Here is a 234396-nt window from a genome sequence, read left to right as displayed (position 1 = left end):
CCACTCGAAGGTTAATGCCGTTTACAGTCACCGCTCCCCCCCCCCCCAAAATATGAGCAACCATGATTCTCCCCATATATATAGCTACTCCGCATCCTCCTCCTCCCCCCGAACACTTAGCTAAGAAGCAAACTATCTTGCTCAACAATGGCAGACAGTGAACAAGTGATCCTCAGTGAGTTTTTCTTCTTCTTCCTCCTCCCTTTCGTTGTTTTATGTTAAAAAAAAAACAGGATTAGTTTGGGGCCATTCATAGAAGGAAAAAAAACACCAATCGAAATGAACCACAACGAGATACACCCAATGAGCGATGCTTCAACCTTTCGCATGTTGAAACCGACTAGCTTACGACCCAAGCCACAAGCTATACACATCACGTAACTCTCCTCTTCTTGATCGATGATGATGAGTCGCTTATAATAATTCATTAAAAGAGATGCGGGCACGGAGTGGGGGACGGAGAGAGAGAGAGAGAGTGGGTTAGAGATTCCAGCTTCCCAGCCCACATCCCCTGAATCCCCTCCACACAGTGTTATCAGAATCAGACCGGATAATGAATCGTAAGGCGTATGGATTCATGGGTTTATGGGTTTAACCGAGGGTTCGATGGATCGGACCGCGCGTTTAATTAAAATAAAATAAATTTCATATTATTAAAAAAATTATGATAATTAAGATAGAAGTATGATGATTTCAAAGAAATATAATAATAGTATAAGAAAACATCTATATTTAATATTCTTTTATTAAAATAAATATTGAATTTTAATAAGTACTTGAAAGTATAGTTTAAAGAATAAGAAAGTCGTGGTGGCTTGGTTGGTAGTATGTTAGTATGGAAAGCGAGATGTCACAAGTTCAAATCAAAAAGAAAAGAAAACTTTTCTTTTACATTCTTGTTTGATCATCATCTTCTTCTTCTTTACACAGATGGTGAGGTTCGGGTCAAGTCCAACCTGTGCGATGTTAGCTTCCAATCAATGAGACAGCTAGTACCCCATCAAACGATCCATAAAAACGCCCGATTTCCTTGTAGGACCTGCGATCGGCGTTTCCTTAATCGGGCGGACTGCACCAGGCAAGAGGAGGCCCGCCGCCACTAATGACTAAGGTAATTTGATGTTCACCACTAATGACTAAAGTAATTTGATGTTCTGTTCTGTTTTAATCATTCTCCTCCTCCTCCTCCTCCTCCTTCTTTTCCTTCTTCAAATTTGCAATTTGAGTTTTCAGGCAAACCGGACCGGACATGGTTTCGGTTCCCGGTCTAGTTCTGATAACAATGCTCCCACATCAACTTTGCTATCTGTTACTAGGAAAAATAAATAAATAAACCCCGCGCGCTAGGTAGGTGTGGCTATCACTCGCCATTCCTTCACCTTCCTCCTACATCGTCTTCCACGTAAGTATATACATTCATTTAATTTGCATTAAGGTTCTTAATATTAGAAATGATGACGATATCTATTGCGAAATAAAACTAACTGTTTTACGTGCCTTTCTAAATTAATATTTAATTTACTCAAAATATTAGCTTATTTGAATCTTTCATTTTTCCTTTAATTGCTGGTTAGCGGTGGAGCAATGGGAGATTGCATCGTCCTAGACACAGTGTGATGGTCAGCAACTCAGCAGACACGAGACGAGATCGGGCTATTCTCAACACTCGAAAAGAGAACGGGACGACTTTATAATTGATATTCTTCTTGCTAATGAGTAATTAGACTTCCACTTAATTTGGATAATTAATGATCATATTATGTAAACTTATTGCCGTAAAAAGTTGATGAATTTTACACAAAAAGGGCTTATTGGATAACACTTAAAAGGCCATTGGTCCAGCCCACTATCTTCTTCTTCTTCGTCTTCTTCCTATAAAAAGCATGCCCGCCTCTCCCTAAGTCATATCACCGATCACAGTACTCCGCTAGCCATTTACGAAAACAGAATGAGAAGGGAGAGCGAGCTTACTTCAATTCCTTCGATTCCTCCGATGGACATCCCACCTCACTTGAGCCTTTCAGCCTTGAGAGTGTTCAAATCATTACACAACCAAGCAATTTTTACTCTAAATAAAAAACCCATAAAAATCGGCCGGTTTAATGGATCCGACGATTCAAATTTGCAATTTGAGTTTTCAGGCGAACCGAACCGAACATGGTGTCGGTTCCCAGTCCGGTTCTAATAACAATGCTCCCACATCAACTTTGCTTTCTGTTATTAGGAAAAATAAATAAATAAACCCCACGCGCTAGGTGGGTGTGACTATCACTCGTCATTCCTTCACCTTCCTCTTACATCGTCTTCCACATAAGTACATACATTCATTTTAATTTGCACTGTGGTTCTTAATATTAGAAATGATGATGATATCTATTGCGAAATAAACTAACTGTTTTATGGGCCTTTCTAAATTAATATTTAATTTACTCAAAATATTAGCTTATCCGAATCTTTCATTTTTCGTTTACTTGCTGGTTAGCGGTGGAGCAATGGGAGATTGCATCATCCTAGACACAGTGTGATGGTCAGCGATTCAGCAGACACGAGACGAGATCGAGCTATTTTTAGCACTCGAAAAGAGAACGAGACAACTCTGTAATTGATATTCTTCTTGCTAATGAGTAATTAGACTCCCACTTGAAGGTTAATTGCCTTTTACAGTCATCCCCCCCCCCCCCCAAAATACGAGCAACCATGATTCTCCCCATATATATAGCTACTCCGCATCCTCCTCCTCCCCCCGAACACTTAGGTACGAAGCAAACTATCTTGCTCAACAATGGCTGACAGTGAACAAGTGATCCTCAGTGAGTTTTTCTTCTTCTTCCTCCTCCCTTTCGTTGTTTTATGTTCCAAAAAAAAAACAGGATTAGTTTGGGGCCATTCATAGAAGGAAAAAAAACACCAATCGAAATGAACCACAACGAGATACACCCAATGAGCGATGCTTCAACCTTTCGCACGTTGAAACCGGCCAGCTTATGACCCAAGCCCCAAGCTATACACATCACGTAACTCTCCTCTCCTTGATCGGTGATGATGAGTTGCTTATAATAATTCATTAAAAGAGATGCGGGCACGGGGAGGGGGACGGAGAGAGAGAGAGAGAGAGAATGGGTTAGAGATTCCAGCTTCCCAGTCCACATCCCCTGAATCCCCTCCACACAGTGTTATCATAATCGGACCAGATAATGAATCATAAGGCGTATGGTTCATGGGTTTATGGGTTTAACCGAGAGTTCGATGGATTGAACCGCACGTTTAATTAAAATAAAATAAATTTCATATTATTAAAAAAATTATGATAATTAAGATAGAAGTATGATGATTTCAAAGAAATAGAATAATAGTATAAGAAAACATCTATATTTAATATTTCTTATATTAAAATAAATATTGAATTTTAATAAGTACTTAAAAGTATAGTTTAAAGAATAAAAAAGTCGTGGTGGCTTGTTTGGTAGTATGTTAGTATGGAAAGCGAGATGTCACAAGTTCAAATAAAAAAGAAAAGAAAACTTTTCTTTTACATTCTTGTTTGATCATCTTCTTCTTCTTCTTTAAACAGATGGTGAGGTTCGGGTCAAGTGCAACCTGTGCGATGTTAGCTTCCAATTAATGAGTCAGCTAGTACCCCATCAAACGATCCATAAAAACGCCCGATTTCCTTGTAGGACCTGCGGTCGGCGTTTCCTTAATCGGGCGGACTGCACCAGGCAAGAGGAGGCCCGCCGCCACTAATGACTAAGGTAATTTGATGTTTGCCACTAATGACTAAAGTAATTTGATGTTCTGTTCTGTTCTGTTCTGTTTTAATCATCCTCCTCCTCCTCCTTCTTTTCCTTCTTCAAATTTGCAATTTGAGTTTTCAGGCAAACCGGACAGGACATGGTGCCGGTTCCCGGTCTTGTTCTGATAACAATGCTCCTACATCAACTTTGCTTTCTGTTACTAGGAAAAATAAATAAATAAACCCCGCGCGCTAGGTAGGTGTGGCTATCACTCGCCATTCCTTCACCTTCCTCCTACATCATCTTCCACGTAAATATATACATTCATTTTAATTTGCACTATGATTCTTAATATTAGAAATGATGACGATATATATTGCGAAATAAACTAATTGTTTTATGTGCCTTTCTAAATTAATATTTAATTTACTCAAAATATTAGCTTATCTGAATCTTTCATTTTTCCTTTAATTGCTGGTTAGCGGTGGAGCAATAGGAGATTGCATCATCCTAGACACAGTGTGATGGTCAGCGACTCAGCAGACACGGGACGAGATCAGGCTATTTTCAGTACTCGAAAAGAGAACGGGACGAGTCTATAATTGATATTCTTCTTGCTAATGACAAATTAGACTTTCACTTGATTTGGATAATTAATGCTCATATTATGTAAACTTTTTGCTGTCAAAAGGTTAATGCCTTTTACACCCCGCAAAAAACGAGCTTATTGGATATAACTTAAAAGGCCCTTGGCCCAGCCCACTATCTTCTTCTTCTTCCTCCTCCTATAAAAAGCATGCCCACCTCTCCCTAGGTCATATCACTGATCACAGTACTCCGCTAGCTCTTTACGAAAACAGAGTGAGAAGGGGGAGCCAGCTTGCTTCAATTCCTCCGATGGACAACTACATCCCTCCTTACCCGAGCCTTTCAGTCTTGAGAGTGTTCATATCCTGACACAACCAAACAATTTTTACACTAAATAAAAAAGCGCAAAATTGGCCGATTCAATGGAATTTTGCTCAAAAGCAGCCGGTTTAATTGGTCCGTTGATTCAAATTTGCAATTTGAATTTTCAGGCGAATCGGGCCAGACATGGTGCCGGTTCTCGTTCCAATCTGATCTTGTTCTAATAACAATGCTCCGGTGTTCTACTAGGAAAAATAAATAAATAAACCCCATGCGCTAGGTGGGTGTGACCATCACTCGCCATTCCTTCACCTTCCTCCTACATCGTCATCCACGTAACCCTAAAAACCCTAAAACCCTATATATCTTCATTTTAATTTGCACTGTGGTTCTTAATTTTAGAAATGATGACGATATCTATTGCGAAATAAACTAATTGTTTTAAGTGCCTTTCTAAGTTAATATTTAATTTACTCAAACTATTAGCTTATCTGAATCTTTCATTTTTCCTTTAATTGTTGGTTAGCGGTGGAGCAATGAGAGATTGCATCGTCCTAGACACAGTGTGATGGTCAGTGACTCAACAGACACGGGACGAGATCAGGCTATTTTCAGCACTCGAAAAGAGAATGGGACGACTCTATAATTGATATTCTTCTTGCTAATGTGAAATTAGACTTCCACTTGATTTGGATAATTAATGCTCCTATAAAAAGCATGCCGCCTCTCCCTAAGTCATATCATCGATCACAGTACTCCGCTAGCTCTTTACGAAAACAGAGTGAGAAGGGAGAGCAAGCTTACTTCAAAAACCCATAAAAAACATGTCGGTTCAATTGTATTTTGCTCAAAATCGGCTTGTTTAATGGGTCTTGCGATTCAAATATGCAATATGAGTTTTCAGGTAAATCGGAACAGACATGGTGCCGATTCTCAGTCCGGTTCGGTTCAGATAACTATGCCCTGACATACACTTTGCTTTCTATTACTAGGAAAAATAAATAATTAAACCCCACGCGCTGGGTTGGTTTGACTATCACTCGTCATTCGTTCACATTTTTCCTACATTGTCTTTCACGTAAGTATATACATTCATTTTAATTTGTGTTGTGGTTCTTAATATTAGAAGTGATGACGATATCTATTGCGAAATAAACTAACTATTTTACGTGCCTTTCTAAATTAATATTTAATTTACTCAAAATATTAGCTTATCTGAATCTTTTATTTTTCCTTTAATTGTTGGTTAGCGGTGGAGCAATGGGAGATTGCATCGTCCTAGACATAGAGTGATGGTCAGCGTCTCCGCAGACACGAGACGAGATAGGGCTATTTTTAGTACTCGAAAAGAGAACATGATGACTCTATAATTAATATTCTTCTTACTAATGAGTAGTTAGACTTCCACTTGATTTGGATAATTAATGCTCATATTCTGTAAACTTCTTGCCGTCAAAAAGTTAATGTTTTTTACAGCAAAAAAAAAAAGGCTTATTGAATAAAAATTAAAAGGCCCTTGGCCCAGCCCACTATCTTCTTGTTCTTCTTCCTCTTATAAAAAGCATGTCCGCTACTCCCTAAGTTGTATCACCGATCACAGCACTCCGCTAGCTCTTTACGAAAACAGAGTGAGAAGGGAGAGCGAGCTTACTTCAATTCCTTCGATTCCTCCGATGGACAACTACGTCCCACCTCACTTGAGCCTTTCAGCCTTGAGAGTGTTCAAATCCTTACACAACCGGATAATTTTTACACTAAATAAAAAACCCATAAAATCGGCCAATTCAATGAAATTTTGCTCAAAATCGACCGGTTTAATGAGTCCCACGGTTCAAATATGCAATTTGAGTTTTCGAGCGAATCAGACCGAACATGGTGCCGGTTCCCGGTCCGGTCCGATTCTGATAACTATGCTCCCACATCAACTTCGCTTTCTGTTACTAGGAAAAATAAATAAATAAACCCCACGCGCTGGTTGAGTGTTACTATCACTCGCCATTCCTTTACCGTCCTCCTACATCATCTTCCACGTAAATATATACATTCATTTTAATTAGCATTGTGGTTCTTAATATTTGAAGTGATGACGATATCTATTGCGAAATAAACTAACTGCTTTACGTGCTTTCTAAATTAATATGTAATATACTCAAAATATTAACTTATCTGAATCTTTTATTTTTCCTTTAATTGCTGGTAGAGCAATGGGAGATTGCATCGTCCTAAGCATAGTGTGATGGTCAGCGACTCAGCAGACACGGGACCAGATCGGGCTATTTTCAGCACCCGAAAAGAGAACGGGACTACTCTATAATTGATATTCTTCTTGCTAATGAGTAATTATACTTCCACGTGATTTGTATAATTAATGCTCCTATTTTGTAAACTTCTTGCCGTCAAAAGGTTAATGCCTTTTACACCCCAAAAAAGGGGCTTATTGGATGTAACTTAAAAGAGAGGGAAGCATAGCAGCTGGAGACTACCGGTTCATCAACTTCTTCATCATTGTTCATCATTGTGAGCTATGAATCGCTGCTTCTTCATCATCATCTTTATCATATATATATATATATATAGATATATGTGTATACACACATATTATTCTTTTGTTTTTCCTGTTAATGCTTATTAACTGTTTGGGTGGGGGACCGTAGAAGGCGCGTGGGACTTAATGCAAACGGTGCGGGCTCGATATTCCACACTTTCTCCATCCCTACGCGCCTGGAAAGTTGAGGAGAGTGAGAGATGAGGGAGTAGTCGGTAATTGTCGGCCAAAGGGCATGGATGAACGGTTTTACGATTTGATGAACCCGACGCAAGCACGTGTCTGTGAGCTGCTGAGGGTGAGAGAGTGAGTGAGAGACTGATGAATGAATGATGGTGCCATGTGACGACGATTCGATTCGTTTCGTACGGATGATGAAACTGTTGAGCCGGTTTTCTCTCCTATATGGAGAATGATGGGCCTAACAATTGGTATCAGAATTGTTGGGCCGGTTTCTCTCCTATATGGAGAATGATGAGGGCGGGTGATGGAAGTAATCCCACATGGAAAAATTGAGAGGAAATCCATAGGTTTATAAGAGATAATGGTCTAGCAACCCATTGGCTTAAGCTTTTGGGTTGCAGATGGGCCAGAGTCTGAAGTAAGCCCATGTGGATTTTTCCTAACAAGTGGTATCAGAGCCCAAGGTAACGATCCTGGAGAAGTGCACACGCTATGCGTGGAAACCCACACCGCGCCAAGGCCCGAGTGTGGAACTCGTGGCTAGTGAATGGCCTAACAATTGGTATCCGAGTCCGGAAGTGGAAGCCCGGCTCGAAGTCCTCCATATAGTCGAGAAGGGGGGGAATTGTTGGGCCGGTTTTCTCTCCTATATGGAGAATGATGGGCCTAACAATTGGTATCAGAATTGTTGGGCCGGTTTCTCTCCTATATGGAAAATGATGAGGGCGGGTGATGGAAGTAATCCCACATGGAAAAATTGAGAGGAAATCCATAGGTTTATAAGAGATAATGGTCTAGCAACCCATTGGCTTAAGCTTTTGGGTTGCAGATGGGCCAGAGTCTGAAGTAAGCCCATGTGGATTTTTCCTAACAAGTGGTATCAGAGCCCAAGGTAACGATCCTGGAGAAGTGCACACGCTATGCGTGGAAACCCACACCGCGCCAAGGCCCGAGTGTGGAACTCGTGGCTAGTGAATGGCCTAACAATTGGTATCCGAGTTCGGAAGTAAAAAAAACCCGGCTCGAAGTCCTCCATATAGTCGAGAATGGGGGGGAATTGTTGGGCCGGTTTCTCTCCTATATGGAGAATGATGAGGGCGGGTGATGGAAGTAATCCCACATGGAAAAATTGAGAGGAAATCCATAGATTTATAAGAGATAATGGTCTAGCAACCCATTGGCTTAAGCTTTTGGGTTGCAGATGGGCCAGAGTCTGAAGTAAGCCCATGGATTTTTCCTAACAACTTGTTAGGTAAAATCCACAGGTCTACTTTGGACTCGGGCCCATCCGCAACCCAAAAGCTTAAGCCAATGGGTTGCTAGACCATTATCTCTTATAAACCTATGGATTTCCTCTCAATTTTTCCATGTGGGATTACTTCCATCACCCGCCCTCATCATTCTCCATATAGGAGAGAAACCGGCCCAACAATTCCCCCCCATTCTCGACTATATGGAGGACTTCGAGCCGGGTTTTTTTACTTCCGAACTCGGATACCAATTGTTAGGCCCTTACCATTCTCCATATAGGAGAGAAAACCGGCCCAACAATTCCCCCCCATTCTCGACTATATGGAGGACTTCGAGCCGGCCTTTTTACTTCCGGACTCGGATACCAATTGTTAGGTCACGGCCCAACAATTCCCCCCCATTCTGGACTTTATGGAGGACTTCGAGCCGGGCTTTTTACTTCCGAACTCGGATACCAATTGTTAGGCCATTCACTAGCCACGAGTTCCACACTCGGGCCTTGGCGCGGTGTGGGTTTCCACGCATAGCGTGTGCACTTCTCCAGGATCGTTACCTTGGGCTCTGATACCACTTGTTAGGTAAAATCCACAGGTCTACTTTGGACTCGGGCCCATCCGCAACCCAAAAGCTTAAGCCAATGGGTTGCTAGACCATTATCTCTTATAAACCTATGGATTTCCTCTCAATTTTTCCATGTGGGATTACTTCCATCACCCGCCCTCATCATTCTCCATATAGGAGAGAAACCGGCCCAACAATTCCCCCCCATTCTCGACTATATGGAGGACTTCGAGCCGGATTTTTTTACTTCCGAACTCGGATACCAATTGTTAGGCCCTTACCATTCTCCATATAGGAGAGAAAACCGGCCCAACAATTCCTACCACGCATAGCGTGTGCACTTCTCCAGAATCGTTACCTTGGGCTCTGATACCACTTGTTAGGAAAAATCCATGGGCTTACTTCAGACTCTGGCCCATCTGCAACCCAAAAGCTTAAGCCAATGGGTTGCTAGACCATTATCTCTTATAAACCTATGGATTTCCTCTCAATTTTTCCATGTGGGATTACTTCCATCACCCGCCCTCATCATTCTCCATATAGGAGAGAAACCGGCCCAACAATTCTGGTATCAGAGCTAAGCTGGTGAAGCTAGACAAAGTACACACTGATGAGAATGGAGCTGATATGATGACAAAACCTCTCGCTAGGGAGAAACTTCATGTTTGCCGAAGTATAGCCGGTATGCTTGAAGCCTCCAAATAGTCGGGAGGGGGAGTTTGTTGGGTATCCCTCCAATTTGGAGGAAGTTGGGCTCAAATTGTATTGGGCTTTTATCGGGCCTTAATAAGCCCAAGAATCCATTTTATTAGGGTTTTTGTTTCAGCAAATCAGCTGAGGTATAAATAGCAGCAGAACAGCTGCAGATTAGTGTAGAGCGGCAGAAGTGCAGCAGCATAGCAGCACAAAACCAGGGAAGAGCAGACAGCAGAATTCGAAGAGCAGGGGCAGCGCGCAGCTGGAGATCAAACCTCGATCGGGACATCAAACGAACTCCGATTGGGACGAAATTTTGACAGCAGCTTCACAACACGTGGGGCTAACTTCTGAACGGTCAGAATTTCTATTTGAGCTCTGTAGGTGCTGTTTCAGCTGATTTTGTGAACCACCCGGTGTGGGTGACGAATTTAGTATTTGGGTGATCCAAGAGAGTGTTTCTCTTGAGTTTGGTGATCCAAGGGTTTACCCTTGGATACCCTTGATGAAAGACATTGTATAACCTTCATAGTGGATCGTTGATTCGGAGTTGGTCCCGTGGTTTTTCCCCACATTGGGGTTTTCCACGTAAAATTCTTGGTGTTGTTTTACTTTACTGCTTGTTGGTTGATTTGATTAGTTCCTATCTCGATTACACTAGAAGGGGAGGAAGATTAATCGCTGCGTTATTGTTTGGTTGAGTACATCCCTATCCCCAACAGAAACGAATAAGAAGAAGAAGACGAAGAAGAGGAAAGAAGGAGCAGAGCAGCCATGAACGAATGAAGAAGGAAGCAGAGAGGAGGAGATGATCTGAAGATTGAGTGTGAAAATTGAAGCAAGCAGTGTTGAGTGTAGTGAGCGCCCTCTGTGTGTGCCAGCGCCCTTGGTGGAGGGGTCGGATCACTGATTGGCGACCTTGACCCCCTCCTCCTTCGATTTTCTTTATAGTAAAATGAAACAAAATGAAAAGTTGATGATATGAATGATAAAAGAAAAAGATTTATGACCAAAATAATTAAAAATCTAAAAATTGAGGATTGAAAATGCAAAAAAAATTAACGCCGTAATTTCTTATGTTTAATGGAGCAAATCACAGGAGACTAATTGTCTCGAGCAAAATAACATTATGCAATTTATCTCGATTCCAAACCATAATGAAATTTTTTGTCTTTTTCCCTTTCCATTTTGTTCATGCCTGCTTGGGACTTCTTGGCCATCATGAAGTCTTACTCTCGTAGATGGCACGTGGGACTTAAATGCTTGCTTCTTAACTCAAAGCATGAGTGAGATGAGTGCTCTTCTCTCTCTCTCTCTTTCTTTGCAACACAAACCACAATGGTGAACATGAAATTAACAACTATATGAATTGATTGATTCTCTCTCGATTGGATACACTAGTTTCAATATTAAGTTATTTCGACCTGGTTTAATAGTAAGTTGTTCGATTTAATCTTATGTTCAATTTCAAACCGATGAATTGATTTTACCATATTGTCACGCTTAAATTATGCAGTGCACACGAGAATTCGCCAAGTATCAACAAAAACGAACATGTTGTGGTGATATTCCTGATAACGTCTGACTTATCAAGTTCGATGCATGCATGTATAGTCAGCCAACCCGATCGGAGAGGGAGCTTGGGCCTTGGCCTGATGGCCTTCTATTAATTAATTTGTCAGATGGGCTTTCCAACAAATAAAGGGCCAACCTCATATATATCAATCGCCAATATCTATCAAAACATATGGGGAAAAAGTATAAAAATCCAATGTGATTTGAGCTTGAAACAAATTGGAATCTGTGATATTTTGAGAGACAAATAATCTCATGTAGTTCACTTCGTGAAACATAATGAACCTCACCATTAATTTTTCGTCACTTTTGATCCTCAAACTTTTCTTTTTGTAATTATTACTCTCAAACTTTCATTTTGTTTGCAATTTGATCCTAAAATAAAAAATAAAATAAAATAAAAGGGGAAGGGGCTTGGGCCTCCGGTCGGCGACCTTGACCCCTCCACCGAGGTTGCTAACACCCACAGATCGAGATCCCGATCAATTCAGGGGCGGGGCCGCAGATTGGCGGCCTCGTCCCCACCTCCATGGTCGTCGGCATCCTGTGTGGGTATGCAAGCTCAGTGGTGGGGTCGGGTTCGCCGACCGATGGCCCAGCCCCTTCCTCTCTTTTTTTTTTCAAATTTTAGGACCAAATTGAAAAAAAAAGTTGAAAATTTGAGAGTAATAATGGCAAAAAGAAAAGTTTGAGGACCAATAGTGATAAAAAAATTAATGGTGAGGTCCATTATGTCTCACGAAATGAATCACAACGTGTTATTTGTCCCTCGAAAAATTACATGGTCCAATTTGTCTTAAGAGATTTTGAACTTTTCCCAAATAATAATAATAACTGCTGATCATGAGATGGCTTCCGAGTTCACGTGCTTTTTTCAAGAGTAGATCATAAATCCAACACGTCTAGAAGTTCAAACAAAGGTTCCAACAAGAGGGTTCGAAACAGATCAGCAGACCTTCATCGTGAGATGGAACCGGAGTCAAAGCATTTGCAGCTGAGGGTGCAATGGCATCTCGAACCGTAGATCAGAGTTCCTTCTCAAGGAACAAAGGCAACTTCTCAGGCAGCACCAGGAAGTTCCTCCGACAGCACCACTTCCAAACATGATGTCTCGAGCTTGAGATGTTTGAGACCTCGATCCGATCCCATTCGCTCCAGCTAGTAGGGAATTATTAGCGCAAATTACTTATTCCACTGGCCTACACGACCTGCACAGAGACCGACCTCATTATCCAAGTAGCAGAGGTGCTCCAACTCAAGACACCAAGGCGAGGGGCTGGTCGTGTTTACAGTACTTCTTTCCGGTATCAATGAATGAATTGACCGCAATGATTAGCCACAATTAGTCTCCTTCTCGAGTTCGAGTTTGTGTGATGCGAGTGGGAAGTAATCATCACGAGTGTGCCAACGTGTGTGTATATAGAGGGTGCTCTCTCTTCTTCCAGTTTGGTTCTCATCATTATGGAAAGAAACAGAAGTTCTGAAAGAGTGGCTATGATGTTTTAGCTGAGGATCTGTAAGGGAATCCGTGTGTGTGAAAAGAGGAGAATCGATTGAATTGAAGGTGATGATCTTTATTGATGTGACAACCGTATATATACAAAATAACTCATTGATACCTACGGTAAGTAAATCAAAAAGGATACTGTATAAACTATACAAAGAATATCCTAAGAATATTCTAGAATATCCTAAGAATACAAGAAGATTCTAATGTAACAAATCTCGGAGAATATGTGGAAATATCTCGGAAATCATATATGTGGAAATATCTCGGAAATCATGGCATATCCCGTAATACTCCCCCTCAAGTTGGAGAATGAGGATCCCGAATTCCCAACTTGCGAAGGAGTAAATGAAAGCGATCTCGACCGAGAGCTTTAGTGAACAAATCTGCCAACTGTGAATGTGTCGATAAATAAGCTGTAGAAATAATGCCTGACAGTATATGATCCCGGATAAAATGGCAATCGATCTCAATATGCTTGGTTCGTTCATGGAATACAGGATTTGCCGCAATATGTAGAGCGGCTTGATTATCGCAGTACAAGAGTGTAGGTCCAGGTACTGTGGCGCCCAAAGAAGATAGAAGACTACGTAACCATATGACCTCACTAACAGTTGCTGCCATAGCTCGGTACTCAGCTTCTGCAGATGATCTGGAGACTGTGGTTTGCTTCTTTGTTTTCCATGATACTGGACTACCACCAAGTGTGATAAAATATCCGGTGACTGATCGTCTAGTCATTGGACAGCTAGCCCAATCGGAATCACAATATGCTACTAAATCCATGGAAGCAGGTCGTAAGAATATTCCCTGTCCCGGTGAGCATTTGAGGTAACGAATGATCCTTAATGCTGCATCCCAGTGATCCTTTCGTGGGTCCTGCATGAACTGGGAGAGGATGTGAACCGAGTAAGACAACTCAGGACGAGTTATGGTCAAATAAATTAGACGACCGATCAGACGACGGTATCTAGTCGGTTCTGATATTGGAGAGCCCGAGTCCGATGATAGACCATGACGTTGTTCCATAGGAAAGTAGGAGGGCTTCGATCCAAGTAAGCCGCACTCATTGATGATGTCGAGTGCATATTTCCTTTGATTAAGAAATAAGCCCTTCTCCATGCGGGTTACTTCTATCTCGAGAAAGTATCTTAAAGACCCCAGGTCTTTAATGCGAAAATGAGTATCAAGATATCTCTTAAGAGATGTCTTCAGAACTATTCCCAACGACAATCATATCATCCACATAGACTAGTACCGCAAGAAATTTCTTATCCCGCTGTAGTGTAAAGAGAGAATGATCGGCTTCAGACTGAGAGAAACCATAATTGCGTAGGGCACTCGTAAACTTAGAGAACCAATTGCGAGACGCTTGGCGAAGACCATAAAGGGATTTCTGAAGACGACACGCATAACCTGGGCGTCGATGAGAAAATCCCGGGGGTAACTTCATATATACTTCCTCTTCAAGTTCCCCATGAAGAAATGCATTATGGACATCTAGTTGATGCATTTCCCAATTATTAGTTACTGCGAGAGAAAGCAGAACACGTACCGTAACGAGCTTGGCGACGGGTGCAAAAGTTTCATGAAAATCCACACCCTCTATTTGTGTGAATCCTTTTGCTACAAGACGAGCCTTGAAACGTTCAATGCTGCCATCCGCATGACGTTTAATTTTGAAAACCCATTTGCAACCAATGGGTTTCTTGCCTTCGGGAACTGGTTCTATTCGCCAAGTATTGTTAGATTCCAAAGCTCGTATTTCAGCCTGCATAGCATTACGCCATCGAGAATCTTGTACTGCTTCTTGGTAGGATCGAGGTTCAACCTCATGGTCCAATGCCGCAGTATATGCAAAATGATAATCAGTAAATTTCGAATATGATAGACATGGCTCAATTGAATAAGACTTACCCGAGAAAGTCGATGAAGTGGGTGTGCTTGAATTGGAGAGGGGGGCTGAATTTCAACTGTATGGCAAAGAAAATCCTTGTGCCAACTGGGAGGATGTCGATTTCTGTCTGATCTTCGTAACTGAATATTCTGATTAGCTGGAGTACTATCAGCATGGGTAGGAGAAAGAGGCCCAAAATCCATGGGCTGAATCAGTGGACTGTGTACAGAGAAAGGAAGCTGGGCCGCAGAAGGAAGAAGCTGGGCCTCGGAGGAAGTGATCCGGGCCTCGGAGGAAGAGAATTGGGCCTCAGAGGAAGGGAGCTGGACTGCAGGCCGAGCTGGAATATTCTCCAGTTCTGCGGGCCGATGATCAGAAGAAACGGGCTGGACTGCTGAATTAACTTCGGGCTGGGCATGTCCTGATTCATCATTGGGCTGAACTGATATGAATTTATTTTCTAGCTCATAATTCTCCCCCTTGCTTCCATAATCTGAACCGGGCACAAAATCCAAGAACAAGGGTGTGTCATTCTTGTCAATAATTCTATTGTCCAACCTCTCTTGAGAAAAAGGAAATGTGTCCTCAAAAAATTTCACATCCCTAGAGACAAATATTTCTCGTGTTTTCAAATCATATAAGCGCCAACCCTTCTTACCGTATGGGTATCCCACGAAAATACACTTACGTGATCTTTCTCCAAATTTGTCTGTTACGCTTGACCTATTATGTGCGTAGCAAAGACAACCAAATACTCGTAGGTGAGAATAATCAGGTGGTTTATTGAATAACATCTCAAACGGAGTTTTACCCGATAAAATCGATGATGGCGTTATATTGATGAGGTATGCAGCAGTGGTTACACATTCTCCCCAAAATCGTGTTGGAAGACTTGCCTGAAATAAGAGTGCCCGTGCCACGTTTAATATGTGGCGATGTTTCCTTTCTACTCGCCCATTCTGTTGTGGAGTATAGGAACAGGAAGTCTGATGTATGATGCCACGTTGTGAGAAGAAATTTTGTATTTCTTTGGAGAGAAATTCCGACCCATTATCAGTCCGAAGAATTTTCACTGATCTTTCAAACTGATTTTGTACCAGATTGATGAATCCAATTAGGTTATATTTGGCCTCGGCTTTATCACGTAAAGGGTATATCCAAATAGCTCGACTATAGTCATCAACAATCGTCATGAAGTAATAAGCCCCAGAAAGTGATTTAATTTTGTATGGCCCCCATAAATCACAATGAACTAATTGGAATAAATAGCTCGCTTTATTGAGACTTATTGGAAATGGAGAACGAGTTTGCTTTGACCTATAGCAAACATCACAGTCCTTATGACAACTGGAATTAGATGTAATACCCTTAAAAATAAGACGACGTGACGGGTGCCCCAAACGGTTGTGCCAAAGCTCATTATTTTCAAATGTGACTGCGGAAGCTATGACTGACGATGATGACACACGCCGTAAATAGTAGACCCCCCCGACCATTTCACCCACTCCAAACGTCTTCCTCGTGGTGAGGTCCTGTAATAAGCACATGTCACCATGAAAAATCACCCGACAATTAGAATCAGTGGATAATTGAGCAACTGATATTAAATTGCACTCAAAAGATGGAACTAGTATGACATTCGATAAATTGAGATCCCCAGCGATATGAATGTTTCCTTCCTTAGTGACAAGAATAGAATTGCCATTAGGAAATCGAACCCTGAAATTCTCAATAAGTCGACTAGAATTAAATAAGTCAACCCTTCCTGTCATGTGGCGCGAAGCACCCGTGTCAATAATCCATTGATCATCTGGATTAATGGAAATTAATTTATTACCGACAAGAGGCTCAGCTGAGTGATTATCTCTTCCGACTATGTCCAGAAGCTTCTCGAACTGGGCTGTGGACAGCTCTGAAATTTTGCTGGGCTTCGGACCAGAGCTGGCGGCCTGGACTGCATTTGAACGGGCCTGCAGATTACTCTGCCCAGTCGCTGCATAACTCGGCCCATGTTTCTTTTGCTGCTTGGACCCGCCTTTGCCTTTGCTCCTGGGCTCCCAATCCGTGGGCTTTCCGTGAAGTTTCCAGCATGTGCTGCGAGTGTGGCCCATTCGGTCACAGTGATCACAGTAAGGTCGTCCTCCCGATCGTGCGTCGGGTTGATTTGTTCCAGCTCCCTCCTTGACATAATAAACTGCTGCCTCTGGTCCCGACTCATGTCCACGAGCCACAATCTTTTGTCGCTCCTCATGAATCACCATGTAATAAATTTTGTTAAGAGAAGGAAGTATATCAAGACTCAGGATATTGGAGCGCACCATACCGAACTCCGGGTTGAGCCCCATGAGAAATTGATATGCTTTTTCTTTCTCGCGATGTGAAGTCACGAATGCTGCCGCCGCACAAGTACAAGTAGGAGCCGTGAGAAAATTCTCTAGCTCATCCCACAAGACTTTGAGATTGGAATAATACTTTGCGACGGTTTCACCTTCCTGTCTCATCAGACATAAACGAGATTTCAATTCATATATCCTTGCTTCGTTACCTTCCGAAAACCTCTCTTTGAGGTCATCCCAGAGAGTCTTCGCATTTTCGATACATGCGACACTCGATTGCAAATCTTGATCGAGAGTATTGGTTATCCACGCCACGACCATCGAATTGCACATGATCCATTGCAATTCATTGGCATCTCCCTCAGCTGGTTTTTGTACTGAGCCATCGATGAACCCAAGCTTATTCTTTGCTCGAAGTGCATTAGTCATTAGCCTGGACCAAGTGAGATAATTCTCACCATTCAAAGTGCAGGCGATGATCTTGATTCCTAGCGCATCGGATGAGGTGACAGTATAAGGTGAAACAGCGATGATGGATCCCATTCCTACTCCAGTGTTTGCTTCCATGGGATAATTGGAGAATAAGAAACGAATATCAACAAGGATTTGATCGGTTTCAAGGCTTTGATGCTCTGATACCATGTGAAAAGAGGAGAATCGATTGAATTGAAGGTGATGATCTTTATTGATGTGACAACCGTATATATACAAAATAACTCATTGATACCTACGGTAAGTAAATAAAAAAGGATACTGTATAAACTATACAAAGAATATCCTAAGAATATCCTAGAATATCCTAAGAATACAAGAAGATTCTAATGTAACAAATCTCGGAGAATATGTGGAAATATCTCGGAAATCATATATGTGGAAATATCTCGGAAATCATGGCATATCCCGTAATAGTGTGTGTATATATGCAGAAACCCCTTGACATGTTTGTCTCATACCGGCGCTTATCTCACCGGCTCCACCATGAGGACGCAGACCCGCGCCACTGTCATTGGAGGAAACTTTTGAGATGTTCTGCCAAGGAATCCACGGCTTTGGCCCATTCTGGGATCATGCCTTGGGCTACTGGAAAGCGAGCTTGGAGTGGAGAGGCCAGAGAAGGTCTTGCTCTTGAAGTACGAGGATGTCAAGAAAGACGGCATCCCAAGTAAAGAGATTGGCGGAGTTCACAGGGTTTCCATTGACGCCGTCGGACCATCCTCCATAAAGAGGATCAATGACTGGTAGAAGTGGTACAATCATGCAGATTCGACAGTATGAAAAGCCTGGATGCCCACGACCGCGGGATCCATCCCAATGGGGCACCAGATGATGCCTTCTTCAGGAGGTGTGAGGTTGGAGACCGGGTTAATCATCTGAAACCCGATATGGCCGAACGCTTGATGAAGATTGTGCAGGAAAAATTGGGTGGCTCCAATTTGAGCTTTGAAATCACATAACAAGTCTTTCATGTGGCATTAGTATGCACAATTTCCCCGTTTCTGTTCGTTCTGTAGTAGTGAACCAGAAACCCATCCCTAAACAATAGACACCACAATTTTGACATCCACTTTCGTAGAAATCTCACCTATGGAAGATGGGATATTATAAGGGCACAACATCCACCCTTTGCATACATACAGTACACATGCACGAAAGAGCTGTCTGAGAGTACTAAAGTCGACGCAAAAGATACTCACTTTCCCCAAGTAAAACGCGAGGCAATAATAACAAAGTAATGATCTCTGACAGCTCCGAGTTATTAGATGCTAATGTAAAGTATCTCCCGAAAACAGTATCGCGGCCAACAGAAAAAGAGAGCAAAGGGGACACCACGAGGAGGGACCAACAAGAAGGTAAATTCGATTCCTCAGTCGAAGATCAATAACACTTTTTTTTCCTTTTATTTTCTTATGTTACAAATATAGAAGGGGAAGGAAGGAGGATAACTGGAAGAAATGTGACACATTTTGCAAACCTCACAACTACTAGTATGGAGTAGCACTAGCCACCAACTAGCTAATAACTACGACCACCACCACCACTACTACTACAACTACTAGTAGGGTAGGTACAGAGAGTCCACAGCCAAACTCATTACGGGCCTGTTTGGATTGTGGATGAAATTTTAAAATCACAATTCTAACTTAACTCTACCCATTACAAAACAAAATAACTTATATAAAGTCAAAGAGTAGGCCCCATTTATACCACTTTTTTCCACAACAAAACAACATAACTCATACAAAGTCAAAGGGTGGGTCCCATTTATTCCACTCAAAATCAAAATCAAAATCTAATTTTAAAATCATACTATGAAACTAAACGCAACCTACACTTTTATAAAGTCAGGTACAAAATTGTGACACCCTTACAGCCTTGCAAGACAAGTGCATATGATATGTAAAACGGAACAAGAAAGAACAAAGAGAAAAAGAATCAAGAGGGGCAGCGGAGGCGGGAGATCAAATTACTAGATCCATTCCCACAAGAGCCCTGAACCAGGTGGCTCTATACCCCTCTCCGCATGTGCCAAAGGAATCTCTCAGTATCACACAACACCGGCAAATTTCATCTCATTTTCTCCGTTGCTTATGCTTGACTTTGATGATCCTACGCCCAGATTTGTCGCCCCCCGTGTCCAGTGAGAAGCTCCCCCCACCGGCATTGAAGTCCTGGCTTCCTGTAGCCTGGAATGGAGATGGACTCTGCGGCATGGAGAGATTCTGTTGAGCTCCAAACTGGAACGGATTCGCACCAGCACCAGCACCAGCACCAGCCCCAGCATTTGAACCAAATACGAAGCCTGCTGGCACTGAGATGGGCTGTTGCTGACCAAACGATGGGGTTGGAGGGGTACTGCCATGATTAGCCTGGACCGTGTCCTCGGCCATAGAGTCCTCCATACTCATTTGGTCGGCATTATAGTTATTGGCCGGTGAGGGTGACCCGAATATAAAGGGGGAGTTGGAGTTCCCAAACGCAGGTGGAGGTGCAGGGCTAGCAGCAGATGATGTGAACGAGAAGGTTGTACCAGATGAGGTGTTTGCAGGTGCTCCTGTGAATGATAAGGTGGGACCCGATGAGGCGGTAGAGGCAGAAGAGGTGCCACTAGACCCTAGAAAAGATGAGGTCCTTGACAATCCAAAAGCCGGAGCACTGCTAGAGGCTGATCTACGGTTCGCTTGCTGAGCTTGAAGAGACGATAGCTTATCCCGATAGTGGTTATTGATCTCAATAATTCTCTGAACCAAGAAAATTGCTACTCACTAGAAGAACCCACTTACTTGAGGTTATAGAGAAGAAACTCAAAGACAGCTGCCTGAATGAACAAACCTCTCTGTGGCGGGTGTTTTCGGCATCTGTTGCATCATTCTGTTCTTTGACTAACTCCATCACTTCCTTGAAGAACTTGTGTTCATGACCCCCGACAGTCAATGATGGACGATCATCATCATACCCGAATTCCATTTCTTGCTCGTGGGGCTGGGCGCTGGTTCCTCTGTGCGCTTGCTCCTCAGGATGTGATGGGCCTGGTGCTGTTTGGCCACGAAAATAGAGCTAGCTTGATCGAGATATGAGCAGGAAAATTTGTGTACCTCAGCTATCTCAGCAACCCAAAAACCGACAGAACTATGAAACTTCGTCCAAATCGTTTCGGGTCTTTTTACCATCAGAACTCGCAATTAGCTTCCTTCCAATTCAAGCCACTTTTCGGGTTCTTCATCACCAAAACGTTTTGATTTCAAGTCGGAGAACGAATGGAGATGACAGGGTAAAAAAAAAAAAAAGAAAAGAACCCCAGAACTCAGAAGACGTGAAATTCAAAAACGAGTTCCAAAGTGGCGATCGAGGGTGAAATCACCGAAACAGCGAGAGAGAGAGAGAGTTGGTTTGGTCAGCTCACCCGATTGCTCTAATCCCTTTTTCAACAGCTTCGATTGAAAATCTTCACCTTCAGCTGTTCACTTCACGGCCAGTTCTATTGTCTTTGCTATATCGATCTGCTCAAAAGTATTTCCACCATTATTCTTCTTTCCTTCTTTTTCTGCCTTTTCTTTTCCATTTTTGGTTTTTCTTTTTTGTTTCCTATTTCCATCCGACATTGCAACAAATTTTCTTCCCAGGAAATTTCAAAATGAGTAAATATTCGGCGACTATTACTCAATCAAATGACTGCATAACATTCAATAAAAATGCATGTAAGTTGCAGTGGTCCCACCGACTCCAATTTACATTCCATTTGATTGATTGGAAGATAAATAACACCAATTGATTATCTAATCTATATATTTTTCAAAAGAGAAAATGACACTAATGGTTCTAATAACTAAGTCCTAAAATTTTTACTTCAGAAAATTAAATTCTAAAACAATCAAAAAAGCGTCAGCTCCTTTCCGTCACAACTCTACGCGGAGCTGCTAGCACGGATTTAACGGCGTTAAGTGCATACACGTGGCTGTGAAATTGCCGACGCGACCCTCTGTTGACTTGCCTTTCTCCTTTTCTTTCTTTCCTTTTGCCTCCTTCTTCGGTTTTCTTCTTTTGCAGGCTAGCTTCTGCCTATCCCCTGAAAACCCGAGCATTCAATATCACCACCTGCTCTACTTCTTCTCTAAGCCGAGCCTGCAACCAAGATCCCGCAATCTAATCCCAGCAACCTGCTACTTCCCTTGCTTCTTCTCCTTCCATGGTTCTTTCATCATTTTTCGATTTTTTTTTCCTGCAGTTTTGCCTTACTCCTATGAACGGCCATTCCCTGGCTTCTTTGTTCTACCTTCCTGTTAGGAAACCATCAAGACCTGAGGATTGACAGAAATGGAGTGCTCTGCAATTTTGCAGCATGGAGAACCGGGAGAGAAGAGAAGCTTCTTCAGATGTGGGGTGGAGTAGAGTCTTCTGAAGAAGATTCCGTAATAAACTAATAATAAAGCAAATTAAAAGCATCATAATTAGTGGGATCTGCCATTTGCCGAAGAAGCTGGGAGGATAGGAACCTAATCTGTTGACATTTTTTTTTTTTGTTTTTTTTTGCTAATCCGGGGTGTCCGAGCTTCGTCCGATTAATCCTCGGGATTCCGTGAACTCCGATGGTACACGGAGATGGTAATTATGCTAAAGGCGCTCCGGTAACTCCTAGGTGATTCAAATCCGAATCTCGGTATAAACTTGGATGCACGTTAATCATTAGGCCGAATCCGTTGAGTTAGCTAATCTGTTGACATGTTTACAGCTCCTATGAGCTGAGAATGAATTTAGGTTGTCCTTTATTTTTTTGGTAGACATTAAGTAAGAAAATTTATTTGGGATTGTCCATGATAACTTATCTTTTCACCATGATCGGAGCTCCATTACTGCCACCAATCAAAATAACCACTGATTAAACTACATTCAGTACAAAAGAGCTTCCTTTCATTGGATTTCAAATTCAATTTTAAAGAGCGGAAAGCAAAATAACACGAAATTGAACTTCTGAAGAGATCACAAGCTCATTGCACAAAGCCCTAAAATTTACTGTGGCGCCCAATCTAACCCGAAGCCAAAATCGGAGAACAAATAGTTCAGTCGCCGAAGCCGTACAGTCAGTCACAGTCTTCCGGGTGGGCGTGCTTAGTGTAGGTGATGGCGTCGCGGATGACGTTCTCCAAGAAGATCTTCAGGACCCCGCGGGTCTCCTCGTAGATGAGGCCGCTGATTCGCTTGATGCCTCCACGGCGGGCGAGACGGCGGTGGGTTGGCTTCTCAGGAGTTAGTCGGCAATGCATTCATTCTTCCTGCCCCTTCCTTTCTTCCCGTGACTGCCCGGAATCTTTTGCCTTCAAAAGGCCAAACACCAGAATTGTCGCCATAACTGGTTGCAATCAGTTCATTAACCTCGAGGATGGAGAGCCTGGGAGAGGACAAGGTTCCGGGAACCTACTCAGGGGCCACCTCGGAAAGGTCCTCCATTGAGTCTCGGACTCACTCACTGCCTCTCTTCTCCTTGCTCAGACAGAGATCTTCTGCCTCTCTTCTTCTTGGCCCTGTGCAAAAACCAACTGACGTGACACATCAGCAATTTCACGGCCACGTCTATGCACTTGACGCCGTTAAGTCCGTGCTGGCAGCTCCGTAAAGAAGTGTGAGCGAAAGGACCACCGCTGACGCTTTCTTCAAATGTTTTAGGACTTGATTTTTCGAAATAAAACTTTTAGCACTAAATGTTAAAAAAATAATAAATTTTTAAGATCACTAATTTCATTTTTTCTTTTCCAAAATACCGTGAGCAAATTTTTTATTATTATTTTCTTATCTGACAACATTATCAAACGTAATTTTCTTTTTTCCTTTTTCTCTCCATATGCAGAATATCATCCTCTTTCTTCTTTCTACAACTTCTTCCTTTTCTTTTTGCACATTCAAAGGCAATCACTCCTTGTGATTTTTTTTTATTTTGGTATCTTATTTAGAGGATTAACCAGCCATTTTTCCTGCATCTTATTATATGTGTAATGGAGGATTACAATCATTCACATTCAAAGGCATTCTGCATTAGAATTTTTTTTTTCTCCCCCTTAGGGTATGATTAGGGCAAGTACAATCTCAATCACCACCGCCTTTGGAAACCAAAGCACGTCCAGCCCAACAAAGATTAAGATCACGCAGAAAGAGTTGATCGCAGCACAATGCTATGCATATATGCCTAAAACACAAGGCCAAGAAATAGCTGAAGACCAGTTTTCGGATTTATTTCGTTTCTATTATGAAGTTCAAAATGTACAAATAAATGAATTATGCTGCTCACAGGAAGCACAACAATGCCAAAGTCATGGCCAATGACCATCAATATTCCAGATATTCTTTGCCAAAGATCGCCCGACTCCTGAGCCGAGAGGCACATCCTCGAATGACAAGGACCAGAGCGAATATACAACTGGATTCGGTTTGATATCAACACACTCAAATCAGCAAATGCAACTGAGATAGAGATAGGGCAAGTTGAAGTTGGCAACAAAACTGGTTCTTTTTCTTTTCCCTTCATCAACAGTCAACAACAGAGGGGACAAACTATCAGACCATTCTCATTGCACTGAGAGCAATTCACAGATCTCAACCCACTCTCAGCATCATGGGCGACAATCCTGTGGCTTCCATTGCACTTGAAACACAGCACAAACCTGATCCCACCGCAGCCCTCACACGGCCCCTGAGATAGGTTCGGTTGAACCCCTTCGAGCAGCGGCTTCAGCCTTCCCTGCTCGTGCAATCTCACCACTTCCTCCGCCCCTCCAATGTACCTCCCCTTTACAAATAGCCTTGGCGGGATCGCCTTGTTCCCTAGGATCGCCCACAGCTCTTCCTTAAACTCCGAATGCATCGACACGTCCCTCTCAACGTACAAGATCTTGAAGCTCTCCAGCAGGAATCGAACCTGACTGCAGTTTTCGAACGTCTTCCTGATCCCTCTCAGGCTTGTTGTGTAGAAGATGACCGAACTGCTTCCACCTGGTGGGCTCTTCTCTTCAAACGCCAGCAAGGGATCGACGGCATTCTCATTCTCTTGAATCTCTTCGATTCTCCGGGATTTGGAGGGCGGCTCATCAGGGTTGAATTCGAGATTCTCTGCCTCGACTCTTCTCGGTCTTCTCTCTGCCTCGATGATTCGGACGTGTTCCTTAACCGCTAACTCAAATGCTGCCAATAAGTTGGGATCAAACAGGGTGGAGGAGTTCAGGTCGGGCCTCCGGAAGCTCGAGATGTCGATCTCTGACAAGGGGGTTTTGTCGGGATATCTTGGAGCTTCCAAGGATCTCTTCGGGGACATTTCGAGCTCAGCTTCTGCAGTAGCTTCTGATCTCTCTTTCAGGCACCGGGCATTAATCAGAGGACTAACATTTTCTTTCTCGACTGTATCATATTCTATGGCATCCATCTCTTCATCTTCCAGGTCTTTCATGAGCTCCGCAACATCAATTATGTCCTGTTCTTGAATCGGGACATCTTTCCGCTCATCAGCCATGTTCCGCTTCGGCTCTTCCCGAGATTTAAAGATTGCGTTTCTGATAAAATTCTCAACGTACCCGTCTGCTGCGTTCACATGAAGGATGCGATCCTGCTTGAGATACCCGATGGGCTTGATCGACTGGAGCTTCTTCAAGACCTTCCCCTTCACTCCCTTCATCTTCTCGGAACTCGGCCACCAACGAAATCCGATAAGAGAAAAAAAGAAAAAAAAAAACCGAGGACTTGGGGTTGGGGCTAAAGATCAGAGCTTTTGGTTGGGTTTCTGAAGCTCAAATTGAATCTTCTTGCAAGAGTCGATCGATCGGCAAGAAGGTGAAAGCGCGAGGCTGAGACCAAAACGTTTTGTCTTTTTGGGCTCCAGAAGGAGGAGGAAAGTGGGGATGTTTTGTCAATCTCAACGGCTAGAAAAAGCTGTTTTTAAATTCGAAAATAGAGTCAGGGGAACGAAGGGATCCTATGCGTTCAGATCTTCGGGGGGGGGGGAATCGGAAATATGCTTGCGGGTCATCGCCACGTGTACGGGGAAGAAACCTCATCAGAACATTTTTAGGGATCAATAGCACACGAAATGCCATCCATTGCTGACGCGGCGGCAGCTGATTGGGTGGAATTTGGAAAGCCCAGTCCTCAGGGAATCGGAGAGGAATGAGGTTAACGGTCATAATTTCACGAGCAGGCGGGACCTACTATTACTATCACTATAACTATTACTATTACTATTACTCGTGAGGTTGGACAACAAAAATAACATAACAAAGTTCCGACCAAGAAAAACAATTCTCAAGGAAAACATTTTCCATTCTCTTCTTTCTCTCATCAAGTGTGCGTATAATTCCATGCTTGTTTTCCAAATTTCTTCGCTTCATTTCTTATGGCTTAGTGTCTCCTTAGCACCAAACAGTCTGTCGAGACTCGATAATTTGATTTCTACGATTTGGACATTTGATGAACAAACATGCTATATATGGTGGAGGATATAAACATTCGATTAAGCTCCAACGTCTAGTGATTTGAGATGGATCACAACCTATCTAGTCTTAGGTGTGCGTAACTCTATATCATATATCACTGAGGAATGTTTTGATCATCAATGTAATATTTCTGTTTCAAAAATAATACATTGTGAAATACAATAAGGAATCATGGACCATAAGCTCAATATTGATTTTCCGATGTTAATATAGAAATTTTAAAAAGAAAATGAACGCAATCAGATGGTTTAGAATTTGAGATCCTGAATCTGGAGATTTATAGTGTGTTTGGTTATAGATTTGAGTTGCGTTAAATTTTGATTTTAATTGATTTGTAATGATTGTGACGTTAAATTGTGATAAAAAAATTGTGAAAAAGTAATGAATAGTTGAAAAATAATAATAATTGTATTGTTGAATTGTAGAAAAAATAATGAATAGTTTAGATAATTTATTATTAAAAATTGAATTGAATAGTTAAAAATTGAAGAAAAATGAAAAAAAAAAAGTAATAATTGTGTTGTTGACTTTTATTATGTAGCGAGTAGAGTTAAAGTTATAGTTAAAATTTTAAAATCGAATTCAAAAATCAAACTGGGCAACTTTTTTTTTTAAGAAAAAGTAATTTTAAACGGCTTCAAAACCCACCGGAGGCACTTTATGGTCAGGATTATGTCAACGATCCGGCGACGCAAATCGAATATCAATCAAACCCGATCGTTGGGCTTAGACCTATTGACAGCCCATAGAGAAATAAATTATTGAAGATTCGGGCTACAGGACCAAAGTAAGTACTCAACGCGGGCTTTTTGCTTGCTTCATTCATAGTTCATCCCATTCCCAACCGACCAAAGTCATAGCCCATTAACCTGAGCGGCGAGCATGGGCTTTCATGTTTCGTCATGGATGGACACAACACAAGATTTGAGCCTTCCTAACTCCTTGGACATGGCACGACGCGTTCATGCACGACTCTTTTAAGATTTCCTCCATGGCACGACGCATATCAAATTTTGTGTTTCCGGATTTTCTCATTAGACTACCTATCCGCCTCCAGTTCTGCTACAGAAACACGGATATTTGTCCCAAATTTGTATGCCATTTTGAAGTATTGATCTCGGAGAGGTAGTAGGAGTAGATAGTTCCATAGAATTACATTACAAAGAATGACAATGATGGGTTCTATTAATTGGAGTCTTCGTTGTGTTCTTCTCTTCAATTCAATCAGATTCAGAAGGGTAAGTTTCAAGTTCGTTCACTCACTCAGTTCAGCAGATATTTCGTTACACGTCTCATGGTTTTGAAGTACACATACAGCCACAGACCCTCAGAGTAACCGACATGCAGTTTCAAGACCCCCAGAAAAAAGAGATTGCATTCTTTTCTTCTTCTTTTTTTGGTTCCTTCTTCTTTTTTGAAATTCTTATTCTTTTTTCTTCTTTAACTAATTTTTAGAGATATTATAGTATTAAATACAATTAACCAATTAATTAATTAATTAATTAATGAGAGAAATACATGAGAGAAGGGAGAGAGCCAGAGAGGGAAGGGGGAGAGAGAGGACTTGGAAAGTGAGTAAAGAGAGACAAATCCTATTGGCAGCATGGCTGCAGCTCATGCCAAGTGTTTGGCAACTCAATAAAAACCAAATTACACCAAACAAACAAAACATTAAATAATATAAATTTGAACCATCTTGGTTAAAGTAATTCGACTTCAAATAAATTTTACATTCGAACGTTGTAAATGAAAAAAAAAATTCATATTGTGAGGATTTCACCCTTAATGAATCAATTCAGTTCGAACTAAAATACTCGAGGTCTATTAGACTTTTGGATAACGGGATGTACACTGAAAAATAATAATATAAAAATTTAACAGTCCATCTAACATGATAAGAAGTTATTATGATGTATTTGATTCTTTTAATTCAAGTGTTTAATATTTCAATTTTAAGTATTTAGTATTTTTACTATTCATGATTAATACAAGTAGTTGTTTCTTTTACTCTTAATTCAAGTACTTATTAATTTGTATAGTTCATCACAAATAGTATAAGTACTAAATATTTAAATTGAAATGTGATTTATATCACCCTAACTCTTTGTGATGTTAGAATTTTTCCGAATTTGATTACAATGGAGGAGGACTATTTACCAAAGGGGGTGACTGGGGAAGGAAATCAAGGAGGCACAAGAGATTTCATATCGACGAGAATTAGATTTAGAATGTCTTGATTTCTAGTAAGAGATTGCGCTACTGCTCTGTAACTATTTTTCTTAATGAATAAATGTAACATTTAACCAAAGCAAGTGGTGAATTGACAAGGTTTGAGATTTTAAAGAAGTTGATTCAACCTCCCTTTTTTGGGTAATAAAGGGACACATGGGCTTAGTTCAAGAAAAATAAATAAAAGTAAATAAAAAGATACATAAATTCCACTTGTGAAGATTAAATTTAAAATCTCTTGGTTCCGGGTGATGCCTCATGCCACTGTGTCAAGATGTCTTCCTCTAAACCTCCCCTTTAAATACGTGGGTTTGTCCTTTTTCTTCATTTTTTTTTCTATTTACTATTATATTTTTTTTATTTTTTTAGTTTCTCTCTTGGTTTAAAAATTTTTTTTTTTTGGGAGGGGGGGCTTAGGTTCTCACTTTCACTTCCCTTCCCCCACTTTCCTTCTGCTGCTGTCTCTCTCCTTGTTTTGGTAAACCACTTCCTCTGTTTCTCTTGAATTAGATTCATCCCTCCCCCAACAAACCATCCATCTTTTAGACTCATACACCATATACAGAAGAAGAAGAAGAAGAAGAAGAAGAAGAAGAAGAAGAAGAAGAGGAACTTCCTTCCAACTCCTCCTGTTCCCTTCCTTCCATTAACCTTCTCTTCCCATCTCCCCATTGTGTTGTTCTTCTTGCATTGCTCTGCCCCTTCACCTTCATCTTTATCTTCAAGAATCAGATGAAAAGGTTAAGGTCTCCTCCTTCTTCCTCTCCCTGCTCCTCATCTTCTTCTTCCTCATGCGCCGTCGCTGGGCCCTGTGAACCTCGCGATCATCAGCAAGGCAAGAAACCCAAGTCCAAGAGGGCAAGAAAGTCCCAGAAACAGAGCTGTGATGAATCTCACAACAATGCAAACAGCCCAAACTCTGCCACTGGAAGAAGAAGCTCCATTTACAGAGGTGTCACCAGGTAAATCCAATAGCATATACTTTACCCGTGCCATGCCTGTGTCCCTTCTTCGTTCTTAATCCTAGCTTCCATGAATTCCCCACAGATATTCTTTCATGCAATACAAATGGAATGGAATTAGCAAACAATTAATTATATTGTCATGAAAATGTTTCTTTCCCTCGATTCAACATCGTACTCGTGTTTCGGTCGATGTGTCATGGAAGGTCCAGCAGTTGCATTGCATGTGCGACATAATTAATGTTTGTATCGAATTGAATTGAATTGAATGTGAGAACACAAACCCATTGGGGCAGGCATAGGTGGACAGGGAGGTTTGAGGCTCACCTGTGGGATAAGAGTTCATGGAACAATGTTCAGAACAAGAAAGGGCGACAAGGTGACACTATAATTTCTTTTGTTCTTTTTTTTCCTTTTACATCCTTCATTATAGTTAATACAAATCTTGGGTTTACATTAATATTGTAGAATTAAGATTAAGGGAAAATTAAGGAGATCTACAAAATCTTTTGTTTATTTGCTTAATTAATCATTATTGTTCTTATTTATTTGTTTATTTATTTTGGATACTGATTTGTGGGTATTTTTATTCCTTGGTGGTGTGGTCTGGTGATCCCTGTCATTGCCAACGTTCATGTACACTTTTGTCCCTGCACAGTTTACTTAGGTAAGTCTAAGATCTCAACCCCTTCTTTGTATATATATTTTTTATTGCTATTTATTTTAGACGAATCATTTTTTCTTTTATTCTTTTTTTTTTTTGACAAGCGAACCATTAAATAAAGACATATGTTCTAATTCTGATACATATACATATATATATATATATAAAGAATTAAGTATTAATATCAAGGTATTGAAATAATGTCGATGCAGGAGCATATGATAGTGAGGAGGCAGCTGCTCGCACCTATGATCTCGCTGCTTTGAAATACTGGGGCCCCGACACTACATTAAATTTTTCGGTACGAAAAAATGGGCATGTTTTCTTGACTCAGTTGGTGCCCCTTGTTGTTGTTGTTGTTGTTGTTATTATTTTCAAAGCAGAATTTGATCGTCATCAATCTAGTCAAATATATGGGGCCTGCAGATAGATGATTACAAGAAAGAGCTCAAAGAAATGCAGAACCTCTCCAAGGAAGAGTACTTGGCGTCGTTGAGACGGCGCAGCAGTGGCTTCTCAAGAGGGGTTTCAAAGTATCGTGGTGTGGCTAGGTACATTGTAACTTTTTTTTTTTAAGTGTATAAGAAGGTAAATAGTTATAATTTAGTCAGGAACATACAGAACAATATATATATATATATATATATATATATATATAAATTTACTTTTAAGTAGTGGCATAACACGAATGAGATAATACATATTTGAGAGAGAATAAAAATACCAATTAGCGAGCAATAAAGAACTTGTTTGTCATCTGCATAATATAGGTGAGAATGGCAATAGTGCGTCTATGACATTGAGATTATGTTGCAAACTTCTCAGGCACCACCACAATGGGCGATGGGAGGCGCGTATCGGCCGAGTTCTTGGTAACAAGTACCTCTACTTGGGTACATACAGTAAGTTTCTCCGTCCCTTGTGTCGTGAAATTCTTACATAAAAACAATTAGACATGTGTGTGTGTATATATATATAATGCAGGTACCGTGCGCAAAATTTAATGCAATGTATGTGGTCTATAAAACATATATACCTCGGTGTTCGATGACATCAGGAAATGAATAAACTATAGGTCATTAACTCGGCTTAGCTAGGTAGTGGTCCATGTAAGTGTAACAAGGATGGTTTTGGAGTATGTCGAAATTAAGGAACCACAATAGGACATAAGACATACATCTTGGTAACATAATTATCTTCTTTTAAGCGTTAGAGGGTCCCAATGGGTTAAGATATTCATAAGCTTTCCGTGTGGATTTAATCTATTTCCCTCAAATCGAAGAAAATTGTTGGTTTCTGATTTTATACACTGTTAGAAAATGAATTTTTTTCACAAATAATAAACACACATATATATATAATATTTAATTAGGCAACTGAGACAAGCAATCCTCATTTCTGGCAGATGTTAATTTCAAACATTATGGGTGTCATCCAATAAGCTATGGACCTATCTGGCACCAGAGATTTTACTTATTTTTGGTCCGCCGAACTTGTTATATTCATCGGTCAAACGTCAAAACCGCTAGGGACCTGACAAATTAATTAAATTAAATTATTTCCCGGTTAGGGTTGTTTTCCTCAATTGGCAATTATATCACTAAAACTTTTTTTTGGGGGGGGGGGGGCTAATATCACTAGAACCTAATTAAAAATAGACAAACAATAATATATCATATATAAATATCAGTATATATATTACTAAAATAATGAAAACGTATCTATACTATTATATATAAGAGAACGATATATATGTCATAGATTTTGTCTTTTAGAATAAGGTGATCATCAGCGTTATCTCTCATTATGCATGGCTCTGATCTCCTATATAAATCTAATGCATGGTTTATATTCAATTCACATGCACTCCTAAGTCCTAACAATTTCACACGCTCCCCGGGCTCCTAAGAGATATATGGCCTAAGGAAAACCCTATTGACATCTAATCAATTAATATCTTCATAATATTAATTATACACACATATATATATATATATATATCAGATAACAAATGCCAAAGTTTGTAATTATAATTAAGCTCAGGCATGACATAGGAGAAAGTCTTCAGCTAACTACCTTCACCACGTCAGCCAGTGGCAAGCGGACACATGTGCATTCCTCTGTTCCAAAATTTAAAAAAAAAAGACCCTAAATTTTTTCCTTCTAAAAAATTGACCCAATTTCTTTCTGTCTCCTCTCCTCTTCCCAATCCTTCTCCCGGACGATTTCCTTTTCTCACTCCTCCTTCTACAAACAGCCATTGCCTCACCCTCCCACCACCGCCGATCGGCCCTTACTCCTACGTCAGGACGTCTGCTCTTCGTTGCCACCACTCCCTCGCTTCGACATCGTCTCTCACTTGACCTCGCTCCAATCTCGCTTCAAATCTCAACTTCAATCTTCTTGGACTGCGAGCCCTTGACTTTCACTCGAGAGGGTAAGTCAGACGGAGAAGAGGGAAACGAGAGGGAGAGTGAGATCTTGGCGAGAAGAAGAGAGAGACAGCAGGAGAACGAAGGTGATTGTCGATTATTAAGGAGGGAGGTGGAAGAGATGGCGGCGCAATTGAAGAGAGGGCCAGAGAAGATAGAAAATCGCATAGGATAGGGGACAGAGAAGCAATTGCGGCAATTTTTTGAAGGAATGCACACGTGTTCATTTCCCACTGGCTTAGTTCACAGGTGACGTGGTGAACTTAATTCACCTAATAATTTCTCCATGCGATACGATCTGATTTTACGCCGAAAGGGGGAGCACGTGAGGTGAGATCCCACAGGCTGATATAATATGAGTATATACACTTTATATATATATATATATATTCCCTAATAAATATCAGAGGAGCACAAATGAGAGTTTTGCATGCAATTATGCATTATATATATATATATATATATATATACTCTCTTATTCTATTAATAATTAAATAGTTCAGTTTTCTTTATATATGACCTTCATTAATTAATAAAATATGTCGGGGCTTCAACTTTCTGTATATAATGACACGCATGACATCACGTGAGGGCGTGGGCTCCGATCTGATTTACTATAGGAGTAAATCAAAATTATAGACGATACCATTTCTTTTCTTAATAATATTACCTTAGCAACCTAGCTCACAAACTTAGTAATAATACTATATAAAAATTCATAAATTCCAACTATAAATTAGTGATACGCTTAGAACTCTAATCGTGCTATCCCACTAGAGACACGAGACTGTAGAAATGAATCTAAACTTTCACCGTACAAAATTTTTTCCGAGAATATTTGCTCAATCGGTTTAATTTTTCTACTCTAACTAACAAGATCGATATTTTTCGGGGAGCTGCCTAATATTTTTGTTGATTTGAATATTTAAACAAGAGATTTTTGTTATTTCTCTTTTGATTTGGATCTCAACAGAAGTTTTAGTTTAAAAGATTATCAACATTTTAATTTTAAAAAAGTAACAGACTAAAACAGAAAGATTTCTATACAATATTGAATATTCCTCATTGAACTAGCTAGCTGGGGATGCGGTCACGTGATTTCTAATCCCGTTGTACAGTAATAGTACTTAAAGTAGTCGACATTATTAAATTAAATACTTAATTATATTTATAAGTTTGGCTTATTAAATTACTTTATTACATTGTTAATTTTGACCTTTTTCCCCCCTCAACATTTTGCATTAATTTGATTTTTTGGTTTATGAAAAAAAAAATGAAATTAGATACACAAGAGGAGGCAGCAGCAGCATACGACATGGCAGCAATTCAATACAGAGGAGCAAATGCAGTGACCAATTTTGACATCAGCAATTACATTGATCGCTTAAAGAAGAAAGGCATCCATATTGACCTTCCCCATCAATTATACCAAAGAATTTCTAATCCCTCCTCCATCGAGCCACAGCTCGAACCCGAAGCGCCAGCACCAGAAAAGGAACAACAAGAAGATCAAGCCGTGCAAACCAAAGCAGAAGTGGTAGAGGAATTAGCCGTGGAAACAAAAGCAGAAGTGATGAAAGCCGGAGAGATGGCCTCGGCCACCGGTCTCCATTACCCCAAGTTCTCTCCGTGCATGGACTCTTCGACGATAATTGATGACCACGTCAGTGACCAAGACCATCCTTGGAACTTCTGTATGGACGTTGAGGCCGGGGCGTACCCCTCTCTGCACGTTTCTGATCTCCCCTTCGAGAAATACAGCAATCATATTGAACTGCCGGACGTGTTGGGGGACTGCAAAGGCTTCGATGATGATATCCACCTAATATTTGAAGTGGGGTCAGATCATAACGATGAGTTGGTGATCAGCCCAGAATGCGTGCTGGACAACTCGAGCTGTGACACCGGCCCAAATGTCTTGGAGACCATCTTGGAGAGAAGAGGTTCGGGAAAAGGTGAGTTATCAATGTCCCCAATATCTTCTACAGTATCTTCGCCAGTTTCATCATCGACGACGACCTCGGTTTATTGTAGTGTTTGAAAGGTTCAATCTAGACTAGCGAGGCTGGTTTGGGAAGGTTGGGAATGGTTGAGGTCGGTCAACTTTGCAGCACATATTGTTGTTGTTGTTGGGATCCGTTAAGTAAGATTTGGGTTAGTGGAAAAGATTCACAAAAAAAGAAAAAACCCTTTTTTCTTTCTTAAAGAGAAAAGAAGACAAAAAGTGTCGCCAATGCATTCTCACCATTTTTTTTTTCAGAGATACATAAATTTAGTGTAATGAAATATAAATTATAAATTTTTAATAAAAAGATGTCGGCAGGCTCATCTGAATATCGAACCCATAATCTCTTTATCACTAGACAATGGCGCTTATCACTGTACCATACACACTCTCTTTGATCTTATCCCAGATTTATTCTTTACTTTAATTTGTTTCTTGAGCTTCCTAAAAATGTTGGCATATTGCTCAGAGGAAGTAACTCATGCCCAAAGCCAGGTACATCATGCAGTCAAGTTTAAACCGTCGCCTGAATATAGCAATAACATGCAATAGCTAGGCTTTTATTGTTTTATCAAAAAAGAAATTGGCATATCATGCACGTCACTCCCCTCTGGGCTTGGAGAGCAACCTGAACCTTTTTGACAATTCAAGAAAGAAGGTGAACGAGCAATTTGTCATTATGATAGGTACATAAAAAAGAAATTGAGATTGAAATGGAGATTAATTTTAGTCAGTAAGCTCAAGATAATTCGTGATGTCATAAAAAAACTGGTGATTTAGTCAAAGAGGGGTCTAATTATAACTTAACTAAGACTTTCCAGAGTTGTTAAACCAAAAGCAAAACAAAATTCATTGGTCAAAGTACTACGAAATTATAGGGAAGCTAGCCACTAGTTAAAGGAGATGGTCAAAAAAATAAAATTAGAAAATAAAAAAAAAGAAAGAAAAATCATATGCCCTAAGAGCTCCACATAGCTGCCCTAATCTAATCTAATCCTACTGAGCAATATATCCGAATTTTACCTAAAAGAAAATAAAAAAAAAATAAGACATTAGACAATTTCATTAATTCGGAATATCAACCAAGAAGTCCTCCAACGTGTGGAATGTCTGTTTGGGGCAGCCAAGTATTTCCTGTCGTTAGGTTATAGACCGTGAATTGCTGTGCTTGTTGATAATCCAGCACATGATATCCCTTCCAGTTCACTCTTCTCCTTGTACCCGACCCAGGCCCGCGATTATCGTACTCGCCATAATAGAGCGTGTTCAGCCCGTCATTGCCGCGAAACGGTGTCCACCCCTTTGGATGGATATACTTGTCGATGTACGACTGCATGATGATGGTCCTCGAGTAGCTATACCAGGGCCTTCCTAGGTAGTTCAAGGCGACCCTCGGCTTCTTTTCCATGTCAGGAGCGGGTTTGATCGTACAGTTGTGGAAGGAGAACCCGCTGGTCTCGTAGGGGTATTTACGTCCCTGAGCTGTGACCACAGTTGCCTGGCCAGGCTTCGGCTTTCGGGCATAGATGTTGCAGTTCTGGAAAGCCGCTGTAGCGAACCCGAATATGAAATCTATGGTCCCGTATATGTCACATTCCCGGAAGAACTGCCTACCAGCATGACTAAGGAGTGTGTCCTGGTAGCCCTCGAAGCTGCATCTATAGAAGGTTGAGAGATCGCTGACGACCCGGGCAGCAACCGCCTGGCCCTTATAGAGACCGGCAGTGTTTCTGAATGTCAGATCTACGGCTATAAATCCGTCTCCGTCAACGCCTGTAAGCATTGGCCGAAAATAACAAAGGGCCGACATTGATCGAATTCATATGTTTCGCAAATATACTAGAAGCTGGCTTCACGATATATATATATATATATCTCGATAACACAAGGATATACTAAATATATGATCATCTCACCGAAACTGGCAGTTTTATAAGTACCCCAGCCATCATCATTGTTGCGATTCCCGGTGATTATGGTCTGTCCGATGCCGTCCCCGAGTAGTAATATGTGCTTCCGATTATGTGGGATGTTAACGTACTCCCCGTAAACTCCTCTGCGGACATAGATCACGTAGTACCCATCCTCAGCCCTCAAATGATGCGGTGCCGATGATACCGCATCCGTTATCGAACGAAAATGGTCTCGGCCGGTGTGGCCGACCGTCACAATGTTATTGATGAGGATTCCACTGTCACCAAAGTAAAAGGAAGTATAGCCACTCCTGGGGCAATTTTTCAACGGGTTGCAGTGTCCTTGCCTTATGTTCTGCACGAATGTTGAATTGAAGTTTTTGGCTATACCTCGGAAATTAAGCTGAAACATATGTATCAACATATATATAGCAATCATACATACACATATGTATATATGGAATAATCTCACCTCTATGAGATAGTTGAGTGGCACATGATGGCGCGACGAGACCACGAACCCCTCAAACTCAACTCTGGGTCTGATCTGATGGTGCGTCTCGTTTTGGGTCAATGCTCGAGTCATTAACTGAAGGGACAGTCCGTACATCTGATTCGCGTCTGACAATGACTCAGAGAGGGGCCGCGCGATGCTGCTATTTGACTCTTTAAGCCCATTGAGGCAGAGTCGCTCATTGGCTACGACGCCGCTCAGCTGCGTCTGCACCCGCCCGATCTCCTCCACGGTCAGTCTGGCGGAGGCAACAGTTAAGAAAATTATACCAAGCTATGAATTTGCATATCTTACAATATATATATATATATATAGTTCATTAGTAGTAGCTAACGTAACCATGACGATGAACACGCTTGGTTTTACATACGAAGACTGATCTCTTAGCGAAAATTATTTGCAGCCAAAATAACATGCTCTGCCTCGCGAGGCTGATATGTCTTGTCCGTCAGATTGTTATAAAAATCAAAGATGAAGGGGGGAAAAAAAATATCAAGCATACGTAATTATTATGAGTGTTAACAGTAGACTGTAGACAGACATATATATAGCATGGCATGCATGGAAATTAAGAAACATCAATGAATTAACCACCTTGCGAGGTCCCCTTCTCCGCACTCACTTAGGGTAGACTGTAAGAATCGGACAGTGGAGTCAGAGAGGTCGGAACAGTCGCGGAGGGCACTGAGCAACTGCCGGCTCAGCGAGCGGCTCCTCTTGGGGGACAGGTAATGCTTTATCACCTTTGACATCTTCATCGCCTGTGTAAGGCTCTGCTTCACCGAGTGCTTCCCAAGTCCGGACAAGTCGGAGTCGGAGGATGAGGGCAGAGTGCGGTACGACCTGACCATAGAGCGGCATAGCTTCGGGAACTCAGTGGAGGCGCAGGCATCATTAGAGGGTTGTTGCTCCTGAAGAGCAGTGACATGGAGGCGTGATATTGATAGGAGGATAAATAGGGGGAAGAAGATCGACACCGATGAGGGCCTCATCATGGACATGGACATGGACATATGGCGTTTCAATTTTTACTTGGGACCTGCCTCGCTCTCGCACGTAGTTATATATTTATTGACTTCAGATGACCAGCCAGATTTGAAGGAAGATCTTCTTCAAGTTTAGAACGAACTGGGAGGGGGGTGGGAATCAATGTTGAAATCGAAGTTGAGATAATTTCGAAATGAATCAAAGATCCATCTCTTCGAAATCAGTCCCGATTTTGAGTTTTTCTTTTTTTCTTAATTTTGAGTACAATAATTAAGTGAGATTATAAACTGTACTATCGTTTCAGGGGAAAAAAAATATAAAAGGTGAAGTTGTGAATTAGACTATGGAAAGATTACTCTCGTCCCACTTCAGAAAAAAGCAAATATTTTAATTCGGAACGATCGGGCCGAAGAACATGTTTATTTGACTTATATAATATGGCTTCGTTCTATGATGACCCCGTAATAGTAATATAGAATATATATATATATATAATGTATGTACGATAACGTGACTTAATCGGGCCAAGATTTTAGTCGTGATTGAGATTATTTCGACCCCAAAAATATCTGTAAGGGTATTTTTATCACTTTGGAATTTGTTCTGTAACTGTGAGAGATTGTACAAGGAATATTGATGGTTAGGCTTAGGCCATTAGGCTGGGCTAAGCTTAGATTTAATGGGCCGACTTGGGTTGCTGTAGGAGTGAAAGAAGCACAGCCCAATCTATCCATAATTACATGTATAGTTCATGTGAGGCTAATCAATGTGTCATTAAATTTGAGACTCTTCCCAAATTCGGACTCTTCTCTTCGAAGGAAGGGACCGACTTTTTTTTTTTCGATTACAATAGGAAGCTCATGGCCTAATACAAGGAAATGGAAATGAAATTTAAATAAAAGAACACGGGTAGTCCCACTGATGAGAATCGAATCCGAAACCTCTAGGTTACTAGGTGAGGGTGTTAGTCACTGTATTACATTCAATTTTTCAGGAAGGAGGCAACTTTGATCTCACACTCCTCTCTCCCTGGGACATGTGTCAAGTTTTCATTGGTACAAAAAAGGGGACCGGGGTCCCTAAAAATTGGCAGCAGTCCTAATTTTGCTCAAACTCTCCATGGGATCCAAAAATTGGGAAGTCCCATTTAGCGGCATTCACTTTAGGATTGGGACTCAAAACTTCCGTCGTTGAAGATGCTCTTATTCCATCCAATACCATGCATCGTAAACTATAGTACGTGACTTCTCCTATCTAATCTTTTAATTTATATATATATATATATAATTGGTGTAAATTTCTGTAAAACAAAGCCTTAGAAAAAAAATTGCCGCATGAACAATGATCATTTATAAATTATATGACATTTTGATTTGTTAGTTTCCTATATATATATATATATATATATTGTCATTTCCTTCGGATCCTAACAAAACATATATTCATCTATCATTCTGTTGTTTTACATAAGATTGTGGTGGAAAATTAGTAATCCAAAAGTAATATGGATTGTATAATACGATATGGATTACTCAAATAACAAATAAAAATTAAAATAAAACCTGGAAAAGAGAAGGGAAGTTAAGAACTGTAGAGTGTAGAAATATACATATTGACTTGATCCCCCAAAAAAAATTGCAATGCCTTTTTCTTTTTATGGGTTTTTTCCCACCTTTTTTCAAATCACAGTAGCCTTTGTTTTTTTTTTTTTGGGGGGGGGAAATTTAAGATAGTGAAATCATTGAAATGTCGCTTATGCTGGACCCGTTATGTTTATCAAATATGGCGGGAAAAAAATGCTTGTGTTTTTTAACGGAAATGCAGCATTGTTTTCTCCATTTTACAGCAAATTACAAGTCTTGTATAGCTTAAAGTTCGATCTATTTCAAATCTAGAGTCTAAGTTTATATTCTCTTTAGCTGTTAGGAATTTTAAATTTTGATCTTGATGTAAATAGCTTCCTTTAATGATTCTCTTTGGATAAGTGTACTATGTCCATTCTCTCTTTGGTTAATAAAATTCATCACTTATCAAGGAAAAAAAAAAACACTGAAATGTGGTTGAAACTTGGACACCCAACATTACCAGTTGGATGGATTCCAAGCACTCTCTCTTTCCCTAATAAAACAACTTGAGTCACTTCAATTTCATCTTCCTAAAATCTGCAAAATAAACTCTTTGCTTAGCGTCGTGACACGATTCTCTGTGTGTATATATAAGTTCTCAGAGATTGAACGAACTGTAGTGGCCCCGGCCGGCAAGGAATACTAGAATTGCTTGCTCTCTCGTATTTGTTTGATCCAAAATTGCACACTTCTTCGGCCTTGACAAATGGGCGACACTGATGCGTAACACAGTACCTGCAAAGTCATCAAGGGATATTTGGATTACCATACGCTTGGGTTTTTTCACCTGTCTTCGTATAAATATAAGTACATAAGCACAGAACCGATTAGTCTATACGACTAGATGATCATCAGTACTCGAAATTTGGTCAAATTACTTCTGCAAGAAACGCTTACATGGTCCCTCTTCAGCATATTTTGCATTTGGAGGTAGAAGCTCCTCAGCTCCAACCTTCATGTTCCGCCCTTTGATCCCGACTCACCAACCACCGCATCGATCAGAAACTCAGCACAGACTGGCCGATGATCTGAAAACCGGGACTCCCCCCGAATGTAGGAAAGCTGCCTAATCCCATTCCCATACCACAAGATTCTATCACACCTGCATTATTATAATCTCAAGATCAAATTTTATAATTAAAACTCAATCGACAAAAGGAAATCATTGAAGAAGGAAGACATGTACCATGCTGGAGTCCTCCTCTTATTCTTCGATTTTACCGTATCCCCGGCATAAGCATCGGAGTTGTACGAGTACTTGTAAGTGGGTGGAAAGAATATTTTCCCCTCTTTCCACCCTTTGAATACTCGGCCTGCTTCTCTCTCAATCTTGAGCTGTCACACCATAAGAAAATGACGATTAGCAAATCTCAAGGCGAAATATTTTAAGAGAAAACAATGTATTACCATCGTGTTTAACTGCAAAAGCAAGCACCTGGTCTTTATCTAAAAGCGCATCCCACTGATTTGCCTCCATAAGCTTCTTCGTTTCGGAATAGCTCAGAGCAATTCGATAGTTCAAATCTCCCAACCAAATCACCCGACTGAAACCAAATTTTCCCAACAGGAAATAACTTTAAGATCACTGAGCAAGCTCATCTGAAAAAACGAAGTGTTTGCAGATGGGGGAAAAGAAAGCTCGAAAAGGTGATTACTCGTGTCCTAGAATTTTCGTGGGCATCCGACTCTGAGGACTCCTGCAGATCTTCCGGAACTGAGTGTTCTTAAGAATTTCGATGACATCTAAATTCCTCCTCAGCTCATCACCTTCCTTCTCGCCAGATGCCAAGTGACTGCAAATGAAGCAGAAACTCGTCTGATGGAAAGACATGCTCACAGAAATACACCCCTGCAACAGAACCCTCGGAACCAGCCACATCTTATCATTACAAGATGATGGTACAGGACAATTTCATCCTCCTAACAAAAATTACGAAATTCTAATCTGAGGAGAAAGAAAATACCGAAGGGCTCACCTTATTACCAAGACAACCCATGATTCCTCGACTAATGCACGAGATTCTCAAGTGGCCCACATACTGTATAAGCTCTGTTCTCATCCACACACAGACAAATATTCCGACCATCTGCTTACTCGCCACAAGGCTGTACCTCCTGTGATTATTGGCACCGAAGGAAGCAGGAATGTCTGATATCTCGAGGCTGTTAGCTTCATCATCATCTTCGTCCTCTGAAGAGAGGTCATCTTCGCTTATATAAGACTGCTGGCACCTGAAGCAGAAGTCCTTGCTGTTCTTCCTCTCCAAGTCCATGGTGCAGTTGCAAGCCTTTAGTCTCCGCCCGTTCTCGACCCGGAAAATCTTGCTCATCCTTTTCAGCGAAGGCTTAGGGAAGAAGAGTGAACCGCTTAGAGTTGTGGAGGGCTTCCATCCTCGGTAGGAGAGATTAGTCGGTTTATTGAGGGACTGATCTATCAGGGCTAGCCACTTTGCAGCAGGCTCATTGTCTTCTATTACCAACACGTTTCCAGCATTTAACGGCACTATCTCCTGAAAACTGAAGGTTTTGGAAAAAGTTATATATAGACAGTTTAACTCGACATCATGAACATCAGCTGTTCTCAGAATAAGCTGAAGAGACAGTATTCTAACTTCTTTAGACAAGAACTTACCCTAAAACATACATATCAGACAGATCATCAGAACGGAGAAAATCCTCCAGGTTAAGTCCTCTCTGTGGAGGTTTACCTCCCACATTCCATGTGGCCACAGACATCCTTAAATAAAAAAAAAAAAAAGGCAGTCCAATAAATTACGTACAAAAAAAAAACATATGTATTTGTTTGTACAAAGTAAATCCCAAACAAGAAAACTATTTCACTCGTGTTTTGAAAAATTACCGGAAGGTTTGAATATTGAGATCGAGGGTTGAAGGTCCCATGGCTCTGCAGCTAGTACTCTCGGGGGCCGATTCACTCTGTGATTGTGCTATGAGAGAGAGAGAGAGAGAGAGAGAGAGACGAAGAAGAAAGACGATCAATAATATAAGTTAATGTCAGTAAAGCCAAAGAAACCTTCCGAACAGAAGTGGAAAAAGCTGAAATATCAAGAAACTTGGAGGTCTATATCTGCCTTCTATCGTCAATGATAAGAAGAATATATAAACGGAGAAAATGGAATAAAAAGAAATCATCTCATATTTTTTTTCCCCCTTATAAGGAAAAGCAGATGTCCTTGCTTGCTTCTTCACTGATCTAGCTTAAAGTTCAGATGGGAATATATTCCAAACAAGGGACCAATTGCTAAGATGCTCGCTTCTTTTTTTCTGTTCTACTGCTGATCGATGCTGCTTTTCAAGGCCCTATTGATCATGTTCCGAGAACTCATCAAATCGTATCGTCTTATCGTGCAAAAGGGGATTAGAACATAACAAGGCCCCAGCCGTGTGAGAAATGAATCACATTCCTAATTCCGGATGTAGATTAGCCAAAATGATAGAAAGAGAAACAGGAGAACTATCCAGCATGATATTCTATTAGAAAGTGCAAATTGTGCCAATATAGCTTCATCTGATACGCATATTATTCAAATTTGCAAGATCCGTAAAACGATGAGCCTTTCTTCTTTATCTTAGGTCAGGTCAAGTCAGGCATAAATGCAGAACTCACCAGGGGAATCTTTGCTCATATTATCCCTTTCATTCCTTTGCGTCATCCCTTGAATTATCTCAATGAAAGACTGCAGATGAAAGATGAGAGAGGCATTTCATGAGAACTTGCTCCGAACATGGATGAAGAAGAAGAGGAAGAAGGAAAAGGGTAGGCATACAATGAAGGTTGGGGAAAAAATCAGGAACCTTCACCTTCTTCTTCCTGTCTTGGTTCATCAGGGTCATGATCGTAGCTTCCAACTCTTCATCAATGGAGCTGACCGAAAACCACAGGCCTCATGAGAAAACATACAATCTCTTCTAACCGCTCAAAACAGAAAAACTGTCGACCCAAAGCCAAGTCACCTGTTCTGTAACAGTAAATGAAGTGGACAGAGAATGTGAGTGAATGAATGAATCCCGCAGTGAATGAACTGGAAGAATAGAAACGCTCCTTCACGAACAAGACCAGGGAGGGGAGGGAGTTCGTGAAGAAGAAAAATTAAGAATCTTGGCTATAAAGTTTCTTCCATTTCAATGGAAATGTACTTTATATCGTTCATTAAACGTCGTAGCCTTCCATAACTGAAAACTGAGACAATCGGATCCATAGCCACGGCTGGAAAAGGAAAACTTTACCGGCAAAAGAATCACATCACAACATCATCCTTGAAGAGAGAGAGAGAGAGAGAGAGAATCTCGCCATGGACAGAGGCAGAGGGGGTGTCAAACAGCAAGCGCAACAGCCATCCCCATACAAATGAAGGGTCTTGCTCGATTCAATGCCAGCTGGGCTTTTTCCTTCTTATTGTCACGAGAAAGTCAACTTGGAAGAAGATGAAGAGGAGAAATGGAGGAGTGAAAGTTCTGTCCCTTTTTGCTTTCAAGTTTCACCCCGAGGGGTTCTCTCTCCTCGAATTGAATCAACGGACTCGGTCCTCGATGCCTCGGAGACTCAGTTAGTTACAGAAGGGATACGTGTCTTGAGGAAAACATCAAGAAACACAGATAAACACAGAGAGAGAGATGGGCAAATCGAGAAACGGGGAGAATTGCGAGTGAGGAGGAGGAGCAGGAGGGGGGTCGGGTTACTTTTTCCGGTTCACGATTGAATGATAATGGGGTTCTGTCCGGTCATTTTTTATAGGACCATCATCTTCCTCGAATTTCTCGAGAACGGGAGCGAGAAACCGGTCAAAGGGGAGGACGGGGGGAATAGAACCTCGAATTAAAATGTATCATCTCATCATTAATAATCATCGTCTTCGTCTCTTCTTCTTCTTCTTCTTCTTCAGCTTTTCATTTGAGCTTCCAAAGGAACCCCTTTTCTACGGCTAAGAGTAAGGGTTGAATAATTGAAAGGGAACAACATAGCTGAGCTGCGCTGGCCCGATTCTCCTTCTTGTCGTCTGCAGCAAATTTTCTAATTCCCCAAAGTTGAAATTGTTTCTATTATATTAGTATTTGGGGGGGGGGGTGGGGTTCTACTCCTCGCTGCTGCTGGAAAGGGAGAAGATTTGAAAAGTCATTGGAAGAATGAGAAGAGACAGGGAGGAAGGAAGAGGCCCCCACGTGTGTGATGCGAAGACGGTCGGCGGAGGAATGCTGCCGGAGTGAGCGTGTGGAGAGAGAGAGGGAGAGAGAGCGCGCTGGAGGCAGTCAGCGACTCAGCGGGCATGGAGAATCCGTGGGCCCCGCCATCCAGCTCCCGGCCGGCAAGACCAACCGAAAATGATACATTTATATATTTATAAGTTGGCACGTATGTATTGCCTGCTAAGAGTATTTCCATGTTGGTGTTTAACTATTCCAAATTTTGGTTGGAGTAGAGTAGCTCAGGGAAGGGACGAGTTATTTTCGGCGCGGACCATGGTATTTGGAAATTTAATTGAGTTCGACTAATTCAGTCGAGTCGGATCGATTCATTTTAGGATAAATCTCTCCCAGCATGAATTTATTGAAAAGAGACGAGCTTTTGCTCGAGTGCAACTAATTATTCATTGATGAGTGACTGGGCGGAGAGAAATAGTATTGATAATACTCGTATTGTCATCGCCTTTATCAGGTCTGAATGGTCATCACCATTAATGTTCATCGTTGTTGTTTTTTTTTTTTTTTTTACATTCCGTATTGTCATCACAGCATAAACATGACCCCTTATGACTTCACAGGCGTTTGTCGGTGGTACGACCAGAGGGAGGGAAGTCAGTCGGCTCGGCCTCAGCTTATTTATTCTCCAAGGATTACGGCTGGAACCAATGCACAGGCAAAGAAATTGCAATTTCTTGTTGTAAAGAGGACGAGGAACTTAGAAGGGCTGTGTCGGGCACCTCATAAGTCCATACGATGTATATTATGTGGTTTTTACCTAAATTTAGGTGTGTGCATGTGACAGCAGTCCACCACAATGAGTTAATTATTCCATGCTAGCAGTACCTTTTTTTATATTAAATGATTGCCCATTGCCGCAGTTTTCCCATGGGAGGGGGGTTGGACAAATTTTAACAGACTCGTGAGACAAAGACATGAGGAGTCAATTCGACCCAACTAGAAAAGCTAAAGCTCGAACCTTTTTCCCTTTCATTTCATAAAAATTATAAAAATTATAATTATAATTATAATTATTTTTGCAATTGGTATCCAACTTTCTACAAGTATAGGATAGGATAGGATAGGATAGGATAGGATAGGATAGGATAGGATATGATTAGGGAGGGAATAGAATTCGATGATCAAACACACAGCGACATACAACAACTACGTTCCTTATGCAATGCTATCGATGATCGATTTCTTGTTTTATATATCTAATGTAATGTAAAGTATACATTCCCAAGGCCAATGGCCAAAAGGGGAAGGTTGCAGTAAGTGAGATAAGAGGGAACGTCAGATGGTGATGGTGGAAGTGGAACTGCAACAACAACTGGAAGGGGGAACCTTTCTGTGGCGGGGCCCACATCCCAACACTGCTCTAGTAAGCCCCATAATAAGAGAAGATCTCTGGGTTGGGTTGGGTTGGGTTGGTTGGTCCATGCCCTTCCTAAAAATGCAAAACGTAATCAGTGGGCCCACATTCAACCCAACACCAAAAAAGACCGACGAGTGTTTTGGATTTTACGTTGTTCCCTTCGCCTTCCCACTCTTCCAAATGAAACTTGCCTTGCATTTGCATTATTCGTTCAAAGAAGAGAAGATTTTTAAGAAATAGCATCACCAACACCATATGACTCCATTCATTAGTTCCCAATCATTATCATTGATATTATATATATATATGTTTTTTTTTCCTCCACCCTCATCGATCAATCAAATCTATCAGCTATTATTATTCTTTAATTTTTGGCTTAAGCATGAGAAGTTTGGTGATGTCTTGGAGAGGTGTTGGAGCACTGAAGTGCAGGGCAAACCTATGCATGGAGATATCTCAAAGCGTGCTGTTTATACTCATTGCTCAACTGGTTCAAAACTAACCTTTTGAAACGACACGCGATAATCCCATACTCCTTGAGGGGGAGAAGAATTTGCTCAAAACCTACACTGAATTAATGGTGGCTGAGGAAGCCCTTTGACAAGCAGAAGGCGCGCATTGATTGGCTCTCTTTGGGTGATAACAACACTTTTTTTTTTTTCCATGAATCTGTGAAAATAAAGAGAGCAAAAAACTCCATAAAAGTTCTCCCTACAGATGATGGGAGAAGGCTTGATGACCCTGTTGATATTGCTCAAGAGGCGGTCAATTTTTTTTATCAAAAAACTCCTTGGTACTGCAGATGCCCATGTGAACGGAAGCACTGTACATGAACTTCAGTCTATATTATCTTTCAGAGTTAATCCTGATCAGGCAAGGCTTTTGAGCAGAGACATTACGGAAGAAGAGATCGGAGATGCCTTATGGAGCATGACTTATGGAGCATGAAGGGAGAGCGTGCCCCAGGTCCCGAAGGCTACAATGTCCAATTCTTCAAATCAACATGGATCATTGTAAGACCTGATTTCATTTCCGGCAGTAAAGAAGTTTTTTTGCCAGTGCTAGATTGCTTGGAGAAGTTAATAGTACCTGCATTGCTTTGGTCCCAAAGATACCCGATCCTTCAAAAATGTCCGAGTTTAGACCAATTTCATGTGGTAATGTCATTTACAAATGCATTACAAAAATCTTAGCCAACAGATTGCAGTGCATTCCCCTGAGTTCATCTCCCTCAATCAATGTGCGTTTGTAAAAGGAAGGACCATTGGAGATAACATCTCCCTATCCCCCTACCTCTTTATGATGACTATTGAGGTTCTCCCAAAGCTCTTGAATGCTGCAGCTCTCGAAGGCAAGATTGGCTATCATCCTAAATGTGGTAAACTGCAGTTGACCCACTTGGGCTTTGCTGATGATCTCTTGATTTTTCTGAAAGGGGAGGCTGCTTCTTTGGGAGCTGTTATGGATATTTTTGATAGGTTCTACGAAATGTCAGACCTGAAGTCAAATCCTAGCAAATCTGAAATTTTTTGCGCAGGAATGGGTGGACCTACTGTTTAGGAGCTGATCAAATTAACTGGTTTCAAATTGGGCGCCCTTCTGGTTCGTTATTTAGGTGTTCCATTGATTCCAGGAAGATTGACAGACAAAGATTGTAAGCCTTAGGTGGAGAAAATTACCTGCAGAATCGATGGTTGGGCAATAAAGAAATTGTCTTATGCAGGGAGGCTTCAGTTAGTCAAGTCAGTGGTCCATTACTTGGAAGTGATCGGAATAGAAGATATGGGATTCCTCTATATGCTTCGGTGGCTTCTGCTCTCTCTAGCACCGATTGGGAAGGAAGATGTTTCGGGGAGAACAGAAGACAGCAACTTTGTGAAGCTCTAAAGAGCTTGACTGTTAATATTGATGAAAAGGATGAAGCTAGATGGACTGTCTCAAAGAAGGGGAGTTTCATGGTCGCGAGCACATGGAAAGCTTTAAGGAAGAAGTGCAATAATATTTACTGGTATGAACTAGTTTGGTTTCAACCATGTGTTCCTCGATACAGTTTTATCAGCTGGCTTGCCATTAAAAACAGGTTAGCCACTCTTGATAGAATTGCTTGTTGGACCATTGGGGCTGGAGACAAAATGCTATGTTAGTTGTGAGGAGAAGGAATGCAGGGACCATATTTTCTTCAAATGTCAGTTCAGCATTCAAGTACAGAGTCGAGTTTTGAACACCTGCTCCATTACTAAAGACGTGGAGGACTGGCCAACTGAGCTGCTCTGGGCTACCAACCATCTTAAGGGGAAGGCAGGCAATCCACACAGTTCTTTTGAAGATTGCCTGGCATGCACGCATACATATATTTTGTGTGGAAGGCAAGAAATAAGAGACTTCATGGAGACGATACCGCCGGTGATGAGGTTTGGAATTTAATTTATTGCACAGTTCAAGGGAGTCTATTAGGGATTCAAAACCGTCGAGTAAACAATGATTTCCAGATGTCTCTCTTAGCTCGGTGAGTTGTAAGTGTCTAATGTTCTGCTATAGTGTCTTGTTTCTGATGTGTGGCTATGATGTGGAACGCGTATGTCTCTTCTTTAATTTCTCTATTGTTTTGCTTGCCTCTTCTCCTCATTTTAATGGGCTCTGAGCTTCTTTGCTTTATTTTGTACGGAGTCCACAATGGTATATTGTATTTGGGTGAAGTAAATGATAAACAGCATCTCGGGTTTACCCAAATAAAAAATAAAAAATCTATCAGCTATTCAAAGTTTCAAACTCGAATGTTGCGTGTTGTGCTTGTTGGGGCCTGGAAACTGGAAAGGCTATGTCGAACATCATCATCAGCAAGCATAGGAATTAATAATCCCAACACTGCTGGCTGGATGTGGAGCAGTGAATTCAAAAGTAAATCAAGAATTATATATATAAACCCGGTTGGTGGGCAAAAAACCAACTAATGACCAGAATAATCAAGAAACTAAAAAAATATACACAACACAACAAGAATAGCAATAATAATAATAATAATAGTGATATTAATTAAATATAATTATATAAAACGGACCCAACCTATTTTGAGCCAGAAAGAGGCAACGTGTCAAGAACCAAGTGAGGGATAGGATAGGATGAGGGAACAGAATTGTCGTCTTTTTTTTTTTTTTTTTGCCCCCTTTCGGGGAAGCTGACAGATTTCCCAGAATAATTGATTATAATATTTTTAAGTCTAGAAGCCAAGAGAAATAGATAGGTAACCTCCCCCCATTTCTGGCAGATTCCTCCCTTTCTTTCTGGTGACTTCAGATTAGGGTTTTCCAAACAACATTAGCACACGTCCAACAAATGAGCAAGGCAACAGACAGGAATCACGGTTACTTGTTAAAAAAACAAAACATGCAGAAAGAAACTTGAATAACATTTCACGGTCGGTCGGTCGGTCGGTCGGTCCCATAAATCTCGGCAACAGCACGTCTACTAGTCTAACCACTGGACTGGATAGTACAAGAGGATACACCACTGAACACGAGGAAGGTCAGGAAACCGAAACAGATATGGCCCCCGTCTGATTCTACTGCCTATATAGCCAATAATTTCCCCCCACTCACAAACCAAAACTTGGACCTACACAAGGAGAAATACAAGGGATGCATTACATAGGAGAAGGAGGAGGGAAGGACTAAGAGAAGGGTTTTACTTCAGTGAAGAAGGCTAAGACTGCATCCCCAACAAGGACTCGGTGCTGGGCTCGTGGCCGTGTACCCTAAAGCGGTAAATGCAAGTGTGGGTCGGGCTCCCGTGATTCGATGCAATGTCGAGCTTCACCGTGTCGATGATTCCAGGTGCTGCTGTTGAATCCAACACATTAAAAGTCTGAGCATTGCTCTTCTCCAGGTCATACGTGAACTCTGTCAAAAGGTACATCTTATCTGCATCCATTGCTGCGGAATCAGTGTTCCCTCGGTACCATCCTGAGACCCTGCAGTCCTTTGGAGCACTCGATCTGTCATAGGCTACGCTCTGTTTCACAACATTTAACAGATCATGTTTCAGCGAAGAGGTTATGCAGGTAAAGCCAGAAGTTGCCATAACAGGAAAAGATATAAAAGAAAGAGTACAAGAGCAGAGTACAAACACAAGCATTTTCATAGGACTCCCCCAACAAACAAACATCAAGGAATCGAATGGTTCAGAAAACAAATTCTAAGACCCCCACAAGCAAACCATGTCAAGCTACACTAAGAAATTCTCATTCTTATCTTGAAAAGCACCAAGCTTCACAAAATGAAAGCAACACCTTCATCACAATTATCATAGGTAATGGCCAGTGTGCACAAGGACTCTGAGAAGCAATGGAGTAAGCAAGTATGCTTCTCAATACAAATAATACCACAAGGACAAGACAATTTTTTTTTTCATTTATTTTTGCGGGCATGTGGCAAAATATATACATAACGCAGAGTAAGCAACACATCCAGATGTAAACAAAGCCCATTAAAAAAGAAACAGAACATGATGAATTGTATTCATCTTTGGACTACTGCCAAGGAATTCAAAGGGGCTGAAGCAGCCTAGGAGAAAAGACTTTCCACCATCTGTTTTTCCAAGTGTTACGAATGTCCTCTACAGTCTGGCTAGAAATGGGAATCATCTTAAAGTGATCCTTAGACAGGCCCTCAAACTACCTCTATATTTAAAGGTAAAAAAGTTCAATACTGAAAAGTTCAATTCTGAACCATGCGGTAAACCTACACTGACAAGAAGGGTCTCCATTGAATTCTTTGTATTCTTATGTGCATCAGGGCTCCAACCCAGTATATAATGCAGACACTCTCATCGAACACTCTTGAAAGATCACCTAGGTGATTAAGTCACGAGATCTCCGTGAAACCACATCTAAACTTTAGAAGGCAAATATCAAGATAGGCACACACACCAGCTAACAGCCAATATAAAGACTGTGGAGGCACATCCTAAACTTTAGAAGGGGCTCTAAGCAAACACTCATAGTTTGTGCGGATGGAGGCATTCAGATGGGCAGTATCTTCCTTTGTTTGGAAGAGTTCTTTCAAGGGAGAGCAGAAAGGAAAACGAATGGAAACAGAGGCAAAGGAAACAACATAGGCCGGTCATATCATTGCCGCCTGACTATTACAATTACAAAGATCTAAAAGGACAAGTACTACTATCCAATGACATAAATAAACATCCTCCCATCTGCTGTCATTTATTAACATCATCCAAACAAGGAGAGGACCATTTTCACCTTCGTTCAATTCCCTTGCTTTCATCTCGTCTCTTTTCCTATCCCTCTTGCTTACTAAGGTGCACCCAAACAGAGATTATGTCCCTAAAATATATAACATATCTCTAATATATCCCTGATGCATCTCTCTCTCTGCTCAGCATGCAGTCTAAAACTGTCCAGCCCTCATAACATCCAACAACAGAGCGTCGAGATATACTATCCTAAAAATACTAACGGCCAACATTGAAATTCCAGTTGACATCAGCAGGCACTATCTCAATCTTAGTAAATCTCCAGGTTGCAATCTATCCACATCACAAGAGATTACAACCAGCATCAATAATTAAAATCACGACAATTTCAAACCAGAAACAGCAAAGACACGAAAAACCTGTAAGTTGAACTGCCACAGTTAAATAGACAGCAGTACCTTTGCCACATGTTCCAAGGTAACAGCCTCAGGAACGATTGCAGTCCGAAGCCTAATTTCAACAAACCCACTGTTTCCCTTCAATGGGAAACATGCCCCTGGCTCACCAAAACTGGGTCTCAGCATTTTATAAGCACCGCTGTGAACCCCATTTCGACTACTCGCCGAGAACCAATTACCCTTGCCAACACCATACGGCTCCGAGTGACCGGACACGATTGCCCCGCCAGTAGCTAGGGCATAATCCACACGGGCGAGCCCATCAGCCGCGTGCTTCTCTATTTCCTTCAAGACGACGTCCCTCGCGTAAGCCTTGATATCATCCAAACTCATACCATCGGAACTCCCAACTGCACCCTTTGCCTTCTTCAAATCCCCAACAAATCTATCAAACTCTTCCTTTGGTAGCCACTCCTTGCCCCTGAGCTCAATCAAGTAACCCTCTAAACTGTCGCTCTTAGCCTCCAATCTCTTCAACTCCGACTCCATGGTGGCGCTTTTATCCTCGATCTTTCTGCTCAATTCGCTCCTGAGGTTTCCGATCCCGCTCTCCACTTTCTTGTCAACGACATCCACCTGCACCTGAATCATTTTGGAAGTCTTCTTCAACAGCCCTTCCACTTCAGCAATCCGCCCTTCAAAGTCAGTGAGCACCACGGGATTCGTCCCGGATGTCTGAAGGGAGAGTCTCCTAATCAACTGCACTAGACCTAGTATAACAATCAACAGCAAGAAGTTCTTGGCGAAAATGCTAATGCCAGTGAGCCACCACGGTTTCTCGGGCTTCAGGGGGGCCTTACGGACGCGGCGAGGGGAGACTGTGGAGTTGCCGGCGGTCTTCTTCACTGTAGCTAGATCCTTGGCGTCGCCTCTAATGGAGTGATGGCTCAGATCCTTGCTGCTGGCGGCCGCTACCTTATCGACAGCAGCGGCGCCGTTGGGGCCGTTTTCGACGGCGATCAAGTCGATGGCAGCGGAGGACTTCTTGTCGGTAACGACGACCGGCCTCCGCCTCGCCGTTGCCGGGTTCGCTGTGATGGACACAGTCGAAGCCGACATCTTAGGAAGCGGTGGTAAGCGAGGATCGCCGATCCAACAGGCCGACAAGATCCAGAAATGGTACGAATATCTGATCCCAAAACTCTTAATTCGAATTCAATTCAAGTCGAAAGAGAGAGATCGGAGATCGATTGAAACCTCAAAACTGACGCAAACAGAGAGAGAGAGAGAGAGAGAGAGAGAGGAAATAGCTTAAAAACGACGCACCGTTTTCGAGCGGCCACTTTAGTTCGAAATTGAGGTGAAAAGGTTCGGAGCGCGCTTGCTGGCTCGGACCCAAAAGATATTAATTCAATCGATAACTCCAAAAAAATTTACGATGCAATCACTTTTTTTTTTCTTTTTTCTTTTTTGTGCAATCCCTCGTTAAATAGTTGAATTGTAATTATTGATTAATAAGAAATTTACTCCCAGAAAAAAAAATACCCATAAAAAAACCTAAGAAATTGATAAGAAGTTAATAGTAAATAAAATAACAAATAAACAAAAAAAAAGAGTAAAAATAAAGGAGATTCATAAATAAAAAATAAACCAAAAAAAAAGTGAAAATAAAGGAGGAACGCAGACATAAATAGCTCATGAGATTTGGGCCGCAAAAGAAGGCTGGAACTTGAAGGGCCCCGAATAGTTATCTCTCCGGCCCCTTCCCTTCCCGACCCCACAGTGATTCTAATTCCCTTTTCTCTTTTTCTCTTTCCATGAAAATGAATCGATATCATATATATTCAGCAAAAAAAAAAAAAAGAATCGATATCATATATTAAAAAAAGGATGAGTATTTTTTTCCCAAAGGAGGGATGAGTTAATTGACATTTTCTCTTCTATAAAACATCTATAAGCTTATGTTGAGTATCTAATAGGATTATTAGGAAAATATATATATATATATATTCAATAGGAGTGTATTTCTCCATTCCAAGGGAAATTCTCTCATAAATTATATAATGGTAACGATAATATGAAAATTCGTCCCATGCTAATTGCATAGGGCGAATTGAGTGGGTTTTCTCTCTCGTCAAGAACTACCCCACTTTTTTTATTTTATTCTTTTTTTAAATTTCAATTCTTTATAATTTTCTTTGACGTAATCACCAGGTATCAAGAAATCTAATAAGTTCTATTTTTTTGAACTTAATCAATTAAAGAATAAAACTCTCGCCCTCTGAATTTTCTCCATTTATAAAATTAGAATTCAAGACTTCACATAAGATATATATATATATATGTATGGAAATCCACCCCCCATGGCATCAACATGGTATAACTAGTGAAGTCAAGTAACTCCATTCTTTAATATGGCAATTGTAAAATATTTTAATGCATTTAAGTTTTGTGACTGCGCTCTTTTACCTACTTATTTACAATAACTAGTACAAATATGAACTTAAATTATTTAGATAATATTTTATAAGATAAATTTGTCATAGGTTATACCCATTAGCTTTGGGCGCTAGATTCGCCGCTTATGATTTTTTTTTTTAAAAAACACTTATGAGACTGAGATGGCAGACATGTATTGTCACACATATTTTTTTGTAAAAGATTTAGTTTGAATTTTCAATTGTTACCAATAAAGTTTCTTATAAATTTTATTTTGAACTTTCATATTTCTCATTTCCTATCCTTCAAAAATTTTTCTCTAAGTTTAAACTATATTCTTCATTGATTTTTCCCTCTATTATGATGTTATCAAAAACACTTGAAAAAACTATATTTATACGTTTCGTAAAGATTATATTCTGATATATTTTTTAGATATTTAAAGACGTAGATAACCACTTGATATAATTTTGATATTGATCAAGACCATAGCATTTAATTTTTTTCCAACCATTTGTATATATTTATTGCATATCTTTTCAATGTTATTTTATAATCCATTGCATACACTTCTTATATTTAAACATGTTGTTCTCGTGCATATAAATACATTAAATTATGAAATAGTTGGGATTATAATCATGGTTTTGCGGGTCCGAATACTTTGTTTTTCTCACGGTATCTGGATCCTACCTCGTAGGGGACAAGTTCCAAGATTTTTTAACCATACACTATCATGTTGGGACCTGGAATTAGAACTTACCCGAAACTTGAATTATACTACAAGTTTCGGGTACCATGTTGGAACCTGTAACTTTTTCTTTTATTTTTTTCATCGAAGACAGTAAATGAAATAAATAGTTAAAATCGAAAATATATCATTTATAATTACGCAAAACAAATAAATGTTTAACATAGATTAATCGGATCACATCCATCCATCCACAGAACAAAAGGAATGTAGCTCTCTTTATGATTATATAGCAGACAAAGTAAATAAGCAACTAAAAAATTTTGTAGCTATTTAGCAAAAAATATATGATGTATCTCTCCTTAGTAGACAAAGCAAATAAGATCTCCTTAAGATTTTGTAATTACTACATAATAGAGAATTATGTAACTATAAAATAATTTATATATATATATAGGTATCATATACCGATTCTGTGGGTACCATGTATGCTGGAATCGGAACCAAAACCTATTTTCAATAGTTCTTTAAATTACTATCCGGACCCCACCCTATTTTCAATTGGAGTTATTCGGATCTTACCTTAACGTGTAGCTTCTAACCGATTCCAAATATACTCGATATTCATGCACATCTCTAATTATAATCGCTAAAACAGTGAAGAAAATCTTACACCAAATTTTAAAAATATAACATACATACAAATAAAGAGAATAATACTTTTGTACATTCTAAGCAATAATAGTTAAGGCAAGAGACATATATATATATATATATATATATATATTATCATTGTCTAATTCTAATTGTGAATGCAAATTGGCACTTAATATTATAGGGGAACGAACGCAATGTTTTTGACCCCGCAGCACTGCACATGTTATAATTGCCTAGTCCGACATAAAGCTTAAACAAAAAAACTCCTTTTTGCAGCTAAAGAAATAAATATAAAGAAGGGACTCATTATTTAAAGACCTCACACATGCTCTGAAGGGGAAAACCCTAACATTGGAACTAAAAAGTTTGACTAAAAGAAATGTTATTATTTTGTTAGAAAATCATCCTTGGAGGATTATTGTTAATTATAAAAAGTCACAATTGATTTATTTATTTTAACAAATTCAATATTTTTATCCGACAGAAAAATATTTAGAAAAATCACATCGTTATTATTAGAAAATGAATCTCTCAATGAAAATTTTTCATTAAAATACAGAAGCAGATAGTGTAACGACGTTGCATGTGGAGCCCAATTCGGTATAGCGAAGAGAAAAATAAGTTATTGATTGTTATTTATTTATTTATATAAAATGGAACGGCCAATTACCTTTATTTTTTATATATAAAAATAGAATTTTCCATGAGTTAAATGCACTTTGCCCCCAACCAATGGGTGAGTTTGGATTTACCCATAAACTTCAATTTTTTGCGGAGTACTCACCGATCTTATTAAAAAATATGCAAGGTGCCTCCTCAACTAATTTCCGATCAAAATTCCTATACAAAAATGGCACATGGCACTCACATGTAATATTAAAAATGGTAAAATCGCTAATTGATTACTTGAAAGAAAAAGAAAAGAACAATTGAAATTGGAAATTAGGGCATGATCCTCCTTCTGCTGCCTTCTCATATCCTTGCAGACCGAGGAACAACAAATTCTAGTTCCACACCTATGACAGTGAGAGGTATTGCCGCTTAAAAGGAGCAAAAACACTCCAAGTGTGAGATCAACCATTTGCAGCTATATTCTTATCCTTAGGTAAAAGAACTCTATTGACCACGACATTTACGGTATACTAAAAGAAAATATTGCTCTTGTAACCCAGAAACTCAATTCCAATATGTAGATCATATCATATATTTGTTAAATTGATGGAGATCATAGCTGAAGTAATTTATGAGATTTTAAAATTTTCTTTTCAATGAAGAAAAAAAGAAAAAAAATGGATATATATATATATATACCTCAATTTGCAAGGATACAGGAAGGCATCGGGCGGAGGAGGATCGTGCCCTAATTCCCAAATTCAATTGTTCTTCCCTTTTCCTTTTAGTTGCAAGTAATCAATTATCGATTATGCTTAATATTACGTGCGAGCGACATGTGCATTTTTTGGCCATTCCCAAATTCAATTGTCCTTTTATTTTTTCTTTTAGTTATAAGTAATCAATTAACAATTTTACCATGCTTAATATTCAAGTGCATCTTTTGACCTGAATTTTGATTGGAATTTGATTGAGAGGACATCCTGATTATTTTCTAGTAAAGTCGGTGAGCACTCCATAAAAATTTGAAGGTCGGGGCAAATCCAATCTCAATTCATTATCAGGTGGGGGCCAAAGTGCATTTAAGTCTTTTTATTTTTTTTTCTTTTTTCTTTTCATTTCCGAGCAATAAACATATTTCGGTTCTCTCTCTCTCTCTCACTGCTCCCTGCGTCTCTCTTCTTTGGACAAAAGTTCAGACAACTGATCCGAACGCCGATGATTCCACCTCGATTCCGACCTCTCCGACGAGAATCTCTCCACAACCTCCTCAGATCGGTTCCTGTCTCGGCGTAAGTTGCCGCCTTTCGTCCTCACTCAGCTTACCCTCTCCGTTCCCTGCATTTCTTCAGATTCCCCGGTTTTCTGCACTCCCGTCTGTTTCAATTCCTTCCTTGCTCTGTGTTGTTTTTTAGCAACTGCGCAATCAGTTGGCGGTGAATGGCTCAATGCCTTGATTTGCTTACATGCAAAAAGCCTTCTGTTTTTCCCTTTCCCGTGATACTTTGGATTCTAAGAGGTGCGTGATTGAGGGAGGTGTTTGAAGCTTCGCATCCGTCTTGGCCTTTAGGTTTTCGGTTCGGGCAGCATTTGGTGATGGCTATATCTGTCACATGCAGTTGTCTGACACTGACATTCTTGTCCATGATTTCTGCGAATGCCCGTGGTGCATTTAGCGTGAGCACCATTTCTTACTGATCTAGCTCAGGCCGTTTCTTTATAGATGAAGAAATTGAACAAATTGACCGTGATAGCTAGATCGAAGCTTCATACTGACATGTAATTCCAAGGATTGATTCTCCCTCCGGTTAATCTGTTGCATGATTTAGTTGTCAGGGCTGATTTTAAGTGCATCTTGGTCTCTGGGTTGAGATTTTTATTGGGATTTTTCGTCTCTTTATGCTAGCTTCTCGAAAGGAATAGTGCGGTGTCGCCGCTGATAGTTGGAATATTCTCGTGCATTGATCTCCTTTTGCTTGTGATACTCCGATGATCCGATCTTTTGAGTAATCACTGTCATCTTCTTCTGCATGTCCTTCCCAACATGCGCTGGCATGCATGAGATTTTAATTAATTTTCCTCATTTCGGGTTCTTACTGGTTTGCAGGTAACCTTTCGCCTGCTTTTGAAGATTAAACTTAGCTGGACTTGAGGCAAACTTCCAGCTCATATGGGCTTTTCTTTATAGCTGCTAAAGGGTGTTCCAAATCTATATAATCTTGCATGGGGATTCAGACGATGGGATCTCAAGCTGGTGGCGGTGGCAGTGGCAGCAGTAACGGAAAGCACAGTCAGCTACAGGGATTGACTCGGCAGAATTCAATATACAGTCTTACACTCGATGAGGTCCAGAACCAGTTGGGTGACTTGGGGAAGCCATTGAGCAGCATGAACCTCGATGAGCTTCTCAAGAATGTTTGGACTGCTGAGGCCGGCCAGCCGTTGGGTGTAGACATTGAGGGTACAACTTCAGGCAATCAAACCAACATACAGCGTCAGGGAAGCCTGTCATTAATTGGTGCATGGAGCAAGAAGACAGTCGATGAAGTCTGGAGAGATATACAGCAGAATAAGGACGGCGGGGAGAAGAAATCACAGGAACGACAGCCCACTTTGGGGGAGATGACTCTGGAAGACTTTCTGGTGAAGGCGGGCGTCCCGGTTGAATCATCTCCCGACAAGAGAAGCGCAAATCCTGCCGTTGGAGTCGATCCAAGCATAGCAGCGCAATTTCCACCACAGGGTCAGTGGATTCAATATCCACCGCAGCCTCAATTTTCACATCCCTCGCAAAGTATGATGGGTGTTTATACACCAGCGCAGCCTTTGCCTCAGCCATTGCAAATGGGAGCTGGTGGCATGATGGATATCCCATATCCTGATAGCCAACTTGCTTTGCCTTCTCCATTAATGGGGACATTGTCAGACACACAGACGAGTGGGAGGAAAAGAGGGGTGACTGAAGACATAATCGAGAAGAGTGTGGAAAGAAGGCAGAAGAGAATGATAAAAAACAGGGAGTCTGCTGCTCGTTCACGCGCTAGAAAACAGGCAGGGCTTCAGTTCCCTTAGTCGTTCTGCTTTGTTGCATTCATTTGACCTGTTATATCTAGTCTTCTTTCAGCTTTCTCAATTTTTACCTGACCTGGAAGGCCACTGCAAACAGGCTTACACAAATGAACTGGAGCAAAAAGTTTCCCGGCTGGAAGAGGAAAATGAAAGGCTTAGGAAGCGGAAGGTTAGACTTGGAAGATGTTTTGATAGCTTTTACTCCATTAGCTTGATGTTGGCCCTGTTCTCTTTCAAGTGCATCACTTTCTTTTCACGTTGTTTATTTTACTAGGAAAATGAAGAAACATTAATTATGTGATCTATCTTGCTATTGTCGCGCTGCTGTTTGTACCCTGTTGAACATTTTGAGTTCTTGTGGTTTATTCCCCGCATAAGAAGAATGATCTGGCATGTGATGGGGAGGATCATAAATTGTCTGTCTAATGTCTTGCTCAATGTCTAGGAAGGATATGATAAAGGATAGTGGGTTCGGTTGTGCATATTATGTGGGTTAGTTGGCTATTGGTGCTGAATGTGGTGGCATAGGCTGATAGAATGTGATCTGGAATAAGGTCTTGAAGTTAAGAGGTCTTCATGATATATGTAGTGATAGAGGTGTACTAGGTTAGATGGGCATGACTCAGAACCTTCAACTTTTTCGGATGATGCAGTTCTAGAGGTAAGTGTAATTTGATATCCAGGCCTTGAAAAGGTGATAAAGACGGATCTAGGTAAAGGAAAGATTGGATATGTGAAGTTGGAATACTTGAATTTTTGGTGAATAATCATGGGACAAGAAAGCCAGTGGGGAATGTCACTGGAAGCAGGTCAGGACGGATAAGAGGAACAGAAAACTAGACACATTTTCATGTTGGGTGCTGTCATTTATTTCATGGTTTCACAGATTCACGGCTCATTATGATTTATTGATATTTAGGTCAACTGATTTCTTACTCGATAGATATCTCTACTCTTGTCTTGAACTAAAGCAGGTGTTCGAGAACATGTTTCCTGCTGCCCAGCCACCTGAGCCGAGGTTCCAGCTTCGGAGAACATCATCAGCTCCATTCTGAAAGCATGGTATCAGCGTGCTGGAGGTTTTGTAGATAAAGGAAAAGGAAGATGCCTCTGGTGGAGCTTGTTCCTGGATCTCGTTAGTAGAAGATAGAAAAAGGTTAAAGATGTGTATGAAGACTGTGCAAATCGGGCATCTGAGATGGCCTTGTTGATGTTTGTCTGTGCCCTGTATTTGGTCCCTTCCCTAGAAAAGAAATTGAATTTGTTACTGGACCAATTTGTAGTGTTACAGTTATGATTTTCCCTAACAAATACTGCCCCAGAAATTTGTAACTTTGGATCTTCACTGAGTTTCAGTATATAGTCAGTTTTGTTCACAAGCCCTGCGATCACGACATTCAGTTTCCCGGAATTTGTTTACTTTTGAGACTTCCCAGGACATGTAAAGCTCGGGTTCAATACGCCAGAGGGTCAATGCCTTTTACCCAAAAGTATATCTCCATATTCTGTGAGCACACGTTCGTAGATGTCATTTTTCAGAAGTATATGTCTTCATTTTTGAGCACATGCTCAAGGTGTGATGCTCGTATGTACGCCGAAGGCAGAGATTTCATCGCAGTCTTATGGGTTGCCAAATACCATCGAATCCCCAATAGCCCATCCATTCAACGTAGAATTTGAGTAAACGGATTGCAAGTGTGGAGAGGAATTAGGGATGTGTGCTGATTAGAATTAGAATCTCAGAGGAGCCTAAGACACCATAATATGGACTACAGAGACCCTTTGTTCTTTGGTAAACAGAAGAACATCGAGCTATGACCATTCTCGTGCATGGCGGCAGGAGCAGTAGTCTTGGCACCCATGCACTCCCAGAATGTGTTTGTTTGTGCCACCGTGTGGTGAAGAATCGAAAGCTCCATCGTTTTTATAAATTTCGTTCATTCTCAGCTGTTGTCAAGTGCGCGTAGCGGACTGGGGCAACTGCAAAATGCGTATAACGGAAGAATAAATGACAACATCGTACATTTTGCTCAGTAAGAAAGAACAGGGATAATTAGAAGAAAATATTACCCACAAATACAACAGTATTGCTCCTCTGTTACCCGTAGATTACATACTAGAAAGGTGGGTTGATGCTTGCTAGATAAGAACAGAATGCCACAACAAAAGAGAGATAATAAATGCACTAAGGGCCCGTTTGCTCATTTGCAAAGAGATTAAGTTTGTCTTACGAGACTTGGTAATGCGTCTGTCCAGTCGTGCCCTGCATAAATTCACACCAACACGTTTTCAAGTAACTTCGATTCGACAATTTTTAAGCCCGCTGTTTATGATTATAATCGTACTGACAGCACTTACTATAATGCTCGCATGAGCATATATATAGATAAAAAGTCATTTCACTACGGAAGGCATATATTTGTGTCGACTGCTGTCCCTACAAGAAGAAGCAAATCATGAATGAAAGACAAGGTCCGAGCTATGGAGAAGCTTTAGGGCGCTTACTCATGGAATCGTCCTACCAAAAATTTCTGTTATGGAGGTCTGAAGATGTTGATATGGATAAAGTTAAGGAAGACGTATCTGCGCAATCTCTTATCAAAAGCTTAACTGACCTGTCAGAACATTGTGCAGAGATCCTAATTGTAGGAAGAACTTCGTGTGGTGCCCGCTCTGCACGATGATCACTATAAATTTTGGGATCCACCTGAACCAACCCGAATTTCCTTTGAACAAGTGTCGCTGTCCGAACCGACCTGAATTCATGGAACCGAAAATGGTTGGCCCATTTGGACAGCCCTATTACCACCTCTCATTGAGGAACTTGCAGGCCTATCAAGTGATTGAATTATAAAAGAGGAACTGCAATGCAAGAGATTTTTTGGAATAAAAGAAGTTCGTATTTTCGTGATAACAAGTTCCATGATTTGAGACAATTCGTTCGTAAAATACTTCATAAAATTGAGATTCCCTCGCTTATCTCTGCATAATACAAAGGAAAATCATTTTTCACAACATTTGGTTGCTTTCTAAAAGGGAAAACATTCACTCTAAATATGATTATCTTCTGAGGCCATTCACCCCTTTCGTTCATCACAAGGAACTCATCTAATTGCTTCCTGGAAACACGATATCGTATGGAAAATACACAGGAAAATAATTAATCAGTATATGCTGCAGATCCATATAGCATCTGAAGAAGAGGTGCCGAACATATGGGACAAAGAGAACTGGACCTCAAAATCCCAGTGTCCTGAACAGCCGCTGGCTTGAAGAAGGCATCAATCATTTTGGCCTCAGGAGATCGTGAACAGACTGAAGCCTTGTAAAGTAAGACGAGTGGCCCAGTGTGTTGACCGACCATAGGAATGGATCGACTGATCATGAAAAGCTTAGTTTGTTTGACATCAATGAAGATGCTGAACATTTTACAAGGCAAGGAATTACAGCAGCAATAGAAGGGACATTGGACTGCTTAGGAGAGCGTGTCAGACGTCCATTCCTAGGATCATAATCGAGACCCTGAAGACCCCTGCCATAATTAATGCCTGGAGTGCTGCATCAATAGAAAGAATTAAGCTTCTTAACCTGCGCGTGATAAATATGATCTCTGCATATGCACATTGATGCGCGAATATGAAGACTAGCAAGCACAAAGGAAGAGAAGTTACCGAAAGCCGAAACGGAAAGTTCATTACAGATGGCGAGAACGGAATATTAACAAGTACTTTTAGCGAAGGGCGTGGAGAAGAATAGAGACAACCTGAAAATGAAAAAGAAACGTAAAACCCGACAATGTAAATCGCAGATTATTCTATGTCAAATACTGAACAAGAACAACGAAATGGAGATGTCGAGCTTAGAGAGAACAAGATATAAAAGGAATGATAGAGAATTTCATATAGAGAGGGGGGGAGAAGAGGGAAATTGGAGGAGAAGTTCCAGAGACCATGGCATGGAAATTGGGAAAGAGCACACCTCATGGAAGAATATATATACTTACATAGGTGGTATATGTAGTAAGTATTAGTACTCATGGAGATTCAGAAACAGAGCAAGAAATAACGGAAAAAATGGCGGTTGAGTAGCCTTTTTAGTCCTCCACTTCAGTGAAATTTCAACTTTGGCCCCCAATAGTCTTCCTGCCGTGTCAGTTTGCTCCCCAAGCTTTCCGCTACTTAGCTCGATTCTCTTCATCATGCGGACAATGTCTCTGCATGTAAAGATATATCACGCGATATATGTCGAAAGACTCAAGCTAGAAGTCTTCTCTCTCTCTCTCTCTTTTTTTTTTGTAATGAGAATTTTATAACTCGAATGTGATTTTTTTATTGGATACACTGATGTGCGCGCGGTCGTCATTCATTCAACAATCATCGGTTTGTGATCTACTCTTCAATGCTTTTGATTGGTAATAGGGCATTTTTAGTTTTGACAACGGGAAAAGAATCGCCATACAATACTGATCCAACTGCATACGAGAGTTAAATTCATCATGGTGTCTATGCACGGACAATTCACACATCCTTGTACCATAGAATCATAGGGCAAAATATAATAGATAAACATAAGCTTCCATATATATATAATCCTTCATCTTAAAAAGTTATCAAACCTCTGATAGTATGACAGATTATCAATATGAAATCCGGAAAGTGTTGCAACCACCGTAAATCCATCAGTTTCAGGTAAAATATTTCAAGCTTGCACCACCTAGAAGAAAAACATGGAATCTCGGACATTCTTGTGCAGCTGGGGCAGTTCCGGCGCCGTAATCCCACCAGATGAAGTAACGCCACCGTGGCTGGAGGCTGAATTCGACATCTCTTTAAACTTCACAAATTGGCCCACCTGAGCTGCTGCGAGGTGTGCATAGCTGATTGGAGCCACTGCATACAGATACACAACACAATTAACTTCCCTATAACATCAACCGGCAAAATACGCGAGTTTTTTAGTTTAATTTGGAAATTTGGCAGATTTGCCTAGCTTGTACCAAAAAAGGAAAACACTTCACATTATTTAAACTCAGGCTAAAGTTTATAACCTCGAAGCTGAACTCAAGTTTTCAACTCATTGACTTCTGTTGTTATTCAAAATGGTTAAACAATTTTGTGAAAGAAAGTTGCATTACCAACAGATATAGCAGTAGTGCTCCTCTGGTACCTGCGAAAGCGATATGGCCATAAGAAATAAAACATTCATCAAAGCAAATACCATTTACTATTCAAAAGATAGAGACCAAGAAAAAGCTTACACATAGGACAGAGAATGTACAAGTTCTCGCAGATCATCAGCAGAATGATCCAAGTCATCATAAAAAACATGGTAATGAGTCGGTTGAGTCTTTCCCTACATCAACAGTGAAAAGAGCCTTATTGGTTTGGAAAGCGAGAGAAGACTCAAGGGTATTTTCTCTTCACTACGAACAAATCAGATGACAGAATTCTTCTTAAGAACTTACAATCATTCCAGCATGTGCACACAGGTAGAAGTCACTGAACTTGGGCTGGCAAACTCCGGAGTCAACAATAGTGGAACCAGATTAAAAGGTAACACAGCAGTATAATACACCATCATCTTTCCAACTAGTTCAGTTGGATTTATTACCTGGTCGAACATTATAAGGCGATGTTTTCTGGAAAAATTTTGTACGGTGATTCTTCTGAGCGACAATGAGTGTGAAAGTTGGATGCCAATCTTCATTAAGGAACTCCCAAGCCTGAAAAGTAACAGAATTAGAAGTGTCAATCACCAACATGTCAAAGAAGGGGAAAGATATTCTCGGTTAATGACAACAACCTTCTTGATTTGTTGTTCGAGTTCAATGTTCAGGACCTTACTAAACTGTAACTTGCTAACACCATCTCTACATGACGAGAAACAGCTTCCAACTATTAATCGAATTCAACACAAATATCTTGGTCCAAATAAAAAGCAGACTATGTTTCCTCTATTATCCCGATTTTCTGTTCTAAAGTAAATTACATTTAAATAAGGACACACCTGAATATAATGATGTGATCAGGCTTCTTTTGCTGAGAAGATTTATAGAACTCCCTCATAGCTTCCTGCAAGAATATGCCACAAATTATCTGAGAATAGCAACAGAAGGTTTTAAAGGAATAATGAACTTTCTGGAACCTGACAATCATGTATATAATATTTTCTTAAAGGGAAAAAAAAACCTGATTATTCCCTCATCATCTTTAGCAGAGACTGGCGTAAACAGAGAATCGATCATTTCAGACTTCGGTGCTTGAGTGTAAACTAAAGCTCTCTACTGAGACATGAAATATCCCCGGTTGGCAGAACCTACAACCTAAAAATGACCAGTTGCATGCAAGTTAACTAATTGCTGCAAAATATCGAAAACTACGACAATGCAAGAGAATGGAACTCTTACATGTATAGGTATATAAAAATATCATATTAAAGGAATTAAAAGAAGGGAAAGATGCATTACGTCAGCAATAAATGGGACATTGGATCGTCCAGGAGAACCATGGGAAACATCCATCCCAAATGTTATGGTGGCCAGTGACTTAGAGTCAGGTTACATTGATGGACGTTCCTCGACAGTCAAAACTGAATTTAGACCTCCCAGCTAAGAAGTAAAAGGGTGAGTTGAGGTACAGAAATGAGCAAATGCTGTGTATCAGTGGATTGGTTAATGACTATGAAGTAAGAATTATAGCTTTGCATTAATCTTGAGGAGGACATTGGTCATGTACTGATCATTTACTTTGTTCAGAGCGAGGCATTGAGTAAGGATACCAATAACAGAAAGAGCTTTCCTCTTCCATGGCCCTTCGAAATGATTTTCAGCGATGAGACTGGTACTAAGTCAAATAATCATCTTAACCAAACCTTAACATGGGCATGGCAATTCTAAATAAATAAATACAAACCATATATGTCGGAGTTCTTCCTTTCAGGAAGAATGCACAGTATAAACTCGGGAGCTTTTGATAACTTTGACTCCATGAGCTTAAACATCTCATCCACTCTCGTATGCGGTGGCTCGCATCTAAACTCTGGTTCTCTTCAAAGACATGAAGCGAAGGGCTCACTTGCTAAAACGACATGAGAAGGAAAGAATGAGTATGCAATAGAGTTCTTGATGATGAGACATACTGAAAGTTAAAATCCTCTTACAGGTCTTACCACTCCTTTCATGTTGCCACATTTCCTCAGGGTCTCACAGATGAAACGGGTGTCGCACCGAGCTGAGAAGTTTATGACAGCCCAATTCTCAATGGTAGAAGGTTTAACTAGTTTCTGAATTAAAAAAGGTACGAATAACTCATTGTTAGAGGATATTAAGAAATTTGCTCGATACTAACAACTGCAGAGTTGACATAATCAATCACCTTCTTGTTATAACTCCATTTACCATTTGGGGGCATAAATTCCTCTCTGTTTCCCGCCAGTAACTGCAAGAAATATGATGGAACAGATCTAATTAGAAGCAAGAAAGAAATTGTTGAAGGGACAATAAACATTATTTTCTTTAACCTTCGGAGGAGGCAAAAGGCGACCTTGAACCTCAGAGTTGATGGAATTACCAACAGAACAAAGGATCGGATCAGTGTTACTGTTGCTACTCCTAAGTGCCTGCCAAGTTAGCACAGAAGCCATGGAGGATAATTATATTTCATGCAAACAATTTACAGTTATATCACGATCGAGGGCAAGAAACCTCACATCACTCAAAACTGTCTTTCGTTCCTGAGGCTTCTGACGGGACTTCTCCACAAGTGAAGCTCTTTGTTGTCCTGACAATGCCCTTGTGCGCTGAAGAGACACCAATGTGCAGAGCTGCAATGACATGAGAGAATAATGTCAAGAATGATCTTTGCAGTCTTTAGTGCATATATACTTCATTGATCAAATAGATTCATTCCCCACCACAATGGGAATGTATGTGGGACATTTTGGTTTCCCGACATTGATGCATGGGAAATCAGCTAAGCGGTGCACTTGCGGTGATTAACAAAATAATCGTACACTGTCAATTCCACTTCACCATCTCCATTCCTTTGCTTCATCGAGAACCTACGAAGCAGGGGAAATCGTCAGTGACTATACTGCAAGAACATATAACTGAAACAACCTAGACCAGCACAAAAGAAGAAGGTTGCCTTGGAGTTAAATGAGAAAAAGCACACATTTGGTCTCTGCAGGACATTTCACTGAGGCCAGTGACTTTGCGCTCTTTGTTGGAGGGGCTGATCTTGATCCTAAGATTTTTCAGTGTCCTTTTCGCCTGGAAGAAAATGCAGGAGCACCCAAGTTTATCAAAATGGTCTTTCATAATCATGAATCCAGCAAAAAACCAAGAGTTTAGTACCTTGTTCCAGTCAATTTGTGCGGATCTCTGACATTTTGATTCGAGATGAGAAATTCCATCACTGGACCAGGCTGGACAATCATGGTAGTAGACACATCTGTGTGTATACACAGACTCTGAAAGTTATTCCTCTGCTATCAATAAAGCCATTACCTAACAGTGAGGAAAAAAAAAAATGTAGACATTCTACACAGACACTTACCAATGTTTAGGGACAAACCCCCTTGAGTGGCCCGGAAACTCGAGTGAAAGCCACGACATCCTAGGAAACCACCTCCTATGTCAATGAAGTTCCTTGGGTTATTATGGAAGAAAGATTGTCTCACCAGGAGACAGCCCCTGGATACGATGAACAACATGATGAAAACATTACCGGCATCTAAATATGCGTTGAAATATAAATTGATTCCTCGTCAAATTACCGCTTTGCTGCATTCTGTCTGGGTATGATGACCAGGACTCTAACAGCTTCTTGGAAGTGCGCGGACTGTCGACCATGCAATGCTGCCACAATAGACTGTGTAGGGATCTTGGCAGCAAAACTTAACCGTACCACGATTGTTTTGGACTGGTACTGGCGTTTAATTCTCTTCCAGTCCCCTCGTCGTGGGCTCCCACTACCTCCAGCACCAAGGAAAAAAAAGGCCGCTCAAATAATGTATCATGATACCGCATTAACTAATGAAGATTTAGATCTCAACACGGCCAATGGTTCTCACCTGATAGAAGAAATATCATCAAGCACTACGTTGAATTCGTACTTCTTCTGAACAAGGCGTTCTCACCATCGTATGCAAAGTCCTTCCCTTCCAGTGAGGGAGCATAAGTTTCCTGAACCTTGTCCATAACCTTTCTCCTGATGGCTTTCCCATCAATTGGATGCCCATCCTCAAGGTAAGACATTGCAACCTAGACAGCAGCAAGCAGACATGCACAATCCAAATCTCATTTCAGTGCCACAACAAGAGGGTGCTAAATCACAGTTGGACTGTATAAGGCAGTTCAGTATTAAGAGATACAGATTACGATATAAACAGTAACTGGCAATGCATTATGAAAGTTAATGGTAAGGACATACGCTGTAATGGTAGAAGAAACCATCAGTTTTGCTCATGCTGAATTTGAAATGGTTCGTCTGGAGGTTCAACTTCTGCCCTCTGGTCCCAAAATTGCGTGTTGCGATGAAAAGACGTTCAGTATTTGCAGGGATAACGGGTGGAGGTGGTGCAGTGTCCCTGAGCCACTGGCTTGGCTCGGATTCGGATCCATCTCCAATTGAATAGGTCGCTGCATTGAGGTGCCAAATGAGTAAAGAGTGAGATAAATCAAAAGGGCCAATGATAAACATGTGAACTACTACAATGGCAAACTTGCTTGTTCACCTTTCTTTTCCGAGCAAAACTTGCTCTGTAAAACCATACATAATGACCAAAAACCAGAAAAACGAAACCTTGCAAGGAAGAGAGAATTATAAATGAACAATGAAACGATTTTTCATCGCATAGAGCAACATATATATGTTCTTGGCTTGGCTACAAACAGATCAAAGTTGTGCATGGAGCAATGAACAAAAGGTACAGAATCCCGTGTCGAATAGACTCGAAAACATTTTCATGACCACCACATCCCGCAATGTAAAAGCATCATCCTTCCATCTAATGGTTTCTCCAAAAAGCCAAAGAACAAGATCTTCCTCTTCACGCATGGAAGAGAAGACCTGTACGGATGTATGAGATGCCGCCAAGATTGGACTCGAAGAACTACACAACTGGTCACGAAAAGCGTAGAACAGGGTATAATACAGTCGCTAGAACAGAACAAGAGTGTGAGAGTATGCTTGAAGACGGTAAAGAAGGGTCTTTTTCTGAATCTCCGTGACATACCAGAGTGAAGAAAGCCACTAAACCGGAAGGAGAAGACCGCTGCCGAGCGTACAGAGCAACATGTATACAAGTCTCAACTAATTCAATTCAAATAAAGCCGACCCACAAATATTTAAATCTTTCCAAATGTTTAAGAGCTCACATGAAGAAGAACATGTATCGAATTGCTGAACTAAACCGCATTGATAAAACTTATAATAGACATTATTCTCGCAATTCCGGAAGATCGAATATCAAATGTTATTTTCTCTCTTAACGAGTACACTTTCCGAACTTGAACTTGTGTTCTCCTACTTACGGATATCGAAACTATTTATCACTTATCTAATACTTTATTGATTAACATGATAGCTAAAAGGATTTGACCTAATAGTTAAGGAGGAGTTCATGTATTTATCAGACTCACGGAATTAGTCGGGCGAAATTCGAACACGTCAAGTTAAAAAAAAAAAAAGAAATCGATTGACATGACGTATATGTGATTCCATGAAAGACGACTCTTGCGTAAATTGACCAAAAAAGATTGGCATGAATGATTAACATGACACATAATGAAACATCATAATGCTATTTTACAAGTTTCCGTAGAGCAATATTATCATTATCAACATATAGATGTATTTATATGAATCAGTCTGGTATAAAAGAATTTATAAAAATATCACATATATTTTTGGCTTAAAATACAAAATAATAAATTACTGATAGTGAAGAATTAAAGTGATTTAATGGAGCTAATAATGGATTAGCATGAATGAGCCAATCAATCAATATCAACAGTCTACGGTAAAGAATAGAGTGGCAGTACGGACAGAAGCCGCTGAGTTCTCCCGGCCAAGAGAAGGCGGTCCCAATGCACGTTATGGTTTCTTCTTTTTGCCCTTTAATTTTTTCCTCATATTTATTGGTATTTATTGTTTGCAATTTTTCTCATATGTTTACAACTCGAAGCTTATCAAGCTCATAGGCGGGAACTGCCTAATAGTGGCATATTCGCAACTTTTTAATGTTGGAGACGCCAAAGAATCCGAAGCATGACATTTAAGATTCAAAATTAAAAAGAACCGTTTGGTATCATTCGTTACAAGTTCTATATATTTGATATTCTTTCTTTGATAGATACTATATATTTGACATTCGATATAGGAAACGGTGCTTCTCTTCGTACATCATCCTCGAGGATTGCATATATATATAAAACTTCAGGTTAGTAATTTGACTGGTGGCGTATGAACAAAAGACCAGAAAAGAAAATGCGGAAAAAGAATTTTGAATTTTGAATATAAAATAAAACAAAAGGTTTCGAAATGGCATGCATGCATACATTCATTTTGGGGACTGAGGCTGGGAAGCTCAGTTGAGTAGCCAGCCAGCCCATTTGCGCACCACCATATCCATATTGATATAAAGGGCCTCAGACAGAGACTCACCCGTGATGAATATATTGGCTTTTATTCCTATAATAATATAAATCGTTCAACGTATATACAGTTAAGAAACCACACCCCACCCCCACCCAGACTGCTGATAAAAAAAGTTCCGCCCGTCAAAAAAATAGATACACACCGGGCACTCAAACGCTACTCCCAACAAATTTACAAGGCCAGAATCAGACTCACCATCCCAGCCGAGGGATCAAAAAGACACTCTACGTAAAACTACTCCTATGTAGAGATCATCACGCAAAGCAAAGGTCAAACTAAGATTACTTGGGGGAGTCGGTAATGATTTTGACTTTATGCTCACCAGAGGGGTGACCCAGAAGTCATCTTGGAAAGGGAGAGAGAGAGAGATAGAGAGAGCGTCCGAAAAGAGTTCACAATTGCAGAGGCGGCTGCTCCCCCTTGACACCAAACTTCTTTGCGATAATGGGGCGAACATCTTCAGCATCTGCTAGGCTTTCCAAGAAGGGGAGCAGTGACATGAGGGCACGGTCTGAAGGATCATCGAACCAGCTCGGAATTGGAATCCCGTTATTCACTTGCAACTGGAAGACCTGCATATCACAAACAAGCACATTACACTACCAGGTTAAGCACAAAAGGGGCATTCTCTTTCCCTAATAAAACTGGGTCTTGTTTCTGCTATCCCATCCCGTACGAGCTAGACGTCTGAGTCGGTCTTAATTCGTGGCCAAATCAACAAATGCCAGATAGAAGCAAAATATTCGGTAGGAGTTGGGAGAAATCACCTGGGGGCAGTTGTCAACTATGGCACATTTCGCGAGGTCGACTCCTAGAATTGTCAGATCCTTGGTGTAGTTACCGTTGATGATTATGCAGGAATCACGATATACGCGTCGAGAAAAAAACTTCCTCTCAGGATCCAACATATCCAGCAGCTGACCAGCATAAACACTCTCGCTAGCTGTAAATATGACTATTTCAAACATCTCCGATACCCTTTCCAAGAAATTCTTCAGGAATGGCCTTTTCCTTACATAAACTGTGTGCTCTACCATGTTGAAGAACACTTTGAACGTGAAATCGGCATCTTCGCAAGGTTCTATGGTAGAGTGGATGAGAGTTTCTGTCCACAAAAAATACTGAGCATTAGTTTTAGAAAAATACACAATAAAATGCAATAAGATCCCCCCCAAACCATATGCAATCACATAAGAAGGTTCCAACTACGAGTTTTCTTGTGGAAGCTTGGTTTCATTGCATTGCCAAGAGATATCTCACAAATAAAGTGCATACTGATCTCAGACTGACGTGGAGGTGTATACTGTGTACATAAACGCTAAAGTACACTTTGCAGATTTCATTTCACGACAATAAGAAAAAGACCCCATCTCGTAAACTGGCAGCTCAAGTATCATGATGAAATCATGCTCCTACATACACTAGTGAGAATTCATGAAACGGGAACGAATCGCAGAACAGATTCATAACTGGAGAAACAGAGAATGTTGTCGTCATCTCTTACCATCTAGATCAAGAACCAAGGTGACACGCTTCTGCTTGCATGTTTCTTTTGGCAACAATGCTGGCAGTGAACTGGTTTCAAGGTCGGAGAGGTCCAAAAAGTTTCTGATAAACAAGTGTGCATCAAAAGATTCTGTTTCATCTGACTCGAGAGACCCTGAACTGAGCCCTGCTTGATTAGAGGGTTTTGCCTGATGGGTGACTAGATGGAACCATGAATTGTCCGAATTGGTCAAAAGCTCTCCGCCAGAACCTCTGTCTTGAAAAGCAGGTGTATTTACTTGCTCGTCAATAGAGGACAGTAGAATACAGCTCTCAGTCACATCCAATATCAAATCAGGTTCAGCGCATTCAAATTCCTGGAAGAAGCTAATTCTTATAATATCATCCAATCCAGTAGCCTCATCACTTGGTAGAGCAGTAATAGCCATGTCAGAGATGCTTTGACCGAACTCATGTGAGGACCGAGTAGAAGAATCGTAGCTCTGGCCATCACAGTTATCTGTCGGCACTTGTGCCTCAGAAGGGACTTCCGGACGCCCTAGAGAAAAAGTTTAGTTTAATACAGGTCTATCTAAAATTTAGCTACTAAGATGAAAGGGGAAAGGTAAGGGGGAGGGGGAGAAAAAAAAAAAAGAGCTTGTGATGACAGCAAAGAAACTAGTAAGACGGATATGAGACAATATGCTTCAGTACCTGTACTGCTGGAAGCATCAGATTTGCAGGTTGCACCAAGAGACTCTGAAGAAGATGTCTCCAAATGCATGGGAAGTGAAGATTCCTGGAAGAACAAGAGAAAGAATGAAAGAAAAAAAATTAGAAATTTCCAGAGAGATCACTCACCAACGCACACATCATAATCAGCTCCTACACCGGGAAAAATACTTCTAGACTACAAGGTCGATATACGGAAGAGGTTAATTTAAAAAGTGGCAGATATTTAATTTTGATTACAAAAAGAAGCACTAAGAATTAACTATGGTCAACTCTGTTTAACACTTAGAACATAAAACCATGATAGCGAGCCAGAATTGCTCCCCTTACTTTTCATTATAGATGGACGATTATCGACCTGTTTTATCCATTCAGCTACTAAACACACAATTTTTTAAACAACATAAATAGGAAAAATGAAACAACTGCGGAAAAGAAAGCTCATGCAACAAGAAAGCAGAATACTTTTAAGATACTCCTATACTATATATGCATAGATTCTTTTTCTTCAATGGAGCATAAAAATTAGACTCTTTAAGAACATGTTTTACCATCATTTTGGTTGAGGTCAGATCTCTATCCAGCAATAACCGTTCTTGAAAGGCAAGGTCATCCCTGCCAGTACATGTTTCAAAAGAAGGTTCATCAAGGGCACTTTCCTTTGCCACCTCTTCAACTTCACAACATCCTGCTATAAAATCAATATTCAAGCATAAGAACTCCAATATCTAAAGCACCAAAAACTGATTACAATTGAAACTCTGACGAAAATTGTGCAAGAGTGCTTATATGCAGTGGGCCAGCAGTGCACTGAATCAAGCATATGCAAATACAAAAGAACCCACCACTTTGACAGGCTTTGGACGTCTCCAAAATGGTTTCGTGAGATTCTGAAGCCACAGAGTGCTTCCTTTTGCATATCTTGCTGGATTCTCGACATACACTCAGAAGAGTCCCTTCATTACCACAACTTGGTACTGGTTTAGTCTTCATTTTTAAAGCGGGCATTTGTACTGAACCGTGGAAAAGAACCTTACCAAAATACAGATCAAAATACAATGAGATAACTGCACTAGATTGGGAGACAAATTATGAAGGATTGAACTTTTAAACCAGAAACCAGTCACGAATTGGAAAGAAATTGTTCATCAGATTCATCAACTCCAGCAAGGAACAGTAATTCGATAACAGTTAATACCTGCTGACGCTTAGACAGAGAAAAAGGGGGGGATTTAAAAAAAAAAACAAAAACAAAAAAACTTCTACAAGAACAGCAAAGATCACCACGCTTAATATCATTTGTTGATCAAGGGTGATTACTAATTCTGCCAGCACTTCAATTAACGTCTTAAAGAGTAACTTTCAAAAACCCTTATGAATTGACATGTAATATTAAGCATTCTGAACCTCTCCCGTTATCCGTTGTTTCTGAAACATAAAAAGCAACTTTCTTTTCCCAAAGAAATGTAAGACAAATCAAAGAGGGCAGCTAGATCCAGCGAATTTAGCTAACCCCTGATCAATTTATCTGAAGGAACACTAGCAGAAATCCCAAACCCAAGCAAAATCAACATACGGGGAAAAGATTTTTGACAAGAGAAGAGTCGAAAACCAGTGCGCGGTTCAAGTTAAAGAACTACAGGAGCATATCCCCAGAAGTCAGATCAACGGAAACTAACTCCAGGACTAGAGAGCAACAAGCAACCACCGGCTACAGACCAGAGACAAAGTCTCGAACAATTCACCTCAAGTCAACGGTGCCTAGAAAGCGAAGATCGGACTCGCAATCGCAAAATTCAAAGGAGCAGGCATTCAATTGAATTCACAATCACAAACCTGAGTGTGAAGCTGAGACCAGCTAGCACTTCGTCTTCTCTCTCCTTCTCTCTCTGCGTCTATCTGTGTCTGTCCCTCTCTCGCCCTCTCTTTCTCTCTCTCTCTCTCAAATAGCAGACCTTGCCTGCCTCTTCGCGATAGCTGGAGACAGGAGAGGATCGAGAGAGAAACGGGAAGACGAAGACGGAGAAGAGAAGATGGTTGAAGTCTTATAATATATTTTTATATTTATATACACAAATACAGTGAAGAAAAAGAAGACGAAGACGACAATCATTTGAATCGGTACACACACGCCCACACATATACATACATGAGGAAGGATGGAAAAAATAAAATAAATAATAATAATCAGGGGCAGTGTTTGATCTTCCGATTGGGAGATCCCATGCCCAAGGATGGAGATGAATGGATGGATGGGATCATCATGTCAATGGACGGTCAGGATGTGATCTTTGGTGTAGGGCTGCTGAACCGCTAGAATCCTGACGCGTGTACTGTTGACGGCTCCAAGGAAGCGCGTGCCAGTGCGTGGCTATGATTGGGGTGCGGTGGGCTTAGACTTGGCGGTAAAATAGACCCGGGGAAAAGAAAGAAAGAAAGAAAGAAAGAAAGGCGGCAATGCAAACAAAACACCTCCGAAAATTTGACCCCCTAGCATGGCCCACAGCTTGTGATTGGTATGGCCCAAATGAGGCCCAACTCTGTTTTATTTTCTGTTTGGTTATATGGCTTGCTGGGCTTTTTCGATCATTGGTCCACTAGGCCCAACTTCCCCCCCATCTAAACGAACTTCTTCCCCATTGGGCATCGAATTGGGTCTAATTAAATCTAAACAGCTTCTTCGCCTTGTAGTTGTTGATCAACTGGTAATAAGTAGTCAGTTGAGACTTGAGAGAGTCCATATTGTGATGACAATGAATTGGACTATGAACTGTATGGAGGGAAGGGTCTAACCTTCAAAAAGCTCGATGAGACCTCTCGGTCGGTTATTGGACGGCATTCTCTAATATGATTCGATGGACAAACTTAAGCCTGCCCGAGTACGTAGCAATAGAGTAGACTTCCATCTAATCCAGTTGACCATGCCTCCTAACCTCGAAACAAAATCGTCCCAATCATTACCAATACTATTATTCTACATTTGATATTATAAACATCCAAATAAATTATTATATGCTATTCGATATTATTCTACCTTTCTGATATTATTGTACATTCGATATAAACTCGTCCAAATAAATTACCAAGACTATTATGCTATTCTTACGTAAACTGGATACTAATCAAATCGAATAATATCAAGTTGTGGAATAAATAGGCTTTCGACAGGGCGATCGAACTTGATATAATGCATTGCGTTGGTAACCGAAATGCAAAAGCTTGACGTGAACTATATGGAGTCGGTGATTCCATAACCGGCTTGCGCGATCTATCCCCTTATTGGAAAAGGGTCAAATGGTTCGATAAATTTACGAACTAACTGACAAACATCCACGTATCGTGTTGGAGATACAATACCGAGGCATTAAATTGGCAATGAGATAATATTCATATGAATGAATTTAATTGGCAATCAACAACCGGAATTAATTACGCTAACTTACCATCCATTAGCAGTAGCACACGATCATATATGTCTAGTCCAATCGCCTAAAATGGGAACTAATATTGTGCTTGGGGGGTATTTTTTGTGTGTGTGTGTGTATATATATATATATATATAATTAATACATGATACGATCGACTTTTGTTATATGGGAATAAAGGTGAATAATCAGAATAAGAGGGACCACTTCATTATCCCCATTACAAAATCCCAAAAAGATGAACCGACGGGGACATGACCAATAACACCTTCCAATAAAAAAGGAGACCCCTTTTAATTATTATTATTATTATTATTAGGTTTATTGTGTTTATGTCAATAATAGAAGTACCAAATAACAATCAATCGATTTATTATTATAATAATGATGACTATAATTAGAAAAGAAATAAAGAAGAAACTTTCTTGATGTTTCCCCAACGGCATGTCATTTGGATAGAATAAAGAACGAAATGAAGAAACCCAACCCCCGCACCCCATCATTACCAATAATTATATTATTGGAGATTGTAAAGAGGTTAATATCAAAAACAACGACCACGGTTATTTTAATCTTGATTGACGGATTATTTGACATAAAATTATGATCGTACAAGTGTCGTATGTTTTTATATTTATTTCGGCCAGATATCATCTTGTCGATGTTCGGTTTCACCTGTGAACGATCGAACCCAATTTAATACAAAAATTGAACTGAATTGCACCAGTTCGACTTAATTAAAAATAATTTAATTTACTAAAAAATGAACAATTGTACAAATTGTCCAAATCCGTCTTGTTATTGTGCTCTTTCTCTTCGATCCCTCCTTTCTAATCGAACAAGAAACTTCAATCGAACGATAATCGTCACCGCATGCCCTTCCCGGCTCTGTGTCCAGCTTCGAGCTCGACTCCTCCTCTTCTTTTCCCTTCTCGGCAACAGAAATTCGGCATGCACTATCACTATTCGATCCTCTCTCTCTTCTTCCACGGTGCTCTTAAGAGCCAGGAACAACTGGTCATCGTCGAATCAGATCTTTGCGTCTACGACCTCCGGTGGGGTGTTGGTCTTATCCCTCTCTTATTGTCACTCTTTTAACGTCTTTACATATTCTCTATTTTAATCATGATATGAGGACCTGTGGTTTTTTTTTTTTAAAAAAAATTAATCTCTATACCTGAGTACGTTAATTGAAGCTACTGAACGAGTTGCTGCCACACCAGAGGGAGGATGCAGTGAACTCACTAGCGTATGAGGCCGACATGAGGTTGTGCGACCCGATCTATGTCCGTGTTAGGGTCATCTCCCTCTTCCAGCCCTAGCTTCGACAGCTTCAGCTCGATTGTTTATTTTATCAATTAATGAAATAATTTTTAATTTGGTTGAATTGGTGCAATTCCATTCGGTTTATGTCGAAACGGATTTGGTCATTCACATGCAAGACCGAACATCAACAAGAACATCCGTGGCTGAAATTATAGATGGTCAAAATATCACAGGTGAATTTTAAATATAAAAAATATAGGACACTGATATGATTATGATTTTATGTCGATCAATAATAAAATAACAGTGGTATTTATTTTTGGATTCCAATAGCTGTAACATCACCAATTATATTATATATATATATATATATATTTATCATTAATAATTAAACGTTAGGTAAGAGTTCCGTGTCCTTCCTACTACTAACAACAGGATTAACGTCAAACCCATGAATACAATAGAGCTCCCAGACACACACACACACACACCCTCCCTGCACACGTGGACCGATCAGATGCCTTTAATTGTTGATGCTTGACATGGGAAAGGAGCACAGGATTCAAAACCCTCCTCCCCCAACCTTTTTGCCCCTATTAGGTTTCGTTTCGTTCATCCCCTAATCGATTTTAGATTAGATTTGGATATTTTTCCCCCCTTCCCTTCATTTTCTCGCTGGGGCATTTTTGTTGCTGATTTTGAGAAAACTTCCATTTCAATTTCCTCTCCGGAGTCAATCGATCGATCATCCAATCAATCAATCCCCGAAGAGGTCGTGGGAGGATCCTTCTTCCGTGCTCCTCCTCCTCGTCCTCCTCATCCTCAGCTGGTAAACTACTCTCCTCACTCGAAATTCTTGTTTCCTCAGTCCTCAATTCGAAGTTTCTTGTTTAAGATAGGCCCTGGCAGTGTGGTGGAATTGGGAGGTGGTTTACAGTTTTAGGCGGTTCCGATTAGCAGGCTGATCCGATCTTCTTCTCTTTTTATGCGGGGACCTTGTTTTAGTGGATCACCAGCACCCGCCCGCCACATTGATGGTCTTCCAATCGAGCTAATGAGAGTGCTATGATGTGATCTTCTGTCCATCTCCAATGTGTTTTCACCTGGGGTTCAAGTGATTCTGGGTTTCTTGGGATTTCATTTCTCCTTACTCTTTGGTATCGGTATCGGTATCGGTATCGGTATCGGTATCAGAATCAGCAGCGACTATATATATTGTAGCGGAAGAAAAGAAACTGGGTGAAGATGCAAAAGATTGGGAGTCTTTCTAGAGCCAGTAATCTGAGGGTGACAGTGCCCCAACAGTCTCTGAGGAGGATGGGGCTGTGTTCGACCGGTGGGGGCCAGCATACATCTCCTGTTGTGTTCCCTGAGAAGCGTGGAAGTAAGGTTAAAGCCCCTTCTTCGAGGCAACATCTTAACCCAACTAGTATGACCAATGATGATCCTCTTAAATCTAAGACACCGGACGAGCACGGGATTGACATAATTGGAGGCGGCGGAGATGAGAAGTCTGATCTGTTGGGTTACGTTGTTTACACTGGAAAACTTGTCTTGGACAAGAGAAAGCACGTGGATGAGAAACAAAGTTCAGGTGAATCCACCACCCAAGAGGCTTCTGTCGATGCAAAACTGACGAGCAAAGCTTTGGTTTGGGGCTCCAATGTGTTGCCGCTCGATGATGTTGTCTCGGTAAGCATTTCCTGTCCGATGAGAATAAGCATGATGTGTTGTGCTTTGTGGGAAGATGTAATACTAATGCGGTGAGGTTGTCGATGATAACTCCTTGTTTTTTGCCTTGTGTTGATGATACTTTTGGCAGATAACTTATATTACCGGTCTCAGACATTTTACGGTGCATTCATACCCCGAGAAAAAGGTTTCTTGTGGCCTTTCTTGTTTCATGAAAGGTCAGAAGAGAAGTCGAAAGGATTTCCGGTTTGTAGCCTCTAGCAAAGAAGAGGCGGTCCAGTGGGTTGGTGGATTTGCTGATCAGCAATGCTACGTGAACTGCTTGCCCCACCCAGTGTCATCAAAGAAGCAGGCCTCTTCAGAACTCCTTCCAATTGATCCACCTCCTGAGTTGATATTCAGGTGTAAAAATCCTCCAAGAATGCTAGTGATACTAAACCCACGGTCTGGAAGGGGTCGATCCAGTAAAGTTTTCTATGGAGTGGTTGAGCCAATATTTAAGGTGTGCTTTCTTTCTTTGTCGTCTATTTGTCTTCCCTCTCATATATGGTCTTGCTTAATGTGGCCTGAGCCTGGAGGTATCACATGGAATGTTTCCCTAGGTAGGAATTCCTATAGAAGTTTTTGGTTTTATAGACCCTCGATAAGCAGTCAGAAGCTCCAATAGCTGTTTGCTTCAATTCTCATCTTGGTTTCCTTTATAGTTTATTTTGAAGCCTTGCATCGAATTCTGCATCATCTGTAACTCACTCCTAAGAGATATGTGTATCAGCAAATTGATTAGGCGCAGTAGCTCTTTATTTATCTGGAAATTCTGACTTATCAGAGCCTCAAAACTGGCGATAACTGGCTGCAGCCAATCGCCACAAAGCTGGGTGGTGCAGCTACTTTTGGGATCTTAAAAGTTTCTCATGGGTAATGTTCTGCAACGACAGCTTGCAGGGTTCCAGTTGGAGGTTGTGAAGACGACATCCGCTGGTCATGCCAAAAAACTAGCATCCAGTGTTGACATCAGCACATGCCCTGACGGTACTGATGCTTAATTATTTTCTGATTATTTTAATGATTTTGTGTCTGCATGGTAGTCATCTTTGTTACAGATACCGGTTTCACTAACAACAATGCTCACATATTTTCAGGAATCATATGTGTCGGAGGAGATGGAATAATAAATGAGGTTAGTGAATCCTATATATTTGAATTGGAGATTGTTATATTTCTTGTTTTGGCATGGTTTGAATGTTATTTTCTTTTAAACTGTTTGTACTTGTGCCTCAATCTTATCCTGTTACATTGCAAGGAAGGCCTTTTTCTCTTCACTTCTTAGACAGCTTAATTTGTGCTTCACTGTGGTAGTGCTGGATGGTGAAGGCTTTCTTTCTTTTTTTTTTTTTAATTATTTTTCCCCAGTGATAATGAAGGCTGTTAAGTGCCCACTTATCTGGCTGTTTGGTATCTCAAAGTTGAGGGCCATGTATTGCTGGAATTCCTCTTCTTTGGTGTGTGACTTGATACTTGTAATTTTTTCAAGTTTGTTACATCTGAAAATTTTTCTCCCAATCTCATTCCCGATCCTCTCTTCTGATGTATACGTATTTAATTTGGCATACCTGATTCGACGTTGTTTATTGTTTTAGGTATAATGACCTTTCTGTGAAATGTTAACCGCTGCTCTTGGTGTCTAGTTTGATGACCGTGATGATGATGTTTATGATTGGATTGAGAACCATGCAAAGTAAAAAAAAATGTATAATTTGTGTTACTGCAGCATGTACTGTTGATTGTAATGAATAAATATTCGTCCTGTTTTTTTTGAAATTGTATATTATAAATATTTTCAGTAGTTTCACTTTCATCTTAGTCCTCTTAAATACAATTCATTTTACAGGTACTGAATGGTTTGCTCAGTAGGGACAACCAGAAAGAAGGAATTTCTATACCCATTGGAATCATACCCGCAGGCTCTGATAATTCACTGGTTTGGACTGTTCTTGGAGTTAGGGATCCAATTTCTGCAGCTCTAGCTATAGTGAAGGTATTATACCTGCATAATTAATCTTTTCTTTCCTGGGGTATCCTATCCTAAGAGAACCCATATAGACATCATCTTCGGACTGGACATATTGACCTTGCTGGCATATGCATGCTTTTCTCGATATATCCTTGCATCATAATGCTGACCATTGTTTTAAAACACACTTATAATAATAGACAACATAGATTGCACGTTTTGAATCATTATCTTTTCATCTCTGCAACTTCAAATTTCACCCTGTATTCTCTCTCACCACTTATTTATGTATTCATCCAGGGCGGTCTGACTGCTACAGATGTTTTTGCAGTCGAGTGGATTCAAACTGGTGCCATTCACTTTGGGATGACAGTTTCCTACTATGGTTTTGTCAGCGATGGTAATGATACTTGTTCATTGTGATTTTGGATCTATCATGGTATACTAATTCTTGAATTATGCATGCTTGCATAAATGAGATGGAGGTTATTGAGTTCTAGCTCTTTCTTGCGATGCAAGATTTGTTCCCCGGGTTTTTATTGTTCGCAGCCATGCTTTTTACATCGTAACCCACTCACCATGTACGACTGCTTGGCTGAAGCTCTAGATTTTGTGGTGTGGAGATGTCTCTTCTTCGGTCTTGTCCAGTAACAATCAATGTCAGATTCATTTTCACTATTGGAAGACTAATGGATAGGGCTATTTTGTTTCTTACTAGATCTATTGGACGGATGCAGTGGTTTTTGACTTAATGCGCTGATACTGATTTAGTTGTATCTTGCCTCTCTCTGACATATGCCTGACTCCATGTCACCTAAAATTTCAATCGCTGCATTTCATTTCTGAATTTTTGTTGTGGTCTTCTCAGTTTTGGAACTTTCTGAGAGATATCAGAAGCGGTTTGGTCCTCTGCGTTATTTTGTGGCTGGCTTCCTCAAATTCATATGCTTGCCTAAATACAACTTTGAATTGGAGTATCTTCCTGCCCTGAAAGAAGACCAGGAAGGAAGGCTATCTGATCGGGAAGTAGTGGACGTGTCAGACCTTTATACTGACATAATGAGAAGGTCAAGCAAAGAAGGCTTCCCCAGGGCCTCTAGTTTGTCAAGCATTGATTCTATAATGACCCCCAGTAGAATGTCTGGTGGAGACCCAGATACCACCTGCAGTAGCACTCACGCCAGCACCGAACCTTCTGAATATGTTCGTGGAATTGATCCAAAATCCAAACGCCTCTCATCTGGAAGAAACAATGTGAATGCAGAGCCTGAAGTTATTCATCCCCAAAACCCTCTCTCTACCACTCCAAATTGGCCAAGGACCAGATCAAAATCGAGGAATGACAAAGGGTGGAGCGGTTTGAATGCTACAAATGATCGTGCTTGGGGGAATACTGCGATTAATGACAAGGAAGACATATCATCTACCATGTCCGACCCAGGTCCAATATGGGACACTGAACCAAAGTGGGATACTGAACCTCGCTGGGACGTTGAAAATCCCATTGAACTGCCTGGTCCCTCCGCGGAGGATCTAGAAGCTGGGACTAAGAAGGAACTCATCCCTAGGTACGAGGAAAAATGGGTTTTGGTGAAGGGTCAATTTCTTGGCATATTGGTATGCAACCATGCATGCAGAACTGTTCAGAGTTCTCAGGTGGTAGCTCCGAAAGCTGAGCATGATGACAGCACTATGGATTTACTTTTAGTCCGTGGATCTGGGAGATGGAGGCTTTTAAGATTTTTCTTGCGTCTTCAGATGGGTCGACATCTTGAGCTGCCTTATGTTGATTATATCAAGGTATGAGCTCAAAAGAACTCATTTGTCGGATTTATCTTAATTATGGCTGCCGTCATGATTTTACCCATTTTGGTATATTGAACTAACGCTTTCATTGTCAACTGGCATTTTCTTTTTTTTGAAATGTTTGTTGGTGCGAATATACTTTTAAAAGACTAGCTTCCATTTTATTTGCAGGTGAAGTCGGTAAAGATTAAACCCGGAAAGCACTGCCACAGTGGTTGTGGAATCGATGGTGAGCTTTTCCCTCTAAATGGACCAGTCATCTCCTCTTTGCTTCCCGAACAGTGCAGACTAATAGGTCGCTCCCCAAGCCACCGAATATAAGCAGATTGTGTGAGCTCTTGTTTATTTTCAGTCAGGCCCCAGGGACAAGTATATTGTGTATCTTCCCCTTGGAATTTTGTGGAAATAGATGGACATGGAACCTTGATAGATTGATCAGAGTGCCTTTCTGTGCCCTCTCCCCTGCTGCTTGCCTTGCAGAATCGGAGTCCCTGTAAATTTTTTGACGCGTATCAGCTGATCTTATCATCCAATATCTTACCCTCTTGCTCTTCTATGATGTTCATGTTGCACGAGTCCCCCTCTTGTTATCTGATGGGTGGGAGCTGCTTGGTATACTGAGAAATTGTGGTAATTTTTTTTTCTTCTGCGACCAACAATATATATATATGTATGTATTATAAGGCTATGTTTGTTGCTGAATCTCCGCTACTTAATGTACTTAATCTTTTATTTTTTGTGTAATGTATTCTGGAATCAGATTGCTGAATTCGCGGCTCTTGAGGTTCCGTGGCTTTGTTCAAGTCGAGGTTTTTTTTTTTTTTTTCCTTTTTTGGATTGAGTAGTATGTGGTGATGTGATAAGAATGGTTGTACTGCAGGGCAGACACAATCTTGTATAGTAGTATATATTAAGCTTGTTTAACTATGTTATCTTCACGTATTCATGATTGGCAGAGACGGGGTTCTGGATTGCCTTCTCGAAGTCTTTCTCATGATACTTGTGTAATGTAATATTCATCGCCTGTCTGTTGGAATTGGATCTCTGCCAGCGTCACTGTAATGGTCACTAGTTCATTCGCCATGAATGGGTCCAAGACATTCGAATGGCTTGTATATATTGATCCCTGACTAAGCCCTCCTTGTAGAAGGCGAACACTGTCGAATTTTCTGAGCAAGCAATCCCGGGCACTATCCATTAACATGGTGTGGGCTCCACTTCTTACCAGTTTGGTTCTTGGGACACCACAGACCCTGAATCTGGTGGCATTGCCATGAAAGTAGGAATTTTGGAACAGAAGATATTATGGAGACAGACAGACATACATACATAGAGAGAAGGGACCAAGATCAAGATGAGGTGTCAAGATCGAGGGGGCTTCAAGGCCAAGATAAGATGTGTGTTAGTGAATGGACAGAACACCTTAGCAGCTAGCTTAGGACTTTTTTCTACTTCCTCCGCCTGTCCTGTCCTGTCCTGCCCTGCCCTGCCCTGCCCTGCCCTGTTAGGTGGTGCTCCTACTGCTGCTACCGGTGGAGAGACAGAGACAGATAGATAGATGGATAGATGGATTGTTCGTTGTTGATAATTGTTAGTTAAGATTGACAGATAGATAAAGATCCGAACGGCTATATATATATATATATATATTTATTTATTTATATGTATTTATTATACACATACATGCAACCCAGGACAGCAGAGAGCAAGCTAGATACACCTGAAATTCTCAACCGAGATGAGTTTTGACTTGTCTTCTTATATGTATATGTTTCATTAGAGAAATAGAGGGAAACAATCGAATATCTTTGTCGTCATCGTCATCTCTTTCAGCACTTTCCATGGAGTTGAGCGTCTCCTCCTCCTCCTCCACCTTCATGCCCTCGCCAGTACTGTCTTCGCTAAACCAGCTTCCTTTTTCAAGAGCATATGCATCAGCGAGATCCATGTCCACGCCCATGACCCACCTGGCAATCCAATCAAGACTAGTAAAGACAAGAAGATCACCACCAAGGACTATGTGTGTTTCTTGCGAGGTCGCCCTGAAGTCGGAGCCAAAGGTCGCACCAGTAATTTCTGCTCCGCCGTCCCAAGTGGGGGAGGCCCCAGGCCAGGGCCCAGAAGATGCAGTTATCGGGGCCAAGGTAAGAGTGAAGGTGCCGGTGAAAGTGTACCATGTGCCCCGTGTCCCGGAGGTGGAACTGATTGGGATGGAAGGTACGGTTAAACAGTATGTTGGCGTCTTCCGGGGCACCCAGATATCCGCAAGCCTTCCATTCAAGGTCGAGTTTGTTAAGGAGATCATAGGCGGTAACCGCAGTGGCCCAGTCAAGTTCTCTGTCCATCTCAAGGAGGACGAGTTTGACTACGTTTGATTGAATTGAATCAGTTAGCTAGCAGCATATACGTATGGCAAGTGCAGCCTACTTCGTGGCGGGCACATAAAATAAGAGCTCGGCTAGCCCCCACCAGGAAATAATGCAAACGTTAGCTCGGTTTGATGGATTACTAATACAAGCCCATGCCATCACGCAGTACTTTCTGCAGGTCATCATGTGATAGCTAACAGTTTCTTCAGTTTGTTAGCTGCTGCAGTGCCAATCGCCAGGGGCGGGGGCAGCTGTTTTTCTTCATTTGACTCTTAGATACATCAGAATAATACATTACTGTCGATCCAATCCTCTTAAATAATTAGCCAGCTTCCTGCCTTTAGTTTGGATCCATTCATTCGATATCGAATCATGAGCAATACAATATACTGTCTGGTTCGATCCATAGATTTATATCAAATAGGAGCTCAACTAATTGCTATATATAAATATAGATATATACACAAAGATATAGTGATTTTTTTTTTCTTGGGTCAACAACATTCATAGTGATTTTTCGGTGAACTAAGGTGCCAATGGACAAAACAAAAAATAAACTAAATTACACAAAAGCAGGGCAAAGGTAGCTGCAATGATATTTCCAGACAGAAAGCCTTGGGTGCATCCCTTGATCAAGCTCGAGTGATTTTCGATCGAGCTAGCCAGTACAAACGTTGCCTTCTCTGTAAACATGACTCACAATATGGGTCCTCTCCAAACTGAGCAACGAACTGATGAAACATTCCAGCGAGGATAAGCATGGAGAAACTTCCAGTTGCTGCATAACCAGCCGACGAACCAGCTCCGAACCTCTTCTGCTCTTACCTTACGGTAACCAAGCTAATTCAAGACCATCCTTGAGACCCCATAATTCAGCTATGGCAGTTGTTGAGGTTCCTATGTTGTGAGCAAAGCCGAAAATCCATCGACCGTCTTCATCACGAATGAGCCCCCCCACACCTAAAATCTCAGGATTACCATGAGATAAAGCTCCATCCATACATATTTAGTTGGTCTAATTACCTAAAAAAACACGACATTTACTCTTTTTCCTAAATATAACATGACCTTTAGAAAATAACACAGAAAGACACGACTTTTGCATTTTTTTTTATAAATGTAGCACGATCTTTGGAGAGTAGCCTTTAAAGGCATGACTTTTGCACTTTTCTCTAAATGTAGCACGACCTTTAGATTTAGTTGTGCATTTAGTATAATGTAAATTATTCAGTCAAATTAACAACTAGCTGGAGTTAACGATGCAATATAACACAACATGATTGAGCGAGTGACACCTGGCACCGTTAGCTCCATGTTAGTTGTTATCGTCCGATCATGTGAAGTCTACTCGTCCAATCATACTCTGTCACGTGGCATCATTAGCTATTATGGTTACAATTTGACTAAATAATTTACATTATGCAAAATGCACAACTAAACCTAAATATAGTGCTATATTTAGGAAAAAGTGCAAAAGTCTTGTCTTTATATGATACTCTCCAAAAGTCGTGCTACATTTAGAAAAAAAATGCAGAGATTGTATCTTTCTGTACTATTTTCTAAAAATCGTGCTATATTTAGGAAAAAGTACAATGATCATGTTTTTTTTGAGTAATTAACTCTATTGAGTTCAACCCAACCTGCCAAGGGACATTGCCGTTTGATCCGCCTCCATTAACGTCAGCCGGCTTACGAAAGACACAAGCACAAACATACCTTGAATTGCAAAAACTTGCCTCAACTCGGAGGATAGACATACATAGTGATTTATTACTTTGCAGAAGATCACGAGAAGAGCATCCCCTCATCAATTTAACTTACCAATAGAAGTGTTGGTGGAGTGGTAAGCGATTCCAACCTCCATAAGAAGGAGAATACAAGTTTAAGACTTGAAAATTGCACTTATTGGGAGGAGAATAACTTTAATGTTCAATCTCCCGAAATTGGAAGAGTTCACAAATTTTTTTCTTACACAATAGGGAAAAAAAACTCAAAGTGGGTGCGGTGCTCCAAAACTCCAAGTATGTTATGGTAAGGCCCATTTCAGGCCCAAAATATCAGACCATTAATCTTGAAACTTGTTGGGCCATGTAATCGCATTTCCTCCAGTTCAATAACTCACTCTTACTATTACTATTACTATATACATCTATATGTTGATTTTTGCCTACCTGCAGGTTTGTTGGGTCCCATTGTAATCGAAAAGACAGAACCATCCAAAGAGTAGGAGAACAACCAGAGCTAGCTATCTGCACCCGAGAGGATATATGGTTTAGAAAAGTTCGTCCATCGACAACCCTCCACAGTCGTCGGTTCCTCGATCAATTGGTGAAAGGAGAGAACCCTGCTGATAGTAAAGACTAGTGATTCCTTAGAGGGAACATATACATACATACCTATATATATATATATATATATGAAAGCAAGATACGATGTGGACCTGATCAGATGTCCGTTTCTGAATGGAATTTTTTCGGTTTTCTGAGTTTTTAAAATTTAAAATTATATTTTATTATAAAATTACGAACAAAATCTTTTGAAATAATCTCATTTAAAAAATTGAAAATACTATAAAATCTTTTCAATACTACGATGTTCTCCAATTGAATGCAATATGAATTTTCTAAATAGACTTACTAGGTTTTTTTTTCGGAATTATTTTTAATAAAAAAGTATTTTTTAAAGATATCTCATTCTAAAATCAAATTTCTTTATTTCTTTAATTTTTATAATTTTTATAATATTTAATAATCTTGAATTTTTTAATATGAAAGTTAATATTTCATCCCAGATGGTTTTCGAACGCTTCATTTCTGAAAATTTTTTTTTTTGTTTTTTGAGTTTTTAAAAATTTTAAATTATACTCAATTACAACATTAGTACTAAAATCTTCTGAAATAATATTCCATTTAATAAAACCAAAAAATATCATAAAATCTTTTGGATAATACGGTGCTCTCTATTGAATGCAATATGGATTTTCTAAATGGAACTTTCTTGGTTTAAATTTTTTTTTTAAATTTTCAGAATTATTTTTAATAAAAATATTTAGATATCTCATCATAAAATATAAATTCTTGATTTCTTTTTATTTAATAATCTTGAATTTTTAATATGAAAATTAATATTTCATCCAAAATGGCCTTAGAATACTTCGTTTCTGAATGAAATTCTCTTAATTTTTTGAGTTTTTAAAATTTTAAATTATACTCGATTATACAATTAGCAAAAAAGTCTTCTTAAATAAATAATTTATTTATTAAAATTGAAAATACCATAAATATTTTGGATAATACGGTGATCACCATTGAATGCAATATGAATTTTCTAAATGAAAATTTATAGGTTTTCTATTTTGTAAAAAAATTTTGAAATTATTTTTAATAAAAAATATTTTTTAAAAGATATCTCATCATAAAATACGATTTCTTGATTTTTTAAAATTTTTATAATCTATATATTATTTAATAATCTTGAATTTTTAAAGTAAAAAAATAATATTTCATCACATAAATATTAACCTCAAATAGTATATATTATTATATACTCATACATAATATAGATATATTAATTTATGATTTTGTGGACAACTTTTATTATATATAATAAGAAAAAATATATATGAATTATATTATTTTATAGATATCTATTTTTTAAAAACTATTCTAGAATTTTTTTTAGATATATATGAAATTTTCTAGATTTTTTGAATTTTCTATTTTTGTTTCACTTTTGATTCTCCAAGCAATTTTTTCTTTTAATTTTTAATTATAATTTTCCTTTTTAAATTGATGGCACTATCCCGTTCAAAGTACGAACTTCATGACTAATATATATACATATATACACACACTATACATATAGAGAGCAAGAGAATATATATATATAGCGGATATGCCTGGATGAATGACGATTAGCAAACGTATCATCGACATATATAGGAAATCGATCCAGCAAAATATGTGCAAAAAAATTAAGGCCTCAAATATAAAAGAAGTTCAATCTTAAAGAAAATAAATAATATATAGCTTACCGAAAAAGATAATAAATAATAAAAAAAGAATCAAGTTATATTATTTTCTAGCTACATATAGCATTGCACAATTACGTGTACGAATTAATGGTGGGCGGGTGGACAAAATCCGACCACATCATTTCTCCTTTATTACAATGTTTGAGTTAGCTCAGCTAGCCCACTTGGTCCTGGCCATGGTCCCCCCACTAGCCTGTAGCTATAACCCATACATATTACATATAGGACTCATTTATCATGCACGATGACTTCCCCGACATCTGAATATGACCAGTAGGATCTTGTTCGATTTATTTTTGCACCTACTAAGTAATGATTAAAGTCTATCATCATGCTTCTACCAAAAAAAAAAAACATCATCGTGCATATCCTGCCTTTTGTGATAAGAAGGAAACATTTAGTAAAAGTATTTATTTGCCTAAGCTGAGATATCGCATATTATATATATATATATATATATATATATGTATAACCCCCAAATATACATATATATATATATATATATATATATAATCATGTTAATTGATATCGATTGCACCAAAAATGTGAAATTCTCCTATAAATATATCACTTTGAATGTGATTTTTGAATTAAGAAAATTTTTAAATTGAATATTAGGAGGTTATAGCAACACTCTTATTACACATATATAAATGAATTTTTTTAAATGTAAAATATGAGATTCGAGGAAGAGAATTTGGTGCAGTGATTCAAGTCCCGGATTCGAAACATGAGATCTCCCATTTTGATTCTCAACTCTTTATAATCTTATAATCAACATAATTAGGTATGTTAAATTTTTTGGTGAATTATGTCACTTTATTATTATTATTATTATTATTATTATTATTATTATTATTATTATGCATTAGTGGGTTAATAACAAAAAAAAACATAAACTTTTTACATTTTAACAATTCTAGCACGAACTTTTTTCCTTAACCTAAAAATGCACAAGTTTTCGATTTGATAATAATTCTAGCACGGCGTCAAATTTTTCATTAATTTGAATGAAACTGAGACTACAAAGGATGCCGTGACCCCAATCGAGGGGAGGGCGCTAGCGGCCTCAATCGGGAGGGTGATGATTGGGGTCATGGCTCCACCCATCGGAATCGGGAGAATCCTCAATTTGAAGGTTCTTCCAATTCCGGGGGGTGAGACCCTCGATTTTGGCCACTCCTTTCCCCGATTGGAGTCGCCGGTGCCCTTCCCTTCGATTGGGTTGTTGGCACCATCTGTGACCTCGATTCCGTTTAAATTAACGAAAAATTTGACACTATGTTAGAATTATTATCAAATCGAAAGTTTGTGCATTATTAGATTAAAGAAAAAGGTTTGTGTTATAATTGTTAAAATGTGAAAAATTTGTAATTTTTTTTATTATCAATCATATATCGGTGTATAAGTTAATCTAAAGAGAGCTTGATTTTGGCCTATATGAGCCTGACGATCTTCCATCGGGGGTGGAGTATTAGCTTGCAGGATATATTAGTTGACTCAGTGCACTAAAAATGCTCAACTAAAAGATACCATACCAACTCCTTAATCGCGAGTAGTAGGACACAGATTTTTCGATGTGACGTGAATTAATTATTTTATCGACGTTCCCATGTTTCTAGCATCTATATATATGTGTCGTGTCGTATTGGAATATATATATATATAAATATTATATATATGGCATACAAATGGCATTCATAAAGAGGCATTTAATTTCTCTTTTTCCCAAAAGATTTGCTGGCATTCATTCTTAATGCCTGCCATTACCTTCTTTTTCTTTCATTTTTTTTAATATCCGCTGCGCGGTGTCAAAGTCTAGACAAATTAATTAGGATTTGAGGATTGGTACATATATATAAACATATGAACAGACGATGGAGGAGTAAGAAAATCAAATCAATATGTTTCAGGAAAAACCGATCTCGACCATATTATTAAAGAAAATCTTCGACTTTTTATGGTAGCCTTTTCTGGTCGGTTGATATAAGCTTGCACGCATCGATATGTGATGGAATATATGTAAAGTAAAGTTCATAATAATAAGTATCTAATTATGATTCGAATTTGCAATACTTACAAATTATAATTAGTTTATATAATAGTTACCACTTAACATATATATATATATATAGATCCCTTCAGAAAATGAATATTTTAAAGCATATATTATCGAGCCACTACCCAAATTATCGAGCCAATGTTCATGTAGTAGAGAATCTCGTGGTATTAAACATATCATTAGTAATAACAGCTGCGCTAATCACCGAAAATTCTAATTTTGCATATAATTGGAATTGATGTAGTATATACCAGGCTGATATGAATGAGCTTTCTTAGCCAACATTCTTGTTTTCAGTTATAAAGATCAAATTAATTCTAAATTCGTATTTCACGGGATCTGTTTGACTTTATTTATACCATTAATTATTATTCCCGTATTTCACTGTACTTGTCATATTTGTCGAGCATATGCATGTATGTATCTAGAACTTAAGCATGCATGCTCATTTCACCCTATGTACGTGGAAGTTTTTCTAAATATACACCATGGACTTGATTAAGATCAGAAATACACTCACACACACACACATACAGAGGCCTATATGGACGTTTAACACGCACGTAAAAAGAAAGGCAAACAAAGTCTCTCATACACACATATTACAAAGGGAAAATGGCAACGTATATTATGACCCAAAAAAAAGGCAACGTATTTTAGTTTCCCATATAAATATATACATTTTCTGATTTAATTTGCAGTTCTTATATAATTTGAAGAATAAAGCGTGATTTGTATATGCATGCTGTCATAATTAACGGATTATCCATATATAGAATTTCGTTTTTTTCATGACCGAGACATAAATCGACAATAAAGGGAAAAAGGGACGGAAGTCAACCAAAAAAAAAAAGAATCTAGTAGGGGGAGGTATATTTTTTATATGATATATTGATATATATGGGGAGGTATAAAGATTCCTTTCCGTGCGCGCTAGGCTGGCCATGTAGTGGGCTTGGGCCACTCCTCCATGATCGAGAAGCCCAGGCACCCGGGCACCGCTATTGGGTCCACGTGGCCATGCCTCATTGGCTGCATGGATTGATAATTATGCACGGAGGCGATGGAAAGCCTTTTTTTTTTTTAAGGGTATAAGAGGGAGATAACAATGACAATAATAATAATAATAATAGCTAACCACCACTTCTCAACCTGTAAATCTGGGTGGGGTGTAGAAGGTTTTGATCCTTTTGTTTCGAGAGGATTAGCCTCTCATCATATTGCAACAGGTACTTTAGGCATATTAGTTTCGCTGACGTGGTACCAAAAGAATATTCGCTTTCTCACGTGGATTTCATATCACGGAACTGTACAAACTGATTGTTATCTGATTTATTTATTCGAACCAAATCTGACTCGATTTAAGAAAAAACAATACAAACTGATCGCTGATTATTTTATAAATTATAAGAAGTGTCATTGAAATTTATAATAATACTAATAATAATGTACCCCCACGAAGCCCAATCACAAAAGACAGCAGGAAGCAGAGGAGGAAAAAGGGCAGGGAAGAGAATTCTTCCCCCGACATATTCCTGCCCTTTTTCTCTAGTCTTTTCCTTTCTTTCTGTGCCACCAGTCACCGCAAATAATAATGAATATAAGGAAGGAAAATAATAATAAATAAACGTGAAAATATAGGGATATATAAATATAGTTCTTGTTACTGATGATGATGATGATGAAAGAAGAATATAAGGATCCAATATACATAACCTAATAAAAACAGCAAAAAAGAATATCATACTCTTAACTCTACTCTTGTTATGTATTTTGATGTTTGTATTACGTTCGTTTATTTGTGCTGTTACCTTCTTCAGTTTATAGGGTTATTAATTACAAAATCAAACACCATGAAAACTTTTATTTTTGATGATCTCGTGTGTTATTGCCTTCTTGCAGAGCTCCCCTTATATGTATAATAGATGGATGAAAGCAACACTCTCACACTACATGGAATCTCTCACATTCTCTCTCTTAATTATCTGATCTTTTCATTTTCTTTCTTTTTTTTTGTTGGGTTGCTTTTTTTTTTTTTCCCTTCAACGCATTCAAACGGTCGTCCTTTTCCCCTGATTTTTTTTGAGGGAAAACAATTGTTTTTTCATGGTCTATATATATATGAAAATTTTTTTCTTTTTCTTTTAAAGAGAGGGAATGAGAGAGAAAGATGGAGGGGTGTGTGTGGTGGGCTTTTGCTTACGTCGACTACTTTGCCGGTATAAAAGTGCGTGCCAGTTGAGATAAGCATGCATGCATGAACTCTACGCATCATTTTCACCACCTATTATATCTAAATACATACACAAAATATAATCGCCCAAAAGATACTTATGCGGCTATGCCGTTTTTATTAGTTCACATGAATGGGAATCCAATTAATGATCTATTATATACATAATAGCGATTACTTCGTTTATTTTTTTTCCCTTATATTGGAACTCCCATTACAAGTAGGGTTTGGATATGTAATAGGCCATGAATTATCATCGTTTATGCTGCGATGGTAATTCTGTTTACAAATATGTAATAGAAACTTATATTGCAACTTCATGTTTCACTATTTCTTCTATTTTCAAAAAATTTCCATCCACCCACCACCTCATCTGCATCCGTTTACTACCTCTTCGTCGTCGTCTCCGTCATCTCCTCCAATGTCACCGTTGAACATCCACCTTTGACAACCTATTCCGGTTGCCCCATGAGTCGAAGAAGCCATATCTGGCGATGTCGAAGCTTAGATTTGGCCTCACTAGAACATATCTGGCTTAGGGCGAAGGTTCGAACTTTGGTGAGCTCGTTGCTACCCAAGCCCACTGTGGCTCGTGAACCACATGGCTAATCATGAACCTAGCAATGGGGTCGCAAGCCTTTGTTTGGGCAAACCCAAGGCTCGAGCTCTAAGCTATTAGGAGAGAGAGGTTCACCTTACTCAAGGCTTGCGACTCCATGGTTGGGTTCGCGAGCCCAACGCGATCCCAACCATGTGGCTTGCCAGCCTTGGGGGGCTCGGGTACCCTTGAGCTTGTTGGAGCTTACCCTTCTTTGGCAAGCCTCCGTTTTCAAATTAATTTTTGTCTTTTAATTTTTTTTTATAACAAGGGCATCCGAGTTTCGTGGCTAATTCCATGGTCCATGTAAATACTTTGCAAGTTCACGGGACTGATCAGTTCGGTCATAGATCGTACAGGTGACCCAATTTTTTTTTATTTTAAATGTATATTTTAATATTTACTAATGACTTATTTTTGTCTTTTAACTTTTTGGCTTTAAGTGTTCATTGTTTTGAATTCTTATTTGCAATATTTCTACTCCCAACCAAACAAATAAAATTATATTAGAATTGCATTCAGTTTTTTGTCAATTCATCTCCCTATTTATTACATTCACCGACTAATACATCAAAGAAAACCAAACGTGATTTTAATATAATGCTCCCTACCGAATGTAACTAAAGAAAACACTTTGTAATCTAATCGAATTAACTATATATATATATATGTATATTAATGAAACAAAATTTTTATCATAGGTGAAGGACAAATCTAGGATTGCGTACTCATGTGGGAGTAAATTATGATTTTCATTATAGAAGAAAAATTGTTACACTAGTTAAACCATGTGAGTACATAAATTTTATAATGTTTGTATTCATTATGAAAGTAATGGAATAAATGCAGAAGAGAAACAGTCTTGCATAACAAATGAAAAATAAATAACCACCAGGAGAAAATAGGAACCCTCGCTCTTAGATTTCACGATTAAACAGACTTTATCGGGAATCAGTCCATTTTTGCTATTTATTGGTTTTCGAATCTATGATGCACTTGATGTTACGAAGTTTGTTGAGTACGTTGGTGAAAAAAATATATACTTAATTTTCCTTCGGCATTAATTATATTACATAGTTTTTTAGATATGTACGTATTTAAAAACCCAATGAACCCCTATTAATCCAGTTCACGTCGGGTCGTCCAATTAAAAAAGTAAAACTCTCACAATATGTTTTTTTTTTGTTTTTCCAAATGTTTAAAATTATCGTTTTATTATAATAACATGCCTTATATATGCGCGCGGGTGCACATAGATGCTTTCAGTATTTGTGATTAGTTAATAGGAAAATATAGCAAGCTTAAATAGTTATTTCTGTGTCTCCATTCATTATATACACACTACACACACCTAATCATATATATATATATACACACAGACAGACACGCGCCATACTTGAAGACGTTCAAATCAGTCAATGTTCTGCAAATACACTTCTCAAAATACCCATAGCATTGTACATATATACTTTGTCGGATATAGATACATATATATATATATATCTATATGATTATATATATATAATATACGACATGAGCACAAAAAAAGCAATGGGGCAGTCTGAAAAATTCTTTTGCTTTTTTATAGAAAGAGAGACAACTGAAATTGGATGATGACATGGCTTCCTCCTCCTACTTGTTTAATTAGCCGTCCATGATCGATCACTTCTTAATTCTCCTCACTCTCTCACCGAATAAATTATATATATATATATATATATATATGTGTGGGAAAAAGAAGAAATACATACACACAAGATTAAAAAGGAAAAAGAAAAAAGAAAAAAGAATGGTGAGGTGAGGGACAGAAGAAGAATCATATGCTCTGCTTTCCATAATGCTTGGTCTCCCTTTTTATGACAATTTTCTATTTGGAAAAATTCATGCCAATTTGCTGATCGATCACCCTCTCCCTCGCCCGCAATTTTTTTCCCGATATAGCCCTGATAATCATATGTTTAATGAGCCCCAACTAATTCAGTTCGAGTCAAATCGACCTATTAAGATGTATACCTCTCCCAATCAAGATTTTTCTCTATTCATAAGTCTTAAACTCGATATCTTAATTAAAGAAAATAAGTATCAAACCTCTCTCTCACTGTTACGTGTCTCCCTACTATTTGCTGTTTTGAAGGTGCTAGAAATTCTTCCAAAAAAAAAAAGAAAAAGAAATGCGCATTTAGGATGCTAGCTAGCAAAGTCATAATCCAAATCACACCTTTTCTCACAAAAGCAAAAAAAAAAAAAAAAAGAGAAGGAATTTGTGGGTTCATTTGATTTATCCAACTCATATTGTCACCTTTGTCCCCCGTATATGCTTATACGTGTGCCGTTAAGTTGTTCTCTCTCTTTGTCATTCCGATACGATGTCGACGAATTGTGGATTTGGAGAATTTGGAAGTTTTCGAGACCTAAAAAGTTCAAAACAAGATGTTATCAATTTATAATTTCAAAGAGGCTATGTCATGATGATCAATGACGTTGTCCTGAAGCAAAAACAAGGACATATATTGATAAGAGGGCTTTTCTTGAGATTTTTTTTTAACCATGATATATATAATATATATAGAATTACGTAGATTATGTGTGCTTGCACACCTTTATTAATGTTGACGTTACATAAGTAAATTAGTAATAAGAGATGATCGAAATCATTATTTGAAGACAAGCATTATTCCATCAGCCAACAATTGCAAAGTGAAACCAACTGTACGTGCGACGATTAATAGATATGGCTAATTATACTATAACAAACAAAGCGAAACTAAATGATTCATCGATGATTTATTATTAATTTAATTTAATTATACAAGTCAACGGTGTCGACCACACTTCGTCACCTTTGTCGATCATATTAATAATTGTTAAAGGAGAAAGAAAAGTTTGAGACATTGGTCAACGTTGTCAAGCGACAATTCCTTGGTAGACTGCCCTTTAATGATGATTAATGCATCCTAATACATTATTTAACTATCATTGTCCACCGCAAAAAATTACATTATTTATCATTCAACCTACTTTGCATACAACAATATAATATATATATATATATATATACACAACAGTTTTATACACATTTCACCAATTAATGCCCAAAAAAAGTTATGAATACATTTATTATATTTGTGTATAATAATATATAGAAGAGACGACCCTCGACTTTAATCGTTATTCTCTTTATCTTTTGATGGAAGACTAGTCTTAATTATATATTTAAGTGATAAAGTAATCCCCCCTATCTAGCTATATATGCGGACGTATCATTACTGCTCGTAAAATAATTAATTATGCATGTAAGAAAAAAAATTGAAATTTGACTGCACTAGCTAGCTAGCTAGGGGTCGATCTCATTAATATTCTTACAAATCCTAAAACCGCCATTAGAATTGTAATTACAACACTCGACATATATAATGCATGCATCTTACGACATACGGAAAACTTTTTGCATCTGCTTTTGTTAATGATGTGTTTGAACTAATTCCATTATCTTAACAATTAGTTGAAGATGACATCAACGCATTATATTTATTTTCTTGGGTATGTATCATGGTATCCGGAAGCCTAATATGCTCCGATTAATTCAGTTCAACTGGATCAACCTACTAAGAGGTAAAACTCTCCCCACGTGAATTTTTTCCATCCACAAGACTTGAACCTGGAACCTTGTTTAAGATGAATAAGAGCCAAGTTGGTTGAGCCAACCTATCTTATTTGATTTAATTCGTCTTCTTCATGTTCTCTTCCATTTATTTTAACTTCAGTTTCAGTGAGTTAAACTATTCTTATTCACGCAGTTAACTTCTTTTATATATATCAATGCGATTGCAAATTTAACATATAGTGTGTGTCAGTAGAAAAAATACTTTCGTCATTCTATTTCATCATATAACGTGAGAAAAGACCTACCACATTGCAGCAAACGAGAAAATGAGTTTTAGTTAAGTTTCTTCTTAATTATGTCAATCTAGTTATTTTTTCTCACCATGCCCATGGAGTGAATCAGCATGGAATTACTCGAGGTGGGTATTTTTTCGGGTAAATTAGATGATACTTTATGACATACATACATATATATATATATATATATCGGCATAGAAATGCAATTTTTCTTTTGCTAGTTAGTAAAGAATAAAGATGTTTACATATACATACGTATTGTGCATGAAATTCGACGATTACCAAGAGATAAAAAATAGAAAACAAAGAAAGATGTTGATTATTGACATATAACATGGTAGAATTTGGAGTGCTTTAGTTATGTAAATTATATTATATATTTGTTGGTCCAGTTGGCAAGTCTCAGCTCTTATACATATATTATATTGAAAAGATGCTATAAATTTTTCTTGGTTATAAAAGAGATTAATGAGTATATTATAATGAAATGAAAATTCTAATAATTAGTCAATAAAAAGGTATGGATGATCTCACGATGAGAATCGAACAGACGGAATCTCATAATTACCATGTGAGAATGTGCGTTACTATACTTCGTTCTTTTTCTAAAGATGCTTCATATTTTCTAAATAAGCTTAGCTTGGATTCCTTTAACCAAGAACTTTCGGCTAATTAATTAAATATATCCAGGCTTAATTACTTAATGAAACTAATTAAATTTGCTATCCTGCCTTTTCTTGGTTACTTTTTTTTCTCCCCGGTAATAAAAGGCATCATGCGATGGAGACGTAAATCTACTCTAATCACCATGTATTGGTGTAAGTTTGATATCTGTTATTCTTAAATAAAATCTCGAATCCGAGTATTGTGAACGGATAATACCCACTATTGAGAGAACTTTACTCATTTTATGAGCTGATGGCTTGACTCAAATTGGACTAGTCAGGATCTATTGAATTTTTTAATACTAGAGCATATACTGTAAAAAAAAAAAGAAACTATTAATAGGGTATTATGTTATGTTTTGTTTTCTTTAAGGCAAATGAGGGAATTATGTTACGTAAATTTATTGAGTTGGTTCATCTTAAAAAAATTACCTACCCTCGTACGTGGTTTTAACATATGACCTACCTCATCTATCCTTCCCTATATATCTCGACGCTCTTCACCTATGATAAAATTCTTCACCATGCATGCATGTCACGTCGATCGACACATAAATAACGGACCACTCTGCATGTGGATCCACTTGACGAACCAGAGTTTAGGCTGACCGACAAATTAGCAGAATGTATGGACACATATTCACATATATATATCAAAATAAAAGGCTTATTAATTGGTTTTTCTACGGGTGGGAAACAAAAAGTTGATTGCTAAACTTCGCTAGTAAAGTTGTCGAGGGTGTTCTTATTGGAGAACCTTATATTAATATAATACATGGATTAATTGGAGGATGCCTCAGCCTGACAATATGGAGAAACAACTATACATAGAATTAATAATTATATGACCTAGACTTAATAATTATCCTCAATCTGCGTTACGGATTGAGGATCGTATGACGGTGGATTTCTCTAATAAACTCTGTCTTAAGATCTAGCTAACAGAGATTGAGATTGAGCAATTCCGAGCCAACTGGAAAGAATCACTAATCATTAAAGTGCTGGGAAGGAGGGTGACCGATGTAGTACTCAAGCATCGTCTACAACAGATTTGGGCACGAATGGTAGCTTCTCACTGACAGACCTGCCCAATGACTTTTTCATTATGAAATTTATAGCACAGGAGGACACGGACTTTGCATTATATGGTGGACCATGGATGGTTCAAGGTCATTACTTGACCATGCGGGAATGGGCCCCCAATTTCTAGCCAAAAGAAGCTAAGATTGAGAGAGTGGCGGTCTGGGCTCAAGTCCTCAATTCGCCAATAGAGTACCAAAATGTAGTTGTCCGGAGAAGGATGGGGTTTGGCTTGCGTAGACCGATTAAAATTGATCACAACATGGTGGATTTAGCTAGGGCAACTTTGCTCGTATTTGCGTTGAAGTGAATACCGATGAACCATTGTGCTTGACTGTGGAGCTCTTGTCAAAGGTCTATAACAATGAATATGAGGGCCATAACCATCTCTGTTTTAATTGTGGCAAAATTGGACATCGATGCGAAAATTGCAACGATGAGATTGATGGAGGTATTCGTGCTGATGCAACGATACAGGATGATTCGACTAGGTCAGAGAAGGCGACTGATGCACCAATTCAGCATCCGGAAGAACCCCAACCGACAGCTGCTGGTGCAATTTCAGCATATGGCCCATGGATGATCATAAAGAGTAAGTCAAGCAAATCAAGGGACTTTTCTAAGAATAGGTGTGTAGGAGTTTGAAGTTTAGCACAAAATAAGGGGAAATCTCTTACCAGATCATGTTATGACATTTTGGGCAATGATGATATTCTTGAAGACTCATATGATATTTTGGTGTGAAACTTTCCTAGGGAGGAACATACTCGGATTTCACTAAATGAGAAGCATAATTCAAGGAGAATCGGGTCTCGACTTGAACCCATAATGACCTTTAATACCCAGGCTCTTGAAGTGGGCCAGCCAAGTTCACACGTGAGGGAGCATAAAAAACAATAGACCAAGCCCATAAATAAGGGGCATGCAGTAGTGATCGATTTACAATGCCCTTCAAGACTTATTCTAGCTGGTGTCACTTTTGAAAAGCAAAAGGATATTCCAACCACATCAGTGCTTGGGGTGAGAGGCCAAAGTCCCGCGAAGAACATGCAATTAGGAAACAATGTTGATGTGGCTGATGTATCACAACATGAGGATATAGCCCTTGACAATCACAAAAGTGAAGTGGAGATTGATAAATATAAGTCGAACCTCGACTTGGACTCGAACTCGGATCCAGACTCGGAACTGGAACCTGTTGAAAAGAACTCTTTGAAGTAAGCGTTTGATTCAGGTATAGGAGATATGTTGGTTGTGGTGGAGGGCTTAGGAAATTTTGATAAGGAAGTTATTCCTGAGATAGCTGAAGCGCTCGTGTCCATGGACACGTCCTTGGTTGGGGAACTACAGCCCAAGAAGGCTTGACAAGCTGTATGCCTCGATCGCTCCAATTTATATTATCTGTTTTAATGCGGATTTTCACTTGGAACTGTAGTAGTGCAGGGAAGGACCACTTTAAGCGTGTGGCTCGTGAGTATATAAGGGAGGCGCGGCTGGATGTAGTGATTCTATAAGAACCTCGAATTAGCGGGACTACTGCTGATAATGTCATCATAAGCTTTCGAGAATTTTCGTTGACTAGAATTGAAGCCCAAGGGTTCTCATGGGGAATATGAGTTTGGGGGAATTTGATGTCGGTAATTGGATCAAACATCTCGAAGTATTCTCAGGCCCTCCACTTCAAAGTTTCTTAGGGAGGGAGATGGCAATCGTGGGTTACAGTTGTTTATGGCCATTACACATAGTAGATACGATGAGGTCTATGGGAGGAACTTCATCGCATATCAATGGTTGTAACGGATGAATGGGTTGTCGTGGGGGATTTTCATGAGATAGCGACAATAGAGAGGAAAACATAAGGGCTCTTATCAACACGATGGCTTGCTTGAAATTTCGAGAGGTACTCAGGTAATTGTGACCTTTTGGATGTTGGCAGCATTGGGTCGAAGTTTAGTTGGAAGGGTCCTATTGTAGGCAATTATGATCGCATTTTTACGCGGCTTGATATAGCAGTGTGTAATAGGTGTTGGCATACTCGATTTCTTGATGCAATTGTGAGAGTTCTCAAGCGACTTAAGTCAGACCACCATTCGTTGCTTGTTGAATTTTGAGAGACGCTGCTTCATCGAATAAATACCAAGCCATTCCGACACATTGAGGCGTGGCAGTGCCTAGAGTTTCCAAAATTCATTGTTGTGCCTTGACCGAATATTATGGCACTAAGTATGGGTCTGGAACCATTCAAAGAGGACCTACTGAAATGGAACAAAGAATCCTTTGGTAATATCCAATGAAGGAAATCGAAACTTCTTCCGCAGTTTAGGGGCATCCAAAGGGCCTAGCAAAGGGGGCACAATCTTTTCCTTCAACACCTCAATGTTGAACTCAAGACAGAGCTAGAGGAGATTTTGACGCAACATGAGTTGTTATGGTTCCAAAAATCACGCAGTGAGTGGGTGCAATTCGGTGACCGTAACACGAGATATTTTCAGTTGAAAACCATTATAAAGAGGAAGGCTATTCGTGTCGAAAGAATAAAGATAGGAAGTGGAGAGTGGTGTTATGATGATGGTATCCTTAGGTCTTTTGTGTCAGATTACTTCAGAAATTTTTATTCTGAACATATCCAACAGACTAGACCACTGCTTGGGTCTTCTTTTTCTATGGTAGAGACTCACAGGCTTGAGCAGCTAAGTTTCCCAGTGTCGGTTGATGAGACCATGAGAGCATTGTGGACCATGTATCCTTTTAAGGCTCCGGGTTCGGATGGTTTTCACGCTTTCTTCAATCAAGCTAAATGGCAAGTCATGGAGAAGCAGGTTATGGATCTTGTTTGAGAGGCATTCCAGGGGAAGAGAGTGCCTTGGGAGAGTAACAAAACATTAGTTGTCCTCGTTCCCAAGGTGGCCCAACTGGAAGTCATACACAACTTTAGGCCTATTAGTCTATATAATGTATCTTACAAGCTAATAATCAAGATCATAGCAAATCACATGCGTCCGTTTATGTCCTCATGGGTAGCTTCGAACCAAGCGAGCTTTGTTCCTGTAAGGCATATCCAAGACAATATAATTGTGGCGCAGGAGATCATCCATATTATGTAATCCTTGCGGAGAAAAAAGGGCTTCGTGGCAGTGAAAGTGGATCTCAAGAAGACATATGACAACCTTGCTTAAAACTTCATTGATGATACTATTCGTATTGTTGGCATTCCACATGACCTACGACTTGTGATTATGAATTGCATAACTTCTCCAACAATGCAAATCCTATAGAACGGTGAACCTTCCGATGCTTTTTCAATGGGTTGAGGAGTTCACCAAGGGTGTGCTTTGTCGTCACATATTTTTGTTCTTTGCATCGAACGATTGGGTCATCATCGCAAATATGGTTCAACAAGGAAAGTGGAAGCCAATTCGAGTAGGACGTAATGGCCCGAAGGTGTCTCACCTTATGTTTGCGGATGATTTGCGACTTTTACGCAGAGGCCTCGATAGAGTAGATGTTGTGTATCAAGGAGGCCATAAAAGACTTTTTGTGATGCATCGGGGCAGAGAGTGAGCATTGAGAAAATGGTATGGTTTTTCTCTAAGAATGTTAAGGAGCCTATTCGACGTCAAATGCAAAGTTGTAGCTCATTTGTGATTGTAAAGGATCTTGGTAGATATCTTGAAGTACCTTTATTGCACGAGATGGTGACAAAGCAAACATACTATAGAGTTGTTCATAAAGTTAAATCACGGCTTACAGGATGGTCGGCAACCACTTTATCGATGGCGGGCAGGGTAATGCTAGTCAAATCGATTCTCACTTCCATTCCGACTTACAATATGTAGTCTACTAGAATTCCTATTGGTATTTTAAATGAGATATAGCGTCTTTATCAAGACTTTGTCTGGGGGCATTCATTTGAACGAACGAAGTTCCACCTTGTTAGTTCGGAAAATCACTCAACCATAGGCTCGAGGAGGCTTGGGTATTTTTCGACTCAAAGAGCACAACAAGGCCTTTCTTGCTAAGATGTGTTGGGGATCGCTTGCTAACAGAAATGCTATGGGCACAGGTTCTACTCCACAAATATGGCGATATTGATTTTAGGAGTCCGAACTTTGTACGTAATAATAAAGCTTCATGGCTATGGAATTCTTTATGTGATATATGACCAAAGATTTCATAGGTTGTGGGCTGGTCGATAGGTTCAAGAACCACAACTCGCTTTTGGAGGGATTGCTGGGTCCCTGGTATTGGTGCTCTCATCGAACTAGCCATGGTTAGAATACCTAATGAAGAGTTGACATCCTTATAAATGATGTTGCAGAACAAGGAAAGGGGTAGAATTGGAATTTGTTTTCGAATTTTCTTCCTCACAGTGCTATTTTGCGCATAGCGAGTTTCCGATTCGTCACTCAGAGAGGGGCCTTGATAAGCCTTTTATGAGACTGACGACAAGGGGTTCTTTTACAGTAAAATATGCTTATAACTTGCTCTTACGTGATGCTTTTGATGATGAGAGGCGTCTATGGAGGTTTAATGGGCATGGAAGGGCCCGCAACGAATATGACATTTCTTATAGTTGGTAGGTCACAGGAGACTCCTCACAAACGAAGCTTGTTTTCACCAAGGCTTGGGTGGTTTCAGAGTGTGTCCAATTTGCAACTTGGTTGATGAATCGATCCTACATGTATTGCGGGACTGTCCTTATATGAATGCAACTTAAAACTATTTGATTCCAACAGGCATGTTGCACTCTTTCTTCAATGACAATGTCGAGCAATGGTTAATTCGAAATCTCTCCTTTGGAACGCCAGTCTCAGACAACCTATCATGGGCTATTGTCTTTGGAGTTGGATGTTGGTTGGCGTGGAGATGGCAAAACAAAACGATATTTGATTTGAACTTTGTTCGGCCGTTAGACTGTTTGACCGTCATTTACAAAGTTACTGCAAGTTTTGCTCGAGCAAGCTCATCAATCGAGGATCCTATGCCTCATAGAAATGAGGAGTGGTGAGATGTAGGATGGATTAGGTCGAGCCTTGGTTGGACAAAACTTAACATGGATGGAGCGTCCAAAGGAAATCTGGGAAGGGTGGGAATGTGTGGTTTACTAAGATATGACCAGGGTGGTTGGGTTGAAGACTTTGCCCGACACTTGGGAATTACTTCTTCTCTATCAGCCAAACTTTGGGCCGCAAAATCAAGTGTAGAAATGGCATGGGACATGGGTCTAACGATGATAATCCTTGAGCTCGACTCCGAATAGGTAATGGGTTTCATTTGGTCTCCACATCGTCATGGCTACAGTAATGGAGCTTTGCTTCAAGATATAAGGTCCCTGATCAATCGGAGCTGGCTAGTAGTTGTGGAACATACTCTTCATAAAGGGAACACCTGTGTAGATTGGCTAGCGAACTATGGATTTTCTCTTTTGCTTGGAAAGCATAGATTGAACTCTTGCCCAGCTGGGCTTCACTTTTTGTTGTTTGGAGATGTTATAGGGGTTATCATGCATCGCTCACGTATCACTTAATTTATTTTATTAATAAAATCGGGCTTAATTCACCCAAAAAAATAATTATATGTTTAGGAATAACTTACCGAAAATTAAATGTTTAGGGATAATTGTAATCAACCATAAAAATTGAAGAACGGGGGAATAGTTCAATGTCTCACGCTAAAGCTAACATTTTCTCGACCCGGCCCAGTAAACAAATTAATTCCCGAGGGATATATTATAAGATTAATAATAATAAAATAAAATTCACGAACATCATCATAATATATAAAAGTCAAGACACGAGATGTAGTTGTACCATGTAAGACAAAACATAAATACTCGGTTTTATCTTGATTGGCCTTTCAATTCCGATTATATGAATCCTTACTATATTTTATTTGTGATTTATTGAACTTTTTTTTATTTATATCCGTATTAATTGTATGTAATAATATATAGTTAAATAATTTTTTGAAAAACTCAAAGTTTTCTTCATAATCGAAAAAGAGTCATTGAAATATGTAATATTCTTTCATGTTGATGGTGCTAAATATCTTATAAATAGTAGATATATAATTCTACTCACGATAAATTTTCCAACATCCTAACCTCTATATTTATGTGATACCTCTTGCTCTTTATACGTAGATATATATTATGTTATTATTATCTTTTAATATATATATATATATATGTATGTATATATATGTTATTCCATAAGACTAGAGAAGTATTTTTTGTCATCATATTCATTCTTCAAACCTCATTTACAATCTGTAATGTTTAGATACATAATAGTCGTAGAATCTATAATTTTGGTAATTTTGTGTGTATCTATATTCATTCAAGAAATTACCCATATTCATGTTATATATGTTGATTATTTATTTTTAGTCATTTGACGAGAAATTATCACGCAATACGTGGATATATCAACAAGTTTATTTAATTTGATATTGCATGAATAAATTAAACTGCACTCTTAGGTCCCCATAATTTTCTTTTTTGCACTCACTTTGCATTTTTTTTTACATGTTGATATATATATATATATATATATACATGCCATCCCATAGTTAGCTATACATATAATCTCAGTATGAACGCAAAGAAAATCTATCTTCTTTTAAACCTCTTCTCGACAACACCACGAAAAAAGCCATTGAATTTTGTAGCAATTAATAGTCCTTTTATTATTATTTTTTGGGGGGTAAATTGAAGCAGTACTCTTAGGATTTGAGGATTAGTCTTCGGTTGAATAAAAAAGTAATAAAGACACAAATGTCTGCCATTGTCATGTACGATAAATTATTTTTCTTTCATAATAAGCACAAAATTAAAAACTACGCAATTGAAACCGGATCCGATAAACACACGTATATATATATAGATATATATGTTGAATCCGATTTTCAACCTTCCCCTTAACTAGTAATAGACGCAAAGACATAAAATGAATGCATGCAGAGCTCCTACAATGTGATCGAATTACCCGTATGGCATTTATATATATTTCTTTTTATTTATAAAAATAAGATATATGATGCGTACTAAGTCCATTAGTCTCTCTTGTAACCGAAAAAAAAAATATAATTATATATGAGAAATATTCATTTCAGTTGCAAGTGATATTGAAAATTATTAAATAAATTATTAGTATATATATTTTGCGGGGTGATGGGGATGGGGTGGGGACGGTGATTCCCTTATGTTGTGGAATGTCTATTTGGTCTTGTATTTTTACTTTGTTGTCGCAAGATTTAATTACTTTTCATTACCTTGAAAAACTCATTCTCTAATTATCCAAGCATCTATTTACGAGCCATCGCATACATTGGAAGGACTCGCAATTATATATATATATATATATAATTGATTTGTAATAGCACGCATGAATTAGTCGAGATTTATTAAATTTTTAAATATTAAGGTTCACATCGAAAAAAAAAAAAACCTCAAACGGTAACATGCTGGAGTTTTATGTTTAATAGTCAAGCCATCGGTGAAAGTAGTAGATCGATAATTTCTTTTAGGTGTGAAAGCTATGATACACAAGGCAATGACAATGCAATGCGATTATTATCGTTTATTGAGGGCGGCCAATCAAATTGGTCTCCCCAAAAAGTCGATTCCTTTGCTTCCACCTTAAGCCATTTTCACCCAATTAGAATCCGACTTTATAGGGTTTACCTAATTGGTAATTATTTGGTAGCTCCTTCTTTTCCTCCTTTGGATGAGGGTTATGGGATGCTATGCCCTTTGGCCCATGAATATGTTCTTTTTTCCTATTTTGTTCCATCAAAGGTTCATGCCCCATCATTTAATAGCCCACAAATAGGGTAAGTAATAACTAAGTGGCCTACCAGTGGTAAGGTACGTACCCTTCCCTTCAATTAGCACAGCACTAAAAAATAAAATAAAATGTAGAGGCGATTAGTAAATGTCGGGCCTGGAGTACGTACACGAAGGACGATTCACACGCCCAGATTTCACTCGGGATTTACATGCACCTTATTAAGATCGTGGAGGTACAAACTTTTGTGAACTGAAAGTCAAGGCTATGCTCGATAGGAAAACATAACATGAAAAATTTTGCTATTTCCAAAGTAGATTTTTTTTTTTAAGTATGATTCTATGCTAACAGTCAAGTTCGATCTGAGAGGTTAGGCTAAAGAATTAAAAGCTGATCACAATCATGTATTATTATTTCTTGCTAAAAAATTATAACTTTCAACTTGAAACACAGTTCCTTCTGTTTTGGATTCTAGGATGCCGGGCAAATAAGAATAGAATTCCCAATGATTGGTGAATTAATTGTACAGAATTGCCATGTATAATACAAGTCCCTCTCCTCATAGATAACATGGTGCTAACTCTATAATATATGTATATAGAGTTTAATTTGAAGCCACGATGCTACAAGTCAAAAGGTATTTTTTCCACCTAATAAATTTCTGATAAAACTTATTTCTGATATTCCATAATCTCTTCTAATTATAGCAAATTAACAAGGTTCCATTGTCACCTCTTTCTCTCGGGGTATTATTATTATTATTATTATTATTCGTCGTTAAGCTCAAGTGTTGCACGGGATAGAACGTTAAAAAGAAAAATTCCAAGCACGGCAAAAATGAGAGCGAAAAAGTAACATAAGATTGAGGATCTAGTAATCAACAGTCAGAGAAGAACCTAAACAACTCATTTTCAAGAACAATCATCAATCAATAACTATATGCATCCAATAACAAGCGGAACACAAAGGGATGGCAAAAACTAATAATTTACATAGAGAACTTGCGAATTAGTACAAAAAAGATGAAAAATGGAGTTTGGTAGATCTATATTTTCATATTTGAGATCGAGAATCAAAAGTAAAAAAATTGAACAACTCGCATTCATATCTAATAGTAAACGTACTTTTTGAGAGTTTATATCTAATGGCAGTAATTTTCTTTTATAGTTGAATGAATCACATTTTATGTGTGGTAGGTTCTATTTATAACAATTCACATTTATAAAAATATTATCTAATTTATTTTTTGAAAAGTAAATTTGATTCATATCTATAATGAATAGGATCTAATTTATTATTCGAAAAGTAAATATGATTTTATGCGATTTATATGGATAACATATCTTTTGAAATGCAAAAATGATTTATATTAATTCACAAAATGAATGAGGTATATTAATTTAAATCTATAAATATGTCATAAAAATTTAAAATTTTAAAATCAGCAGTGCGTTTTAAAAATATCAAAAAATTGAGAAAATAACGATCGGTGCCACAAAGTTATATTATATCTCTTAAAAATTAAAAATTTAAAAAATTATTTTTAAAAGAAACCTTAAAAAATTGCGAAAATAATGAACGATTTCACAAATCTCTATCTATATATTTTTAAAATTTTTAATTTTTTTAAGAAAAACTTCAAAAAATCGAAAAAATTTTATTTAGCAACGGAGCAGTTTGAGGCCATCTGGACGGGCCCCACCATATTCTTACTTTTATATATATATATATATATATATATAGATATAGAAATAGGTTATTATTATTATTACTACTATTATTATTAGGGAAAATAACTCAAATAATCACAAACTTTTCATTTTTTTTACGTTTTACCACAAACTTGTAAACCGTTACACCATCTACCATCTATTCGTCATTCCCGTCACACTTGTTGATGTGGCAGACTGACGGTGCTAAGTTGGCCTTAACAGAGCTGAGTTGGCTTATGGAGATAGGCCAATTGGACCCCAAATTGCTCACACCTCTCTTCCTCTTCTTCCTCCTCCTTCTTCAACCTCTTCGTCGAAAAGCTTTTCATCGCCATAGATCTGAAGTTCAACAATGCACAGATCAACCCTCGTCCTTTCTTCTGCTTATCTCACCGGGGACCATCCCCAGGGAGCTCGAAGAGCACTGAGTCGGCAAAGCAAAAGAGATCGTTCCTTTCCTCTCTCTTTTCCGGCGAAAGCTACCGTTCTCGGGCTTTCGCTTTACCATTTTCCTTCCCTTTATCGCCTTACATCCCACCACTATGTTTTTGTTCCTCATTTATCTTCTTTATCCGTTCATCTCTGTTCTTTTGGTTCATCCTTCCCCTTCCTTCACCCCCTGCTGCTTTTTCCATACACTCCCTTCACGCTCGGCTCACTGTGGCTCTGTTTCTGATCCAACAATCCCCCCACGTTCCTCCTCTGCTTTCTCCTTTTTCTCTCTCTGCGAGAAAGCTTGTTAATCTGCATTCAAATGGCCTCATTGGTTCAGTCCCGGATATGCTCTGAACCTCGAGTTTGTACAAGCTCCATCTGTCTCTGCCTCTGCCCCTTGCCTCTCCTTTCTTCTGCACCCACCAACTGAGATTAAAACTGATCAACACGGGGCGAAAGTCTCCGGGGGAGTGACTCCGATTCCTCCACGCCGTGGGCTTAGAGCTTTCGTTTTGATTCCACCCCAACTGTTGAGACGATAATGCCCGCCTATAACTATAAACAGCAGGGAGTTGACGGAAGGGCAAATGAGGATCAACAACAGCTTAGCAGCGATCGAGGAGAAGGAATGAGGTGGAGATGATGGTGACAGTCGCGGGCAGAAGAAGGACAGGAGGAGGCAGCGGCAGACCAAGGAAAGAAGGAGAAGTAAACAGCAAGGAAAGGACGACATGGACTATGAAGATGGGGCTGTAGCGGGGTAGCAGGTTGGAGGACACGAGAGAAAGATGATGATCGAGATGAGAATGAATAGCCCTAATCTCTGCTTCGAGACCCCCACAGGTCCTTGTTGATGCCCCCTCCAGAGTCATCCATCTGCTTCGAGATCTCCATGGGTCCTTGTTGATGCTTCCTTTATCTGTAGCGAGCTCCACATTTGCTCAGCCTCGTAACCTGTCCATGCCTCGTAATCGTGTGGCCGGAGCAGTTCCATGCCCTGCTGCTCATGAACTACAGCGGCAACCTGTCCCTGATCGACCTCAAGTACAACTGGCCCAACGTCCGCAACTTCAACATCATCCGGGACCAGCTCTCGACCTCCCTCTACCACGACCTCGGGGGAACAACGAAACCTCCTTCTTCTACAGGCTCGACCCAGCTCCGAGCAGCTGCTCCGTGCAGCTCGAGGTAGGCATCCTCCGCCCCAACTGGCTCGACGGCGCCACGTAACTTGGCCAGCGCCGAGTCAACGACTTCCTCTGCAATGTCCGGGAGAAGGTTGATTTCATCTGGTACTACGAACATGTCGCTACGAAATGCCCCGTTCAGTGGCTCTTCTACACAGGCAGGCAGGACGGATTGATTTCAAATGCCAAGTCATTACTGCTGTTCTGAGGAAAGGATTAAGGAGAAAAGAAGGTGAAGTGGGGTAGAGCAAATTGACGATTTTGTCCACAAATGGACAGGAGAGAAAAAGTAGGAATGGAGGGCAAGCAAGTCATTTCATGTTATCGGGTTCTACTAAGCCAACTCACTCATACATACAAATGGACACATAAGCTGCTGTTAGCCACGTCAACTCCGTCAGTTAGCCACATCATCAAGCTTGGCGGAATAACGAACAGATTGTAGATGGTATAACGATTTACGAGTTTGTGTATATTTCACAGAAAAAAGGATTTGTGGTAAAACGTAGAAAAAATTGGAAAGTTCGTGATTGTTTGAGTAATTTTCCCTTATTATTATTATTGTTGTTGTTGTTGTTGTTGTTGTTGACGTAGTCAGAGACATACCCGTTCTATGAGCAGAAAGTTTAAAATATATTACAAATAACATAATTATATATTGATAAAATAAAATCTAATTTTAGTTAAAGTTCAATATAAAAAAGAATAAATTGTGAAAGGGGAGAGAAAAAAAGAGGCAAAGTGAATGGAGTGAAAGAGGAGAGAAAATTGCAGAAGAAGTGCTAGTGAATTAGTAGAGGGGATATTTGAATTTACTAAAACACTGTTAAACAACGTTAAATATAATGGCTTGTAATGAATTATGTTATTTTAGAATGGACAATAATAGTAAAGATAACCTTTCTCGGTTTTTTATTAATGTTATTCATCATATATATATATATATATATATAAATATTGATATATATCTTGTATTGTTATTTGAGAGAAATCTTAATACTGCAATCGTTGTAGTATTTATTTTTAATGTGTTACCTTATTAAAAAATGCTAATTCATAATTTTCTTACTTTCGAGGAACTAATTGAAAGAAAAAAAATTCTTGAAAAAGAAATTATCATTTTAAATTTTTATTATTGGTGATCGCATGACGTTTGTCTTAACTCTCAAGTTAAATTACATGAAAACCTAAACTAGTCGATCTCAAGAGTTGAATTTAGATATAAACGCAAAAACATTCTTTCACTCGCTTCTTTCGGGCAGGAGTACTACTAATAATAATCTATATTAATTAATTCACAAGGGGATCTAGAGAGGGAGAGAAGAATTGGTTTGTTGGACTTGGAAGGAAAAAAATATTCAATCAGTGTTATTTATTCATTATAATGAGTAATTATCTGTAAAAATATATATAAGTGAAAGTCTGTAAAGCCATTGCATGCACTATTTATCACTTACGTACATTTTTATTAAACGTTATTTGGTCAAGCAATTGAATAATACGCATCGAATATTTATTGGGGTTGGAAGACATTGAAGACTGTGAGCGAGCGAGTGAGTGTGCAGGAGGGGAGGGGAGGGGAGGGGAGGGGAGGGGAGGGAAGGGTGGTGGGTCCCAGTGAACAGGGTTCTCTCTCCCTCCGAAGCCTTATTACCGGCGTCCTATAAATAGCAGCCCCCACTGCCCACTCTTTCCTCCATGGCCATAAGCACAACACTCCCATCCATTATTACTTTACGTTGAGAAGAAGAGAGAAAACAGAATCTTCAATCTTCACCGAGGCATTTCACCGAACATCTCCGCAACAACGCACCTCAGTGGTCTCCTTGCAGACCTCTGTTGGATGCTGTTTGTTGCCTTTCCTACCTACATCAGGTATGGTATCTATCTTCATGATCACTTATTAATTACCATGTTTTCTTGTCATTCTCCATCAGAGAACAATTCTGCTGAACCCATCAGTTCCCTTTTTTGAATTGTGGTGTTTTTGTTTACTCGAAAGGCATTTCTTTCAGCTTCAGCATGCATGGCGAAAAACAATCTGGGTTTTGCCTCAATTCAATCAAACTTTGGATAGAAATAGGCGGTCATGAATGAGTCAGCGAAGAAAGTCTTCTGATTGACTCTGATTTTTGATTGAATGATAGGGTTGAGGAGGAGATCCAGGATCGAGGTTCTTGAGCTCTTCTGAGCTACCTACATACGCTCCGAGTGTCCACCTCTTTGTAAGTGGTGTTGTATTGATTGGTTAGTCCGGCATACTGACATATGTAGCAAAAGAAAACTTGCTCATTTGGTCGCGAGGTCGGATCACATCTGATGCTCTATCCATCCTTGGCACTTTGGTTCCTTTTCTCACCCGTCTCTCGTTGATTTTCTTACAGTTCAAAGGACATCTCTCTTAACCCGGGAGGGAGATGTCAGCTATGCTAAGCAAGAGCCTCCCCCTATCATCCAACTTCACCATGGATGAAGAGGCCAAGGCAAGTGAGAAGCAGGGCATTGTGTCCATTCTCGGGTCCGACTTTGAGAAAACCAATGCTACTACTCCTTCTCTACGCCGAACTTTATCAGCTGACATGTCCTCCAAGAAGTGGCTGGCACAGAATGGATTCTCTTCTGTCAAGAAGATCCCATCATCCCACGAGCTTCTTGCTTCCATTAGCGATTCCTCTTCGACTTCCTCTGATGACGACGAGGAGCATCAGGAATACCTGGAGAGGAAGGATCTCAATGAGAAGGAGCGGCTCGATATTTGGAACTCCATCCGGGAGGCAAAGATGAAGAAGGATCAAGAGCCTGAGAAGACCAATGAACCGACCAGTTGGATCTCGATTCTGTCCCAAAAGGTTGAGGATTCAAAATTGCTTCCTCCCCCTTATGTTCATCCTCTCGTGAAGAGATCAGCAAGCACTCTGAGCGAGAAGAGTCTCGAGATATGCACTGAGAGTCTTGGGTCTGAGACTGGCTCTGACGGTTTCTCTTCCTATCCACCGTCAGAGGCCGAAGATGCAGAAGATGAAAAGGCAGAAGAGAACCTTCCAGAGAGAGCGAAGCAGATGCTCGGTAAGGATGAGTATGGTCTGCCACCTGTAAAGTCAAAACATTACTTGGGTTCCAAGAAGGCAGTGCAGTCTCGGTCTTTCCCTCCTCCTCTCCCTTCCCTCTCTCGAGGGAACGGAGCTTCCCTGTCAATGAGATCGAGCCGAAACAATGGAAGGCTAGTTCTTGAGGCCATCTCTGTTTCTTCACAGAACTACTTTCAAGCCGAAAGACGCGAGGGTCGGCTGATCCTGACCTTTGTGAACCGCTCTTCTACTCTCGATCAAGAAGTTGAGAATGTGGAAACACTTGAAGAGGAGAAGAAACCAGTCATGGAGCTCGATGAAGAATCTGTTGTTTTCAATGAGAAGTGTGATGACGAAGAGAATGCAAATGAAGAAGAGGTGGAAGAGCTGGAGGAGGCAGAGGAAGGGAAGGAGACTCCTAAGCTTGATATCTCCTATGGTGCCAAGGAAACCGCGTTTTCCATTGAAAAAGCACCGAACATGTCGGGTGCTGTGACGAATCTCCATAAGTTAGCACTACTGATGAATAAGCCGATTGGGTTACCTAACAGGAATCCCAAGTGGGCGAGCAAGTTCAATGAAGTTGTTAGTAAGTACACTGAGGCTGCAAAAGGGGAAGAGGAGCCCATCTCACTTGAGCAGTCACACCCTCTGCAGCCCCAAGTGGCCCGGATGATTCCAACCCCACCTACAAAGGCAAACTCTTCGTTCAATGCCTACGAGTACTTCTGGCGGACCAAACCGACCACAACTTCCTATGTCAACACAATAACCAAACAGCCCTCGTTGTCCCTCAAGAATTACAGCAACAACTGCACCAGACCCATGAATTCATCGGGGCTAAATGAGATCTACCATGCCGGCGCTCCTGTAGTGAAGAGCTGCAATGAGCCGAGGAGGTCTTTATTTTTTTGGGAGCCAAATTGCATAGCCACCTCATGATGCAAGATGACTCCAACTTTCTTATCCCATTGTTGATTAACATCCTCAACCATTTACTGTTAGTTACTGGTGTATCTCTGGTCATTGCCTGCTTCCACCCTTTGCTTGGAGTGTCAGTCTGTGCAGTCAAATAAAAGAAGTGAGAGGGAGTGAGAGAGGGAGATGATATTTGCTTTGATGTAGGATATCAAAGTTATTTAAGAAGAGAGATAAATGCTATATAATATTATATATATATATATATATATATGATATGATTATAATTACTGAAGCCCCCTTTATTTTTTTTCTTGTTGAAATGAAAGCCTAACAGAATTCTTGCAATCATCTCTGATTTGTTGTACAGTCTTCCCTGTCCCTGGCAACTCGGTGATGTCCCTTTTCTCCTTTATATCTTTTGCAATGCCTGGCCAATGGTGTTCGTGTAGTGGTTCCTGTTGGGTGGCCCGATTCAATCATTATGTTGGGAAAACAATTTGAGACCGATTTTCCATGTTCCATTATCTGCCTTTTTGGTCTGTGTCTCTCTCAAGCTTTCTGTAGTGTGATGGAGATTACTCATCTAATGAGGCAAATTTCCAAGCAACTGCCTTAACAAAAGCTTACTCGATCATGTTCTTGTATCTTAGCAAACTATCTTTTTGCAGAAGGAACTACACGTGACATAAATTACTCGAGTTAGTTCTTTTAGAGACCCGTGTCGGAGTGTAACGGATATTTCCTATCTTTACAAGGTTTTTTGCATTATGATCAGAAAAGTGAAACTTCCACTGATATCTCTCCAACTGATCGGCTGCTGACTCTACAGGTTTTCTGAAGCCTGGCTGCTTAAACGTCTTGATACCGTCTGTGGGACTTTCTGCCTAATCTCTATATGCATGCATTCGCACAGATTTTATGTGAAATATTTGCAGAATGCAGGTTCTTCTAATTTGGAGCACTGGATCAACAGCAAGAATTGGAGGCCCGGGTACTTTCAGGCTTGGCCCACAGGGGTAACGAAGGAAACGGATATCATGCAGTTGAAATTATTGCAGATAAATCACATTATCAAGGCTCATACATCAGCAATTGACGAGACACTTTCGATACTTCTCTTTAAAGTTCTGAACTTGGAATTCAAGCCGATCATTTCTATCTAATATCTAAAACATGAAAAAAAGATTATATATATATATAATAAGACCAGAGAGTCCTATACTGTCATCGCTCTTGCTTTTCAAGAAACAGGCTTCAAGACATACATCTTGCTAGCATGGGAATCAATAGTCGCAGAAAGTTTCCCGACAAACTTTGTCTTCAATGTCTTGTGCTGCAGAAATTATAAATTGCGGCATAGGAGTAAGTAAGGGAGAGTTAAGAGTTATAATAGGATAATAACTAAATAAACAATTTAGATTAGACATAAGATAGTCCTGAGTTACCTCCCAGACATCCCGGGCTTCAACCATGCTATTTTCAGGTATCCCTATATCGTCCCAGTGGGCTGTAATTGCAGTTCGCACCGGGCCCCGGTTTACAAGAAGCAGAGCTACCCGGTATCCCGAGAGAGGTCCAGCCCAAACCTATCGAGCAAATATGACCAGAGATTCTGCTAAGTACAAACTTATTCATGCAAACTGCAGAGAACGAGATTTGTACAACATTTGGTAAAGATGAAATGTATTACCTCAAGGTCCCCCATCATTCTGACCTTCTTTGCCTGAACACCAAGCAGATCTATAAAGGAAGACGAAGCAAGTATCATCAGCACAAGAAAGAAAGAAAGAAAGAAAGAAAGAAAGAAATTTTTTACGCTTCAAATGATAGCAAGCTGATTGCCCGACCTTGGTTGATGGCAATCACTTCCCTGTTGGTGACAATCTCTACTGTTTCTTTTGTCATGTTCCTTATATCACAACCGAGCAGTAACGGAGCCTACATATCACCAGTTTATTATGGTAAATGTAAACAGATCAAATGGCTGGAAAATAAGTACATTCCTGTAGGAAATCAAGGATGAAGATAAACGTTCTCTGATACCTTGGAAATAGCCCAAATGCTGAAATGAACTATATATTCATTCTTAGTCATGCCTCCATTCCCAACTTCAAGCATGTCAGGGTCTGCCCGAATAATCAGATGCCAAACAAAGCTCAAAAAATAATTCATATCTGGAAACTGACTCTAAGTACTTGTCCTTCGTAAATACAGATTAAGTAGTACTACCGTTCCAACCACCAGGTCTTGCGAGCTCCGCATAAACTTCATTTTGGTCCGCTCTTGAGACCATACTGCAAGTATATTAAAATTTTAAGCGTACCAATGGTTTTCTACTCAATCGTCAAAAGAAGTAAATCAAAACCACACATTTCTTATTAGCGGAAAACAATACCTGTCCCAGTTATCAGAAATGTCATTAGTTGTTCTCCAGCTGTTTCCAACCTTGGCTCCCCACAGAGCAGGGTGCAGGTCACCCCTGTATGTGGAAACTCTGCATATTAATCTTAGAAGCATTGGGAAGAGGAGAATTCAACCGTTAAAAGAAGCTCAGACAGTGAAAAAATATGAAGACGGAAAATTGAGTTACCATTCGCACAGTGAAAAGAAGATTGGGTGGCCAGCCTTCATCAGAGCCCGGGTCATTACCGGATATCTACAAGGAAAGGCAAAGAGAAATGATTCCTTCCAGAAAACAAATGATACTCCTCTTCTTATTTCATTTGAACACCGACTTTTGAAGATTAAAGTTACCTGACAGTTGGCTTAGTATCATCGTTATTACAGTTATCGTACTTTAAGTAATCAATACCCTGAAATAAACAGTATACTGCCTCATCAAGCGATCTCGCCCATAAAAAGCAATTAGGAGCAATATATCATTAGCAGAAGAGAGATGATAAGCCACAGAGATATACCCATGCAGCAAACGTTTTGGCATCTTTTTCCTCATGACCAAGCGAGCCTGGCATGGTCTTGCTACAGGTAAAGTATCTGCACGATCAATATGACAAAAAAAAAATCAATGGTAGACAAATTGAGAGGAAAAATAATAAGGTTTTGAAACATCAGAGCCGTCACGTTACCCTGCATCTGAATATATTCCGAGCTTAAGGCCCTTGCTGTGAACATAGTCTGCAAGGGCTTTAATGCCAGAGGGAAATGTCGAGTTCTTGGCCACCAAATTTCCCTATAGGTAAGACAGAATGTGAATGTAATTATCAGGCAACGATATTTGAACAATCACGCATTTGCAAAAGATCTGAGAATGAACATACAACCTTAGTATCACGTGCAATTTCTGCCCAACAATCATCTGCAAAGGCAAACATGTGCATCAGTAACGGATATATTCATTCACCAATATTTTACACAGAAAACAGCAAACCATCAATATGTTCTTGAAGAATGAGCATACCTATGTTCACATACTCATATCCGAGCTTAGCAAGACCGGTGCTGACCAGAGCATCAGCTGAATGAAAACAAACGCAGTATTATGAGCATATAAATAAAATGTATTGAGTTCAGGTGCTTCAACAGTGTTAAAGTAATTAATTATTCAAAAAATGGAGGAGAAGAAAAAGATCATGGCTCGGAGAAATTACCAGTTTCTTTAATAATTTTCTCGTTGATCTTGCAGTTGAAGTGATTCCAACTATTCCACCTACAAGCACCACAATGTTGAATCGTATTAGCATTGCATTCTAATAATGACTGGCCCATGAATAACAACGGGGGGGGGAGGAGAAGACTAGACGAACAAAGTTATTATCTTTAAAGTAAGATGCATATAGTTCGTTAATGAGCAATTCTCATTCAAATTGGTAGCTAAATCACTGAATTTTCACCAGCAATCCAAGCTAATAATATATATATAGCAAATAGAAAATAGAAAAGGGGTAAAAAGAATCACATCTTTTCCATGAAAAGCTGCCTTGAAAGTAGAGAAGTGATACTATGCATCGTTCCTCAGCAATATTGGACAGGTGCCAGCACAGACTAATCCACCAAACATTATTTAATTAATTTATTAAAGTTAATGAAAGTGATGTGGGGGGCATTCCCTCTTGCCAAGAAACAGATGACGCTGGATTGGTCAATTCAATCATTCACCAATGTGACCAAGAACATAACAAGGACAAACTAAACAGTCTTCTTCTGTTCCAACGAAGAAGGACAAACCTCGAGAATTAAGATCGCGATCCATTCACACATATATACATAAAACTAATTAAGATGAAGTTCTGATCTTTTAAACAAGTATGATTTTTCCATGTGTTAAGCGCTTCAGTGTCGACAGACTTCACTTCAATGTCATAGTATAGCAGTCATAGGAAACAAACTGTCGGCAGTGAAGAGCTTCTTAATAATTATAAAAAAAAAAATTGTTTGGGACTAAAATCTTGAGCTTTTCGAGGTTCCATACGATAACTAAGTAGATCAGGTGGATCAAAATGTAATCTTCACGCAGCATTGAGTAAGCAAACATCCCAAATCAAAAAGCAGAACACTTTTAAGAGTCAGAGAGCGGGAGGGAGAAAGAGATACCCCATGGGAGGGGTGAGACCAAGCCCATTAGCAAGCAGATTCCTCCTGTACTCTTCCCGGTAGTGATGGTACTTGGAATTTGCAGACAACGTTGCTTTGGTTTTGTATATTAATGAAGAAGAAGAAGACGACTCAGTAGCAGCAGCATCAGTCCCCATTACTGACGACGAGAGTGAGCAGATCAACCCCAATGAAAGGAATGCTAAAAGGAAGAGCCCGTCACTCTCTCTTCTTCTTCTTCTCCTCTCCATGATGGTGTCTCTCACACCCAACAGTAATTACTGATGGAATGGTTATGGAAAAGGATCAGCGATGCTCTTCTCAGTACGAATGATCAGAAGGAGAAGAGATTAAGGAGGGATGCGCTCTTTTATCTTGTAGAAGAGGAGGAGGAGGAGGAGGAGGAGGATAAGGACTGGCAATTTGAATTGAATTGAATGGCAAGGCAAATGAATATCATTTGTGAGTATCCCATCCCATCCCATCCCATCATATATATAGAATCTTTAGTGGAACTGCCATATGCTACTTTTTCTTCTTCCGTATTTGCCCCTCCATCATTATCGGGCCAGTACCCTATCAAGATTAAAATATATATATATATATATATATATTAATTATTTATTTAATTTGTTTTTAATCCATAATTAATAATCCAAGAAGATTGCCAATATATCTGGATACTGTTATTTGTTACCTTAAATAGGCGTGGAACTTTCTGGAGAAAAAAGATTTTGGATAACATTAAATGGATAATGATTTATTTCCATGATTTTCTCCGGTGCCTTTTTCGGGACTGCACCGCACCACATTGCACTGGCCTGAGTTTTGGTTATCTGACAGGTTCGCACATACAAATCGTAAAACCTCCTGGAAGTTTGTTCGGCATTCTTCGATGAATCTGATATATATCTTCAAGTAGTGGTCGGCGGATTTTCAGTTTGATTGTTATATAATGATCATGACAGTAAGTTTGAAATAGAGGTAAGTCTAGCTTCCAATTCATTCAAATAACGATGATGATTAGGTAGAATATATCATTTGCTGTTATTTAGGATTTTATATTATTCTAAATATTCATCTCTTCCAGTAGAGGAAGGCCACGAGCACTTATTTCTGGCATGGATGGCATGGCATGGCATACTCTCTCTCTCTCTCTATATATATATATATTATAAAATTCGATTATATAACTGCCATATAATTTATAAAACGTCGTTGAAAAAATTGAAATATTTATTTCTTAGTTTAAATATGATATAATTTAAAATAAAAAATAGAAAACAAGTTAATGGACTATATTGATCATTTAATATTATTATTCTCCCTCTCAATTTCATCCATATCTCAACCTCTCTTTATTTGTTCTATCCTCTCTCAACCTCTCAATATGTCGTTTTATCATATTATTTTTATTTCTTTTTCAAATTTTATATGCAATTCTTAATTTTTACTTTTTCATACTCTTAATTTTGTTTTCCCTTTTCCCAATCAATCCATCAATGAGCATATCATAACATAGTCACTATAATCGTCACACGGTACTCACAAGTAGAATCTAGTTTTGTTTAAGTGAGAATCCGATTTATTTGAGTTTATTCCCTTGATCTTCTTGTTTTGAATTTCTTTAAGTTTAATTATAAAAGTCGAAAGTATCTCTTACTTTAAGTGTGAATATAATAATATACAATTTAAAATAAAATACATGAGGCAAAAGACATTATTATCCATTTAATACTACTATTCCCTCTCTTTTTCCTATCACGTGTTAACCTCTATTTATTTTGCTCTCTCCTCTCTCTTTTTTTTTCAAATTTTATCTCAAACTCTTACTTATATTTTTCTCATCCTTAATTGTTTCTTCCTCTTCCAAATCAATCCAACTATGAGCATATTGGAAAGAAAAAAACAATTATATTTGAAGCACAGAACATTTGGGTAGAATCTAGTATGTATAATGCAAAAAGTCCGCATGACGTGCAGGATAAATATCTTTTATTTGTAATTATAATGAGTTAGTAAATTTCCCAAAATATTATGTATGTGATTGCATCTCATCTAAAAAAAAAAGTTAAATCAAAAAAAGAGGCAAAATTATATGTTATTTTAGCACCGCCTGTGAATTGATCTACGATCACAAAATATATTTTTGATATATCTAGTCATAAACAAAGAAAAAGTAAATAAAAATAATTACTTCCTGGCACTTCCATCATTCCATGTGCATATAATGTTATTTATATATGTACATATATGATGAAGTAATCGAATCGACCGGCGTGCTGTGGTGTGGTGTGTGGTCCTTATTTCGGGCTTCTTTTTTCATCTTCTTTTTCATAATTAACATTATTCCTTTTGTCGGGAGTGCTTCACTCCACACAAAAAACATGCAAGTACATAGAAATTCACTCCCCATATATTTGGTAACGGAGTTTGAATTCTACTCTACTTCATTCTAGTTTAACGATGACAAAAATAGATATTATATATATAATATGTTGAAAATTTATTATTAAAAAATTAATTATAATAATAATTAAAAAATAGATTATGAATTATTATTAAAAAATTAATTGTAATAATGATTAGAAAAAATTATGAGTGAGAATTTATTATTATTAAAAAATAAAAAAGTAATGATTATACTGTTGAATTGTGAAAAAAATGAAGTAGAGTGAAGCGGAGTGAAGTAGAATTTAATTTCAAAATCAAACGCGCTACCTTTGGTTTAGGTAAAAGTGTCGAATGTCTTATGGACTTTGCTTTTGACATTTTTCACTTCTTATAGTGCTTCTTTTTCTCGATTAGGCAGCTGCAAGTCTTTATCTTTGGAGGATAATAGTTCTGTGTGTGTGTATATATGTAAGTGTTCTCTATGTATTCTCACTACCATGCACGTGAAACTAAAGATCATATCCCATCATATCATATATGATTGAACTGCAATCTTCTTTGATTGGAAATATATATATATATATATATTCAAGAGAAGTAGGTAGGGCTAGGAGGCTAATATATGTTGTTTGCAATAATTCATCATCGCGTTTGATAAATGTACATTACTATGCAGGTAGATCTAGTCTATTAAAATGTGTAGAATCGTCGAAACAAGTATAATTTAATTACGAGTGCATTTCATGAGAAAATTCTCTAAGCTGAGAGAGTTTCTTGTTCTCATAACATAATTCTCTTCTTTTTTTGTTCACTGTAAAAACAGATATAAGAGAAAATGCTCAACTGGATATTATAAAAGAAAGAAATATCGATTTATCCGCCGAGAAAACTACAAAATATCACATCGAAATATGATAGATATAATTATAAATTGTTATCTTGAAACAGTTTGTATTTCATCATGAACTCTCATGAAAATCGAAAAGAGGGATTCTCATCTATTCCATAATTCATAGTGAAATTCTACTTTGTTGCGAGAGTTCCAAGCGAATTCCATATCAAAGTAGAGTAGATATAATTCTCTTGTTCATGGAGGAATCCTGAATCCTTGATTTGTTCGACTGTTTTCTTTTGTCTTTTTTTTTTTGGTGAGATTTTTTTTTCCTTCCATTTAAAATATTGAAAAATTTGTTCACCGAGAAAAATACCGAAAATGAGAAAGATATTCCATTTTTTCGGTAGGAGAAAAGACATTCCATTTACTATACGATACGCGTGACATACATACATATATATATATATATATATATAAACACATGCTTAAAATCAAGATGAAACAAAAGGGGGAGATAATCCATAAGGTGCACTCAGACAAGTCAACATTCAACAAACGGGGGTTCTGAAATATTTCCATAAATTTGACTGACTGCGCTGAAACTGAAAGCTCCAAAACCATCATTTTCAATAATAAATCCCATCGATAGATACACAAGAATTAAACCAATCGGTATCAGTGAAACAGCAAAAAAAAACAGCCAATCTTCTTTCACTTTTATTATATATGAATAATAATAGATTATTGTCAGAGATATATGAGTATCTCTCCATAAAAATTAGCTGATGAATGAAGAAGGAAAAAAAAAAAAAAAGGAAATGAAAGGGTACCAAACCCAACTAGTCCCTCATCACAGTGTGCTGATCTGAGAATTACATCCAAAACAAAGCAAAGGGTAGTCATTTTGACTCGCAAAATGGATTATCACCGAGCGAGATGAACAACTTCACAGGAGCCAAATATGCAGGACCAGTGTAGTGTAAATGTCCTGCTGAGTTCGGTAACTCATAACTAAGCGTCACTCACTTGACGATGCAGATCTTGATGACAGAGGCAGCTCCGATGCGGTGAAGGGCGACCACGGCATCCCCAGGTTTGCACAGTCCTTTCTCTGTCGCCGATTTCAAGGCGGCCTCGAGGATTTCTTCAGTGGATTCAGCATCGGTGGCCTTAGCGGACCCTTCTGCGAGCAAAGGAATCAGTCCCCTGTATACTAGACTGTGCCTTGCTGGGGTCTCGTCGCTGCAGCTCCAGTCGAATGAGTCAGTGGTCAGCACCGGGACCACAACTGACAGGATTGGGACAGCGGGACGGTACTTAGCAACCAGCTTTGCTGTGGTCCCACCACGAGTCAACACCACAATGAGCCTCGCCTTGGCCTTATTGGCTGTGCTAACCGCCGAGGAAGCGAGCGACTCCAAGGGGCTCATTGGGAGAGGAGTCGACCTTATCATCCCTTTGAAGGTGGCCTCGTAGTCGAGGGATGATTCCGCCTCGATACAGATCCGGGCCATGATCTTGACAGCAAGCTCAGGGTAGGCCCCAGCTGCACTCTCACCACTAAGCATGACACAGTCCGTCCCGTCAAGCACAGCATTAGCCACATCAGTGGCCTCCGCCCGGGTAGGCCTGGGGGACTTGATCATGGACTCGAGCATCTGAGTGGCTGTGACAACGGGCTTGCCTGCGAGATTGCACTTGTAGATCATCATCTTCTGGGCCAGGAAGATCTTCTCCACTGGGATCTCCATCCCAAGATCACCACGGGCAACCATGAATGAGTCGGTCTCTCGGAGAATCTCATCAAAGTTGATGACTCCTTCCTGGTTCTCAACCTATTGGGAATCCACAGAGAGGCTGTCAGATAGTCAAAGCTTTATGAACAAAGCATGTAATCGAGAAACAGAAACAACATGATATAAATGTGTGGACAACAAACAGATCAATCTAATCTAAGCAATTAAATAAGTGCATATACGATAAAATAAATCTACACGTTCCCTCAATTCATAGGCCCCAAAATTGCCAACATAGGCAGGCCGTACTTTTTCGTGCCGACGAAGGCTTCTTTTCCCTGTGAACAGTGAAGTTGCTATGCTTCTTTGCTATAAAACGAGTGTTATCTTGCATAGATCAACGAAAAGGCAAAAATCAACCGGGTTGTACTTTCCAAGATGTTTTACGATGTAATACAGCTTGTAAAGTGCTATGCAATACTTTACAAGAGAAAATACTTTTCCTACTCCAAAAATATAGGCACCTAAGCTTCTTCATAGGTTAGTGGACGCAACAAGCCCAAGAGACAAGACGTCAGGACATAATAAAGTAGGTTGAATTGCGGAGATGGGCAAAAGACAATAATAACCATGCAAAAAAAAAAAGTTAATGTTTTTCTATATGGAAATTTTGTATGGAAACAAACCTTTGACATGAGTTGTATGTCCTTGGCATGGGGGCCGAGAACTTTACGGACATTAACCAGGTCTGAACCCTTGCGAACGAATGAGAGGGCAATCATGTCGATCCTGTTGGGGACTCCCCATTGGAGGATGTCTTCTTTGTCTTTCTCAGTCAGTGTCGGAAGGTCCACAACAACACCAGGAAGATTCACATTCTTCCTCTCGCCCAACATAGCTGTGTTCTTGCAGCGGCACCTCACGGTTCCAGCAGTGGCATCACAGGACAGAACAGTGAGGGTGATGGTTCCATCAGCACACAGGATAGTGTTCCCAGGCTTTAAGTCAACAGCGAGCTTCTTGTAGCTCATCGAGATCATTTCTGAGTCCCCCTTAATGGCGTAATCGGTAGTGACCGTGATTTCCTGGCCTTCCTTGAGTTGAATTGGTTTTCCATCCTTGAGGAATCCAGTTCGAATCTCAGGGCCCTGTAATATGGAGAAGAGATGAAAGCATTAGTTCAGTTAGCATGGCGCTGCGAGGATCTCCTAATCGGTTCACAGAAGATTTCCAATAGAAGAACACACGTTTCCTTCACTGCAGACTATACTATTGTTTATGTTTAGCGCAAATTACATCGATACAACTATACAAGGGACCAAAAATTTTTCTATTTCGCCCCTCAAGTTTGTTACATAGAAAGACAAATGCCAAATCAGAAGAACTGCTTTTAAATAGACCGGGAAAAAAAAATAATTTCGAAGTCTACTAGGATTTCCTTCAAAAGAAAAGAAAAGGGAAGATTGCCTACTAGGAAGGTTCATCTTACTATTAGGCTTAAAAACTAATCATTGGGGAAAATTGAACGACAATAATTCAGGTCAGCATTTAGAACGATTGCACTTCATCATAAACAAATCAGAATTCTCAGGTGCAAATTTTAATGGCTTTCATTACACCCGAATTACTGCAATTAATCCGTCTAAGATACTGCCATATGAAATTCTCACATATCAATGGAAGGATTTCAAGTACCAACAGTAACGGAAACAAAGAATCAACAACAGAAGGCACATATCATGAATTAACAGACCTTTGTGTCAAGCATAACGGCACAAAGGATCTGAGTGTTGTGCATGGCAATCTTGAGATTGTCCAAGGTTTCCTGGTGGTACTCATGAGTACCATGTGAGAAATTGAAGCGGGCAACATTCATCCCTGCTCTCAAAAGCTTCTCCAACATGGGCACTGATCGAGAAGCCGGTCCAAGAGTGCAGACGATCTTTGTCTTCGGCACACGGCCATCACTGGGGAGCTCCTTCAGTATTCCTTCAATGTCTATATTTGCCATCTCAGTCACAATTCGTCTGTAACACGAAAATTCATTATATAAGTTGTTGTTCTGTTATGGAACGATTCATATGCACTGTTCATTCCGGATTGTTTCTTATTCGTTAATGAATGTGGGAGGACAGCAAAACTAACTTGCATCTTGTGCTTTCGATAACTAGGTGGCCGAGACGCACAGTACCAGATCAGAGACAGATTTGGATAAGAGAATGAATTAAGAAAGGCAAACTAGATGCTCGATATTGCAAAGCGATTACAGAATCATGATTCTGAAGAGATCAAGATTCCTTTTCTTTTTTTTTCTATTTTTTTCAACCATCCCATTCCCTTTACCACAAACGAAGGAAAGATCAAAGAGATATATCATTTTCGAGCATAAGATGAAAGAGCAAATCTCATTTGACAAATCAAGAGCAAATCTCTACTATTTATTGTATATATAACACTAAAAATTTCCTGCGGGGGAAGCAGACTGGAGAACGCAAAGAGCAGAACTTCTAAAAGCAAAAGAAGGACATTCATTCAATCACACGGATCTAAACTACAAGAAGAAGAAGAAGAAGAAGAATCAAAGAACGAGAAGAACCCGAAGCAGCAAAAGACGGGTGAGGTGATGTGGGGATCCCCCACCGAGAAATCGGAGTCAGAAGTCAAAGCAGGTAAAATGGTAAGAAGAGTTCGATGAGAGAGATTTCAGATCGGCAGCGGCAGCAGCAGCAGCAGCAGAGGAGGAGAGATACATATAATTAAAAAAAAAAATTGAAAAATCTCAGCTTCAAGCACTCCTCGTTGTGTTGTGTTGTGTTTGTGTGTGTGTGTGTGTGTGTATGTGTTGACTGTTCGTGTATTAATTATTGTGCGAGCGGTAGTAAAATATTTATTCAAACGAAGAGAGACAAAGAGGGCGGACGGGGCGGGGCAGGGCATGTCATGAACAAATGAATAAATATCGAATGAGTCTTACTTATTTATTAATATAACATCTAATGATAATGTCCGAAAGTGATTCTCATTCAATTTATACTTATGGAATATTTTCTCCAAATCCGTGGGTGTGTTGTGCTTTGCTTTGCATTGCATGTTGTATTATTCATAAGAGATAAACTTCCCTGTGAAGCCTCTTTAAAAGATGTGTTTCCGTAGGTCAATCATTGTGCGTTACGTTGTAGTTTGTCGGATGATTATCAGTAATAAAATAATAAGAAACTTTATTAAGTAGCAACAAACTTGTTATTCAACATAAAATTTACTATTTTTTATATAATAAGATACTGCTAGATAGTCAAAAATATTATTTTATAATAAATTTATTATTTTGAATACAATAAGACTCTCAATAAATAATAATTTTTATTTTACTAAATAGCAAGAAACTTTCTTTTTTTAGCCTCCTTAGTAACATCTCTATTTCTTGAGGAAAACCTTATATTTCATGAGGAGGTTCTATCCCGTGAAAATGCTCTTTAATGGAACTTTAGCTTTAGGTGGTTGTGATAAAGAAACCATCGGTTCGCTTGGTGGGCGAGGAATGCACGACTTATCAATTTATCCGATAAACTTTTGGGGGCTCGTGTAGTCCACGCCAGATTAATCGTATTCTAGGCCGGAGCAATGAACCTAAATATTAAATGAATATTACTTATCCACTTTATATGAGTAAGAACCAATCAAAATGCATGTAAATGAGAATTCGTGGACTCATTACGAGGCTAGATGAGTTTTTCACTTTCAGACATTTTAATTGAGTGTTACACATCCAAATGAATGAGTTTTTACTTTCGGATATTTTAATTGGGTGTTACATATCCAAATGAATGAATAATATTCACAAAATATTTGCTCCATCCCCATTCCAACTCTGCGCAGCCCAGCCCAGCCCAACCCAACCTCGTTCATTCTTCTTTCTCTCTCTCTCTCTCTCTCTATCTGTGAAGCAATTGATGATGGATAATAAATAAATGCATTCTATGCAACAAAAACGAACATCGTGTCTCATGACGGTTGCAGTTGCAGCTGATTTTGATTAATTCAGGAAGGAAGGAAGTTTTATTCTATTCGGCAATAGAATAGAATAATGTCTTTTATATGGACCTGGTTCAGTTTATATTACTATATTTTTATATATTCTTCAAACTTCAAAGCTGATCAAATGTTCGGCTTTACATTTTACCCGCAAAATATATATATATATATATATATTATTTTACGAGGAGAAGAAAATTAGAAAAAGAAATTGTCAAGTGGGAGGGAAAAAAAAGTATATTCAAGTATATTCCATAGAATTTAACTTTTTAAATTTTTTTTCCTCTCTTTTCATTGAAACCGAAAAAACGATGAAGAAGTTTTTGATTGGCCCATAAGGAAAAAGAAAATTGTTTTGTATATTATGATCTTATGTTATATATAATAGGATTAATTACCTAAAAAAATACCAACTTTTAACATCTTATCAATTTTAGCACGAACTTTTTTTCTTGACTTAAAAATACACAAACTATCAATTTAATATCAATGTTAGCACGGTGTCAATTTTTTCAATTGGTTGGCCTCAATGGCGACCATCGCCTACCTAATCCGGACCACCCATGACGATAGAGATCTCCGATGACCTTAATTGGAGGATGGTGAATGTCGTTAGGGCTCCCACCACCTACCTCTTCATTCCTTTCTCGATTTTACCCTTTTTCCCCCTTCAAATTCAGGCAACGATGGTCTCACCAGGCCCACCGCCACCCCTAGAAGGTCGTTGGCTACCCCGATCCGAGAGGATGGCCAACGATTCTCGTTTAAATCAACGAAAAAGTTGAGGCGTGTTAAAATTGATATCAAATTAATAGTTCATATATTTTTAGATTAAGAAAAAAAAATTCGGATTAGAATTAATAAAATATGAAATGTGAAAAGCCTTAGAATTAATAAAATATGAAATGTGAAAAGCCTGTATTTTTTTAAAGTAATTAATCCTATATAATAAGGCAGACAGGCACAGGCACGCTGACGCAGACAGAACGGAAGCGAGCGAGACTGGGAAGTGTAACCGCATGCAATACTGAAAGAGGAGAGGAGAGGAGAGGAGAGGAGAGGAGTGACCGTTGGGCCGTTGATGATGACCGTACTGAAGGAGGGACAGACGGACCGACTCAAAAAGAAGAAGGGAAAAGGACAAAAAGAGACATGGTTTTGGTCAGTGGGCCGTTGCTTGAGAGTTCAGTTGTGCCGTATTCTCCGATCTGGAGAGGCTTTGCTTTTGCTAATGCTATGTGCCAAAGCCCCAACCCAACCCCCGCAGTGTCAGTCAGTCGGTCAGTAGTCACAAACAAGTTGAAGCAAGCAGGCAGGCATGCAGTTTCAAAGTCAACTCTCCTCCCTCCCAGCCCAGGCCCAACACTATAGTTGTCTTGTCAGCGCGTTGCTGTGCTGGTTCCCCTGAACACTCGCATCACTCTCCCTATTCTCCAGGCCTCAACTCCAACTCAGAGTCGAGTCGAGGTTGGCAACAATACGAACAGAGGAGACTGCCTGCCTGCCTGCCTGGTTCTTTACATAAATCTTGGATGGATAGATTGGATGCCAGTCAGTCTCCTCTCGTTTGTCAGTGTGGGCACCCGCCTCCGCGTGGAGACCAACCATCCAACCAAACCATTTCTTCGTCCATGGTAAGGTAAGGTAAGAACGACAGCACCAGTCGAAGGAAGGCAGAGGCGATTATATCTATTTCAGAGTACTAAATTGCAACTGCAACTACTGTAATTAAAAACATAGTTCCCTCTAGGATATCACTTCCCAATACCAAATGAAGCGAAGCAGCTCATCCCTCAGCATCTTTCTCTCTCTCTCTTTTTTTAATAGCTAAAGGTTTTACTTGTGCATAAACCGCAATAACTATCAGATTTCGGAAAGTAGGAAACAGATTCTATACGACAGTCGCAGTATCACATGAAACACCTAGACAGCAAAACCTTTCCCCTTCCCTTATATTTATATATTTTGAGATAAAATATGAATCTGTGCAGCTTGTGTACTAATACTACCAGCACCTACTCTATATCCTCATGTACTATGAAAATCTTTTTGGAGCACAAACGTAACCTGTTAAAAATGAGGGGAATTCAATAGAATTTGAATATTCTCACAGTAAAAGCCTTCTGCGACCTCAGCTGGTTCTAGTTTCATCGGTAAATAATTGTAATCCTTCAATTTCAACGCGAATATCCGAAGAGAGGACCAGAGCTTTGTCAGGACGTCCCAGAAGAGATGCTTGCCTTGGCCTTGTCCTTCACCATTGTCTTGACAAAGAGCTCTCCAGCCCTATACGAGGATCGAACCTGAAATGTAAAAAATAAAAGAAGAAAAGGAAGCAAACATCAAATTGCTGTCCAACCATCAAGCCTCGACAGATGAGACATACTCGAAAGAGATGAAAGTTCCTCACACAAATAAGAAGAATGGAGTTTTACTTAATATTATGATATTTGTGACAAAACTAGAAGAGGATTCTCACCAAGGGACCACTAGCCACATAGCGGAAACCAATCGATTCCCCATATTCCTTCCAGAACGAAAACTTCTCAGGTGTGACGTACTCTTTCACCGTCAAATGAAGTGGTGTTGGCTGCAAGAAGAGAGTGAAAATCACCGAGGCATCAGTCACCAACTCCCAAGAAACTGAAACAGCATCTTCAAGCATCAGAACAGAACTCACAATCTTGTGTAATCTTCTACCATCAAATTTTTCTCACAAAAATAAGTGAAGTTAATTCCACTTACCTGGAGATATTGTCCTAGCGTCAGTATATCGACGTCAATGGCCCTTAAGTCGGCCATGGCTTCTTTCAACTCATCGTCAGTTTCTCCCAGACCCAGCATTATAGAAGACTTCGTAATCATCCCTTCCTTACTCATCTTCGCATGTTTCAGAACTGATAAGCTCTGCTCATAACTGCATTTGCCCCAAAGCCAAAAAAAGGTAAACAACTGTTCTGCCAAACACTTTGTCACAAAGAAGGTTGGCTACAAAAGAGTATTCCCGAGAACAATGTATTGGTATGTGGTATATGGACTGACAACTTGCTCTCACATGACCACCAGAATTCTTATAAAGGAAGGAAGAAATATGGAAGAGGTTGAATTTAAGCTACACTTTTTATACGTTCAAGTTCAAGGACGTACCCAGCACGAGGATCTCTAACAATACGCTGAAGTTTCTTCACAGTCTCGATATTGTGGGCGAAGACATCTAAGCCAGAGCGAGCAAGAGACTCCACAGCAGTCAAGTCACCTCGAAAATCAGAGGTCAAACACTCGACCATGATTTCGGGCTTCAGTTTCTGCAGATGAAAACATTTGAGCAAAGAGTAAGCATTTGGGTTTTCCCATCTTATTTAGCTGGGATAAGCACAGAAACTGAGAGCCGAAAATTAAAAGCTCAATCTGATGATCTAAGAAACAAGACCTTCATGGCTTCAACAGTTTGAGCAAAATGCCCACTTCCACCATCAGGCAAATCATCACGATCAACACTTGTTAAAACAATGTAGTCTACTCTGCAAGATGAGGGAGCCACAAAGGTCAAGGAATTTGTTGGAAAATGAATTAAATGGGATAGAAGGATGATAAGTTATGTAACCGAGGTAACTGGAAAGATGACCCAGAGAAGGTCAAAATTCCTTTTCCCTAAATGTGCACCTCCCTTGTCAAGCAGAGAGACCATTTCTTTATGAAGAATAACGCTGCACTATCTAGCCGACAAACAATAACTGATTGCAAAGTCAGCTTAAATGTTGATGCGAGGACCTTCTCAGGACTGGAAACAATAATGCTTGAAAAAGCACACGGAATAAGCATTAGCGCATGCGGCACATATATGTTAGACCTACCCCCAACTTGCAATTGCCTTTGCGGTATTTTGAGGTTCCATCGGATCAGGTGGAGCGGGGTTTCTGCTGGTTTTGACTGCACAAAACCTGCAACCACGAGTGCAAGTATCCCCAAGGAGCATGATGGTAGCAGTAGCAATACCGTCTCCTCCCCCATTCCAGCACTGCATGAATTGCGTCCAACATCAATACTGCAGAACATGACAATCTTGAAAACCCCAGAAGCTATCTAAAAAAGGAAAGGTACAATCCATTCAATCCACAACTCCGGACACAGAGCGTAGAAATGAAAGGCTTTAAGCATTTAATCAAAACCATTACAAGCAAAGACTTTTAACCTGTCAATAATCAGAGAACCACAATAAGCATGCAAAGAGATGAAGGAAGAGAAGGAGGCGACCTCTCCAATGTTGGGACACTGAGCTTCCTCGCAGACGGTGTTGAGGTTCAGCCTGGACAAGGATTCCTTGACCTCGTCGTACCTCTGTCCCTGGGGAGCTCTCTGCCTCAACCACGCGGGCTTCTTCACATTCGGGTCCCGGCCCGTGAAGGGACCCGTCATCCCACCCGGGTATGGCCCCCTTTTCGCTGAAGCCTCCGATTCCATTAGCTTCGCCGCCGCCGGGGGAGGCGGCCCACTGGCGGAGGTTTTGGGCTGCGAATCAACGGATTCAGCACATCGGACTCTGAACGCGGTGCATGAGGTCGAGGAGGGGTGGCGAACTGGGATCTGGATTGAGATGGAAGGCTTTGACAGAGATTGGTGAAGCATTTTGTGGTAATTCACCGCCACGCAGAGTGTGTAAAAGAGCTTGCTTTCTCTCAACTAAGCTGGACTTTAAACGCGCGGGGAGAGAGAGAGAGAGATTAGTAGTTGGGAGCTGGAGGAGACAAGACAGTTACATTGCATGGGAAGCTCCGCCCAAACCCGAACAGAGACAGAGACAGAGACAGAGAGAGAGGAACTCCTCGTTTCAGCTCCAATGGCTGGCTATTAGATGCAGAAAAGGAGAGAGGAGCACAGCAGATGACGCCATTTCCATTTCTTCATTGGGGCCGTAAGAAGCAAAGTTAGATAAGCCCACTGGGCCCTATTATTATCACTCATTAGCTCAGCTTTGAGATGGACCCCGGCCAGTACAGTAACAGAACTAGAAGCAGGACAATTCTACGGAAAAATTAGTTGCATTGCAAATGTCCCCAGAAACTACCTTAATTTCCCAAATAGCCGTGTGAATAGACAGTGCTGAGCAAGCCGGTAGATCACTCACAATAATACACTGTCTTGTACAAGATTGTTCCTTTTATCAATGATTTTTTTTTTTCTTTTTGGGGTGAATCCTTTATCAATGATTTTTCTTTTGAAAGAAAAAGAATTACGCTGGCAATCAAAGCTGGGCCTAGACCACGCAAAGCCGAAGGCCTGACCGAGTCCGGCCATGGGCCCAGCCCACGATCAGAACTGGGCGGGGACATCTACTACTACTGCCTCCCCCGGCACTGGTACTGTTCCTTCCAACAGGACAGATCCTTCCTCAAGATTTTCATCGGAAAACCTCAGGATACAGTGCGTCATGTCATCAGTTGCTCACAAAATTTCCTCGAAGACTATCCGGCACAGCTCTGCAGGGTAATTTTTTTTTTTTTTTTTTAAATAAAAATCTAAAAGATAACAATCAAACGAAGAAACTACATCCGGGAAACCTGTCACGATAAAATAAATCTGGTCTCTCTCTCTGTTGTCTACTATATTCATCCATGTAAAATTATAGAGACTCTTCAGATTCCTCATCAGAACCTTCGGAGTCGGAGTCGTCCACCATCTTCTCCAGCGAACCCATATCCCCAGATTCAGAGAGGGTGTGCAACCGAAGCTTATCTGCGTCGTCACTGACAACAGGCAAAAGAGACCAGCTCAAACATTGAAAATATGTTGCCCAAAGAGCCATGAATATTCGTCAAGCTCTATTCATTTTCTCAAGGAGAGGGAGGAGGGGAACAAGAAGGTGCTTACTCTGTAACCCCAAAGATTTCTTTAACAATCAAGGAGCTATCCTGTGAACAGAATTCTGGCAACTGTTCCAAAAGATGAGAACATTAGCATCCATATAACACACACTGGATAATAACTAACGAGCTTAATAGGATGCATATAATTACAGGATTAGGGAATGCATCTAAAACAAGCATCCCAATCAGCTACAAGATATAACGCAATGCTACTACCAACGGAACCTTGTCAACATGAAAAAGAGAAGAAACTAAAGACGGTTGCATGGTAGCATGAAAATGGAGTACCCAGATAGACCTAGATAGCTGAAAATGTGGAAAAAACTAACCTCAGACAGGTAGAAGACCTTTCCAAATAAAGCTTGGACAGCGAGTTTCCTCTTGAAACCTTTTTCAGAGTATCCAGACATGTCCATGACAACTGGGCCTGGGAAATACATGGTGCAAGCATTACAATAGAGCATTCGTGTTATCGACGTCCCATTATATTTGCATAAAATTACTTATTACAAGTTGGCATGCTAGGAAGGATAGGAAAAGCTAATTACCCTTATCTCGAACAATACGACGAGAAATATCATTAAGGATCTCAGCAACCTGAGGATCTTCCAACATGGATGCTTTCCTCAGTCGTATTAAGCTGGCGATAAGTTCGGGGTTAAATTGTTTCTCGTTCAGCACATATCTGACATACTTGCGCAATATTTCCTCCATGCCAAAACCTGTCTGGATATTAGACAGGCTTATCAAATCTAAGCAGGACCCCACAAGTGCATGGGATTGAAGGAATGAAAGGATGTGACCAACTTTGATATAATTCCTCCTCATGCGCTAAAAGTATGAGCTTGAGAAAGTCAGAATTTGAGGCAATCATAAGAAAAGGACAGTTTTTGAGTATATGTATCGGACCTTTCAGCGTCCCAAAGACTCAAATACTACGACATGCCAACATAAAAGAAAATCACATATCGAACAAAGCAAACTGTCGATCACAAACTAACGCTCTTCATTTCCTCAGACTGAAATTTAGTTAAAGATGCAAAATGAAAGGCATTTTAAAGTTAGAAACCTCACCTTTTTTGCCAGTCCAGTAAGTGCTGAGTGCTGCACCTCATCCATTCCTTTCTTAAAGAGCTCGTCAATTGACTTACAGAGCATAGCATTTTTGTTCACCTGAAGAAAATTGCCCATTACCAGACCGGAAAAACACAACAGACTATGACATATTGAGATTAAAGTTCTCGTTCAGCATAAAGATATAACACATGCTGTGGCCCTCCACCTTGGATAGCAATGGGTATCCTCCAAGGATAGATAAAAAAATGTCATATTCACAAACGCAGATTCTACTTCCCATAGCATATACCCTGTACTAATCAATTTTTTCAAGCTAGAGTTGGGTCAAATATCTTGAAAGCCCGAAATTATCTTAAGAAGACGTCGGATATACCAATCTCAACATGTCACACTAGATTGCCGACAACAGGATGGCTGACCAAACAAATATGTAGTAACTTGGCAAAGGATGTTCAACCAATCAGTGCAATCAGCATCTGACATGTCTTGAGCTCAAAAGAATCTCCGGCACGCTCGAAGAAAACAAAGGATTTAAGAAATGGCTTCATTAGAATCAGCCAAATGAAAAAGAAAAACTCACCAATCTTCTCCTTTTCTCTCTGGGGGAGCTGAACCTCTTGACAGTCTTAACAAACGCAATCACAAAGCTGACCCCAACGTAAGCCAGAGGAACAGCAAGAATCCAAGGCAAGGAGCTGGTCCCCACTCTGGGCCCAGGAATGGCCTGAGTTACTGAGCCAGTGAACTCCACAAGGTCTAGCGCCTTTTCCTGAATCCATGGTAGGTCCTCCTCGACCTCCACTGTCTCGTCCTGCTTTTCTTCTTGTACGCGGGTCTGTTTCTTGCCCTTGGTCTGGGATGTTGGTTGGTTTGTGCTCGAGCTGTTCTTGGAAGCCTTGGCAGGGGCAGTGAGAGAGTGGATTGAGGGCAAGCGGGCTGGCTTTGGAGCGAGTGCATGGCGCGGGGTCTGGGGAGACGCGAAATTTGGGAAGGCAAATGTGTGGGTTTTTGGTCTTGGTAGTAACTGAGAAGATATGGGGGAGGTGAAGGAAGCCATCGGAGGTATGGTGGCTGCAGCGGAGCTCTCTCCGTCCGGGTAAGGGGCGGGGAGGAAGAAGAAGAAGAAGAAGAAGAAGAAGGGGGTTGAATGGGTTTTAACGCAATAAACTTTCAGACCGAAGTCTCGACATTTTCGAAGTTTAGGTTCAGGCCCATTGGCACTCTCTTGCTTCGCATAAGCCTCACAATTTTACGTTTACAAACTATATAATAACAATAATATATTTTCCTTTACTCTTTGGTCTTTGCATAAGCCTCACAATTTTTCTTTTTTATTTTTCTCCAAAAAAAGAATCCATTTTTCTTGTAAATTATAATTGTTAAAATTATTCTAAAATAAGAGCCACGTAAAATACTTTCCATTGGACCACTTGTGATCAGATTTATTTGTCCCGTGAACTTACAAAGTAATCACGTGAGCCGTAAAATTAGTCAGGCGAAATCAAAAAGGGAAAAATTAACGGGTCAAATCCTATCGAAAGTTAGGCATGAGCCAAATTATTAGGGACAAAAGACCAGATACCTCACCAATAACAACAATCATTCATGGAGAAGAAAAGGTGAATACTTCGGAAAGTTTAAATGCACTGGTATATATCATACGAGTAACACCAACAGGGGATGAACAAAAGAAAAACTATCATCTCATCCCATAACCATTGATTCTATTCTGTACACAGATGATCCAAAAAGCAGCTCTTAGAGCCATCTTATTCCGTTCCAACAAAAAAGAACCTGTTGGTCAACACTTGCTGTACCCACATACTTCCTAGTCGTTCAATACATACAAGGAGAGTGGATCATATGGTAGAAACTACTGGTTCTGTCAGTTGCACATTCTCCAGCCAAAAGAAAGCCAAAAACTTGCTTCTCCTGTTACCCTTCCTCTCTAACCCCTGCGTCTTCCCCTCCATTTTCAAGAGTACTTTGGACTCTCTTGAGTCAGATTTTCCTAAGAACAGCAGCATAAATGCAACACCAATTATTCAACAAGATCCAAACAATTTATACTGAGTCACGCCAGTCACAAGCAATCTTTTGTCCATACAATATTTCTCATAATACGAGCCAATAGGTAGAGGTCTAAGCTTACCTCCCCAATTTCATCCTCAATTGGCTCCTTTCCCAAAGGATTGTCCTGCACAATACATGAATGCACTATTGCATCATGGAAAACATATACATAATTACGAAAAGTATGCTAGAACATCCGTCTACTTTTCATATGGCAAACAAGAGGAAATAAGCTTAGCGTCCATAAACATGATGCTAGAGGAAGGGACAACCATTCGTTAAGGAATAAAAATAAATTTTAAAAAGAGTGGCTCATACTCATAATACCTGCTTTATCTTAGATTTTATCGGATAAGTTTATCACCAATCATCCATTTTGAAAAAATAGTTAGATGTTTATTGGATAGCAGTATAATATTGAGTACATCAGCTCAAGAAATGGCAAACTAAAGCACGGTCTTGTTCAGAAAAAAAGGAAATGCTGGTAGACTTCCTTGTGCAAAGGGAAAGTAAGAAAACATTGAACAAGAACGGCTGGGAGTTCCTAAACCAGATTTAAACTAACTTTGATTCTGATGTACTGACAAATCATATTAGGTCTTTAATCATACTTAGTAGGCCTGCAAGTATCAATCTTTCCAATGATCTGCTCAACTTAAATAGCAAGTAGTGTAAATATGGTTCAAGAGATCGTCATTGGACGACTCAAGAGAAAAGATGCAGAAGAGAGCAAAATTGGAGAGAGATGACCATAGGAAGTATGTTCATTGGAGTACAGAACCAAAGAAGCGTGAATAATACAATGAAGAGCCTCACTTCTCACAAGAAACAAATATATACATGAAACGTTTACCATCATACTCTTCCTCTGCATGTTCTTCCATTTATCCTTGAGATCACTAGGTGTACGGGTTGAATGGAAGGTCCGCGACCCAAAATCCAGTATTTTCCTCCAAGGGACATTCTTCATTTCTTTGTCGGAGAGCTTCCTTACTCCTTCCTGCAAATTTAAAATCTCCAAATGATATTAATTAATGACAAAAAGAGCTAGTGAGCTCGAGCATTCTTCCAAGAATATCAACTGAAGCCTGATCTGATCTCCGAAAAGCATTCTACAAACAATTTCCTTTACAGAAAGGGAATAGTAAAGCTGCTGAAAGAATGCAAAAAATTTGGCAACTCTGCGTCTGCTCTTGTATCTTTAGTTTTAACAAGCAAAGGCGGTCACTTTCACCAATTCATTTCCTATTTGATAAGTTTAAAATCAAAATGCAATACCGAGAAAGATTCCTACCTCCAGCATCTCCTCCTCCTGGGTGGTCCAATTCAACCTCTTCCGCCTCGGTTTTGAAATTGCCGCCTTTTTCCTGCAGTGAGGGAGCAGCACATCACTATTCCATCACCTTTCAGCAAAATGCCTCATTCAAGACAGCAGATATTAGTGTATGAAACTACCTCTAAGTGGACTTACACTTCCTTGGGTGATTGTTTCCGAGGGTTCGACCTTTCTGCATTAGCAACTTCTTTTTCAAGGCAAGGGCCTTTTCCGGCAGCAGAGCCTGCTTTATCCAGTGAAACATCATCATTGCCGTGATTTTTGTTTCTAGAAGCAGAAGCATTAGCCTGTTTCTGAGGTGAAACGGCATCATCGCCTCGATTCTCATCCCTGGAAGCAGAAGCATTAGCATGTTTCTCCGGTGAAACGGCAACGTTGCCTTGATTTTCCCTCCTAGAAGTAGAAGCATTGGCCGGCTTCTTGCAGCGATCGGTGCCCCCAGCATCGAGAAAGCCCAAAAGGTCCAGTTTGGCCTGAGTTGCCTTTCTCTTCAGCTTCTCAAGCTTAGCTGTTGTTCTTTTGTAGAAGCAATAAGGGCAATAGAACCTCCTTGACTGATCAAACTTGGGTTCACGGGAGAAGCACTTGACATGAAATGCAACCGGGCAGCCAGTCTCAGCACAGACCAGCATACGGTCCCCCTTTCTCTTGCCGCACATCACACAAACTTTCATGGAAGAAGTCTTGACCGGACAGGAAATGTCTCGAGAGCCTCCATCAAAGGGCTTGTCCATGACTCAGACTAAAAGACGAAACCCCGCCCTACGGAGAGAGAGAGAGGGATGGAGGTGAGCTGATCGAGAGAACGAAGAATCCTACGCCGTGGAGGAGGAGGAGGAGGGATGGGCAGTTTTCCCGCTTTCTCCGGGTTTGCCCCGATCGGACGAGGTTCGACGCGCCGAGCCCCGGGACTCGGAGTGAACAGGCCGCTGGGTTGATCCTTAAAGTTTCGGCAGAAAGAAAAATCTTGAAGTCCGTCCCCGAAGTTCACTTTTTCACAAACTCCCCCCTGCATTGAGTATCTATCCATCTCTACGTTTTACACCCTAACCTTTTCTTTATATTGAATCCCCGCTCCGGATCATTTCTCCAAGAATCCTTAGACTGTTGCCGAGCAGTTTTTGGATATCAAACGGACCTCCCCAGAAGGTAGTAACGAAAGGGAGACAAAGTCCGAAGTACATCGTAACAAAAGCTACCCATTCTCGTTCAAATATAGGTTGGCCGTACTAGTGATGGTTCCCAAGGATCCAATATGACCACTTAGGTCTACATTGCACCAAAGACACACTTCAGTATAGACACCAAGAGGTTACCGAGATTTCTTTTTTTCTTTTTTTCATTGCTCCCAGGGATTTTTTTGGGTAATCCGCTCTCATGCTGTAAACAGTCAAATCTGAACTGAACCCCGTCGCTCTTTTTTCTTTCCTCGCTAAACGATGCAAGAAATTCAAAAGAATTCATATACGGAACGAGGGCGACCTGTGGAAATACATCGGTTTCTTACTTGTGTGAATTAGAAACAATTAATTAAGAATAAAATCCATTCATTATATTTATTTATCCCCGACTTGCTTATCGGAATATCCCTAGATATAATTAAATATGTCCAATAAGCAACAGATGGAAAGACAAATTGAGGGCAATAAGTGACTTGATATGGTAACGCTGGAATCATATCACTTTCGCATATTCTCATGTCCTGAATCAAATTCATCGGAAGTCAAGGTACCTATACCAAAAATAGTATGTGCATAGACTTCATTGATAACTTTGGATTATTAGCACTGAAATTCAATAAATGTAGATCCTGCTTTACTATGCAATGAGGGTAACAACAAATAATAAGCTAACACTGGAACTGTCATTTCATAATCTCTAGATATCTGTACACTGAGGATTGTCGTGCAATTAAAACTTGTGTGACAAGAGTAATGGCCACAAACTCCTAATCTCATTCTGACCAAAAGCAGTACATGAATGTAGCAAAGCTGGGAATTTTCGAGGATGACTAGCACTAATGTACATCTTGTTTAGTCCTTAAAGGCGAGGAGAAGACTATCAGAAAACTTACAGATTCTACGAGTCAAACATTCTCCGGCCAAAACTCTCGGAAGAAAGCCCGCTCAAATTCCTTATCCTGCAACTGCTTCTCCAACTCCAGCATCTTCCTTGCCTTCTTTGACAGTGCCTTGGACTTCTTTGACTGTAGTTTTTCCTAATAACATCGAACAGTACAAATGCAAAGCCAAGTTATTCAACGAGTTTCATAGTTTTATGCTTCCATAAACCTATAATAGCAGAAGAACCAACAGTAAGATGATGAAGTAGCTGCATGAAACTCACATTCCCATCTTTGCCATCAGAAGCAGCAGCGTTGGAAGTTTTCGGGATTTTCTTCTTCACTTTATCTGCACCAAGGCCATGCTTGTTATTTTTCATATGCGTCTCAACTGGCTCCAACCTACCCTGATAATATGTTTTATGCAATCAGATTACCCACAGAAAGATCTAGACCGAGGTCAAACAGCTTGACACAATATTTATACTTTGTTCCAGAAATAGAAACCAAACTCACATAAATAAGATAGTTAAGTGAATTCATGCTGAAGCTGACTTAAGCATGGTATGATACAGATCCAACAGCAAAACTTAAGATGTTAGCCTAATGGAGAGCGGAACTAACCTGCTCATAAATCCCAAGACCAGTCCCTTCCTTCCAGCCATGTTTCTTTAGAAGCTGCCCGGGGGGGGGGGGGTGGGAATAAAGGAAATTACAAAAGTACAAATTCGATCATTAATGGAGCAAAGAAGAAACTGAGAAAGCCATCTGCATGTAAGCTTAGGGCAGATAGGCTGCTGGAATTACCTGAAATCCTTTATTTGACGAGTCAATTGCTGGAGCTGAACTCCTAGAAGATGATGGTTCCCTTCCCAACACTTCATTCTGAAACAGTCGGACATGCATTATCGCATTGCAGAAGTTAAGCATAAGGGGACAGCAACTAAACAATGAAAATTTAATCGAGTGGTTTCTTTTTCTTTTTTTTTTTTTTGGGGGGGGGGGTGCATAAATTTCAATGTAACTTCCAATAATAGCAGATGAGGTGAAGAAAACTCACCGTTCCACTGCTTCCATTTGAAGCATTATCCATGCCAGCAGGTGGTTGTTTCTGTTATAGTAATACTTGTTACTTAACCTTGTCCACAGCACGTCAAAGATCCTCGTGCAAGCTCCAGCCCACCCTGATTCAGAAGTAAAGTCCTGGTCACTGACAGTAGTATTCCAACTTTCCAACATGATTAGATGATCCATAAACCTACTCAGCATTCAGATCCCACTTTTAGACTACAAACCTGAACGGTCACTTCCAATATTCTCTAAATTTTCATGGGCTTTTTCCACGTTGTGCAACATAACAGAGCTTGCATAGAGTTATACTCGTAAATATGCAGAGATTCCTACCCAAAGAAATGAACTAGATGAAGCATGGTTCTCATTGGAGATGATTGTGGAGCTTCATTTTTAAAAGTAAACATTTTTCGCATGTCATACAAGCTGCAGATGAATTTGAAATCAGCATAAGCGCCTAGTCAATAAATACAGTATTAGATTGTTTAGATGCCGTCGAGTAAGATGCAATCCTAAAAAGGAGTGGAATGGAACAGTAAGCAACTTATAATTTACTTTAAATATTCCATCCCTTTCCATTCCAACTTATCAAGCCAGTACTAACAATTGACAACTATACTATATCTGACCTAAGATATTCAAAGCAAAGCAAACCCTAGAAAAACCATTGAAGACGACCAAAAGACTTTAAGCTTCAGAGTCAACGAAGCATCACTTTGCTGCTAATACGAGGCTATATGTAATGGCTCCGAATGACATTGTTTTGGGGAAACGGTACAATTTCTTTTAGAGATTTCATTCAACAGAATCACTGGGAATTTGCAGAGTCTATCGAGAGCTGGTACAACAAACTCCATCCCTAAATGGGCTGAACAATTATATATATATATATATATATATATATATATATATATATATATATATCCCTTTCGGATTGCAAGAGCTATAATCCTTTCAATTATGCAGGAAAGGAAACACGAGATCAATAAAATCAGATTGGGAAGCAAAAAAGAAAGAAACCTTATTAGGGAAGAAGGAGGGGTGGGTGGGTCAAACAATTTCAATGGAGTTTGGGTTCTTCTTCGCAGCCTCGCTCGTTCAGAAGCTGCAGCGGACATCGCCAAGCGGAATTCCTTGTGAATTTTTATCCTTTTTTTATCATTTGATGATAATACCCTGAAAATAAAAACAACAAACAACTGGAGGATTTTAAATCAAACCTCACGAACAAACACGATTATCTTATCTGACTGAACCATGGAAAAAGAAAAATCATGGAAAGAAAACCAGAAAAAGCGAAATTATATCCATACATACATAGGAAGAAAAAGGGAATAGAATCGATGCTCCCTGATCAGCTGAAGGAAGGAAAGAGAAAACGATGGAGCCGCCCCTGATCGATGGCTAAATCTGGCACTGGGGCTCGCTCTCTGAGTCTGAAGAAGAAGAAGGGAGGGAGAAGCACACAGACAGAAGGCAGGCGAGGATGAAACAGACAAAGGCCCACCGACCGAGCCAGCCAGCCAGCCGGATCCATCAACATATTATTCTTATACCTCCGTAGAAAGAAGAGTAGAGAGCTAGAGGGAAGGGGGGGAGGCTATGTTTATGCCAATGAGGCCTCAATATTCAAAGGCCCGGCGAGTCCAAGAAACCGGTCCGCACTGAAATTCTTTTCTCGAGCCTTTTCTCGCGATTGCTTTCGGGCCGGGAGCAAAACTCGATAATGGGATTAACAATCTAAAATATTGCAATCTTGCATCTTATAATTCGATGGCAACATCTACTTAGATGCACGAAAATAATTGAAATTATGTTGGAGAAGCGGTAGGAGAAGGTAAATTAGAAGGAGATGTGATACGGGGGGGGGGGGGGGGGGGGGGGGGGGGGGGTGGGGGGTGGGGGAAGGGGGCTTTTTTGCAATTTATGCAAATTTTTGCGGGGACCAGTTGTGCAATTTGTACTGTTTTTGGACGAATAAGTTAGGAGGATTATGATTATTGACATAACATGACGGCCAGTAATAGATACATAGATAGATACATACATACAAGGGCAGGGCTGCTCTGAGGACGAAGAGGTAACGCATGCAAATGTTTTGTTTTAACTTTGACGTGACAAAGTGTTTGACTATCTATCATGGGGAGTTCTGGGTATTTGATTGGATTGGAATGGAATGGGGAAGACAGAGAACCCACAGTCAAGTGGGAATACTATTGCATGGATTACTGACTGTAAGATAAGAACAGAAAGGCTCCCGCGCTGCCTGTAATTCGTTTTTCTTTCCATCTGGTCTCGGTCACTATTCGTACCCACATGGGTTGTCTTGTCCTCCCTCTTCTCCATCTTCTTTTAACTATATCTTCCTCTACATGCACACAACACACTTTATGAGTTATCGCTCTTGCATACTGTTCATTTGTATATGCATATGTATGTGTGTGGTACTCTTTTTCTACTACGTGCCAAGCAAGACCCATCGATCTTTCTAGCTAGTTTTGTAGGGTGGATTCTCGAATTGTCGAACATAAAAGGGATGATGCTGGAAGTTGGAGGTTATATACATACCCTATAGAAGAAGACTAGCTACAGCTTATCTACCGAAACAAAAAAAAAACAAAAAAAAAAGGAACACTAGCTAGCTTAGCTAGGGGAGAGAGCTCACTAGCTAACTGTATGCATATATATATATATATATATATGTATGTATGTATGTGCCTGACATTGCACTTGCTGGTGGGGTTGCTTGTCCCTTAACTTTGTTGCGACAACCTGCAGCAGCTCTCTCATGCACAACCACAACAATCAGGGATGGACCGAAATGAGGATGAGGGGAAGCAGTAGCCCTCCCTAAATATTTTTCGTTTTAAAAAAAAACTTATATATAATTAATTCTTTGAATTTTGATAAAAAATTTTATACTTGTCCCTCCTAATTCGGAGAAATTACCTTACCATTGACCCCTTAAAGATTTCGCCCTCTAGTCAAATGCCAAATCCATGCCTGCGCACAAATGGATATATATATATATATGATTATTAATTGCTAGGGCTTTTGTGAGGAGGGGAGGGTAAAATATTAATAGAGAGTTCAGTTTTTTTAACGGTACTAAGTGATTTGCATGATTAGCAGTTGCATATGGTTAATAATTCACATGGCATAATATATGGTCAAGCCATCGACAGAGAGAGAGAGAGGCTATTCTCAATTTGAATTAATAGAGCCCAACATTTAATTCTTCTTTTGGGGTGGGGGAGGAAGGGGGGCATACATATAAACAGCACATAGCCTTTTTAAGTTGGAGGGGGTCCTCATGTCACTCCTCCCACTCACTCCCCTTAATTCTTGGACATTTAGCTAGCCTTTTCATTGCTTTACATCATGCATGCATATATATATATATATATATGTATGTATGTATGTATGCCCTTCTTCAGCTACCTAGCTAGCCAGCCCCGAGTCTAGAAAAACCCTAGATTTCCGTGAACAATTCCATTCTCACGGTGAAGATTACTCCCTGGATATATTTATACATACATACATACATACATATAAGAGTGTGAGTAGTTCTGTTCTCGACAACAGCTGCTTCAATTAACAACTGTCTGGAGGGGAGCTTATCAACTGCGAGTGAATAAGTAAATAAATAAAGTAGATTGTTGTTACATCAGAATTTCAGATGGCGCCGTTAGAGTGCATATTCAAGATGTTGTGCACCCATTTATTCCCTCTTTAATAAAATTCTTCGTAATAATCTTTTTATATTAAAAATTATTATTATTTCATAAGCTCTTATGAACTCCGAGAATTTTATTGTAATTACTCCGATATATGAAAAATAAAAAAAAAAAGAAGAAAAAGTCCATACATATTTGTGGACCAGTCCTCCTGATCTTTTCAATTCCCCTCCTCAATCATCGGCACCTAATACCACAAAGCTTTGATTTTATCTGTTGAGAGATTTACATGTTGCTATTAATGTCAACGAAATGTCAAAAGAGATTGAAGAAAAAATAACCCCATTATTTCAACCCACATATAATAATAATAATAATAATAATAATAATAATAATAATAATAAAACCTATAATGTCCTAGCTACAAGCATAGGCATATCTGAAATGCAGAAGTGAAAATTTTATACGAGCCCAGCTAATTAAGCTAAAGCTAGCGCAACACTTGATCGTTATATATATATATATATATATACACGCGCAGCACGGACCCCATCTGCAAGCAACATAAAATCTTTGATGGCTCCATACCTCATGGTGCAAACACAAAGTCGATATCTTGCATTTAATTAATTCATTTCCCTCAACATAACACACCATCGACAATGACTTATTAAGTAAGTACACAAATTTGATTATAACTACCATAGAAATAAAATATATTATATATTAACCCAAAATGTAATGTACTATGCCCTAGCTAGTCCTTCCATTTCCGTTGGAAGTTAAGAACATACTGTTAATTATGGCTCTTGTCTCTAGCAGCTAGCTAGCTATAGCTAGTCATTCCAATTATTATTGTATAACTCATACATACAGACATACATACATATATGGGAGGCTTATTGAATAGTTCGTTGTTCGCGAGTAAAGCTCCAAGCATTTATATTAATTGTTGCTCTCGTATAATTTCATGGGGAAATTATAAATTGGTTCTGTTAGAGTCTAGAATAAGACCCAAAAATAATGTTATTGGGTCTCGAAAATCCATCCGTAGACATTTAGAGTTATCATTTTTCACTATCCATCCATATCTGGGTATATACTCACGTCCCTTTTACTCAATAACACATCTAATATACAAGACGACTAACTGGATCGTCAGAGAGGGAAATCGGGAACACCCTCGATCCTCCACTTGTGCGGGAAACTGAAGTTTGAATCGGGTCTCGAAGATTGCGGACTTACACCGGACCCATACCCCCAACATTTGGCATTGTTTGTGGGAAACCAAAAGTAAATGTCATGGTTGATACAAGGAGAGTCGCCCGACACACACAGCCGTCAGCAGTGAGTCTACCACAACCATTGACTGACCAGCAGTAACAACCATCTTCCCACCCCATTGCAGCTGGGGAAGAGCCCTTTGCACCCGCAGATCTGCTGCAACATCAGATCCCTTCAACCACCAATCAACAGCGCCAAGCCGCTACGGAGAAAGAATCGGATGAGGATCTGTTACAAGTACTTCCTTCGAGGCTCTAGGAGGCAATAGATGCCGTCATCACAAAAAAATGTGCTCCTTTTGAGTGGTCAGGTGCCCCGGGCAAACCCACTTGTGGGGGAGACGGGTCCGAACCATCAAGAGGACGCCTTAGCGCCGAAACATCATCTGGATCTAGCCCTGATGTACGCTCCTTCTTCCATCCCCCTCATGAACCCAAGGGAAGCGGAGTCATACCGGGTAAAGCGCGCACCTTTCAACAAGATTCAACCCGAATTTCACGGCAGAGGACGTGTCCAAAATCATAAAGGAGTAAAGCACAAGAAACACTAAGGGACAGCTAGCGAGTCATCACGATCCACCTATGTCGACTGCAAAACTTCAGCTCATAGAGGAGACATGGGAGTCTCGCAGTAGATCCTTACATGTCAAGGCATCGAAGAAAGAAATCAACGAACCTAAGAGTGTGTTTGGATTCAAAGTTAAAGTAACTTTGATTTTAATTTTGATTTTAATTGTGGAAAATGACAAATGAGATGTGATTATAAATTTGACTTGGGAAACATGTATTTTTGTTGTGTAGTGTGTTGAGTTAAAGTTAAAGTTAAAATTTTTGACTTGGGAAATGTGTGTTTTTGTTATGTAGTGTGTTAAGTTAAAATTAAAGTTAAAGTTAAAATTAAGTGTTTAGGAATCCAAACAGGGTTTAAGATATCTAAAAAGTGGTCAACGGGGTATGAGATCTGCTCTATTGTAGTAGGCGACATTTGGGACCCAAAAGATCTCAAGCCACAGGGCTCATTCTCGGTCATCATCTCTAAGCAGCGAGAGACGCAAGCACTGGCGGGGCGCGTCATCGTCACCAACCCATATGAGCTAAGTCTTCTTCTTACGACATGGATACGTATGTTTTAGAATAAAGGCTTGAAGCCATTCATGGAGGGCTTAATAAATGCAATGGATACGTATGAAAATTGAACACATGAACGTGAATGGAAATTCTTATCAACTGATCGGCTAATGCAAACGTCACTAGTGCTTGAATTCATTTCATTGATCCCAAGTCTAATAATAAGGCGTCAAATGCAAATTCTCATCAAATCAATGAGAATGCGGGTACTTAACTAACTTGATCGTCGGAGAGGAAAATCGGGAACACCCCGATTCTCCCCTTGTGTAGGAAATTGAAGTCCGGATCGGATCTCAAAGACTGTTACGCCCGACCTACACCTCCAACAGGTTCCCTGTTTCCTCCTTGATGAATTTGTTTATATTATAAATACGACAAAGATCATATGATGAATCCTATAACCAAGACATATAAGGGGTTTCCTTTCCAGAATTTATCATTTGAATGTCGCCTTCACTTCATTCTCGTGGTGTGTAAGTATGTGTTTGTGTATATATATATATATATATATATATATTAACTTCCATCATTTTCTAGAAAACGACGATCTAATTATTGGATAAGAATTAGCATGAATTAGTTCAAGTGGTCCGACACTTATTCCCCTTAAATAAAGTTATGAATTGTCTTGTGAATGGTAGAATATTAAGTATTAACGTTGAAAGTTTTATTTTTTAATGGCCCGACCGGCTCAAAATAGATAAATCAGAATTTATTGGACTTCCGGATATCATGATGCATATAAAAAATATATTAGACATGAAGCGCAAAAAAATTTCAAACAGAAAAACAAAACAAAAAAAAGCGCAAAAATAAAGAAATCATAATGCATGGATATAAATATAACCGTTAGTAACAGGATCAAATTTTCACTGATCATTATTTCATTTGTTCTATTAATAATTAGTTGTTTAAGGGAGGGGTAGGGGCCCTCATCCAATTCTTTCCCCCCATCACAATTCACATGATAGATGTATTACTCCCAAAGCATAAGGGCCAGGACAAATTAAAGCGGATTGATGTTCCCCATCCCCGGTTAAATGGATGGCTTACATGGTGAAATATATATATATATACATATATTGCGATTTGACCACTACGTACTATATGCTCTGCATGAGATGAGACAAAATTAAATCCTGATTAACTTGTCATTAGAAAAGGCAGATGCATATAGATTATCCAGAATCTGATCTCCTGCATGGGTTCGAATCTCCTTTTTTCTGTTTTTAAACAGTGCTCTTTAGTGGTAACCGAGGTCATATAGATATACACATGCATATATGCATGCAATTATATGTCTCTATTAAACAAAGTACTTTGTGACAAATAATCACCTTTGAACCGAAGAGGACATTTATTACATCGATCCGTTACTAGCTAGCCACGCTATTCAAATTTTGGCCCGTCGAGCCTTCGGTTCTTTCATTTTTTTTTTCAAGTCAATTTAAAACCCTAGATGACAAATGTTGTTTTGAAATGTATTAAGTTGATGATTTTTTTTTCAGTTAAAATTAAGTTGATGATTTTTGCCATCATATATATATGTATATTCTTTGCATTGATATGTACTGTATATATATCGGGTAATACAAACACGTGTGTGTATATATATATAATGATAATATCCTAATAGTTAATTCATATGTTAATCATATAATATATATATATATATAGAAATTAAATGATAATAATTTATTATATGAAAATTGAAGTATTTAAAGCAGTATATCAAACAGGATTTGAATTCCTTACTCCCTATTTTATTAGCAAATAAATAATTCATAATTCTAAGAAATTTGAGAATTATTTATATTATATGATCTTCAAAATCATTTAATAAATATTTAGAATTATAATTAAAACTTTCAGAACTCAATTAGATAAATCTCTAATGAAAGTGATCTCGCATCATGTTATTTGAAATAATTCAAATTTAATTAATATATAGAATATGAGTATGCCGAAGTTTAAAATTTTATAAGCTTTCAAATAAACTATTTGCGAGTCTTTATTTTTTATATATTAGTGAAGCTTTTTGCATGTCAATATGAGTAAACTATTATAACTGCAATTTTTTCTTGACCAAAAATAAATGCACGAGTCTAATAAACTATTATATATATATATATAAAGAGAAATAGCAATAAGTAATTTGCCCCATCGGTTTTCGTTAATAATTTGGCTGACAAAACATATCATCTGAGTAACTAAAGGGAACGAAATAAAGTATTTCGGGAGCTAGCAGTTGGGTGCATCGTTCACGTTCATTATTTGGACCGAAGTAACGGAGAGATGGAGATGAATCTCCCTCCACAGTAGTACTGTTCTCGTAGCTAAGCTAAGGTAAAGCTACCTCTAATTGCTATTTCATTCACGGTTACGTTGTCGACAAATGAATCTTTCTTCCTTTCCTTTTATCTTTTCTTTGGGTGTGTGTGTGTGTGTGTGTGTGTGTATCCAGTTGTCATTCACTTCGCTTCATGTTTGTTGTGATAGACGACGAACACGCCCACTGATAATTATGGTTTTGCTAGTGTCAAATTAATTAATTACGAGCAGCAATATGTATAGTCAGATGATATGTCTCTCGATTAGTTAAGCATTCATCGCATATTATATGATGAAGAAGTCGATCAATAATTCATCCTCAATTGAGTAGCATAGCATTTCACAGACAAAAGATATTAATTACATCAAAACGATGATCATAGAAAACAGAAACGCCGATCAAAATCGGGCAGATAAAATAAAATTACATACGCTTTGGAATATAATGATTGTGTGGCCATTACATTTCAATCATTGTATTATATGGAGTAATATGGATTGACTCTAGGATATATAGGAGGAAGACGAGATTATATACGAGAGAAAGTAAGAAAGTTTTTGAAAGGGGGGGCGGGGGGGTGGGGGTGGAGGTGGGGGTGCGCTCCAACGTTCGAATGGGGAATTAGGAGTTTAGGATCCCCGTGAGCGTGAATGAATGACTTTTGAGAATGGAATAATGTAACATTATATATATACTGTGATTCATTCATTCATTCATTCATACTGCCATCCATATATCAAATCCAACGGTCAGAAAATTTTGCATGTGAACCCCCTCTTTACTTTTCCGCCCCCCTTGATCTTGAATTGAGGACGGAGACAAACAATAGCAATTTCCTCGCTTTTATCCCTTCCTTCCCACTCCCACTACCCACAGCCGCCCCCCCCCCCCCCCCCAAAAAAAATAAATAAAAAAAATAAAAAGGAAAAAAGGGGGGTTGGGTTATTTTTACAGGGCAGGGACAGAGTACTCCTTACTACTTACTATAAATAAAGGACAAAGTGTTGCAGACTTCTTCCTAAAACCAGAACCTATTTCTATCCTTTTTTCTTTTCTTTGCCCTGCTCGAGTGTTCCTTTTTCATCATTAGACCCTTTGCCTTCCTGTCTACGGGAAGGAACTAAAAGGAAGAGAATAGAATTAGCAGCAGACACACACACACACACACACCTCCATCCATCACTGCTTTGCTTTAATATACATTTACATTTGCATTTACATACAATATTATATATAATTTTATTCCCATTGAAGATTCATCGTCTGTCAGGGGCCCAATATTCTCCTTATTTATTATATTCTGGCTCTTGCTGATCTGATCGAGTCCCACTTCTCAGCCGGCAGATATGCAGATTTTGAGATGGGCTTCTCTCCTTTTCCAGTTGTTCCTCACTTTCAGTGGCTTCATCGAGTCTTCCCAAGGTGAAGCAGCAGCAGTATTGTGCGCAGAGCAGGATAGAGCCTCTCTCCTCAGCTTCAAGGCAAGGATCCTGAGGGACACGACAGAGATCCTGTCCTCATGGACAGGGAGAGACTGCTGTGTCGACTGGGAAGGCGTGACTTGTCAGCCGTCCACTGGCAGAGTCTCGGGGCTCATTCTGCAGGCAAGTGCCGAGGACACTGGGAGTTTCATGAAGGGCACTCTGTCGCCTTCCCTGGCCAACTTGCGTTCCTTGGAAGTTCTGGTCATCTCTGGGATGAAACGCATCCGGGGGACCATCCCCGACAGCCTTTCCAACCTCACTCGCCTCACTCAACTCGTCCTCGAATACAACTCCCTCGAGGGAACCGTCCCTTCCAGTCTCGCACGCTTGACCTCTTTGCAGACACTCTCCCTCAATGGGAACCGTCTCGTTGGCGCGTTCCCTCCGAGTTTAGGGAACCTCCGGAGTGTCCTCCAGCTGAATTTGGCCAGAAACTCCCTCTCTGGCCCGATCCCGCCTCCCATTTTCGGAGTAGGGGGCCTCCAGAAGCTGCAGTTCCTTGATCTCAGCCTCAACCTCTTCTCCGGGTCCGTTCCGGAATTTTCAGGGCGGTTCCCGAACCTCACCAATGTCGACCTCTCCAGTAACCAGCTTTCGGGTCAGATACCCGATTCGGTTCTCTCCCTGTCGAGTCTTTCTTCGCTTTCCTTGAGCCACAACCGCCTCTCTGGAAGAATCCCTGACCGGATTGGGAGTTTGAGATCACTCTCTCAACTTCAGTTATCTGGCAACCGCTTCTCCGGCCAAATCCCGGCTTCCATTTCGAGGTTGCAGAGCCTCTGGAACCTCAACTTGTCACGAAACGAGCTATCAGGCCCTCTGCCCATCTCTCTAGGACGGGGCCTTCCTTCCCTGTCAACAATAGACCTGTCTTATAACAACCTCAGCTTAGGGACAACCGTTCCTGAATGGATCAGAAACAGACAACTGTACGATGTTCGGCTCGCGGGTTGCAAGCTCAGAGGAAGCCTCCCCATCTTCACAAAGCCTGATTCTCTGACCACCATCGACCTGTCGGACAACTACCTCGCAGATGGAACTTCGAGTTTCTTTGCAAACATGACGAGTTTGAACGAAGTCAAGCTCGGGAACAACCAGCTGAAGTTCGACGTTTCCAAAATCCCATTCCCGAACGGGCTCCGCACTCTTGACCTCCGCTCGAATCAGCTCGTGGGCCCGCTCTCTGCAATCTTGAACAACAGGACGAGCAGCTCCTTGGAGGTATTAGATGTCTCCAGCAACCAACTATCAGGCAACATCCCCGAACTGGGCCAAGGATCGAGCTTGAAGGTGCTGAACGTTGCAGGAAACAAGATCGTGGGACAGATCCCTGGTTCGATCTCAAACCTCGGCGAACTCCAGAGGCTGGACATTTCCAGGAACCAGATCGGTGGTACCATCCCCCCGAGTTTGGGCCAACTGACTAAGCTCCGGTGGTTGGATATCTCTGTCAATGGTATCTCGGGTCGAATTCCAAGCAGCTTCCTTGGGCTGGGCGGTCTGCAGCATGCAAACTTCAGGGCCAACAGGCTCTGTGGAGAGATCCCACAGGGAAGGCCCTTTAACATATTCCCGGCCGTGGCTTATGCCCACAATCTGTGCTTATGTGGCAAGCCATTGCCACCTTGTCGGAGGAACCACCAGTAGAAGTTGTTCGGTTTGGGCCAGCCAGAGGCTGACCGACATTTCTTCGTCCACTTACATGATGCTTATATCTGTATGAGCATAGATAATACTACCAAATGTTATGGTTCAACATTTTTTTGGGCACTAGATTTATAGCATAGTTCTGTTCATCAAATAATGCTATTCAATACCAGCGAATAGGGGCCATAGGGCCATTCTTCTGCAATGGAGATCTTTCATGTCATCATAAGACCCACCAGATATACCATTTAATAGAAAATAAAAAATGATCAAGCTAATCTGATTGATTATCAAGCAACTCTTAGAATTCTCGTAAATTCCCTGGGACCAAAGGAAGGCATCTGATCAAATCCAAGATTTACAAGAAAAGGCTGAGGCCTAAGTAGTAAGATCCTCCAACTAAAATCTAAGTAATCAACAAACTACTCCGGGTCAGACACTTCATCTTCGACTTCTTTCTCTGCAGCTTCCTTATCTTCTTCCTTATCGTCTTCCTTGTCCGATGCCCCTTCATCCTGTAAAACCACAGGAAAATGAATATTATTCTATCTAAGCATTTAAACATGTCAAACAAATGTTAAGAGGTTGATGTGGTGAGGCATACCTCTGCATTATCAGTGTTATGAGACTCAACAGCCTTCTCATACTCAGCTTTGAGCTCAGCAGCCTTATCCAGATAGGGTTTCTTCTCCTGCAGTCAACATAATTAACAGTCAGCAGCCATGGAGCAATTTAGATCAAAAGGAAAGAAGAGAAAAAGAAGTAGGACTCAAATAAACTCACTTCATCAGTCATGGACTTCCATTTCTCACCACCCTGCTTTGCAACCTGAACGATTGAATGAAAGAGAGTTCAACAAAATCAGCAACCAGTAGACCTGAGAATAAAGCTTCTTTGACTCAAAATAAATAAATAAATTCAAGCTATGTACGTAGATACCTCCTTAACACCCTTGGAATCAGGATTCTCTTCCTTGTAGGCCTTCCTAAAGTCATCCCTACGAAGGGACAAGACCCACTTAATAACATGCCATCACATCAGAAGTGAAGCTGAAGCAGAGAGAATCTAGAGGACAAGTTTCTTACATGAAGAGAAAGAAGGCCGTGGGAGGCCGTTTAGGCATGTTTGGATCTTTACCCTTCTTCACCTTCCTCTCAATCTTAGCTTTCTTTGACTTGGGCTCCGATGTTTTCTTCCTGGAATCAAAACTCAGCAACCTCAGTGTGCAAACTTCTTATATAACTCCAATGATTAATATTATATATTCGTCAGGGGAACAGGTTCAACTTCTTCTTTTTTCCCTTTTTTTTCAGACAGAGGAGACCTACCTATCAGCAGGTGCCCTCTTGACTTCTGCAGGCTTTTCAACAACTTGGGCCTCTGCAATTTCAGGAGATCAATTCAGTCATATTCAGTGGCAGACCAACCGACAATTCCACGAGTTATCAACATTAGATATGACAAAAACTACATAGGAGCTAGTGATGACTTATATCCAGGAGGACCAAGACAAACCAAAGCTGCATCATACTTAAAAAAATGAAAGGAAGACAAGAATAGTACCTAAATTCATCTTGATTTTGGCATCAAGGCTACAGCTGTGGAAGCTAATAAGGGCCACCGGGACATCCTTTTTGCACTCATCACTGAAATTTAAAAAAAAAAAAAAAAAAAACACACACACACACACACACACACACACACATTTGCAGTGCAGGTAAGAGAGAATCGAATACGCACAAACATATATATGCAGGAGATCAGATCAACTGAAAAGGGCAGAATCACACCCACCAAGGGGAACTCGACAAATTGATAAACAACCCATTTCCAGGGAAAGGAAGCTAAAACCGGATCTGATCAGAGAAAGCCAAGCACAATGCCCACCTAAAAGCATATAATTAATCCGCCCAGCAATCCTATTGGACCACTATATTGTGTGATCAACTCGGGAAAATAGAAGCATAAGCAGCATGGCTACTCTGATGACCCAACATACTGTTTCTGCCGAGATGAGACAAAGCCAGGAAAAGGCAACCCCATATCTATCTGATCAAATAGAAGCAAGCGCATGGCAAAAACATGACGATAAGGTAACAGTGCATATTTGCAAAAAAGGGGAAAGGAAATACCATCTGGTAAAAGCGCTGCCGTCTTTAGCCCGGACCAGAGAGGAAGGGACGGTGGTAGTGTCGGCTTCTACTCTCTTCCTAGCCTTTGGAGGGTTCGACTTCGCAGCTCCTCCGCCTGCCATCTCTGCTCCTTTAGTGGCGGTGGCTCTCGGAGAGGGAGGGAGGGAGAGAGAAGCACGATATACAGAGAAGAAAGGGAGAACTAAGAATGAGAATGGGCGAGTGATCGGTTGGGATGGTGGGAACTGAAATTATAACGAAGCAGCTGTTCCTCTCCCTCTCCCACGCCTCGCAATCGGAAGAGGGAAAGTCGAAAAAATTGCATTTTCTTTTTCTTTTTTCAAGTTTGGCGCCACAGAACAACCAAACCGCGCTTCTTTTAATCATTATATTTATATATTTATATATTTGGGGAATGAAAATTCCTTTTCTACATCCGATTCAAAATTTTCGGTCTCAAACTTGCGTCACAGATTGCCAGCATGGCAGGCTATCTACCGTCCGATCATGTACTGGTGAGCGGCGTGGATTTACACTAACATTGGGGGCCCATTGCTGTCTTTCGGCCCAAAATATATGGGTTTGTTCTTGTTTGTATTTGTAGACCCGCCAAATTAGTTTCATTAGAAATGTTTTATTCAGGTCTTTACACTTACTAAAACCTATATGTTTTATCTTAAAAAAATAAAATAAAAAAAGAGTAACGAGACTGCGAAGCAGAACAGATATAATATCCAATCATGTAGAGCATCCACAAGTACAAACGCGAAAACCTTAATATATATATATATATATATATGTCTGCTGCGACAGCGAGTGTCGTATTAATTTGTTCATCTCCATTGCTTCGATTAATCAGTAATGCATAATAAAGCTTCATGAGGGGGGGGGTGGGTGGGTGTGGTCACGCATTCACCTCTTCTTGGACTTGGTGACTCCAATCCTCATGAGGGCAACATAAGCAATGAGCCTATAGCCCACCAACATAATACCCAAGGCAACGATAGCCGATGCTTGCCCATCCAGCCCCACTTTCTTTATAGAAGGGAACTCGCCCACCAGACAATCCCTCCTGGCCCCACATGGGTAAGTCTCATTGGGCCTAAACTGTGAGCCCAACAAGAGCTTGTAAGTGTAGTGGCTTATGGAAATGTACCTAATCCAGGCTATAAATGGAGGGACATTTTGGACGTAGTACCCTCCGGCTAACAGGAAGGACAGCATCAGCACTGACCCAAACGTCGTGGCTGCCTTCTGGTCCATGACTAGGGCCCCTATGGCGAGCCCGAGCCCCTGGGCCACTAGCACGCTGTAGAGGAGTGTAAAGAGCGTGCTCATGAAGTAGGCCACCGTGGGCTTGAACCCTGCCATGAAGTATGTGATGACCATGAAGATCGTCGGGAGCACGAGCTCCATCGGGAGGTCACCTACTATCCTCGACATGAAGTAGGACGAGAGCTTGTACATGCCCGATGACCGCTCCTTCTCCAGCATCAGTCGCTCCTCCGGGAAGGTGAAGATGGCCTGGAACAGAGGGAAGAAGCCCCAGAAGGCCGAGTAGAAAAAGAGCAGCCCAATCTGCAGCATGCAGCGACAATTTATTTAATTGTATAATTATAAATGGACTCCTTTCCATCAGGAGGACATGATCAATATGATGATGATGATGAGTTTTCTAAATTGAAACGTCGTGATAATAGATATACATACATACATACATACATACATATCCCCATATATATATATATATATATATATATACACACAGATTCTTCAGTTGAAAGGGAAGGAAAGCTAATACATACATACATACACACACACACTCACACACATATATATAAGTACCTTATCCTGCAAATGAGCAGCATCTGATTGCCACCATAACAAGCCGGAGATGAGAGCTACCACCAGAACTTGCGCCATCTTGATACCAGAGAAGGACTGATGCTTCCTCTCCTTGACTCCTCTTCTGAGCAAAATACTGAACTGATCCCACCAAGTCGTCGCCCACTCACCGGTGTTCTTGTCTTCTCCTCGCTGTCCACTGTCGAGCCCTTTATCATCTTCGAGAAGTTCTTGTTTCAATCTATCGCCAAGGTGGTCCTTATAAGCTGACACCAGAGCTTGCTTGACGGACCCTTTATCTTTAAGTTCATCTTCAGGAGCAACACCTACACACAAATTTAATTATAAAATTAATTTGGCTTGATTAAGTTGATAGATTAAGATGTAATACATGGCTAAATTTATATATTAATTTCTCGCCACTTCGCAAGCTAAAAAGTTGAGCCTGTTCATCAAAATAAAAATGATTTCAGAACCCTCTAGGCCTGTGGTGGCCTCCTAGCTGCCGGGAAAAATAAAAAAAGGAACTATGACACCGACTTACCATTTGCGAGGTCAAGCAGGAAATCGGCAGGATTCATGGCCACAGAAGGTGTGTAACCGACAGTGGAGAAATATTGCATGACTTCACTTCCCAGCCCAAAGTACAAGGGCCTGCCCTCCGACAAGACCATAACCTTATGGAACATGTAAAATATCCGACTTGAGGGCTGGTGAATGGTCATCACGACCGTCCTTCTCCCCTCACTAGCAAGTTCCCATAGCTTCTTCACAATCCTCTGAGCTGTCGTTGAGTCAAGACCTGAGGTAGGCTCATCGAGTAACAATAGACTAGGGTTTATGAGCATCTCCTGGCCGATGCTGACACGCTTTCTCTCGCCTCCTGATACCCCTCTAAGGAGCTTATTTTTATAGCCTCCTATAATGATGTTCTTGCACTTGGTTAAACCTAGTTGGCTTATTACCGCCTCTGCATGGGCGACCTTCTCTTCCTTCGTGTATGTCCTGGGGAGCCTCAGGAGGGCCGTGAATACTAGGGTTTCAGTGACGGTCAGGTGAGGGTACATGATATCATCTTGAGTCACAAATCCCGTGTTCCGCTTGAGCAAGTTTGAGAATGGCCTGTTGTTGTAGGTTATAGATCCAGTCAGTTTGCCGCTCTCCAAACGACCTCCAAGAGCAGTCAACAAGGTTGTCTTGCCACTTCCTGAAGGGCCGAGCATCGCCAGCACCTCACCAGGCGAGACTATGCCCGATATTCCGTTCAGGATCATTTTCGCCTCGGGTTTTTGGACCTTTGCAAATGATGACAATAAGCTTCCTTTCTTGCGAATGTTTACCGTGTAAACAATGTCCTGAAACTGCATCACACATGGAAAAGAAGAACGAAAATCACAGTGTCGAACGAACGTCCCACACAGTAAGTTGGACTGGGGTTGATAGATGGAAAGAGATTTCTTGATTAATTATGTTCCTTTCTTTGATGCACAAGCCAGAGAATTTGGCTTGCCTTTTATATAAACTCTAGCTAAATGTCATGTAAAAGCATGATTCTGATCGAGAAGTTCGGATATCTGTATTTAGATAGGCTGCGTCTATTCACACGACGATTGATCCATCTGAAGTTATATTGAGATATATGCCTAGAGAGAAAGAGGTTTTTCCTAATAATAGTCATGAGTCATTGCTACATACGTTAAATTCTAGTACTACAAATACAAATTAAGTTGGGAGAAAAATGTCATCCCATACATAAGCAAAACCATGCATATATAGAGAGCATACATATTTATCTCGAAATTAATTAATTACAAGAAACAGTGGCTAAAGCCAGCATCCTCAGGGTAGGATTATAAGATACATATATATGAGTGATTAAAGCCTTATATAGATAGAGTATACATATTTATCTCGAAACTAATCGCATCAGTACGGAATGGGAAGGATCAATCAATAATTATAGCTAGCTAGCTAATTACTGGTGGTAATATTAATTACGAGTTTGTATGTACATATGTACCTTTAAAGTAACAGGTCTGGTTGGCTTCATATCGGAGAAGGTGATGGTGGCTGCTGATTCATCTTGGTGGCCTTGGTCCGCCCCTTTCCTGATCGTCGTCTGAGCCTCAAGGTTCTCTCCCGTTTGATCTCTCATCATGTAACTCATCAAAAAACGACTGATTTTTGTTTCCTTGATTAAGTCCACCAGTTCCGCTTGCAGAGATCGGACGAATATTAATTATTTCCCAGAAAACACACACACACAGGCACACACGAAGAGATTAGCCATGTAACTCTGTCTGTGTATGAACTTCTCATCAGAGAGTCGTACTAGCTATGGCTAGCTAGCTAACTAACTTGCTTGGTGATTCTGTGTCTGTCTGTCCCTCTCTCTTCTCCAAGGGTAAATATATCTATATATATGTGAGTGTGGGTATAGTATCAATAGAGAGAATTAAACACCCGTACAGCTAGCTAGCGAGTTATAGCTAAGCTAAAGCTCATTAAGGGCAAGAAAAAGAAGGGACTGCGTGTGTGGCAACTGAATGATACCATGAAATGCGTCGACAAAGAAGGGCGACAACTTAACAGATTTATGTGCTCACGCCTTCTTTATGTGTGTCTAGCTAATATAAATACATATATGTTGGTACCTCTATCCATATTTTAAATTTTTTATTATTTTTTTACAGCATAGCCACCTAAGGCTAAGACTTAATAGAAACACCGATAGTTAATTGAGGTGAACTTGCTCGATTTCCCATTTAATTAATCTGACATATATCTCATCATCCCAAGCTCGTGTCGTGTTAACAATTAATATAAATATAAATATAAATATATTTATATATATATATATTTATGATATGACTGGTAAATATATTGGGGACCGAATCTTCGGGAAATTAGTATCTTTTTTCTTTTGGTTCCGCTTTTCATATATATGTGTGTGTATATGTATGTATATAAGTTAAACTTGGCTTCATTCAACAAAAAAAAAAAAAAAACGAGTGTTAAACTTGGCTTCTTCAACGTAATTCGCGTTTGCCGTTTATGAGTTGTTGTTGTAATCCAAATAAGAAATTGTCTCCATCCATATATATATAATACCGATCAATATGGAAGAGAGAGAGATGCGAGCCAAAAAGATCGATTGAGTACGTTACGCTACATTGTTAGGGTTGTTGACACTGAAATCTCTCTGCGTTACAAGTGTGCCTCAAATTCATGTGACCATGACAACCATCCACTTCACTCTCCACCCTCATGCATGCACCGTCATATCATCATACCTCATATAATAACAGTACATAATGTCATCCACCTACATATTATTTGCGATTGTTGTGAGTTAGAGATTCCTATCGATCCTAACACTTACTCATATACATATACATATATATATCTTATCATACTCAGGTCGAGCAGCTCTCTAGCTATAAAACATATAGCTAAAAAGTTCATTAATATTAAAATGATATATTTGTTTAATTTGCGAACACCGATCGACAATCAATCATTCCTTCAATAAGATTTTATACATTTATTCATATTTGCGGTGTACGATATACAGTTAGATGCATGGTGATTTGGGCGAGATATTTATGTATGTCTGCCCGTTAATCTTTTTCAAGTAACAAAAAAAATTGCTAGGGTCGATTCAATTAATGGATGACACCCACTGAACAAAACAAGGCGACATATATATATATATATATATATATATATATATATTCCCTGCATTTATACTACATATATACATGTATTTTATACTATAGTTCTATTATATTATTTAAGGAAAATTTTCATTTTAAAATCACCACAATTTTCCTATAAAATGATAATATAGCGCAATAGCGCATACCCTTATCTGGTAACAAAAAATTTTTATATTCAATACTCAGTGGGCTACCTATATCTTTTTATTAGATATTGAATTCATATTTCATTGTATGAAACTTAAACCTATAAACTTCTCTTGTAATAGGAAAAAAAAAGTATAAAACCTTATTATACACATGATGATGATTAATTAAAATCTCTTCTATTATACCGAGATTAAAATCTCTTCTATTTTCTATGAAAAATCTGCTATTTTCAAGAAAAATATTGGAAATAAAATTTAAAAATTTAGAGCTGCTCTATCACCTAAAAGATCTCCTCCATTATATTTTTAAAAAAAAAATAGCCAATTTTATCAGAATTAAAAAAATCAAGGCAACTCGAGTTTGCGCAAAGACACAAAAGCAATCTCATGCATGCGAGCGAGGGCTTATATATATTTATATATATACTGAAAACACTAATAATAATAATAATAAATTAATTTTAGAATTTTTCTCTTTGATCTTTGGTGAGCAAGACTTTGTATATGAATTATATAGGGACAAAAATAAGATAACACGTTCAATATAGGTTGGTTCAAGCGATTTAGAATTTTTCTCTTTGATCTTTGGTGAGCAAGAATTTGTATTTGATTTATATATGGACGAAGTTAAGATAACACAATCAACATGGGTTAATTCAAGTGATTTAGCAATTGTTATTCTTAAATATGGACTTAGTTTGAGTTTTATAAATTGAGAGAATTCGTAATTGAGAGAATTTAATCCATTAATAACGTCAATCCAGTTTGAACTGGATTATACTATGGTGCAGGGAAAATGACACTGTTGGTCATAATTATTTGGCCTTTTTTGACATTGAGCCCTAAAAGTTTTAAAAGGGATAACCAAGTCCTATAAGTTTAGGAAAGTGTCAGCATTGATCCTAAATCTAACTGACCGTTACCGTCAGCCTACGTGGACTTAACGTTGTCAAAGTGGCCGTTACTGTGATGACGTGGCACGTTTCTATTGGTCCGACTCAACTATAAACTTTTTAAAATTGAATAGTAGTCCCTCATTTTTTTCATTTTCGAAAAATGCCCTTAGTCGGCACTGTTCATCTTCTTCTTTTAAGCCATTTTATTATGAGGTTTGGATGGTAACTTAACTCATCCTGATAACTAGATATCTTCATGCCAACGTAATATATGTATACACACACACACACATATATATAGCAAAAACAACACTGATCGCTGACTTGTTGTCTTGGAGACATTATAAATTTTTTAGTTTGCGAAAAATGACCCAAATTTCTTAAAATTTTCAATTTTGGCCCACATCTTCTCGAGGTCGGAACTGTTCATTATCTTCTTCGGGAACTAGGTGGAGCAACCAGGTGGAGCGTCGATTCCTTCTGGATGTTGTAGTCGGTGAGGGTCCGACCGTCCTCAAACTGCTTCCCGGAGAAATTGAGCCGCTGCTGGTCCGGTAGGATGCCCTCCTTATCCTAGATCTTGGCTTTCACATTGTCGATCCTGGACGCCATGAAATCGAAGCCCTCGATAACGGCAAGACCGTCACCCTTGAGAAATTCGAAATCTTCGTACCTGGAAAACCCTCTCAAGGTCCAGCTCCTCCCGCCTCAGCTCCTCCAGCACTTGGAAAACCCTTCCCTCTCAACCCAACCCTCTCTCTCCCGCCTCAAGGACCAGCTCCTCCTGGAAAACCCTAACATCTACCACTTCTCCGAGATCCGCGCCACCACTGATGGCCTCTCCGCCCGACGGTTCTCCTCTGTGCGGATTCGAAGCCTAATCAAAGCTTTGGTTCTCCTCTACGCCGATTCGAACCATGCGGACCTGGAGAGAGAAGAATAAGATGAACAGTGCCGACCTGGGGCATTTTTAGAAAATGAAAAAAATGAGGGATTACTATTCAATTTTAAAAAGTTTATAGTTGAGTCGAACCAACACGAACGTGACACGTCATCATAGTAACGGCCACTTTGACGGCGTTAAGTTCACGTAGGCTGACGGTAACGATCAATTAGATTTAGGACCAATGCCGACACTTTTTCCAACCTTATAGGACTTGGTTGTCCATTTTAAAACTTTTAGGACTCAAAATAAAAAAAGGCCAAACAATTAGGATCAATAGTGTCATTTTCCCCTATGGTGCACACCGGGAAAAAAAAAAAAAAGATAACAAGGACGTTAGCTTTGTTTGAGCCATCTTTCACGCGGGCCAGAGTCCAGACTTGGAGGTCATTCGGGACCCGACCTAGCGTTGTTGGGCCGCTTGTGCAAATGTAGCAAGTCTGGGCCCCCTTAGCTTTGGAGATTTTGAGCTTTTCCTTTTGATTTTCTGTTTCCCTTTAAATTTCCTGAGCAATTAACTTTTATGCTCCACAAATCAATCTTGTGGGGGAAAAAGGAAAGACAAAAGATATGGATGTGAATAGATAGAAGACCTAACCATCCCGAGATGTGGATCGGGGTATGAATTTTGAATTGGTGCGAATCCTATCTACACACACACATATATTTTTTGATAGGGCTATGATTCCCTTCGAGAGAGATATATGTATATATATATATTACAATCTGAAATCCGATATGAATATGGCACAGAATAATATATATTTCTAGCGGACCAAACTTTTAACCTACCTCCGGCTACATAGATGGCTAAAATAGAACCTCTCGTAACTGTTTACGCCAAGATTGGATACAATGTAACCAGCAAAATTCGAAATAAAATCTCGTTGGAGATATATATATATATATATATATATATATGCCCATCTAATCTAATCTAATCTAATCTAATCTATCTATAACTTAAAATTAGTAGATTGCGTGTATAATATCTATCTATATATCTATAATTAATATTTATTTAGCCATATCCAGTAAGTAAAAATCTAGTCGATGTGAGTAGTACTGCTTCGCACACTCAAGAGAGAGTGCGAATAAACATTGACGGTCTCCCTCTAGAGAGCGGTGAAGTTAAAGATTATTCTGCGGTTTGGCAATTAATTAACAGTAGTACTCCATGGCTTCAAATACTGTGGTCACTTGCAGCAGCCCGAATGAGCAGAAGGACGGGGAGCTAAGGAATAGTAACTGCAGCGACTTCGACTTAAGGAGCCCGAGGATTCAGCAGATTGTAAAGGACCAGCTGGAGTTGAAGGCCCGGAACCTGGTGATGATGGAACGGGACCGAAGCGTGAGGATGCAGGCGGCTTACCTGAGTTGGAAGAAGAAGAACGGTTTTCCTCCCACAAGGGCTGCCCTTTGTTAATGATATATATATGTATATCGATATGTCGGTTCCTCCGCTCCAGTTCCACTCGACGAATGAATGAGGCAGGCGGATTTAATCTCCTCAAGTCCCAGGCAACCGCGCGCCTAATTAATGATGAGAAGCAGGGACATATAGTCCCAAAGTTTTAATTTTATGAACTTTTTAAACAGAAAAAGAAAAAGAAAAAGAGAGGAAGTTGGTCAAATTAAGAGTGCAGCTATGTATAGCTAAGTACGTAGCTGCTACTGCTAGTAGATAGGTCTAGAAGAATAAGAATATTTTTGTTTGTGTTGGTTCGCTTCTAGTTCTGGATATGATATTTGATTCTCCTCATGGATCGCTCGAGAAACTAGTTTTGCCTGTTTCTAAATTAATTAATTAACTAATTCCATGTGATGTTTTATTTCAAGTTAGTCAGTCAGCTGTTAATTAGTAGGCTTAAGGCCAAAGGTAAGACTGGAGTAGCTAACTTAAATAAGATAAAGATAATAGCAGGCAGTACTACTCTAGTGGGCATTAACCATGGCTACCGTACCGAATATTTATTTGTATTTTATTTATTTAATTAATTAATTAACTGTCGTGCTGCCTGGGCTTGGGATACAAATTACAATAACAATACTATATGTACTACTTCTGCTCCCTGCTTCTCCCTTCGCGGAATCGACATATATATTCTCTCCGCTCCGACTGAATGGCTCTATCTAACCACACCTCACACAGAGGGGGCGGCTTCCGCTTGTATTGTATTGTATATGTATATCACGACATTGACATGACTGCGCGCGTATATCATTAATCTACTCAACACCACGATCGCATGGTTGTAATCGATGTTGTTATTTCCAAAAATTGATGATTTTAAATATAATATAATATAATAGCAGCATATATATGAGCAATGGTTGAAAGCCAGTAAACTAAGGAGGAAAGGAAACCTGTCCGCTTGATCTTTTGATTTTTACTTACCGAGATGAGATGACATGATCTCACTTTGGTTCTGCTTCAGGAAAAGAGAGAAGGAAAAAAAAAAAAGGCGCACTTGAGAAAAGAAACACGGAGAGGAGAACCCAACCCGAGTAGAGCCAAAAATGAGAATGCCTTTTTTTGCCCTCTTCTGGCTTGGCTCTGTGGCCTCTTCTTCTACTACTTTTTCATAATCGAATGGGTTCTTCCTTGGATCAGCAGAAGAAACCAGAGTTGCCACTGTCGAAGTTGAGAGCATAGCTGAAGGGATCATAATGGAAGGAGCTGAACCTCCTCTTCCTCCTGCTGCTGTGATGATGAGGATCATGAAGAAGAAGAAGAAGAAGAAGAAGAAGAAGAAGATCCTTCATCTGTCTCCTTATCTCGGCTCTGGCCCTCCAAAACAATCTCCTCAACTTCTTCTTCTTCCTTCTTCTCACAGCTGACACCACACTTATTGCCTCAATCTCAAAGCAGAAGGTCCCGAGCAACCCCATTTTCTCTGCTCAAAGAAGCAAAAAGGCACAGCAATCCCGCCTGTGACTTGATCCCATTGCTTTATTTATATAATATATATATGTGTGTGCGCGCGCGCGCGTGTGCATATGACCAAATATATGCGCGCACACACGCACACACACATATATATATATATAAAGCGGGAAGAGAGAGTCAGAGAGCTGCAAAAAGGGAATTTGATTGAGACCTGCGGTACCGTATGATTTTAGGGTCGATTTTTAAAATTTTAACTTTAATTTTAATTTTATTTATTATATAATAAAAATTAATAATATAATTATTACTTTTTTTCTTTAATTTTTTTAACAATTCAATTCAATTTTTAATACTAAATTTTCTCAACTATTTATTATATTTTCACACTTTTTCTCATAATTTAACAATACAATAATTACAATCCAATTAAAATTAAAACTCAATTCTACTTCATTTTAAAATCAAATATACTGCGAAGGGTTTTGCTATATATATACACACACGCGTGTATGTACATGTATATGCACGGAGGAAAGAAAGCATACGAAATTAAGGACCAGACCAGGCCACACTACAACACACCACTTCCTCTGATCATCTCGTATTGGCCAGTACAGGACTGGAATGCCGTTCTCTCTAAACTACTCCTCTTCATAAATGAACAAATAGACAAATCACAAGAACTGTTGGATGATGGATGGAGGCTTGGAGAGCAAAGAGTGGAGTCGAGCTGCTTCCAATTTTTCCTATATATATATATATATAAGCTGTTTCTATTTTGATTATGGGGAGTTGGAGCTGTCTTCTTTTGCTGATCAACTCTGCCTCTGAAACTGCAACCCACTGCTGCATGCTACGAAGATACTGATCAGAGGACTAAAGTCACTAAACTGCTGAGATTGCTGGCTGCTTTATTTCTGTAAGAAGAAATGGGCACCGTCTCTTTCAAAGCCTATGGCCCGGTGTTTGTTTTGGAGTGGACTTGCCTTTTCCCTTATTCAATATCTAGACAGAACCTTGAAGACTGAAACAAAAGGAAAGAGCAAAAAAGAATAAAAAAAATGAAAGACTTTGCAGCTGCAGCAGGGGAGAGAAAAAGAGAGAGAGAGAGAGAGAGAGAGAGAGAGAGAGATGCATGCAAATCTAAATCAAGATTGATATCCTTTTTTTGCTGCTTTTTTTTGGCTTTTCTTCTTCTCCTCTCCTCTTTTGATGGATGATGAAGAAGGAAAAGTGAAAAGAGTGGTTAACTTTTTTCACTATGTTCGGAGCAATAATTCTGAAAGCGAACAAATTTTTGTATCAGAGAAAGGAGAAAGCTTTGTCCCCTTCATGTCATGGCACGTCAAATTGTCAAATTTTTTTATTTATTTTTTACATATATATATATATAGTCTCCGTTTTGTTTGTGGGAAAAACACATCATTATCCCATAATGGCATAAACATACACTCGCTTATATATGTTCATGCATTCAACGGCTAGCGAATCTCTGCTGTAGATAGCTAGCTAGAATAGATAGAGAGATATATAGTGTGTGTTTTTATTTTTTATTTTTTATTTTTGATACTCGCTTTCGTAATCTCTCTGCAGCAGCATAGGTGATTTTAACTGAGGTTCTGTCTAACCAAAAAAAAAAAAAAAAAAAACACATACATATGTTCCCTTGTATATATGTATTTCCATGTACCCCATTGAAGCTAGCTCCTTTACCTAATATTTAATATCCAAGGCCATGATTAATTACTCTCATCTCGCTTGCCTCGTTCAAGTTATACATGCATGCATGCACCATTCATAGCTTTGCCTTCGTGCTTCAATTACACGAGTCCCGATTCCGGGTGACCAGTTGAAGGAACTAATTCCATGCCCTTCTCCTGCTCCCCCTAATGCCACATTGAACTTACCCTGCTTCCTCGGACTACGCCATTAACGTAATCCTCCACTGGCCTAATTAAGTAGCTTTTTTGGCCTCTAATCCATCCCCCACCCCCCCCCCCCAAAAAAAAAAAAACAAAAAACAGAGAGTAGGTTCTGTGGCCTAAATATGAAACCTGTGCATGGCATTGTCAAATTGTCATTGGTAAGTACGTCACTTGTTTGTTAACGTGGCCCCTAGTCCAGTCCACTGTCCAGTCCCTTTGAAGTTGAACTTGAACTTGAAGGGCAGTAAATGGATCCGTGGGGGCTGGGTTGTTGTCGGAGGGCCGAGGTCCGATGAGCCAGCCAGCCAGCTTGCCTGTCCTCTAGTGCTTTGCTTTTGGTCCAGTGCAGCTCTCCTCCCTCCAACCAGGCAGGCACTCTCTCAGCAGGCCCCCACCTTCGCTTGAGCCTGCGCTGACGCTTTAGTATCATTCCCACCAATCATCACACCATGCCTCTCTCTCTCTCTCTCTCTCTCTGCCTCGCCGGTCAAAACCCCCCATGCGCTACGGCCCTTTTCTACTTTTTACATGTCATGGCCGCGGCCCGGAAAATGATACGGTCCCCATTTTCACCTGAATGGCATTGGTAGCAGTGGGCACATATTGGATATGTACGTATATTCCATCATTCATGGTATATGATGGATCAAACTATATTATAGTGTCAACTCAAGGAATGTAGTCCCAATACGATTAAATTATTTTTCGCCAATCATTATACAGGAGCAACAATCCCGGCACATGTATGAAAATAGGAATCACGAGAACAATGGTCTCCACACGCACAAAGAAACGGGCACGAGCTATAGATTACTAAAGCAGAGCCGAGGTTAATGATCTAGTGAAGCTTTCGAGCTCCTTGAGCCCTTCTTCAGGAGATTTTGCATCACCCAGCACCTTCACCATTGCACTCCCCACAATCACACCATCAGCTCCCCAACTTGCCACCTGCTCCCCAAAAGAAAAAAAACAACATATTTAACTACTCCGGGCGGCAAGAGGCTTGACAGTCTTTTAATCATCAAGGTGCTTCTTTTGACTGACCTGTTCCACATGCTCAGGTTTTGAGATGCCAAAGCCCACTGCTACAGGTTTGTTGGTTGCCTGCACAAGACATCCAACAGGTGTTTATGTCGCGAACCGTTCATTTCTGGACAATTTGAATCAGAATGTCTCACAAACAAAACAATTTGCAAAACGAACAAAGCAATGGTGAAGAACTGACCCCCTTGATGTCCTGCAGGAGAGTCTGCACACGCTCGCTCACTGATGCTCGGGCACCAGTAACTCCAACTGAGCTAACCTGTTAACAAGCAAAGAGATTTTTTGCGCCCGGGGGGGGGGGGGGGGGGGGGGGGGGGGGGGGGGGGTGGTGGGGTTTGGATCATTAATAACAAAACGCAAGATAAGGATCATCGAAGGGAATGAGAGTAAAGAGCCTTACAAGATATACGAATCCTTCTGAAGCTTCGACTATGGCTCTCATCCTGCTGCTTGGAGTAGTAGGAGTTGTCAGCAGTACCTGAGTCAGATAAAAACATTAGATTGACTAAAAAGAACACAACTGCACCATATGATGCCCCATATATACATATATATATATATATATTATAAGAAAAAGAATAAATTATAACGACACCCATAAGATAGCTACCAGCTCAATCTTGTACTTGACTGCTTCCTTTCTCAAAAGTTCAGTCTCTTCTAGAGGAACATCAGGAACTACAAGCCCTGTGAATGAGGCAAAACAGTCTCTAGAAATAAGGATCAAAGGTACTTCATTATGCAAACAAAAGAGTACCGTCTTTCAAGAAGCATAGATGAATCACATATATAAAATATAATACCATAACAAAAGAGCACGCAGTATCTGATGCATTACCATGCACACCAGCATCATTGAGGGTGGACATGAACTTCTCAACTCCGCGTTTCAATATTGGGTTGTAGTACGAAAATATAGCAATGGGACAAGATAACTGTGGAACTACCTATTCAATCAGAGAACAAATATTTGGTGAAACACGTTCCTTACAGTAAGAGGAAAAGGCAAGCCAAAAAGCAAGCAGTGGCCCTTTCCGATACGGGTATATACACTAGAGAAAATTACTCATGGCTCGTTGCTGTTTGAAGGCATCTTTTTAAGTAGCAAGCTTATGGGTTTTAAATAAGTGGAAAATTTTTGGTTAAAACATACCAACATGGGAGAACTGACGTATCAATTTTGACCGCATCTGCTCATTAATGGGTGGGACAATTTGTAGTTACAGAATATGAACTAGGCAAAAAATCCAGGAGATCAGATCAGAAGAGCAATAAGAATTTTAGATGGTGCAAGTACATTACTGAACTGGTCATGAGTTCCTCATCCAACAGTTTCAGTTAGCCAGAGAAAGGCCTGGAAATTTTACCTCCTTCAACATTCTGATAATAGCATCAAAATTCGTTCCCCTTGCCAAAGATCGGGTAGCTGCAGCCTGGAACAAAGATATCTCAGAAAGATGGGATGTGAAAAGGTCTAAAAGATTATATAAAGCGATTGCTGAGACATCGAACCTGGATAACAGGACCATCAGCAAGAGGATCGGAATATGGGACACCTAGTTCAATTATATCCGATCCACATGAGTCAAGCACCTTCAAGGCTTGGGCAGTGGTTGAAAGGTCAGGATCACCCGCAGTGATGTAAGGGATGAATGCAACCTTCATAAGAAGGTATGCGAGTTAGAACATCTCTGTGAAATCATCCATATCTGCTGAAACCCAGGTCGGGTTTATCAAGGGGGACTGCTCGCTCGCAGCAGGTCTGGTAATCTAAGGCCTTCTCGAAAATCAACCACATATGGCCAATAAAACTAACTTCCATCCTTACAAGGATAGGCATACACCTGTCGGACAGTGGAATACTGCCCTTGTTTGCGAACAATCCAAACAAGTTCTCATACTATCCTTTTGCGTCTCGCAATTTTTCATATGTTTTCCTCTCATTTGGTTCAACTCGGCCGTCAAAATCTCAGTATTTATCGAGTAAATCTCTCAATCAAGATAATACTCCAGAAGCAATTCTATCCGGGCAAAAGAAAGAGCACCCTTCACAGTGAAAGGAGATATTCCATATCAAAGCAAATTTCAAAACACGAAATCCAGGAAAGAGGGAAGATAATCGTTTACACAGATGGCTTAAAAATGCTTACTTTGCCCTGTTGTTTGAGCCGGGCGAACGTCTCGGACAGACCAATGGTGGAAACGGTGCTGAGGGCCGCCATTGGCCGGAACCTTCTGGTGGAAACAGCCGACACTTGACGAGAAGATCGCAGAAGGTAAATGCTATCGGATTTCTTGAGTTGCGGGAAGCAAGGCGATGATTTCAGAGAAATGGCCATATCAATCTCTTCCGAAAAGAATATTCCTGCATTGCAGTCAGTGTGAGTTAACTGATCATGCAGTCCCAGATGAAATTGAATCGAAGAAATTACATCAATGAGCAGTAGCATCAGCGCATACACTTGATGTCAAGTCGTCAATGTCGCTGTTACCGCCATTATCGGGTAGGATGAGATGTACAGATATACATAAATGCAGGAGGACAGGGATCGAACGGAGAAGACAGAGGGAAGAGCTAAGTAAGGTAAGGGAGGAGGAGGGGGAGGGGGGGAGGAGCAAATATGGCAGCTGAGTTCGGCTCAGCTCTGGCTAGGGTTGACACTCAGCCGCCACTGACCAACTGCTGTGCTGCGCGGGGCGGGCTAGATTCTCTCTCGCTGTTCCCCTCTCAGAAATTATTAATTGTTATAATCTAAATGTATAATAATTAAGAGAATTTTGGTGATTGCAAAACTTTTTTTTTCTGCAATTTAGTAATTATTTGTGCAAAATAAATAATTGATAATTTAGGATTTTTTTGCTTTTGTGGTAGTGAATTTAGGAAGTTTAGTTAACATGTTGATTGAGTTCCCAATTTTTCAAATTCTTTTATTGAGTTCCCATGTTCTTCTTATTCTTCTTCTTCTTTTTTAAATTTACTTTTCGATTGAGAAGTTCTCATATTTGAACAGGCATTATTCTATTACCAAAGAAAGAATAGGCGTTAAAAGATTAAATTGCAGAACAACAAGTAATAAATTATATCATTTTATAGTCTTTTCAAGGATCTCGATAAACCATAAAGGTGAATCGTGGACTTGAAATGGCCTCCCTCTTCAATTGATTTTACATAAAGATATATATTCAAATCTACTTACACCAAGATGATTTCGTTAAAAATAAGAAATTTTATCCTCTAAATTATGACAATATTTCTAGAATATAATTTTTTTTCACTTTTTTGGAATATCATAATAAATAATTAAATATTAATTTATTCTTATCTCTATACTAGTTTCACATGTTATTATGAGATTAGAATCTCACTCGTCCTAATGGGTCGAGCCATTGGTTGTATTTTAAAATTTTGATAAATAGCTTAAATTTTTCACTAATCTAAAACAGTTAAGAATGTGGATTTATTTAATTTTTCATTTAGAATTAAGAGTAGGATCATGGGTATAATAATATTATTATTGTAAAATCCGTAAAAAGCTTATCTTCACCAATTGCCTGAGATAAGTTTTATTTAATTAATTAATTAATTTCTAGACGAATGCACCGTGGTACACACAAATAACCACAAAAAGAAAATAGAAAAAGCAAGAGATAATGGTGTGCACGAGTACCTGGTATATCCGGAACCGGTCGAAATCTACTCGTTAGGGTAGAATCCGAGTAACTCGTATTGAAAATATGATAGGTTTCGGGTATTAAAATCAGGAACCGGTGAAAATTAGTTCCGGTTTCGGTTCCTGCTACAGGGTACCCGGAACTGGTTATTTATTAAAAAAAAAGAGGATCAGTAAAGTTACTGTCTCTTCTAAGGAATTAGAACAGAGACACTTTGTTATGTGAAATCGCATTATGAATGTTTGTTAATGGATTGATGAGACATATTTTTTTTTTGTGGATTAATATAAATCTTTGATGATATTCTATTTGGCATGATTACTGATTATGTATGTGAAATTTTAGATTTTATTTAGTCAGAGAAAAAAATTTACAGGTTCTAACATGGTACTCGGAACTTATGGTATAATACCATAAGTTCCGGGTAGATTCCGATTCCAGGATTCAATAGGGTAGGGTCCGATTCTAAAATCAAGGAACATGCCCTTACAGGGCAGGGTCCAGGTATCGTAAAAAATACATGGTATTCGGAATCGATTATCCATAGATAATAGGACGGTAAAATCCTTAGATTCGACAACGACTTGTGTCTTGTAATGATTTTATTATTGTCATGTAGTACTTTAAAGCAAGTAATTGACAATAGAATAGTCAAATCCTTTTCTAAAACCCTATATGTAAATTTTCAAAATTCTTGGTAAAAGTAATTTATCAAAATTGCTAGTAAAATTATTATTTTTCAAATCGTTTTGTGTTAATAATGCAAATGTAAAACGAGGGGTTAGTTTTTGTAAATAGGCAACTCACTGTGGGCGGAAACGGCGTGTTTGGATTAAATTTTTTTTTAACTAAACTCAACTTATTTTCAATTTAATAATACAATTATTATTTTTTCCTTTAATTTTTTTTAATCATTCGATTCACTTTTTAATGCTAAATTATATCAATTATTCATTACTTTTTGTGTTGGTTTTAGAGTTGAGTTGAGTTTTGATTTTAATTAGTTTGTAATGATTGTGTTGTTGAATTATGAGAAAAGTGTGAAAAAGTAATGAATAGTTGAGATAAAATAATGATTAAGTAATGATTGTGTTATTGAATTGTGGAAAAAGTAATGAATGACATAGAGAATTCACTATTAAAAATTGAATTGAATGGTTAAAAAATATTTTAAAAAGGGAAAAGTAATAATTGTATTATTGAATTGAAAATAAGTGGAGTTAAGTCAAAAAATAATTCTAAATCCAAACACACAGTAAGTGTTTCTTTTAAGGGAAAATATCAAATTTGGTCCTCAACCTTTAGCTCTTTTTCTATCCTAGTCCTAAACATTTTCTTTGGTTGGATTTCGTCCTCAATCTTTTTCGCTCGGTATGAGTTCAGTCATTCCGTCCATTTTCCTTGACATGTATATTCGTCAAATGAGAGTGCGACACGTACACGACAGATCACTGCTATTCTAAACTAGTTGTTATAGAGTAAATCTGATTGTTTTTTTAATCAGATTCGTAAATCGGACTAAGATATTTTCGGTTCTTTTATGATTCCAGCCATTGCTTCTCTTTCATTGTCTCACGCACCGACATATGGTTGGAATTCTACAATAATCGAAAATATCTTAGTCCGGTTTACGGGTCTAATTAAAAAAAATCGGATTTGCTTTATAACAATCGGTTTAGAGTAGCAGTGATTTGTCGCGCATGTGGTGCATTTTCATTTGACGAATATAAAAGTAAGGGAAAATGGACGGAATTTTGGACGGTAGGACTGAACTCATACCGTTCGAAAAAGATTGAGGACGAATCAAACCAAAAAAAAGGTTTAGGACTAACATAGAAAAGGAGCTAAAGGTTGATGACCAAATTTGACATTTTCCCTTCTTTTAATGGCAACGACAAGTGGACAATTTTCTAAGTTGATTGTTTTCTATTTTTTTAACCTTTTTATTCAAAATGTTGATCTATTTTCACATATTTGACTCCTTGAAAATTTTTGAAGGTTATTTTTATAATTTAACGTTCAGAGAATTTAATTTTTTAAATGAAATTCATATATTTATCTATTTTTATCTCCTTGTTTTAATTGGTCAAATGAATTTGTTCATAATTTATAATTGGTAAACCAAGGAATTAATTATCAAAATAAAAGATTAATAATAAAAAATGTATAATAATGCTAATGAATGATAATAGTAATAGTAATAATAATAATTTTAATAATAATAATAATAATTAACTTCAGTTGGATTGCATGTTCTTTTTTTTTTCTCCTTTTTTTTAGGAATTGTATTTTGAAGTCCAAAAGTGACAGTAAACCAATGAGTCGATTTTAGTTAAAAAAAAAGATACATCTCAATTATTTCGAGTCATGCTGAATAGATTATGATAGGAAAACAATAAAATATTTAAGTTATTAATAAAACCACAACAAAGGTAGAATTGAATCACCAACGAGAAAATTTAATTAAGATAGACTTTCGGTTACTTTTAAATGGTAATATCATCATCAGTAATTTTATTAATATATCTTACCCATTTTTAACCATGAAAATTTTTTTTGGAAAATTAGTAAGTGCTATAACAAATTGAAATTTATTTGACGAGTATGAAAAATTGAAATTATTATAGAACAATAAATGAACGAAAATAAGAAAGATTTGATTGACCCGAGGACTGAAATTACCAGAAATATATATGCCTAGCAATTTTTCTTACCTAAAAAAGTAAATTGTATTTTTCATACGTGAACCTACAGTGTCTGTAAATTTTCTTTATCCGCCAGAAAACGTCACCGTTCTCTCTCTCTCTCTCTCTCCCCCTCCTCCCTCCCTCTCTCTCCATCAGAGTTAACCTCCCAAGTCAGTCAGTCTGAGTCTGCCTGGCTGCCTCCTTCCCCTTCCCTTCCCTTTCCTTCTTCCCATTGGCGTTGGCGTTGCGGAGGTTCGCTTTCTCGTCATTGCAGAGTGCAAAACCCTCCGTGGCAGTCTTCCAGTACGATCGGCCATGGAAGGTAGGGTTTTGTTTCTTTCACTAATCAGCTTGCTTTATGTCGTCAAATTTCGTGATTAGACTAAATCCTTCCTTCCTTTTCTTTGTTAACCTACTTACTCGCTTAATTACTCTGTCGGGGTCCCTGGAACTGAAAACCCATGATCTCAATTGGGATTCCTAGCTTCAGTGAGCCGTGACTTGATTGCATACTGATATGGTAAAATGTGATGGCGCTGTTCCTTCTTGGGTTAGGCATGAAGTTCAGTCCTTTTTGGTTGGGCATTGCTCTTGTAGGTGCATTTTGTGTTGTATTTGATATTCCCTTTGATTCCACGAGTGGCATTTCGTCATAAATGTCTTGGAGATCTCTTATTCTGCATGCAACGCCATACAATTATGCATATCCTCCACTTATTGAGGGCGAGCTTAGGATTTTCTATTACTTCTCTATTTAATCTTGCTTCTAGCTCTAGGTGTGGAGTAGTGTTGCTTAATCTTAATAAAACAACGGCCGAAGTACATGACCCCTTTAATCTTGAGTGCAACAATAACTTATCTTTTTACTTTTAATATAATAATACGGATATACCTACCTTGCTTGCAAAGCCCTTGCCGATGCCATCCCCACATGCGGGAGCATACGTTGTCTTGTTTCCGTGGCTTTGCGAGGTATTCATGGGTCCCTGAGGCCTATGCTCGTGGTTTAGATCCTTTTTGATCCTGCTCTCTAGTTGGTACAAGAGAAAAAAGACCCTCAATTTCCTGCTCTTGGTAGTATTTATTTGGCCTTTTCTTTTTTTCTCTTCTTGTCATGAGAAAATATTGGTCCATGGATACTTCTAAAGGGAGGAGGAAGAATGATGCAATTATGCAGAGTCTTCCCGCTCCTGCTCTTTTTGAAATTAAAATGCACGTAAGAGAGATTAATTCCCAGGAATTTTATGAAGCAGCAGTCTATCTAAAATCATATTGTCGGGGTACTTGTATCTGTAAAAGTAGTTAAAGAAATGACAAGTACTTCATGGATCTTTGACATGATCAGACTCCATCTCATTTAAAATCAACGGCTTCTCTTTGGGACTGCAAGTTGTTGGATTTTTGGATATAGTAATGGGTACATTCTACAAGGAACCCCGCTTAGAAATATTAGCTGTTACTAAATTGAGAACCTGCATCTCATTGTACGTTTGATACAATGTCCCTCACCCAATCCCTCTCATGGTCCTTATATTACTGAGGGGCAAAATTATTGGTTCTTTCAAGGTAAAGGTGCATCTCTGGGTCAAGGATTTGCTTTGTTGGAATTGCTTCTTCTTTTTTGGATTATGATATAGTAAATTCTGTTTTCAAAGCACCGTGCTCATTAGTGTCCTGCTAGTGAAGGGTGACTAAGTTCATGCCCAGTCATGTGGATCACTTGCTTGGCTTCATCAATTCAACTTTGACATCTTTCCTTGCTAAGCATTTGGCAGTGTCTATTTCTCAAAGACCAGGTTTGTCTATTCTGCTCTCTAAAAGTGGCCAGTCGACATTGTTGCTCTACGTTCTTAACATTTTTTTTATAATTACCTCTCAATTGACTTAGCAGCGAGGAGTTCCTTGTCTTTATTGGATGCAGAAGGATAATTCTGACTGAAGTTTGTAATAGCAAACCAATGGACCCTATAGAGATCAGTTCGTCAGATAGTGACTTGGAGATGGAAGATAGTGGAGGAAATGATACGTCAACAACCAATTTAAGGAAGCTTCCATTGTGGGCATCGTCGTCTACTGATAATCCGATATCTACAAGTTAGTGAACTATTTCAATGTTAAATTGCAACATGCTTGGTACTTTACTAATTGTGTCTTCAAATATATGTTTTAGGTCCGGGTGGAATGGCTCCATCACTGTCTGCTCTTGTGAGAACGGCTGGTTCAAATGGAAGCTCCTCAAACCCGAACAACATTGCGAAAGCAAATTTTCATGCACATTCTGTTTTTAGCGACAGAGGTGTAGCAACCCATCAGCATTCAGAGGTGAATGGTTCCAAATATCCTCCTGATAATCGGACTTTGGGTCAGTCTCCGAGGATTAACTCACGAATTTCTAATAGCTCTGGTGGTGACTATGAAAGACTATCATCTCAGCAGGCTTTCAAAAGAACTTTACCATCATGGGCTAGTGCAAGTGACAGCAAGGGATATGCGAAAGAGATCAACGGGATTAATGACGATGAGCTTGTTATGTTGGAGATCAAAAGTAGGAGGGTGTTACCTCCTTCTATCATGCCTGGAAAATCCACTACTACTCCCCAGTATGCAAGTTCAACTGATCCTATGTATCGTCCTGCAATGGTTGATGAGAGGCTTAACAGAAATGATGAGAGGTTGATCTATCAGGCTGCTTTGGAGGTATACTGGCAATCTACTTGTACTTCTAACTTCTGAGATGATGTTTAAAATAGGATTTGTGACACCTGTTTGCTCTGTGAATAAAGGAAGCAGAGAGCTTGGTCTAACAAATATTATCCTGATATGCTATATGCATATACATACTACCTTTTTTACTATGGACACTAGAGAAGGTAGTCGGTGGAAGATTGGAACCTTCCGCGACTTTGCCTAGGAAGCATCTAACCAATTTTTTCCCATATTCTTTTATCTGCCGTCAAAATTCATTTACACATTGCCTGTTAAAGAACTACAGGTTCCAGTGATTATCACATTGCTGTGAGCGAAATATTGAATCGAGATTATAGGAAAAAGCTGGTCTTTCTTTCCCTTCTCATTTTGTACAGGAGATTCTCTTTGCATGTCTCGATGTGAATGGGTTATCTAGCTGTTTGTCCTTTCTCTGTAGTCTATTCTCTCATATGCACCTGACATATTAAGTAATTAGTCTATCATGATTGCTTGTCTACACTTCATGCTTTATAAGGCTTACTATGTACGTATTTGTACTATTACCAACAACTAAATGCAGAAATTTCAAAGCAGTTCAATTTCCGCATGTCTTTTCTAACTTGCATTGGTGAGAGAATTTGGAAGAAGCTATTGGCGTTGACACCGAAAATGATTCCGCATAGTTTGCTTGGTAAAAAATAAATAGATTTTAGCAAACAAAGTATAATACTTGATTTGCCTTCTGTCCTTACAGGATCTTAATCAACCAAAAGTTGAAGCAACTTTACCTGAGGGGCTGTTATCGGTACCTCTTCTAAGACATCAGGTATTGTTGTCTATGGATTGATTGTAGCAATTAGTCCATCTGACTGTTGCTCAGGTTTTGGACTTAAAATATTATTTTGCAGAAAATTGCTTTGGCGTGGATGCTTCAGAAGGAAACAAGAAGTTTGCATTGCTTGGGAGGGATTCTGGCTGATGATCAGGTTAGTCAATGGGATTTCAACACGTTACTGTTAACCAGTATGCATTTTCTTTTGTCAGAAAGAAAAGATGGATCTCTTCCCAGGCTAATCATTCCTTTACACAGGGCCTTGGCAAGACTGTATCCATGATCGCTCTTATACAAATGCAGAAGAGTTTAGAGACTAAACCAAAGGCAGAAAGCTTAAACAGCCAGAAGACTGAGGCATTGAATCTGGATGATGATGAGGAAGAAAATGGAACCATAGAATTGGACAAAGGGCAGGAGACTGGAGATTCTAATGATACCATCCCTGTTCCTGAAGTCGGTACTTCGGAACATTCATTTAGTAGGAAAAGACCTGCTGCTGGCACTTTAGTTGTATGTCCTGCGAGTGTTCTTCGGCAGTGGGCCCGGGAGCTGGATGAGAAAGTTGCTGATGAAGCCAAGCTCTCTGTTCTTGTCTATCATGGAGGAAACAGGACAAGGGATCCTGTTGAACTGGCAAAATATGATGTGGTTATTACGACATATGCAATTGTTACAATAGAAGTACCAAAACAACCTTTAGTTGATGAGGATGAGGTTGATGAAAAGAACGAAGAAAAGTATGGAATATCTGCTGAGTTTTCTGGAAGTAAGAAGAGGCAAAAAGTTTATAACGCTGGGAAGAAAGGGAAGAAAGGTAAAAAAGGTATTGATAGTTCCTCCTTTGATATTTTTGGTCCTCTATCAAAAGTGGGCTGGTTTAGGGTGATACTGGATGAAGCTCAGACAATAAAGAATCACCGGACGCAAGTGGCTAGAGCCTGCTGCAGCCTCCGAGCCAAGAGAAGGTGGTGCTTATCCGGAACTCCTATACAGAACGCAATTGATGATCTGTACAGCTACTTCAGGTTCTTGAAATATGAACCGTATGGTGCATACAAGTCGTTCTACCATACAATAAAGATTCCAATATCCCGGAATTCATTGCATGGTTACAAGAAACTGCAAGCGGTCTTGAGGGCTATAATGCTGCGCCGGACGAAAGGTTTTATCTTTCTCCTTTGTAATATTGGAAATTATATTCAATAACTGCAATTTCCTGGTGTTTCAGATAGATAATTTGATATGGTTCTATTTCATCAATCCCTAGTCCGGTTCTGTGCTTTTCAGAAAATTTCTTATCCTTACTGTTTGTGAAGGCAAGTTGTGACCTTAAAGGTATGATCTGATCAAGCTGCTTAAATATTTCAGCAACCTTGATTGATGGACAGCCTATAATTACGTTGCCACCGAAAATTGTGAACTTGAAGAAGGTGGAGTTCTCGCTCCAGGAGCGGGACTTTTATACCCAGCTTGAAACTGCTTCACGTTCTCAATTCAAGGTGAGAGAACTGACTTCCAGGGGCTGCATTGCTATTCGTCTTCAGGTCTTTTGGTGGAAATATTGCAGTGCCTCCTCAATACTGTTTAACGGAAAGATAAATTTTATTTCTACCTTGAATCTTGTAATTGTTCTCCATTATAATATTCATGATGTGTCATGCACCTATATTGTTCCCAGCTTTTGGGAAGTAGATTTTCCAACTGCGAGTGTGAGTATATATAGTCAAAAAAACAGATATCCTGAATTAACTTTTCTGATTAATCTCGCAGGCTTTTGCTGCTGCTGGCACAGTGAATAAGAACTATGCAAGTATTCTTCTGATGCTTTTGCGTCTTAGACAAGCTTGTGACCATCCGCTCCTTGTCAAAGCAGACAGTTCTGCCTCTGTTGGAAAAGTTTCCGGAGAAATGGCCAAGAAATTACCAAGAGATACACTGATGAATCTGCTAGAAATTCTGGAAGCAGCTGCCATATGCCAGCAATGCAACGTGAGTTTTTGTTTGCTGTATATACCAGCTACTATGTGGTTTACACGGCTTGTAGCACTTGCTTATTTTGCAAATCACTGTTGGATTGTTAAGGGGCTATTGTCTGGACTTTCAGAGTTTTTTAGCATTAAATTTATGCCTCCTTCCATGGGTTATTTCAGTTGTATAGCCAAATGTTGGATTCTTGGCATGACATGCTGAAGTTGAACTCACATAATTTAATTCTAACTTTCAGGCCTATTATGGAATTTTGTTTTCCCTAATATGTCTTCAAATTACTTGGCAGTATGAATACCAGCACCCTCATTACTTGATTCTTCTTATCTGTTTACAGCAACTGTATGTCTTGGGTAATTCTAAATGATGCCCTTGAGATACTTCTTGCGTTTCATGACTTGTCAATCGTATGTTGAGAATAACAGATTTTGAAAAATCCATGTTGTCAATGTACCTTTCACCAATCCTGATGTAAGGAGTGAACTTTAAAAAGTGTGTTGAAGGCATCATTTAGCTTAACCATTTCTCATAGACTAGTCTGATCATCAGATTCCTTTCTTTTCCAGGATACACCAGAGGACCCTGTTGTTACCATGTGCGGGCACGTGTTCTGTTATCAATGTGTCTCTGAGTATTTGACTGGTGATGATAACATGTGCCCTGAATCTAAATGTAGAGAACAGCTTGGTCCAGACTTTGTTTACACCAAAGCTACGCTCAGGAGTTGTATGTCCAGCTGTTCAGAAAGTGCCTCGACAAGTTCTCGGCCTGCTGTCCAATCATGGATAATGGATGCTGACTACACTTCGTCTAAAATTAAAGCTGTCCTTCAGATTCTGCAAGACCACTGTCTAGGGAAGGCTGCAAGCCCTGAGTTTCAGGTTCCCGTGGATTGTGAAGGCTCTTCTTTTTCAGAAAATATTGTCAAGGAAAATTGCGAGTCCAGCCCTAATGTGGTGAAGTACACAACAGTTTACTCGAGTTTACCAACTGGTGGTCCGACAAAGGCAATTATCTTTTCCCAGTGGACTGGCATGTTGAACTTGGTCGAGATTTCACTGAATCAGTTCTGCATACCATTCAGAAGGCTTGATGGTACTATGAGTCTTGCTGCAAGAGACAGGGCAGTGAAGGATTTCAACACTGATCCAGAGGTTTGCCTCTGATCTCATGAAACTTGGAAACAAATATTCTGAGCCAGAGATACTCTTTTCATCTGGCTAACAAGCTCAGTTAGCATCACTATTATCATCCTTTTCTGCCGACCTGAATTCTTGCCTTGTTCAGGTTACTGTTATGTTGATGTCGCTGAAAGCGGGAAACCTTGGGTTGAACATGGTCGCTGCCTGTCATGTTATCCTTCTGGATCTATGGTGGAACCCAACTACCGAAGATCAAGCTGTTGATCGAGCTCATAGAATTGGACAGACACGTCCTGTTACCGTAACTCGGATAACCATAAAAGATACTGTTGAAGATAGAATATTATCTCTCCAGGTATTATTCTTTTGGCTTATACTGTTCGTAGCGCGAGTTTTGTCCGTTTCAGTTGAGTTGATTATTGATGGACTTTGGAGTTGTTTCTTTGACCAAACACGGTGACTTTTACCTTTTAAATTCTGGTGCTTGTAGGAGCGTGCTTTCATTTTGAAAATAATATGAGAACAGAGTTTTGGTACTTGACTATTTATTCATGATTCATTTTCAATAGCCAATCGAACACCAGGATCCTGGAGCTATCAGTAGAGCGAAAATAAAGGACTTTAAATTTGAGGTATGACATGGAAGATTGAATTTTTTATTGGCTTTGTTTGCAATTTTTGTCTTGCAGGACGAAAAGAGGAAGATGGTTGCATCTGCGTTTGGTGAAGACCAGGGCGGCAGCTCTGCGACCCGCCTGACAGTAGAAGATCTCAGATATCTCTTTATGATATAGGTAGATGCGTGGCATTCTGCAATTTGTTTTTGGTCTCAAGAGAATCTTCCAACTCAGGACCTGTCACGAGGAGGAAAGTTCGACTTAGATTTTAATTTTGATTAGCCTAGAGATTGAGGAGTCTAGAATCTCTTGGTGCTGCTGCAAAATCGTATGGGCCTGCACTGCATTGATGGTCAAGTTGGGATTCAAGTGATGCCCAATTTTGAGAATTCACAGGAGGCATATATATATATATATATATATTTTTTTGGGGGGGGGATGGAAGGGACGGAGAGAAGGGGCAATGTGTAAATAGTCTAACCTATTTCCTGTTGTAAATTAGGAATCTTAGCCTCCGGTAGCCGAACCCCGTTGCATATGTGAAGATGATAAGTGACTGATGGATGCTTTTCTCGGTCGTGTATATGTGAATATCAAACCAACTAATGGGGGGTTTGTCCTCCGACCCTATCCACTCTTGGGAATTCAGTTATTTACAAGCACTTAGGATTCTTCTGCTTGGCTGGGGTTTCCCTTCCTCTGCTGTTTCTATTTTTCCCATGCCTTCCGGTTCCGGTAGGACTTGGAAGTGGGTTCTCTCTCGCACCTGCAATCATTCTCGATGCGGAGCACAACTGCCGAGTCCATTTCGGATCAGCAGAGTGCTAAAAAAAAAAAAAAATCTTTTTTGCTCACGATCTGGAAATTCTCTTCTGGAAAGACAAAATTATTAGGATGGGAATCATTATGGAAATGTTCTTTCCATTGGCTTTGGGGACGTGGAGTAGCCCAGTACCCTTCCCCCATATTCCTCCTGCTGTCTGTCTCAATGTTCCTTTTTTTTTTTCGTTGTCCTGCCCAGTTACATTTACGGCCCGCGGACCCGATGCTCTCTTCGGTTTCAAATCCCACCTCTTTTTCGGATGGGTAATCTTTGGACCCGGTGCCAAGGCAAAACTCCACTTAATCAGGAGAGCTCTAGAGCTTATTAGTTTAATAATCATGTTTGCCTGTTGTCAAGGAATGGGAGATTGATTACTTTATTAACTAAATATAAACAAAAATAATCTGAGCCTTTTTTGGGGGGGGGGGGGGGGGCGAAGGTTTGCCTTTTTAGCAACCCACATTAATAATTATTTTGACTTACTTAAAGCTCGGCAGTTGGCTGGGTGCGTCGGCTCCAAAGCAAACAGGAAATGTGTCTTTCGTAAATATTACAGCTCGTCCTTCCTCAAGTGCCGGCCATTTGCTGTTCAAGACAAAATTGGTCGAATAATCAGTTGTCTTATTTGCTCCTAATTAATTAGCAACGCTAATTAGGTGAACGTGGAAGGTAAAAATAAAAGCTCTCACACGTGAAAGATTTCGCATTGGCCAGGGCAAAGTCGATGTTTAAAAATGCACTAATCTAAGTCAATAGGTTTGGGATATCTGCGATTATCTTATCCAAAAAAAGAAAAAGAAAAGGGAAATGGAGTTGCTTTTACTATTGGCATCAAAGTTGAAACCGGGAGAAGCCAAGTCATTACTTACAATCTCTCTCGCGAAGTCGCGTCGTCGCTTTAATTACATAAAGATTATATGGTGAAATATATAGTAGAACACTTGATATATGATGAAATATACGATAGGATTATATATTAGCAAGTGAAGATAATATGCAACCATACATTACACATATGCTTTGATGTAATAAAATATATTGTGCAATTTTTATATTGACAAATATATATAGTCGTTTGATATGTTATAGGAATATATATAATTGAATATTACATCATACAATATTACATTATATATTGGCATATGTATGTGTTTGATACATATAAGGATATATACTACATGCCGTTTGCATCAAAATATTTATTTCCCGTTCACAAAGACGGTATACATATATATATATATATATATATATATACCGTGTTGCACTTTTATCCAATACCAACACCGATATTAGGTTCGATTTTATATCAATTTGGTCGATATTTTGCTTGATGAGTTCACTATTTTCGCATCATAAAGTTTATTTCTGTTTACAAAGGCGTGGGTGCCTTTCCGGACTTGATATATATATATATATTTATATATATTATATACATATATTGTGTTGCACCTTTATCCAATACCAACACTGATCTTACATCAATTTGGTTCAACTTTACGTCAATTTAAGTTCAATCTTACGTCGATATTTTGCTTAATGAGGTTATTATTTTCTTTTGATCGATTACTTACTTCACATACTTTCATTCTTTTTTATTTTCCTCACGTATTCACGTAATTTAATTCAATACTTATGTAAATAACATTTATTAATAATATTTTAATTCTTCATAAAATTAATTTCTTTTAAAATCAATTATATATTTTATTTCTATAAATAAATAATTACATATTTTACCAATGAAATTGCCTGCGGAACGTGCCGGTATCCACCTAGTTGGCTTAATTAGGAGGCCCTCATCCTTGATAGATATCTACAGTATGCGGATAGGGGGAGAATATATAACAGAGATTTAAAGGGGAAAAAAGAAGATTATAAGTATATCCCGCCTGGTGATCCTTAGCTACCTAAGCTTCGCTAATTCATATTCCTGAGGAAAGCCTTAATAGGATTTTGTTTTATTCGATTTCGATTCCCCCAACTTTCACCAGCAAAATTCGACCTTTTGGGGGCCACAGCTAGACTAGAGTGATTAAAAAAAAAAAAAAAGAAGAGAAAACGGAGTCGGGGAAAGGGGAAAAAAAAGAATTAAAAGAAGTTAACCAGGGGATATAATGCAGACTTATATAAGGAGAGGAGAGACTTTTTATCTGGAATTGGTTTTCCTCATGACAACAAAAGAGAAATTAAGAAGAGGAGAGATGCATGGTGGGCATTATCGGCATGTTGCGATGCTGCCCTGCTCTCTTCGATTCCATTGATCGATCGATCCTTTCAGTAATTGCTTTCTCTATCTCACTTATATATATATATATATATGTTCAATTCCAAAAGGGGCAAATGTGAAAGAAATTGTCAATCCATAAAAATAAGAAAAACGGAAGAAGAAGAAGAAGAAGAAGAAAAAGCAGCCTTAGCTAGGCGACTTTAATTTTGCAAAAAGTGAATGCTTGAATCCACTCTTCCCTCCCAACTTAATTTAGCCTTTAACTTGGCTAATTAAGCAAGGGTAACACCACAACAAAAGGGCCAACCTTAAAATCGATCAATATTAACTTACTATTACAAGGCTGTTAAGTACTACCCCATGCATTTAATACTACTACCACTACTCATGGCTTCACATGTCCGATCCACCACCACCCCCTCCTTTATATATATAGCTTGTTGGAGGGGTGGTGGTGGCTCCCTCTTCTTCATCATCATTTCATTTAGCCCCATGCACTGCACTGCAGTCTTGTGATGTGAACACAAAGACAAACAGATAGAGATAGATAGAGAGAGAGAGGAATCTAACAAAATGGAAGACAATAGAAAAAGGTTTGTCGGAAAATGAGCAGGAACATGCAGTCCCAGTCCAGTGCCGAGCTCATGTCCACACCACACCACCCAACCCCACCCAACCCAATATCGAAAGAAAGAGAGAGGTATTACGGTTGTGTCATATCGAGTATCTTCTCGATAACTCTAGAATATCTCCTATATCATGTATCATGTAATCTTGTAAAGTATTCATAGTTTAAGTTGGACGTTATATGTTTTCTGACTGGGTTCTACATTCCTAGGGATTTCTTCTTTTATCTTGATGTACATGGTCCATATATGGAGGTCTTCTCTGATGAATACAATTGACAGAAAGTTCATTATGCAATCCTTAATTTCAATCTTAATATGGTATTAGAGCGGGCGGTCTAAGGGCCATGCCGAGTCTCGATCATACCCTTCTTCTCGGCAAATCGATCAGCCGACACTTTGATTGACCATGTCAGGACGCAATGTAATTCCAACTGCTCTTCCTCCTAGAGGTGACGTCCAGAATAATGCTACTTTGCTTCCAGCAGCTATTGCGACGACTCTCGTTTCTCCATACACCGTCACACCGTCCGATGGTACGGTCTTGCGATTCACTGAATGCAAGCTGAATGGAGAAAACTACCGCATTTGGTCTCAACTAATGTGGATGGCCTTGTGCAAAGGATAAGATTGGTTTCATCGATGGGACCCCTTGTTGAACCTGCAGATGACGATCCCAACAAGCCATTGTAAGTGATGGCAAATTCTCTGGTGGTCACATGGATAGCGAATTCATTGGAGAAAGACTTGCAACCCAATGTAGCGTGCATTGAGAATGCACGGGTTCTCTGGGAAGATTTGAGGCAGCGATTTGCTCAAGGAAACAATACATGTATATACCGACTCAAGAACGAGATATATGCATCTCGGTAGGAAGGAAGACTAGCGGCAAATTACTATGGATTACTCAAAGGGCTTTGGGATGAATTAGATAATCTCTTGGAGTCCGTAACTTGTTCCTGTGCTTGTACCTATGGAGCGGCTGCTAATCGACCGGGACAGAAAGAACAGGAGAAAGCCCACTAGTTTCTCATGGGATTAAATCCCGAATTTGCAGTAGTTCGTTCGAACATACTCAATATGGATCTTTTCCCTAATCTTAAGCGTGTCTATCAGATGATTTTTCAGGACTAGCGATAGAGAATCGTAGCTCGATATCAAGAACCGTAAGAACCACAAGAACCAAAGGCTATGGCTTTCATAGCAAAAGCACCGGCTGAGAACAAATAGGTAGTCCAGCACAGAGGTGGTCGGCCTCATTGTGATTATTGTAATAGAGTCAAGCATACAAGGAGCACTTGCTACAAGCTCAATGGGCGCCTGACAATCTTAGATGCATAGCGAAATTCTAGAGACTAGGAGCAGTGTGGTCCTAAGGGATAGGACAATCAGCACAAGACTGCAAGTTCGAAGGGTTCGAAAGGAATGTATGGAAAGAAGCAGAATGGTTCCTATGGAAAGAGACCCACACGTAGCTCCAACCAAGCTAATGCAACAGAGACCTCGAGTCAAGCATATTCAACATTGCCCTTCTCTCAAGGGCAAATTCGATGCCTCATTTCCTTGTTCGGACCTGATGAAGAAGCTGAAACACGGACCGGTAACTGTTTTGATTTTGTTCCCTACTGTGAAACATGGATTATTGATACCAGAGCTTTGAGACACATGACTGGTTGCTCTCGTTTTTTATTTAATTCATTGCCTTTACGAGGTGACTCATCGGTTTTCATTCCCAATGGGAAATATGTTCAAGCAACGAATATTGGCAGCGCACACCTTGGTGGAAATTTCGTGCTACCCAAAGTTTTTTTGGTCCCGGATTTTGATTGTAACCTAATATTCGTTACTCTACTATCTGAAGAAATGAACCGTCATATAATTTTTCTTCTGAATTGTGTCTTATGCAGGACCGCATGTCGAGGGGGATGACTGGAATCCGTGAGCTCAATGTGGGGGTTTATCATCTTCGTTATGTTGTTCAAGCTCGCGAAACCAATAAAGTGGCGACAATCAAGGAGACTAACATGTGGCATAGAAGGCTTGGGCATCCATCTCCTCGCATCTCTATTCCCGGTTTATCATTAGAGAATAATGTCAATAAGGATTGTGAGGTTTGCCATAAACCCAAGCAAACTCAATCTGCTTTCCCGAATAGTTTGAATAAAGCGAGCTTTATATTTCAATAGATGCATCTTTATATATGGAGTGCTTACGAAGTTCGGTCTCAATCGGGTGCTTATTATTTCTTGACGATAGTCGATGACTTTAGTAGAGGCTTGTGCCTACTTGCTGCGAGATAAATTGGAGGCAAAACGTCATTTAATGAATTTATGTAATCTCGTGCATAATCAATTTGATAAAACCGTGCAAGTAATTCGGGGGGACAATGGATCAAAATTCTTATCTCGAGACATGCAGGAATTTACTCGTCGAAAAGAATTGCTCACAAAACTTCATGTGTTGACACTCCTCAACATAACGTGCGTTTTGAGCGGAAACATCGACGTCTTCTATATGTCGCACGGGCCTTGCTTATTCAAGCATCCTTTCTGGCTAAGTTTTGGGGCGAGTGCATTTTAACAGCGGCCCATCTAATCAACGTCACACCTACTTCAATATTATCCAGAAAAAGTCCATACAAAGGGTTGTTTAGTAAGCCCCTTAACTACTCACACTTCTGGGTGTTCGATTCTCTTTGCTATGCACAAATAAGACCACCGCCAAAAGATAAGTTCAAGGAACGAGCACGGCGATGCATTTTTGTAGGCTATCCCTATGGCAAGAAATGGTGGCGAGTGTACGATTTAAAGACTCCATAATTTTTTATTTTGCGGGATGTCAATTTTTATGAGAATTCATTTCCCATCCGAGGCGACAGTTCGCCACTTGGTCTTGGCTCGCATTCACCTGGGAGCCCGACTCATTTTTCTCCTTCGCCGAGCCTTACAAACAAGCCCAGTTCAATTAATACAAGTCCAACTTCCCCAGCAGATTCGACTCCACAAGATTTTTCGATATTGCGTCGATAAGATCGAATATGTTGGCCGCCTTTATTTTTGAAGGACTTTGTACACTATACGGCAATGGTAGACTCACCTCCCTTCGCTCATCCAATCCTTCAATCTCCTCAAGTACACCATATCCTTTTCGAGACTATTTATCTTATACAGTGCCAGTGATAAGTATATATCGTTTCTTGTTGCTTTAGACTCTGATATAGAGCCTCAATCGTATAGAGAGGTTGCTCGTGATCCTCATTGGCAAGCGGCTATGGTTGAGGAGCTTCGGGCACTTAAGCTTAATGGCACCTGGACTTTCAATTCCTTACCTCCGAGAAAGAAACCCACTAGCTGCAAATGGGTTATACAAAATTAAGTGGCATGTTGATGGTTCCATTGAACGATATAAAGCTCATCTAGTGGCTAAAGGCTTTACATACGTAAAAAGAGCCGACTTTCATGAGACCTTTGCTCCTGTTGCTAAATTTGTGACTGTCAAATGCTTTCTTGTTCTTGCTATCGTTAAGAAATGGGAGACTCGTTAGATGGATGTGTAATAACGCCTTTCCATGGCGATCTGCACGAGGAGGTTTATATGTCACTCCCGCCTGGTCTCTCTTCCTCTCGACCATGACAAGTATGCCTTCTCCGTAAAGCTCTTTATGATTACGACAGGCTTCCAGGAATTGGTTTTCCAAGCCGGTAGACGCCTTATATGCATATGGCTTGAAGCAGTGTGGAGCTGATCATTCTCTTTTCACTTATTCCTGAGGCACCACTTTCATTGTCGTACTCATTTATGTGGATGACTTGCTGGTTGCCGGCAATTCATCGAGTCATTACGATTCATTCAAAAGTACCTAAGTTCTTGTTTTCGCATTAAAGACTTAGGTGCCTTGCAATATTTTCTCGGCATAGAGGTTTCTCACATGGATTCAGAGTTATTTCCCTACTATTGACATTTTATCTGAGGGTGGGATGTTAGACTCTCGTCCTTTCGAATTTCCTATGGAACAAAAACATTAGCTTTCATCCGATTCTAGTGATTTGTTTGCTGATCCAGGGCAGTATCGTTGACTTGTCGGGTGCCTTCTCTATCTCACCATCACGAGACCAGAACTCACTTACTATGTTCGGATTCTGTCACAGTTTATGTAGGTGCCCCGCCAAGATCACTAGGATGCAACCATTCGTGTGCTTCGTTATATCAAGCAATCGCATGGACAAGGAATTTTTATTCATCTGCAATCATTGGAGCTTACTGCATTCTGCGATTCTGATGGGGCTAGTTGCCCAATGACCCGGCAGTCCATCACTGGCTACTTTATAACTATCGTGGGTAGTCCCATCTTGGAAGACGAAGAAACAAACTACTGTTTCTCGTTCTTTTGCTAAAGCCGAGTACAGGGCTATGGCTGCTACTGTTAGTGAGGTTATCTGGTCACGCAGCTTATTATCCTCCCTTGACATCTTCTCATTTCGGCCCACTTAATTGTTTTGTGATAATCAAGCAGCACTTCATATTGTTGATAATCCAGTCTTTCATGAGCATACAAAACATAATAAGATTGACTGTCATTTTATTCATGATCATATTAAAAGTAATTTCGTAGCTACTGCACATGTCTCCATGAAACATCAGTTGGCGAATCTTTTCACTAAAGCATTGGGACGAGATCGATTTTGGTTTCTTCTAAGCAAGTTGGGCATTTGGAATCCTCATGTACAGACTTGAGGGGGAGTCTTATGGTTGTATCATATTGAGCATCTTCTCGATTATTCTAGAATATCTCTCGTATCATGTAATTTTGTAAAGTATTCATAGTTTAGGTTGGAAGTTATATGTTTCCAGACTAGGTTCCACATTCCTAGGGATTTCTTCTTTTATTTTGATGTACATGGTCCATATATGGAGGTCATTTCTGATTAATATAATTGACAGAAAGTTTATTCTGCAATCCTTAATTCCAATCTTAATAAGAGAGATTGAATTATTTGAAAGTGGAAGGATGATACGGAAAAAAAAAACGAAAGAAATGTAAGTATATTACCCAAAGTCAATACTGACCTTTTCTGCACCGCTTTTTGACTGTTCAATATATGTTCTTTTTCTTTAATTCCCTGCAGACTGCAAGATTGAGAGGGATTGGTCTTGGTCTTTACTTTTGTGCATGTGCATGAGAAGGAATATTTGATTGCCCATCCCAGCTGGTAACAGCTTTCTTAAATCCTTTTCACTGCGCAGTTAAAACTCTTCAACTTTCAAACAGGTAAGGTCCTTTTCGTATATTTTATCTAACACTACTAGCTAGCTAGCTAGTTGCTTAAATTTATTTATTCTTAATTAGAAAAATACATACGCATTTATATATCTACTTAGTTAGCACTGCTGCATGAACAGAGCATATATATATATATTACATGCACCTGATTGATCGAGATGATCCTGGCTAACCAGCGAGCTAATGTTTATGTTGCTATCAATATTATATATATATTTAGGATCGACTCACTAACATATATTATAAGGACTACAAAATTCACACTGAGTATTAGCCTGCTAATTTACGTACATTAATATAAAATATACTCTACTCATCAGCAAACATTGGGACCAAACCCGACAAACCCATTGGCTCCATCAAATGAGATTTGTATCCCTTCCTGTTGGATATTCCCTATGATGGAGAGCCCTGAGCCAGAGGGGGCGAAGGCCAGGCAGAATGTCCCCACGTCGTCCACCGGAATTAGGAAGTTCCTGGCCGGGAGCGTCAGGATCGGCCCTCCCGAGAAGTAGAACGAGACCGTCGGGACCCGCAATGTGACAAACCCGAACAGGTTGTAACACGTGTCGAAGATGGACACCGGGGAGGCCCTGGGGAGGTTCGTGGTCTGGGATATGAACGCATCCCGGAAGGCCTCGTAGGCCGAATTCGGGAACCGGGTGACTGCGGTCCCGGTGTCCATCACAACCCCTCCGTCACCCAGCTCGTTGAGACGAAATATGTCCTCTGCTATGGGCACCCTGATGCCCCCGACCCCGAGGCCGGCGAGCCCGACGTAGTAGAAGCTTGGGGCCCGGAGGTTCCTGATGAGGGGGACCCAGGCAGCCCCCACAGGCATTGCCCCGCGCCCGAACTCGAGTGACCCAGAGGAGTCAGTTCCCCGGCTCACCAAACAGTAACTGAAGGCCCCTCCGGTCTGACCACCCAGCTGGCCCACGAAAGACAAGGAGCCGCCACCGAGGCCCAAGAGGCCTGCAGCCCCGACGAACATTCCCCTGTTCATATGGCCGCACCCTATGGCCACGTTGCGGACCGCAGCCTGCCCGAAGGTCAGGGTCTCAAGGGCGAGAGTCCCTTTGGTGTAGGAGCCATCTCCATAGGACACCTCATAGTGACACCGGCCAGAGTGGCAGCCGGCATTCTCAACCCGTTCGCACACGGCGGAGCCACAAGAGACCCCAGTGAAGGAGGCGGAGGCGGATGGGTCAAAAACGGGGTCAGACTGGCGGTAGCATTGGCTGCAGGGCTGGCACTGGACCCACACGATATCGCTGCCAGAATCGATGACCATGTATTGGCTCCTGGCAGGGCTCCCAACGCCGATCCTGACGAAGTACTCTCCGCTCCCCTGGTCCATCCCGGACATCACGTCCGACCCGAAATCCCCAGCAGCAGCCTTCTCCTCCTCCTCGTATCTGGCACTGGCAGCTGCACGTTGTGCCTGTGCAGCAGCAGCAGACTTATTGTTGTGGTCACGGGACAATCGGTTGATAAGGCTGGAGGCCCGGTTGGAGTCCCTCTTCAAGCGCTCGATGAGACGGTGCTTATGATCGCCACCACCACTTTCGAAGCCCTGATGAGGATGAGGAGAAGATATGATAATCCTGTCCCGGTGGAGGAGCTTCAGCTTGTAATTACGGGGAGAGTGAAGCTGGTGATTGCCTCCTTCAGCTTGATCAGTAGTAGTCTGATCATCATCATCATCATCTGTGCTGCTGCCAATGCTATCAGTGTCTAATTGATGGTTGTTGAAGAAGTCGTGGTACTCCGATATCTTTGGGGGGACGACCTTGGTCCCGGCTAGAGTATCCTTCACATTCAAGTGCTGAAAGTCTGGGTACGAATTGGTGGCTGTGGTTGTAGCTGTAGCAGCAGCAGCAGCAGCAGCTAGAAGAATTACCACTTCCAGCAGCAGCAAGACGACGACTAGGAACGACGATTGAAAGGCTGCAGCAGTTAACATGTTCTTTTTGGGTGGTTCTCTTCCCTGTTTAAATGTAAAAGGATTTGAATTGATAGAGAGAGAGTGTTTAAGTGGATACAGCTGCCCTGCCTAGCTATATAATCTATCTATCTTCTATATATACATATATAGAATTCCATTCCAGCAGCTTCTTTGTGATTTTTGGATTTGGAGAGCAGAGCTGAGCTAAGGCCTGAGTTTGCGGGGATAGCCTGCCTGAGGGTTTTAATTGGGTTTGAAAGGGGGAACTGTTGGTGGGAAATATATGAAATAAAGAAAAAAAAAATGAATGCAAAAGGAAAAGAGAAAAAAAAAAGGGTTATATTATCATTGATGCGATGGGAGGGAAAAGAAAAAAAGGGAGGGATGTGGGGCTGGTTTGTTTTTTTCGGAATGATTGAAAGTGATGGGCTCTCTCATGTCCTCACTCCTCCATTCTTAAATTTATTTTAAGTGTGTATCCCTCGTGTCTAACAACTTAATGAGTTTCTGACTAATTCTGTTTGAGTCGGCGATTTATTCATTTACAAAACTTGAATATAAAACCTTATTCGAAGTGAATATGTACTGAATCACTTAAATTGAATCACATTTCTAATTTTAGTTCTTTTTTAAAAATATTTTAAAGTTTTTGGACTATAGTTTTTTTATTCAAGCTACGCGTGGTTACATTTTAAAATGTAACAATCTATTCATAAAATTTAAACATTATTATTTATTAGAGACATCAGTTAATGAAAATCTTAAAATTATAAAAGAATATGTTGGCTTGGATGTAGAGAGGAAAAAGAGAGAATAGAAAGGGAGAGGAAGGAAATTATGGGAAACTAAGGAATTTTTATTTTTTTTCAGTAATAAAGGAGCATATAAATCCTATTGGATATGATCGAATTCATAACGTCTTGATTTCAGACGGCGTCTTGTGCTATTAACAAAGATCCCTTTCTTAAAGTAAGGAATTTGTCATTAAACAAACTATTTGATATTATTATTTGATTTCTAACTTTCCCACAAATAAATATTATAAGAAGGATCTTAATGCAATGGTACAAGACGTCACTCGGAATCAAAAGATCTTGAATTCGATCCTCATAAGTGAGACTTATATATTCCTTTACTTAGCTTTGTTTCATTTATTTGTACTAAGTTTTGATGTCTCCCTTATTACACCAAAAAAAAATGAATGTTAACTTTTTATAATTATTTGGAGGAGATATTTTGCTCAAAAGTTTTTGTTTTTCTCAACGTGCAAGAGGTATTTTGGGGGGAGAGAAAGTTTCACCGATTAATTTCCATCTCATTTTATAATAATATAGATAAAAAAAAATGTACGTACATTAGCCATATATCCTGATTTGACCACACCAGGTAAGATAGGTAGCTGCCCTTCCAAAGGTAGAAGAATTTATGGTAGGAGATATATACATGCAAGGCAAGCATCAAGCCTCGATGTTTTATATATATAGATATTGAGCAAAAAAATATGTTATATATATATATATATAAGGAGAGATCAGACAGGAGCTAATTATAAGAATTAACCACTGGAGGTCATAGGTGACATCCGCTCTTTTAATTTTTTGTCTCGAGTATTTTACCCTGTAAATCGTTTTTCAATAATGAATGTATTCTTATTAATTTCGAAAAAAAAAAGAAAAAAGATTGAACATATAAAAAGAGACAGTAAAGTTGATGACTGTTGACTTTAAATTAATTTTCACTTTAGCTAGCTATCTAGCTGGCGACATGAATCAGTAAAATTGACCAAATGTTTTCAATTGGCTTCACCGAAATTAACATATTATAATTATTACACGTTCACAATGATTCATGCTTATATATATATATATATATATATATATGTAAGTCCCCCAAACACTCCATATAAATAAATAAATAATATGCATTTACGCTAGAAAAAGGTAAACTGATTAATAATTAATATGTGCTTGAGTTCATTGGATTCGAAAAAGAACCATCCTGCCTGACCCCAAGCAACTGAAAAACGTATATGTGTGTGTGTGTGTGTGTGTGTGTGTGTGTGTTGTGTGTGAGTGTGAGGGAGCTGCCCAGCTAGTATATATGGTACAACCATGCCATGAATGCATCATATCTTATGTATTATAGAGTGAGCTTCGTTAGCTATGTCGTGAGAGTTCATGTGGTCATATCGATGATGTCAATTTCAATAATTTGTGGTTTGGGCCGGTAAAATTTTATCAATAAAAGCTCCAGCAGCTTAATTAACGCATATATGTAATTCAGCATATGTGTATATATATGTATTTATTTATATTACAAGTTATCGGTAGAGGAAGGTAGCTGAGATAACATTACTTATTCTCAAAATGCCAATCACAAAAAAAAAAAACTAATTTACTAATCATTAAGTAATTGAAAATTAAAAGAATAATTTATTAATAAATTATATATCATATTAATCTTTAAAGAAAACTCCCCCTCTTCCCCGTTAATTTCTCTCTTCCCCCTCTCTCTCTCTCTAGTTCACCACTCCCTCCTTCTCTCTCTTCCTCCTCAACATGTTATATTATTAATTTTAATATTCAAATATTGAAATTAATAAAAATCATTTTCAACCTCTATGTATAAGGTATTGAAAGAACCCTACATGAGTAAATGCCACCTATTACCAAACAAATTACTTAAAAAAAAAAAAACAAATCTGCATGTAGCATGGGTATGTTTTATTGCTGGATATAGCGTGGGTATGTTATCTTTTATATATATATACACACACACACTAGAAGAGTTGCCTGTGTAATGCACAGGAAAACTAATAACTAAAATCACGTACAATATATATATATATATATATATCTATCTGATGGAAACATGTATTGCTTACTTCATAATTAAATTCTACTTCAATTTAATACAATCAATATAAAGTATTTGAAAATTTTGACAAGCCAATATTTTTATTAAAAATACATGACGTATTTTTCGATCAACCCTTATTATGCTATTATGTTGATACATTTGATCCATAATATTATTGGATTTTTTAAATTTTTATAAGTAACAATCCCAATTTAAATACTTTATAAATCGTCACATAAGATTGAATTATATTATATTTTACTATTTTATTATTTTATGATATTATTTTATGTTATTATTATTATTACTTACTGTATGGTTATGTAATGTCTATATTTATATCAATTTATTCGTATTTTTCTAAAAAATAAAATAGAAACTCGAGAGTATAAAAAATGAATGTACTATTCGCGAGAATTTTCGAAATACTTCCTGTTTATATATATACATATATAGATATGTTCCCGAGTTTACCCAAGAAGGTCATTCAGTGGAAATAATTAGCACGGTACATTTATCACTTCTATCCAAAAAAAAAAGAAAAGAGTACATGCATGCATCACTTTTAATTATTTATTAAGTCCCTTGGTTTGGTAGGGTATGCTCCTGAATTCCCCTAAGCAGCACATAGCACTTCCATTTCAAGGCAACTACTTTGTTCATCTTAAATTGCTATGGGCATTAGTATTTTCAGTATTTTTTTTCCTTTAAGAAACAGCATTTTGTGTTATTAAATAATCCATATAATTATTTGAAAAAATTTATATATATGTAGATAGGCTCTTCAAAACTTTCAAAAAGAATGATTACATGTATATGTATATTTTCGTGGATGATTACATGTATATATTTATTATACACTTTGCTCGCGTACACGCAATTCAGTTGACTGAAAAAGTATGCTTTATTAATTCATTTATTTTTCAAAAACGCTAATGCATTGAGTTTTTTTTTCCAGTTTTATGAGGATTTAATTTTGATATTGGAATGTTAAAAGCTTTTGATTTTAGAAATCCTTTTATATTTTCAAAAATTTATTAATAACTTTATTAAATAAAAAATTCTATAGAAACAAAAAAAATACTAATAGATAATGTGTATTCATAATTAATTAGAGCTAAGTTTTGAATTTCTCTTTGAATTCAAAAACATTATTAGGTAAGAATATCCGTTATTAAGTGATGTTAAGTTCAAGAATATGAAGAGTCAAAAAATAGGGAGCTAACCTTTTTTATGTAGAAATTTTTGGTAATTATTTCGAGTCTTATCATATTAAGAAAGAGTAATTGTAAGTAATTTTTATTTTCAGTTTTAACTGTAGAAGTATATTAATGGGATCAATTATTTATAGAAAAATTAATTATATTTAATTTTAATATAATTAATGATAATTCACTTTTAAATTGAAGAGTTATATGTAGTCTATATTCAATTGTTTATAACAAATATTTTACCTTCAAATATATTAATTTATCGTCATTTAAATATGAAATTTCTATTTCTTATTTGAAACTTTATTCTATAATTAAAATTTTATTACTATTATATCTAAATTATTTTTGAAAAAATAACAAAATGATTACTATTATATTACTGAGAAAGCATCACTTGATATATCCTCTAGATTTTTCTCTTTATTTTTTAGATTTAAATATACTAAATTAATTTCCATAGTTAATGATCCTAGAAGCATAAGAGAGTACATGCTCCAAAGTGTATATTAAAAAAGTGAACTTTGAGGGATTAGTATATCGAGACTTGAAGATTCAATCCATAAGAAGTTGAGGGATAGCTCAAAAAGTATACGTGGCACGTTATTCTTGTGAAATCCAAAATTAATACATGCATATATACATATTACACACAATTTATTGAGTTTCTTGTAAAATTTTGGTAATTTACTTATGTATCATATTCGTATATTAATTTTATTGATTTTTCTGTAAAATCAAGCCCATGTTAATTTTGCCAGAGTCTTCGACGGTCGAGATATAATTCTTATACTCCATGGTTATTATTTTTAATTAGAACATAAATTGCAAGACATGCTAAACATGTACGTGTTTGCAGAACACGATTAAAGTTGCTTCTAATGTAATTGTAGCACTAAATTTATTGTATTTTGATAAATGAAGGATCGGTGAATGAAAAGTGGTATAGTGACAAATGAAGAAACTTATTTTAAAATTTTCGGTCATTATATATTATATATAGATATGAGTCATTAATGTGTGCGCTTTTAGAGCAATAACAAAGTCCGCCTCCTCTCTCTCTCTCACTTGGAGTGCGAAGGGCAATCAAGTTTTATATATATATATGTATATATATAAGTATCTGTTAGTTAAGAAAAGGTTGTAAATATAATACAGGTGATTGATATTTATTAGAGAAAAGGATTATTTTCTTTTGGGTAGGAGGAGAAAATGGATTTTAAAAGTAAGCTTTTTTCTATGGAATTTTTTTTTTTCGGTGTGTACCCTAATATCCAGAGTCCAATGGGATTTAACTAATTCAGTCGAGAGATCGAGTATTAAAGGTTATTTTCCCTCCCAACAAGTGCGCTTCTCAAAGTTTGAACTTGTATTCTCCTCGTTATGGGATGAGTTACTTACCGCTCAACCAATACTTTTGTTGATTTTTTCCATGGAAAACTTTAACTAGAAAGATTGTGCATAATATATATATATATATATATATATATGTATATATAGCGAGCTAGCTAGCTAGCCATGCGTCCTTTTTAACCCCTCTCTGTCAGTCTCACTCTCACGCACTACACTACGATTATTAAATCTCTTTAGCCTCTGCCTTTTCCATGAAGTGAATGCAGAACTTGATTTAATTTAGTGATTATAGAAGCTGAGTCCACTTATGTACGTGTGTACACCCACCACAACCATTCGCAAGCGTTTAGTGGTTTCAAACCTGTATAATGCACGACACACACACACACATATATATGTGCATCACATATAACCCTTTCAACATGCCAAAGTTAATTTGAAGAAAATAACGATGCATAATCAATCAACATATTGCTGATAATGCCCCATTTTTTTTAGGTAGATGATAATGCCCTATTTATTATGTCATATATTATATATTACATTATATGTGTGTGTGTGTGTGTTGCATCTATATTAATATTGCACACCAAGTTAACACAAATTCCTTAACATACATATATCACAAAAATATCAGCTTTACGTGCTAGCTAGATTAGTCCTCAGTGTATTTATCCTCCTATATTATTTGGGTTCACCGGCCTTTGATGTAACAAGAACATATATATGTGTGTGTGTACACGGGATCTCCATATTATCACATATATATTTCATTAATCATTTGTCATGTATCGTATGTAGTATGGACAGACGCACGTAACAAGTCTATTGACTTGATGCATATATCTGACTTTGAAACTCTCCTGTATATATGTCTCTTCATTATAAAACTTTAGAGGGGCTTTTACGTTTACGTATGACGATCTTCCATTATATCTATACACATGAAGGTCAATTCAGCTATAAAAAAAACACATGAAGGTCTTATTTATTATTTATACGCATATCCCTTATTTACCTTTAGTTGTTATAGTACGTAAATACATATATATATATATATATGTATTGCTTAGATTTTTTTCCTTTGTTTTTTTGGGACGGATATGTTTATTTCGTATTATATGTGTGTGTGTGTGTGTATTGCGTGCTGTAACAACTAAAAGTAAATAAGGGAATGATGATCAAAGAGAAGTTTAATTATCTTCTGATTGAGAACCATAGTTTGATGAGCGCTAACTGTATATAAAGATTGAATCTCTATATATACTGAAACCAATTTAACTCCCAATCAAAATTACAAGAATAAGCTATCAATTTGTTCTGTATATGTATATATCTTGCTCTTATATATATATATTGCTCTTATAATAATTAATGTCACGAAAAAACCAGCCTTTTTAAGGCTCACGGATTATTTCTGGAGAAGAGTGTCCAAGTGGCTGTTTCTTATGATATATTTTTTTTGGTCAATTGTTTCTTATGAATATGTATATATATATATATCGAAATAGATATATTATAGATGATGAATTATAAAAATTAATGCATAATCAGCCAAGCAGGGCAGCATCAAGGTCTTTAATTTCTGCTGCTGCTTTCACGATCACATCAGAATATGATATACATATATATAGAGCTCTCAATTAAATAATTCCTCAGGTGTAGACGAATTCAGATTCTCTTTCTTTCTCCTCTCTCTCTCTCTCTCTCTCTCTCTCTCTCTCTCTCTCTCTCTCTCTCTCTCTCTGTTATTTATTTATCTATTTATCAAGAACTTTCTTTCTTTCTCAGTGGAAAGTTGCACGTCTTTTTGTTATTTGTTGGGTATATGCTCACTATTATTCAATTAATTATATCATTTTTTTTCTTCGCCACTACTAATTAAAAGATAATTAACTTTTTTTTATGTGCACTCTAACATCCAGAAATCTAATAACCCCCAACTATCAGTATTTGAGCTGGGTTGATCTACTGAGAAGGTAAAACTCTTTCAGTTATGAATTTTCTTCGTTAGCAAAATTGGAATAGAAAATGCTGTTTAAAGAGAACAAGTACTAAACCACTTGAAGTAAACTATTTTGATTATAGAACAACTAATTAAATCCCAATTAAGATATATACATGTCTATGAAGAGAACCGTACAAAGCTATGCGCACATATATGGACTAAGTTATAATTAATCATAATGTAAAGCTCAATTACATCTATAATTATATATAATATCACGCACGCACAAACTTTTTCTCTTAATCAGTGGAAGGTTAGTTTAAAAGTAAAAGAGATTGCATATGTAATACTTCTTCCAATAATTTAACACAAATAATGGCGGCTTAGATCATCGATCCCACTGGCGCCATATAAAATAAAAGGATAAATTACACTGATGACTTAAAAGATTTCATAAATATTTCAAGTTGGTTTAAAAAGTTTTTTTTGCTACTTGACGATATAAAATGTTTTAAAATCGTTTTTTTATAGTACATTCCGTCAATTCATGATTGACACCGTTAGAAATGCTGATGTGGCAAGAAACTTTTTAATAAAAAATATTTTTTAATTTTAATTAAAACTCTAAATTTTTTAAAATTTCAAAACGACCTAACTTTTTTGAACTTTTTCAATTTTGCCCCAACCCTCTCTCTCCCTCCATTGTTCATTTGTCTCCCTCCCCCCTCCACTGTTCATCATCTCGCCGAGTCAAAGGCACGGCGATTCTTCGAATCGACGAAGCATTACTTCTGAGGTTTCAGGAGTCCAAAAAGCACGGCCTAGGACTTCGGATGGATGGAGATGCTGTCACATTTGAGGGAGGAGTCGATGAGCTTGTTGCCCAGAGAGAGGTGGTAGAACCCGTTCTTGACCAGATGGGTATGGACAATCTTGAGATTTGAGAGGTTCTTGGTTGCCGTGCATTAGTGTATGAGAGAAGAGAAGCAGGGAGAAGAGGTCGTGAGCTGGGCGTGTGCAGATGTGGAAAAGAAGGGCTGAGAAGCAGAGGAGGAATAGTTCCTGAAGTGAATGAAAGAGTTGAGCCGCATTTTGGGGCTTCGAGAGTCCAAGAAGCACGGCCTTAGATTTCGGATTGACGGAGAAGCGATGGGAACTGGAGTTCGAGCTCGGAACCAGGCTCGAGTTCAAGTTGGTGGAGCTCCCGGCTTGAACAGTGGAGAGGAAGAGGAAGACGATGAACAGTGGAGGGAGAGAGAGGATTGGGACGAAATTAAAAAAGTTCAAAAAATTTAGATCGTTTTGAAATTTTAAAAAATTTGGAGTTTTAATTAAAACTAAAACATATTTTTTATTAAAAAATTTCTTGCCACATTAGTATTTTCTAACGGCGTCAATCATGAATTGACGGAATGTACTATAAAGAAACGATTTTAAAATATTTTGTACCGTCAAGTAGTAAAAAAAATTTTTTGAACTAACTTGAAATATTTATAAAACCTTTTGGACCACCAATGCAATTTACCCAAAATAAAAACAGAAAACCTATAGTAGCTGGCTAGTAGCTAATTAGTGGCCCTCCATTGAATTATAATCAAATTAATACATTTTGTTATACGTGTGTATATACATATATATAGGCTAAGGTCAACAGAGAGAAGTATCCCGGGTTATCAATAATCAGTATTAGGTTTATTGTTGGATAAAAAAAAAATTCTCTCGGTAGAAAATTGTTGGATCAACTTATATCTGAGTTCATGTGGCAGCTATATGTATATAGACATACAGAAACACCTTTTTCTTTTTTTCTTTTTAATGGAGAGAGTTTCCTCTTGTTTATATAAACTTTTGGATTAAGCCACAAATTCTTGGGTTATTCTACGAAATCTTCCTCTATCATATATGATCGGTCATGGCATCTAATTAATTGGAATGGCCGGGATCCGATGACGAAGTTGCGATTGCAGTAATTAACTTATATACGGGGTGGCTTAATATTATATCTGGAATATATAGAATAGCTAGCTAGCTAGCTGAGCTCAAGTGTCATCGATCAAGTGCTTCGATGATTTTATTATCTATATGGATTCAAAAACGTTGCTTGGAAATTCTCCATTTAATTACATCTATCTCTTTCTAGCAATTGATTGATTCAAACTCTACTCTCATTTGTGATCTTAATTATTGATTATTCAGGGGTACCCCTACGTAGGACGTGCTTTATAAAGATCATGAATGCATCGTGTGTGTACATTTATATGTGTGTGCGCCCACGCGTGCAAGTTAATGAGAAATTAATGAAAGGGACGGGAGGGCGAGAGTGAACAAACAGTGGTAGGAAGATACGATAGATACTCGAATGGCAATAATGAATAAATACGACAAGACCAACTAAAGAAAATTTGAATTTATTTAATGGGAATTAAATATATTAATTAACGAAAGACTATGAGTGCGAAAGTAAGTAACACCAATTAAGATTAGAAAATTCATCACGAATCGATCGGGGAAGATCAGTATCAACACACAAGCATACACACATATGCATATTTATTATTATACGCAAAAGGGATATGAAATAATATATATGCACGATGGATCGATCTATCAACCGACTGATTTCCCAATAATTGAGTCATTATTACCACCTAAAAGTTGCCCTCATTTATTTATGTTATCTTGCTTAATTAATTCTTAATTATCTCTCTGTTACCCCCAGACTCGCAAAATCGATCGATGCCCATGCAAAAATATAGAATTAATATTATATTTATACAGATCCTCGCTAGCTAGCTGTAACTCAACCGTTAGTTATAGTAAGTTAATTTATTAGTCCATGCAATGCATGATTCGTATGAGAGGGATGAAAGGCATATATCCTTTAATTCGTATGAAAGGAAGGCGCACACACACACACACACACATATATATATATATATAGTTAACTTGAAACGTGGGTATATATATATGTATGTATGTATATTCCTCTCTGATGGCAGGAATCCAGCTAGCTAGCTTGAATATATCAATTAATGTGTAATTAATAAAAATCCGGTCGAGTTAGGCTGCTGGCTGAAACATAACCAAAACGAGTCAGCGGCATGGCGTATATTCAGATGGCATATGTATAATTTATAATAACTTTTGCACACACTGAATTATATATCTATCTCTCTAATATATATATATATATATATATATATATATATGCAGCTCTCTGTTCCCAGTAACAGAAAATTAAGATTATTATCATCCAAATTAACGTGAAACGTATAGGAATTTTCTATGTAAATTATATGAATCAATAATCTTAATAAATATAAATTTAAACGGAGGTACGTGTACGTCTCAAAATTCTTAGCAGCAGCATGCAATGCAGTATGTTGTTTGGATGGAAGAATCAGGTGTGGTTGTGGTTGGGAAAAAAAAAGTCAGATATTCGTCTTCGATAATATAGAATGTGGGCGATGAGAGGGCTGAGAGATCATAATCAATTGTCCCTCCTTTGCTCTGCAGATCCTATCTGAGATTTATATGTAATTATATGTAATGCATGCGAATTGCTTGAGTCCCTTAACATGGTTCACTGCTTAAACAAACATATATAATACAAGATGGCGCATGTCAATTATATATCCATTCTCGAAACTGTTAATAACTATTCAATCCACTAGGCTTTTGTGCGGAATTAAATTTTAATAAGTTCATAACTTATTTCTTTATAAATTTCATATTAATATTTAATATTAAATATAACGCAGTGAACTAGCTTTATTAAAATACTTAAATATCTAAAATTATATGTTATCTAAATAAATTCATATAATCAAACTGACAAGCTTATTTTGATTAAACTTAAGGTAAATAATTAGATTTGTAGTTTCTAAAAAAAACTAAAATTTTTAACATCAAAATTTTAAAAGTCACTTTGATTTCTAAATCTCATATCTTCTAAATAATAATTAATCAATCATAAAAATTAAAATTTTGAATTTAAATAATTTAATTTACTTAGCATTTTAACTAAATTATATACTTTTTTAATAATGAGACAATTTAATTTCGAAATGTATTTAGTTTTTATATGAAAATTAAAAATGTTATTAGTTTTATAAACATTTCTTTACATTTTCGAGCAAGTATTTAGTTGTGAAAACTTCATTTTGGGTTTTGATTTAAATTCGTAAATTAATTCACTTTAATATACTAAGTAAAAATTTAATAGTAAAGTATATAACTTTAAATAATTTCATAATTCATGACTTTTAAATAATTAGTATCTTTCTAACTACAATATAAAAATTTGTGTTTATTTTGTGTTTAACTTGAATTTATAATTATTTTACTCTAATATACTGGGAGGCAATGCTAATTGGTCAATATAAACATATTTCAATGCTATTTCTTTTTTTCATTTTTCTTAACTAAAAATATATTTTTACATACATAAAATAGTACTAAAGTATATAATATTATATTATTTGAAAACTCGCCATTTTGAATAATTATTTTCTTTTAGGGTTTTTACTCCAAATAACCCATGGTTTACCCATTTTGTTAAATCTATCATATGTTTTTTTTGTCAGATATATCTCATGGTTTACTTTTTGCATCAAATCTATCCCGGCATTATCTTTTCCGTCGACATCTAACGGCCGTGCTGACGTGGCATGTGGAGAGATAGCGGGTCCCCCCCCCCACTTGCCACGTGGGCGCCACGTCAGCACGGCCGTTAGATGTCGACGGAAAAGATAACGGCGGGATAGATTTGAAGTAAAATGTAAACCATGCAATATAGCTGACAAAAAAAAACATATGATAGATTTGACAAAACGCGTAAACCATGAGCCATTTTAGATAAAAATCCCTTTTCTTTTTAATTGTAGTATAGAACATTCATGTTTATTTTGAGTTTTGACTTAAATATGTAAATCATTTTACTCTAATATACTAAGTTAAAAATATTTTTATAGTAAAGTATAATATGTTAAATTATTTTGAAACCGTGATTTTTGCTTAATTAGTTTCTTTTAAAATATAATATTAAAACTTTTTACGTAATGTGAATTTTAACTTAAAATTTTTAATTATTTCACTCTAATATTCTTAATTAAAAATTGACATATCTTTTACGGGCATAAAATATTAAAGTATACGACTTTAGATTATTTCAAAATTCAATATTTTTAAATAATTAATTTATTTTTAATTATAATATTGAATATTTTATTTAATTTAAGTTTTAACTTAAATTTATAAATTATTTCATTTTAATGTACTAAAATAAATTCAAGTTATCTTTTATATGCATAAGACTACTATATGATTTTATTCCAAAATTCATAATTTTGAATAATTAATTTTTTAATTATAATATTGAATATTTATGCCATTAAAATTATGTTATTCACAATAGGTATTAAATTCATGTCACTAATCAATGCAGACGGTTACAAATGCATGAGAAGGATCTATTTTGCCGAATGTGCATAGGTGTCGACTTCCGGTGATTGCCCAGACTTTATATATCATTATATATAGATTTATTTTATGGTGAAACCATGGCGATATTAATTTGGATCCCCATCGTCAACAGTTTCTAATTGATTTGATCTACTATACGTTCTCGACAATTTTATTCTGCCGTAAGTGTATGAACCATGCATTGCGATATTAAAACTTCCATATATCCTTGGTGAATCCATATCTATGCGAGGTTGAGCTAGCACTTGCTTGCTTCAATCTGCAGTTTCTCTGTACTGAACAATTATTTTCAGAGAACTTAAAAACAAGGCTCGAACGAAGCAAAATGGAAGGAAAGAAGCTAATAGCTAGCAGATGTACAATTTATGTCCCCCAAATCGAAATTGTCTCTCTCGTTCAAATTGATTATAGTAGAGATTTTGTTATGTTAATCAATCAATTATAAAAAAAAAAAAAAGGAAGGACATCAGTCTCGTCCAGAAAGAACGACAAAAAGAAAATGGTATACATATGTCATAAAATTTGAAGGAGGGGTGAGTGGGGATGAGAATTTAGGTCACAAAACAAAAAAGTACTCGGTAGGAAGTTTGGAGCTGGCTGGTAGGAAGATCGATCCATCTCCAATAATTGAGCAATAATTAAGCCGGCCAATACAAACAGCTGCCCTCCCCCCCCCCCCCCCCCCCCCCCCCCCCCAACCACCATCATCATCGGTTCCGTATGCCCATCGATCCAATAATCAGATCGAGGCTGTATGATTGTGTCAACGAACAGGTTAATGGCCTATGCAAACATCATCGAGCATCGCTGAGAACGGAGGGCAATTCTTTCATAAGAACCAAGCCTTGAGAACAAAAAATAATGCATCCGAATTCCCAATGGTCAAGCCGATCAAACACCTCTCTTTGTGGTGAGGTGTTTCACAAACGCAAGAAATCATCACTTCCTTCCGGTTCTTGCTACCAACAAAACAAGGATTGACCTAGCAAGAAATAAAACTCAAAAGTTCTCCTATCCTAAACCTATATCAGACGAGACGAATACAAGACAGACGGAGGAGTGACTCGGCAATGGAGTTAACAGGACCCATATGCTCTTCATGCCACTCTTGCAATGTTCTGGATCAATCATCTTACTGCAAAATTAGTGAAAGCCGCGAATTCGTTAGGAAGAAGAAGCCGGCCTCAGAGCTGGAATCACCCAAACTTGTTAACAGGATAGACACGGTCTCGCTTTAAGTCGCCTTCCAGGAACATAAGCTCAATTTATCACCGCATTACTGACTCCTTCACAAATGATCTGCCACCAGAACTGCAGGAGGTTGTGCAAGGACTAGAATGAGAGCTAAGATTTAACATTTAAAAGACTATTGCGGAGGAGCATAGTTGGATAAAATAACTCACGTGTATTCAAGGTGAATATTCATAAATCGGGGATTTTCTTTGCTTTGGGATAATGTTACAGAACCTTCTATCAGCTGATCTTGCTCCACTGGTATTGGCTCGTAAAAGTATATCAATGTCTGTAAAATTCATATTAGAAGCAACGAAGCAGATGTCATAAGCTGGATAACAAATTACGAAGATGAAGTACCTGTTGCCAATGCGTAGGAGGGTCCTCCGGCGCAGTGGAAAGCACCAATGCTTCGTTTGGATTGGGACGTTTCTTCCTCTGACTGTAGTCCATAGGTTGATCATTTGATGATTCAGCAAATGTGGCGGTAACATGATTACTGGCTGGAGATATTGCAGGTCCATTGAACTCGACATCGAACCAAAATGCAAACCCATGCAATGGAGCTGAACAGTGAAGCAAAATTAAAATATGAGCTGGAATAATTGGGGGGTGGGGGGGCTTGGAAGAAAGTTCTATGCCAAGAATATGCATGAGCTCATATTCTGGTTGAAAAAAGAGAAGTGTACCCCGCATCATCGACTTGAACCGATATCTCGTCGATACGGACTCTAGCTCATGAAGAGTGACTCTATAACAGTCTACGTGCTTTACCTGAGACAAGTTAACCAACAGCACACTCAGGAACATTCCTAATTTGACATAAGCAGTTCATGCCCAGTTTTTGAAGCTAGCACGGCAATATCAATACTTTTATATCCAGCATCTAGGATTCCTGTAGGCATGCACATCCGAATGATGGAGGAGAGAAAAGGAAAAGAAAAAGAAAGAAAGAAAAGGAAATTCAAGGGAGGGAAATAGAGAAAGCTGCTGCAGTTGGTGGAAAATAAGTTTTTCATGCATTGTGAATATTGTAGGATGATGCATAAACATTAAAGACAGCCCAATTATTATCCCAACAAAATAAAAGCCTTACTGCATGTGGCCATGTCAAGACATTTTCACCAGCTATTGTCTCCACAGAAGGTTCCTCAAATGCACATTGTTTAGCTAAAGGCAACATTGCAGACACTGCAACAAATAGAGGGCAAATGTGGCTTAAATTATGAAAAGGAATGGCTTAATTCATGACAAGGAGAAGAGGAACACCATTGAACAAGTCAAAGGGGTACCAAAAACTAATTTATCTTTACACATAATGACATATATATATATATATATATATATATATATATATAGGCCAGCAACATAGTTAAACATGAGGGAGCCTACACGTATTTGGCTTCTTCTAAAAATTATACCAACCATGCTAAATTGCTAATTTCTTTATAGAGCCAGTTATATAGGTTGATTGAACTGAGTCATGTACAGTCAGAAACAATTAAAGATAAAAAAAATATATCCAAAGAGATTATAAATCCAGACAGCAATGTAGGTGAATATATCTTACTGCCCGTACAATGAGTACTCACTGTCAATTCCATAAACATTCCGCCAGAAATCAATGCTATCGCTGTATCTATCAGGATGCGTGACCGGGGCCATATACAACTACACCAGGTCAAATTTCAGCATCAGAACAAAGTGGAGGGAACTCAAAGAATAGCTAGATTCAACAGTGAATAGATGCACCCAGCTTATTGGTTTCTCCATCCGTTGAATGCACACCGATGAAGCATAAGGCTGTTACAGAGATGTGAAATGAGAGAGTACCGTAGCATTTGAAGGAAGGATTAAGCCTCCAGGTTTCAACCAGCGATCTCTTGCACAAATCACACTGCCCAGCATGCTCTGCAACAGAAGTAAAATTTCTGGAAACAGAGAAGACCAGAAAGAAATACATGGACTGCTGGATATGCGAGATGAATAAAAGTTCACCCAAAAGAGGTGACAAGGAGTTTCAAAACTCACCTCATACAGGAGCATGTACCCCATCCACTCTGAAATTATAACGTCAACCTCCTCATTAATTTCGACATCCTGCCAAATTGAGTCAGAAATGCTATTTTATTCATTAAATGCATGAAGAAAGGCACATATTATTGAAAAAATGTACCTCTACTCGCCCATGCAACACAATGACTGTGTCAGACAAGTTATTTGCTTTAACAACTTCATTGGCCTGCACAGAGTAAGCCGGCATAATTCACCCAAACCAGTCCAAGGTAGGCCATGATATTATATATGCCAAAATATCCATGTGCAACATTTTCCTATATATGATGATCACTGCATCCATCCCATCTTAGAAAAGAAGTATCCATTGAATCATATCATGACTGCAGATCATAGTCCAGCAAGAGGGATTACTAAATTGTCCCAAATTTTACTTCATTAGTGAAAGCAGAAATAGACAAATTGAATGCTAGGATTGGATGTCATGATTTAAGCTATATTCCACGAGCTAGCTCAGCAGAGTAGGAAAATAAAATCAAACTAAGAGTTTCCACGACTAGCTGGAAATCCAGGAAAATGGGAGTACCTGCACTGCAATATCACTGGCATCCACGGCATATACCTGTAGATACAAAAGCAAGCCTTACATTTTCAAGATTATCACGGCAACTATGGCAGCAAGGAAGCATGAATGAGATCATTTACAAAGTCAATTGGAGAAAAAAAAAAGAGCAATACTTCTGTTTACGACACAAATAACAAATAGCTACTGCTGGCAAGAGGCCAACGTCCAAAAAAAAGTGCTTCCTCTCTGGGGATAAGCAATATAGGAAAAAATAATGGATGAGGCCTATTACAGTTACTTGATGATATTATATACAAGAGCAAGTTCAAGGAACTATCCACGGAAGCGAGGGAATTTCCGGTGAGAGTTTAAACAGCGGCAAAGTACGTTTTGAAAGAAACGGAAGGAAAAAAAGATACCCGCTTAGCTCCAGCTTGGGCACAGAATATAGAGAGAATGCCAGTGCCGCATCCAACATCTACTACCACCTGCGAGCAATGACCAGGTTAGGCAGAATATATATATATATGATCCTCCAGAAAGATAAATCTCATCGAGAGCCTGTTGGGGCTGCGATACTTCTCTCTGCAACTTTGTAATAGTCTCTACAGCTGACAAGGTACAGGACTATCAAAAAGTTGGATGTGTACCTTGCCCGCAATGTAGCTCTGATGCTGCATGATTGCAGCTCTATATGTATCTGTTCGAACACGATCCTGTGACAGTTGAAAAGAAATCTCAAATCTTTCCCACTTGTGAATATCCCACCATTCAAAAACCAGCTTTAGATTTTTACAGAAAATAAATATCGGTTCCCTTCACCTTTCATATAAAGAATTAATTGGCCCAGAAGTAAAGAGAAACAACTGATGCATATGAGGAGTGAGGAAAGCTCAAGCAAGCAAAGACAAATTGAAGGAAAATCAACGCAATCAACGATCGACACAAAGGCTACCAACCAATCTATAAAGGAAAACACATAAAATGCCAGGCCTTTGAGCTCAATCTATTGCCTTGAATTCGATCAAGCATAAACTAGGGGGCATACAAGCACGGAGATTCATTAGGCCGTCCTAACACGTTGTTCCTTAGCTTGGCAGCACAATGAGCTGGAAGAGAAGTCATTTCCTCTCTTACAAGCTTCAAAATCCCGGAAAAATCTGTAACCTTAACGAAGGATCAAAACCGACTAGCAATGTGATCGTTTCCTCTGAGGCAGACCGGGGAGGGGGGGTGGTGGTGGGTGGGGGTTTGGGGGAGGAGTAAGCAGGTGGGTGACGCGAGGGAAGGGAATGCAGCAGGCACCTTGATCATCTCTTCATGTATGCCGACGTGAGCGTAGGAATTAAAGTAGGCGACGTCGAAGTCCGTACAGGGAGGAGGTTTCTGGTCACAGCGCTGGTCGGGATCCCGCGAATCGCGTGGCCCGGCACGGGTAGCTCGGCTGCGGGCCCGCTCCCTGCGGCCCGAACCCAGCCGCTTATCCATGAAAGTGCCGGCGGGTTGGTGGCGATGGCCGTTGCTGAAGCCGGTGGCCGGATACATATTTGGTCCCACTATGAGAATCGGGAAACAGTAGGGTTTTCGGGTTACCTCTGCCTTCCCCAGGGACTGGTCCAGTCAGTCAGTGCTTTGAAATCGTCGACTCTGACCGCCTCCTGAGTTATAATTTAATAATTAACTAGACTTGAGCCTCGCCCCGCGCTTGTGATTTTTTTTTATTAATTCATTATAAATAAATAAAATCTTTACACTCTATTTGATTTGTGAGATATATTTTTAAAATTTTAATTTTAATTGTACTCATTACACAACAAAAATCAACATCAAAATTATTACTTTTCTCTTTTTTTTCAATTTTTTTAACCATTCAATTCAATATTTAATAATAAATTATATCAATTATTCATTACTTTTTCACACTTTTTCTCATAATTCAATAATACAATCATTACTAACCAATTAAAATCAAAACTCAACTCTACCACCTCGTTTGGTTTCACAATCGAGTTTTTAAAATTTTAACTCTAACTTTAACTCTACTCACTGCACAACAAAAAATAACAATATAATTATTACATTTCCCTTTTTCTTCATTTTTTTTAACTATTCAATTCAATTTTTAATATTAAATTATCTCAACTATTCATTACTTTTTCTAAAATTCAACTATACAATCATTATTTTCTCTTAAATATTCATTACTTTTTTACATTTTTTCTCATAATTCAACAACACAATTATTACAACCTAATTAAAATCAAAACTCAACTCTACTTAATTCTAAAATCAAACATACTTACTTAACTCTAAAACCAAACACACCATATTTTTACAACTTATTATATTTATGATTTATATGTAGTATTATATATTAGTAGATGTAACATTGACTGTGAGTATATATTTGTTATTGTTACATGTTACTCTTTCTTTACTATAAACGTTTAAATTTTTTTGTATAGATGGTTTTATTTATTTTTTCATAGAAAATTATTTAGAAATAACATAAGGTATAATACTAAATCAAATACAACTTCTCATATGAATAGTTGTATAAATAATACATATTTCGCATATCGATATTATAAAAATAGGAGAATTTGTACATTTTGTAACAATGGGAGTTGCAAATTTGCAATTCTTATATTTAAAGTTCCATATCCATATAACATATTGGACATATGATATATGTGCCACTTTACAAGGACCCAAAAGGGGGAACCTCTAATCCGATCCCTCTCTCAACGACCATCCCGCCCCTCGGTGTTATTTTTTAAAGGTTTAATTGATTTATTTTTATTTTTATTTCTCAATTTTCTTTTACTTTTAAATAATTTTAATTTGCAACCAGTGATAAATTACCACGTAGACAAATTTAACGGGATTAAGTTCACATTAAAAATATCTTTTTTTCAAAAATAAAATATGAAAGAAAAGCATAATAAAAATAAGAAAGATTGGATGGAAAGTTTTGAACACAAGACAATTGACACAACTAACAATGTTTCAACTATTACAATACTAATAAACTTATGATCATCTCTCACGTTCTTTAATTTTTTATTAATTACTTTCGATGAGTTATTAAATTAAAGATGATGCATAAAACTAAGAAGACACACAACCAGGAGTTAAGGAATTGCTCAAAAATCCTACGTGGCAAACTTACATCACATGAACGGAAACTCCTTATTGCACAGGCTCAAGGAGCCTATTTCAAATACCTATAATAGATTAATCAATTTTCGCTTTCTTTACTTTTCCATCTTCTTTACTTTACCATCTTCTTTACATTTTTCTCTCTTATTTATTTTTTGTACACATGAGAAAAAAAATTTCATTATTGTCTAAAAAAATATAAATGTGTTTCCAGCTTTACCTATCTTATGAATGGATTAATCTAATATCTATTATCTGCTATATTATTATATATAATTATTTTAGACTCTTGCAATGAGAGCTTTCCATTTATTTACCAAAAGGTTTCTATGAGCTTTGCCTCTACTCATGATCAAATGTCCATCTGCATCCCATCAATATTTATATATATAAACATATATATATATATATATACATAAAGTTATATCTTCATGATAAATGGTCTTAGAAAAGTAATTTTATATATATTATAAGATCACAAGATAAATGTCTAAATAAACAATTATAAATGTTTATACAATCAGAACTAATTTAACAAATGCATATAAATCATTAAAATAACACATTCTTGATTTAAAATATATAATCAAATTTTATTTATAAAAAATACAATTTCTTAAAATAAATATCTATTAAATGCTTTTCGACATAATTAATAACTAAAAGAATAATTTACTATATGAAATAAGTATGTTTCAATATTGAATACTTTTGGAATAGTAATAGATAAATCTATTTAAAAATTATCAAAAAAGAGATGATTTGAACTTCTTTTTTTTTTAATTACATGGAGATCATCTATTACAATTTTTTAGAACTGAGTATTTAAGAATGTGTAATGTGTTTTATAGGTAACATCGATTTCTTCATCTATATTTGATATTATAATTCATTTTCAATTATTTTTTAATTCATCATTGTATGCACTAATATTTGAATGCTTTCAATTTAAGAATATACACAACTCAATGAAAATTCCAATTAAGATGTCAAAATTTTAATAAATTCATCTAAAATAGACACACTAACAACACAAGCAAAAAAGCTAGCATATTAATTATGTGATTACCAAGATGAATTCACTACATAGTAAATATCACACCGAAAACAAGATGAAGAAGATTTGTAAATTTTATCTTATCAATGTTCGTGAATTCAATTTTGAATATTAATTAAAATTATAAAATGCAAACACGCGTGGGTCACATAACTAGTGTATAATTGTTTTATACTCCTACGACTTCGTTCGATGAGTCTTCCATGAGCTTTCCCTCAACTCCTGATCGAACTTCCATTTGCATCCCTTGTTTTGTAATGCATTATGTAATTACCAGGGTGAATTCATTACATGATAGATAATACACCAAAAACCGGTGGAGAAGCTATTATATGTTTTATCCTATCAATATTCATGAATTCAAATTTTAATATCAATTAGAATTACAAAACACAAACGTACAACACGCTGGTCATATGACTGGTTTAATTAATTTTTTTAGGAAATGCATTGAAAATAACAATCATCAATCAGACAAACCAAAAAATATTAACCCACAATTGTTGTTTTTAAATTTTTTTTCTCTGTTTTTTTTTGGGGTCATAAATGGGCTGCTACTGTTTTCATATACAAGGCGCGGGTTTGACCGAGGGTCAAGTTCGGTTCGGACCCAAGATCGGCGTCATTGTTTGGACCCGAAAGGCAAAAGCATTAGCCAATAGCAAAGTCGCAAACAGTGAACCTCAGCTAAGCTCTCGCCTAAACCTAAAACCCTTTCTGAACCCTCTCCCTCCCCCTTACTCATTCAGCCACCCACCCGAATTCTCTCTCTCTCTCTCTCCCCTTCATCGATCGAGAGTAATCGGAATCCAAGCGGAGAGTTAGTGAGAGAGAGCAGCAATGGCGGCTGCCACCGTGAAGACCGAAACACTGAGCCCTCCTGCTGAGGAAAAGGCAGTGGAAAGAGTGGACTACTTGAACCTCCCTTGCCCTATTCCCTACGAAGAAATCCATCGCGAAGCTCTCAGTAAGTGGCCAAACTTCTTCTATTCTGACTGCCTCTGGCTCTGCTCAGTTGTTGCTTATTGATTAGTGGCAGAAATTTGGCGTGGAAAACTGTATACTAGTGCTGAGATTTGGATATCGTTAGCTCGTATTAGTTCTTGAGCTGGCCTGCCTCTTTCCTGGTTGCCTTCTCGGGGTTAGTCTAGGGCACATTTTCTGGTTGCCTTCTCTGTATGTCCTGTTGAAGCTGTTGCGAACTCATCCATATTGGCGTGGTTGCTGTTATCTTTACACACCGCGTGTTGATGCTGAACTGATGATTTCAAATATTCATTGTTTTGGAGAACATTCTTTATCTCAGTCACATTTGTATAAATGTCGACATTTCAAGTTATTGCATATTTCTTTTCTGTTTATCAGGTGATTGCTGAGCCATGTCTGTTTTTCTGAGCATTTCCCATGTTTTTCAGTCTCTCAGACCCTTGTTCTATGTACCTCTATATAAACCAAGGGGTTTCAAATGAAAGGTGTAATCCTATAGCATTTCTCTTGTTTAAAATGACGCGAGGTTATGATCTTGAAGAATTTCTCACTTTGCAATCATGCTTGCCATCACCCTTACAAGGAACTCGTGACCATACTGAATGCTTTTGGCAGTGTCTCTGAAGCCGGATCTTTTTGAGGGGTTTCGCTTTGAGTTTACCAAGGGACTCAACCCGCAGTTTGCCCTCAGTCACAGGTTAGATTTTGTTTCCACTTCTTTCTCTTTTCACATTTCTGTATTATTTTCTTATCATATTGGGATTCGCAATTTGTTGTTAGAAGTAACATTGACTTGTCAACTGTCCATCAGTGTGTCCATGGGAGTTACTGAAATTCCTTCTCAATCTTCTGAGACCATCAAAATCCCAACTGCTCAGTATGAGTTTGGTGCTAACTTTATGGACCCAAAGGTAGATGGTTACTGTTGATCTGCTTCCTGAAACTTTTTTCTTTCTTACGAGCTTCACGAAATTATCTTTCCATTAGTACGTGGACATCACTTGATTGTATTCTTGCAGCTGATGCTATTAGGAAGGGTTTTGACAGATGGGAGACTAAATGCAAGAGTCAAGTGGGACTTTACAGATAATTTTAGTTTGAAAGCTAATGCTCTGGTAAAATCTTGTAGGCATTCTTGCTTTACTCCCCATTAAAAGCTTTTGTGTTTTGCAATAGCTGACTGACTTCTGTTGTGTTTTCTCCCAGCTGACAAATGAACCTCATATGTCACATGGCATGTTTAATTTTGACTACAAGGTGATCCCTTGTACCCTTTTTTTGTTTTTATTGAATATGCGATGATCTCTTTATATCTCTGGAAACATTAAGTTCCTGTGTCTTCCTTTGACAGTTGAAGCTTCCTTTCTTTGTTTTGGACAGGGTACAGATTACAGGGCCCAATTTCAGCTGGGCAATGGTGCGCTCTTTGGAGCCAACTATATCCAGGTATATACTATTGGCGATGCAATTTCAGTTGGACAATGGTCAGCTATTAATGAAAGTGCATCACTTAGTTTGTTGATTGTTCTACGAGTGATGTGATCACTATGCAGCTGCTCCAAAAAGAATTACCAAATTTAAAGTTCTTGACTTGTGTTAGTTATAGCACTACTCATGAGGCTTTGGTCTTGAGGCACCTGTCCAGTCAATATTGTGACTAAAAACATGCCGTCATCTCAACCAATTGTTAGTACGGTTTTCATATCCATCCTTTCAGCTCTCTGATGGGTTTCTTCTTCCTCCATTTTTCTACTATTTAGTCTGTTTATTCTACTCCGTTCTTACATCCGTGACTTGAGGAGGGAAAAAAAAAGAAGGTGCTGAATTGGATAACTTCAGCTTTTCTTATTATCTTCATGATGTATTCCTGCAGAGTGTAACTCCACATTTATCTTTGGGTGGTGAAGTTTTTTGGGCTGGTCAGCATCGGAAGTCGGGCATTGGATATGCTGCTCGATACAACACTGATAAGATGGTAATGAATTCTAAATTTTGTTTGTTGCCCTTTTGAACTATGTTAGGAGATAGTACATCATTGTAGCAACAATGGTCTCTACTTGACAGATTATATTGGTAGGGATCTGTACAGAGTTTGTGAAAAAGCATCACCTACAAGAAACATGTTGGTTTGCCATATATTTCTTAAAATTTGGAAAATAGCTTCAGCTTTCCATTTAGGTGTTTTTATTTGCCATATAGCTGGCAGTCAGTTCAAACTTCTGAAATACCTCTCTGCATCATTTTTTTTCCAATATCTTTGGTCGAGATGTAATTCTTATGAGAGGTACGTAGTAAATATAAAATATAAAAGGTGATACGCTGACCATTTACTTTGGCTTTTCCGCTCGATATGGTTCTACATTTTGGAGAATACATATTTTAACTCATGGGTATCCCGACTGTCTCCCGTATATTTTGTTTCACAATTAGGTTGCCACTGGGCAAGTTGCTAGCACTGGTATGGTTGCCTTGAGCTATGTGCAGAAGGTGTCTGAAAAGGTGAAGAAGTTAGCTTTTCTGGAGCATGTTTTATGATCACTTATACGATGAGTTTCTCAGGTCTTTCCGCTGGCTGCAGGTCTCTCTAGCATCAGACTTCATGTACAACTATTTGTCAAGAGATGTCACAGCAAGTGTTGGATATGATTACATTCTTAGACAGGTATATAGTTATACATGTTAATCATTAGTGATTGGAGATAGTCTTACATGCATATGCAAAATGAATGTTATCAATAGTTTAGTATTATGTTGGCATTAGCGATCATCCTTATTTCTTATTTTATAGGTTTATTACGTGTTTGCATTGTTTTTTCTCAATTAGACCCCAGAGATATGTGGCGTGTGTTTCTTGTGCTACATATCATCGTAACTCAATTTTTATCTTGATTGTAATGGAAACTTAATTTGTGAGTGAGAACCATCTCTTTTTGGCAGTAAGCAGCATATCTACCTTTTGCTTTAAATTAAAGGAACCACAGATTTACCAACTACGCTTGAACAAAACATGTTCGTGCTACAGAATTTGTCAATTAAGTCTTCTCTTTCCTAAAATGACTCGGCCTTGAATTGTTTCAGGCTCGTCTTAGAGGGAAGATTGATTCTAATGGTTGTGTGGCTGCTTACCTTGAAGAGCGGTTAAATATGGGTCTTAATTTTATCCTCTCGGCTGAGGTATGGATTTCTTTTGCTAGTGCTGGTCAATAATTTTCTTAAACTCCTTTGAGAGGCTACTTAACTGAGAAAGTTGCTTAATCTCTTGACTTCCCTTTTAGTGGGGCTATAGTTGGTTGATTGGTCATGGTCACAGCTGGTTAGGCTTTAGGTTTATTTTGATTCATCATTGAGAGCTTAGCAATTAAAATGCCAGTTATTAAGTTAATTGTTCCCCCTCTTATTGTCATAATAATAATCGATAGTAGACAGTGTATCTGTTCAACTGCTTCATTATGCCGTTATGCTTCTAATTCTGACAAGGCTACTCCTAAAAGTACATGAGAGACGCATCAAATTTTATTGTTTTATCAAATAATGCTTCTTTTATAGCTGATAAATACTTCACTGATAGTATTAGGTGATCGAGTATGACCGTGTTTGGAGTAATTGCAGTTTATTCTTTGTCTTAATACTTGAGCTGCCTGATAACTGTGATTTCGGTTGAAAAACTTGCAGTTAGACCATAAGAAGAAGGACTACAAATTTGGCTTTGGGCTTACTGTGGGACAATGAGTTTCGGGTGCTAAAGTGCCATTTGGTGGTTTTCACGTGTTCCCTTTTGCTCAAAGCTCTGTGGGTTTTCTCCGGCCAATTTACTGTTCTTGTTTGAGAATCACCAGAATAATATTTGTTCAATTTGAGCAGAGCATTTCAAATGGGTCTGTGGTTGACACTCCCTCAATAGAGCTAGCTGTTAGTGGGTATTATTTTGAAGCTCCCAGGATTTGTTAGTTTACTTTCTAATGGAGCTTTAGCTTCTAATAGAGGTCTTACTTGGTGGGTTTAAGTTTAATCCTCCTGGTTATGAAGAGTTTCAACATTTGCTATCACCTTGCTTCGTTTCTGGTAAAGCTTGCTTCTTGCTAGTAATGGTTTTAAGTTCCTGGCGAGCCATCCCATTATCATAAGGTGGTCTTGTGGGCCATTGAATATAATTTCCTGTCAGATGTTGATATCCATATCGGGTATGATATATGCAACCTCAATTATCACAATCTTTCCATTTCACGGACAACTTTTATTTGAACAGGTAAAAATAGTACCCAACTTGTGAATATTTGATCAAGTGGATTTGAGGTCGAGAGTGACCTCCGAACATAACGAAGGACAAGATTAGATGAGTGAGCTTTGCGAGCAAGGTGATCTAGATGGATGGGCCTTTTCCGGGGCTGGGCTTCAAACGGCTTACTTGATTTGATGGACATGTCATGGATTGGACAGGACAAAGCTTTGGGTTATTGCTATTGGGCTTTGGGAATTTGGGCCGAGCCTCCTCTTTATTCCAATGCTGAGCCCCCTTGGCATTTGAAGGCCCAGGGTATGGGGCCCGCCAGCCACAAAAAGCTACCACCGCACGCACCCAGACCTCAGACAGGAGAGGAGAGATTTCACAGGTCATTTCTCCGATTCTCTTGGCCATTAGAACAACGTGATGATGGCGATGCCATTGCCATGGTGATGAGGAAGGCAGACAACGACCAGACCAGACCAGTCCTCCACAGCAGGGCATCATCGTATTATTCATATACGAGCAGTAGCAGAGTCGCCGTCGTCCGTCGTCGTGGAGAATCAAGATGAGGAAGGCGAACACAGCACAGTCGCCGTCAGGTATGGACGAAGTGGAGCAGCTTCTGCAGGCCGCGCACGACGATGTCCTTTTGAAGCTTTCCCTCAACTCCCACGTTGCCCGCTCTGCTTCTCATTCGCTCGATCCCGATCTCTCCCGCCGCTTCCAATCTCTCAAATCTCCTCCGCCCGCTCCATCCCTCTCGCGACCAAAACCCTCACCTCCTCCGCCTCAAGTTGACGACGAGCTGAAGACCGTCCTGGCCGATGATCTCTCTGCTCGATTCGCCGCTCTCAGAGGTTCCCTTCATCCTTCCTCGTCCTCATCATCTTCTCCTTCTGTGGCTTCCACGAACCTGGTTCCCTCAGGGTCATCGCTCGCTTGCGACGGCCGAGGTCGAGACCCTAGCTGTTCGAACCCTGACGATGAGGAGGATGAAGTCGAGAAGATCATCCAATGGGCCAAGGACGCTGCGCGTCTCGATCCCTCTCCTCCGTTTGACGAAGAGCCTCGTGACGATGACGAGGATGAGGATAGCGACCTTGAAACCAGCAGCAGCGACGATGATGACGCAGGCGATTCTCACGACAAAGCCAAGAGGACGGAGAATAGACCACGCCAGAGGGGAAATCCTAAGTGGTACGCTCTATCTTCATCACCTCTTGCCTTTTCTTCCTGATAATGTATGTCATCGCTAATTCTGTGGCATGCTGCATTACACACATAACGAATGCAAGTCCACTTGATGGTTGCTGTTTCGCACTTGTATGATTGGCTTGGCCTTGCTGCAGGCTTGCTTTTCTTTTACTGATTGAAATTTTTGCACTCTAATGCTCAGGATTTTCGCATTCTCTTGTTTAGATGACTGAATGATTTCATTTCACCATTAGGCCAAAACGCCTCACAGTTGCTCACTCGTCACAAAAGCAAATGACGATGCCAAAAGAAAAATAGGCAGAGTATATACTATCTGTGCAACTACATTCAGCTGACTTTGATGCTGGGAAAATGGATGAAACGAGGGAAATCTATAGAACATAGCCATGAAATTCCAAGGTCATTGGTCTACTATAGACATTAAGAGAATGCAATTGCTCTTTTTAAGTGCTCTTACTAGATCTTGATCATTACTAATAGGTTTACACCAATGTCCTGTACATACTGAATTGATAAGCGCCCGATTATTATTGCTGGTTCTTGCTATTTGATTAGTCTACTGAACTTGAAGAAGATAAGGGTTTAGGATGATATACTGTGAGCATTCCATACAGAATTGATTTCTCTGCCCTCAATCATTTCTCTGCACTGTTGCCGATTTAGTCTTCTTATGAATTTCTCAGCTAGCGGTCATCTCAGATTCAAATCCTCTGAAGTGATCTTCTGATCTATTATTCTATCCAAAGAACTCTGATTAGACGAACAATGAATGATACCGGGTTTGATAATGATATAGTTTGGAAAAAAAATATTAATTTTCTGTTGATGCATAATGCTATCTATACCATTGGCTTCTTTCCCTTGTATTGATAAAAACCAATCCTATTGATTTCTTCTGCGCCTATGATGCTATGGAAATTCCTCAACTCAATCAAACCTGTTCCAGAAGTTGTTTTTATACATTCTCAGTCCTGACACAATTAACAAAATTCCAAAAATTTTCACCTTTTGGAAGTTCCCCCTGCATCAGTTGTGAAAAACACCTGAAGGATAGCAGAACTGTGACTGAAACTAGAGGCTATTATTTTAAGTTTGGATATCATGGCTGATACTTATAGTAGTACCATAAATTTCATTCAAAGTAAAAGTGGTATATATGCAATTGTTTAGAATCAGTTCAACCAATCTATAGAATGTCGGCTACATAAATCGGCTTATAGAAGCTTTTGGTGGCTTTACTCCTCAGTCTAGATTGCATTTTATACGGTGCAATGAAAGTGAGGTGGAAATAAATTGCGCGTATGATCTATTACACTTGTGCATGGCAATTCGATTATAGTTTTTCATTCCTTAAGGTATTGAGGGCAATTTGATGACATCCCTTCTTCTGTCCTGATTGTAAAAGAAGTTCATTGCGTCACCGTGCTGAGTTCCCACTTGAACAAGTCAGCCAACACTTGAATGATGTTGAATATTGCGTCAAGTATTATTATCGCAAAAGCTCATTGCGTGAACATGCTCATTTCCCCAGATTGTTTTTGCGGTGACACTTGCATAACAAAATATTTTGTGTGCCTTGCAGATGGTGGAAATACTTGAATGATGTTAAATTCAAAAGCAGGAGCCGTTCAGTCCCCTGTGAGATGGTAATTATCTTCTGAACTCTCTCTAATTTGCTATAAAACCGGGTAATGATTACCGATGCTCATCATAGCAGTCATTCTGCGTGCCTATATGTGGATACGCATTTGGTCTTCTACTTTGACCATGAGCATTTGAAATGCGAGAAGGTTTGATATGCCATTGTAGATGGACTTATTGAAGAAAGGTTATGTGATGATGGGATGCGCATGGGGCTGGGCCTGAGCTCACTACTGAATGTTTCTATATGTGATCGCATGTGCAAGATAATGGCCCAAGGCTGTTTGATTGCAGTAATCTGTATAGTAAGACCCGTAATCTGTTTGTGTAATGTAAGCTGAACCTCTTGTGCATGACATGAAAATTGATGCCGGACTAGTCTGAGCTGTTGGCCGAAATTGATACTCTTTCACATGTGATATATTAATGGACGGCCTTAGCAGATATTACTCTGCTGCCTTTTTGGTGCTGCATTAGGTGTACTACTGATGGAGATTTACGTTGTGTTTTTTTTGGAGGGAGAGGGTGGGAAAGGATTTGGAGGGTGAGCCTTCTCCCTGGTTTGGGAGATTTGTTTGAGGGAGGGGAAAGGAGGGAAACACCCTCCCTCCATTTTCCTTCATTGTTAAGAAATTCATAACCCTCCAAATTGGGGAATTTGGAGGAAGTCGTGTATTTTTTACTTCCTTTTCTGCACAATTCTCTTGCAATAATTTTTTAACTTGTATAATATATATATGTATATATATTCTCTTCGCTCCTCTTCTCTCATCTCTCTCGTTAATTACTCTCAAACAAGGGAGTTCATTTTCGTCGATTTCCTCTCCTCTCCTCTCCCTAAAAAACTCCCGTAGTGTTAGGATAGCTAGGGGTTGAATCATAAATGCCGGGTCTCAGGTTTAGTGTACCAGTTAAGTCTCTGTTTGTACATGCACGCTCAAGGTGCACAAAACTACTAGCTGTTGGGCCCAGATGGATTTGGATGTCATGGTGGATCATTATCTAAGTTGCCTCTCCAGTTGGGCTGAAAGACTTTGGTCCAAGACGTGTGGAGGGTCACTGTGAGATCCAATGGTTCTCAGCATTATGTTACGCAGGGCCAGAGTGTTGGACCTTAATGGGCTCAACACATTTGCCTGCCCAATGACCCTCAGCCTCGTTCTGTAGCATAAATAGCTTATTAATGGGCAAGCCTTAGTCATCTCCCATCGAGGCCCAATGAGCCTCCATTTGCGAGGAAAATGCATTTCCCTGTTAAATATTCACAAGCACAATTTCTTCGCCGTCGTTTTCCTGGAAAACGCATCTTCACTTTTCCAGGAGAACATGTGCTATAATGTTTTCGAGGAAAACGTTCACTAGCACATTTCCTTTGAAAACGTTTTCCAGGAAAACCACATTTTCACTATTACATTTACAGGACACGTTTTCCTGGAAAAAGTTTTCGTGGAAAATGCTCCCCATGATAATGGGAAAACGCAATCTTATTGAAAACAGAGGCGCACTCGGCCTGCAGACAACTTGCGAGGCCCATTTGTTCAAAAGCATATTGAAGCCAGTTTATGACCTATGAAGGCCCAATGCTTAGGCCCACTGAGGGTAGGTAGCGCTAATGCTGAAATCCATTTGGCTTGACACACTGTTTAGTGGCCTTTGGACTGTTATCGGGAAACATTTTTCACGTAAATATCCGACTTAAAAAGGGTTGGGTCTTGCGTGGGCCAGCTAGAACACACCCTGTAAAGCCGTATGCCTATATAAATTGATGGGCGAAATTCGCAGGCCCATATTCTATCTCCTCTGGGCCAGGCTTGGCTGCTAGCAAGCACCATGGACCAAGGTATAATCCAGCCAACTGCAGGAATTTCAGGCTAGTCAGGACAGGATCATGAGCTGACAGCCAACAATAGATGATTACACAACCTCGACAGAAAAGATATACCAGATTCACACAATTGGCCTCTTTGTGTTAGTTCCCCGTATATTTTGCACCTTCTAAACAGCAGGCAAAAAGATGGGAGATGTCACCAATGCCCAATAGGTATAAAAATGTTGGAGCCCCACTGGGCGTTAACATGGTATCTCCATGGCCCAATCGGCCACAACCTCGGGCATCCAAGGTCCACACAGAATCCACATGTTCACACTGAGAGAAGAATTCCCCAGTGACTAACTAAATTCTTGGTGGCAAATATGGGGAATTCAAAAGAGGTAGGGGCTTAGCACAAACCAGAGTTCACGTGAGTGGAAATACAAACCCATATCATTTTCTAACCACTTGTATCCATCGCGGTAGAATGCCCAGAACAGAATAAACACGAGAACAAACATTAATTCCAACTTCAAGACTTCCATAAAACCTCGCACTATAACATCACTCTCTCTGTAAGTGGAACAATTGACCGATACCCATGTTCTGCAAAGAAAGATGGACGAATTAATCAAAATACATATAAGCAGAAGAAAGTGCATATTAGCATGTCACCGCAGGTCTGAACAGAACTCACTGGAATGAACTTCAAATTGTCGCAGACTCTCTCTAAGAGGGGAGTGGAAAGTATAGCCAAATGCAATGCTATCAGTTACATCAGCTGATGTGACCCAAAAAACAAAAAAAAAACAAAAAGAATAATGTAATAATAGAGATAGGAGTATTAAAAAGAAATATGTGGTACTAATGTGTTGGTCTTACTTACCTACTAAAATTAACGGAACTCATCATGGTAGTCATACTCCTCATCTTCGTCATTGAAAACAGCACTGTAAAACACATATGGATTCTCAATCATCTCTGTCAACGTTAGTCGGCCATCTTTATTGCTATCCGCCTGCATGAAGAATGAAGTATTCAAGGTGAAACCAAGCAGCGCAAGTAAAATAAAAACCTACTTTGTTTCCTACCAGCACATGAAAATATCATCAGCATCCATAGGTTTACCAGTTTAATGTCTTCAAATAAAGTAAATAAACATTTACGGATTAAAAAGACTGTTGTACAAAACAAACTCTGCACTTACAGAGCAAGACAACTGGGAGTAAATAGATTCTATAGTGTTGTTTTGGCACAAGAGAGTAAATAAGATCCAACGTTAGCAATGTGATAATAATACAATTTTATGCCTGTGATATGACGTAATCTGCTTGCTGTTTCGCATAATATCGTTCAGACGGATGAAGTTTCCCGATGATAGGTAGCAGTTCGTCATCTGTCAAGTATCTGCCAAGAGGAGACAGGAAGTGGATAACATCAGAAAGAACTAAGAACATTACAAGTGAAAAAGGATGTTGAAGAAAAATCATCTTCAGTACCCATCACCATCTTTTTCAAGCTGAGAAAACAATATTTTGGCTGGAGCCTCTGTAGCTGGAGCCTCTGTTGAATCATCGGAATCAGAGGAATTTTGGTTTTCCTCATCATAGTTCCTAACCAAGTCAAAGAGCCCATGAAAGAATTCTTTGAAGTTGACCTTCCCATCTTTATCTGAATCTCTTTCCCTGCAGGCCAGAAGGGCAATGTGAAACCGACCAAAGCAAGGACAATAGGCTATTACCATTTTGTGGCCTAGGCATGCAAATCAAAAGCACAAGGATGACACTGCTTAATAGACAAACCACCAGATGACAGCAAAAGCAACTCCTGTTTAAAGGCATTCGCATCATAGTCGATAATAACTCAATTGCTAAAATGAAAGGTCCAACTCTCAAGATAAACAGTAAATTCAACGAGTACTGAGAAGCAAAGCACCTATGCATGATTAAATCCTTCAGAGAATGAGCCTAAGGGACGAAAATAAACTAAATAATGACCTCAAGAAGAGAGATGACTAAAAATGCCAAAAAAACTTTTAGTAAGAATAAGAAGCCCTTCACTAAGCATTACTAATACTTTCTGAAGTAGAAAACTCATATTAGTGGGTAAATATAAACATATATAAACATACGACACATATATAAAAACTTTGACAAGGAAAACAACTGAAAAACGGGTATTGGAGCAATTGTGGAGCTCTCCCCTGGTACAGATACATCAGACAATTCCCACTTCCCAGGGAAGCTAATGGCACAGCAGATAAAGAAAAAGACCTAGTGCAAATCTAATATTTTTGCCCTTGCTGAATAAAGACCAAATGAATCCATTGATCACGATCAGAAGAGAACTCAAAACATATATGATCAAGATGGATGAAAGTTACCTTACTTCCTCTTTGCACAACCACTGCAGAAGCTTTTGATTTTTGCTGTCTGCTGGGTGCAGAAAACTGTGCCATCATATTAATTTAAAAAAAAAGAAAAAAAGTTAAATCATTAGCACTAACTCATCTCTAGTTCCCAAGTAATAAATTGAAATGCATTAGGCTTACTCATTAAACTCAGCTATATTTAGCAGACCATCTCCATCAGCATCTGAGGCATTGAAATGTTCCTCTTTCCACCAGCCCATATCATACCCAAAAGTATCATTATCTGCCCAACAATGAGAGATTACTTGGTAAGTCCAGAATAAAGATTAAGGAGAAATAATAGTGCTGACGGGGGAAAAAAAAAAAGAGTGTACAATCTCCTAGATTTATCATAAGCATATACTGGACCTATTTTCTCGTTTTTGGATATACAGTTACATAATTGAAAGTCCAGAATCCTTGCATATGCTTTATGACAATTAGAATCCCAACCATATGGTTTATAGCAATACAAATGCCTTGTCCCATTTCAGGGCAGTCTACTGAGAGAGGCTAACAGAGGAACCTTTAAAAATATAAATCTTTACATATGGTCAAAAAATTAACTTATAATGCCCTGCTGTGCAGGCAAATCTCTTCAAAGTAACATGGATTCTTTCCTATTAATCGGGTAAATATGGTGGAATATTCATTTCTTTAGAGTGACTACAATTTTCATATGCTTAAATGACAATATTCTCACAAATTATGCCATGAAGGTCACAGCTTTTTATTCATTCTTGAGACAGAATGAGAGGAGGGATGGGAGAAATGGAGAAGGGGAGAGGAGGAAAGGAGAGAATGTTGACCTGAATTCTGAACCCAACCGGGAGGCTCATACTCTGCAAACGAAACATGTCCATCTCGATTCTTGTCATGGAGCTCCATCTCCCTCTGAGTTCTATGCATCACCTCCCTCTCAGCTTGCTGCAAGTTCCATTCAGTTAATTCATTCTCAGTCACAAACCCATCTGCTGGATCTACATCGATCTTCGGAAATAGCAACACCAACCTAAGCACCCAATAATCTTTACTCAGCTTAACAATATGTAACTAACATAAATTACGATGCAATCCTTACATCACCTCAAAACATTACAAGGATGAAATCTTGTTCATTTTTCGTGCATGCAAAAACAAAAAAGAAAAAGAGAAAAATGTGCTCTAAGCAGAAGTTTAGCACAATTTAGTAGTGACGTGAATATTGAGATGATTCTTTTTTAGCAGAAAGCTACTCGTAATATCACTAGATAAACTTCATTTACGCAGGCTTTCAGCTTTCATAAAACCAATCCAGCGAAGCAAGATAGAAGAACATAAATCACGGTCAATATATCTGTGAAAATCTAAGTAAAGGGAAGATTAGAGGTATGCAATCTACTATTACTGTCCAAGTGAATGATAGGCATCCTGTCCAAACCAAATGAACAACATATTTTAGTGATGAAAGAGATTGATAGTTTTCCAAGCTCAGAAACATCATGTGTTGTAAAAGTGAACTCAATAATGCCCCCATCCCCTCGGTACTAGGCATGAACTGACCTGAAGCATAAAGACTTAGGTGACCATTGTACGGCAAACACGCACTCAAAAATTGGAAGTTTTCATTCAGCGGCATCTGACAGAGGAACTTGGCCAAGCAAAGCAATGGAAAGAGGGGAACCAACCTATTGGTGATATTGAACTTCTCCTCGTCGTTCAAGTAATCTTCCGCATCCATGAACTCCTCCCATTCAGGCTGCGACTCTTCGCCGGGGGCCGAATCCGCGGAATGGACGAACTCAGGGTGAGAATGCTCAAAGTATTGCCTCTCCCAGTGCTTGTTCTCACGGTGACGCTCGAGCTCCGCCACGAGGGGGTCAAAAGGCACAGGCTCGTGGTGGTATTGGGCCGGATCCGCCTTGAAGGTGAAGTTGGAACGGAGCTTGAGGCGGCGGTGGTGGTGGCGTCCGTGGTGAGAGGATTTCTGGGGGGAACGGGAGACGAGCAGGAGGAGAAGCAGGGCTACCGTGATGTATATGATGATGGAGAATCTGCCCATCTCAGGTGGACATGAAGGGCTGCAGACGGTGATGGTGCGGGGGAAAGAAGATCTGCGCGCGAAGCGGCGAATGAAGGTCGCTAGGGTTTCAGATCTACGAAAAGATTTGATGAGAGAGAGAGAGAGAGAGAGAGAGAGAGAGAGAGAGGTGTTTGACTCTGACGCACGGGGAGAGGAGGGAGAGGAGAAAGAGAAGTGGTATGGGCGAATCTGTCTGAGAACGCGCGGGAGAGGAACGAGAGGAGGCAGAGAAGAGAAGTTGGTTTGACTCTGACGCACGACCTGCCTTCGTCGCGACCCCAACACACACACACACACACGCACACACACACAATCACAGTTAAAAGGAAAATTGTATTTATTTATGCTTTGACCCCCTGAACTTCTGCATTTGAAACCAATCTGCACCCCGAACGATTTTTACTTTTTATTTTTATAAAAAAAAATTTGTAAGAGACGGAGATCTTGTAGCTTAAGGAACAGTAGAGTTCAGTACAGTACAGTACGTGGCCTAGGAAAACCCGTAACATCCTTTAAGCAACAGTAGGTCTAAAATGGAAGGCACAGAATGAAAAACAGATAATTCTGTTGCTGAAATTCCTGCCATTCGCACAGGCAATTTGCTTCCCGGAAGATATGTCTCGGTGCAATCACCATAAATTGCTCGATAAGCATCCTGCAATACTCGACAAGTGGTTTTAGTTTTAGCCAAAGGTTGGAGCAACCTCGACCCCAAATCCAATCCAACAGTAAGGTGGCATCAATATCAACACAAAGTCTATGGATCCCAATGTCAAGTGCAAGATGAAGCCCCTGTCGAAGGCCACAAAGTTCGGTAACCACACTCGCTGTGACTCCCAGATTCATGGTATAGCCGATAAACAAAACGACCATGGGCATCTCTGATAACTCCCCCAGCCCCAGCTGCACTTGTGCTTCCTCGACTCGAGCCATCAGAATTCAGCTTGAAGAAGTCTTGGGGTGGTGGCGTCCATATGACCGAGATTTGGCTCGATTTCTGTCTAGAAACAGGTTCCATGGTAGCATAAAACTCAGCAGCGAGTTGTAGAACCAGTTGTTTAAGATCGGGATGGAGAGCTCTTTGGGAGAACAGCAGGGAATTCCTATGTTTCCACAGATTCCACATGGCAATGTTGAAGATGATTCCCCAACGTATGCCGAGATGACAAGCTCAGGTGGATAAGCAGTTTGTCGGAAGCCAAGAATCGATGGGGTCATCGAAAAAGGATGCACCTTCCCCTGATGGGAGGATAGACTCCCAAAAACTCTTGGCGATACACCTTTCCCTTATAATGTGCAGAACTGTGTCGTGAAGCTCATGACAGATGAAAAAGGTGTTGCTTTGCACTTCCCAATAAAAAAAAAACAGAGAGAGAGAGAGTAGGACAAGTCCAGTAGACAAGACATTACTATCAGCTCATTTCAGGCCATTTCAGACTCGGTCATGTTTCGTAGCTCCATTCATATATCAGTCATTACAGTATGAGTGTAGAAGACTCATGCCCTCATTCATTTAATTAGATTGTCGGGCGCTCCTCGTACATCTACAAGCCATGCCCAGGATCAGCTAGCTTCAACATCATCATTGGCTCTCTTCAAATTGTTTACAAGGTCCTTGCCTTCAAGTTCAAGCACTAGATTGGTTGAGCAAGATGATAACTGACAGTTCGTGCAGATCTGCCTTCTCAGGTGAACGCCGAGCTCCTTAATTAACAATCCAAAAACTACCAGAATCTACTGTCACCTCCACTTCCATATCCTTGTAGTCTGCGCCTTTGCAAGCGGCCGTCCTATGGGGGGGAGTGTCTCGATCCCGTGTTGTGGCTGATGATGGCAAGCACTGGAAATGGCCAGAATAGATGAAAGTCCAGCATGTATTCAGGTTTCATGTCAGACGCATACACAATGCATACAGTAATTGTTTTTGGCTTGCAGCCTTGACAAGAAGGCATTCGGAGAGATAATGAATGGTGCCTGGTCTGATAATTGAACCACGCTCGGGAATGTGGCTCCCTGGTATAATGAATTGGACTAAACCACTTCCCTGCCAGTCCTGTACAAGGAAATGAAGAGCAGAAGTTATGGTGATAATCCCAAAATTGAAAAGCAAGGTTCAATGTTCTGCAATCGACAGATGCCCTGTAAAGTTAATTCAAGTGATTCAAGCTTCATGCAGTAGTCCAGCATAACTTCACGGAGATTAGGAAGACAACTAATAAAACTTGCTAATCGGCAAAATTATTTCTCTGGAGGTCTAAAATTTCCAGGGACTCTAAGCTCCTGATGCAGCTAAGAGGATCATCCGATATTATAGGTTGCAGTCTATTAAGTCAGTTTTTGCAGTCTCGGTGAAAGTGTAGTTCTTTCAGCTCTGTGCCGTCCTCTAGAATCAGTTCCTTGAGATTCGGAAATTTGATGAATTCTGGCGTTTTGGTCAGGAATTGTGAATGATTGAGGTTAAGGATCTTCAGGTGCCCCATGAACTGTGATCAGATATGAATAAAAACCCAGACATGAGATGTTCCACGTGGTAAACCCAGACATGATCTTTCAGGTGGGTCTGCAATATTAATGTAGCTAGCGCCTCAGTAGCACACCACCTCTCTTCCACTTCTTACATTAACGGTTAATGTTATAAATCGTGGATACATATTGGCCTTCTTTGTCTTTCGATTCTTGCACCACGCACAGAGTGATTGGATCCTGCAGTTTGCTCAACGGAGTCGGAGGCAATCTGAAAGATAGCGAAGGACCCTTGCTCTTGCAGCTAAATCGGTCCGGAATCTCACTCCCCGGAGACCAACTCTGCGCCTGGTTATTTCCAAATTGATCCTGCTCACAGAAACATTGCAATTTTTAACTACTTTGGTACAGTTCAGAAAGACAGTCGATTACAACCATTTCATCTCGTGAGAAAATACATATATACATACATTGAAGATATACATGAAAGAAGAAAATACTAACCTACCTCTGAGATGAACTCTTTAAACTTGGTGGACAAGCTCTTGCACCCCTGCAAGCTTATGGTTTGTGGGGAATCGTGCAAAATCGCTGAAGCTGAAGTTCCCCAGTTATCTGAGCCAGATATCTCTGCTAGTCTGCTGCAGTTCACGAGGCCTAAGTGAGTGGCATTCGAGACTGATAGTATCTGTTCCAGTGTAAGTGCAATTACCTGCAAACAGGGAGCATAAGCTCGGGGGCGTATCTGGAAGAGTACGCAATCCTCCAAGTGAAGTCTTTATAGCTTGGGAAGACGGCTGATAGAATCTGGTAAGTGACTAATTAGATAATTCCTACTGAGGTGTCCAGCTTCGTCGGGATTAGCATCACACGATAGACTGCAGTCAGCTTAGCCTCAGCTTTTGGAGCGATACTGAACTGATCAGCGTATTGCTATGACTTTTGGAAGGGCACTGACCTTGCGGACACCCATGACTGAATGAGCGAAAAAGGGTGCCGATGTTAGAAATGAAATTAAGCACTACAAGAACGGCCCAAAGAGAACAAGGACCCAAGTTATCGTACAATAGACAGAACCATTAAGTCTAATTTTCTTCTTTACCCGTTCGTCGTGGTCATGCACCTGAAAGAAGTCCATCGAGCCTCTTTTTTATAATGATATGTTGATATCCATTGATGCCGATGATACCAACACCAATACTGATACTCCACGAGTTTCTTTACTTGATCAGATTTCAGTGTCATCTATGGCTTCGAGAGTACTTTTCTTCTTCTCCTTATGAAATTATGTTTAACTGAAATTATTTCTCATTCGGAGAGTTAAGACTCGATTACAAAATATTTTTGGTGGATTTCGAACCTCTTACGCTACACGACACGTAAAGTTCAATCATATATAACTATTGTGGTTTATAGCTATGACAGTTTTACTTGAGCTGTAGCATTCATCGATTTCTCTTGCTATTCGGAGATAATAAGGAATCATGTAGGAGTCAAACAAACGAATTGACTGGAATGGCACCTGTCCCCAGCTTGTGTCTTTTTACTAGCTAGTTTTTTTGTGCCGGCATAATAATTTTCTTTTGGGTTCATCGAAAAAGAGAGACTGCAATCCTGTCTGCAAGCAAGAGGACGAGGACTGGACAATAATTAATTTTAAACAACCAATCATAATTTATAATTAAAATTAATTAAATTTGTTTGTTTAGAAATAAATAATTTCATGATATATAGCATTTTGAGTTTGGGAACAACGACTTATTTGTATTTATCATAACCTTCACGACTCAGCAAGGCGAACCCCATTCCATATCTTTTGAACATTCGAGGAGAAGATAGACAACACTTTTTCATTCAATGCCTTATATGCCTAGGTCCGAAGTTCATCGCACATATTGTTTCGTCCATTATTTTGGGAAGTGAGACCAAACTCTTATCGTCTTTTAATTTTCTGTAAAATCTAGCTACCATGACAATTTCTTCATCAATGATTAATAATAATGAGATTTAAAGAAAGTTGCCAGCCAAATTGTTCATCTTTTTATAGCATATATGTATATAACTATCACAATTTGGCCGCTGGGAACCAAATGAGTTCCACGGAAGGAAAGGGGAAAGAAAAATCTATGGCCTCACTATCATTTCTACATATATATTCGTTCATATATATAAATATATTTTTTAATCAACAATTGACGTCTCATGGGTAAAAAAAAATATGGGGGAGAGATTAATATGATGGATTCAATTTTTTTATGATTAGCATTTAGCTCAATTAATCTTCATTCATGTATGCATTTATTTATTTTACAAAATCACAAACATCCTCAATCTATTAGCTGACACTAATCTTGTTCAACTATCCACTTAATCCTAACCGCAAATTAATCAATTATTTATTAGATCCCTTCGCCCTTTATATGCATAATATGTACATATGTATATATATTTATGCTTATACAATCTAAAAAAGGTAAAGATTATTGAATTAATACGTTACCATTTATATTTGTTGACTAAATTAACATGTTACATTGGAGATGGCTGAAAGGGATATTATCACGTAACAGCTAACATTCCAACTACTGCCCTCCTCCCTCCCAAGCCCCCTTCCCCCACCAAAAAAGAAAATACAGCTAATAAAAAAGTGGAATTTTATGGAAAATTCTAATATGTAACTGAAGAGAGGGAAAAGAAATAGAAAGAAGACGAAGAAGAAGATCATGTTAGACGACGGATCCTTTTATTTATTGTAGATAAAATGTT

At 39.1% G+C, this 234396-nt stretch overlaps 28 protein-coding genes and 2 pseudogenes across 47 annotated transcripts; 11 read left to right on the top strand and 19 right to left on the bottom strand.

Annotated features, from left to right (window-relative positions):
• Positions 1–19088: 19088 nt before the first annotated feature.
• LOC116186960 (nuclear pore complex protein NUP1-like) lies at positions 19089–21238 on the bottom strand. 2 transcript variants are annotated; one of them, XM_031515521.1, is made up of 3 exons: positions 21096–21238; positions 20525–20727; positions 19089–20433 (listed from the first exon to the last, which is right to left on the bottom strand). In XM_031515521.1, exons 2-3 carry the CDS (start codon positions 20657–20659, stop codon positions 19765–19767), a joined length of 804 nt encoding a protein of 267 aa, XP_031371381.1. In that variant the 5' UTR covers positions 20660–20727; positions 21096–21238; the 3' UTR covers positions 19089–19764. The 2 variants fall into 2 exon arrangements, with proteins under 2 accessions (XP_031371381.1, XP_031371380.1); XM_031515520.1 differs by having other exon boundaries at positions 20525–20909; positions 21096–21210.
• A 2679-nt stretch (positions 21239–23917) lies between these two features.
• On the bottom strand, positions 23918–25608 carry LOC116187219 (uncharacterized protein At3g28850-like). The gene has a single exon (XM_031515856.1). It carries the CDS (start codon positions 25347–25349, stop codon positions 24216–24218), a length of 1134 nt encoding a protein of 377 aa, XP_031371716.1. The 5' UTR covers positions 25350–25608; the 3' UTR covers positions 23918–24215.
• A 3172-nt stretch (positions 25609–28780) lies between these two features.
• On the top strand, positions 28781–34795 carry LOC116189435 (ethylene-responsive transcription factor WRI1). Of its 2 annotated transcripts, none has more exons than XM_031519093.1 (7): positions 28781–29354; positions 29651–29733; positions 30013–30021; positions 30231–30319; positions 30445–30569; positions 30844–30920; positions 33734–34795. In XM_031519093.1, the coding sequence occupies exons 1-7, from the start codon at positions 29125–29127 to the stop codon at positions 34489–34491; spliced, it is 1371 nt and encodes a 456-aa protein (XP_031374953.1). In that variant the 5' UTR covers positions 28781–29124; the 3' UTR covers positions 34492–34795. The 2 variants fall into 2 exon arrangements, with proteins under 2 accessions (XP_031374953.1, XP_031374952.1); XM_031519092.1 differs by having other exon boundaries at positions 28783–29354; positions 30424–30569.
• Positions 34796–35473: 678 nt separating this feature from the next.
• On the bottom strand, positions 35474–37895 carry LOC116187729 (probable pectinesterase/pectinesterase inhibitor 25). Its single transcript, XM_031516643.1, has 4 exons — positions 37477–37895; positions 36841–37120; positions 36372–36771; positions 35474–36228 (listed from the first exon to the last, which is right to left on the bottom strand). The coding sequence occupies exons 1-4, from the start codon at positions 37893–37895 to the stop codon at positions 35534–35536; spliced, it is 1794 nt and encodes a 597-aa protein (XP_031372503.1). The 3' UTR covers positions 35474–35533.
• A 1949-nt stretch (positions 37896–39844) lies between these two features.
• Positions 39845–44554, bottom strand: LOC116189207 (type I inositol polyphosphate 5-phosphatase 10). 2 transcript variants are annotated; one of them, XM_031518769.1, is made up of 12 exons: positions 43807–44550; positions 43470–43474; positions 43317–43380; positions 43123–43192; positions 42355–42442; positions 42127–42231; positions 41471–42011; positions 41150–41343; positions 40930–41038; positions 40681–40829; positions 40392–40596; positions 39845–40229 (listed from the first exon to the last, which is right to left on the bottom strand). In XM_031518769.1, the coding sequence occupies exons 1-11, from the start codon at positions 43807–43809 to the stop codon at positions 40449–40451; spliced, it is 1476 nt and encodes a 491-aa protein (XP_031374629.1). In that variant the 5' UTR covers positions 43810–44550; the 3' UTR covers positions 39845–40229; positions 40392–40448. The 2 variants fall into 2 exon arrangements, with proteins under 2 accessions (XP_031374629.1, XP_031374630.1); XM_031518770.1 differs by lacking the exon at positions 42127–42231 and having other exon boundaries at positions 43807–44554.
• Positions 44555–47244: 2690 nt separating this feature from the next.
• Positions 47245–48215, top strand: LOC116187728. The gene is made up of 2 exons (XM_031516642.1): positions 47245–47561; positions 47795–48215. The coding sequence occupies exons 1-2, from the start codon at positions 47245–47247 to the stop codon at positions 48213–48215; spliced, it is 738 nt and encodes a 245-aa protein (XP_031372502.1).
• Positions 48216–49372: 1157 nt separating this feature from the next.
• On the bottom strand, positions 49373–53031 carry LOC116188259 (SUN domain-containing protein 1-like). The gene is made up of 2 exons (XM_031517503.1): positions 51738–53031; positions 49373–50079 (listed from the first exon to the last, which is right to left on the bottom strand). Exons 1-2 carry the CDS (start codon positions 52794–52796, stop codon positions 49771–49773), a joined length of 1368 nt encoding a protein of 455 aa, XP_031373363.1. The 5' UTR covers positions 52797–53031; the 3' UTR covers positions 49373–49770.
• Positions 53032–57211: 4180 nt separating this feature from the next.
• LOC116189167 (ABSCISIC ACID-INSENSITIVE 5-like protein 2) lies at positions 57212–60524 on the top strand. Its single transcript, XM_031518714.1, has 4 exons — positions 57212–57368; positions 58184–59127; positions 59243–59314; positions 60120–60524. The coding sequence occupies exons 2-4, from the start codon at positions 58300–58302 to the stop codon at positions 60198–60200; spliced, it is 981 nt and encodes a 326-aa protein (XP_031374574.1). The 5' UTR covers positions 57212–57368; positions 58184–58299; the 3' UTR covers positions 60201–60524.
• Positions 60525–63703: 3179 nt separating this feature from the next.
• Positions 63704–69369, bottom strand: LOC116187237 (annotated as a pseudogene).
• A 1558-nt stretch (positions 69370–70927) lies between these two features.
• Positions 70928–75133, bottom strand: LOC116188513. 2 transcript variants are annotated; one of them, XM_031517925.1, is made up of 7 exons: positions 74859–75133; positions 73868–74054; positions 73574–73713; positions 73005–73089; positions 72310–72849; positions 71573–71910; positions 70928–71377 (listed from the first exon to the last, which is right to left on the bottom strand). In XM_031517925.1, the coding sequence occupies exons 2-7, from the start codon at positions 74028–74030 to the stop codon at positions 71198–71200; spliced, it is 1446 nt and encodes a 481-aa protein (XP_031373785.1). In that variant the 5' UTR covers positions 74031–74054; positions 74859–75133; the 3' UTR covers positions 70928–71197. The 2 variants fall into 2 exon arrangements, with proteins under 2 accessions (XP_031373785.1, XP_031373786.1); XM_031517926.1 differs by having other exon boundaries at positions 73574–73710.
• Positions 75134–78287: 3154 nt separating this feature from the next.
• On the top strand, positions 78288–84025 carry LOC116187498 (sphingoid long-chain bases kinase 1). Of its 3 annotated transcripts, none has more exons than XM_031516238.1 (9): positions 78288–78542; positions 78719–79405; positions 79536–79907; positions 80341–80434; positions 80545–80582; positions 81294–81440; positions 81717–81816; positions 82285–83216; positions 83394–84025. In XM_031516238.1, the coding sequence occupies exons 2-9, from the start codon at positions 78959–78961 to the stop codon at positions 83541–83543; spliced, it is 2280 nt and encodes a 759-aa protein (XP_031372098.1). In that variant the 5' UTR covers positions 78288–78542; positions 78719–78958; the 3' UTR covers positions 83544–84025. The 3 variants fall into 3 exon arrangements, with proteins under 3 accessions (XP_031372098.1, XP_031372100.1, XP_031372097.1); XM_031516240.1 differs by having other exon boundaries at positions 78674–79405; XM_031516237.1 differs by having other exon boundaries at positions 78288–79405.
• Positions 84026–84885: 860 nt separating this feature from the next.
• Positions 84886–85997, top strand: LOC116187499 (ferredoxin-thioredoxin reductase, variable chain, chloroplastic-like). The gene has a single exon (XM_031516241.1). It carries the CDS (start codon positions 85064–85066, stop codon positions 85595–85597), a length of 534 nt encoding a protein of 177 aa, XP_031372101.1. The 5' UTR covers positions 84886–85063; the 3' UTR covers positions 85598–85997.
• A 24830-nt stretch (positions 85998–110827) lies between these two features.
• LOC116187727 lies at positions 110828–111825 on the top strand (annotated as a pseudogene).
• Positions 111826–112837: 1012 nt separating this feature from the next.
• LOC116188105 (protein FAF-like, chloroplastic) lies at positions 112838–115791 on the top strand. Of its 2 annotated transcripts, XM_031517252.1 has the most exons (3): positions 112838–113158; positions 113431–113508; positions 113668–115791. In XM_031517252.1, exon 3 carries the CDS (start codon positions 113701–113703, stop codon positions 115291–115293), a length of 1593 nt encoding a protein of 530 aa, XP_031373112.1. In that variant the 5' UTR covers positions 112838–113158; positions 113431–113508; positions 113668–113700; the 3' UTR covers positions 115294–115791. The 2 variants fall into 2 exon arrangements, with proteins under 2 accessions (XP_031373112.1, XP_031373113.1); XM_031517253.1 differs by lacking the exon at positions 113431–113508 and having other exon boundaries at positions 112871–113158.
• A 498-nt stretch (positions 115792–116289) lies between these two features.
• Positions 116290–120298, bottom strand: LOC116188106 (alpha-galactosidase 1-like). Its single transcript, XM_031517254.1, has 15 exons — positions 119824–120298; positions 118881–118939; positions 118691–118747; positions 118554–118588; positions 118359–118462; positions 118191–118266; positions 118027–118085; positions 117863–117928; positions 117668–117751; positions 117502–117566; positions 117316–117398; positions 117120–117210; positions 116963–117012; positions 116718–116858; positions 116290–116605 (listed from the first exon to the last, which is right to left on the bottom strand). Exons 1-15 carry the CDS (start codon positions 120072–120074, stop codon positions 116513–116515), a joined length of 1314 nt encoding a protein of 437 aa, XP_031373114.1. The 5' UTR covers positions 120075–120298; the 3' UTR covers positions 116290–116512.
• Positions 120299–123731: 3433 nt separating this feature from the next.
• Positions 123732–127685, bottom strand: LOC116189114 (pyruvate kinase, cytosolic isozyme-like). Of its 2 annotated transcripts, none has more exons than XM_031518647.1 (4): positions 127385–127685; positions 126542–126815; positions 125475–125936; positions 123732–124887 (listed from the first exon to the last, which is right to left on the bottom strand). In XM_031518647.1, exons 2-4 carry the CDS (start codon positions 126797–126799, stop codon positions 124075–124077), a joined length of 1533 nt encoding a protein of 510 aa, XP_031374507.1. In that variant the 5' UTR covers positions 126800–126815; positions 127385–127685; the 3' UTR covers positions 123732–124074. The 2 variants fall into 2 exon arrangements, with proteins under 2 accessions (XP_031374507.1, XP_031374508.1); XM_031518648.1 differs by lacking the exon at positions 127385–127685 and adding an exon at positions 126934–127359.
• A 3003-nt stretch (positions 127686–130688) lies between these two features.
• Positions 130689–134160, bottom strand: LOC116188347 (lipoyl synthase, chloroplastic). Of its 3 annotated transcripts, none has more exons than XM_031517636.1 (7): positions 133075–133723; positions 132675–132903; positions 132251–132336; positions 131968–132125; positions 131566–131737; positions 131300–131410; positions 130689–131123 (listed from the first exon to the last, which is right to left on the bottom strand). In XM_031517636.1, the coding sequence occupies exons 1-7, from the start codon at positions 133444–133446 to the stop codon at positions 131034–131036; spliced, it is 1218 nt and encodes a 405-aa protein (XP_031373496.1). In that variant the 5' UTR covers positions 133447–133723; the 3' UTR covers positions 130689–131033. The 3 variants fall into 3 exon arrangements, with proteins under 3 accessions (XP_031373496.1, XP_031373497.1, XP_031373498.1); XM_031517637.1 differs by having other exon boundaries at positions 132251–132341; positions 132675–132838; positions 133075–133695; XM_031517638.1 differs by lacking the exon at positions 130689–131123 and having other exon boundaries at positions 131324–131463; positions 133075–134160.
• A 148-nt stretch (positions 134161–134308) lies between these two features.
• LOC116188348 lies at positions 134309–136978 on the bottom strand. Its single transcript, XM_031517639.1, has 6 exons — positions 136342–136978; positions 135759–135857; positions 135233–135410; positions 135014–135111; positions 134689–134750; positions 134309–134564 (listed from the first exon to the last, which is right to left on the bottom strand). Exons 1-6 carry the CDS (start codon positions 136816–136818, stop codon positions 134441–134443), a joined length of 1038 nt encoding a protein of 345 aa, XP_031373499.1. The 5' UTR covers positions 136819–136978; the 3' UTR covers positions 134309–134440.
• Positions 136979–137388: 410 nt separating this feature from the next.
• On the bottom strand, positions 137389–139942 carry LOC116189313. Its single transcript, XM_031518925.1, has 5 exons — positions 139306–139942; positions 139129–139201; positions 138688–138834; positions 137914–137958; positions 137389–137772 (listed from the first exon to the last, which is right to left on the bottom strand). The coding sequence occupies exons 1-5, from the start codon at positions 139902–139904 to the stop codon at positions 137737–137739; spliced, it is 900 nt and encodes a 299-aa protein (XP_031374785.1). The 5' UTR covers positions 139905–139942; the 3' UTR covers positions 137389–137736.
• A 553-nt stretch (positions 139943–140495) lies between these two features.
• Positions 140496–143842, bottom strand: LOC116189314 (G patch domain-containing protein 11). 4 transcript variants are annotated; one of them, XM_031518930.1, is made up of 8 exons: positions 143621–143842; positions 143324–143479; positions 142293–142416; positions 142040–142117; positions 141857–141910; positions 141517–141639; positions 141245–141388; positions 140496–140652 (listed from the first exon to the last, which is right to left on the bottom strand). In XM_031518930.1, exons 3-7 carry the CDS (start codon positions 142323–142325, stop codon positions 141257–141259), a joined length of 420 nt encoding a protein of 139 aa, XP_031374790.1. In that variant the 5' UTR covers positions 142326–142416; positions 143324–143479; positions 143621–143842; the 3' UTR covers positions 140496–140652; positions 141245–141256. The 4 variants fall into 4 exon arrangements, with proteins under 4 accessions (XP_031374790.1, XP_031374789.1, XP_031374788.1 ...); XM_031518929.1 differs by lacking the exon at positions 140496–140652 and adding an exon at positions 140701–140902; XM_031518928.1 differs by lacking the exon at positions 140496–140652 and having other exon boundaries at positions 140959–141388; positions 143324–143502; positions 143621–143840.
• Positions 143843–151698: 7856 nt separating this feature from the next.
• Positions 151699–154075, top strand: LOC116189152 (MDIS1-interacting receptor like kinase 2). The gene has a single exon (XM_031518695.1). It carries the CDS (start codon positions 152070–152072, stop codon positions 153852–153854), a length of 1785 nt encoding a protein of 594 aa, XP_031374555.1. The 5' UTR covers positions 151699–152069; the 3' UTR covers positions 153855–154075.
• Positions 154076–154106: 31 nt separating this feature from the next.
• Positions 154107–156352, bottom strand: LOC116189153 (high mobility group B protein 7-like). Its single transcript, XM_031518696.1, has 8 exons — positions 155987–156352; positions 155418–155500; positions 155183–155234; positions 154940–155050; positions 154794–154851; positions 154638–154682; positions 154459–154545; positions 154107–154369 (listed from the first exon to the last, which is right to left on the bottom strand). Exons 1-8 carry the CDS (start codon positions 156106–156108, stop codon positions 154277–154279), a joined length of 651 nt encoding a protein of 216 aa, XP_031374556.1. The 5' UTR covers positions 156109–156352; the 3' UTR covers positions 154107–154276.
• Positions 156353–156696: 344 nt separating this feature from the next.
• LOC116187392 (ABC transporter G family member 9-like) lies at positions 156697–160411 on the bottom strand. Its single transcript, XM_031516059.1, has 4 exons — positions 159852–160411; positions 158376–159192; positions 157832–158157; positions 156697–157564 (listed from the first exon to the last, which is right to left on the bottom strand). Exons 1-4 carry the CDS (start codon positions 159996–159998, stop codon positions 156899–156901), a joined length of 1956 nt encoding a protein of 651 aa, XP_031371919.1. The 5' UTR covers positions 159999–160411; the 3' UTR covers positions 156697–156898.
• An 8601-nt stretch (positions 160412–169012) lies between these two features.
• LOC116189648 (tryptophan synthase alpha chain-like) lies at positions 169013–172125 on the bottom strand. Its single transcript, XM_031519405.1, has 10 exons — positions 171858–172125; positions 171548–171762; positions 170910–171056; positions 170765–170830; positions 170236–170344; positions 170008–170084; positions 169798–169875; positions 169579–169656; positions 169398–169457; positions 169013–169301 (listed from the first exon to the last, which is right to left on the bottom strand). Exons 2-10 carry the CDS (start codon positions 171734–171736, stop codon positions 169167–169169), a joined length of 939 nt encoding a protein of 312 aa, XP_031375265.1. The 5' UTR covers positions 171737–171762; positions 171858–172125; the 3' UTR covers positions 169013–169166.
• Positions 172126–175895: 3770 nt separating this feature from the next.
• Positions 175896–183703, top strand: LOC116187962 (helicase-like transcription factor CHR28). The gene is given in 12 exon segments (XM_031517020.1): positions 175896–176078; positions 177678–177850; positions 177927–178453; positions 179199–179270; positions 179353–179430; positions 179535–180441; positions 180648–180778; positions 181050–181268; positions 181832–182419; positions 182553–182762; positions 183097–183139; positions 183142–183703. Coding segments are annotated over 11 exon segments (3066 nt in total). The 5' UTR covers positions 175896–176078; positions 177678–177714; the 3' UTR covers positions 183297–183703.
• Positions 183704–192043: 8340 nt separating this feature from the next.
• LOC116189471 (protein ASPARTIC PROTEASE IN GUARD CELL 2) lies at positions 192044–194160 on the bottom strand. Its single transcript, XM_031519144.1, has one exon. The coding sequence runs from the start codon at positions 193945–193947 to the stop codon at positions 192298–192300; it is 1650 nt and encodes a 549-aa protein (XP_031375004.1). The 5' UTR covers positions 193948–194160; the 3' UTR covers positions 192044–192297.
• Positions 194161–207588: 13428 nt separating this feature from the next.
• Positions 207589–212255, bottom strand: LOC116189265 (probable protein arginine N-methyltransferase 6). 2 transcript variants are annotated; one of them, XM_031518855.1, is made up of 13 exons: positions 211904–212254; positions 211249–211314; positions 211018–211086; positions 210620–210655; positions 210194–210259; positions 210049–210117; positions 209851–209928; positions 209610–209688; positions 209114–209208; positions 208707–208791; positions 208378–208583; positions 208188–208306; positions 207589–208095 (listed from the first exon to the last, which is right to left on the bottom strand). In XM_031518855.1, exons 1-13 carry the CDS (start codon positions 212141–212143, stop codon positions 208053–208055), a joined length of 1251 nt encoding a protein of 416 aa, XP_031374715.1. In that variant the 5' UTR covers positions 212144–212254; the 3' UTR covers positions 207589–208052. The 2 variants fall into 2 exon arrangements, with proteins under 2 accessions (XP_031374715.1, XP_031374716.1); XM_031518856.1 differs by lacking the exon at positions 211249–211314 and having other exon boundaries at positions 211904–212255.
• Positions 212256–215489: 3234 nt separating this feature from the next.
• LOC116187930 (mitochondrial import receptor subunit TOM40-1-like) lies at positions 215490–219890 on the top strand. The gene is made up of 11 exons (XM_031516965.1): positions 215490–215784; positions 216420–216501; positions 216616–216715; positions 216824–216919; positions 217011–217061; positions 217185–217250; positions 217678–217779; positions 218235–218303; positions 218383–218466; positions 218883–218978; positions 219477–219890. The coding sequence occupies exons 1-11, from the start codon at positions 215658–215660 to the stop codon at positions 219531–219533; spliced, it is 930 nt and encodes a 309-aa protein (XP_031372825.1). The 5' UTR covers positions 215490–215657; the 3' UTR covers positions 219534–219890.
• A 156-nt stretch (positions 219891–220046) lies between these two features.
• On the top strand, positions 220047–223598 carry LOC116187931 (protein virilizer homolog). 4 transcript variants are annotated; one of them, XR_004152149.1, is made up of 3 exons: positions 220047–221226; positions 222827–222890; positions 223404–223598. XR_004152149.1 is itself a non-coding variant. In XM_031516966.1 (2 exons), coding segments are annotated over exons 1-2 (633 nt in total). In that variant the 5' UTR covers positions 220047–220594; the 3' UTR covers positions 222828–223358. The 4 variants fall into 4 exon arrangements, 1 of the variants encoding a protein (XP_031372826.1); XR_004152148.1 differs by lacking the exon at positions 223404–223598 and adding an exon at positions 223054–223358; XR_004152147.1 differs by lacking the exon at positions 223404–223598 and adding an exon at positions 222962–223358.
• A 1289-nt stretch (positions 223599–224887) lies between these two features.
• LOC116189042 (calumenin) lies at positions 224888–229435 on the bottom strand. 3 transcript variants are annotated; one of them, XR_004152301.1, is made up of 9 exons: positions 228773–229432; positions 227915–228117; positions 227247–227349; positions 227079–227144; positions 226195–226380; positions 226006–226102; positions 225582–225713; positions 225393–225476; positions 224888–225301 (listed from the first exon to the last, which is right to left on the bottom strand). XR_004152301.1 is itself a non-coding variant. In XM_031518536.1 (8 exons), the coding sequence occupies exons 1-7, from the start codon at positions 229144–229146 to the stop codon at positions 225591–225593; spliced, it is 1152 nt and encodes a 383-aa protein (XP_031374396.1). In that variant the 5' UTR covers positions 229147–229434; the 3' UTR covers positions 224901–225301; positions 225582–225590. The 3 variants fall into 3 exon arrangements, 1 of the variants encoding a protein (XP_031374396.1); XR_004152302.1 differs by lacking the exon at positions 225393–225476 and having other exon boundaries at positions 224901–225301; positions 225996–226102; positions 228773–229435; XM_031518536.1 differs by lacking the exon at positions 225393–225476 and having other exon boundaries at positions 224901–225301; positions 228773–229434.
• Positions 229436–234396: the final 4961 nt, after the last annotated feature.

The sequence above is a fragment of the Punica granatum genome, chromosome 8, assembly GCF_007655135.1.
Source record: "Punica granatum isolate Tunisia-2019 chromosome 8, ASM765513v2, whole genome shotgun sequence".
Lineage (NCBI taxonomy): Eukaryota > Viridiplantae > Streptophyta > Magnoliopsida > Myrtales > Lythraceae > Punica > Punica granatum.
The sequence above is the reverse complement of the archived record's forward strand: the minus strand, read 5'-3'. Positions and strand labels throughout refer to the sequence as shown.

What these genes read in the sequence shown, in the direction of transcription:
- LOC116188259 (XM_031517503.1), bottom strand. Translation starts at nt 52,796, where the DNA reads ATGTCGGCTTCGACTGTGTCCATCACAGCGAACCCGGCAACGGCGAGG. An exon ending in CCTTGGAACATGTGGCAAAG is followed by an intron (nt 50,080 to 51,737) that starts GTACTGCTGTCT and finishes GTTGTGAAACAG; the next exon opens with AGCGTAGCCTATGACAGATC.
- LOC116188513 (XM_031517925.1), bottom strand. Translation starts at nt 74,030, where the DNA reads ATGCCCGCTTTAAAAATGAAGACTAAACCAGTACCAAGTTGTGGTAAT. An exon ending in TGACCTCAACCAAAATGATG is followed by an intron (nt 73,090 to 73,573) that starts GTAAAACATGTT and finishes TTGTTCTTCCAG; the next exon opens with GAATCTTCACTTCCCATGCA. An exon ending in TGATGCTTCCAGCAGTACAG is followed by an intron (nt 72,850 to 73,004) that starts GTACTGAAGCAT and finishes CTTTTTCTCTAG; the next exon opens with GGCGTCCGGAAGTCCCTTCT.
- LOC116187219 (XM_031515856.1), bottom strand. Translation starts at nt 25,349, where the DNA reads ATGAAGGGAGTGAAGGGGAAGGTCTTGAAGAAGCTCCAGTCGATCAAG.
- LOC116189648 (XM_031519405.1), bottom strand. Translation starts at nt 171,736, where the DNA reads ATGGCCATTTCTCTGAAATCATCGCCTTGCTTCCCGCAACTCAAGAAA. An exon ending in CTGATGGTCCTGTTATCCAG is followed by an intron (nt 170,831 to 170,909) that starts GTTCGATGTCTC and finishes TCTTTGTTCCAG; the next exon opens with GCTGCAGCTACCCGATCTTT. An exon ending in TTATCAGAATGTTGAAGGAG is followed by an intron (nt 170,345 to 170,764) that starts GTAAAATTTCCA and finishes CTGATTGAATAG; the next exon opens with GTAGTTCCACAGTTATCTTG.
- LOC116187931 (XM_031516966.1), top strand. Translation starts at nt 220,595, where the DNA reads ATGAGGAAGGCGAACACAGCACAGTCGCCGTCAGGTATGGACGAAGTG.
- LOC116189167 (XM_031518714.1), top strand. Translation starts at nt 58,300, where the DNA reads ATGGGGATTCAGACGATGGGATCTCAAGCTGGTGGCGGTGGCAGTGGC. An exon ending in GTTCACGCGCTAGAAAACAG is followed by an intron (nt 59,128 to 59,242) that starts GCAGGGCTTCAG and finishes CACTGCAAACAG; the next exon opens with GCTTACACAAATGAACTGGA. An exon ending in AAAGGCTTAGGAAGCGGAAG is followed by an intron (nt 59,315 to 60,119) that starts GTTAGACTTGGA and finishes GAACTAAAGCAG; the next exon opens with GTGTTCGAGAACATGTTTCC.
- LOC116189042 (XM_031518536.1), bottom strand. Translation starts at nt 229,146, where the DNA reads ATGGGCAGATTCTCCATCATCATATACATCACGGTAGCCCTGCTTCTC. An exon ending in AATATAGCTGAGTTTAATGA is followed by an intron (nt 227,145 to 227,246) that starts GTAAGCCTAATG and finishes ATGATGGCACAG; the next exon opens with TTTTCTGCACCCAGCAGACA. An exon ending in CTTGAAAAAGATGGTGATGG is followed by an intron (nt 226,103 to 226,194) that starts GTACTGAAGATG and finishes TCCTCTTGGCAG; the next exon opens with ATACTTGACAGATGACGAAC.
- LOC116187498 (XM_031516238.1), top strand. Translation starts at nt 78,959, where the DNA reads ATGCAAAAGATTGGGAGTCTTTCTAGAGCCAGTAATCTGAGGGTGACA. An exon ending in CATCAGCACATGCCCTGACG is followed by an intron (nt 80,435 to 80,544) that starts GTACTGATGCTT and finishes ACATATTTTCAG; the next exon opens with GAATCATATGTGTCGGAGGA. An exon ending in CTATGGTTTTGTCAGCGATG is followed by an intron (nt 81,817 to 82,284) that starts GTAATGATACTT and finishes TGGTCTTCTCAG; the next exon opens with TTTTGGAACTTTCTGAGAGA.
- LOC116187930 (XM_031516965.1), top strand. Translation starts at nt 215,658, where the DNA reads ATGGCGGCTGCCACCGTGAAGACCGAAACACTGAGCCCTCCTGCTGAG. An exon ending in CAGTTTGCCCTCAGTCACAG is followed by an intron (nt 216,502 to 216,615) that starts GTTAGATTTTGT and finishes ACTGTCCATCAG; the next exon opens with TGTGTCCATGGGAGTTACTG. An exon ending in ATTTTATCCTCTCGGCTGAG is followed by an intron (nt 218,979 to 219,476) that starts GTATGGATTTCT and finishes AAAAACTTGCAG; the next exon opens with TTAGACCATAAGAAGAAGGA.
- LOC116186960 (XM_031515521.1), bottom strand. Translation starts at nt 20,659, where the DNA reads ATGGAATTCGGGTATGATGATGATCGTCCATCATTGACTGTCGGGGGT. An exon ending in AAAACACCCGCCACAGAGAG is followed by an intron (nt 20,434 to 20,524) that starts GTTTGTTCATTC and finishes TTCTTGGTTCAG; the next exon opens with AGAATTATTGAGATCAATAA.
- LOC116189114 (XM_031518647.1), bottom strand. Translation starts at nt 126,799, where the DNA reads ATGGCAAATATAGACATTGAAGGAATACTGAAGGAGCTCCCCAGTGAT. An exon ending in CCGTTATGCTTGACACAAAG is followed by an intron (nt 125,937 to 126,541) that starts GTCTGTTAATTC and finishes TCCATATTACAG; the next exon opens with GGCCCTGAGATTCGAACTGG. An exon ending in ACATACAACTCATGTCAAAG is followed by an intron (nt 124,888 to 125,474) that starts GTTTGTTTCCAT and finishes GATTCCCAATAG; the next exon opens with GTTGAGAACCAGGAAGGAGT.
- LOC116188347 (XM_031517636.1), bottom strand. Translation starts at nt 133,446, where the DNA reads ATGCTTCACCAATCTCTGTCAAAGCCTTCCATCTCAATCCAGATCCCA. An exon ending in AGTGTCCCAACATTGGAGAG is followed by an intron (nt 132,904 to 133,074) that starts GTCGCCTCCTTC and finishes TTCCTTTTTTAG; the next exon opens with ATAGCTTCTGGGGTTTTCAA. An exon ending in AAACTGTTGAAGCCATGAAG is followed by an intron (nt 132,126 to 132,250) that starts GTCTTGTTTCTT and finishes TTTCATCTGCAG; the next exon opens with AAACTGAAGCCCGAAATCAT.
- LOC116187728 (XM_031516642.1), top strand. Translation starts at nt 47,245, where the DNA reads ATGCATTACAAAAATCTTAGCCAACAGATTGCAGTGCATTCCCCTGAG. An exon ending in TTTGATAGGTTCTACGAAAT is followed by an intron (nt 47,562 to 47,794) that starts GTCAGACCTGAA and finishes TGTCTTATGCAG; the next exon opens with GGAGGCTTCAGTTAGTCAAG.
- LOC116189265 (XM_031518855.1), bottom strand. Translation starts at nt 212,143, where the DNA reads ATGTATCCGGCCACCGGCTTCAGCAACGGCCATCGCCACCAACCCGCC. An exon ending in TACATGAAGAGATGATCAAG is followed by an intron (nt 211,315 to 211,903) that starts GTGCCTGCTGCA and finishes CAACTGTCACAG; the next exon opens with GATCGTGTTCGAACAGATAC. An exon ending in AATATTCACCTTGAATACAC is followed by an intron (nt 208,096 to 208,187) that starts GTGAGTTATTTT and finishes AACCTCCTGCAG; the next exon opens with TTCTGGTGGCAGATCATTTG.
- LOC116189313 (XM_031518925.1), bottom strand. Translation starts at nt 139,904, where the DNA reads ATGGACAAGCCCTTTGATGGAGGCTCTCGAGACATTTCCTGTCCGGTC. An exon ending in TGCAGAGGAAGAGTATGATG is followed by an intron (nt 137,959 to 138,687) that starts GTAAACGTTTCA and finishes TGTATTGTGCAG; the next exon opens with GACAATCCTTTGGGAAAGGA. An exon ending in TTGAGGATGAAATTGGGGAG is followed by an intron (nt 137,773 to 137,913) that starts GTAAGCTTAGAC and finishes TGCTGTTCTTAG; the next exon opens with GAAAATCTGACTCAAGAGAG.
- LOC116188106 (XM_031517254.1), bottom strand. Translation starts at nt 120,074, where the DNA reads ATGGAGAGGAGAAGAAGAAGAAGAGAGAGTGACGGGCTCTTCCTTTTA. An exon ending in GGTCTCACCCCTCCCATGGG is followed by an intron (nt 118,940 to 119,823) that starts GTATCTCTTTCT and finishes TGGTGCTTGTAG; the next exon opens with GTGGAATAGTTGGAATCACT. An exon ending in ATATGAGTATGTGAACATAG is followed by an intron (nt 118,589 to 118,690) that starts GTATGCTCATTC and finishes TTGCCTTTGCAG; the next exon opens with ATGATTGTTGGGCAGAAATT.
- LOC116188348 (XM_031517639.1), bottom strand. Translation starts at nt 136,818, where the DNA reads ATGGCTTCCTTCACCTCCCCCATATCTTCTCAGTTACTACCAAGACCA. An exon ending in GAGAGAAAAGGAGAAGATTG is followed by an intron (nt 135,858 to 136,341) that starts GTGAGTTTTTCT and finishes AATTTTCTTCAG; the next exon opens with GTGAACAAAAATGCTATGCT. An exon ending in GAAATCTTTGGGGTTACAGA is followed by an intron (nt 134,565 to 134,688) that starts GTAAGCACCTTC and finishes GCCTGTTGTCAG; the next exon opens with TGACGACGCAGATAAGCTTC.
- LOC116189314 (XM_031518930.1), bottom strand. Translation starts at nt 142,325, where the DNA reads ATGGATAATGCTTCAAATGGAAGCAGTGGAACG. An exon ending in CAAATGGAAGCAGTGGAACG is followed by an intron (nt 142,118 to 142,292) that starts GTGAGTTTTCTT and finishes CGACTGTTTCAG; the next exon opens with AATGAAGTGTTGGGAAGGGA. An exon ending in GTCTTGGGATTTATGAGCAG is followed by an intron (nt 141,640 to 141,856) that starts GTTAGTTCCGCT and finishes ACATATTATCAG; the next exon opens with GGTAGGTTGGAGCCAGTTGA.
- LOC116189152 (XM_031518695.1), top strand. Translation starts at nt 152,070, where the DNA reads ATGCAGATTTTGAGATGGGCTTCTCTCCTTTTCCAGTTGTTCCTCACT.
- LOC116189153 (XM_031518696.1), bottom strand. Translation starts at nt 156,108, where the DNA reads ATGGCAGGCGGAGGAGCTGCGAAGTCGAACCCTCCAAAGGCTAGGAAG. An exon ending in CAAAATCAAGATGAATTTAG is followed by an intron (nt 155,235 to 155,417) that starts GTACTATTCTTG and finishes CTGAAATTGCAG; the next exon opens with AGGCCCAAGTTGTTGAAAAG. An exon ending in ATTCCAAGGGTGTTAAGGAG is followed by an intron (nt 154,683 to 154,793) that starts GTATCTACGTAC and finishes TCAATCGTTCAG; the next exon opens with GTTGCAAAGCAGGGTGGTGA.
- LOC116189435 (XM_031519092.1), top strand. Translation starts at nt 29,125, where the DNA reads ATGAAAAGGTTAAGGTCTCCTCCTTCTTCCTCTCCCTGCTCCTCATCT. An exon ending in ATTTACAGAGGTGTCACCAG is followed by an intron (nt 29,355 to 29,650) that starts GTAAATCCAATA and finishes CCATTGGGGCAG; the next exon opens with GCATAGGTGGACAGGGAGGT. An exon ending in ACACTACATTAAATTTTTCG is followed by an intron (nt 30,320 to 30,423) that starts GTACGAAAAAAT and finishes TCATCAATCTAG; the next exon opens with TCAAATATATGGGGCCTGCA.
- LOC116187499 (XM_031516241.1), top strand. Translation starts at nt 85,064, where the DNA reads ATGGAGTTGAGCGTCTCCTCCTCCTCCTCCACCTTCATGCCCTCGCCA.
- LOC116188105 (XM_031517252.1), top strand. Translation starts at nt 113,701, where the DNA reads ATGTCAGCTATGCTAAGCAAGAGCCTCCCCCTATCATCCAACTTCACC.
- LOC116187729 (XM_031516643.1), bottom strand. Translation starts at nt 37,895, where the DNA reads ATGTCCATGTCCATGTCCATGATGAGGCCCTCATCGGTGTCGATCTTC. An exon ending in GGAGAAGGGGACCTCGCAAG is followed by an intron (nt 37,121 to 37,476) that starts GTGGTTAATTCA and finishes TGCCTCCGCCAG; the next exon opens with ACTGACCGTGGAGGAGATCG. An exon ending in CACTCAACTATCTCATAGAG is followed by an intron (nt 36,772 to 36,840) that starts GTGAGATTATTC and finishes CATATGTTTCAG; the next exon opens with CTTAATTTCCGAGGTATAGC.
- LOC116189471 (XM_031519144.1), bottom strand. Translation starts at nt 193,947, where the DNA reads ATGTTAACTGCTGCAGCCTTTCAATCGTCGTTCCTAGTCGTCGTCTTG.
- LOC116189207 (XM_031518769.1), bottom strand. An exon ending in ACCAAGACAGGAAGAAGAAG is followed by an intron (nt 43,193 to 43,316) that starts GTGAAGGTTCCT and finishes TTTCATCTGCAG; the next exon opens with TCTTTCATTGAGATAATTCA. An exon ending in TCTGATATGTATGTTTTAGG is followed by an intron (nt 42,012 to 42,126) that starts GTAAGTTCTTGT and finishes CAAAACCTTCAG; the next exon opens with TTTTCAGGAGATAGTGCCGT.
- LOC116187392 (XM_031516059.1), bottom strand. Translation starts at nt 159,998, where the DNA reads ATGAGTTACATGATGAGAGATCAAACGGGAGAGAACCTTGAGGCTCAG. An exon ending in CCAGACCTGTTACTTTAAAG is followed by an intron (nt 159,193 to 159,851) that starts GTACATATGTAC and finishes TGTGTGATGCAG; the next exon opens with TTTCAGGACATTGTTTACAC. An exon ending in CCTGCTTGACCTCGCAAATG is followed by an intron (nt 158,158 to 158,375) that starts GTAAGTCGGTGT and finishes ATTTGTGTGTAG; the next exon opens with GTGTTGCTCCTGAAGATGAA.